This window comes from Rhineura floridana, chromosome 1 (assembly GCF_030035675.1).
Source record: "Rhineura floridana isolate rRhiFlo1 chromosome 1, rRhiFlo1.hap2, whole genome shotgun sequence".
Classification (NCBI taxonomy): Eukaryota; Metazoa; Chordata; class Lepidosauria; order Squamata; family Rhineuridae; genus Rhineura; species Rhineura floridana.
The window spans coordinates 95,937,165-96,183,789 of record NC_084480.1 but is presented as its reverse complement, the minus strand read 5'-3'; the positions used below and the strand labels follow the sequence as shown (position 1 = coordinate 96,183,789).

General features: G+C 42.2%; 4 protein-coding genes, 1 long non-coding RNA gene and 1 pseudogene across 16 annotated transcripts; 3 read left to right on the top strand and 3 right to left on the bottom strand.

Moving 5' to 3' along the window:
- Positions 1 to 3,167: 3,167 nt before the first annotated feature.
- On the bottom strand, positions 3,168 to 25,176 carry LOC133384877 (protein starmaker-like). Of its 2 annotated transcripts, none has more exons than XM_061626718.1 (5): positions 24,728 to 25,176; positions 20,965 to 21,075; positions 16,196 to 16,255; positions 9,229 to 11,029; positions 3,168 to 7,467 (listed from the first exon to the last, which is right to left on the bottom strand). In XM_061626718.1, the coding sequence occupies exons 2-5, from the start codon at positions 21,037 to 21,039 to the stop codon at positions 7,223 to 7,225; spliced, it is 2,181 nt and encodes a 726-aa protein (XP_061482702.1). In that variant the 5' UTR covers positions 21,040 to 21,075; positions 24,728 to 25,176; the 3' UTR covers positions 3,168 to 7,222. The 2 variants fall into 2 exon arrangements, with proteins under 2 accessions (XP_061482702.1, XP_061482712.1); XM_061626728.1 differs by having other exon boundaries at positions 24,778 to 25,176.
- Positions 24,803 to 38,055, top strand: LOC133384897 (uncharacterized). Of its 2 annotated transcripts, none has more exons than XM_061626779.1 (2): positions 24,803 to 25,275; positions 36,379 to 38,055. In XM_061626779.1, the coding sequence occupies exon 2, from the start codon at positions 37,177 to 37,179 to the stop codon at positions 37,825 to 37,827; it is 651 nt and encodes a 216-aa protein (XP_061482763.1). In that variant the 5' UTR covers positions 24,803 to 25,275; positions 36,379 to 37,176; the 3' UTR covers positions 37,828 to 38,055. The 2 variants fall into 2 exon arrangements, with proteins under 2 accessions (XP_061482763.1, XP_061482754.1); XM_061626770.1 differs by lacking the exon at positions 24,803 to 25,275 and adding an exon at positions 26,065 to 26,278.
- Positions 33,794 to 41,989, bottom strand: ISCA1 (iron-sulfur cluster assembly 1). Its single transcript, XM_061626793.1, has 4 exons — positions 41,779 to 41,989; positions 35,933 to 35,986; positions 34,797 to 34,902; positions 33,794 to 34,084 (listed from the first exon to the last, which is right to left on the bottom strand). The coding sequence occupies exons 1-4, from the start codon at positions 41,857 to 41,859 to the stop codon at positions 33,936 to 33,938; spliced, it is 390 nt and encodes a 129-aa protein (XP_061482777.1). The 5' UTR covers positions 41,860 to 41,989; the 3' UTR covers positions 33,794 to 33,935.
- A 1,945-nt stretch (positions 41,990 to 43,934) lies between these two features.
- Positions 43,935 to 120,543, bottom strand: TUT7 (terminal uridylyl transferase 7). 6 transcript variants are annotated; one of them, XM_061626570.1, is made up of 30 exons: positions 120,404 to 120,543; positions 92,807 to 93,313; positions 88,422 to 88,600; positions 87,288 to 87,404; positions 79,454 to 79,631; positions 78,989 to 79,077; positions 78,373 to 78,424; positions 75,619 to 75,688; positions 74,281 to 74,407; positions 70,599 to 70,718; positions 68,203 to 68,337; positions 66,590 to 66,770; positions 63,905 to 65,019; positions 62,764 to 62,914; positions 61,954 to 62,040; positions 61,613 to 61,713; positions 60,091 to 60,148; positions 56,969 to 57,072; positions 56,084 to 56,173; positions 55,884 to 55,997; positions 55,484 to 55,561; positions 54,266 to 54,443; positions 53,477 to 53,524; positions 53,291 to 53,382; positions 52,282 to 52,365; positions 51,494 to 51,609; positions 50,894 to 51,210; positions 50,279 to 50,352; positions 50,032 to 50,095; positions 43,935 to 45,227 (listed from the first exon to the last, which is right to left on the bottom strand). In XM_061626570.1, exons 2-30 carry the CDS (start codon positions 93,291 to 93,293, stop codon positions 45,160 to 45,162), a joined length of 4,674 nt encoding a protein of 1,557 aa, XP_061482554.1. In that variant the 5' UTR covers positions 93,294 to 93,313; positions 120,404 to 120,543; the 3' UTR covers positions 43,935 to 45,159. The 6 variants fall into 6 exon arrangements, with proteins under 6 accessions (XP_061482554.1, XP_061482546.1, XP_061482539.1 ...); XM_061626562.1 differs by lacking the exon at positions 120,404 to 120,543 and adding an exon at positions 96,640 to 96,726; XM_061626555.1 differs by lacking the exon at positions 120,404 to 120,543 and adding an exon at positions 96,368 to 96,568 and having other exon boundaries at positions 43,936 to 45,227.
- Positions 109,012 to 183,710, top strand: LOC133384841 (uncharacterized). 5 transcript variants are annotated; one of them, XR_009762715.1, is made up of 8 exons: positions 109,012 to 109,405; positions 112,786 to 112,947; positions 157,079 to 157,236; positions 157,941 to 158,128; positions 160,747 to 160,953; positions 163,432 to 163,493; positions 169,951 to 170,195; positions 183,472 to 183,710. It is a non-coding gene; the product is annotated as an uncharacterized LOC133384841 (long non-coding RNA). The 5 variants fall into 5 exon arrangements; XR_009762716.1 differs by lacking the exon at positions 183,472 to 183,710 and adding an exon at positions 171,111 to 172,236 and having other exon boundaries at positions 170,016 to 170,195; XR_009762713.1 differs by lacking the exon at positions 183,472 to 183,710 and adding an exon at positions 171,111 to 172,236.
- LOC133375951 (U1 spliceosomal RNA) lies at positions 169,635 to 169,788 on the top strand (annotated as a pseudogene).
- Positions 183,711 to 246,625: the final 62,915 nt, after the last annotated feature.

Here is a 246,625-nt window from a genome sequence, read left to right as displayed (position 1 = left end):
AGTCCTACCAGTAGCACATAGGTTCAGGGGGTGAGGAGGATGGAAGTCTCCTTCTCCAGACTTTTCACCATTCATCCCAAGGCTGTCTTCCTATCTGAGCAGACAGATGTGGGCTCAGTGATTGAGGACTCCCAGGGTGTTGGTTGTGGGGGACCTCAATCATGTTTACTTAACACTCCTTGCCTGGGATGGCTCCGGAATTGATGGATACCACAACAAACATGGGCCTTTCCCAACATTTCATCACCCCAACAGATTCTGCTTGTCACACTCTAGGTTGGTGTTTTCATCTGCAATGGATGATGATCTGAAGATGCAGTGGAGGCACTTTCTTTGTCATGGTTATGCCACTTCCTGATTAAGTATTTAAGCTAGCTGCAATCCTTTCCCTCTGTATGAATGACTGGAGTATATTTGTGTTTTTTCCCCTCTCAGACCTCCCCAGGTATTTAAACCTTATGTGGTACAGAAATAGCCTAAATAAATAAATAAATGATTGATGGCAATTAGTAAATCTAGTCCCGCTCAATAGTCACAGCTAGAGTGAAAAATACTCTTTTTGGGGGGGCTGCTATTAATGTGGGTACCAGTTTGATGCTCATGTTGTCATCCTGCAGCTTTTAAACAAGAAATGAATGAAGACTGGCAGTGCTCAATAGGCACAATTTAAATAACATCCCAGAAGAATATAAAGATCAAATAAGGAACAGATTTGAGGCTTTAAACTTAGTTGACAGAGAGCCAGAAGAACTATGGAGTGAAGTCAGAGACATTATCAGGGAAGAATGCAAAAAGACAATACCTCTAGTTAAAAAGAGAGAAAGACCTCAATGGATGACTGAAGACTCTTAAAATGGTTAAAGAGAAAAGCAAAGCAAAAGGAAACAGAAACACGGTCAGAACCCTAAATGTAACAATACAGCGACTAGTACGTAGGGACAAAGACAACTATTACAATAGTTATTGTATAGAAATAGAAGAGGACAACAAAAAGGGAAGAACAAGAGCCCTATTCCAAAAGATTAGAGAAATGAAAGGGAAATTTAAACCAAGAGTAGGGATGTTGAATAATCAACAGGGGAACACACTGACTGACCGAGGTGAAATAAAAGGAAGATGGAAGCAATACACTGAAGAACTCTATAAAAGACATGCCAGGATGACAGATTCATTCACAGAAGAACCGTATGATGAAGAACCAGAAATTTTAGAATGTGAGGTAAAAGCTGCTCTTAAAATACTTGGAAGAAACAAATCACCAGGAACAGATGGCATACCAATAGAGTTGGTACAAGCTACTGAGACTGAATCTGTCCAAATTTTGACAAAAATTTGTCAAGAAATATGGAAAACTAAACAATGGCCCACAGACTGGAAGCATTCAATATATATCCCAATTCCAAAGAAAGGGGATCCCAGGGAATGCAGTAATTATCGAACTTAATATCCCATGCAAGTAAAGTAATGCTCAAGATTCTACAACAAAGGCTCTTACCACATCTGGAGAGAGAAATGCCAGACGTCCAAGCTGGATTTAGAAAGGGAAGAGGCACCAGAGAACATACCACAAAAATACATTGGATAATGGAACAGATCATGGAATTTCCGAAGAAAATCACCCTGTGCATTATAGATTACAGCAAAGCCTTTGACTGTGTAGATCATGGAAAACTATGAAATGCTTTAAAAGAAATGGGGGTGCCACAGCATCTGATTGTCCTGATGCGCAACCTGTACTCTGCACAAGAGGCTACTGTAAGGACAGAATTTGGAGAAACCGATTGGTTCCCAGTCAGGAAAGGGTGTGAAACAGGGGTGTGTTTTATCACCCTATTTGTTTAATCCGTACGCAGAACATATCATACGGAAAGCGGGATTGGACCAAGATGAAGGTGTGAAAACTGGAGGGAGAAATATCAATAATTTAAGATATGCAGACGATACCATGCTACTAGCAGAAACCAGTAATGATTTGAAACGAATGCTGATGAAAGTTCAAGAGGAAAGCACAAAAGCAGGACGACAGCTGAACGTCAAAAAGACCAAAGTAATGACAACAGAAGATTTATATAACTTTAAAGTTGACAATGAGGACATTGAACTTGTCAAGGATTATCAACACCTCGGCACAGTCATTAACCAAAATGGAGACAATAGTCAAGAAATCAGAAGAAGGCTAGGACTGGGGAGGGCAGCTATGAGAGAACTAGAAAAGGTCCTCAAATGCAAAGATGTATCACTGAACACTAAAGTCAGAATCATTCAGACCATGGTATTCCCAATCTCTATGTATGGATGTGAAAGTTGGACAGTGAAAAAAGATGATAAGTGAAACATCAACTCATTTGAAATGTGGTGTTGGAGGCGAGCTTTGTGCATACCACAGACTGCGAAAAAGACAAATAATTGGGTGTTAGAACAAATTAAACCAGAACTATCACTAGAAGCTAAAATGATGAAACTGAGGTTATCATACTTTGGACACATCATGAGAAGACATGATTCACTAGAAAAGACAATAATGCCGGGAAAAACAGGAGTAGAAAAAGAGGAAGGCCAAACAAGAGATGGATTGATTCCATAAAGGAAGACACAGACCTGAACTTACAAGATCTGGACAGGATGGTTCATGACAGATGCTTTTGGAGGTCACTGATTCATAGGGTCACCATAAGTCGTAATCGACTTGAAGGCACATAACAACAACAAAAAATGATATTTGCACAAAATGGACAGGTTGAACTCATATAAATAAGACACCCCCCCAAGAATTCTCAAACTTACAAAACTACACCTTGAAGAGTAAGCCCTGCAACAAAATGTTGCAGGATGGAGTGCTCCTGTTTAAGGTTCCAGACTGCTATTTCCTAGATACTCCATTACATTCCTTCACTTCCAGTTTTCTCTCTCTCCCAACCCCCCATCCCCACTAAGTCAGAATTCTGTGAGCACTGGGTCTGCTCAGTCTTCACTGGGCTTTTTCCTTGCCCCACCTCCCCCCCCCCAAAAAATACTTTTTATACTTCTGCAACCTTTTCCCAAGTCTGCTGATATCTCCCTCTTGTGCACAGATGGAGGAGTTTGGGCTACATAAGGATTCACACGCAGAAAACAGGATAGGCAACATGTGTCTGAGATGCCAACTCTGTGTAACTCTTTCCCCCTTTTTAATGTTTTATTAATTGTGACAGTGATTACACACAAAAATAATGCAAGCCAGAATATAAAGGGGAACAATTTTGTGAGTACACTCCAGAATTAAATCTATGAAACATCATAAAACATTTAAATAGAGAACAGAACTAGCACTTATATGTCAGCTGTTCCCTGCAGAATTGCATTTTCCAGGTTTTAATATAACATGATACCCATGACTAAATTCTACATAATGAAGTTGCCAAATTTTAAACATTTTCTTTCAACTGATGCCTTCCTTGCTCATTAGTTTTTTTTAATGATTGCCTTTTTATCAATGCAAAAGTAGTATCCTTAATGCCTTAGAGGCGTTTTGGTAGTTTGTTTCCTTCCACTGTTTGAAATGAAAGATACGTTTGCTAATAGATGTAATTTTTCAGTGGAAGGTAGAAATTTGTATTGTCTTTTAGTACGGTAAAGCTAAAATAGGCTTTTACCACCAGTAAAAAAAACCATTGCAACATTATTTCCAAAATTATGTGGCCAGTATATTAATTACCCTGCTACAAGATGGAACTATATTTGTGAGCACGTTCTGCTAATACTTCTGAGTCTTGGTGGTATGGCACCAATGGTCCTGAAACGACTTTGTACACTCAAGTATGACTGTTGAGGTCAGGAGCATGACATCTTCTGTAAGCTCACTATTTATGTCCTGTGTGCTGCTGATGCTAAATAAGTAAGTGTGGTTGCTGTAGTTGTCGTCCATATCTCATTTTAAACCAAATTGTGATCATGGAGGTATAGTTCAGCCTGCTAATGAGGTCCAAAGGGTAGAGTGAGCTATGTCCACAGCCAAGAGCGGCTGTGGAAACGGGGGTGGGAGTCACCCAGAGTTCCTGCCTCTCTCTTTAACAGCTCTGCAGCAACAAAAGATGATGATGTTGCAGCCACCATTCTTCTCTCATTCTCCTCTTCCACCTAAATATCCTGCTTGCTTTTCTCTCAACATGAAAAATACAGGAGTTAAAGAGTGTTAAGGGCTTAAAATGAACAGGGCTAGACACAGCCTATTCAGATGGGCTTTTACGATCTGGTACGCATGGGTTCAACTCAGTGATAGCCTTTTGTGGTTGCACTGGTGCACCTAATGGGATTGTTCCATTATTGCCCCTCCCTTCTAGCCCTGCCATGCCCCCCCTTTCTCCCATCTGAGCAGTGCAAGGCTTTGTGCAGCTTCAGTATCAGATGCAGCAGCTGCATTGGTGTGACATTTTAGGTATTTTGGTATTTTAGGTATTTTGCTGCCAGTCCAAACTTATGTAGTCTCGTGTGTCTAAACCCACTGACTTTAAGGGTGTTAAAGACTCTTAACTGTGCAGTATCAAGTTGAGCACATGTGCAATCACAAACGGCAGCATTGCCCTTGAAAGATTTAAGACAGTGAAGTTGGGTCTGCAATAATGACATGGTTGCTGCCATCTCCTGGCCAATTTAAGGATCTATTGATAGTGAAATTTGACTCAGCCCCTGCAGCATGACGAATGGATTTATTTAACAATGCTGTTCTAGTCTTGGATTTTTAGGTTTAGGTGATGGTTTATTTATACCTTTTTACTGTCTTTGTCCTTTGCACCTATTCCTTTATATATTTGCCTTGCAGCACAAATTATTAGATTGGGTAGCAACACTATAAAAGATTCTCCATGGTTCTCCAAGCATAAATAAAATACTTAATAAATGACCCATTAAACCACTTTTGATCATGAACAAATAATTAAATCTCTTAATTATTAAAGTGCAATATTAATTAGTATGTTTCTGCTTTTTCAGACCATTAGTAGTAAGCATTACTTGCTGTCATTAATGTAGGATAGCCGAAGTCATGATGCCGCTCCTTTCCAGGCTATATACTGTGTCCAATTCTACCAAGTTCATGGCCTAAAACGTTTGAACAACAGAAGTCAAGTCCAAACCCCTGCTCAGTGGATAGGTTACTTGCATAGGAGACTTAACTATTGCTTGACAGAAGCTGCAATTCCATTAACAAGCAGAATTACTATTGATAGCAGACTACTCAACATATTTGTATGTAACGGTTTCAGAGCTTGGAAAAGTTACTTTTTTGAACTACAACTCCCATCAGCCCAATCCAGTGGCCATGCTGGCTGGGGCTGATGGGAGTTGTAGTTCAAAAAAAGTAACTTTTCCAAGCTCTGCGTTTACTATTACCATATGCAGAAGCAACCTGATGCACACATGTTGAATCCTTAGAACTAAGGTAGGGAGCATGAGATTGTTCGGTACAAGTAAATAATCACTTGCTACCACTTGGTGACAGAACTTTTCTTGGCATGACTTCCCATCCCAAACTGCTTCAAATTCTTGGCTAGGTGAAGGACAACATATTCATCTTGCATGTGGCTTATGGCTGATAGAAACAAGCTGGATTTTACTCTTGCTAATGCCACAAAACGGATCTTATCTTGCCAATGCTTTCCCTCTTACTTAATGCATTACTTTTTTACAGGAGAGCACTCAGAATTCAAGTATCACTATATTTAAATAAATGAAAAATAAGTTTAAAAAAGACAGCAGCAGATGCACTAATGAGCTTTCAGTGCTCCCAAAACTTTATGTAAGATCTATTACGATCCTCTGGGCAAGTGTTTAAAGCTATTTATGTGTTAGACTTTTACACCTCCAATGCAATTACTCAAGTTAGACCTGAAGCAGGACATCACTTGCCAAAAACCATCTCGGCAAATAAGCGATACATAAATTAATCAATCATTATCGTCATGATATATAAAACATATTAAATACATTAAAAACACAATTAATTAGAAACTGAGATATCAACAACTGGTATCTAACAAACAGTCTAAGATGATCCTTAGGAGAAATTCTGCTTATTCCTCTCCATTGTGAAAAGTCCATTCCTATTGTCTGCTTCCTTCCTCATATTCTAGTCTTCTGGCCTTTTTTGGTTCTTCTTCCATTTCTCCCTTTCCTTCCATTCTCCTGATCTATGGAATAAACATCCTGCTCATAAGGATTTCAGCCCTTTGGTTTTCCCCAGGTTCCTTTTTAAATTAGAAACACTCAGATAAGGGCTATCTAAGGGTCGGAACTGTACAGAAAGCCTAATTAGTTACTAGATGTCTAAAATCACAGTCAGTATTAAAGTTACAAAGCTGGACACAAAGATGGCACTAGGAAGGAGGATACTTCCTACAGCAACAACTAGCTCACCTCACCAATTCTCCACCCCCACCCCAGTTGCTAGACTGGTTTCCTGAATATACATATACATTTTAACCAAATCATAAACTTGAAATCACAATAGGGTTGCAGTCCTAAGCTTCAGATGAAATATGTTTTGGATGGAAACAATATATGTGACATATTCTGTTATTTCTCTTTCAGAAATCTAACAATTCACTTTGCCCTTTTGGTGCCCTCCTCAGTAAATATGATGTTAAATACATATGGAGCCAAAGACTCGATGGGAAAAAAGATGACAAATGAAGACAAATCATGGGAGAAGCAAGTGAATCTGCTTTGGGTCACCTGGACAGATCATGAGCCATTTGATTCTGTGGAAGGGAAACAATAAGAACTCTCCTTGGTTGTGCAACTGCACTGAAAATGGCTGCAGCCTTATACAAAACTATTTTAGAATGTAAAGAGATGAGATAAATGTTAAGAGGTTTCCTTACGCCAAGCAGTGATCATCAGGCAGCCAAGAGAGAACGTCAACAAACCAAACACAAATTCAGAATGGAAGGCTACAACAGCAAAAGCAGCAAAGGATTATGCTTAGTGTAGGCCAGAGATGTAAGGCCTGTGGCTCTTCAGATATTGTTGGACTACAATTCTTATCATCCCTGACCAATGGCCATGCTGGCTGGCTGGAGTTGAACAACATCTGGTTCCCCTTTTCTGGTCTAGGCAGATGTCAGAATGCACCCAAATGCAAATTGCTTACCAGCATTACATGATTTACCCAGCACTGAACGTTTTTTAATGCCATTTCAGATTGATTTGCTGCAGATCTTCAGGCACTGCTCTCCATTCATGAATGCTATTTGTTTTGTGAAAGCAGGATAACCATATTCTCTGAAAACTTGAGAGAGTCATCAATTATCCAGTCTTTAGGAATTAAGGGGAGGCAGTATTCTGTAACCTTGGGAGATGGGATTGCTTCAACTCCATTGCTGTAAGTTCCTTTTCTCCACACTCCAATTGTTTTTGGTTTTCGTTTCACCAGGCCTTTGTATAACTTCCATTGTAGATCCTTCAGGCTGTCAAAAGTTACATAGTCTGTTTCTTTAAAAAAAGAGAAAAGAACATCAGATGCAAACATTGTTCTTTTATTTTACTAAAAGGTGATGGTGGGAGGAGGAGAGGCATGGCAGAATTTTTTTAAAAAACTCTGAACCCTAAGAGTTAAAAAACAACTCAATGAGAACTGAACATGCTCAGTAGTCATGGGATACTGAATGTCTATTGGAAAACAAAAACAGATTTTTGGGGGGGAGAGTGGAATGACTTCAGCCCTTCACAGCTTGTTACCCTGGAGTACCCTGGACATGGCTGGTTAACTGAACCCTAGAATAGGACCACAACTGTTAGGGAGAGATAATACACTGCATCATTTTGTTGCAGCTCCCACTTGTCCTACTACTACTGCTGCTGCTGCTACTATTACCACCACCACCACCACCACTACTAATTATATGTTTATATGTTAATCTGCTGCCCGATTAATCAGTGGCATCTTTACAGCTGCTTAATTTATATGTAAATCTTTAGTCCAGTCAGCTAAACATTGCACTGTAGTTAAGAAGCATATCTTGCATTAATCAGATCAGCTATTAGCTACAAAGCATCAGTGAAGTATTTCATTCTTAAATGTCCTTGATATGCGCTTGAAGACATGTGCCTACAGATCAAGGAGGGTCTGTGGCTCTTCAAATGTTGCTGTACTACCGCTCTCATCATCCCTGATCATTGGCCATGCTAGCTGGGCTCATGGCAGTTGGAACCCAACAAATATCTGGAAAGCCACAGGTTCCCTACCCCTACCATACACAACATTTGAAAAACAAACTTGAACGATGATTAGGAACTACTGTGGGGAAGCAGGAGCACCTGTTCTGAGTGCAGCATGTACAGGGGTACAAATCTAGAATGAAAAGTAATTTATAATACCAATTGTTATTAAATTAATATTAAGCTATGCAATATATCCTTTTCAGTATGAAATAATTTCAGTACACTTTCAAGATAGTCAGTGAAGAGCCAGGTATCAGTTTGTTCAAAGGTTTAGTGAGGACTACAAGCTAGGCACAGTGGTCGCTGCAACTTGCGTCTGAAGCCCAATGCAGTAAAGCACATTTGCCATTAAATGCTGCCTTTGTGCAGGAGCAGTCTGAGTAGAGAGAACTTTGAATTTCATTAGTGGTATCCTTAAGAGACCATACTGATTTTGAACTTGCCCCTGGTTCTGTAGGAGAATTAGTGACCTGCTCATAATATGAAGACAATCTGTAATAGAGCAATCCAACTCCACCCCACCCCCTGAGCCAAAGGAAACCCCCAAAATGGAGTGTTCTGAGGGGAGGAGTGAGGCTGAGATAGCCCAGGATCTGGTGGATCTTGAGCAGTCTCACTGCGGTCATGCAATAGCACTGGGCCTGAATACAGTCTGATTGTCCTGCCCCTCTTCTGCTATTATGAATGACAGGACTGCAGATACGGTGATCACACAAACTGATCACCGGGCCAGAAAACACCCTCAACAACCCACCTTGTGGTGCTTTCTTCATGGTAGCAACCATATCCAAATAGTTTTGAAAGTCCATCCCATGACCATGAACCAATATTATAATAATATTTATGCTCTGAACTAAAGCTTTAACATCCACTTTGTGTTTGCTAAGAGCCCTAACTCTTTCATTTGTCAGCCATGAACTATTTAAGCTTCTATACTTTCACTTAATCTCACTAATTTGGCTGGGCTGTGAGTTGTACTGGATCGGAGGAGTGCCCCTCATTCCTATTTGCGTTTGAGTACAATTTTCTAACCTCGAACTGGTTGTAGTTTAGGAATGGGTAGTTTCACTGGTGCAGGCTGAGATGGTGGTTTCTTCTTTCCCTGATTCAGTGTAAAATACTGTATTCTGCACAATATCTCTCCTGAAAGACATTGTGTTTGGATAGTGGAAACCGGCAAAGAAATGAAGCTCTTGATTAAAACCAGATAAGGAAGCAAGTGTGCGGGTGGCAGTTCTCCAAGACCATGTTTCTGTTGCACTCTAAAAATAACACTTTCGCTTTTTGACACAGACTGATGTTTGGAAAGCACAGGTGTGGAGGCATCTTTGGAATACACAGGTATGCAGGTGTCTTTGCCTTCTCGTGAGTCCTTAGCCAAATCAGGATCCTGTGACCCCTCCTTAGCCGGATCAAGATCCCATGAGTCCTCCTTGGCTGAATCATGATCCCGTGAGCCCTCCTTGGCCAAATCACGATCCCGTGAGCCCTCCTTGGCCAAATCACGATCCCGTGAGCCCTCCTTGGCCAAATCACGATCCCGTGAGCCCTCCTTAGCAGAATCACGATCCTGTGAGCCCTCCTTAGCAGAATCACGGTCCTGTGAGCCCTCCTTAGCGAAATCACGGTCCTGTGAGCCCTCCTTAGCAGAATCACGGCCCTGTGAGCCCTCCTTAGCGGAATCACGGTCCTGTGAGCCCTCCTTAGCGGAATCACGATCCTGTGAGCTCTCCTTAGAGGAATCACGGTCCTGTGAGCCCTCCTTAGCGGAAACACGATCCTGAGAGCCCTCCTTAGCGGAATCACGATCCTGTGAGCTCTCCTTAGCGGAATCACGATCCTGTGAGCCGTCCTTAGCGGAATCACGATCCTGTGAGCTCTCCTTAGAGGAATCAAGATCCTGTGAGCTCTCCTTAGCGGAATCACGATCCTGTGAGCTCTCCTTAGAGGAATCAAGATCCTGTGAGCTCTCCTTAGCGGAATCACGATCCTGTGAGCTCTCCTTAGAGGAATCACGATCCTGTGAGCTCTCCTTAGAGGAATCATGATCCTGTGAGCTCTCCTTAGCAGAATCACGATCCTGTGAGCCCTCCTTAGCAGAATCACGATCCTGTGAGCCCTCCTTAGAGGAATCATGATCCTGTGGGCCTTCCTTAGCAGAATCAGGAGCCTGTGAGCCCTCCTTAGCTGAATCAGGAGCCTGTGAATCAGGATCCCATGAATCCTCTTTAGCTGAATTAGGATCCTGTGAGTCAGCCAAATTAGAATCCTGTGAATCAGGATCCCATGAATCAGTGGAATTAGGATCCTGTGAGTCTTCCTTAGAGGAATCAGGATCCTGTGAGTCTTTAGCCAAATCAAGATCCTGTGAGCCTTTAGCCAAATCAGGATCTTGTGAGTCTTTAGTCAAATCAGGATCCTGTGAATCTTTAGCCAAGTCAGGATATTGTGAACCTTTAGCCAAATCAGGATCTTGTGAACCTTTAGCCAAATTAGGATCTTGTGAGTCTTTAGCCAAGTCAGGATATTGTGAATCTTTAGCTGAATCAGGATTCCATGGATCTTTAGCTGAATCAGGTTCCTGTGAGCCTTTAGCAGAATCAAGATCTTCCTTTACAACAGTCTCTTTCTGAGGTGAGCTGAGGCCGAGGTGATCGGGTTTCTTGCCCTTCAGGAGTATGTCATCATCACATTCTCCAATCTTCCTAAAAGATTTTGTGATTGAGCGGATAGCATGGAAAAGGGTTGCATGAGACTCTCTAAAAGCCAGTCCATCAAAAAAATTTGCCTGCCCTTGTTTAATGCTTTCAGAGGTAAGTACCAATTCTGACACCTGCAGAAAAAAGATGCAATGCCCTTATATCAAGAAACACTTTTGTCATTTTAAAAAAATATTTCTAACACATCTTTTGATCTATGGATACCACAAGCCTGTTAACAACAGTGACTGGAAATAATAAAGCCAAAAATCAATGAACCTTAATAAGCACGTAGCACAGCAACACACAATGCAACAAACTTAGATACATCAGCAACTGTAATCTCTCAGTGAGCCACAGAATCCCTTTGAAAAAGAACTCCACCTTAGCTTGCAACCTAAAGGAAGGGATGGGAGTTCCACAATTCTGGTGCCACTCTTAAAAAGTCTCTGTCCAGTAAAGTCACCCACCATTCATCGGATAGTGGGGCCATGTAGAGCAAGGCTTCCATGGAAGTTCTCAATAAACAGGTATGTTTACGTGGAAGAGGCAGTCCTTAAGGGCAGGGGTAAGCCTCCAGATGTTGCTGAACAACAGTTTCCACCATCCTTGATCATTGGTCACACTGGGCTGGGGCTCATGGGAGTTGTAGTTCAGCACCATCTGAAGGGCTACAGATTATCTGTCCCTGCATTAAGGTATCCCAGACCATTAAGGGTTTAGCTCATTACTTCTTTCTGTGGGTTTAATGACAAGAAAGAAAGAGAACAAATGGAGGCTTGTAACAATATGGAGTGCTTTTGTTCAAGGTTCCAGCAACTCCATTTTAAATCCCCTCCTAATTTTCGTTTTTTTCTCCAACAGTATTCTATGCCCACTGAGCATGCTCAGTCCTCACTGGCCTGGTGGGTTTGTCTCTCCAGTTTTGGGTTTGGGGGTATGTGTATGTGTGTACACATTGGTGCACATTCCCAACTTCATTAAGATTTTGGGTTTCTCCAATGATTTCTATGGGCACCCCTCACTTCTGTCTCTGTTGACATTTAAAAATAGCTTCACCGTGCAAACTGTTCAATGACCGGTCCAAAGAAAGAGACGCTTTTATATCTATGTGGCTCTTACTTCACCTTCCTTTTCTAGCCACTCCCTTCCACCCAATTTACAGTTTTCCCTCCCATAATCAATAAACATTCTGTGGCCACTAAATCCTCATTGGGCTGTTTTGGGGGGTTCCCCAACCTCTTTATTTTTTCCCCTACAGATTTGTTGGTTAAAGCCTCAGGTTGCCTTGAGTCTGTTGATACTTCCCTCATGTATGTGTGATTTACATTTGTACTGTATAACCACCCAGAGACCTGGGGCCCCTCCAGACTGGTGTGTTTTGGGGGTATATTCTACAACTTGTCACTGACACAATCATAGTGGACTAATTGTGATACAGGCATCATCCTGCTTTATTAGTTGTTCTGCAATGTTTCCCCAGTGTTATTGCATTATTGTGGTCTGGAAGGACACACTTGCACTACAGCACAACAAAAGTGGGACAAACCTCCTCCCCCACTGCCCCATTTGTGATATAAAAAGTTACAGAATTTCAGCAGAAAGTTACAGGATATGCACTGATTGGAAATGAAGCAGCATAACCACCCCGAAACTTGCAGGCACCAACAGTATTGAAGCAGAATCACGTATACTCTCTCCCCCCAGTCCACACATACAAACACAGCACAAATCAATGAAAATCACATCTGGAAGGGTCCAAAAATCAAAAAGAGAGGGACCAATACACATCAGTGAAGGACTTCTGCCTTTTTAGCATTGTCTTTTAGCATATCACAGTCCTATGTCATACTTTTTTAAAAAAACTAGGCTTCCTATACCTTCCTGATGTGCATGACGGAGACCTGGCTGGATGAGGCCTCAGCTCCTGTACTTGAGGCCATGTGTCCAGCCAGTTTCCAGTATGCGCAGCAGCCGAGGACTGGTAGGCGGGGAGGGGGAGTGGCTTGTCATCTATCAGGGGTCCTTGCTCTTTGCCAGACCCCCCCTCCACGAGACCAAGTTTGATGATTGCATGTACTGGAGGTTGGGCCCTAAGGGCAGTTTAGGGATTCTACTTGTGTACCTCCCACCCCGCTGCACAGCTGACTCCCTGACCGAGGTGCTAGAGGTTGTCTCGGGCGTGCGGGTCCTTTCCCCCAACCTTTTGGTTTTGGGGGACTTTAACCTGCATGCCGAGGCAGCTCTCATAGGAGCCCCTCGGGATTTCATGGAAACCATGGCTTCCTGGGAACTGCACCTTAGTAATTCTGGGCCCACCCATGTAGCCGGTCATGCTCTCGACCTTGTATTTGCCTCGGGAGGGGGAGGAAGTGATCTGAAAATGGGGGCTGTTTCTTCGAACCCCATGTCATGGTCAGATCACTATCTGGTGAACATGGACCTCTCATTGCCGCACACCCTCCGCAGGGGACAGGGACCTATTAGAATGGTCCACCCCAGACGCCTGATGGAGCCAAAAGGATTCCTGAATGCGCTGGGAGATTTGGAGCCGTCAGAAGGTCGCCCGGTCGAAACCCTGGTGACAGAGTGGAATAGGGAGATCACCGGGGCAGTAGACCGGGTGGCTCTGAAACGTCCTCTCCCCCTGAATAGAACTCAGATCGCACCCTGGTATACACCACGTTTGCGGGGTCTGAGGCAGGAGGTGAGACGACTAGAACGCCAGTGGCGGAAATCTCGTTCCGAAAATGATCGGACACTGGTTAGAGCAGCAATAGCGGCCTACCAAGTGGCAACAAAGGCAGCAAAGAGGGATTTCTTTGCTGCCTCTATTGCATCCACAGAGTGTTGTCCCAGGAGGTTGTTCCAAGTGGTCCGAAGCCTGGTCGGTCCAGTTGCGCAGGAACCCATGGAACACTCTAAAGCCTCCTGTGACGCACTTGCAAAACACTTTGCCGATAAAATCGATCGCCTGAAGAGCACGATTCCGTACGCCGTGGATACAGGAAGCGGGCCAGAGACGGCCAGTTGCATTCCGGTCCGGTGGGATCGGTTTCAGCCTCTTCCCTCTGAGGAAGTGGACAAGGTGCTCTCTACTGTGAGACTGACCACCTGTTTGTTTGATCCTTGCCCCACGTGGCTCATTCTGGGCTGCAAAGAGAGACTGAGCGAAGGGATCAAGGCGGTGGTAAATGCTTCCTTGGAAGAGGGTGCACTGCCATCTGCCCTCAAGGAGGTGGTAATAAAGCCCATCTTGAAAAAGTCCTCCTTGGATCCCCAAGAATTGAACAACTTTTGCCCAGTCTCCAATTTACCGTTTTTGGGCAAGGTGATCGAACGAGTGGTGGCCAAACAGTTACAGACACACTTGGAGGAAGCAGATTATTTAGATCCTTTCCAATCGGGCTTCAGGACTGGACATGGAACTGAAACAGCCTTGGTCGCTCTGGTGGATGATTTGAGGAGGGCACTGGATAGGGGAGAATACTCATTCCTTGTCCTCCTGGATCTCTCAGCGGCTTTCGATACCGTTGACCACGGTATCCTCTTGGATCGCCTGGAGGGAATGGGAATAGGGGGCACTGTTTTACGGTGGTTCCGTTCCTATCTCTCAGACAGGCACCAACGGGTAGCATTGGGAGATGAGGTTCCAGACCCTTGGCCTCGTAATTGTGGTGTGCCACAGGGTTCTATCCTCTCTCCAATGCTGTTTAACATCTATGTAAAGCCGCTGGGGGCCATCATCAGGAGATTTGGGTTGCAGTGCCACCAATATGCGGATGACACTCAGCTCTATCTCTCATTTAAGTCCTCACCGGAGTTGGCTGTGGATACTATTTCCAAGTGCCTGGAGTCCGTAAGTGAATGGATGGGAGGTAACAGGCTGAAACTAAACCCCGACAAGACCGAGGTACTGCTTGTGGGAGACAAGAGAAGGCTAGGAGATATTGACCTGGTGTTGAATAGGGTAAGATTGCCCCTGAAGGACCAGGTTCGCAGCCTCGGGGTCATTCTTGACTCCCAGCTGTCTATGGAGGCTCAGGCTTCGGCACTGAGCCGGGCAGCTTGGTATCAATTACATCTGATACAGAGGCTGCGACCCTACCTTCCTGTCCATCTGCTCCCACGAGTAGTACATGCCCTGGTCTCCTCTCGCTTAGACTACTGTAATGCACTCTACATTGGGCTACCCTTGAAGACGGTCCGGAAATTACAGCTGGTACAGAATGCGGCGGCACGGTTGCTTAAGGACAGCCGCCGCCGTGATCATATCACCCCAGGGCTAGAAGATCTGCACTGGTTACCAGTTGTTTACAGAGCCCAATTCAAGGCGTTGGTGTTAACCTTTAAAGCCCTACACGGTTTCGGTCCAGTTTATCTAATGGAACGCCTCCAGCATCACCAAATAGGCCGCCTGACGAGATCAGCCTCACAAGACCTTCTCTCGGTCCCACCAGTTAGAACAGCTAGGCTGGTGCAGACCAGAGAGAGGGCATTCTCGATTGTGGCTCCCACCCTCTGGAACTCTCTGCCATATGATCTTCGGCATACCCCCTCCCTGGTAGGTTTCCGCCAAAGATTGAAAACTTGGCTGTTTCAGCGGGCATATAGGATTCCTGGGTAATTTTAGTTTTATAGCGTACAGATGTGGGTGGGTTTGATAATTAAAAGACTGATGTTATAATTGTATTTATATGTGTATTTAATTTTATGTACACCGCCTAGAGTGGCCGTTCATTCGGCCAGATAGGAGGCCTAACAATAAAATTTTATTATTATTTTATTATTATTATTATTATTCCTACAGATCAGTTACAAAATAAAGCATTTGCTTCAGGGGTTCCCATCATGCTGTCCTACCATTTTAGTTTTAAACTGGAAACGTGTAAACAAGGAAACGGCAGTGCTAAGATCGATGTATCTGTGGCAAGTAGGATTGCAACATAAAGTGTAAATCAGCCTTATATATTATACTGTTCCAGATAGAAAAAAACCATGCTCACATAGAGATCAACTATCCAGAAGAAACCTGTTCTGGAAATGTCACTTTACATTAGAAACCTTGTGATAACATTGTTATTTTATCAAGTGAAAAGCATCTAAGCCAAGAGTGAGGAAACAGCACCCCCCCCCATGTTGCTGGACTACAATTCCCATCATCCATGACCATTGGCCTTGCTGGCTGGTCAAACCAATTTCTTTCTCTTTCAGAAAACAAAAGCATAAAAAAGAGAAGATAGAAGATGTAGAAAATATTGCAGAATTGACTTGTCACTTTTTTATTGTGAATCACTCACCCTGCAGCTGCTCACAGCTGATTCATCATCTCTGGCTGGACTCATTCCAGCTGCCCGATGCTGAAAAACAAAACAACTGAGTTCTGGAGGGCAGAAATCTTGAAACAACAGCCTTTGGAAAAGTTGTAGGACAGGGCTCTCCACTTTCACCTTTTTAATTTAATAAATGCATAGAGGGTGGCTAGCTAACATAGTTTGATTAAACCCAAATATATATGATGTTGAGGTGAAGAATCAATCATGTCTGGGAGCTTACACATTTTCCCCCAGTGACCAAGAACATCAGTACCTTGGTTAAATGAGTTCTTCCAGTATTTGGGGGAAATAGCTACACTTAAGATCAACCAAGCAAAAATGGAGCTATTACAAATGAATATCTTTCTAGTAACTAAGGATGCAATCCAAACTCCAACTGGGCAGTGTCAGGGCTTAACAGAGGGGTGGGTCACTACCACATCTGCAGCCCTGCCACTCATGCTGGCTGGGGTGGAAGGGGGGGAGGCAAATTACTGCACCAGCCTTGAATTGGCACAGCGATCAGTCCTGCATCACTCCATGGGTGGAGCCAGGTGGAGACCACCTGGGCTGGGCTGAGGGACACCTCTGCCCAATCCAGCCCCCCCCCAAAAAGGGGTTTCAATTACAGTGTAAGGCAGTAACCTCAAGTTGTTACAAGATAAGATGGAAGATATGGGACAATAAGAAACTCCCAGAATTAGTGATTGTTTTACTTCTGTGTATTGTTAGGCTCTTGTATTAATTGGTGTTTGCTAGGATTTTTTTATTTATTATAAAATTTAAGCCCTGCCCTTCACCACAATCATGATCTTAGGGCAGCTACAACAATATAGAATGCTGTAAAATATAGCCAAATTGATCATTATGATTGGTATTTAAATAAAAAAAACTTACAAACTTCTTTTTCAAAGAATCAGTAATCATTCTCTCCCTTAGCCCTTAATGGTACAATCTTTAATTTAGTATTTCATAGAATCATAGAGTTGGAAGGGGCCTATAAGGCCATCGAGTCCAACCCCTTGCTCAATGCAGGAATCCAAGTTAAAGCATACCCAACAGGTGGCTGTCCAGCTGCCTCTTGAATGCCTCCAGTGTTGCAGAGCCCACCACCTCCCTAGGTAATTGGTTCCATTGCCGTACTATTCTAACAGTTATAAAGTTTGTCCTGATGTTCAGTTGAAATCTGGCTTCCTGCAACTTGAGACGATTATTCTGTGTCCTGCACTCTGGGATGATTGAGAAGAGATCCTGGCCCTCCTGTGTGGTAACCTTTCAAGTACTTGAACAGTGCTATCATATCTCCCCTCAGTCTTCTCTTCTCGAAGGTAACCATGCCCAGCTCTTTCAGTCTCTCCTCATTAGGCTTTGTTTCCAGTCCCCTGATTATCCTCGTTGCCCTCCTCTGAACCTGTTCCAGTTTGTTGGCATCCTTCTTAAAGTGTGGTGTCCAGAACTGGACGCAGTACTCAAGATGAGGCCTAACTACTGCCAAATAGAGGGGAACCAATACTTCACATGATTTGGAAACTATACTTCTGTTAATGCAGTCTAAAATAGCATTTGCCTTTTTTGCAGCCATATCTATTAGCTCATGTTCAGCTTGTGATCAACAATCCCAAGATCCTTCTCGCATGTAGTATTGCTGAGCCAAGTATCCCCCATCTTATAACTGTGCACTTGGTTTCTTTTTCCTAGGTGTAGAACTTTGCACTTACCCCTGTTAAATTTCATCTGTTTTCAGCCCAATGTTCTAGCCTATCAAGATCCCTTTGAATTTTGTTTCTGTCTTCCAAGGTATTAGCTATCCCTCCCAATTTTGCATCATCTGCAAATTTGATAAGCATTCCTTGTACTTCCTCATCCAAGTCATTAATGAAAATTTTGAAGAGCACTGGGTCCAGGTACTGAGCCCTGCAGTATTCTGCTCATTACCTCCCTCCACTTGAGAAGGAACCATTGATAAGCACTCTTTGAGTACAATTCTGTAGCCAACTGTAGATCCGCCTAATAGTTGTTCCATCCAGCCCACATTTAGCTAACTTGCTAATCAGAATATCATGGGGCACTTTGTCAAAAGCTTTGCTGAAGTTGAGATATATTATGTCCACAGCATTCCCACACTCTCCCAGGGAGGTTACCCGATCAAAAAACGAGATAAAATTTGTCTGGCAGGATTTATTCTTGATAAATCCATGTTGTCTTCTAGTAATCATTGCATTGTTTTCAAGGTGCTTACAGAATGATTGCTTTATTATCTGCTCCAGAATTTTCCCAAGGATCGATGTCAGGTTGACTGGTCTGTAGTTCCCAGGTTCCTCCTTTTTGAAGTTTGGGACCACATTACCCTCCTCAAATTGTCCGGCACTTCACCTATCCTCCATGATTTCGCAAAAATAATAGACGGTGGTTCCGAGAGTTCTTCAGCCAGTTCCTTTAATACTCTAGGATACAGTTCATCGGGCCGTGGAGATTTGAACTCGTTCAGAGTGATAAGGCATTTCTTGACCATTTCTCTATCAGTCTCAAGCTGCAATCCTGCCACTTCAACTTCAAGTTTGCCAGGAGGGTCACAGACCCCCTTTTGGGAGAAGACTGAGCCAAAGTAGGAATTGAGCACTTCTGTCTTTTCTTTGTCAACTGTTATCATTTTGCAATCTCCACTGAGTAGCTGTGCCACCATTTCTTTTCTCTGTCTTTTACTAGGGACATACCTGAAGAAAGCTTTTTTGTTGCTTTTAGCATCTCTTGCTAGCCTCAGCTCATTCTCAGCTTTAGCCTTCCTGACACCATCCCGGCAATTCCGTGATACCTGCCTGTACTCTTCCTTTGTGGCCTGGCCTTCCTTCCACTTCCTGTATGTGTCTTTTTTTGTTTTCAGGTCATCTCTAAGTTTTCTGTGAAACCACATTGGCTTCTACTGTCTTCCCTTTTTTTCCTTGATGGAACGGTTTGCCATTGTGCTTTTAGAATTTCCTTTTTTAAAAACTCCCACCCATCTTAGATTCATTTGTTTCATTAGGGTCACTTGCCATGAAAGCTTACTTGCCATTGTTCTGAGTTTATTAAAATCGGCTTTCCTGAAGTCCAGGGTATGGGTATGACTACTCTCAGCTTTTGCTTCCTTTAAAACTAAGAAGTCTAGTACAGCATGGTTACTTTCTCCCAGAGTTCCCAGAACTGCCACTTCATCCACTGTCATCTTTGTTGGAGAAAATTATCTCCAACACAAGTCAGGAATTTCTTGGAGGGGCCGTATTTGGCAGAATTTGTCTCTCAACAGATATCGGGTTAATTGAAGTTCCTATTACAACTATATTATGCCTTCTTGAAACATTGGCAATTTGCTTTGCAAAAGTTTAATCTTTGTCTTCTCCTTGATTGGGTGGTCAGTAGTAGAGTCTAGCCATCATGTTCCTTGTATTCCTTGCCCCGTTAATTTTAATCCAGGTACTCTCGGTGGAGCTACCAAGATCCTCCTCCTGTATTTCTGCGCAGGGATATATATTTTTAACATAGAGTGCGACTCCGCCTTCCTTTCTATTCCTTCTGTTCTTTTTGAACTTTCAGTCACTGTGTTCCAGTCATGGGAGTCATCCCACCAAGTTTCAGTTATATTTATCAAGTGGTATCTACTCTCCTATTTTAAGAGTTTAAGTTCGTCCCATTTGTTTCCCATACTCTGGGCGTTAGTATACAGACATCGAAGACCATGTGATTTACAGCCTGGCTTCCTTCCTACATTTTTATGAAGACTATTACTGGATCCCATTAGAGCTGTTCTCTCAGTTCCTCTTACTGTGTACAAGCCTTTCTTAGTCGTTACCACCAAGCTTACGTCTCCCTCCCCCTTAGGATTCAGTTTAAAGCTCTCCTGATGAATTTCTCCATGCTGTGGCCAAATACATTCTTCCCAGTCTTTGTGAGATGCAACCCATCACTTGCCAGCAGTCCATGTTCCAGGAAACATGGCTGTGGTCCCAGAATCCAAATCTCTCATGTAGGAACCACCTTCGCAGCCAGTCATTCACCTGGAGTATTTTTCTTTCTCTTTCTACTTCTCTTCTAAGTACTGGAAGGATGGACGAGAAAACTATCTGGGCCCCAAAGCTCTTGGGTTTCTTTCCTAGAGCTTCAAAGTCTGATGCAATTTCTCTGTAGCTCCGCTTGGCAGCATTTTTCGTTGCCACATGGATGAGAAGAAAGGGATATCTGTCAGTGAGCTTTATGAGCGATGGCAACCATTCCGTCACATCTCCAATCCATTCTCCAGGGAGGCAGCATACCTGGCAAGTCCATGGATCTTCTCAGCATACTTGGGTGTCAATCCCATGCAGTAGGAAGTCTTCCATGACTACTACTCTTTTCTTCTTCTTGTTGTGGGGCGTGGTTTCATTGTCCCTGCTTTGTCCTGTCCTCCTTCAGGGTAAATATGAGACTGGTACGTGGGATGTATTTAAATACTTTGGTTCTGATTTATTTCCAGAAAAGTGTTTTTTTAAGCTTTTAAAAGAAAAGACTGAAAAGCGAAAAGGATAGATAGATAGATAGATAGATAGATAGATAGATAGATAGATAGATAGATAGATAGATAGATAGATAGATAGATAGATAGATAGATAGATAGATAGATAGATAGATAGATAGATAGATAGATAGATAGATAGATAGATAGATAGATAGATAGATAGATAGATAGATAGGGTGGAAAAGACTGCAGAATTGCTATCACTTTTTCACTGTGAATCACTCACTCTGTAGCTGAAGGGAAATAACTTATTCTTCTCCTCATCCTCTGTTGCCTCGTCATCTTTGGCTTGACTCATCATGGCTGCTCTTTACCGACAAAGCAAAAAAACTCAGTTCTGGGAAAAAAGACAAAGAAGGATATGGGGCATTTCAAATATTAATCAGCCTAATTGTGGCATGCACTTTCAGGGGCAAGAGCCAACTTCATCAGAGGCACAAAAGGTACCAAGAAGGTTGTAGATACACATATACATACATATATACGTATGGGTAGTGGAGGAAAAAACCCAAGATGAAGCCTAAAGACAACGGAAATGTAAAGCAACATCCTGATAGCTATGGTGTATTTGGTGAGAGAGACAGAAAACAAGAAAAATGGGGGTCCAAAGGTTTATACACAATACATCATGGGTGGGGAAGCTGTGGCCTTACAGATATTGCTGGACTCCATCTCCCATCAGCTCTGACCATTCGCCATGCTGACTAGGGTTGATGGGAGGTGGAGTTCAGCAACATCCAAAGGGCCACAGGTTTCCCATCCCTGCAATACACAGTTGCATTTGTTGGAGCATCAAAGTATCGGTACTAAACAAGATGGATACAAAAGTGACAGCAAATAGCGAATGAAACAAGATAGGTGACAGCTCTAGAAACATGGATGTCCCATCAGGTCAGGCAATAGCTAGGGAGTGCAAAAGGTGGGTGTCTTTTGCTCTTCTGGTCAAAATATGTGACTCTTCCTTCAAACAGGGATTGAAAACCTGTGGCCCTCTAAATGTTACTGAACTACCACTCCCATATTCCCTGACCATTGCCCATGCTGCCTGATGGGAGTTAGAGTCCAACAACAACTGGAGGACCACAGGCTCCTTATCCCTGTTGCAGAAATACATATTTATTATTATATCCCACCTTTCCTGCAAGGAGCTCAAGGTGGTGTACATAGTTCTCCTTCCCATTTTATCTTTGCAACTACCCTGTGAGGTAGGTTAGGCTGAGAGACTCTGAGTGGAGATTTGAACCCTGGTCAACCAGGTCCTAGTCCAGTGCTGTAACCACTACATCATACCTGCCAGCTAATTGGTACTATACGTCAACTGTTCAAATGAACATTTCAGTGGGTCTGTGTGCTAGGTAGAGTGTGCTTAAAAGGGGGTGGGACTTTAAATGAGATTGAATCCCCACCCCAAATTTCTGAAATGGAACGCTTTAACTGCAAGACTATTTTTTCTGGGGTAGGGATACATAAACTGACATAGACAAACATTGTGTAAACAGCGTGATTGATTCTATGGATATTATAACTCCCGTTGGGAGTTACAATTTTTGGTACATGCCAACCTTATACCAAAAACTGTAGCTGACAAAGTGGGACAGGGTGCAGCAGACAGCAAATCTATGTGTACAGAATATGATGCGCCATAACCTTGTGTGGAAGCACATGACAGGGGGCTTTTTGTCTCTGTTGAGGACCAAAGGAACAGCAGCATAGGGGGTCCTACAACCCCAGAAAGCAGAAAAACTTCCATCTAAATTCCCACTACTGTAGAAAGTAAATGTCCAAGAATTAGCAATACCATCCAATACACGTTTACATAGAAGTCAGCAGTCCCACCTGTGTTCATTGGCGCTTACTCCCAAGGTAGACTGTACACAGGACTGAAGGCTCAGAGGGAGCAGCTATGAAGAGCAGAATGTTCCGATTTCACATTTCACAGAATGTTCTGTCCACAATTGCAATTATATACACACTTGCTTAGGAGTAAGTCCCACTATGTTCAATGGGACTTTATTATGGGTCAAGGGGTACCTTAGACCTGGGGGCCAGATGCGGCCCTCCATGCTTCTCTATTCAGGACTCTTGCCACACACACCACTCCCCAGCCACCACCCCTTTCCCCAGGCCATGCCCTCTTCAGCAGCCCTGCGTTGCACCTTCCTTGGGTGTTTTTGCCTGTCTAGAATGTGTCCTTGAACTCTGGACAATGTCTCTTGCTTGCCTGGAAGGAGAATAGAGAGGAGTGTGAGCGGGTGTGTGTGTGTGTGTGTAGAAACTAGCTTTGCTGTACAAAGGTAAAAGTTGCATTTGTTGCTCCAGCCACCTTTGCCTTTGGCCCTGACCACCACTGGCATGTGGCCCCCAGAAGGCTGTCCAGAGCGAATGCAGCCCTCAGGCTAGAAAAGGTTCCTCACCTCTGCTCTGCGTAGTGATGCAGAGGATTGCACTGCACCTCTTTTGCATCTAGAAGTGTAAGGGAAAACCTACCATCCATGTTCTACCCAACTGCTGGGTAAGAAATAAAACATGCTCCCACCTTCCAGTGTTCAATCTGATGAGCACAAAGCCACTGGGATAGCCAACAGGCCCTTATTTTTAAAAAGTCATTAATTTTATTCAGTAGCAGTTGGGGCGGGGTGTTGCACACCTGGCTTCTGGACATCAAGTATCCCTGCTGCTTACTGATAAGGAGGAGCGCAGCGAGGGGAGCTTGACAGCACAACAGCAGGAGCGTCAGATTGGCTTCACCACTGTGGCTGCACCAGGAAGCGCTCCCCTCACCTCCCCCTCTCAGTAAGCACAGCAGCACTTGGTGTCTGCCCACTACTGATTTTATTTATCAGGTTATCTGCACCTTACCACAAGGTCCCAGGACAGGTTACAATATAACAAAAACAACAATAATAAATCTTAAAATCAGTTAAAACAAATCTCCACAGAATATTAAACATGAAAAATCAGTTTCAACACAGTGCTAAGGATCAGATGGAACAATTTCCCTTCTCCTCTCCAAATCCTTGAGCTGAGTCATTCCAGATAATTTATCCTGATTTGTCTGCACAAGACAGGGAGGTAAGATGACATCAATTATTTATTGAGCATTCATTCTGATTTGTTTGTGGGGGGTTAGATGTCATTACAGCAAGCAATCATTACTGCACAGTTTCCAGGGCATTTCCCCGTCACGTTCCTTATCACAAACTAGTTGAATCTTTTGACCAGTTGAAGCCGGTATGTCGCACAAGAGCTTAAAGCCAAGTATAATTGCACAACCTTAAGTTGCTGGTATGTGACTGAATTTTACCTGAAAACTGCATCAGTCTAGAAGCACCCTAACATGACCAACCTCTTCTGGGAAGTGCTCCCAAAAGCATCTTTGCAACATTTGGACAAGGGAGCTTCCAGATGGCTGCTTATTTGCACGAAGTGTGGTTGCCATCCCACACTTTCTAGAAGTGCAATTATCCCCTCACTTTCCTAATTGCAAGAACCTTAGTAAGAAAAGTGAGGGGAAAGCTCAGTAGGAAGTGAAGGGAAATTGTACTGGAAAGGGAGGGATAATAATCAGAAATAGGCAATCTCCGCATGAACTTATAAGGAAAAATGCTCAGTAAGCAGGTAACGTCTTCTAGCCACCTCTGTGCAAGTTTTGTGCAAAGATTTCAGCACAAATCCTCAGTAAACATTGGCTGCTTGCTTCCAAATAACCTGTTTTTTGAGCCTTCATCCTGATTTGTTTCTGTGGAGATGAGAAGATGTTGGGATAAAGCAAGTTGTATCCCACACTTTCCAGTGCATTTTCCCTTATTGCAAAAAGTCTTATCTTTTGGGGAACCAGGTTTGTTGTGCAGGTCCCAAACAATATAACTGCGCACCAATTTGCCCCAACGTGACTAAACCCGACTCAAAAATAGTGATAGTCTGGACGCTCTCCAAGTTTCGCGACTACGGTGGTCCGTGGGAGGCTTCTTCAACATGCAGCCACCTACCCGCCACCGCCGCTCACAGTACAAATGCAGAAAATAACGTCCGGGAGCACCTGATCACAGACGAGGCGACGACAGGAGAGGAGATGCATTCGGGTTGCTAGGACAAAGGGAGGACAAAGAATGAAAACTCTTCGCTCTCTAGGACCACGGGGATTCCCGCCACTAGCGCCAAACAGCTCGAATGATTGGACTGGCCCAAAGGGCTAGAAAATGGGGCAGAATAGAACTCTGTAGTCGTTGCTGCAAGAAGCCAACGAGACGAGAGACTGATCAGGGGCGAAGAAACAAGCGTGTTGGATGCCTTTCCGGATTTAACACCTCAGAATAGAAGTAAATAAGAAGCAAACTTTCTAATGAAGAAGAGCGATGGCCGGAAAGGAACAGCGCGCCTGCGCCTTAGGGGACTAAGCAGGCAGCCGAGCTCCGGGCGCCGGGAGTTTTCCTCTCGACCAATCAGCGTTTTCAAAGTGATCTCATTATCACGCCACAACTTTATTTGTAGTGATGTGCCTGAAGGAACGACGCTCAATTTGGGAAAAGGAAATAAGGTAGGACTTATCCCTCGGTTTATTATTTCAAGCGCTCCGGAGGCTGCATACCACTGAACTAAATGGACTTTACGTGTATATTGTCTTGGATGAAGCTGCATATCTTCATGTTTTCAGCCGGCAAGTTGGGGATGTAAGGTTGCAGTCCCAGTAATCGGTTACCCGTGGGCTCATTGGCATGTATAGGATCACGCTGTAATATATTCTCTCATCAATCGAATTTAAAAGAGCTTGCTTGCAGTCCTGTGTATAATTACTTGAGAATTGCCTCAGTGAAGTCAATAGCAGAGTATCGGCTATAAGTTGGGCTGGACGGTACCTATTTTTTTTAATGGAAACACTGATGTATGGTCACCGTTTAGGCCCCCGCATGTTACCCAGTGGTTAAGGGTGAGAGTAACATCTGAGAACCTGAGTAAACAACTCAGGCTTGGGATACGCACCAAGATATGGAAGGACCTGGATAGGTCAATTACAGACACAAGAGTGCTTGGGATTTCACAGTTGCTGTATATCCACAAGAGACTGAACGTTCTCTCTTCTTAGCTACTTTCCTGCTTTCCCCATCCCTTTTCTGCTTTCCCCATGTCCTTTGTTCTTCCTGTCATCTCATGAGTCCACATTCCACCACAAGATGTCCGTAGAAGCCAATCAGCATGAAAAGGGAGGTTGTGTTAGCTACTGAGAAGAGTCTTCTCAGTGACTGACTCACCTCCCTTCAGTCCGATTGGCTCCAATAAGCACAAAAGGGCAAGGACTCTTCTCAGTGGCTAACATGCTCCCTTTTCATGCTGATTGGTTCATACATAGGGACCTGGCTGGGACCCGGCTCCCAAAAAAGTACCTGGTCTGCAACTCCCCATGACCGTGGATGACTGCACCCCTGGATGACGCCAAAGGCTGTAAACCTGAATCCTCCCCAGTTGTGTCCTGGTTATGATTTGCTCCCCGCTTTTCTCCAAATCGGTGACCACAACGCTTTCATTGTCATTCTCTGCCTGAGGTAGGTTTTAATTAACAGCTTGACCCCTACAACTCAGCACTTACAATGGAAGGCTAGTGGAAGGAGGTGTGGTGCTCAGCATTCATGGAGCGGCAGCAGAGTAGACTTAGCAGAGGGATCCCCGGGAAAGAAAGATGGTGGCCATGTTTGAGGTTTGTAAATAATAGAAAACGCAGGAACAGATCTCTCCAAAACACACTGCATTCTGGAGGGATGTGATCCAGAGGTGACAGATACACTTGGTAGACCGTAAGCTTTTTAGTATGTATTGAAGAGGCTCTTTTATGGCTTACTCTTTTCTGAAAGAACTGTACCCCATTCTTCTTTATTCAGTCACATCTATAACACCAATTGTTTTTTGCATTGTTTTGTTGCACGCTGTATTTGTAATTGCTTTTTGATTATATTTTAGAAAAATGAAGATATTTTAAAAATAGACTGTAGGAACTTTCATTGGCCTAATAAAGGTATTGCCCTACTATGAATTTGGGGGTTTTCTTATGGGCCAACATGCCCATTGTTTCTATAGTATAAAATGACACCCCAATTTGCAGCTCATGGGGAATTTGACATTCAGCAAAGTAATGCCACAGCTACTTGCCACATCAGCTTCTTGGTGAGAAATGGTTCCACCTGACCACCCCAAAGTTTTGGGGTTCATTTCATTTTGGGGTGCTTAGCTTGCACTGCACTAGTGGAGGTAGGTAATGAATTTAACATCTGTGTTTATTGGAAATCAGGCTTACCTGTTATGTCTCAACTTTGATGGAGCCAAGAGAATGACCACACCACCCAACCTTGCTTTGTTTTTAGAACAATGCTGCCAGGACACCATTGTCTAAGACATATTTTTCTGTTATAGACGCAGCCTTAGGCAATCTTCCATCTATATTTTTAATACCTTGGGATGCCTAGTTGTAGCACAATGATTGTGTGCCTCTTACACAATGTTAATGGCATAAGGCTTGGTTTTATGACATGTTCCTAAGAGGTTCTTGGCCAGCCCTAGCAGCTATCAGCACCACCCCCATGCTAGCACGGCAGAGTTGTGCCTGTGCTGCACAAATGCCTGCTTTGCTAGAGGGATCACTGGCTGTTGTCATTCTTTGTGGCCTTTAGCATGCGCTAGAGGGCAGTGTAAAACCATCCTGTCTCTGACTAAGCAAGAGAAGGAATACAGGGTTGCCAGAATACACAGTGGAATACTAGCTCTTCCCTGAATCTGAGGGAAACAAGCATACTTTTGACTGCAGCAGTTACTGCTACAACTTAAAACTAACCCAGAAGATCAGGGTGGCAGTCTCAGAAACTGCTGGTATTAATAATGTGCACTGTACAGGACTTTTGAGCAGGGGTGGCTAACCTGCCACTCTCCAGATATTGCTGAACTATAATTTTCATCAGCCACAGACAGCACGGCTGATGGCCAGGGATGGTGGGAGTTGTAGTTCAGCATCTCGAGGGATTTGCCACCCCTGCTTTAAAGTGTTCAAAAGCATTTCACATACATTGACACTTTAGTTCTTAAGCTCTCTCTAAGCATATGATGGGAAATGTGGTCCAAAACACCCAAAGGGCGGCTGGTTCCCAAATCATTTTCTAAGGTAGAAATGTTTTGTCCTCATATTATGGGTGACTAAGACTTGTTTCACACATGACACTTAAAAGTACATTTGAGCCTATTGGTGTGTATGTGCATGTAATATAAGACATAAATGCCATTTCAAATGTGTTGTATCATGTTCTTAAATCAGTGGCTGGGCATACTAGAAGGTATATATAAAACCACATTCCATTCTTCCCAGAGGTTTTTTTTTGGGGGGGGGGAGATGTTACGCATTAACAAACACATTCCAACGGCAAATCACATTTTGGTCACGCCCCGCTCACAGAAATGTAGACATTTAGGAATGGATCCCATCCACATTTTAACCTGTACATAAGTGAGTTTTTGGTCATTAACAAGTGTGGCTTCTTTTATCGGACATTTCCTTTACTCCACACTTGCTGGTAAAAGAGAAACCAGCATGGTACTGTCCCCATAAAAAGGCATATATGTACACTAGTACTAGTGCACGTGACAATAATTTAAATTGAGTTTATGAGATTCAATTAAATTAACCCTTTCCTCTCACTTTATTAGTGTACCTGGGTGGGCACAATGAAGGAAATGGCAGCTGGGCAGGTAAAGTGGGTTACAGACTGTCCAACTGTCACTAACCATGTCATCAGGATCAATTATTATTGTGAAAAAATGACTATACCACTTGTCACTCAGTGTATCAAAGCAGCGTACAACATTATTTAAACAATAACATAAGAGCTACATAAATCCAGAAGAAACGAATGAGCAAGCTCAAGGATCAATAGTCAGTGTTTACCATGGGGAAGTCAGCTATGTCCTGCTTATCGCAGTTGTTGAGATACAGCTGTTAAAGGCACAAGAACCCCAAAGCAAATCCTACACTAACACCTAGCCTGCCATCCTGTACCCACTAACCTAGGAGTAAGCCCCATTAAACACAAAGAGGCTTACTTCTGAAGTATATAATATTATTAACAATACAGCGAATTCCAAATGAGTGGCTGGACATGAGCTCCTGAACAGCAGGAGACATGCCTAAGCCTCTTTGCAAAGTTTGAACATTTTGCATATGCCATTGGGGAAGAGATTCTTTGACATCCAGCCACACTTACTGTGTAGTAGCATTTGCAGACAATTTTTAGGGTGCACTTGATCCTAGATAAACCTACTACAGGAAAGATGCATCCTGGTTCCTAGGTTAAAAGGTAGGGCAAACTACAGAGATTCCAAGGAATATTAGAAAATGACAGAAGCAGGAAAAGTGCATTAAAGGGGAGAGGAAAACAGAAGCTGTACAGGACTCAATAAAATCTTATTATCTAGTGTCCAGACAACTCACTCCTCAGTCACAGATCTGAATTCGCTCAAGGCAGGAACAGCCAAACTGGCTCATCTCACAGAAAGAATACCAGCCTATTTTGCTTCATAATAGGGCTAGAGACTTACTTTTAAAAAAATGAAAGCTCAAAATCTGGGACCTCTTCCTGGGCACACCAATCAAGGCTTTCACAGATGCTGTATTGGTGATCCCTACCTTACAATTCAGCAACAAAACCTTGAACTTGGCTTGGTAGGAGGCTGGCCACCACTCCAGCTCCTTCAGGATAGGAGCCTATCCACAGCTTTCTGCGCTAGATGCAGTTTCTGAACCAAGTCCAAGTGAAGCCCCACACAGAGTACATTATAGTAATTTATTCTCAAGGTTACTACAGCGTGGGTTTACTGAAGCCAAAATATCCCATCTGGGAACAGTTGGTAGTTGATATGCCAGTTCATGTCCTGATGGGAGTGCACACAAGTCTAGTTACGCAGCCATACATTTCAGCATTCAGGAAAAGAAAGTGGGGGAGGCAAGTGTCTTCTCCTGCTCTAACTGAAAGGGCATAGTGCAGTCACATTTTAAATTGTGAACAGTCATAATCTACGTTAACTGAGTAAGGGAAAGATTGCCAAGTGAGTATTAAAATAAAAACAGCATTTCTTTTTGAGAGGTATTACCTTGCCCGAGGCCACCTCATGAATTCATGGCAGAAATGAGGTATCAGCTGAGGACTTAACAGTTTGTAACTCAGCCACGATGCCACACCCTTTCTATAAATGGATCCGTATAACGATGCAGCCTACAATGTCTTTATTAAATACTAGAAATCCCTTAATCTGCATTATAATAAAATGTTTTCATCAATAATGAAAACAAAGCCGAAAGATGGGACTGCATGGTCTCTCCCAATTGATTCAGCACAGAAATGAGCAACTTTTAGTTCCTCCTCTCTTTGAATTCTTTCTTTTCCAGCTTATTACAAGAACTCTGTAACTAAGAATTGGGTCTGAGCTTGCTTTTTTCCTCCTCCTTCCCAATTCTTTTTCTTTGTGTGTCGTGCCTTTTAGATCATAAGTCCAAGGGCAGGGAATGTCTTATTAATATGTAACACTGACAGCCTTTTTGCTGTTGTTGAAGACTATGGTAAAAATCCTTTAAATAAAATAATTCTAAAAAAATCCCATTTAGGATTTGCTGTAGAAAACTCTATAAGATGTGTATTTCATGTTTACCAAAAGGTAATATTTATTACAACATGTCAACATTACAGTATTGCACACATTATAGATTATTAATCAAGTTACAATCTCTTAAACTGCTAACAATAATTGACTTTGAATTTATGTGCAAGGTATTTAAACACAATGGTTTGTACTTTCATAGTATTGAAGCGCACACTTTCATTTCACAAGGCCTGCAGGCCAAAACAGAATGCACAATATCCCTAAAAAAAATTAAGAGTACATCAACACCATTCTTACACATACTTGTCTATGTTCAACGTCCTTTCCTCATCCATCAAGAAGCAATACTAGGATTGTACTCCACATGGAAGTTTAGACTGCAAATTTTCACAGGGTGAAACCATATTACAGTCCTAAGCAAATATTCCAATAGTTTCAGACGTTCTCTCCATCGGTAGCCTGGTTTGCACATTACATTAACCTATGGTTTAAAACAATTTGTGGTTAAATGTAATGAGCAGCATGCTGGTGCACAATCCTCAGAAGCTCCTTTGGTGTATCCCACCATAGACAAAACAAGCCGGACTCTGGCTTGTCATGTCATCTGAACCCAGGGTCCTGTTTGTTTCCTTATAACAAACTATGAACAGTGAGTCAAGAACAAACCTTGGCCATCGCTCATCGTTTGTTTGGAGGAAACAAACAGGAGCCTGGGTTTGGATGACACAAGGCAGAGTCCGGCTTGTTTTGTCTGTGGTGTGGCAGGAGCAGGAGAGGAGTACCATGGGAACTTTTGAGCAATGTACACCAGCATGTTGCTCATTCACAATAAATCATAGTCCATCCAGCAGGCTCTTCTTATGTACTTAATTGTTTTAAACTATGGTTTAATGGGACATGCAAACTGGGCCACCACGTCTGTTCAAGGTAGCTGGAAATCAAAAGCACTAAGAGCTTGCTGGATCTCATCCAGCATCCTGTTCTCAATGTCCAGCCAAATGCCCACAGTAAGCCAAAAGCAATACCTGAGTGCAATAGCACTCTCCGCACTTGTGATTCTCAGCAACTGGCATTCAGAGGTATACTGCCTCCTGAAGGAAAGGTAGAATATGGACATTGTGGTTAGTAGCTAGTGATAGCCCTATCCTCCATGAATTTGTGTAATCCTCTTTTAAAGCCATCCAATCTGGTGGCCATCACTACCTTTCTGTGGGAGCAAATTCCATAGTTTTATGAGTTGCATGTAGTATTTTCTTTTGTCCGTTCTGACTCTTCCAGCATTCAGCTTCATCGGATGTCCACCATGTGTTCCAGCATGCCAAAGGAGTACAGAACCATCTTTCTATTTCCTGTCTCACAAAGATGATTCTGCAAGCTGCACTTTTAATCTACTGTACGGGAAAAGCCTGTTTAAGTCTTTCTCTGAAAATCTGCAAGACAGGGATTCCACAGCTTACTTTGGCAGTTCGCTTCATTGCCGTTTGCTTCATACAGTTAGATTCTCCCACCCCCAGCATTTAATACCAAAGCCTAAATGGGAAGGAATGTAGCAACTGATAAGGTTATTGTACTAGTAATCTTATACTGTAACACATGTATCATTCTGCCAGTACTACAGTTGTCTCTCACAGTAAGACTAGCATGAATGTCTGCTTACATGAGATAACTGGCAGTGAACGCTTTGGAAACACTTGGGTGAGAAAAAGGCTTTGTGTTTTCTTAAACAGATGAAAAGTAAAACCACCTCATTTTTATGGGCAACAGTATGTTAGCTGAAAGATCATATAAGCAGGTTTTAAAAAACTAAATCCATTCATAACATGAACACAGGAAATCTCATTAAAATAGTAGTGTTTTTTAAAAATCACTCTTACTTCCTACTTGAACAGTCATCAGAATCCAAAGTTGTTTTTATAAACAAGATGTTTTGTTCTTATTTAGTTTGAGCTTTAACAATGATATTTATGAATTCAGACTACCAGCTGTTAGGTAATAAAATTATATGACCCAGAAAAATTAGCTGCATGACCAGAACATTAAAAAAAACTTGACCTATGAAACATAGATAGAATTTTCATTCATAATAAGCCTCAGGACATTCTTATAACTAATTAAAAAAGCAATATTAAACACACACACAAATGGGCTTCTGCATTACCTCTTTCAAAATCATACTGGCTAGATTATTCCTTAAAATACTAGTGACGCTCCTAGTGGCAACCAAAAATTAACTCCTCTTACAAGAATATGGGGGAGGGGAATAAGAGAGGGCAGGATCTCTGTAAGCATATGCTGTCTGAAATGTAGTTTTAGGCTGCAGTCTTAACCCCTTACCTGGGAGTAAGCCCCACTGAATTCTATGGGTCTTATTTCTCAGTAGACACTGTTAGGATTGCACTGTTGCTTACCTCAACTCTAAAAGGTAAAGGTGTCTCCGCACTTATAGTGCGAGTCGTTTCCGACTCTTAGGGTGACGTCTTGCGACGTTTACTAGGCAGACCGTATATATGGGGTGGGATTGCCAGTTCCTTCCCCGGCCTTTCTTTACCCCCCTGCATATGCCGGGTACTCATTTTACTGACCACAGATGGATGGAAGGCTGAGTGGACCTCGACCCCTTTTACCAGAGATTCGACTTCCTCCTTCCGTTGGAATCGAACTCTGGCCGTGAGCAGAGCTTCAACTGAGTTACCACTCTGTGCCACGGAGGGCCTCAACTCTATAAACCTATAATTCAGATGTTTCTTTGAAGACACATACAAGGTAATGAAAAAGTATAATTCAGAAATTGCTGGTACATGCAAGGTTTCTTTCTGCCTTCAAGCATAAGATAATGATTAGGATTTGTAATGCCTACCATACTATACTGCCTTCTAATCCAAAATTTAAAAAGTAGCTACATGGACTTCACATGACTGTAAAGTGTTATGTTAAGAACTTATGGGATAGTGCAGAGGGGAGACCACTCAGAGGAACAACTAAGACTTCTCTGCAAATCGAATTAGAGATATCTTACTGTACCTCGAGGATCCTCCGTGGTGCAGAGTGGTAAGTGGCGGTAACGCAGCCGAAAGCTCTGCTCACGGCTGCAGTTTGATTCCAACAGAAGTTGAATCTCCAGTAAAAGGGGTTAAGGTCCACTCAGCCTTCCATCCATCCATGGTCGGTGAAATGAGTACCTGGCAAATGCTGGGGGTTAAAGAAAGGCCAAGGAAGGAACTGGCAAACCCACCCCATATATATGGTCTGCCTAGTAAACGTCGCAAGATGTCACCCTAAGAGTCGGAAGCGACTCGCACTATAAGTGCGGGGACACCTTTACCTTTCACTGTACCTCAGTGTTCTTAGCTTTTGCTAATGAATTCCCCTTCACACTCTCAAACTCTGAAAATATGTAAGGACTGGAATTTAACACACAGATTACATTTTCAAAATGCAGTACTTTTATTTTCCTGGAAAGGCAGCTGTATATTACAAAGCCTAAGGATGTGAAAATACACGCACACCAAGTGATTACTTCAGAAAGCAATTTTGTGGTGTTAATAGTGATGAAGTTAGTCCTTATATTTAAATATTAAAGCTTTCTCCACAACCACATGTTCCTTTGATGTTTGGGTTATTGAAGACAAATTCACTGGACAGTTTGTCTTCTACATAGTCCATTTCAGTTCCTAGAAGTGTGAGTTGTGCTTTCTTTTCAATAAACACTCTAACACCTTGGTAGAAAGAAGAAAAAAATGATGAGATTTGTAGGACTACAAACTGAACCTTTTTTCTCAGGTCAAAACATCTGTGAGATTAACAGCTAATCCTTGTTCTAGTATGCATGATGCATCAACATAAATTAAGTGTTTCACCCAGAGGCAAGCTACAAACACCTTGAGCCTGTTGTGCTGCAGTTTGAGAATGTTCCCCTCCACAAACGTGGCTCAAGTTCTAAATGACTTGGCTTTGTTTTGCAGAACTGTTGTACAGATGCCCTGCTCATTTTGCAAACTAGGTGCTTTCTTCATTCATAATTCAGCAAGATGCACTGTATAATCATAATGTGACATGAGGTCTATTAGTGATCCCATATCTGTAAAATGTCTTGATTGGCTTAATCCTGAATGACTTTTTTCAGTGTCCAAAATTATGGTCCAAAACACAGACATTCAGATATGCTACGCAGGTATGTGGGATTTGCACATAAGCAACCACATGCAATTATTTGGTTTTTAATAGCTTATTACAGAATTCAAGTATGAATGGCAACAGTACCATGTTTATTTGAAGGAAAGTCGATTTATCAATGAAGTGGGTTCAAGTCACCTTCTACCTTACATATTCTCACTGAGTATTATTAAAAAAAACAGAGATTAATCAATTAACAATATTTTAAAGAAGGGTAATTACCTCTGATACAAGACTCTTCCAAAATGCACTTACCATCCTGCACTACTTCTTCATCAGAGTCCCCTTTTGATTTTGAATATTCTAGTGTATAAGAAAGTCCATTACAACCTCTTGTACGGACGCCAACTTTAACTCCTACCTGAAATGCGAGTTTAAAAAACACTTAGGAAATATTTTTATATGAAGCTAAAAATTTCATAGCACCAGCAGAAATAGACATTGTTTTCAACCACTTTTACACTCATCAAAAAAGTTCTTCCTTTTAGTATAAATCAGCTAATATAATCACTACATTCACATGCAGCACTGCTACTCAGAGTGAATATTAAAATATTATTTTAAAAAGGTGCAAAATGTTAACACTACAGCCTGCAAATTTACAATCCAATAGCCAATTCTCATTAAATGTCCTGTCTTCAAATAAACACATAAGTCTACCAAACAAGAGAAAGTTAGTTAACTTTCACTGAAGTCAACTGCACATGTTGGGCATAATTTTGAGTCCCATAAATTTCATTATGTTGCATCTAATTATGTCCCTCTTCAGATGGAAACCTCTTTGATTCAACGGATGCTTCCATGAGTGGAAAAGGGATAGGTGATTTTTGCTAATTCCCCCTCTCTTGGCAGTCCCCTACCCCAAAATCTGCTCCAGACAGTTGGAGGACCCTTTGGAACAGCATAGGGCATGGTGCAGGGGGCTGTAGGAACATAGGATGCTACCTTATACTGAGTCACACCACAGTCCAGAACATTTTGCAAAAAATACCTACATTTATATTGGCTCTTAAAATAACCAGGAAATAACATGCATTAAAATTACTATGAATGAATTAATCACTAAGCATTCTTACATAATATCAAGAAGCTCAACACATTTTATTATATTATACATGTGAAAAAACAACTGTGAAGCCTCATCTCTGTCACTGACTTGCAAACCGTTCTCACCAATTACAGTTTTGCCTTCCTGCATTGTTGAACATGCACAGTTGCTAGGTCAGTATTTTTTCAAGTTTAAAACACAAATTTCATAACTGCGTGTCATTCACTCCATTTTACAATGTATTAATCACAGGGTAGCTGCTAGTGCTATATCAAACAGCAGCACATGTGCACTACTATTAAACTTACAAATAATGTCAAGAATACTCTCCACCTCTACTTACATGGTCAGGTTTGTCTTTAAGCAGTTGTTTTATCTTATGCACAGCAGATGGCGTCTGAAAGATTGTCACGAATAGGTTTGCATTAGATGAATACTCAATTACATCTAGTTATCTTAAATCAAAACCTATTTTATTTTCATCACTTTCAGAGTATAGTTTAGGTACAAGATGTCAGACCCCACAATCGACAGCTGATACTAATAGTGAACAGGAAGAACAACCTATTTAATTTCTTGAGATTTTAGGATCAGATTCTAGCTAGAGATCTGAAAACATCTTATTTCAGAATTGGGCTCAGCAAACAGAATATTTAAATATAGCAACTCTGGTTTTATCAAGGACAATCCCAAAATTTGGCTGCCACACATCTGATGCATATGTTCTCAATCATATTTCCATGGTACTCACTGCCTCCTTCCCTTTCCATTTACCTGGCTTGATGGCAGCTATGATAGCTCAAATCCCTGAATGCTACAAGACAACTTTCGACTTCCGGGAAGGGTGACTTAGCCTGTGCCTGCTTTTGAGACGGGCTCCTGCCTCAAAAGAAGCTTATTCAGATATATCAGTCAGTTTTTTCTTTTTTTTTTGACTGATTAAACTTCTCCCGGGTAGGGAGAAACGAAGAGATTAACCTCAAAGCCTATTTTTGTTGGGACGACCAGATCTCATTAATTTATGGGACGAGGTCCAGCCGACGAAGGTGGGACGGATTTTCAACAGCAAGCTCTATCTGTTAAAGCGAACGTTCATCTTATCTTCTAAGAGAGAACGCACTAACAGGCAAGCACCCTTCTTTCTATATTTTTCTTTTACTTGACTTAAATTGTTGCTGTTTAAAAGAGATTTGCCAGATTGATCGGTTTTTGACATCTCACTGGGGAGCCATAACTTCTCTCTGCTACGCATTAATTAATAGCTTATCTCTGTTTTTGTTGCAAAAAGCTGTCCTGGATTTGCATTCTAAAGATATACACAGAAGAGGGATTTCTATTCCAGATTTTTATTTTGAAAAATATTATACTGTTTTGAGACTACTCTCTTTTTGGTCTATTTTATTTTGACGAATCTGTTTCTTGACGATTGCCATTAATTGTTTCGATCCTGGGAACTGCATTTTGTTTACTTAACTATTGGAGAGATAAGGCTGTCTGCTCTGTTTATACTGTGATGTCACCAAGTTTGGAGTATTAACCCAATTGTTGCTGAAATAAGAAGTGGTTTTCCTATATTTTTCTTTTAAAATGGCAATTAAGAAAGTGGCTGAGAATCTGGAAATAACTATGTTTCAGAAAATAATGGATGAGATTGAGATAATGAAAATTGAACTGAGTAAAATGAAGCAGGAGATTAAAGATATAAGGGTCCCTGTGAGAGAGGTGACCCTGGAAGGGGTCCCTGTGAGAGAGGAGACCCCGGAGATTGGAACAGGGGTCCCTGTGAGAGAGGAGACCCTGGAGACTGGAATAGGGGTCCCTGTGAGAGAGGAGATCCCGGAGATTGGAATAAACGTGGAACAGGAACAAGATTTGGAGTCTATGGACTTTAGAAATAAAACCTATTGTTTGGATCTCAATGTTATCTTTGAAGAAATTAATGAAGATTCTAGAGATAAAGTTATCAATGGCATGGATAATCTTCTGGACTGGAATGATGTGATGGAGCCCAATATAGAGAAAATCTATGGAATTAACTGCAGCCATGTGACAATGGAAAAACTTTTAAGAGATGACCCAGTGTTTTTTGAAAAAAAGAACAGAGATATGATTTTACAGCAGTATTTCAGCAACCTATTCAGAATGGATGGCAAGAAAATATTTGGGATAGAGGCAATTCCCATCAGACTCTTACTATATGACTATGGCTTTGACAGCAAGATTATTATGGAATACTGATAATGGAAGATTGGATATTGAACTTACTGGACTTAACAAGACTACTGAAGATGGAAGATGGAAAATGGAACTAATAGAGATAATAGAACAATGGCTACTGAAATTACTGAACCTAACAGATTCTGATGTGATGGATTAATTGAAATGTTTATTTTGACTATGGTTATGACAATAAGATTATCATAATTAGTAATGAGATGGATTAATCGATATGCTTATCTGGAAAAAAAAAATTGATAGATATATTTCTTAAAGAATTGAAACCTCTCTTTGACTTTTTGTGGAAAGAATAAAGTAATGTTTATGAGATTTGATGATTAAGTAAGATAACTACTGGAGGAAAGTGATTTTATAATATGACTTAAGAGACAGGATTGTTATATATTATAGACTTATAACTGATTTGATCTTTGACAAATGGGAAGTCAATATTTTACTCTTTATTTTTTTATTTTTGTTTTTTTTTTCTTTTTTTCTTTTTGTTTAACTATTTTTGATTTTGTTTTTTTTGTCTTTGAATGTTTTATGATTTTGTCTTGTATGTTTTATGAAAATCTGAATAAAAAAATTATTGAAGGAAAGACAACTTTCCAGGCACCTGAGAAAAATATAGTTTTTCTAGGATACCCAAATCCTTAGTACGGGCATCAGGTATCCTGGGGACTACATGTCCCAGGGCTGCATGCACCTAAGATGCTGCTGCTGCAACATACAAAGAACATGGGAGGGATTATAATAAGAGCTCAAGAATAACTTTTCAGAGAGATGTAGCTTGCTTTGTAAAGGGGATAAGCATTAGGAGCCGCACAAATTTGTAATCCAAACCAAGTAACCATGAACTTAGGTGACATCACCAGTTCTAATAAATATATTCAGTACATAAATATGAGGGGTTTCAGGCATGCATTCTACTCCAATTATGGATCCAACCCCTAATTTTTAGAAATATTGTAGCCACTGTGGTGTAATGGTTAAGGTGTTGGACTACAAGCTGGGAGACGAGGGTTCGAATCCCCACATAATAATGAAGTTCACTGGGTGATCTTGGGCCAGTCACTGCCTCTCAGCCTCATGAAAACCCTATTCATAGGGTTGCCATAAGTCGGGATCGACTTGAAGGCAGTACATTTACATTTTTTTGTAGCATAGCAACCAATGCAAAAAATTACTGAGAAACACATACACTTCAGTAAAAAATAAAAAGGTAATCATCCACAATCAGTATACAGTGCCATGAAAAAGTATTTGTCCCCCGTCTGATTTTCTGCATTATTGCATATTTTTGGCACTGAATGCTGTCAGATCTTGAACCAAACCTAATATTAGAGGAAAGGGAACCTGAGTGAACAAACAGCACAAAATGTTGATACTTATTTCATTTATTTATTAAAGAAAATTAAGCAACACCCAATGCCCCCGTGTGAAAAATTGCCCCCTTAGACTCAAAACCTGGTTACGCCACCTTTAGCAGCATCTTGTAGTTCTTGATCAGTCTCTCACAGCACTGTGGTGAAATTTTGGCCCACTCCTCCATGCAGAACTGCTTTAACTCAGTGACATTTGTGGGTTTTTGTGCATGAACTGCTCCTTTCAGGTGCTGCCACATCATCTCAAAGGGGTTTAGGTCTGGACTTTGACTAGGCCATTCCAAAACTTTAAATTTCTTGTTTCTCAACCATTCTGATGTAGACTTGCTTGTGTGTTTCGGATTGTTTTGCTACATGACCCAGCTGCACTTCAGCTTCAGCTGACGGACAGATGGCCTTACCTTCACCTGTAGAATTCTTTGAGACAAAGCAGAATTCATGGTTCTTTCAATGATGGCAAGTTGTCCAAGTCCTGATGCAGCAAAGCATCCCCAAACTATGACTTTGCCACCATCATGCTTATTCGTTGGTATGAAGTTCTTCATGTTGAATGTAGCGTTTGGTTTTTGCCAGACATAACGGGGCCCATTTCGTCCAAAAAGTTCCATCTTTGACTCATCTGTCCATAGAACATTGTTCCAGAACTCTTGAGGATCATCCAGGTGCTTTTTGGCAAACTCTAGATGAGCATTCACGTTCTTCTTAGTGAGCAGTGGGTTCCACCTTGCTACTCTGCCATGAATCCCGTGTTTGCAGTGTCTTTCTGATGGTGGAGTCATGAACACTGACCTTAGCTGAGGCAAGAGAGGCCTACAGATCCCTGGATGTTGTTCTAGGGTCCTTTGTGACTTCCCAGATGGTTTTACGCCTTGCTCTTGGAGGGATTTTGGCAGGACAACCACTTCTGGGAAGATTCACTACTGTCTCAAACCTTCTCCGTTTCATCACTGTGGCTCTGACTGTGGTCGGTGGAGCCCCCGAGCCTTAGAAATTGCTTTTTAACCCTTTCTTGACTGATATTCATCAACAATTATTTTCCAGAGGTGTTCAGGACTTTCGTTTGATCATGGCACGATGTGGCTTTGGAACCTGTGTGCTGGCAACTTCAATCTGATGGCAAGGGCCAAAGTTAGTCAGATTTATATTGGGCAGGACTGGCCTAAATCAGGCCTGATTGTTTACGAAGATATTCAAACACCTGGCCCTAATAATCCCTTTCATTGAGTTGAGTTCATAGGGGGGGCAATTACTTTTTCACACAGGGACATTGGATGTTGCCTAACTTTCTTAATAAATAAATATCAAACTTTTGTGTTGTTTGTTCACTCAGGATCCCTTTTCCCTAATATTAGGTTTGGTTCAAGATGTGACAACATTCAGCACCAAAAATATGCAACAATGCAGAAAATCAGACAGGGGGCAAATACTTTTTCACAGCACTGTACGCTGGCTATAGTTAACAGCTTATCATGAATACACTGATCTTGACTACTTTGCTCCCTCTTGCTAGCATGTGAGAAGAACCACAATCCCTGGTACATCCAAACCAGGGAACAAAATAAACCACAATCAACAGTCAAGGCTGGTTCTTGCCCGAAGGACTGTGGTTTGTTTTGAACAACAATGAGAAGAGACCTCACACACATGCAAGCTTACATGTGTAGAGCCCACCTTCACATTCTCCCCAAACAATTCAATGAAATTTTGGGGAGAAGAAAGGCCAGACACATGCAGTCAAAGGATGGTGCTAACAGGCACTATCCTGCTCCCCCCATGCATTCCTCAAACATATTTCCCAGATCATAAGAGGGGTTATGCCGTGTGGGGGAAACACACATCTGACTAACAAAACTTGGGTTGGCCCAGGACAAATTTCTTTCTCATATTCCTTTCCCCAAACTCTAACCAGAAAGGGATTCCAGTGATCAGATACAGAGGATCACTAGGCTACATCTTTCATGGTTACATACAAGAGATTATAGGCAAGTGAAACTTTTCTGGTGACCTCTATGACCATTTACATCTATTCACCTTAGCTAAAACATAATGACTTGCCCAAATAAATCCCTTTATTGGCATGGAAATCAACAAGACGCAAACAGAACACATCTTGTATACATAAAAAGGCATACAAGGTAATTTGGAAAAGCCGTGCAAGACCTTTGTGAAGGAACAGGGCTATCCTCCCTCTTTTGGTGAGGGGCAAGATTCCAGGGCCTTTAAAGGGTAAGGGACAGTCAAAGATCACCAGGAAAACTATTCAGTAATCTAGAAAAGTAACGACATGGAACCATTTATTCAGTGGATTTCTACCTGCTAGCTAGACAGCTGTTAATAGTATAAGAAGGCCCTCCCCACAAAATGGTGGCAGCCAGAAAAGAGGCTGAGGAGGCCTCGCCAACAGCCACCCATAGTTCATACTGAGCTCCGCGCCCCCCTCCCAGGAATCCTTCCGAACATAGCCTGCAAGACCATGCCGCAGTTGCGCCTGCACAAGTCTTGTTTACCAGTCGGTAGTCAAGAAGCCCCGCCCCCCCACTGAGGTGCGCAAGAGGCAAGGTGCGCGTCTCCTCTAAATACTAACCAATGTAAGTGCAGCTCTAGTAGCTTGAATCTTCCTTTTGCTCACAGCCCGAACTGTGGCTCTGACCATCGAAGAGGCCATTTCTCCTCTTCTCCCCTCCCCACTTTCAACCTTGTCCTCCGATGTTGTCCATGGACACAGCGGACGGAGACGCAGAACTCGACGTCCGGCGCGCTCAAGCGTCACTGGAGGAGGCGGCAGGTTTAGGATGGTTCACATCTATTGGCTACCTAGCGGGCCAATGGGACTTCAGGCTTGCCCACAGCCGTTATTGAAGCAGTTAGGTCTCCCGCCCCTTTTCATCATGGCCAACCAATCAGCGGAGAAGAAATTAGAGATACGTAGGAAGAATTAGATTCCGACTTCGAGGAGTGCTGCTCGCAAGTTGTGGGGGTGATAACAGGCAGAGGGCGTTAAGTTCTCTGCGTGAGGGTGTAATTTTATAAGCAGAGCAAACTTCTCGTCAGGGTATGTGATATTTAAAACTAGGTGGCGTAACAAAAACAAAAATATCATTTGTTATTTAAAATGTTTTCCCCCCTTGATGGAGCTCAGTCGGATACTAGTTGCAGTCCTCTACACTGGGAGTCTTGAACTCGGTGGGACTTTTGAATGATACAGTAATGCACTGCAAGACTACAATCCTACGTACACTTTACTTGGGAGTAAATTCCATTGAATACAGTGCAAATAGCTTTTGAGTAAAAGTGTACTGAACTGTGGTTTAAGAGAAAAATGTAAAAAAAATTGTACTGCCTTTAAGTCGAACCCAACTTATGGCGACCCTATTAATAAGGTTTTCATGGTAAGCGGTATTCAGAGGGGGTTTACCATTGCCTTCCTCTCCCTCTGAGGCTGAGAGGTAGTGACTGGCCCAAGGTCACCCAGTGAGCTTCATGGCTGTATGGAGATTCAAACCCTGGGCTCCCAGGCCCTAGTCCAACACCTTAACCACTACACCACACTGGCTCTCAGGTTTAAGAGAATGTGATATAAATTGGCGTCTCATTCATCATTACGGCTGAAGCCATAGTAGCTGGGAGGTCTCTTAACCCATTCAAGCATCATGATTAGTAGCATGTTTCCTCCGTCCACTTCCTCTGGTATGCTCCATTGTGGATTTTGTTTTTAAAGAGTTTCTACAGTTCGAGATGGCAATTCTTACATTTGAGCCAGTGAACTAATTTATGCAATCTATCCAAAAGAAGGATTTGGAAACCATTACTTGATCCCAATTAGCAGTTTTCCTTGTAACTTGCATAAAAGCTGAAACTGATTAAAAACAAAGTGATAGGAGGTGGAGTAGCCTAGGGGAAATGAAAGTACACAAGCACAACACTCATACATATAACACTAAAATATGGCTTGGAGTTGTATGTGAACACAATTCTGTAAATGAGGTCCATATGAGATCTTTGATGTAGATGGAGAGGTCCTTAAATTCTGGTTTTTGCAGCTCAGCCTTTCCCAAGCTGGCATCCTCCAGATGTTTTGGGGGACAGGCTCATCATGCCTGAGTACTGGCCATACTGGCAGGGGCTGTTGAGGTCTGAAACATCTGAAGGGGACCAAGCTTACTGTAAGTTAACTTAATTATATATCTTTTTTTGCCCCACAGGTAGTCTTAAACCATAGATTGCACAAGAAAGCCAAGTTAACAGGCTAGTAAATTAAGAGTTTTTGTAAATGTCTTGTGGGGCATCTGTCAAAAGGGAGTGTGTAAACCCTTGTGAACAGAGACAAAATCTACCATGATTTAAAGATACTGGGGATATATGCAAACAGTACTATAATTTTAACACTTCTACCAATTTACCAGAAATTTCTATTTTCTATGTACAATATTTCTATTTTCTATACACAGTAAAGTGACTAAAACTATGGAAGTTATATAACAAGTACTCCAGAGGAAGAGATATAGATAATGAAGCCACCACCTATAGGAAGGATCCTGGCAACTTTTTATATGTGGATATTGTTCATTAGACTTATGTTTTGTGTAAACTGGCTTAGAATACCCTGAAAGGCAGAATATAAATAATTGCAAAACATAAGACTAAATCTTCCCTATATAATGCTGTATTTTTTCTGTAATGAGCTATTCATATAATACAAAAAAGAAATATAATTTTTTTTCCTTGGAGCACAGTCGAATTCGTATTTATGCCGGGCTGAGGGGAGTTGGATGTGGCATGCCCCCAGCTGAGCCTGGCCAGAGCCAGGACCCCAGGGGATTCTTGGGGCATGTCAAAGCATGTCTTAAAGCAGTTACGCCAAGAAAAAGGTCGGTCCAAGAAAATAATTATAATGGAAGTCTATGGAGAATGCTTACTCACGAGTATGGGTATTTGTGAGAGTCGGCTTTTTCTTTTGCGTTCATGCGTGCAGCTCGTAGCTGAGCTGATATTCCATCAGCCCAATGCCTCCTGAAGCTTCCTGCTGGCCTCCCCTGAGTTAGATTGCTCTGTTGGTCGATTTATTGCAAGGTCATAAATAGCAGTAGCTTAATTTTTTGCTGAATTTTTTTCCTGGAAAGGGTAGGTTGTACCATCTCCAGAAAACCTTGATATTAAGCCTTGATGACATTAAAAAAAAAGTCAATCCTTGACTAATTCAGGGATCATCTTCTTCACTTTTCAATAAAGCATAAGTGGATTCATTATTTTAAGCTGCCAAATATACCCCTTGTTTCCTTAGAGGAGGGGTTTTTTTTTGGGTTGAAGATAATGGGAAAATACAGCTGCAGCAAACATAACCATCCTCTCAGTCTCTCTGCACAGAAGCATATCAAAGCATAAAATAAAAAAGGGTAGAATTCACTCAAGGGCACTGCTTTTCCACAGAGATTTTACATAAACGTTTACTTAACATCCATGTGTTAGCTCCCCACAGATTAAAATATTTTCAAATACGGCAGTAGCAGTCCAGAAACATTTCAAAACACTTTTACACAAGGAATCAATAAATGATCATAATTAATAAATACCCTTTTTATCCTTCAAATACAATATTTTGAAGGAGACACTATATTTGGCTTGCACATAATTTAAGTGCACTCAAACATTCTGGTAGAATGTAGAAACTTTTAGAAGTGGTTTGAGTTAGGAACCTCCCTGATCTACACGTTTTACCTAGTAAATATAAAAACATCATGGTTTTCTATTAAAAGTCTATTAAGAGCCAAGATTCATGGTATGAACAAACATTAAAATCCATTGCTTTTTTATCTTTAGCAATTTAATTAAAATAAAATGTGTTTTCTTTAAACTTATGTTGAAGACTGTTTATGTTGCTGTTTTGTGAACCCAGATGCTATAAAGAAAATAAACATTTAAGGAAATGGACAGTCTGTATTGCAACTGAAAAGACTGCTTCAGTCTCTTATGAATCTTGATGGGGTCTCTTCTGTGAAGCTTTTCCCTGAGTCATATATTTACTGGAAAGGCTGCCTGTAAATGGGGAGAAAAGAGCACAATTGATTAAACACAAAGGAAGAAACCAACCGAACTTTTTAGGAGCATATGTTTTTAGTTTACAATGATGGAATCAATTCTGCAGAGCTAAGAAATGGTCACACTTGAACTAAAAGCCCTTAGCGCTCATAAAAACACATCTAACAGCTCATACAAATACATCTAAATCCATTCCAAGCTACCCAACATGACTTCATCTGCCACCACCTCTTACACATCCTCTCCTGCTCAAACAGCAGAATCATTTGTCTTATCTGTCTGTCATAACACAAGAGAGCAACACCACAACCAGTACAATCTACTCTGACCTTTCTGTACATTTGTGCTTCAATACACCCGGCAATCAGCTGATTCTCAGGCTTGCCAGGTGCTATGAACAGCAAAGCCCCTTGCATAGCACTTTGGCTTTGTGTGGGTAAAAATAGGTCACCTGACACCAGGCAACTAACAGGTGGGAAGCCCCAGCCATCTGTCAAATTTAACTCAGAAGGTGGGAGAGATAATGTTCTGACCTGCTGGCAAGATCCAGTTTCCCCACCGGTCTTAGATCTTTCAGCAGGACCTGGTTTCATGGTGGTTCTGTCCACCTTCAGGGTTATTTCCAGAAAGTGCTGCTATAGTGACCAACAGGGGGTCGGTCCCCTAGGTCTCTCTCTTATCCTCCACATCTTCAAAATTTACATGCTGGGATAGGTCATCTGAGGATCTGATGTGAAGTGTCATCTACACACGGATGACACCCAGCTCTCCTGCTCTTTGATAATGGAGTCAAGGGACAGAGAAGTGCTGAACCCGTGTCTGGAATCACTAATCGGCTGGATCAGAACTAACAAATTGAGGCTTAATCTAGACAAGATAGTTCACCTGTCGGGAGATGGTGTTCAACCTTTGGATGAGGTTGCACGCCCCATGAAGGATCACATTCATAGTTGGGAGGTGCCCTTAGATCTAGCTTGGTCACTAGAGCCTCAAACAGCCTCAATGGCATTGAGTGTCTTTCAACAGGTTAGGATTAGCTCTGTTCTCATGGAGAGGGGTAGTTTTGCCAGTTATCCATGTGGTGGTAACTTTTGGCTTTAGACTACTATAGTGGTAATGTGCTATATGTGAGGCTGACCCTGAACTTGAAACAGAAACTGCAGTTAGTACAGAATGCAGCTGCCAGAGTTACTAAGCAGGACCTGTCACTGGGAACATGTGTGTTGAAAGAACTTGCACTGGCTCTTTGTTCTCAGCACAATTCAAGGTGGCAACATTTTACACCTATCAAGAGCTACAAAATCTGGGACCCATGTGCCAGAAAAGAACACCTGCTCCCACATCAACTTGCATATTCACTGCAGTCATTTACTGATGCCTTCCTTCAAGTGTCCCCATTGTCTAAGGTAGGGGTGGGGAACTTCTGGCCCTCCAGATGTTGCTGGACTATAACTCCCATCATTCCTTAACATTGGTTATCCTGGCTGGGGTTGTTGCGAGTTCAACAATGTCGGAAGGGCCACAGGTTCCCCACTCCTAGTCTTAGGTGAGGTATGTAGCTAACAGGGAGAAGCAATTTTCAGTTGTGGCACCACTCTTCCTAGGAAGGCTCACCTGGTGCCAATGTGCTATCTTTTTGGTTCCGGTGGACACTTTTGTCATCTACCAGGATTTTAAAATCTGTTTTTATGCTTCCTCTAACTTCTGCTTTTTTCATATTGGTTACATTTTGAGCTTGCATTATGTTTTATCTAGGACTACAATGTTTAATTGACCTCCAAAATATCAGTGTACTAAAAATGCGAACCTGATCAGGCAGCAAATGGTTTTTTTTTATCATTAATTTTTATTCAAATTTTCAAAGAGAAAAAACAAAACAAAACAAAAACAATTAAACAATAAAATAAAATGTTGACTTCCGATTTGTCGCAGATCAGTTATAGGTCTACAATATATAACAATCCTGTCTCTAAAATTATATTATAAAATCACTTTCCTCCAGTAGTTATCTTAATTAATCATCAAATCTCATAAACATTACTTTATTCTTTCCACAAAAAGTCAAAGAGAGGTTTCAATTCCTTGAGAGATATATCTTTCAATTTTTCTCCAAATAAACATGTCGCTTAATCCATCTGATTCAAATCTGTTACGCCCAATAATTTCAATAGCCATTCTTCCATTATCTGTATTAATTCCATCTTCCATAATCCTGTTGTCCAGTAATTTCAGTAGCCATTCTTCCATTATCAGTATCCCATAATAATCTTGTTGTCATAGCCATAGTCCAAATAAACATATCGATTAATCCATCTCGTCAAATCTGTTAGGTCCAATAATTTCCATAACCATTCTTCCATTATCAATATTAATTCCATCTTCCATCTTCAATAGTCCTGTTAAATCCAGTGGTTTCAGTATCCATTCATCCATTATCAGTATCCCATGATGATCTTGCTGTCATAGCCATAGTCGTATAACAAGAGTCTGATGGGAATTTCCCCCATCACAAGTATGTCCTTGCCATCAATTCTGAATATGTTGCTGAAATATTGCTGCAAAGTCACATCTCTGCTCTTCTTTTTCATAAAATGCACTGGCTCATCTCTTAAAAGTTTTTCCATTGTCACATATTTGTAGTTAATTCCATAAATTTTTTCTATGTCAAGCCCCATCACATCATTCCAGTCAAGAATTCTGAATATGTTGCTGAAATATTGCTGCAAAGTCATATCTCTGTTCTTCTTTTTTACAAAATGCACTGGCTCATCTCTTAAGAGTTTCTCCACTGTCACATATCTGTAGCCAACTCCATAGATTTTTTCTATGTCAAGCTCCATCACATCATTCCAGTCCAGAAAATTATCCAAGACATTGATAACTTTACCACCAAAATCTTCATTAATTTCTTCAGAGACAACGTTGAATTCCAAACAGTAAACTTTATTTCTAACATCCATAAACTCCAAATCTTTTTCCAATTTCACATTTGTTCCAATCTCCAGGGCTTGTAGCTGCCCTTTAATTTTTCTTTTCTCATCTCTAATCTCATCAAACACCTCTCTCACAGAATCCCCTATTTCTTTAAGCTCCTGCGTCATTTTGTTAAGTTAAATTTTCATCTCCTGTCTACCCTGTCTCAGGGTTTGTTTCGTTATCTCAATCTCACCCATTATTTTCTGAAACATAATTTCTTCCATGGTCTCAATCACTTTCCTGGTTGTCATTCTTAAAACCACAGAAACAAAAATTATTTCAGCCACAATTGGGTTAATATTACAGGCTTGCTGACATCAATGTAGACAGTACAGCCTGCCTTATCTTTTATGTGTTCAGGAATACAAAACAAACTTAGTTCCCAACATCAAAACAATTAGTGGCGTCATGAACAAGCAGATTCGTCAAAATGAAATAGACTCAAAAAAAAAAAAAATTTTTTTCCCCCTCCTCGAAATAGAAATCCCTCTTCCGTTGGTATCTTTAGAATGCACCTCCAGGACAGCTTTTTGCAATAAAAACAAATATAAGCTTTTTCGATTTCTTTCCTCCTTAATTTCGTGAATGAAAGAGAAAAGCCATAACTCACCCAGAAGTTCTTCACAGCTGATACATTGACAAATCTCTTTTTTGCTGCAACAATTTAAACCAAGTGAAAAAAGAAAATAGAAAGGATGCTTATCTGCCTGTTAGAGTCCGTTTTTCTTTGAAGAAAAGATAAACGTGTCGCTGTAATCAGCTAGAGCTTGATGAAAGTCCGTCCGGCATTGCAGTTTGAACCTTCTCTCATAAATAAATGAAATCCAGTCCTCCCCACAAAAACAGGCTTTGTGGTTAATCTCTACGTTTCTCCCTGTCCGGGAGAAAATCTTTACCAGTCAAAAAGAACGTTTTGACTGATTTTAAAGCTAAAAAAGCTTCTTCTGAGACGAGAGCTCAACTCAGAGGCAGCACAGGCAAAGCAACCCTTCCCGGAAGTCCCAGCAAATGGTTTGTTTTTTAAAGTGGGTTGTAACAAATAGTTTTTGCCTTAGTAGAAAACATTTGTACAAAGTAGGGCACCTCATTTTGCCAATCTTTCCTACATACCACAGCCCTTCATGCTGTATTCCATTCTGTTGCTGAGGCTGCCCCAATCCCCAGAAGAGGCTTTTTAGAGGGAGGGAAGAAAGGTGGCTTAAGTGGATAACAGGGATTTAAAACAACGGAATGTCCCACCTTCTGAAAACAAAAGTGCTCTCCAGAAAGGCAAAGACACGATTAGATTCACCCCATTATTTTACTACTGATGGCAAGCATCATCTTGAAAAGCCTTCTCCCTTTTCTTCTACATAGGAATTCCTCTTCTATGATGATTTCTGCTCTGGCACATGTATGCATTATCTAAAAATAAAATCTACTATTTGCTACAGAATTATTGGGTTGAAGCCTAAGAACCACTTGTAGAAGGAAGTTGGCAAAAAGGGACTTTTCTACCACTTCTTCCTCCCTGCAGCCCTCAACCCCCAATCTGTCCCATAGCCTCTCCTGAGGGTTGAGGGACCAGTACTGAATAGGGTGGGTTGTATCACAGGGGCCGCTGGGGAAGGGAGAAACTGCCCCAAAGTCAGGTAGAGGCAACTGCTCTGCAATTAGCTACTCACAAAGGGCAAACAGCCTGCTTGACCCACAACTCATGTCACTTTGTAGCATGCACATAAAAGACATGGGAAGGAGAATTACTTCTCATCTGTTTTATAAATATATATGCTGGCACTTCTTAAGATAGTTAATCTTTGCACTGGAAGAAGTCTAGTTCACAAACCTGACTGGGGACTCAAGAATATTTTTCCTTTCTGTTTCTTTTTTTCTTCCTGTAGAAGCAATCCCTTAAATGAAGGCAAGAGTGATTTAAAATTAGTTATTGCGTAATGTAACAGCAGTAGCATAACATTTAAAATGTCTTACTGAACAGTCTATTTCAATATAATTACAAAGGATTAATTGTGTTATACATTCAACAAAAGATAAAAGCTGTATTTTTAAAAAAGTTACCCATGATAAATATTTACCTGATTTAATCGACCAGAGTGGTTAATAGCACTGGATAAGGGGGATCCACATGGGTTTTCCAACTTCAAAGCACCTAAGAAATTTAAAATTAAATTTTAACTATCAAAGCAAAATATGCTTTAGGAAGTTGAGATGATATTCATAGTCTGCCAACAATTAGGCAACTGCAGTCCTTGAGGGTTTTAAAAATAACTTTTTACTTGTAAACTGAAACAGTAAAAAGCATGTTGAAGGTTAACTTACAAAAGATTTTTCCCCTTCAGGGCATTTCTGATTCCCTCCGCACACATCCTCTCTCCCCCCACCCCCCGTACAAAGCTGCAACTTCTGCTGCTGCTGCAATTTGAATTGAAAGAATGGCACATAAGGAGATTTCACATCTCTTAGGCTGCTTCCAGCTCCCCCTCCCCCGTAAGGGGAAAACCAACTTTCAACAGGAAAATGGCACAAGGGGGAAAGGGTTTAAAAGCTACCAGGAGCCACTCCTATGAATGAAACAGAACATTTGAAAACATTTACTTTCTCTACTGAAAAATGTTTCAGAACCACAAAAATAAGACACATGTTTAGTAGCATGTACACTGTTAGTGGTGAACTATATCTAGGTTTCATACCTCCAGCTCCTTTGTGCTGTGGGCACTCTTTTTTAATATGTCCTTCCCTTCCGCAAATAAAACAACGCTTTTCTCTGTCTTCCTGTCGCTTCCACTTCTCTACTGGCTGCTTAGGAGTCTTCTCTTTTCCAGTTTCCATTGTTCCCCTACCCAATTTGTTTTTATTAGGTGTACATATCTGTAATATCCCATCCTTTAGCGATACATCTCTTTCTGTAATTTTAACTGGGGTCTCTTTCTCCTCTTTACTTCTTTTTTCTTTGTTTTCTGTGTATCTTTGGTTTTTAGGATCTTCATTATCATGCCGTCTTCTCAGTCTAAGAGAGAACAAATGAGACTCAATGTTTTCTTATGATGGATGGAGTATGAAAATAAGGTAGTGCAATAAAAATCCCCTTCATATTAGCTAAATGCCACACTCAAGCATTTATAGCACCCTAAATGTGACAAGAATTATTACAGAAATGTGACTCATGCAGTGTTCCCCAGGGCATACACAATACAAAGTTAGGAAACTGGGAACATGATGTCTGCACTGGAGCCAGTAAAAACATTTGTACCATCAGAGGCAAATCCTTCAACCAGGAAAAGAGTACTTACTTCCTCCTCATGGGGCAGTCTTTCATGAAATGTCCAATTTTACCACAAATTCTGCAACATCTATCATTTGGGGCCAACTCTCCTTCTGTCAGCACTTCTGGGTCAAAAAAATATTCCTAACAAAAATATTACAAAAAGTTAGCCTTTGACCCAAATGAGCAATTATTTCTGCCTAACATAGTGGTTAGAGTGTTGGACTAAGACCTGGGAGTCCAGGGTTCGAATCCCTACACAGCTATGAAGCTCACTGGGTAACCTTGGGCCAGTCACTGCCTCTCAGCCTCAGAAGAAGGCCATGGTAAACCACCTCTGAATACCACTTACCATGAAAACCCTATTCATAGCGTCACCATAAGTCGGGATCGACTTGAAGGCAGTACAATTCCAATACAAATGCAGAATAAGCAAACACTATTAGTTGATATTCCTCCGTTAAGACCTTCTTTTAACTTTATTTCAGTAAAGACTCTAGAGAAACATCTAAGAGAAAGTCAGAATTACAACTTTGGATCCAGTCCAGATTTAGACCTAGGCTTTCCCTTCTTCATACAAGTAAGCACAGTAATGCACATCTGCAAGTATTGTCATGAGAAGAACTTCAGATGTCTTTGTCCACAGAAATTAAAGGATTCATCTGCTAGGTCTTTCCTTATTGCAATTATTTTCATGCCCAAATGGCTGACAGTTGATCTGAGTCCTGCAGGGTAGGAGATGGGGTTGGTGTAGTTAGGACAAATACATGAGACCACTGGGCTGGAAGTATTAACAAGAGATGTAAGAATACACACATTTATGTAAACAGGTGACATCTTCTCCAAAGATGAATTCATTGGGGATGAAACTGCAGGATTATGCCAGACCTTCATTTTCTGCTACGTGGATAGAGCAGAAGCGTATAATGTGATTTCACATAATACCTTTCAATAATCTTGCAAAAACTATGTTGACTATGCTCACCTCAAGAAGTAACTTGTATCCAGGAGACTACAATATTACACGCAGGGGGTTATATCTGACAATGCTGTTCTGTTAGTGCAAGAATTTCTGCCTGTGTAAATCAAACTTTCTCTCATGCTCCTCTCATGCCCACCGCCCAAAATGTGTTCTGAGGGTTCCCCAAATGCTCCAGAAGAGATTTGGGGGATGAGTTCAGGGACACGTGTAGGGAGGAAGCCCTTGCATTAAGTCATGCAAAAGTGGTGTGCCCCCTCCCCTCCACCACTTGCTCTCCCCAGGGAGGCATGCCTGGAGCAATCTTTATTTTTAGGTGCCAAAGACTTTCCTCTTTACCCAGGCTTTTGGCCATTAATGTGTGGGGCCTTAGCTGTTGGTGGCCTCTTTTAGTGGGGCAGGACCTGTAGCCCTGTCCTGATCTGTTTTTAGAATTTTTTTTAATTGATTGCTTTGAGTTTGTTTTTAATTGATTTTAATGTATTGATGAGTTTTTAGGTTTTATTGATTGTGTTTGTTTTAGCTGGTTTTAATGTAAGTCACTTTGGGTCAGTTTTGTGAGAAAGGAAACTAATAAATATAAATAAAAATTAAATAAAATCCTTGTGCTAACGGGACGACACCATTGGATACAACCCAGAGAACTTTGCCATAGGATCCTTTAGTGAAGTCTACATCAACAAACAAAATATTTTTGACACTGCGCAATACTGAGTTATTTATTTTTTGCCTCAGCAAGTAAGAGAAAGTGTGAGTGCACAAATGTTCACATACTGATTGTGTGGTGAGAACATCTTAATAAAATACTTGTACAAATTCTTGTTGTCAGATTCCGAATACACTCACCATTTTTGAAGGATATTCTTTAGGAAATCCTCTTACAGGAGTGCCAAATACCCTCCTGCCATTTATAAAAGCCTTCATTATAAAGTTTGTCACTAAATAATCAAACAAAAACAATTAACAATTAAATGGAAACACACTCAGATGCAAATATATCTTTGTACAACATAATTTACAAGAAGCACTTACTTTTTCTTGATAATCCAGCTCCAAGATTATGATTCAGATCAAAAGGATCTGCAAGAAGAATGTTACAGATTTTAACAAAATCCATATAAAAATACCATGTGAACAAATACAGCCAATGAAAAAACGCCAACAGGAATGTTGGTTACATTTCTAACATTGAACCAAAATTTTAAAACTGATTTATTCCCCTTCCTCAAACACAAAGGAAAAACACTGATGAGTGATATAATTTTTTAAAGGTATATAGATAAAAAGTCTTCAACAAGAGAAAGGGACAGTCTTGTAAACTGCAAAATTGAGTCAAACATTTTATTGTACCAAAGTTCACTGCACGTAAGACTTATGTACAGAGGGGGAGAGAATTCCAGTATACCAACCATTAGTGAGAGAAAGAACCATCAGGAAAGGCTACCTGAGACCCTGTATTGACTAGTTAATTAAGCAGAAGTCCTGGAGCTTGTGCTGTCATCTCTTAACACCTCTGGTAAAGGCACTAAGTCTCCCTCCCATATTCAGTGAGACAAACTGGCAGTTGCACAAGACTGTACCTAGTCTACAGTCAGCTTCCAATGACTGTGCAATATCACAACTTATGATCCTATGTCTGCACAACAGCTCTTGTGTCTATTCTTAAAACTAATTTGCCAGAACAACTGCTTTTAAAATTAGGCAGTTCCTAATTATAACAGTTCCTGTTATAATGGCAGTTCCTTAGAGCAGAGTTTGGCCCTTGCAGTGCAAATATATTTGTTACATGATATATAAAGCTCTCATAATTTAGAGTAATACCTTCAATAACTATATATTTCGAAGTCCACTGCTTCTTGAATGTTGTAAGCAAATTTCTTCTTCGGATGCAGATAACATGCTCTTTAAAATCAAATTCTTCAGTATAAAAACGCAGAAGTCCGAGCCATAACTCACCAATGGATTCTTTATTTTTACCAAAATCTGGCCAAACTGCTGGCTGGAAGTGAACAAAAAATGGTTTTTCCCCCCCAGATGCAAATACCATGCAATTCATTTATCTGTCTTGAATCTTTGCCTAGATGTGTGAATATTTCTGCAATCACTTAGAAAGGGTCAACAACCAGTTGCCCTGGGACGGCCAGGCTGAAGAGAAGCACACTCTGGCCCTATCCAGACATTTTGGATTTGTGTATGTGTGTGTTATTACAGTATACTGTAAGCTGCCATGAGAATTATCCAGCTGAAAGCAGGGATACAACTCTCCTACTGAATGAATAAAATCGATGGTGCTTGAGAGGTGCCAGTAAATCTTGCACCTACTGAAATCTGTGGAGCTGGCTGTAAATATTTTGCAAATGATGAGCTACCAAATATATGAGGGTTACTTGACTGATAAGCATCTTTGCAAATAAGTGTGATAAGAATAAAACAGTTTTGATGGTTTAAATAAGGAAGGTTCTAACTGCTAAATAAATACACCACAATTCAGACTTGTAAAAGTTTTCTGAAATTATTATATTAGGGTCTTTTATTAACCACCCCAAAGCCCTTGTAGTGATATTATTGTGCACACACAAAATAATATTTAAGAAAATCAACAAGATTCTGCACTTCACCCTATATACTCTCTCACACAATGCTTTCTTTCCACCTAAGCATAAAGGAAGTATATAAATGGAATGAATGAAATGGAGAATTGGTTCTGATCTAAGTATCTACAGACATAAAGATTAATAAAATAATTTAAACATCTTTTTAAGAAGCCACTATATCTTTAGTCCCTTATGGGCGCAGAACTTTCAGTTTCCCATTCCATGCAATTGAGGTAAAAATGATCCCAACATTGTCACAATGTCCACTGCAGTTTATAAAAAAAAATACAATTCGGGTCATGAAACACAAAGTGATTGACCTCATTAGGGTTGAGGAATATTCACAGTAGGAGCTGTAGAATTGAAAACGAGATTAACCTATTTTTCCCCACTTCCCCATGGTCAGTTTGACCCCAATAAAAGGTTAGGTATTAGCCAGACTCACCAGTTCATCTGTTTTGTCAAAGAAAAAGACATTCCAGCCATCAACTAGAATTTCAGGTTTCCTTGGCTCTTGATAAATCTAAGCAAAGAAGTATTAAATTATCAGGGCTAGAGCTTAAGACTTGGTGCTTTTGAGATGTTTTTAAGTGAGCGTGCATGTATACCAAAAAGTTAAAGAGTGAAATCCAACATAGTACAAGGAGACACTCATGCAACAAGACTTCACCTTCCTCTCCTCCCCTCTGCAGTCCCCTGCAACATCCCATGATCTGCTTTGGAGGGTCCCCCAGCAGTCCAGAGCAGATTATGAAGGTTTGTGGGGGATGGTAAGGAGGAAGACAAGGCGCATCCCAATGCACAACCTCCTGCACGAATTGGATACAAGCCAGTATGTGCCATACCTCTTGAAGAACAGGAATGACAGGTGGGCTTCTCTGCTGAAGAAAGTACAGCACCATAAGAGTATACGCGTACGAAGATAGGCTACCTCTTGACGCGTCACCGATGTCACACATCTGAAAAGAGGGAAGGAGTAGCAATTCGTTGTAAAACATGACTGGTGTTGATTTTTCTCCCATAGATATCTAGAACACTGCCTTACCTTTGTAAAAACTTTCATTGTGTAACAGAGATGTTTTACTCTGGGATCAATAGCTGCATAGCAGGACAAGAGTCTTGTGTTATGCAGGGCCTGTAAAGAAATAAGAAAATTATACTGAGAGACAGACTAATGTAGGAGGAGAGCAACCTTCAAGCTCTTTGAAATACCTTCATCTGCAGCAACTTAGCATATTTCAGATCCATTCAATTGGAATTTTGAATGTGGAACCTGCATAAGCACCATTACCACGTTAATTTTTAAATACCAAGCAAAAAAAATGAAAATGGAAAAAAATGAAATGGACTGCCTTCAAGTCGATTCTGACTTACGGGCGACTCTATGAATAGGGTTTTCATGGTAAGTGGTATTCAGAGGGGGTTTACCATGTTACCATTGCCTCCCTCTGAGACTAAGAGGCAGTGACTGGCCCAAGGTCACCCAGTGAGCTTCAAGGCTGTGTGGGGATTTGAACCTTAGTCTCCCAGGTCGTAGTCCAACACCTTAACCACTACACCACACCACCTTATTTATAAAATAGCAAGCAAATAAAACACATAATTTCAAAAGAAATATGCTTGAAATCACATAGATCTTTGGACAGATTTTAATACCGAGCTATTTCTACAGACCATTATAAAACAAAACACTTAAGTGATCACCTTGACATATTTGTTTTTTTGATTTCCCAAACTCAGTTGATCAGTTGTCCACATGATGTTTCACAATCCCATTTTTGTTCAACATGAAGGCAAGAAGAACTTATCAAATGTAATTTGGAAAACAGTTTTTCTCCAGAACAGATACAGTAGTCCCATATCCTCATTTGATATATCCTCAGTAGCTATTTTAAAAAGTTATTTAATTTCAACTGGGAGGTTCTCTTACCAATGTATTATACAAACTGATGTCTACCTCAAGACCACTTCGGACATGAAAGAACTTGACAATTGGCACTTTAGCAGTTGTTATGGGCAAAATATTTCTTAGACCTATGGAAATACAAAAATACTGATTTATACCAGTTGAACTTAATGGCAATCATGACTGAAATCCAGCATTGTTAAGTTCACAATGATATTAGGCTACAATCCTATGCACAGTTAGTCAGGAATAGGTCTCATTGAACTCAACACACCTTATTTTAGTGCAGTGGTTTTCAACCTGGGTCCCTTGGAAGCTTATCAGGGGTTCCTCAATGCAAAGAATAGTAACAGCAGACAGACAACTTGCCCACCACTACTGATCTTTTTCTGCAATTCACATCACAGAGGAGGGTTCAGTGTATTCTAGGGCACGCTCAGTTCATGAAAAGTGTTGGCAAGGCCCAATATGCCTGGCTAGCACACACTATAAATGGATTTGTCAACTCAGAATGTGCCCCAGAATCTTCAACAATGCACAGGGTTTATGGCAATATGTAAAAACAATTCCCTAGAGGCGGAAAGTTGATAAACCATTGTTTTAGTGGACTAAATTCAATTGGAGAGCTGTAATAAATACGACAATTGAGCCTTACTTTACTAATTTCATCAGCTGTGACAAAGCTGGCAATAATAATGTTCTTGCAAATAATATCAACCAGAATACAGGAATACCCCGCATTAACGTACGCAATGGGTCCAGAGCGAGTACGTAAACCGAAAATGTACTTAAAGTGAAGCACTACCTTTTTTCACTTGCACTGCCACTGTGCCACCTCTCCTTCATGCGGAGCCTCAAAGCCCCGCGCTAAAGCTTCTGCTGCTGCGCTGCCTCTCAGCTAATCACGATCGCGCCTCCCAGCTGATTCGTGGTCGCGTCTCTTTCCACCCCCCACCGAAAGAACAGGCCACAACCAAAGGTTAAGTGTCCGTTCTTGCGAAGCACGTAAACAGGGGAATGGTGCTACTGTATGTCCGTACTTGCGAGTGTCCATAAAGTGAAGGTCCATATAGCAGGGTATTCCTGTATACACAGAGCCATCAAGCATATTTGTTTATAGCTTTAAAAAAAGCTATGTTGTGCTAGTAGTCAGGCTATAATTAGATCTTTTATTATTCTTCACCAAATCCTAAATTTCATACCTTCACCATTCTATGCTGATAAAAGCAATGCTAATTATACCATATTTTTGGATAGCTTTATTCCATCACCATCGTGTTTTTAAAGCTTTTTTAAAAAAAGATGTTTTTAAAGATGTTTTGTTTTAATATGTTTTTAAAGATGTTTTGTTTTAATATGTTTTTAAAGATGTTTTGTTTTAATATATTTTAATGTCTGTTTTTAAAATGTTTTATAGTGTTCTTCAGTGTTTTTGTTTGCTGCCCTGGGCTCCTACTGGGAGGAAGAGCGAGATATAAGTTTTATAATGATGATGATGATAATAATAATAATAATTTGCTACTGGGCCAGGTTCAAGATTCTAGTTTTGGCGTACAAAGCCCTATACAGCTTGGGACCAGGATACCTGAAAGACCATCTTATCCCTTATATACCCAGCCAATCACTGCGCTCTGCAGGTGGAATTCCCGACCCTTAAATATTAGACAGGCGCCATCTCTGTTATCTTTTCAGCCCCTATTGAAGACCTTCCTCTTTCAACAAGCCTTTTAAGTTGAGCCCTTATCCTAGTCTGCATCTGTGTTGGAATTGCTTTTTAATAGGTTTTTAAACCTTTTTTTAAAAAAAGTTAATCTTTTTTTAAAAAGATGTATTGAAAGCTTTTAAAAAAATGTTTTTAAAGATGTTTTGTTTTAATGTATTTTAAAGTCTTTTTTAATGTTTTAAAGTGTTTTTAGTGCTTTTGTTTGCCGCCCTGGGCTCCTGCTGGGAGGAAGAGCGGGATATAAATCAAATAATAAATAAAAAAAATCATTTTACGTTATTGCAAGAACAGGTTTGCATACTTTATAATTACCTGCATGATTTAATTTTTATTGGGAGCCAATGGTAAAGGGCACAAATGGCTGCAGAAATATGGACTAATAGACTAAGAGTGTATACCTATGGAAAACGACTACAGGCTGAGAGCAGAGTAAGCCATGAAGGACACAGAAGCTCTAATGCCCATTTGCAGGTAGAGGCATATATGCCTGTCATATGTTCTGCAACCAGGAGGGTTTGAAGCTTTTTAAAAAAAACTAATTGTTATGGTTTTGCATGAAAAACCAAATTAATACATGCTAAATTAGGGAAAGTCCAACTATAAATGTAAACTTAGGCTGCAATCCAATACACATTTCCGTGAGAGTAAGTCCCACTGAACCCAATGGACAGGGCCAGCTCCAGGCATGCTGGGGCCCTTGGGCATCAGCTTGCCCTGGCGTGTGCGCACGAGTGCGAATGCGAGTGGCTCGTGCGCGGGCCCCCCACCTACCTGTCTCCTGTCTTTTACCATTGCCCTTCATGAAGATGGCAGCCGCGGTTTCCCTAAGGGGATGAAGCCTCCGCCGCCATCTTTGTTGATGGCACGTGTGCATGCTACACACACGCATCTCTGCCATCAACTAAGATGGCAGCTGCAGCTTAAGTACCTTAGGGAAACCGCGGCCGCCATCTTCATTAAGGGCAATGGTAAAAGACAGGAGACAGGTAGGTGAGGCAAGGGAATGGCGGGCAAGAGGATGGTGCCGCGGATCACGGATCACGGAAGGGGAGCGGAGGGGCCCCCAGGGCTCCTGTAGCTCTGGGGCCCTCGGGCCAGTGCCCCACCTAGCCGCCCTTTAGAACCGGCCCTGCCAATGGAGCTTACTTCTGAGTAGACATGTATTGGATTGCAGCCTAAATACCAATATCAGCATTCCCTGATCACATTAATGATATGCAAAGAGAAGTTAATGCAAGTTACTTAAGATATACTAATGTTATGGTTTTTCAGACATATTAGAAACATTTTTGTACCTAAAGTTTATCAAAGGTCTGTTCCTACATTTAACACCTTTCATGATTTAACTCAAAATCTGCTGCTTGCAGAATCAGAAATGCATGAACAGCCTCTCATAATTCATGTTCCTTTCAGCAAAGGTTACCTGAATGTTTCTTGAGCACTCTTGCAAGTTCTTCAATGATCCTTATACAATCAAGTCCCTATAACAGAAAGAGGATACTGGTGTCTTGACAAAGTTTGTCTAAAAGAAAAGATCTGCCCACCTCTTCACCCCCACTCACCTTCCACTGTTCCAAGTAATTATTGCCAGTGTGGAAAAATGTGGCAGATCAGTTAGCCTGAACTAATTCGTTAGCACACCAACTTCTGTCTGTGAAATGGGACTTCTCTCTCCCCATATGTGCTCTACCCCCACCCCACCCCAAATCTGCTCTGGAGGGTTGGCAGAACCCCCAGAACAGATTTGGGAAGGGTGCAGAGGGAGAAGAGAGGGAGGCAAAGTCCCGTTGCGCAGATGGAAGTTCTAGCACTAATGGGATGACTTCGTTGAATACAACAAATTTATTGTTTTAAAATGTTCTTTCATTTATATCACACCATTCCTCCATCATGGAACCCAACTGCATAATTCATATGGCTTAGTGTACACAGATTTCAGTATTCTGTTTATGTCTGGAACATATTTTAACTATGTATGCCTAAATATTGGGCTCTGTATTGTTTGTGCTCAGAAAACTGCAAGTATATGCTTGCTATTGCACTCAGCATCTCACAGTCTTGATCAGCTTTTTGTCTGGAGATCAAGATAAAATGTAACAAGGGACCTCACAATGAAACCTTTCATAGTTCCAGTTACCTGTTAAGACTTGGGGGGATGGGGAGAGAAGCAAACAAGCACTCTCGTTTCCTTTTCTTGCAAGAAATATGAATACCAAGGTAGTGCCAATCTACTATTGGGGGAGTCTCAAGACTGACTGCTAGATGCAGGTGTCTTTTTTTCTTCCTATGCAGTAGATTGCTATACTCAATCACACCAGATTTACATACTGAGTCTGCCGTTTCCAAGTGCAAATTATGGTGACAATGTTTATTCTCTCTCCAACTTCACACATCTGAAGCTGTAGCTAATGAAAGTTATACAATTTTAACAATCCCAGAAATGAAGTCCTCATGATGAAGATGCCCCTACCCTTTCATCATTTTAGGGGTTGGGCAATTGATTTTTATATTGGTATTCATGAGACTATAGCAGTATAAGTGGTTAATGAATACCCACTTTGACATTAAAAACACAGATTTTCCAAAAGTTATCTGGATGCTAAATGAGTGAACCTGCTAATTTATCAGCTTTTCTCTTTTTCTTACAATGGATAAATTATGATAAACCAGACTTGACTGTGTGCATATGTAAAACATTAGCAGCTCAGGAAAGAAAACTCCAGAAACACACATAGTAGGATGTCACCCTATGCCCATCGACCAGTGGAACAGACCTCTGCTTGTGTAATGGAACTTCTCTTTCTTCTTTCCCTGCAAACCCCTCCATATGATCTGCATTGGAGGGTTGGGGGACAGGAGGAAGGGGGAAGGCCCATTATGTAATTAAATATCACCCATAAACATACTTATTGTATTGGCCAAGTTACCCATATTAAAAAGGCTACCTCAGCTGTTTCCAGACCATCAACTGTCATACAAATATCAAGATCACTTTGCTTGAAGCCAAATCCATTCTTTGAAGAACCAAACAAGTTTAATTTAGTGCCTGTAAAGGAGGATGTCTTTTAGAAAAAATATTTGCACACATTGGCATTTGTTAATTATAAATACTGGAAAATTAGACCATTAGAAAGTGCAGGGAAAATTAGCTGTAATAAATATAAAACATGCACTTAAATTTTCTGCTGCGTAACACATTCTGTAGTAACTGGATTTAGATTAGTAAACTAAGAACATCATAAAAATTACTTTAGCACTCTGTAATTAAATATAATCACAAAAACACCTGGAAATTCTTGTTGGATGAAGCTTTCAAGATTTTGCCGTATATATTCACGAGCTTGGTCTTCGATAATGTTTGGAGCAAAGTCCTCTATTGAAGACACAATATGTATTAATTTGGAAGCAGAATCATGACAACAAATAAAAGATAGACAGAAAGTTTCTACCAATATTGTGCCACACATTAATTATCTGATAGTCTTGATATATCTGGATAATGAGACATTAATGAGATGATGAATATAACATCTATATTGCAACTCCCAATACCAATAGTCTAAAGTAACAGAACCAGTGTCAACTTAAAAATCTAAATTTTTGGATGAAAGCCTTGACATTAGATGGTCTCATCTGATCTTGTGGTAAATAGCAATGTAAGACATATAATTAACTCAGTATACGTATTATGGTAATCACTAGTTAACAATATCCAAATCTCTCTATGCATTTTATATTTAAAAACCATTTGCTGGATTTTTCACAATACACATTTGTGTATGGTCCCAGCAGTGGACCTAGGTTTGGAAATTGCCAAACAGCTGCAAAGCAATGGGGAAGGGCATGATCTGCAGCAAAGAAATGGAAGGCAGGAGCAGTTCACTCCCATCTACCTTCATCTTGTAACCAACCCCACCATTACCGGCCACTTTCTCCTTTGATCTGCAAACACACTCCTGACTTCTAATTAGGTAGATGATTTCAGGGGAAAGTAGAGCCATTTTGGGAAATATTAAGAAAATTTAGTCAATACTGTTTTTTGTACAAGTAATAATTTCTAGAAACGTGCAATTAAAATGAAGTTCTCTCAACTTACTGTAACACTGAATGCACACTTGATCCAAAATATTTGAAAACTTGGGTGTTAGTGATGGCAAAGGATCTAGCTCAATTTTTTTGAAGTCTTCTGGACAGTCCTTCTTTAGGTGACCTTCTCGCTTACATAGGCTGCACACAACTGTAGGAGACTGTCAAAGAGAAAGCAAGACATGCTTAGCCTTTTTTAGTCTCTCTCAGATCAATACACTCTCAAGCTTCCTAAATTATAAAGTGGAAGAGAACCCTGATAGGAGACAGCAACCATCACCCACAAAGGGTGGGGAGAAAATGAATGTATCTGTATCAGGAATGATCAGCCAATGAACCACCTTATTCTCTCAATCCCAGTCTAAAAGGCCAGAAAAAATTGATCTCCTCATGAATGGGCAGGATTCATAACAAAACTGGCATCATTTAGCAATGGGGTTGTCACAAATACAGTGTACATACACTCTGATATGAGATTATTTTGTGACTAGGCTCCAATTAAAATTTGGCAAGACTGTCAGGTCCAGATTTAGCCTGCTAGCTGGCCATCTCTGGTTCATAGTATGCAAAATAGCAATACTGTGCTTCCAAATAAAAAGGGTGGTAAACACAGAGCAAGCAAAGGAGGCAAGCAAAGACAACAATTAGGGCCTGCTCCGGTTAGACTGTGCCCTGTCCCCAGCTCTAACAGGGCCAACTTTTATTTTAAAACTGTAAACTGCCTTGAGCACCTTGGCAGAAAGGCAGTGTTTAAATGCAATAATAAATAAGGGGAGTATTTCTGATTCCAATGGGAGCCATGCTTCTTTCTTGATAAGGTCAGTGACACACTGTGTACTTCACTATAAGCTTATCACGTACAGTTGTACTCCAGAGGTATAGACGTTTTACCATAGCTTCAACTGTCACTTTACACTGAAAGTGTTTAATATGAAGTCTGACCAGTCTGAGTGCTGTGAATTATAACAGGCCAGCTGATATTTTAAAAAATGGTTTAAATAATACTCTTTTAGTCCCCATTCATGGATCTGAAGCATCACTTGTGGGACCAAACTCACAGCCTCTAATGTAGATTACAATCCCACTTCCACAGATAAGCATGCACAGGAATGTACAGCACAAATAATACTTTAGAATCTAGATGTTATTACCTTGTCTTTTGTAAAAGCAGATTTATTAAATTCATAGAAGAATTCAGATTTGCTACATTGGTCTATGGATATGCTTTCTAACAACACTTCTTTTTCAGCAGTATCTTCTTTGTTTAAATCTACCCTCGGAAGTTCATCTGCATTCTTCCTGGGTTCGCTGTCTTCATATTTAACAGTTATAAACAACTCTTCCTCTCCGGATAGAAGCTCTTCATTGCCAGATCCAGTATATGTGTTATCCAGCTCATCTTCAGTATTGATACCATGTTGTCTCTGGTTTATGATACTGTGCACTTCCTCTTCCTCCTCTTCCACTTCCTCCTCCTCTGAGTTATCCATTTCAAATACTTGCTCCTGAGTTGGTGGTTCCAATTTGATCAGGGAATCATCTAGTTCATCAGTTCCTTCTGTGCTCTCTTTATCAATGTCAACCTTATTATCTAGCACACCACCACTTTTTAAACCAGACTCATCAAGAATAACTACTGTATTTTGAAAACTTTCCATGTCAGAAATGCTGTCAGTCTCAACATCATGCTCACTAGTGGGAACCACAAGATCTCCACTTTCACTGTCTTCATCCAAACCTTCATTGCTACTCAAATGCCCCTGCCATTTTCTAACATGTTCATGCCCTTCCTCTTCTTCCTCTTCATTTCCACTCTCAGTCTCTTCACAGCTTCGTTTAAATTCCTCATTGTCACCAGAAATAAATTCTTCAATTATGCAGTCTGAGTCCTCATGAGATACACCTAAATGCTCGATATCATCTGCCAACTGTTCTTCCACAAAGCTTTCAGCACCAAATACCTGAGAAGGATCAAACATATGTTCCTGAGGAAAATAAGAACTTGTCTTGGTAGTAGTTATACTGCTGTCCATTAGTGTTTTGTCTGCCTCATTATGCGTATTTTGTATGTCAGGGATGCCAGGTTTCAAAGCACTCTTCTCAGTCTCTACCGAGGACTCTACAGGTCTCTTTTGGTTGTTTTTTGTACTCTGCTTATGGGGCAAGGCAAAATACTTGTAAGTTGCCCGTAAGCAGTGAAGAATATACTCATACACCAGCTGACTATTAAGAGTTCTTGCCACATTCCTCTTCACAGAGTAAGGATCTGAGGGAAACAAGAGTCAAGCAAGGTAAACTTTATCCAGAAGTACACATTATTGAAGGTGTTCCAGTACATTTTAGTATTATAATTTTTTCCAAGGCCTGGGTAAATAAAAATATATTTACCTGGCACTGAAAATTATGAAGGTGGCACCAGACCAGCCTCTCTGGGAAGGCTATTCCACAGCCAAGGTGCCACCACTGAGAATACTCTCTCCCTAGCAGCTACCCACCTCATTTGGGGGATTTACTGATCACATTTGAGGCAAGAATAAGAACATGTCTAAAGCTACATAAACAGATGGCTCCAAAAACCCCTCAGGATTTACATCACTCACTGTACTTAACAGAAAGCAACAAAGGCCTTTAGCTGACAACAAACCATGCAGAACAGGAATGGCTAACCTCTGGTCTTCCAGATGCTGTTGGGACTACAGTTTTCACCAGCCCTGAGCATTGGCTATGCTGGGTGGGGCTGATGGCAGCTGGAGTCCTACAAAATCTGGAGAGCCCAGATTAGTTAACCCTGATGCAGCGGAAGCAGGACATTCTAAACGGCCTCAAAAGGAAGTTGCAAAGGATGCTTTTTTTTGCACCTGAAAGGCCCAGCTACATGTCCTCTTATTCAGCTTATGTGAGTAAAGGACTGAATGCACAGAAGGGCCTCAGTAACATGGAAATGCTTTAAAATGAGTTTGTTTGTTTTTTTATTTATACCTCACCCTTCCTCCCAGCAGGCGCCCAGTGCGGCAGAACACTGTTCAGAACACTGGTTATCAGAACACTGTTGGATTGTAGGTCACTTTTTATTTATATATCAATTATTTTAAGCAATTCTTCAATACACACAATTATAGGCCAAAATAAACTTTCTCATTCTAACACAATAAATTCTTTCATACACAATTATACTTCTTATCCCATATCAAGACATAGAAAGACAAACAACATATCCATTCACGTCACTGGCCTTCAGCTAAGAAAAGCAAAGCAAATTGAGGTGGGGGAAGAAAAAGGGGGAGATAACAGACCACAAGGTCTCTTATACTGCACAGGAGGCATACAGAGTGCATACGGAGGGGAGAGAGACTCTGTTGCCATCAGGGGAGGCTGCTTCCACCTGCCTTGCCCCACCCTCCAGCCTTCAAACGCAGCTTCTTTAGGAGGACTTTCTGATCTTTGGGTTGGGCTGTGTGGGTTGGGGGATAGCTTCTACTTTGTTGTTTAGTTTTATTGCTTGTTTTTTGATGTTTATATACTTTTATGTTTGATGTTTATATGCCTTTATTTTGTACGTCACTCAGAGTGGCTGGGTTTCCAGCCAGATGGGCAACTAATAAATCAAATCAAATAAAAAATAAAAAGATAAAAACGAGTCAGAGAAGCTTCCACTTTTTATTATTATTTACTGAATTTATATCCCACCCTTCCTCCTGAAGAAGCCCACTTCCCCTAGCTTTCAAGATGTAGTCAAAACTAAATCTCTAAATGCAAATTAATACACACTTCTCCGATAGTTAATATAAATTAACTACATAAATTAACCCTCCTGAAAATGAACTCATTTAAAATACCTTCCACAGCAATCCGCTTTTTAGGCCAGTCCTTAGATTCACGAGACACTTTTTCTTTGAGGCGTATGCTGATGACCAAGTCAGCCAAATTAAACTCCAGAGCATAGAAACGAAGCAGTTCAACCCAAAGCTGTCCAACTGAGATTGAACACTGATGATCCAAATCAAACACTAAAGGAACCTGCCAATTAAAGCAAAGGATGAATCACCATATTTGCTGAGAATCCACACCCAAAGCTGAAAAAATATGGCAATATCACAATTTTGCCTAGGTTTTAAAGGTTCAAGTTCAAGACAAGAAAAGACATAGGGAAAAAAGATGTTACTCCATTCAGCCATGTATTATTATATATAAGGGGCTAAAAAATTTCTAGTTGTACAGTGCAAACCTAAACGTAAAAGTAAGTAAGTAAAATTTAATTTTTGTGTCGCCTATCTGGCAGAAGCCACTCTAGGCGACGTACATATTAAAATTAATAAAATACAATATAAATACAGAATAAAATACAATGCAGTCAACCATAACCATTTTAAATAGCAGCAGTATAAAACAATGTAGGGCAATCAATAAACAATTTAAAACAATCATAGAAAAATTAGCCCAACCCGGAGATCCCGAAGGCCTGTCCAAAGAGCCAAGTTTTTAAGGCTCGGCGAAATGTATCTAGGGAAGGGGCATGGCAGAGATCGAACGGGAGGGAGTTCCAGAGAGTGGGGGCCGCCACTGAAAATGCCCTCTCTCTAGTCCCCACCAACCTAGCTGTTTTCGTTGGTGGGACTGAGGGAAGGCCCTGTGTGGCTGATCTAGTCGGGCGGCTTAATTGGTGGTACTGGAGGTGCTCCTTCAGGTAAACTGGGCCGAGACCGTATAGGGATTTAAAGGTTAACACCAACACCTTGAATTGGGCCCGGAAAACAACTGGAAGCCAATGTAGATGAAATAACATTGGCATGATATGATCACGGCGGCGGCTGTTTGTAAGCAAACGAGCCGCCGCATTCTGCACCAGTTGTAGTTTCCGGACTGTCTTCAAGGGTAGCCCCACGTAGAGTGCATTGCAGTAGTCTAATCGAGAGGTGACCAGGGCATGTACTACCAGTGGGAGCTGATGAATCGGGAGGTAGGGTTGCAGCCTCCGTATGAGGTGTAGTTGATACCAAGCTGCCCGGCTCACTGCCGAAATCTGAGCCTCCATGGACAGCTTGGAATCAAGAACAACCCCAAGGCTGCGGACCTACTATCTACTCAGATCAGCAAGAGCTACACAATTTTGATATGATTTGATTATACCTAATTATACCTAATTATTTCAAGCATCCAAAGGTTGACAATAGAATTTTTATTAAACATATTTGTACAGTTGAAGTACTTGATTTGAAACTGAAGATCAGAGCACAAGCTTGTTATTAGGAAGATTACATCAAACGCTTTTAGATATTTCTTCTAAAAGCACCAAACATTATTCTCAATGGACATGTATGTGCAAAATATAAGTGCTCAAGGAAATATTAAAAAATAGCACAATGGCTTCTTGTTTATTCTAGATCATTGTTGCTGTAAAGAAAAATGTCTGAAGCGTTTAAAACTTATATTCCGGCTTTAAAATTGATACCTTGCCTCTCTTAGGAGAAGTTTCCTTTGAAGAACTGGGATCATCAACAGCAGGGTTGTGCTCCCAGACCACAATGTCATTTTCAACTTCTTTCAGATTAAAGTTCACTAGTTTGTACAATGAAAATCCTCCAATCTAGCAACCAGGGAGAGAAAATGATTATACATCACAACAAGGAGAAACTTGAGGAAGGAAATACTGTCAGATAGCATTTACATTAGTATTACTAAAGGGTTTTTATAAAGAAATCTATTCCAACAGTGTCTAGCTAATGTTTCTGGAAGCTCAAAGTCATCATGTTGTAACAGAGCGTGCTAATCAATTTTTCTGAGTGCCTGCAAGTTCTAGTATTATGGGTAAAGAAGTAATCTCTCTACCCACTCTCTCATCACCTTTCCTAATTTTTAAAATTATATCCCTCCTTTTTCTATGGTGTGGCCAAATCTAAATACACCTTGTAGTTTACCCAAGTAAAAACTTACTTCATTAGCCTTTTCTCATAGATGACATGCTCCAACCACTGACAATGTTTAAATATTATATATTAACCATTTGAGAATTTGAAAGCTCCCCTAGAAGGTGCTAGCCCCTAAATGTCACTAGGCCAATCACTTAGGTGGTGAAGCAAGTCTAGACTTCCCACAATACTCCAAAAAGACCTGCCACATTACAGAGAGCAGGAGACCTCTCCTTTTATTTACTTGGTTGTGCAATTCAAAGCCAGCAAATGCAAGAATTGCTATCCTAAAATCCCTCACACCTCAACACATTCATAAAATATATTTGTGGAAAACAAAATTTGTGAAACAAGATTTTTTTTACAGAAAACAAGAAAGGAAGAGCAGCAGTGGGATCTCCTGGAGGATGGAAACTGACATTGTCTTGCTCTTCCCACTTTGCAATTACTTATTTAGTCCGTTTCAAAGTGAGTCAACATAAAACCTGGCTTCTAAAGCTGGCTTCTTTTGAAACTGATTTGTTAGCTACATACCAAGATCCTTGGTTTAGATGAGCCCACAAGCCAAGATTTAGGGAAACTCAAAGTTCTTCTCCAGTCATACCATAGGAGAAAACAAAAGCCCCCCCAAAAAGTGAGACTTGCTTGGGCTTATTTCCTCACATGCACATGAACACTAAACCATTGTTTAGTGTTACATGCAAACATGGACAATATTTTAGAGATGGTCTCACCCTAAATTAATAGCACAATGCTACTTGCTGTTATTTTATTACATTAATGACTAATATTGAATTTATCTTTTACAGTGACTATTTAAACATTAAATTGAAGTTTTCACACATGCACACTTCTACTGGTCATTTATTAACTCAAGTAGCATTAGTATCAATGCAGCTCTGTGGGACCTTCCTTTCATTATGAGACCTGTCCATTTTATTCTTGGCCTTCACCTAGCTATCTTCAATTAGGAAGTTTGTTGAAAACCTTTTTAAGGCCTATACAATATCTACCAGAACAATTATCTCTTGTTGGCATTCTCATTGCAGAAGGCACACTGATTCTTTTTCAGCAATCATTATTCTTCTGTATTTAAGAAAGCTAGTCAATTTTTTTTATTTATCCGAGACAGATATTAGGCTGACAATCTTGTAATTTCCTGAATATTTTACAGATTCACTCATTCAATATAAATAAGTTGTTAGAACTAGGCTGAATGTCAGATTTATCCCAGCCACTATATTTTCCATTTTCTATGGAGGTTCTTCCCCTTCCAATACAGACCTGCTTTAACATTTCTCAATAAACAGACTTGGATTCTCCACTCAAACTGAGTCCCAAGGAGTTGTAGAATTACAGTGTGGGAAAGATACTTTCCTCTTTATAGTATCAGAAGGAATGTATTCAGCTCTGATGATCTCTCTCTTACATAGGAAAATATAACACACTGGCTGCATTCAGATGATCCTCCAAACAATGGTTTGGAATCTTGAAAACAAGCTCAAGCACTTCTTCCTTTCCTTTTCTCATGCACATGGTTTAATATGTTTCTTAGTATAATCAAACTACAACTTGTCACTGAGCAAGACCTTCAAACCATCATTTCAAACCATAGTTTGATTCTAGTTTTCAAAGCTTACTTAAAACCACAACTGGCTGGTTCAGAATTAATGGCAAGCCATGACTGCATTAGATCAGGAAGTAATGTATTAAAGCTGTGCATGTGAGGAGAGGAAGAGGAAACATTTGAGCCTGTGGCTTGTTCCTGATGTAAGCCACAGTTTGGAGGACTGTCTAAATACTTCTTCTTTTGAGACAGATTATTTTTTTCTCTTCACCAAGAAAGAAACAAAAGTGCATTATCTGGAGTTTACACAAGAAAAAAAATGAATTCAAAACATTTTATAATTTAAGAAACTCTTATGCAATACACACTTACCCATGATCCTAAATATACAGGCAGAAAGGGTTCTTTCCTCTGTTGCAGGAAGAAAATGACCATTAAAGCAAATACGTAAGGTGGTAAGCCACCTTCTTCAGGACGATCTGTACAACATAGCTATAAAAAGATGAGAAACATTGTTTTAGCAAGCTTCATAATCATATTACATGTGGCCTGGTACAGATGTAATGCTGCTATAGTAAGGAGATCAAAAACATCATACAGGCTCATGTGAAGCAAGCACCAGATTACATATAAAATAGCCAATGTGGAATGTGCTGTCTCAGATCTGTACCATTCTTCAATCACTTGCTATGAATACTGTTTCAGAGTCATAGCAAGTCTGAGACCTCTCACAAATTCTTCAGGGGAAAAAAATGTTTCCTAGTCTAATATTTAGACCTGCTGAGAAAGGTGAGAGAAACCCAGCAGAACCTACACCTTGCTGTTGTGGCTTCCTGCAAAACTCTATCTGCAGGCTTCTTTGGGTGTCAGCTGCTACTCCCTGCAAGGCCTGGGTGCCAGCTGAAGACAGTTGGGACTAACAAGGGAGAAGACAACTGCCATGACAACCATGGGGCTGCCTCTAATATCATCTGGACCAGCGCATGTGGCAGGACACACACTTGATCTTGTGTTCTGTTCGGGACAGGAAGGTGATCTGAGGGTGGAGGGGTTCTTGGTGACTCCGTTGTCATGAACAGATCACCACCTGACAAGGTTTAGACTTTGTGCCCCCGGCAACCTTCGCAGGGGTGAAGGGCCGATTAAGATGGTCCGCCCCCGGAGACTCATGGATCCAGATCGTTTCCTGAATGCTCTGGGGGATATTCCCAGCATGGCTGGCGATACTGCCAAAGCCCTGGTCAATCTCTGGAATACGGAGATGACCCGGGCAGCCAACACTATTGCTCCAAAGCACTCTCTCCCACCAGGGAAGGCCCATAATACACTTTGGTTTACTCAAATCTTGGGCCTGATAAAACAGCAGGGATGACGGCTAGAACAACGATGGAGAAAAACTCTATCCGCTTCCGATCAAACACAGGCTAGACCTCATTTTCGAGCCCATCATGTGGCGGTGATGGCAGTGAAGAAAATGCACTTTTCTACCACCATTGCGTCTGCTCAGTGTCATCCAGCGATGCTTTTGGGCTCTAGCCCTACATTAGACCCTGAGCCCTCAGTCGCTGTGACATGTTTGCAAGGCACTTTGCAGATAAAATTGTTCGCATTTAGACTGACTTGCACTCCTTTAACTACAGCTGGGCCAGATGTCCCTGAGGCTTCCTCTGGTCATTTTTATATGGATACTTTTCAGCTTGGAAAGCCTGAGGATGTGGACAGGATTCTGGGAGAATCGAGGACCACTACTTGTTCCCTTGACCCTTGCCCATCCTGGTTAATCAAATCATCCACAGGGACTGACTGGTTGCCATATTTAAGGTTCCATGCCAACATTGTTGAAGGAGACTGTGATAAGACCTTTGTTAAAAAAAGCCTTCATTAGACCCTGCGGAATTTCTGCCCAGTCTCTAATCTCCCCTTTCGGGGCAAGGTGATTGAAAGGGTAGTGGCTGCTCAGTTCCAAGTTTTCCTGGATGAATTGGATTATCTAGACCCTTTTCAATCAGACTTCAGGCCTGGTCATGGGACAGAGACTGCCTTGGTTGCCCTGCTTGTTTACCTACGCCGTGCATCAGACAGGGGGAGTGCATCCCTGTTGGTGCTGCTGGACCTCTCGGCAGCCTTCGATACGACTGACATGGTATCCTTCTGGGCTGTTTAGCTGGGATGGGATTGGGAGGCACTGTTTTACAGTGGCTCCGGTCCTACCTGACGGACAGGACCCAGAAAGTGGTGCTGGGAGACTACCGCTCGACCCCCTGGCCATTGGCCTGTGGGGTACCGCAAGGTTCCATTTTGTGTCCCATGCTCTTTATCATTTATACGAAACCGCTGGGAGAGGTCATCAGGAGATTTGGAGTACAATGTCATCAATATGCTGATGACACTCAGCTCTGTCTCTCCCTACCACCTGATTGCAGGGAGGGAGTGCTCATCCTAAACCGGTGCCTGGAGGCTGTGAAGGGCTGGATGTGGGCTAACAAACTGAAACTTAATCCAGACAAGACAGAAGTACTGCTTGTCAAAGGAAAAACTGCACCAGGGATGGGGTTGCAACCTGCTCTGGATGGGGTTGCACTCCCCTTGAAGGAGCAGGTCTGCAGTTTGGGAGTCCTCCTGGATCCTGCCCTGCTGCTTGAACATTAGATGGCTGTGGTAGCCAGGAGTGCTTTTGGCCAACTCAAACTGGTCTACCAGCTGCATCTGTTCCTGGAGGCAGTTGACTTGGCCACAGTGACACATCCATTGGTGACATCGAGGCTTTATTACTGTAACACACTCTATGTGGGGCTGCCTTTGAAAACGGTTTGGAAATTACAGTTGGTTCAACATGCAGCAGCTAGAATGTTAACTGGAGCACATCACCCCTGTGCTTTATCGACTCCACTAGCTCCCAATTTGCTTCCAGGCCCAATTCAAAGTGCTGGTACTGACCTTAAAAGCCCTAAATGGCCTTGGACCAATGTACCTGAGGGACTGCTTACGCCCATATGTACCTGCCCAGGATTTAAGATCATCTGCCTCTGGTCTCCTCTGCGTGCCTGGAGTGAAAGATGTTAGACTGACAGGCACGCGGGAGAGATCTTTTTCAGCTGTGGCCCCCAAGCTTTGGAACACCCTACCCCAAGAAGACCGCTCTGCTCCCTTCCTGATGGTTTTCCAGAGACTTCTGAAAATGATCTTGTTCCGGAGAGCCTTTGGGAGGGACGGAAGGTAAAGCCTGACACTGATTTTATGGTTTTATGCCTTCTACATTAAATTTTACCCTTGTAGTCTTCTTTAGTACCACTCGCTATATATATGTATATATGTGTGTATATATACATATATATATTGTATTTTATGTATTTTAATTTATTTTAATGTTTTGTGATTTTATTGTTTACAATTTTATTATGTGTTTGATTTTATTTTTGTAAACCGCCCTGATTGCCCTATTATAGGGTAGAAGGACGGGATAGAAATATTTTAAATAAATAAATATTTAAGGACTACTAAACAGAATCCAGGTGCTGTAAAATCAAGCTGCAATCATCTAAAACTAATTATTTTTCCCTTGTTTAAGAGACACATTATTTTTAGATAGTGGCTGCATGCAACACTCAACCATGATTCATCAGCATGTGGACAAGCCTCAGCAACTGTCAGGCTTGTCCAACTTTACTTTCACTTTCAAAGAATCCCTCTTCATGTTACATGCAAACCAAGAATCCTGGTTTAAGAGAAAGAATAGTAATCTTGGCAGAAGTCCATCTGCCACATGGGAGGAGGAGAGGGAAGCACACAAATATGACATTTTGCTCAGGCTCACCAAGGCTACTCCACATAGCACTATGGTTTAATATTACGTCTGAACCAGCCCAGTGCCTTCACTTCTTTCCATCATGAGCAGAACACAGTATAAGCTAAAGGCAAATTTGCTTCCTTACATTATGTATACAGACTACATATTTTTTTAAAAAATAAAAAGGACAGAGTGCACATTGCCATGATTATGGTTATATGTACAGACAACATGCACATTTGTGGTATGCTACTAAGCCAGACTTACCTTGGCCCAGTGTCTGAAGGCAATAACCAGGGACACAACACGAGGTTCCAGTTTCCCTAGTCTAGCCAAGTGATTTGTTGTCAAATAAGCATTTTCATTCCCAGCACTTACTCTGCAAACAAGGCCACTAAAATGATAAAGACAGAAATGTAAAACTCTTCTTTTCACCCCATAGAAAAGGCAAACTAAGGGGGGAACTATACATGATGGAAAACAAGCGGATGCTGCTGAAAACAGTAGTTCCACGTTTTCCCCTGTCCCCTCCCCCGGAATGTGTGGTAGCAGCAAGCATGATGTGATATTATGACAGCAATGGTGTTGCATCACATTCTTACACTAGATGTTATCCAGGAGATGAGGAGATGATGTGGAGCTGGTGTTTTCAGTGACAGCCACTGAACGGGTGGTTCTGACTGTTGTGTAATAGCAACGGCCACCCTGACTTTTGTTGACTCACAGACGAGACCCCTGCTTGATGAGTGAGGTTTTTCTATTTTGAGTTGAATCAGACAGTTGGATTAACATGTATTAACAGGGCCCAGTATTGCATATATGACAATAACAGTTGCCATACTTGTAAATTGTTGGGTCCTAACTTCTAGCTGCTTTATTACTGTAAGTTTATTTGTATATAATGATTAATCCACTCTAATAGGGCTTGTAACAAGACAAGCTAGTGAGATGTCATCCCATTAAGGAAGTACCTAGAATTTGCTTAAATTGTTGATGTCAGCATTGAAGTTATAGAGGTACATACACATTATCACTGCATCCATTCATTTGATGTGATATGCATTATGTTTAATTGCAGTTATTACTAGCATTAGACTTTGAAAAGATAAATATGCTTTGGAATAGCATTTTAATGACTTAAAAATTACATTAGCTTGCTTTTCAACAGATGATTTGCCTCAGTTGGCAAACAAACCCTATGAAATGTAAACCACTTAATTATGCCATGCCTCTTATTAAAATATTGATAAACTGTAGTAGCTGTAAATAAGCAATGCCAAGTAAATGGTTAGAAAAGTATACTTTCCCCTGACAAGATTAAAAGTATATTACTTTTCCCTGACAAGATTAAAACTGTTCAGAAAAAGAGTTAAAGATTGAACATGCGTGAATGTAATAATTGTAATATATCAAACAATAAAAGCAAATTTTAAATACTTATTCAATACTTATATCACTAGTCTTTGACCTTTACATTAGAAATTAGTTGCTCATATTACTATGAGAATCAAGATATTTGGAATTATTTAAAGCTTATGCACATGTGGGTTAGAGTGATTTACATTGCTAACTGCTGTAAACATACACAGATTTGCTAACAGAGACCTTTGTTTTTCTTTGCACACCACCACAGGCACTCTAGCATGGAAATCTGCATCAACATCAACAAAAGATTCTAGGAGGAAAAAGAAAGCCACGTTAATCATGGTACTGAAGAAAAAGAATACATAAAATCTCTCACCGACACAGAAAACTAAAGGAAAATCCTGTACTCCCATATTGGTCTTTTAAGGGAAAAGTCACATATATTTAATTTTCATGTGATGATTGCAGTTTACCATTTAATGCTATTGAGTGTTGGTTCTCCTGATAAAGTAGGGCCCCGTTTTTCAGCGTTCTGCTAATACGGCAGCACCAGCGGGGCGATCAGCTGGAGCGCAGGAGCACAGAGAGCTCGTGTGCTATAGCTAATAGCTGTCAGCTGGAGCATGGGATCAGCTGGAGCATGGGATCAGCTGGAGCATGGGATCAGCTGGAGCATGGGATCAGCTGGAGCATGGGATCAGCTGGAGCATGGGATCAGCTGGAGCCGCCACGCAGGGAGCTCGCATGCTATAGCTGATCGCTGTCAGCTGGAGCGCAGGATCAGCTGAAGCGCGGGGAGCTCTAGCCGCCGCGCGGGGAGCTCTAGCCGCCGCGCGGGGAGCTCTAGCCGCCGCGCGGGGAGCTCTAGCCGCCGCGCGGGGAGCTCTAGCCGCCGCGCGGGGAGCTCGCACACTATAGCTGATCGCTGTGAGCTGGAACACGCAATTGGCTGGAGCACAGGGAGCTCTAGCCGCCACGTTCCAGCTGACAGCAATCAGCTGGAGTGCACAATCAGTTGGAGTGCAGGGAGCTCATGTGCGCCAGCTGATCACTGTCAGCTGGAGTGTGGCGGCTAGAGCTCCCCGCGCTCCAGCTGATCGCTGTCAGCTGGTGCGGTGGCTGGAATACAGTAGGGCCCCACTTTCCGGCGGTTTTCATTTTTCAGCAGGGGCCTGGAATGTAACCTGCAGTATGAGTGGGGGCCTACTGTAATACCTTTTCACTACATACAGGGTAGAGCTGTCAACAGACAAAACATTTGCCCACATGAATGAAAACTTCAGATGGTTATCTGAATCCATTCTCAGACTGTAAAAATTAAAGACCAGAAGAAGCTTTCAAGTGATACCAATAAATAAAAATAGCGAACAAGAAAATCATTCTGCTCAAGTCACACAAATCCACATGCCTGATCTTTCACAGCTCGACCAGTAGTTCAGGCTCTTAAAATGATCAGACACCATGGCCAGATTGAAATGAGAAAGGGCCTGCATTCCCAAGTTCTTTTTTTAAAGGTTTGGGTAAACAGGTAAACAGATTTTTTGGTAGCATCTGGACCATATTACATCATACGTTTAAAGATTAAGGAGCTGCCTCTTAATTTTCTGTTTATGCAAACAACTGTTCTTCTTTCAGCAGATAGCTTCCATTAATTCCCAAAATCTTAAAAAGGACAGCTAGCCAGTTGTTTTTATAAGCATGAAGAAAGCAGGCAAATGATTATCTTAGGCTGCAATCCAATACAGACTTACCTGGGAGTAAGTCCCATTGAAACCAATGGAGCTTACTTCTGAGTAGACATGTATTGAATTGAAACCTTAATCCAGAAGTGAAGTTAGGTCCACATGGTGCAGATTAGGTGGCTGAGTTTGCAAAACAAGATTTGAAAATAAAGGCTCAGGAGTAATTTCTGTTTACACTCAATAAAATGTGTGATTTAGTAGTGCACAGGTTGGACATGCTGAGAGAGAGATTAGTTTGCGTAATTCACACACTTGTTGGTAAATAAAAGTACAGGAACAATTGTTTCAGAAAATTATGCACCAACCTGCCCTAAAGTCAATGGACTGAATGACACATGCAAGACTGCATTACAAAACTTATTTTAATTCTTTATATTCTTTAGCCAATAGGCCATATTCATGATTCTCAAGAAAACCGTTATAGTGGGGTTTGTCCATCATCTTAATCCATGTTTATGGGTGAAGTGGCAATTTTAATCTGCATTTGTTATTTTAACGTATGGAACCAGCAGATAGTCAATATTCCAGATTAATCAAGATAGAGTACAAGTGTCTGAATTTTCATGCACTATATTGTGTCTTACTCTTGTTACAGAAGGTCACAACGTACCAAGCTAGCCACAGACACACCAGCATTTATCAAGATGTTGGTATGATCTTTCCACTCAAGACATCAGATCACTCTGGTTCCTCTTCACTCTTTCCTTAACCCAACTCTTTTAACCTTGCCCTCATATCCTGACATCCACCTGAATGAAGCCTTAACAAGCAGCTGTTGATGTGCTGGAGTTGTCTACGGCCAAACAGGTGCTTAATCTGGAGGTTAAGCCCTTCCCACTAGTAACTGATCTGTTCTAATGCCTAGGCTCCATCAGTCTTAATAGCCATTTTGCCAATACTTTCCCCCACAGCCATCATCTCTGGGGAGCTATGTGATCTACATGATTCTTCTATACTTTATCAAGCTATGGTTTGTTGGGCTTTGGATCAGCTGCTTTGAAAGAATTATGAACCAGTCACCCCACTGCCACCATTCCAATCCAGACTTCAGTCTAGTAGCACCTTCCAACACTATGCTAATCCTCTCTGCTCTCAGTTGCCATGTGAAGAAATGGTCAATTGCACCAATCATTAGAGATGCACTCTCCTGTCCACTGCCTACCTTCAACAGACATTTCTTTGGTGCCACTTGCACAGAACATTCTTGCCCTGTGTAAGTGGTTAAGTATAGCTATGAATGCATGGGCCTTACCACTGTTCTTCAGGCTTTCTTGTACAAGTAAAAGAACATCTGGTTGGGACAACTATAAAGAACAGCAAAAAAACACAACTATAGAATTATAACACTTCTTAATTTAATATTTTAAATATATTTCTAAATATAACTTTACATATATGTCTAATATATAAATATTAGTATAATACTTCATGATGTTTAGCATACATTAATTTCTTAATTTAAAGGTTTTGATAAACTAATTATCCAGTGGTACCTTAAAAAAAAAGAGGCTTTGATGCAAAATATATTATAATAAACTTATTATATATATTAATAGCCTGCTGGGATGAAGGTGGGATATAAATCAAATAATAAAAATTAAAATTAACAAGACATCTCATTAAAATTTTAGTTCACCTCAATAGGTACTTGAGGCTGTGTGTACTCATTTCTGCTTTACAAGCAGGGAATATTTTTTATTTTTTGCTTTTATAAATTGCTCAAGTTTATAACTTTCCCAAAACTGCTGCCATGGATGTTAATTCTTGTAGTACCACTATGGTTGCTATGAACCATCTAAACTTAATTTGGCAATAAAGCTGTTAGAACCCACTTTATAAAGTATTTCCTAAAGAAAATGATTACTTACATTAGCTGGAAACTGAATATCTAGATTTACATCTGAGTTTTTGAAACCAAATCTGCTGCAAGAAGAGCCATACAGTCTTAGAGAACAATCTACAGTGAAGGAACATGGAAGGTGTCAATTCAAACTGCAGAACAGGGAAAAATCCTTCCTTCTCCACAAAAGACAATCTTGCCCAGAGCTGGTCTAGGAACAATAGGAGAATCCACTCTTCAAATCCCTTATTGGTTAACCTATGTCCCACCAATGTTTGAAAGTCATGAGTAGTTATTCTGATTTAAGGATCTTTAAAAGCTGCTTATTTTTAGCTCTTTATGTTGGCTTCTCCTTTAGTAGTTTATTTTACAGCTTCAGAGTCATATTTTGCCTCAGGTGACTAAGATACTGTGAAAATACACACACTGGACCATAACTTGTTAAATGCTTTTAAAGCAAAATTGGTAGGCAACCTTCACAATAAGTTACTACCTGGCAATTTCTGATGCAACACATTTTCCATGGCAGTTTTAACTCCAAGTCTTTGTTCCATGTCTTCATCATTTAAACCAAACTCTTGCACTACTTTCTCAATGGCAATCCCAATTGCTTGGATCTGCAAAGGTGTTGGTGGAGGTAGGGCAGTCAGCAGTTGTTGTTCTTGCTTTTCCTTTAAAGATAACATGAAAGAAAATCTATTTTCTCAGAATCATTTTAATAATTATGAAAGTATACTCCAGCACAGCTTACTTACAAGCAGTAATACTCTCTTATCTTACTTTATATTACATAGGTAGGGGGGGGGGAATCCAGTGCTATTGTTCCTGCAAAGAGTGTTTCAAAATGTATGTCCTCTTACTAGCTACGACAGCACTGATAATATTTAATCAAAAAAAAGTTGTGTGCAAGAGAATGGACCATTGGTCTCACCTGAAGGGTGATTTTCATAGGAGGACGGCCATCAAGCGGGTTATAGCTCCACCTATCGTCCGAAGGCAAGAATGTTTTTGAAGTCAAGACTAGGGGCGTCAGGCCCCTCCCACTCTCCAGTTCATTCGCAGCGAGGCAAAAGAGATATCTAAAAATGCAAGAGAAAAGGCCAACGGGCCTAGCAGGAAAGACATCACACAATAACAATAATCATAATAATATGCCTCTAACATAGCGATATAACATTAATAGCAGTCTTGACTTCACTAGTAAATCTAAATATAATAGCGTAACAGGAATATATGAGAAAACCCCAAAAAATATCGAGGCATCCTCCAACTGGGAGGGTCGTGATGGCCGTCCTCCTATGAAAATCACCCTTCAGGTGAGACCAATGGTCCATTTTCCATAGGAGGACGGCCATCAAGCGGGATGTACCAAAGCAGCCCATAACAGGGAGGGACCACCCACATCTTAATCATCGTTAAGAACCTGTTGCAACACTCATCTGCCAAAAGAGGCATCGGCAGAGGCATAACGATCTATTTTGTAATGCCTTATAAACTAATGTGGGGTAGACCAAACAGCAGCTCTACAAATATCGGCAACAGGAGCGTTGGTAGCAAAAGCAGCCATAGCGGCCGCTGACCTGGTGGAATGAGCTGTTATACTAGCTAGAACTGGAAGCTTAAGGGACTCATAGGCTAAGGTAATACATGCCCGCAACCAGCGGGATAAGGTGGAATTAGCTACTTTATGCCCCATAGAACGTGGATAAAATGATACAAACAAAGACTCAGTCTGTCGTATATCCTGGGTCCTGTTCAGGTAAGTCTTGAGAGCCCTCCGAACATCCAGTGAATGCCAAGCCTTCTCTAGAGGATGAGTAGGATTCGGGCAAAATGAAGGAAGCACAATGTCCTGATTGCAATGGAAAACTGAATTGACCTTGGGACGGAAGGCAGGATCAGTTTTCAGCACAACAGAGTCCTTGTGAAAAACACAGAGATGGCGGGCAGAAGACAGTGCGCCCAGTTCCAAAACTCGTCTCGCGGAGGTGATCGCGATCAGGAACAGGACCTTGAATGACAACAGACGTAAAGGCACAGTCCGAAGGGGCTCGAACGGAGGGCGTTGTAAAGCCTGTAGGACCTTCGACAGACTCCATAAGGGAAAACGGTGGACTACAGCCAGTGAGCGTAACGCGGTTCCCCTCAGAAAACATTTGATGAACGGGTGCGAGGCAATAGGAGCACCAGTGGAGGACACTGAAAGGATGGACGACAGAGTGGACGCATGTCTACGTAAGGTGTTGGGTCTAAGTCCCATCAGGAGAACCCTATGAAGGAATTGTAGTATCTGTTGTATTGTGGCCTGACAAGGATCAAGGTGTTGGGACTGACACCACCTGGAGAATGCCACCCATGTATGTTGATATATACGAGTAGTGGATGGACGTCTAGAGGCCAAGATAATGTCAATAACAGCATCAGAGAGGCCAGCAGTCCTTAAATGTCCCCGTTCAAAAGCCACGCTGTTAGCTTGAGCCAATTGGGATCCTGATGCAAGATTGGGCCCTGGGATAAGAGGTCTGGCCTGATCGGGAGCGTCCAAGGGTCCGTCACTGACATAGCAAGGAGCTCCGAGAACAACGGTCGATGGGGACAATATGGAGCTATCAGAACCAGTTTGGCCCTCTCGCGTCGCGCCTTCCTCAAGGTTCTGGCTAACAGTGGTATTGGAGGGAAGGCGTACAACAGGCCATCCGGCCACGGTAGCAACAGGGCATCCACCGCTTCCGCTGTCGTGTCCAGGTATCGAGCGAAGTACCTGGGTAGCTGGCAATTGCGACTGGAGGCAAATAGATCGACTGAGAAGACGCCGAACCGACACTGGAGAAGGTGGAAAATGGTCGGATGAAGTTTCCATTCTCCCGGAAAGACCTGTTGTCTGCTGAGCCAGTCTGCTGTCACATTCCAAATTCCTCTGAGGTGTTCTGCTTTCAAGGATTGCAGATGTTGCTCTGCCCAGTCCAATATGAGGGAAGACAGGTTCTGCAGAGGACGGGACCTGGTCCCCCCTTGTCTGTTTAAATGAGATTTGGCACACGTGTTGTCCGTTCGAATGAGAACATGGTCCAAGTGGAACAGAGATTGAAAATGGAGCAGAGCTAAGTGGACAGCCTTCAATTCCAGCCAGTTGATGCTCTGAGTCTGCTCTGCCGTGGTCCAAACCCCCTGAACGAACTGGGAGTTGCAGTGGGCTCCCCAGCCGAGGAGACTGGCATCTGTGGTGATGACAGTCCTGCGGGGTTCTCTGAATGGAGTGCCCTGGGTGAGGTGTTGAACCCTCGTCCACCAGCGGAATGACAGACGCAGTGATGAGCTCAGGGGGATCGCTTGATGGTTTGAGTTGGCGATGTCCTGTTGAAACGGTAACAAAGCCCACTGGAGTGGGCGCGTGTGAGCTCGAGCCCATGGCACAATATGGATGGTGGACACCAACATTCCGAGGGCCCTGGCTAAAAGCATGACGTCTGCGGTTGTGTGGCGCATCAGAGACTGAGCAATGTCTGTGATGGCAGTTATGCGGTCTGGAGACAGGAACACCGTCGCCTGCAGGGTGTCCAACATCGCCCCTAGATGTTGTAGGCGTTGGGTTGGTTGAAGATGGCTTTTGTCAAAATTGACTAGCCAGCCATAGGCCTGCAAAACATGGAGCGTGAGCGTTAGATGGTGATGAGCCAGCTCCCTGGAACTCGCCCGTATTAAAAGATCGTCCAAATAGGGGTAGATATGGACCCCTTGAAGTCGGAGGTAAGCCACTAGTATAAGTAGCACCTTGGTAAATACTCTCAGGGTAGAAGAGAGGCCGAACGGCATAGCTCGATATTGAAAATGCTGAGAGCCGAAGGCAAATCGAAGGAATTTTCTATGGGCTACGCAGATAGGTACATGGAGATACGCTTCCTTTAGGTCGATAGAAGCCAGGAAGTCTCCTTCTTGAAGGCTTTCTATAATGGAGTGGAGGGATTCCATTTTGAACCTTCGATACTTTACGAAACGGTTAATGAACTTGAGGTCCAATACCGCCCTCCATGACAGATCTCATTTGGGCACAGCAAATAGGAAGGAGTACACCCTTCTCTGTGTTCTCTGTTGTAGGGACTGGCTCTATCGCCTCTATGTCCAAGAGGTGATGTATGGCGGTCTGCATGATGCAGTGCCTGGCTGATGCCCTAGGACAAGGAGAAGGATGAAATCTGTCTGGAGGGGTCATCCAAAACTCCAGTGCATAGCCATAACAAAAAAGATCTCTGATCCAATGGATCTGAGTCAGACGCAGCCAATGGTCTCCAAACAGAAGCAGTCTACCCCCAACCGGTATCGCGTCAGTACTGTTTGTGCTGGCGAGACCCTTCTCTATATGAGGAAGTTGGGGTACCTCTGCGCCCCTGGTACTGACCTCTGCCTGGGAAACGCCAGTTCCAGCCCCCCCGGAGGCACAGAAATTATAGGTTTGGAATTCGCGGCCTCGTCCCCTGGGCCACGTCCCTCGAAAGGGCTGGGTCGTGCGGTATGAGGGGAAACGCCTGAAAGGCCTGTGATCAACGTTCTTAACAGTAGCCAAAACAGGCTTTCGAGCATCCTTGGGGTCAACAAGCACTGCCTTTAGGGCTTCCTTGCCGAAGAGTAAAGATCTGGAATAAGGTGCCCTTGATAAATTAACCCTGGCTGTAGAGTCAGCTTGCCAGTGACGGAGCCAGAGGGTCCATCGAGTGACTACCTGAGCTGCCATAGCTCGTGCTCCCAGTTGATTTGCGTCCAAGGTGGCATCAGCTACAAACGCCGCTGTCTTGCGCAATTTTATCAGTGACCTCCTCAGAGATACAGGATCGGAATTAGTATCCTCTAAAAGGTCGTCCAACCACATCATCGCTGCCCTGGAAAAGATGGAAGCTGATGCGGAGGCTCGCATGGAGAAGGCGGTGGCCTCATGATTCTTGCGTAAGGCAAAGTCCAGCCTCCGCTCAGTGGCGTCGTTTAGATGGGAGTCTCCTTCCCTCAGCAAAAGGGATCTAGAGACGAGACTGGAGATCAGCTCGTCTATGCCAAGAACGGCCAGTCTGCTGGTAAAGTCCGGAGCCAGAGAATAAAGTCTGTCCACAAGGGCGTTGAAGCGGCGAGTTTATAATGGATGAGACCATTTGTCGTTGGCCAGTTTAGCAATGGGATCTGGCACCAGAAGGTAGTGCTCTGCTGGAGCGGGGGATTTCAGGACCCTGGCCCCTTTGTGTAGCTTGGAGACCAAGGGTGTTCAATACTCTGCGAGCCAAAGGCTGATAATCTGAGGCATCAAACAGGCGATAAGATGTATCCTCCTCATGTTCCGAATGATCACTCCATTCGTCTCCTTCGGCTTGTACAGCAAAGGGTGACTCTTCCCCACAAGAAACGTCATCAATAAATCTGCCTCTGGCGATGTCAAAAGGATTTGGGGAGCATGATGGATTTGCCTCATTACATACATAGTGGTCCATACTGTGCTGAGGTATGGTGGGGACTTGTGGCGGTGACTGTGTTTGAGTAAAAAATGACAGTATGCCTTGTAGTTGTGATAGGAACTCATGAGACAGCTGCAGCCCCGGTGAAGCGGATGGTTGCGCTTGTAGAGGCGGCCCAGTAGGCTGTGACGATGGATAAGCCCTGGGCGGTAATATGGGAGGGGGCTGGCTGGTAGTTGGCTGTTCTGGAAACCCAGCGAAGTCCTCCTCGGAGGAGGAAGCAGTGGGAAAGGGAAATAAATTTGTTAACTGTTCCTGGGCTGCTCCATCGGAAGCCAGAACAGAGACATAGCGTGGGCGCTTGGTTTTGCTGTGGCTGGAAAGATGTTTTGTTTTGGCAATTGCTTTGGTGTGCTTATGCTTGGCCGCCTTAGATGGTTTCGGCTTGGCTATCTGAGGCATCGCTGGCTGTTCCGCCATCTTATATTTGCTATGGGTTACAGTACACGGCCACGGATGGGGCAGAATGCACAGACCCGAACAGGCTCAGTACACGACCACGGATGGGGTAGAATGCACTGGCAGATGGCTAAGTACACAGCCACAGATGGGGCAGAATGTACAATGTTAATAGAGTTGGTACACGGCCACGGATGGGGCAGAATGTACAGTCCAAACAGCTTGTGCACAGTATCAACAGTCTTAGTACACGGCCATGAATGGGGCAGAATGTACAGTTCAAACAGCCTGGTGCACAGCCACAGCCTTGATGATACAGTCACAAAAGTACAGGTTCAAATAGTTGCAGTGATCAGGTAGTTGCAAGAAGCAGCAGCAGTAGTCGTGTGGTAGAGGAGCCCGTGTAGAACTATAGGGTCCTATCTGCAGCATACATACAAGGAGCCCTTGCCAGCTAAACCCCCCTTTGTTTAGTACTGAATAGACTGAACAGAAAGGGCGGGAAAAAAAGGGACAAATAAAATGGCGCCCGTAAAATGAGCAGGAAAAATTTTAATCAAAAATGGCGGAATATGAAGAAGGAGCAATGGCGGATACTGAGGAGCACCAGCGAACTGAAAAGGGGTTGCCAAGCACAGCCTCAATACGTGCTACAGCCACGGGGCTGATAAACGTAATCGCGGCTCTAAAAGCCAGGCAGGAGAGACTCTGTCAGGGAGGCAGGACGGCCAGTGAGATGCTGAAGCAGCTGAGGCAGCAGCAGAGGAACGAGCCGCAGCCGCCGGCTGCAGAGACCGTCGCGGCAAGATTTTTTAAAAGCCGCAGAACAAGTCCGGGAAATCAGAGCAGCCCAAGGATAAGAGCCGCTAAGAGGTAAGGTAGGAGAGCCGCAGCCGCAGGCTCCTGGAGGGGGAGTTTTAAAGGGACCGCCGCGAGGAAAAAAGCCGTGGTCGTACCGAGAAGGCAGGAACCCAAACGGCCAGGGACTAAAAACAAGAGGGAGCCGCCAGAGCAGGCTCCTGTGGGAGACGTGAATCCGTAAGGGCACGAAACAAGCGGCGGGGTAAAGCAGGGAGCTGCAGCCGCAAGCTCCCGCCTGAGAAAAGAGAGAACCACAGCCGCGGTCTCTCTAAGAGCCGTTAGGCTAAAACCTGGGAAAAAAACGGTCCGGGCAAGGGAGAACCTCCCCCAAGGAATTCCCCAGGAATAATGAACGAAACGATGTTAAATACAAGACAGAGGGAAGGAAAGAACATGGAATACACAGACAACAAAACCTCCACACCCTGTCAGACAAATACACAAAAAACACAAAAGACTTAGCTAGAAGCTACGCTATCAGCAATATCAAATTTGTTCGGTACGAAGGCAAGAATGAACTGGAGAGTGGGAGGGGCCTGACACCCCTAGTCTTGACTTCAAAAACATTCTTGCCTTCGGACGATAGGTGGAGCTATAACCCGCTTGATGGCCATCCTCCTATGGAAAAAGCAAATGTACAATTACTATTATGTACTAGTATTTGTATGGTGCTGTCAATATGCATGGCCGTTTGTAGAATGAAAAGATCCCTAACTAACCCAAAGAGTTTATAATGTAAAATTCAACACAGGGTAGAAAAAGGATAGCAAGGAGTAACAGACATCAATTTGACAGGCAAATGCCTACAAGAAAAAAAAGATCCTCACAACATGGTGAAAACCAACAAAAGAGAGGGGAAGAAGAGTCTCAAGTAAGGAGTTTCAAATCCCTACACTGGCTTCCTGTTCACACCCAGTTCCAGCACAAACTCACTGTCCTTACTTGAAAGGCTTCCACAACCTTGCCCCTGCAAATCTCTCTGCTTCATACTTAAATATATCCCTGCCTCCAACTTTTACTCCTCCAGTTCAACCGCCCTCAGCTGTCTGAAGGTCTCTTTCTCCCACAAATGACTCTGCCTTTGCTACACCATCTCAGGAAGACCTCTCTCTTCTGGTAAGCATTTGTCCTCCTGAGTTAACAGCTGTTCTAATTCACTCACTAGAGCAAGGGTGGCTAATCTTCTTCAGCCCCAGGGCCACGTTAACAGATAGCCCTTCCATTAGCTACATGCCACTCCCTCTTGCAGATGCATACACAGCACCCACACTCATCACACATACAGCTCACACACACACCTATTGTCTGCTCCCTGCTTCATCTCTATTGCACGCTCCATGCTAGAGCTCTAGATCTTAAGGAGCAGCACAGAGTATCCTGCTTCTCAGAATATCCTGAGAAGGTTGGAGCAGGGTGGCTGGGAGGTGATAACACTGGGGGCCCCATGTTTACTGCTGCTCCCGTTCATCAGCTCCTATATTGGCATGTGATGTTTTGAGCTCTCTTTATTAATCTGTACAACACAAAAAAACTTTAATGCTGCTATAGCTTTGAGTGGTCATCAACTCTCACCTTTATGTTTTTCTTGTGTCTTTTTTCTTTTATATGCTTATGAGCAAATGCCACCGACTCAATCAAAGTATCGCATAATCTGCAAGTATATTTGGCTGTTGGGTAACTTCGAGGGTGCTAAGGAGAACACAATGTATTAAAATTTATTGTTTCATAATGGTTCTATCAAGAATAGTCATCTCGACTCAAAGCCATGCCATTTCTCAAAAAATACGTGGGATTCTACATAGCATTTCAATCCTATAGGAAAGCTATGAAGGGACAGTTATGCACCATTGTTCAAGCTAGTCAGAATCCTATTTCCAGTTGACTCTAACGTCCTCGCCTTTGCTGCGTGGGCCTGAAACTCATATTGAAATATGCCTGCACCATATATTTAATCAGGCACTTATCCCAACTGTAAAAATTGCCATAGGTAGAAGAATGTGCCTTTCAGATCCCACTGTCGTTTGGTTCAAATTTGAAATGAGTTTCACATATTCATCCCTTGGACGTAAATCTGAGCTTTACATTTATCACATCTGAGTCAATATCGGTGACGTTGTGATGTCTGAATGTGGCCACTGAGGTTTTGCCTGGCGCAGCTGTACTAACATAGCTGCACTGGTGCTGTCTCACTATCCCGAGTTGCCACATCAGCACACCACCATCACATACAATGCTATTTGGCTTAACAGCTCCAGTGTACCTAGTCCTATTAGCTTTACCTATCACATAGCAGAATGTGAAATTGGGCCATAGGGATATTCTGGTTATATGTACTTAAGCCCAGTGACATTCATAAGAATAAAGGTAAATATAGAATTCCAGCTAAGTTTTTGCTTTTTAGATTTTCTACCTGTTGGCCACGTTGCTGCATGTTTAAAAACCTTCAGATATTACTATAGTTCATCTACTTTGTCCTGTGCATGATTTATTAAAGTGAAGCAATCAATTACAGATGCTTATGCAAATGATTGAACAAGTAGCACTATCCCCCTTGTAACAATTTTCAAATACCTAAAAATAATCTTCTGCAGCTAAACATATTTACCCTTTGCTTTCCCAAGCCCTTTGTCATCTTTGTTGCTATTCTCCTTCTCCAGTACAAATATTCAACCACAATGTAAGTATATATATTGCAAAAATAGCTACCTTCCTCAGCCTGTAAATGCAGTCTCGCTTCAGTCGTTCTTCAGCCTGCTGCAGCCCAAGCAATTCTTTTGGCGACAGTAAAGACTCATCTATAACTGGCCCATCCACATCATCATCTTGATCATTCTCTTCTTTTCTTATCCGTCTTGATCTTCTTGGCTTCCTATGTTTCTTCATTGCTTTTCAACAATTATTAGAACAAAATTGCCATAAGTACACTGTGCAAATAACTGTTGCAAGCTCAGTGCATTTCCACAACTAAGCAAGCCATTGCTGAGAAACCCTGAGCAATTAAAGTATTCAACTTCTGATGGAATCTGCAGTTGTGGTGTAAAACCTCTGGGTTCCAACCCTAAAAAAGGCGGCACAAACACTAAACAAGGCACCCAGAATATGAATAAATGTGCAGCACAATCTAATGCCCCCTCACTGTATTTAATAGGATTTAGGTTGCAATCCAATCCTATTCCCACTTACCTGGGAGTAAGTGCCACTGGATTGTTACCTCTGTGTAGCCACACATAGGACTGTGCCCTTACTGTGCATTGGGTTGCAGCCTTCAAGTATCAGTATCTATTAGTTTTCATCTTCAGACAAACACTGTTTGGGGAACCTTTTTAATGAGTTTAAAGGTGTGGAAATAGGTGATAAGAAGGCAGCTAAGTTAAGATAACTGACAGGCCAACAGAACCAACAAAATGGTCAAATCAGTAGTTATGGACCTTCTGTTTGTTTGAATCCTCCTACACTAACAGCATTGCTGTGGATCCCATCAGCTGTTTGAAATATTGTACAACTTTTTAAACCACATCATATTCCATGTATTCTTCAACAATGACAGGGTCAGTTATTCTCTGGTGTTTAATTCCACCTTCTTTTTCAATTTTTTTTTTTTTTAAAAAACATTTAACTTTCTAAGCTATCAGGGTTCTGATTTACCCCTATTGAAACAAATGGAAAAGTGAAACTACCAAATGCCTAAGCTAGCTGGGGTCCATTCTATCCCCAAGCAACTTCTCAAAACAGGGTAGGGAAAAAAACTTAGCATCGTGTCTGTATCAAAATTTTCATTCTTATGTGGTTATAACACTTCTGAGAGTCTTGAAGTAGATTTTTCAGTTTGTTTTTTAAAAAGTACATTCCTATGCAAACACACTTGCACACACACCATTAAAAAGGACTGCAAGGGTTGGATCGTAGGAGTAAATTTTAACACATGGTGTTGAGCCCCAACTCCCCCAGGAGGAGCAGGGAGAGGAGTCGGTTGAGCTCCAGCCTCCCCAAATAGATCAGGGAGAGGAGCCAGAGGTGGATGAGGTTTTCGAGGGCATTGAGGGAGGGGGTGAAGTCAACAGTCTGCCAGTTCCCACAGTCCTCCCGTCAATGCAGTTTGCTCCACCTACAAGCACCCCAACAGAGCCGCTGGGGAATGACCTCATGCACGTGCCAATTCCACCCCCCAGGACTCCCTGCCTGGCACTTCAAACACTTCCCCGCCAGTGAGTTCACTGCCCCCTGAAGTGGAGCCGGCACCTAGCGAGCCTGCACTGTCAGATGAACAAGAAGAGGTTTGCCCCTCCTTGCCCCATGCGAGACGCCATGAGAAGCAGGTCGGTCAGAAGGTGGAACTTCGAAGGAGTCAGAGATTATGGGCGAAGACCTTTCCTATTTAAGGTGGCACCCCCGATTGGGGCGCTGAGTCAACTTACTCCACACGCTGCAGAGCATGCTTAGGTAGTCTAATTAGGGTCAGTAGTGAGTCAGCATAGAGAGGTCTATGAAGTGCACGGCTTTCGATGTAACTGTTACTATAATAAAACAAGAATTAATTCCAGTCTCGTCTCCGTCTCGTCTCTCGTACTCTGGGCAGGACACATGGAGTTAATTCTGCTCCAAGTTGGGTTTTGTTTTGACACAGTGCAAACTCACAACACTGATTTCTTATTTGTAATATTCTTTTTTTTGGGGGGGGAATACCCCTATTAGGCTATCTGGTACATTGGACTCTCCCATTATTTACTATGAGCCCTAGGTATGTTCTGGATTCTGTTTTCCTTTCTCTTTCATTAACGTCCTGTGAAATTCAATTATTTGTATTAGTCCATGTTTTTGAAACGCAATATTACATTCTGGTTTGTTAAACTGGAATAATTTCTTTTTATGATGTTTTGAAGTGTTTTTAGCGTTTCTGTTTGCCGCCCTGGGCTCCTGCTGGGAAGAAGGGTGGGATATAAACAAACAAACAAATTATTTGAAATCAATCTTAACCTTTATTTCCAGCTAAGACTTTAAAGAGGTCCGCTGGACCCCAGCTTTAAATAGCTGCTGTCAGAAAAATGGTGGAGTAAAGTTAATTTGATATTAAATAGCCTCAGGTGCTATTTAAATCATTTCTATACTGCTTTATATTTAAAAAAACCTCAAAAGCAATTTATTCTTCCTTCTACAATTCCCAAAACATCTGCTGCTCATTTGAATTGCATTAAGAAACTGAGATCATCTTAAAGCTCTCTGCCTAATCAACCACCTGTATGTTTCACTAAATGCGCAGGGCAGAACTCCGTAACAAGTAGGCTTTCTGTCTTCAAAAATGGGAGGTAGTCAAAGCTTCTTTATCCCAGAATCCTAGGTGTGTAACCTGATATCTGTAGCATCTACCAAAGACTTATTCAACCTTAAATCTCCATCTTTGAACAGAGTCTACAAGCTGACTTTATGGCTACAACATCCAGCCTAATCTTTGTGTTTTGTTTGGTGGCTTATGTTTCATTTTTCCTTGACTCTCCACCTCTCAGCTTGGTATAACATCTTCCCTATTAAAGAGTTCTGGAGAACTCAAATGCTTGCTATTACTGTGATATTCTGGTTGGTCGTAGCTGGTGTTATCCAACTGTGAATTTAGGAATCTTTAAGCTTGTATCTCTGAACGCCTGTGTCACCAAACAGAAAGCAGCATTATCTTAAGCATGTCATTATCATGCTACATAAAATTATGAGACAGCCATGAAGGATAGGGGAAAAGTAACCAAGTAGTCCCCTGTGGCTTTTCAGACATTGGACTACAACTCCCATCATCCATCCATGCCTTATTATGATTCTTACTACAACTAAATGCATTTCTTTATTGCATACTAACTGTCTCAAAGCAACTTACAATTACAAAAGGATACATAGTACAAAACGTAAAATACATCAGAAAGATAAAAAGAACATTATTCACTACAAATGTTCATCCTGCAATAATGTAAACAGGATAAATCCTACCCCACCCTATAAAAAGATGAACACCAATGCAGGCTAGGGTATCATCATGCCCCATAACCCCAATTAAGAGCGAAATGCCTGGGAGAATAGGAACATCTTTGGCACATAAACATTGATAATGACAATGACAAGTGCATCTGTCTAGGGAGAGCATTCCACAATAGGGGAGTCACCACTGAAGAAACCTGTTTTTGTGTTGCCACCCTCTGCCCTTCCCTCAGAGGTGGCACACAAAGAAGAGCTTCAGATGACAAATGCAGGGTCTGGTCTGTTTAGGTTCATGAGGGGAGAGGCAGTCCCTAAGGTATTGGGGTCCTGACCCAGATAAGGAATCCCATGAAACCAAGATTTTGCTTAAAAAGTATTTATATTCCCTGAGAGCACCACCCTCTAAGGGAACTGACAGCAGCCATATGCACCTGGCACCAGTGCACATTTGATTTGGCTAGAATGGGTGGATGGGATGGAAAAATCTCAGATGTTTGCTTTACTCAAGCCACGTAGGGCACAATTCACCCAGAATGTCTCCTGTGCAAGCCCCTCTGAAATGATTGCTCATTAATAAGACTGTTACCACTTGCACATCTCCATTTCAACTGGGACTGTGCAATAGAGGTTCCCATTAGATTATGTTTCTAAGGACTGATATTGCAATATGGGCTTTCATACAATGCTGAATAAGTTTAAGGGCCTATTGTTGTGCTGCTTAAGTTTTACATGCCATTCTTAAAATACTGGGAGTGGTTCTCATGAATGTGAAATATTCACACACAACTCTGCCTTGGCTAGAGGGTTTAATTCATGTATTGGGAGGGGGACACAGCAACGTTTTTACCCACTTACCTCACACAGGATACAGGTGTGATTGCTGCAAGGAAAACCCCACAACACCTAAAGTAGGAGACAGGAGTGAGGTGTACTGAATCTTCTCTTTGATAGTTTTAGGAAGAGTGTATATTTTGCCATAGCTTAACAATAATATTGCTTGAAATGTCGCAGCATGGTAGGCTTAATATTTCCCAGGGTTAAAAGACACCTGAATACAATTCTTAAGGTTGTAGTCACAAAAAAGACATGAAAGTTTAACATGGAAGAAAACGATCTAAAGATGTTTATATTACCAGAATGTCCTCTCCTATCGGACACATCGTCACTTGTTAGGTCTCTCTGGAGCTGCCTTCTTCCATTTCTGTTTCCTAGGCTCTCACACTCATAAGAAGAATCCTTCCTTGTCCTGATAAGCACAGGAATCCGGGCTGTAGATCTGTATTCTCTCCAACTGTCTAGATTAGCATGATGGTTGTCAGACACCCACTTCTTAATTTGGTCTTTTGAGGCTTCATTTATCCTTGTCCCTTGATTGTGAACAATGTTTTTAGAAGAATTTGGACTATTCAAAACACCATGTGCTCCCTTTCTGGGACTTGTTCCATAGTGACCCAGTGCTCCCTTTCTTTTCTCGATTCCTATGTTCATGTGCCCATTTCCATAATCATCCATTGCTTGGTAATCGTGATGTAAAGCACACTTCTGGAAATCCTCCTCATTTAAAATTCCCCGCTCTTTATTACGTCTGGCAAAGCAAGGTTTTGTGGCATCTCCCATCATAATAGCTGTTCACTCTTTCCCTGTGGGATGGGGGAATAAATACATATTCAAAACGGGCCAGGTTGAATGCCATGAAGAGGGCAGTGCTAAGTCTGAACATAGAAGGTTTAGGCTCAAATTCCCACTAAGTACACCACTGGCAAGCTACTATCTCTCAGCCAAGCCTAGCCTTTATTAGTAAACATAATAACATAAGGAGAGCCCTGCTGGATCAGGCAAAAGGTCCATCTAGTCCAGCATCCTGTTCTTTCAGTAGCCAACCAAATGCCCATGCGAAGCCTACAAGCAGAACTTGAGAGCAACAGCACTCTACACACCTGAAATTCCCAGCAACTGGTATTCAGAGACATACTGCCTCCAACAGTGAAGGTAGAACATACATGTTACCTCTTCTAGGTATATTAATACCATAAACCTTATCAGATTTTAAAATATAACATGAGGTTTGTGACAGAAGAGTGATACCAAAACAGAATAACGTTTATGCTGAGTATTCTGACCATCCAAGGTAGTCATACTAATAGTATATACATATTTATATAAACTGAAATGGGATAGCTAGTCCAGGAAGGCTTATTAAGAGCTCCCACGAAGGGTGTGTATGTCTGTACACAACTGACATTCCACACCCTCCATCATTCCAATAATGACCTAGAAAACATATGCAACACCCAACAAGGAACACTAAGCTCCAAAGACTACTGCAGCAAATAAGAAGCTGATGAGGCACATACTGGTAGCACCTTGTACTTAAAATTACAGGCCCTGCCTCCTGTTCTTGTGTTAACAGAGACAGAAGTCGGAGAAAATGAGGGACATCAGTCTTGCATCACAAGATGCCTACATGGTCTGCAGTACATCTGTAACAGCCAAAATTCTCCACCATTCCATCTGACAAGATTGCAGAACCTATATATCATCACACCAGATCGCACCTTTGGAGCATGAATTCAAAATGTACTGTACACAATGGCAAAAGAAAAGAGAATTAAGTGGAACTAAAAGTAGACAGCAACCAGACATAAACATGAAATCTACAAGTGCACCAAAACTGTGAGAAATTTATTTAAAGTCAGCCTATTCTATCACTTAAAGAGACTGAGGGCACTTCAACTTTGTGCATCCTCAAGGAAAGAATTGCTTGTTAAATAATTTAGTGTGCACGCAACTTACAATATGTGTGTATAAAAGTTAAGGTAACATTAGGGTTATTTTCTTTGTAAAAAGCAGGATTTCTGTCTCATATGAAACTGATATACCAAGGTAGCTGCTTTGAACACAATAGTGAATCCTTCTGGGAAGGACCAATACAAAAACTCAGTACTTGTGGCCAATTTCCTTCTTGCCAGAGCTTGTTGCTAGATTTTGCAAGTGAGCAGGCTGGTGGATGGATTGCTCCATCCCACCACCAATAACCCAGTTGGTTTCTGTGCTACCTGCAGAGAAAACAAGTGGATTCCTCCACATTCAACATGGAAACACAAAGGTCTAGTAGCCGGGGGGGGGGGAATGGATCACTCTGTCCCTTCTCCATCAGTGTACTTTACAAAAGGCTTTCTCTAAAATCTAGCCTGCTAAGGACCTACTTGTCTGCGTTTCCATGATGGATGAAGAGGTAGGGGCTTCCCCTCCTCCATGGCTAGCACGGTAATGCAAGCTACTAGCCTCTTTAGCAGATCAGTATTAAAAAAAAGCTGCAAGCTAGGAACTTTTTGTGAACTTCATTAGAAGACTGTCATTAGCTATTTCCATAGATATGAGCTGAGCCTAATTTTGGTATTGTTCAAATTGTTCTTGTGTATATTAACAGATTCGCCATGAAGAGGGCCATATGTAATGAAGTAAGGAGGACATCCCCTGTTCTAAAACAATCCTGCCCATGGTGGACAGCAATACACTAGGATACAATGAAGCATAGTATTATATTAATCTTCATATTTAGAAACAAGAAAGGTCTGCAGCAGGGAAACAGTTTTCTTATTTCTGCTTCATCCTCATCATCCTCACTTTGAACATACTGGTGTTCACAGTTTCCAAGTAGGGAAAATAGCACATACAATCCCTGAAGGGGTCCAATAAACAACAAAATCCAGTATTCACAAGTCCATTATTCATGAGACCCCCCCCCATCAAATACCTATGCCCTATTAAGTATATAAATGCAGATCCTGCAAGAACAGAAGTTAATACGCATCAACTAAGAGCATTGCTGAAGGTCTTTCCTGCTTTTTAACTCTCATATGAATGCTACTGCAGGACAGAATGCAGATAAAGCCAATTATTTAATCAAATGTTCATGGAGACCTACATTATTTTATACACAGAGGCTGCGTACACACCACACATTTAAACCACACAATTTCCGCCGAAGGATCATGAAAAGTGCAGCTTACCCCTTACAGAGCTACAGTTCCCAGCACCCAGCACCATCTTTGGGGGAAGTCACGTGCTTTGAACAAATGAAGTGTATACAGCCCTCTGAGTGCATCTGCACATGTGCGTGTGTGAATGTGAACGACATGTTTTGTTTCCCATTAAAACCTGATGTAAATCTCATCTGAAAAGCTTGCCCTCGGAGTAACAAACTGCACCACCCAGAGCGCTTTAGCCAATAACCAGTCTAGAATTTTATTATCAATAATGACTCTCCCTTTAAGTGAGTAATAATGGTGAATAAAATGTGGAGTTCACAGTCGATGTTTCAGACAGATTTTAATCTAAAGTAAACATCACTCATGAAAACGCCTTAGACACCGTGTCTGTGGGGAGCGGGCTCCCCTTGCCTATTCAGAGGGGATTATTGCTATATCACCAAGCGGAGTAAGAAGGCAGCGTGAAGGGAGGGGAGGGGAGGGGGGAATAGCCTTTCAGGCCTGGAAAAGAACCTCCTTCCCTTTCTCTGATACTGGAGCCACAGGCACATCTTCGCAGCGTCCGTCACCCCCCCTCCCGAAACTACCGGCGGCGAGTACGCGCTGCCCGCTCCCCACATGAGACAGATAGGAGGGGAGGCAGTCAGTCAGTGTCTCCCTCTATCCCGCTCATTGGGGGAGGGGGGATGAGGATGAACTTACTCGGTAACCGGTTGAACCGCCCTTCGGGCCCCAGGCTCGTTGCTTTTGCGTCCTCGTCCTTGCCCCACTGCCACGACCTCCGCCAGCCCCTCCGCACCCCGTTACTAATCTCGCTCCATTGTACCGAGACGGAAGCAACAGCAGCAGCAGCCCCCGTCACACCAACCACCCGAGCTCACTGCCCCCTCCTCCCTTCCTCCTCCTTCCTCCGCCCCTTCCACAGCCCAGCGCCAGTCGCAGCGCCTTTGCTCCATCCGGCACATTGTGTTTACCTCACGAATTACGGGCGCCATGACGCGAGAGGCAAGAACCGCCCCTCTGGCCATCAGGGACTCCGATAGCAAGAGAACCTCGCGATCCTAAAAGTAGACACGATCAAACCAGAAATAATTAAAAATTAAATGTTAAAAAAAACCTTAAACAAATTTAAAACAAACAGCCTTTTTGTCTTTAATCGTAGCCTTATCAAACTGTATTCTCGTTTTCTCTTTGCAAAATAAATTTTATTTTGTTTTTACTACATTTTTACCTTACACTTACCACACTGAGTTCAAAACACCATGCACGGTCTCTCCTCCCTCTCTCCCATTTAATCTTGTCAACAACCCTGTGCGGTAAATTAGGCTGAGAGACAGTGAGTGGCTCAAAGCCAGCCCGTGATTTCACTGAATCTCCCATAATCGCAACAGTTTTATGCAGTAGTGAACCCAGGGAGTAAACCTTAACCTTCGAACAAGTGAGATAAGAATATAGCGTGCCTCTAAAGCTATACAAATGTGCCTTTTACTCATTACTACGTATATTCACATCTTTACACTTTTGTTTTATGCTTCCAGATGTTATAGTTAGGTTCAAAGCAGGTTTGAGGTGCATAGTTCTAAATTCTGGAAATTATAAGTGAATCACTTGCTGTCGTTATTTTATACATATAGTTGTTTTCTCAGTGTGTGTTCCAAGTAGGGCGGCATTTCAACCATGTGGGGGGGGGGAAAGGTTACAAAACGTTTTAAAGGCTTACTCCTGGATATATACAGGATTGAGGCTACAATTCTAAACCCATTTACCTGAGACAAACTTCCTTTGAACTCAATGGGACTTGCTTCTGAATAGATATGTACAGGATTGTGCTGTAAGGCAGGTGTGGGGAACCTTTGGCCCTCCAGATGTTGATGAATTCTAACTGCCATCACGCCTATTGGCCATGCTGGCTGGGATTGATGGAAGTTGAAATCCAGCAACGTCTAGGGGGGTCACAAGTTTCCCATCATGCTACAGTGTTGGTTAGTCCATTAGGGTAAATGGGACATTGCACCACCAACCTTATTCTTGATTCCTCCAAGCCCATCTGCCTTTTAGACACAACCAGTCCAGAGAGTAGCTCTGGCTATGAGCTTCCTCCCCCTTGTCTCATTGCTGCTTTTGTAAACTCAGCAACAGAATGGGAACAAAACTAGAATTACTTGGCTTGCCTGTCATTGACTCTGGTTCAACCTACAGTTGGGCTCTTTGCTTTCCGCCCCACCAGTCCTAAATGGGTACCAGCTGCCACTGCTATGCCTTCTTACCTGAGAGTAAGCCTCAGTGAACACAACCTGTCCAAGTAAACATGCTAGGATTGTGCTATAAATTGCTGTAAAAAGCAGTGCATTGTGTTAAAGTTGCTTTTTAAATCTCATAATAGCTGGATGTATAATCACATGTGGTCAGAAACTAGGGTGGCCAGTTGCAAAAATGGACAGGGCTCCAACCCCTTTAACACTTATGTGGAAGAGGGAATTTCAGCAAGTGGCGTTTGTCTTGCAAAAATCCTACCAGTTAAGCCCCATGCAGATACTTTCTTTCACTCACTGACGCTACCTGCGATGGCAGAAGTGCTGGCTCCACTATAGTCACTTTGTTTATTTATTTAGAGAATTTTCAAGCCACCCTTCAAGTGATCCCTGAGTGGGTTACAGTGGTATTTAAAATATTCCCTGCCCTATCAGCTACATATTTAGTGTAATATTTGTAAAGCAGCACAAACACAAGCATTTCCTTTACAGATGTTCCGTCAAATGCATGGACATTGAGGAGGGGGTGCTTGAGGCTGACATGTATGGTCCTGTTCTCTCCTCCACACTTAATGCCAACTTGTGCAGGAAAAGTCTACACACGGCTTTAATTATTGTTGAATTTGTACATACTGACCATGATCTGCTGCAGATGTGGAGGGGAGAAGAATTTGTGGCACTCGTCTTGGTGATGTTGCAGGTATAATTCAGTAGATGCTGTGTGTCGCTAGTGCACCACATTATTATACTAATTTAGCTATGGATGGGGTGAAATTGCATTTTCCCAGTGCTCAATATTGTAATTTATGCGCAGGGGAAAATGTAGTTCCCTAGGAAGGAATGCATTAGCTTTGGTAATGTTGTTTGGTTATGTTCAGCTAATGGCAACAACTCCAAACATGGCGTGCAAAAGCAATTTTGTCTAGAAAGGCTGAAAGGTTGATGAAACTCCAGTTCAACTAGTTTTTTTTTTTAATATGGGATTGACTGATGGCCTTCTTATTTTTTTAAAAAAGATTTGCAGTCTTCCCATCTAGATGCTAAGGAGGAAGTAGCACAATAATCCTTTCAAAATATAGGCCTTTGTGACATAGTACCACACCCAGGCAGAAACTAGGCTAGGTCAGCATATTAAGAGTGACTCTTAACCTCATCCTATGGACTGATTAAAATGACTCATCGCATCACTTAGATGTGTCAATGTCTCCTTTGAAATAATGGCCAAAATTGCTTCCAAAACATCGTCACTACTCAAGGTGTGTTTATAGTTTGCTTTTCCTTTATATCTACTGTCAAGGCATGCGGGAGAATGATAGGAATGGTGACGAGCATACTGCTATCCAAGGGTGCAAAGTGGAGTACAGTGCCAGCCATGTTTTTGTACTTGAGCTTAAAACAGCTCTTGATTCATCCTTATTTGGCAAATCTGGGTTGATCAGCATGATTAAAGACTCTTCTGCACAATGATATTAACATAAAAGAGTGGGAGAGGTGTTTTAAGCCTCATGAATAAAATCGCTACAATCAATAGCCAAAGATAGAGTTAAAAGCCATTTAAGCCTCACATATGAAAACAATACAAACTGGACTACTCAACTTAGCTGGGATACAAGCGTAAATTTGAGTAAGAGGTGGGATTTTGCCTCCACATGCAAATGCATGGAAAGAAGAAATCTAAATACAAGTGTGGCTACAACGTTTAATTGACAAAAAGATATCTACAGTTAGTTTTTTTAATGTATATCAATGTTTCATATAACTTACTTATAAAAACCATGGGTGGGTGGCTGACCAGCTTAGAAGAACCATTCTCTTTTCTCTCATGCACACAGCAAGGAACGCCTCTTCTAAACCAATGCCTGCTGTGTTATGTATATGCCTCAACTAAAAACGAAGTATACTTTTTCCCTTCAGAAGTATTTTTTTATTCATGTGCAAATATATGCAATTTAATCATTTAATTATTATTTAATGTTTATTTAATTGATTAACTAATAGGCAAAAAAACTTACTGTTTAAGAATGTACCTATAGCCCACAAATATTTCTATCAAACTTTAAAAAGCAGTCTAATTGGGCAGCTATAGTGAATGCGCCAGGGGAGCAGGAGACCTGACCTCCTCTCTGAGATATTGTACTGCCCTACAAATTTGTCAAAATGCAAACACCATTTGGGTTGGTCTTTCACAGTCCAATCCACTTCCTGTGTAGCTTGGTATTTAAAGGTTGACAGAAATATCTGTGGGCTATAGGTACGTTCTTAAACTGCAAGATTTTTTGCCTATTAGTGAATTTCTCTGTTTTTTAATCTGGGAGGTAAGAAATGGGATCCTGTGCAAGTTTGCTGAGAACAGATTGATTATTTGCATGCTTATTGAGTTCAGTGGAATTTTCTCCACTGCAAATATGCTTAGGATAGGTGAAACTGACCACAGAGGAGGAGGAGGAGGAGGGAGCAAGGGGAGGGAGGAAGGGAGGAGGATGGGAGGAGTGTTGTGGAAATTCCTTTTATTGTTCCACAACTAAATGATTCGGACTCAGGAATAAGTGCACACGAGACCTTCAGTCAGAAAGCTAGCATTTATTACTTACATAAGGAGACAGCGATCACACAAGCATGTCTGCCTGAACAAAGACTGAGACTCCCTTATATACCCTCGCAACATCCAAGCACACGTGATCCCACATAGCAAATGAAAAAATTTCTATCTGCGATGTGCACCAGAAGAGCTGTGCAGTAACCCCCTGTTAGCTATTAAAGTGGCAGGAGTTTTAAAAATTTACACCATCACTCCAATCTCTCCACCCTCCTTTGTACTTGCAATTACCCTCGCCCACCACAGCTGTGGAATTTTCCACATCAGGAGCAGGCAGGAGGCGGAGGGGAGGGGAAGGACAGGTTTGATCATTTGCATATTTATTGAGTTCAGTGGGATTTACTCCTGTGCAATCATACTTAGGATAGGTAAAACCAGGGCCGGCTCCAGGAATGCCGGGGCCCTTGGGCATCAGCCTGCCCCAGGCCCCTCCGCTCCCCTTCCGCGATCCGTGGCATGAGCTGCACCGCAGATCGCAAGACAAGAGCTTCCGAGCCACCCGCTGCCGCCCACCACCACCATCCCCCCTGCCACCCCCACCCCCACTTCACCTACCTTTCTCTGCTGTTGTTTGCGGCTTCGCGCACTGCGCACGCAGGGTTGCCATCAATCAAGATGGCAGCCGAGGTTTCCGTAAGGGACTGAAGCCTCTGCCGCCATCTTGGTTGATGGCACTCAGCACGCGCATTGCTGCCATCAACCAAGATGGCGGCAGAGGCTTCAGTCCCTTATGGAAACCTCGGCCTGTGCGCACAGTGTGCGCAGCCACAAAGAACAGCAGAGAAATGTAGGTGAAGTGGGGGGGATGGTGGCAGGTGGTGGCGATGGCAGCGGGTGATTTGGAAGCTCTTGTCTTGCTATCCGTGGCACAGCTCGTGCCACGGATCGTGGAAGGGGAGCGGAGGGCCCCTCAGGGGCCCCCCAGGGGCTCCTGTAGCTGTGGGGCCCTTGGGCCAGTGCCCAACCTGGCCACCCTTTGGAACCGGTCCTGAATCCCATTATAGGTCTTAAGAGCACCTTAGCTTCTGTCTGGAAAAGAGGTGCCAATCATATGGCAAATTAATGTTAGGATGTACATAGGTGGCCAAATGCAAAAGAGGACAGAGCTCCTGCACCTTTAAATTAAAATAGTTGTGTGCCAGCATGAATTTCAGCACGTGGAGCCCGGCCCAGCCTCCAAGAGGTCTTCTATATCTTTAAAAGTTGTGCAGGGGGAAGGGAGAATTCTACCTTGTGGTTTTTCTCATTACAATGTTGCAAGAACACCTGCACTTGGCTGACTTTCTCTTCTCCTAAAGATACAGAATCAGTCTCAGGCCATGAACCTGGCAACCCTGCTTGTCATGGAAGAGACACAAGTATAAGGTGCACCAGACCAATCATCTTTTGTATTTGGCCACCCAAGATATATTGGAAGAATGTAGAATGGTGTTAATAGGAGAGGAAGCTGGATATTTTGGCTCTCCTGAAACACAATCATGTTTTGAGATACAAAGAGCTGAGGGAACTGCCTTTATTTATGTATGTATGTATGTATGTATTTATTTATTTATAGAATTTATTAGTTGCCCATCTGGCTGGCTGTCCAGCCACTCTGGGCGATGTACAACATAGGCATATAATACCTAGACATTGAAAATCTAAAAACAATGAAGATAAAATCTAGCCCACCCCAAAAGCCTGCCTGAAGAGCCAGGTCTTCAAGGGCTGGCGGAAACTCATCATAGAAGGGGCATGGCGGAGATCATTTGGGAGGAAGTTCCACAGGGTGGGGGCCACAATTGAAAAAGCCCTCTCTCTAGACCTCACCAGTTTGGCTGTTTTTACTGAGGGGATGGAGAGAAGGTCTTTTGAGGCTGATCTTGTTGGGCGGGATAGCTGATGATGCTGGAGGCGCTCCTTTAGATAGACTGGGCCAAAACCGTATAGGGTTTTAAAGGTCAAAACCAACACCTTGAACTGGGCCCAGAAAACAACCAGTAACCAGTGCAACTCCTTCAGCACTGGAGTGATATGATCTCGCCGGCGGCTGCCTTTAATCTGGCGCGCCGCCGCGTTCTGTACCAGTTGCAGCTTCCGGACCATTTTCAAGGGTAGCCCCACGTAGAGCGCATTACAGTAGTCTAGGCGAGAGGAGACCAGGGCATGTACCACCGATGGGAGCAGATGATTGGGAAGGTAGGGGTGTAGCCTCTGTATCAGATGGAGTTGATACAGCGCTGCCCGGCTCCCAGCTGAAACTTGAGCTTCCATGGACAGTTGGGAGTCAAGAATGACCCCGAGGCTACAGACCTGGTCTTTTAGGGGCAATTGTACCCCATTGAGCTGTTGGGCTGGTGACCAGTAGGCATTACTGTCTCTAGTAGTTTTCCATGAAGCCTACAACTGTGAAGACGTAACTGTGGTTAAGGGGGAGTTATGTCTATGTCCTGTCTGGGAACGGACGGCCAGGGCCGTTGCTATGGTAGCCATCTGATAACAGCTGGGAAAGTTGTAACAGAGTCTATGTGAGTTGTTGTTCTTCTGAATTATGCCTCTGAGCTGAGAGGCTGTGTTTTGTGTTCATCTATGGAGAGAGATGTACCAGAAGGGGGGTGACTGAAGAATCTCTACATGTATTTACTCTTAAGCCTATGGCCCTAATGTCTTAATAAAGACTCTTAACATGCTCTGAGGATGTTTCTTGCTCAACTTAACTCCAACGTAATGTATGCTGTTTCACACAACAACGCACACAAGCCAACAGTGGTAGCAGAGGATGGTTACGCTCCACAGCGCATTACACCGGAGTAAGTTGCTGGTCTGAATGGCAGACGGAGTTCCAGAGAGGGCAGCTTGATTGATTGAACCAGACGGAGGTGAGCAGCATGGCTGTAAACCTGTCTGGGGGAGGCTTGCCGATGAAACGACTTAATGAGAAGAATTTTGCCAGCTGGAAGCCGAGGATGAGGGCTTTGCTGATAACAGAGGATTTATGGGACGTGATTGAAGAAAAAACCCCGGCAGTATTGACCGCGGCCTGGAAGCGTCGAGACCAGAGGGCGCAGGCGTTTATAATCTTGGCTCTATCGGATTCTCTACTGATGTGTGTGAGAGATGAGCCGTCGGCTAAAAAGATGTGGGACGCGTTGCAGGAATTGTCCCAGGAATGGCAGCGGAGGCAGGAGGCGCTGAGAGCCCAGCCGGTGGGAGCTGTCAGAAGCAAGGAGGAGAAATGTGCCGAACCGGAGCAGACTGCTGAAAGCAGACAGGAAAACAAGCGGGAGCAGCAGCGGCTGAAGTCTTGTTTTGCCTGTGGGGCCCATGGGCATCTCCGTAAAGATTGTGCAATCAAGCGAAACTCCAGGGACGGAGGCTTGAAGCAGGGACGTGTGAACTTTGTTTGTAAACAGAAGTCCAAAGACTTGGAACAAATTAACTTTATTGTCGACAGCGGAGCAAGCCATATATTAATTAACGACAGGAGTCTGTTTTACACGTCTACAGATGAGCAGGACTTTGTTTTACTTGCTGATGGATCACGGAAATCCGTAAAAGCTCGTGGTCTGATTAAATTTGACAAACTTGGACTAATGTCAAACTGTTTGTCCGTTCCGGACTTGGCTCATAATATTTTATCAGTGGGCAAACTGGTGAGTTGTCAATTTTCAGTCTGGTTTGATAAAGGAAAATGTTGGGTGCAAAGAGGAGAAAATGTTGTCTGTCAGGGTTTCATGACACAAGGGCAGTTTAAAATGACCGTGGGTGTGAAGTGTGCTGATGCCTTGAGTTTAATGGGGCGGAAAGGGAATGACCGCCAGAGCTGTAAGAAGACAGCTGTTAAAGGCACACAGCCACAGTATTCATGTAATGCAGTCAGGCTGATGCCTGAAAGAGTGCATCGCAGCCGAGTTTACAAGCCACAGGGTAAGAGACGTGGCAAACGTGCACCTAGAGCACAAGAGAATGCATATTTCAAAGTTTGGTGTCCAGAAACACAGCAGTTAATTCTGAGCAGAAGCATTAAAGTCTCAGAGGAGCCTTGGGCTCAGGGGGAGATGGTCCTTCTTACAGGAACAAATGACACACAAACACGAACACAATTTAGGCCAGATGTTGACATTAAAGTGGAAGGTACACAAATTCCTCTCAGAGATGTTTTGAATGAGCTCATTTCTGGAAAACGCAGATCGAAGAAACGAAAAGCTGAGGAAATGGAAGCTCCTGTGCAGGTTGTGCCAAGCACAAGCACAAATGGGGGGGCAGAGAGAGCCGAGGCTCTGGTTCCTTTAAGACGCTCCACGAGAGCGAATTTAGGCAAACCGCCTGACAGATTTACTGTGGGATTAATAACAAGTCCAGGCATGAATAAAGTTGTAGAAATGGATCCTGAAACACTTTATTTGACATGTGTTGAACCAAAGTTTGATTGAGTTTCTGAAATGTACTGCTATGTACTGAGATGTAAGTTTGTACTGAACTGAAAATGCAATGTACTGAAATGTATTGCAAGAGGTATTGTAGAAATGTATGACTGTATGACTATGTATTGTGGAGATGTAGTTCATGTGTATTTTGCAGTCTTAATGGAAAAAAGGGAAGCTGTTGGGCTGGTGACCAGTAGGCATTACTGTCTCTAGTAGTTTTCCATGAAGCCTGCAAGTGTGAAGACGTAACTGTGGTTAAGGGGGAGTTATGTCTATGTCCTGTCTGGGAACGGACGGCCAGGGCCGTTGCTATGGTAGCCATCTGATAACAGCTGGGAAAGTTGTAACAGAGTCTATGTGAGTTGTTGTTCTTCTGAATTATGCCTCTGAGCTGAGAGGCTGTGTTTTGTGTTCATCTATGGAGAGAGATGTACCAGAAGGGGGGTGACTGAAGAATCTCTACATGTATTTACTCTTAAGCCTATGGCCCTAATGTCTTAATAAAGACTCTTAACATGCTCTGAGGATGTTTCTTGCTCAACTTAACTCCAACGTAATGTATGCTGTTTCACACAACAACGCACACAAGCCAACATGAGCACCAGGTCCAAATCCCCTAACCTTCCCTTGTCTCCCACGAACAGTACCTCGGTTTTGTCAGGGTTCAGCTTCAGCTTTTTCCTTCCCATCCAGCCACTCACCTCCCCATGCAGCTATACCCTTCCCATGCACCTATACCCTGTAGCAGGGAACATTCTCTTCTGGGTAATAATCTGAGGGCTACATGCCAGTTATGGGCAGGGCCAGAGGCAAAATTGGGTAGAGCAACAAACGTGAATTTTAGCATTGACCAGTGAGCTAGTTTCTACATGCACTCATACAACCCTCTATATTCTCCATCCAGGCAGGCAAGAGGCATTATCAGACTTCATGGACACATTTTAGCACAGGGGTCACCAGCTTTTTGGACCAGCAGGCACATCTTGAATTTTGAGAAAGTGGTGTGGGCATCAATCACAAAAATAGCTGCCATAGGGCATGGTGTAACACAATATGGCTGCCATGGGGGACATGGCATAACACATTAGAAAGAGTACAGTCATCATTTCTCATGTTTGCCATGGGAAATCACCTGTGTCCTGCTGGTCCTGATCGTGGAGATCACACAATATTGATTCCCTATCACACACAGCAATACTGTTGATGTTTAATAAAAACAGGGAGCATTCCCCAGTACCAGGAAAGATATACAAGGTGGCCACTCCACACTCGCACTCTCTCACACACAGCACATGCACACAGTTGTCACATACATACAGACTACAGACACACTTTCATCTCTCTCACATACACTCATACACTTCACATATATACAGCCACACTTACATATCTCTATCTGTGTCTGCCCAAGTGTATCTCTCCCTCTCATAGACCACACATATATTTCTCCCTCCCCCTATACAGCTCTCTCTCTCACACACACAGACACAGAGAATGCTTGAGCAGCCTCTCCCCATTCAGAAAAGCCCCTTAATGAGGGGGGGGGAAGTGCCTGCCATTAAAAAAATTGTTTTGAACAAAATACATGAGGGCCGCCAATAGGTGATCCTTGTTCTAGCCAGGTAAAACCATTTGGGGTGAAAAGGGGTGTGGCCTTGAGAAGGTTCTGAGGGCCAGATAGAGAGGCCTGAATGGATCTGAGGTTCCCCACCACTTCCATAGCAAGATAGTGGTCAGCCATGGATCAAAATACTGGAAAACTGTAAAGTATAGATTAGGAACAGAGGAAATTCTGCATAGCTGGGACTATTTGGTTATGGTGTTCAGAGTTTAATTGGAATGATAATTGTTATTGTATTAGTGGGCATCGTTGTGAAAGAATATTTTCAAGAGTTTTTAACCCTTGTTTTTAACCCTGAGACAGCCAGTGTGGTGTAGTGGTTAAGGTGTTGGACTAGGGCCTGGGAGACCAGGGTTCGAATCCCCATATAGCCATGAAGCTCACTGGGTGATCTTGGGCCAGTCACTGCCTCTCAGCCTCATGAAAACCCTATTCATAGGGTCGCCATAAGTCAGAATCGACTTGAAGGCAGTACAATTTTTAACCCTTTTTAAAAAGATGTTTTTAAAGCTTTTTTTAAAAAAATGTTTTTAATGTTGTTTTGTTTTAATGTATTTTAAGGTCTGTTTTTATGATGTTTTAAAGTGTTTTTAGTGTTTCTGTTTGCCGCCCTGGGTTCCTGCTGGGAGGAAGGGCAGGATATAAATCAAATAATAAATAAATTAATAAGAGTTGTTGGTCTCTTCCTTTGCCTACCAGCTCTTTTGCTTTTCCAATATATCATGGGACTGACTTACAATAGGTTAAATTTAACTGATCTGAACTCATGTCTGGGTAACAATCTGATTTAAAATAGCAAAAGTTTTAAAATTAAAAATTTTCACTAGATGGCAGCAGATTCAAAATTATATGTTGAAATAACTGCTGCTGCAATCCAATTGCATATTTCAGACAGATGTCTTGACTCCTATTGCCTTGTGAAATGGCACCTTCAACTTTAAACACATCAAAATTGCTATTCAGCCCAGACAGTTCCATAAATCTTTATAAATCTTTATAAACGTCTTTATAAAAGGAATCTTTATAATAGTCTTTTTGTGAATAGTAACATATGTCCATCATATTTGCTGAAAACAGCTGTATGATCTAGGGATGGGATCTGTTGGCCGGTGTTGGTTCGAAACCATTCTATTGACCTAACAGGCTGGTATCGATTTGAGTTTGTTCTTTGTCCGCAAGCCACTGCTTTTACTAAACCATTTTTTTCCCTTGGAAAAAATATTGATTTACTATTGATATTTTGAAAAGAAATATCAATATTTTCAAAGAAGAAAATGTCAATAAAATTAAGCAACTATCAATAAAGCCAATAAAATATCAATAAAATATTGATCAATATAAATAAAATATCAGTAAAAATACTGATATTAATATCAATAGATCAGACATTTTAAAAAATGTTTCCCAAAGTAGCCGCTGAAAACCACTACACAAAAATCCAATCCATAGCAATAGTGAATTAATGGAAAATTTGGTACAAAATCAGAATTGGGCAGAATTCTAGCACATTCCTAATGTGAACATACTTGAAAGCTGCTCTTAGCCACATGTTCCCAGCATGTATACATACTGGGTGTCATTCTAAAACTATCATATATTATAATCCAGATGTGAGTATCATAATAATTCCTATGAAGTAGTTCTATGTAGCCCTTTCTTCATAAATGAAGCCTCCCTTCTCTCGTTATAAATGTTTTTGAGTGAAAAATATACTGTGGCTTTAAGTCAGGCCTGGGGGCCAAATGTGGCCCTCCAAGTCTCTCTCTCTGACCAATGGTCTCTCCTTAGTCCACACCCCTTCCCAGATCTGCTTCAGACCCTCTGAGTGTATTTGCTTGACTGGATTTGTGTTCTTGAACTCCTATTTTACCTCTTGCTTGACTGGTTGGAGGACAGAGAGGAGTGTGCCAAATGTGTGTAGAAACTAGTTTACTGTACAAACGTGACATCTGCCCACTTTGCCTCTGGCCTCACCCACCACTGGCATGTGCCCCCCCTTGCAAAGGTTGCTCAGAACAGAATTCAGGCTGGAAAAAAATTCTTTTTCAAACTTTAAGGAGCAGGCTGATTTAATAGTCCTGTTACTCCAGCAACAGGTATACAAGGGCTTACACTCGTGATCCTATGAACTCCATCATGATGTAAGCACACATTTTAAACTATACCATACTTCCTTTCTCAAAAAACAGAGGTAGAGGGGCTCTGATCTAGATGAGAATCATGGTGTGGGTGGCGAGTGGGGGATAACCCTTTCCTTACCACACCATTTCCCTTCCACTTTTTGCAATGCAATAGCACTTTTTGCAATAGCACCTTTAAGGACAAATATCAGAGTTTGTGTGTGTTTGTTTTTGAAATAGCACTGAGAGGAAAAGGTGGACTTGGACCCCACTTCTCCTTGCGCTGTTGTCCCAGTTCAGGCTGGGAGTCGTGCAACTGCTTTTTGTGAAGAGCATAGCCTGCCTGCCTGCCTGCCTGCCTGCCTGCCTGCCTGCCTGTCTGTCTTTCTTTCTTTCTTTCTTTCTTTCTTTCTTTCTTTCTTTCTTTCTTTCTTTCTTTCTTTCATATGAAATTCCATCGTTTAACCTGCTTTATGTTAATGTTCTTAATCTTAATCCATCTGATATAATCTCAAGGACAGGACTGAGCTGTTAGGATGCTACAATGCCACTGAAACAATTGGGGTTCCTTGTGATTTAAGTGGTTTTTTAGTGTTCAGGGTTACAGTTTTATGAAAGCAGGACAGTGATAAATGCCTCAGAGTTGGTGGGGTTGGATACATGTTGCAGAAAGGGGCAATGATTCCTGACTGTGGCAGAGATCTCAGTTTTGACAATGGCAATGATTTCTAACAGGATTTTCAAGGTATGTCCTCACCCTATAAAGTACCTCTCCTTTCCTTAGAGCATTTATGGAAAGTTGCAGTTGTAATGGAAAATCTTAAGTAATAACTCCTTCCACCCATCTAATTAAAGCACATATGCGTAAACTACATGAAATAGTTTATTACATTTTTATTTTGCTAGAGAGCTTTACAGACCGCATTTTGCTGATCACCATGTTATCTAATTTCTCCAAAAATATGGCAAACTAAACACAAGGCACTGAAAATACATTAGAGTGAGTCTGAGACATTTTTTTCACAAAGAGTATACAACTGGGGAGGGAGTAGGAAAAGAGCTAATTATACATTATGTCTAACTTGCATACACAGGCAATGCTAATTAGTGCTGTTATGATGAATTGTGTCAATTTACCCAGGCCAGGAATCCGTTACAAAATCACTCTTTTGCTGCAGAATTGTCATTATGGATAAGAATAAGATTAATTACTAGAAAACTGCATAGTCATACCAGTTGGTAGTAGAAATTTGGGGTCCTGATCCTGCTAAAAGTAGGAATACTAACCAAGTCCTATAGAAACCAAACAAAAGAAGTAAGACATGACTAAAAACACCCATTACTTTCAATGGGAAATGAAGACCAAGACTGTAACTTGTAGCCCTCCAGATATTGGACTACAATTCCCATCAGCCCCAGCCAGCATGGCTGATGGTCAGGGGTGATGGAAATATTATTTTAATTAGGGTTGCCAGGTGTCCAGTTTTTGCCCAGAGACTCTGGATTTTTGGTGTCCTCTCTGGGTCTCCAGGTGTGCCAGCTTAATCTCTGAATGCTCAGCTTTCATTTTTTAAAAAAATAAGTTTCTAGGTGGTCTGGTTCATGAGATATACACCAAAACATCACACACACACACACACACACACACACACACACACACACACACACACACACACACACACACAAGAGAGACACACACACACACACACACACACACACACCTCTTCCATAAAATTATCTCTTAGTTGGCTGCTTTAACCCCTCCCTTTCAGGTTTGTAGCCAATCAGTCAAGTCAGGGTTGTGATTGACAAGGGATTTCTGGGTCTCCAGGCTGTACCTAGACTCCACTGTAAAGGTAGAAAACTGTTGTTTTTTTCCTGTTTATCTGAAAATCTCATAAATTGAGTAAGTATATAGCTTTTTCACTTTTGTGTGCAGGAGTCAAACAAGTTAAATTTTCCTGGGCTGTTGAAGGCGGCACTGTTTTGAAACCTTCTCAATATGAAGCTTTAATCCAATCCTTTCTGGGAGTAAAGCTGCAATGCTAATCCCACATTCCTAAAGTAAACCCCATTGAATTCAATAGGGCTTACTTTTGAGCAGAGCGTGGAAAAGTTACTTTTTTGAACTACAACTCCCATCAGCCCCAGCCAGTATGGCCACTGAATTGGGCTGATGGGAGTTGTAGTTCAAAAAAGTAACTTTTCCAAGCTCTGCTTTTGAGTAGACATGATTAAGATTGTGCTGTAGATTAATGGGACTTTTGAGTGAACATAGCAAAGGACTGTGTTTGTGTTGTAAATCTTTCTTTCCCTCTCCAATCCTATTTTTAAAGCAATTAGGCAGTGCTTACATAGATATCACTGCTTTTATTATATAGGAAACTAATACTGATTTTATTTTTTAAAAAGTTCTGCAGTGACCAACTCATTTTGACAATAATTATATGGGGTGTATGTATTTTTACATCTCCAGTGTGTGTATGGAGTCTTCCCAACAACCCTGTGAGGTAGGATTGCCAACTGGAAACCAAGGCAGCTCACAACAAGAAATAAATCCTTTAAAATCCAATAACCGTAAGAAGTATAAACAGTTGCAAAACAGCTTAAAGTGGCATGATTCTGAATTTTGGGTTGGATGAGTGATTCTTATCACTTGAGGCTGCAGTTCTATGCACGCTTCCCTGTTTGAGTAAGCCCCATTGAATACAGTGGGACTTGCTTCTGAGTAAACAATCATAGGATTGCACTACAAATATCTTTACAGGTTTAAACTGTAATAAACATCTTTGACAGTCATGCTTATATAAATATTACTTCATACCAGGTTCCGATAAGTATTTGATTTTACCCTATGGTTGTACATTATTATTTCCTCTACATTTTAAGTGTGCCCTTCTTCCTTGCGGTTGTCATGGTTCCCCTCTGTTGTTTTCATCCTGAGGGGCAGATTAGGCTGAGAGATGGTGAGTAGCACATGGTCACCCAGTAAACTTTATAGCTCATTTCCATTTTTAAAAATTAATTTAAATGATTTACATGCAGGCAAAATTTATTAAGTAGATCCACACAATGCATTTAAAGCACATCCAACTCGCATTTAAAGCGCATGACTTCCCCTAAAGAATCCTGGGAAATGTAGTTTCCCCCTCACAGTTATAATTCCCACCACCCTTAACAAACTACAGTTTCCATGATTCTGTGGTGGGATTCATGTGCTTCAAATGTGTATTTTATGTGCTATAAATGAATGATGTGGATCTGCCCTAGGTGTGCTGTGCATGCATTAATGAATTGAAAAGAACAATTTTAAAATATATTCTTTTAAATAGGAGAAGGGCTGTAGCTTAGTAGCAGGGCATATGCTTTGCATGCAAAGGTCCAAAATTCAATTTAGGGAAAAGAGTATTGCCTGGAATCCTGAAGAACCAATGCTAGTCCATGTCATCAGTACTGAGCTAGATTAGCTAGATGGTGTCAAATGGCCTGAGTCAGTATAAGGTAGATTCCTTTGTTCTTAAAAGTGGAAAGAGACCAAAAGGCCACAGTGACTCCAAAATTTATTTATGTATTTTATTTATAACATTTATATACTGCTTTATTGTAAAAAATCTCAAAGCAGTTTACAGAAGGAATTAAAACAATAAAACATTATTGGCAAAAACAGTTAAAGACAGGTATTTAAAAACATTCAAAATAATAAAACCAACAATGAGTTAAAGATAGATAAAAAAAACACAGTAGCTTCTACCTGCGTGGGTAGGCTTGCCTAAACAATAATGTTTTTAGCAGGTGCCGAAAACAGTACAATGAAGGTATCTGCCTAATGTCAATAGGCAGGGAGTTCCAAAGTGCAGGTGCTGCCACACTAAAGGACTGATTTCTTACAAGAGCAGAACAAATATTATGTGGCACCCGTATAATGGAAAGCACACCTTGAACTTGGCCTGGTAGCAAATCGGCAACCAGTGCAGATTTCAGAGCAGAGGTATTATGTGCTGATAGGGTCTCACTGTTGTCAGCAATTGTGCCACAGCATTCGACACTAACTGCAGACCCTGGGTCAGGTTGTGCCGCATTATTATTATTTATTACATTTATACCCTGCCTTTCTTTTCATGATAGAAACCCAAGGCGGCTTACATATGGTTCTCAGGCAGTTTCCCATCCAGGCACTGACCAGACCTGACCCTGCTTAGCTTCAGCAGTGAGCTGGCCTTATGTGCCTTCAGACTATAGCCTGGAGATTTCTGTGACCTTGGCTGACTGGCTGCCAGGATTTTTTAAGTAAGTAAAATATTTATTTCGGTCAAAGACCAGCAGATTACTTGAAAGCATTTCAGTGATACTTCCTACTAGAAGGTGTGTCTGGGATCTCTAGTGACTAACCTGATGCACATATACCTTTCATAGTGGTTTGGGGAAAAGGAATTTTGGCAGCTGCAGCTTGCCATATACATTCAGCTGTACTTGCTGAACTTGCCTTTCGTTCATTGTTAAAGTTGGTTGTTTTATTAGTTACTGTACTGTTTTTATTCTGGTTGTTAGTCACCTGGAGTTGGCCATGGCCAGAGTTACTGAAAAGTGCCTGAGGAAGTGATCTGTGCTTTTTCTTCCTGCTGCAGCTAAATGACTACCTGGGGTGGGAAGGGAGACTTGGTTCATGGATTGTAGGTGCTGCCACATTGCGATTGCACAGAGTAGCAGAGTAGAAGTTGCGCTTGCACAGAGTAGCAGAGTAGAAGTTGATGAGCTTTTCCCCTGACAGCATGTTTTTTCTTACGTGGCGGGGCAAACTCCCACCCCCCAAAAGTCACAGAGGGACCCCCAAGCATGCCCTGGCAACCAGCATGGAGGGGTGCAGCGGATGGCTACTCTTTGTTGGTTGCTCTTTGTTTTTTTCTCAAATCCCCTTTTTCTACTTGATGAGCTTTTTCCCTGTCAGCATGTTTCATCTTCCACAGCGCTGCAACCCCCTCCTCCCCAAGTGGCAGAGGGACCCCCAAGCATGCCTGGGCAACCAGCATGGAGGGGTGCAGCGAAAGGCTACTCTTTCTTGTTTGCTGTTTGTTTCCCCCCCCGCCAAACCCCTTTTTCCATTTGATGAGCTTTTTCCCTGACAGTATGGGGAATGTTTGCATAAATGGTTTGTTGTTAAGCAGTGCTGGAAAGGGACCCGCGAAGTCAAAGTAGGACACCCGAGCAGCCACGGAATGAGGGTGGAGGGAGAAGCCTGCAACGCAGAGACGGGGTTCTTGCCTAGATGAAACTTAGAGCAGAAAATAGGAGAATAGCACCCCCTAGTGTCTGTAGACTCTACCTGCAGTAGACAGGGAAACACCGCCCCTTTCATGCCTCCGCAATTAACATTTAAATATGGGGGCGCGGCAAGAAAAAAACTGAAAGCAATTAACGCGAGTGCATGTGAACACTAAAAAGGAAAGGAGCAAGTTTATCCATAGCGAGGACAGATGTATATGAACCGTCCAAATCAATCCCGCTGCAATTTATAATGTGGATCGAGGGCCACATGTAAACAGGCCCTTTATAGGCCTTTGCAGGCTAGTATCACCCTCTGTGCAGAATCATATCCAGCCACACAACTCCTATACAATGCAAAACAAGAGAGCTACAGGTTCCCCATTCCTGGTATATACGATAGAGTAGATCTGCATAACTTGGCACCTGCCCAGCCAAGCCAAATATGGCCTACTAGGGACTCAGTAAAACTCCTGTGTTTGCTCCGTGTCAGTCTGTGAAAACATAGGTTGTCAAGCACTTGGCTTGCCACATAGTACATGGCTGGAGAGGACTTTTAGGTTTAGTGGGTTACAAGCTGTGCAGACCTATGCTAGGCCATCTATAATTTTGGTCCAAATGCAAGCCTCTTTATTAGATCAATTTTTGCCTGACACTATGACAATACCAACACATTTGCTTAGAACCACATAGTATCTCCACTTGGAAAACAAACTTAGGTTACAAGGGGTAAAGTGTTAAATTACTGACAATGAAGCTGAAATGCTAAGTTCTTCACCATTCTTCATTCTTTCTATAATGAAAGAAATTCCAGAGGTGTAATTAAATAAAGAATTTGACATTAAAAGATAAGATGCAGTGACATTGAGTTGATCTGAGGAAAGCAACAAGAAATTGCCTTGGGTTATCTTTACTTAGTTTGGCCTCAAGCATGAAATACGAAGAGGCTCTTATCTGTAACCTAGGATTCCTTACTGCTTCCATTGCATCCTTTATTTGTTTAGGCAAGTGGCATGAGAATATTGTCAGAACTTCCATGTCAAGAAGCACTTGAAAATATCAAATGCAGAATTCTAGACTGCAGTGCTTATGATGAAGTCATTCCTTAATTTTAGACACTGTTCCAGTGAAGCCTGAGAGGGCTTCCAGCCAACCCGTTTATTGAGCATTCACTCTGATTTGTTTGCAGGGAAGTTAGATGTCACTGCATCGAAGCAAGTGTTATCCCACACTTTCCAGTACATTTTCCAGTCACTTTCCTTATCGCAAAAAGTCCAGTCTTTTGGCAAAAGGCTTTGTTGCACAAGAGGCCCAAATCAACTTTAATTGTGCAACCTGTATTTGCCAGTATGTGATTGAATCCCACCTGAATCAGTGCAGGCTAGTCCATCTAAGCAGGGATGGGGAACCTGTGGTCCTCTAGATGCTGTTGGACTTTAATCACCAGTTAACATGGCCAATGGTAAGAGGTGAGGGGAGTTGTAGTCCAAGTTGGCCACAGCCCTCCCCACTCCCCAGTCCCCGAACAAAGGCTTTATGTAAAATTAGTAAAACAACAGGACATTCAGGGAAGAAGAGCAGAGGTATTTGAACTGCCGCAAGCTGAACCTGACCTGACTGGAGAAAAGAGAAGGTAAGAACACAGTGGGATTCAAGTGGATCAGGAAAAGTTGGGGAAATTGCATGTATATTGTAATCAGACATTATGCTGTCCAGCCAGCATTGAGCCTTGGGTTAGGTTGTTTTCTAAGGTTTCCAGTGCAAAGTAACTTAAACAAAGGTGTTCTAAGAAGAAGATGGAGGAGTGGATTAGACATGTGGACTATGGATTTCTACAAGTTGAAAAGGAGACATAAGGATTGCTGAACTGGGCCTTAAGAGTATGAATGGAGGCAGGAACTGAGTAAATCAAGTCATTTCTTTTTTGGCTGCATATACACTTCTAGCCCACATTCTCTCTGGTGTGTCATTTGACATGAGGAAATTTGAGTTTGGTTCCAAGGAGTACTAAGCACATGAAATTGGAATCCTATGAAACTTTAATCCCTCCTTTTGATGTTTTTCCAGCTGTTGAAAGTGCGCAACTGTTCTGCCCAAATGTAGCATCTTTTTTGTTAAAGTGACACAGCTCAGAAAATCAGAAAATGAAGAGCAAAGCTGTTTACACCATGCATCAAAGTTATGGGTCTTGGCATATAAATCAACTAGAAGTTCTGGGGAACTAGAGCTCAGATACTGAAAGTTCTGTTTTAGTGTCAAAGCCCTTTGCCATTTTTTTCAAATGGGTTTGCAGCAACCACCAATCTGAATTGTAGAATGATAGAACAATTAAGTGGTAAGGTCCCTGTTTATTCATAGGTTCCCCAGGGCATCTGTGTGCATTGATTTCAGTGGTAGTGGCCAACTATTATTGTTTATCATTATTAAGTATATTTAGCATTTTTTAGATGGTGTGTCCATTTTAGCTTTGCAGGAAGACATGATAAAACTTAATTACCCCACAGCATACATTTTCATTTCTCCCCCCATCCCATCCCATCCCATCCCATCCCATCCCATCCCTATCAAAATGGTTTTGAAGGTTTCTGTGGCCCTTTAAGCAGTACCTGGGGAAAAGTTGGAATTAGCTCCCAGCAATATTGTTGGGGAATTGTGTCCATCCCCATGCATGTCTACTCATAAGTAAGTTCCATGGAGTTCAATGGGACTTGCTACCAGGTAAGTGTGTAGAGGATTGTTATATCAGGGACTTGCACAATTGGGTGTTGGTGTAGAGTGTCTGTTTCATACCTAAAGTGCTTCCATGCAGCAGTTTATTGTGGATTCAGTGCTGTTCATGCATGCAAGATTTGCAGAGTGTCACATGATGCTGCCCTCATCATACTTCTTTTCCATATTACTTTTCCATTTAATTTGGATTTACTGTTTCCATGGAAAATCCAATAAGAAAAAAATCCCCCTGGAAACGGTAAATCCAGATCGGAAATGGGGACAAAAATATGACATGGCATTTTGATGAGGGCAACACCATGTGGCTGCTGTGAAAGTATGCATGCATGAGCAGCACCAAATCTATAACAAATATGCATGCATGAGCCATGCTGAGCCTGCAATAAACTGCCATCTGGAAACGCCTGTAAGGTCATGGCTACGCTAGAGAGGAGGGCCCACCTCCCCTCCCCCCAAAAAGCATACTGCTGGTGGAAGCATGAGTACTTTGAATAAATGCAACTCAAGCATTCAAATCTGACTCTGAATTGCATGTTCATTACAGATTGTTTTCACAACAGGCAGACCTTGTAGAGCCTAATACATTTGAGTCTGCAATCTACTCTGACTAAATGCAAACTTTAGCCCTCTTCAGGCATTCAGCAAAAAGTATGTGTTAATTTGAATATAATTTGATTTGTGTTGATACACACACACACATACATACAAATGAATACTTCATTTATTTATTGAATTATTTGTAATCCACACTTTAATAAAATATATCCTATAAATCATATAAATTATTTTGCATTCAGTTAACTATTATTATTAATATTATACTCCATGTGGGTGCTGCAAAAACGTGCATGCATGAGCGGATTGCCAAATGTCCTTCCCCTCCAAGTGGGTCACCATGTGCCCTCTTCTCCCCCCCAAGTGGGTTGCCATGTGCTCTCTTCTTGTCCCCCTCCCCCCAGGCAGGTAGCCATGAACTCTCTTTTCCTCTCTCCTCCAAGCAGGTCACCAGGCATCCTCTTCTCCTCCCACTCCAAGTGAGTCACCATGTGCCCTCTCCTCTCCCCCTCCAAACAGGTCACCATGTGCCCTCTTCTCCCCCCAGCGGGTTGCCATGCTGGTTGCCATATGCCCTCTCCTCTGCCCCCCAGTGTGTCACTATGTGCCCTCCTTTTCAGACCTTCTGTGATGAGGAGGGAGGCAGCAGGCTCTGACAAGCGATACAGGAACAACGTGCAGTGGCTGGGGCTGGGGCAGTGCCTCAGCAACCCTCCTGCTCTCCCACCACTTCCTCCTTGCCTTCCACTGCTGAGGCTGTCAGTGAGGGGGGGCAGCAACAACAGAGCAGGATGGTTGATGAGGAGCTCCCCTAAGCTGTCATGACTTTTCCTCCATGGTTCACCCAGGCCGCCTTGCTCTCTCACCTTGCTTGCTCGCTTGCCTCACACCTGCCTCACTCACTTGCCTGTCTACCATCCTTGCTTTCCTCGTGCCCTCGCCCTTACTCACCTGCCCTGCTTTCCCCCCTCTCCATGGAATGTTGCCAACATGCTGTGTGACAGTGTGAGGGCTTTCAAAAATATTATGTGTGGAGTTATTTCCCATCCTTCCTCACCAAAGGAGCCCCAGGCAGTAAACAACAAGCAATAAAACTATAAAAACATTTTAAAAACAATTCCAATAGAGCTGCAAACTATGTATTACTGATCGTACAGATCTATGTATTACTGGTCATTGTAGGCATGATTAATCCTTTGAGGCATGTGTTTAATTAGAAGTGACCCAAGAGTGGGTGCTTACAGTTATCTTCATATAGCCTTTAGTAAAAATGGTTTGCAGGGTTTTAGAACACTAGCGATTTGTCTGCTCAACCCCCCCCCCCCCAACCAGCTGCTTCCCTGTTCACAGTGGAAAATACTGAGGTCACTTCCAGACCACCTGTTTATTGTGCGTTTACCCTGATTTGTTTGCAGAGAGGTTATACAACATAAACTGTTTTTTGAGCATTAATTCTGATGTGTTTGTGGAGGGGTTATATGACTTAGCATTAAGTAAGTGTTATTCCACACTTGCGAATGCTTTTTCCTGTCACATTCCTTATTGCAAAAGATTTGTGGGGGGAAGCGGGTTTGTTGCACAAGAGAGCACCAACCAACTTGAATTGTGCAATCTGAATTTGCCGGTGTGTTGTTGAATACCCTGACAGTCTACCTTTAAACCCCTGCTTTTAAAATCACTAGACTTAAATTTATACCACTAGAGGGAGCAGGCAAGACACAAAATGTACTTTTCTGTTATGCTCTATGTACTGTAATGATGGGGCATGGGAGTTTCTTTAAAAATTAACTTGTATGGGTGTGAATTCCATGTATCCCAAGTGGTTATTTGTAAAGTCAGAGATGGAAAAGCCAAAGAAAGCTCCCGGATTTTAAAGGTGATACTGAAAAATCACCAGGAAAAAGTACGTCCTTGTTAATATAGCCAGAGTGCTGAAGTAGTGTCAGTTCTGCCCTTGAATGAGGGTAACTTTGTCTTCAGATCCCAGTTCACCCATGAAGCTCATTGTGTCATCTTGGCTAGTCCTTATCTCTCTTCCTGCCGCAAGAGCAGAACTCTCCTTCCCTCAGAGTAAGGAGCAAGCCCAACTTGGAACCTCTTAGCTCCTGAGCTGCTCTGTCATGCCTATCTGTTCAAGATGACTGCCTTGGCTGGTGATAGTGCTTGTTTCCTGCCATTTTGTCCTTTGACCTGAGTTGGGTGGTGTTGTACCAGTTAAGTCTGGGCCTGGTTGATATCCTTTGGGTCATTGGTTCCAAATAGACTGTGCGCTTGAATTCTAACAGGGCTTAATTTACCTGTCAGGGTTGTGAGAATAAAATGGGACAGTCCCCATGTTGACGGTCAAAGAGCTGGCTGCAGGGTTTTGTGGGCAGAGTGTTTGTGAGCCATTCCTCCCTCTCTTGTGGCACTCTCCACCGCCTACTAATTGTGGCTCCTTTACTCTCCCTGCCTTCACACTGATGCTCCTTTCCCACCCTCCCCACAGTTAGGACTCTTTTTTACCCCCTTCTTCTTAGCCCCATCAGCATGATGATACAAAAAAAAGGCTGCAGAAATTGTGTTCTGTGGCATCCTCCAGGTACCTTTTGCATCAGGAAATGGGCTGCTCCAGAGCCTGTTTACCATTGTAGGAGTCTTGGAGCAAGTGCCCATTTTCTCAATGAGAGAAGTGCCAGGAGACTCCCTCTGGCGCTTGGGACATAAAAAGGTTGCTGCTCCACTTCCTCTAGGTACCTCTCGCTCTGGGAAATGGTGAATTACCCTCAAGGCCTCTTCAATGATCTTGCAAGAGCTTCTAGGTTGATCTTCCATTTCTGGATGGGAGACGCACTTGGAGACAGTGAAGTGCAACTCTCCTATACTTCCAAGGAGCTGGTGGGGCTAACAGGTGTGTGAATTCCTCCAGTATTTCTCCCATCAGTAAATGGAAGGCCATCCCAGATTACAAGGACCTCCAGAACTACCTTCCATTTCTTGGTGGAACAAGAGGTGGCAGATTGACTCTCTTTAACTTTGTCTATTCCACAGCTGCTAGGACTTTCTCCAGATCAGTGTCTCAGGTTGATTTATGGAGGATTAGGCTACCAATGGCTACTAGCCATGACGGCTATGTTCTACTTTCACTGCTGGAGGTAGCATGCCTTTGAATATCTGTTGATAGGAATCACAAGTGAACACTGCTGCCTTCACATCTTACCTTTGGGCTTCCCAGAGAAATCTGGTTGTTCACTTTGGGAACAGGATACTGGATGAGATGGGCCTTTGGCCTGATCCAGCACAGCGTTTCTTATGTTCTTTGTGAGCCTCAACAGGTGCCCAGTCATGCTAACACTTGATGCCAGCTTTACACAGCCATGAGCTCTGTGGATGGGATACAGTACACATGTGATAAATACATTTGAAGCTGATGCTCTGCACAACCTAGATGCTCTAGGGAGCAATTAATCAATATTTCAATCATAAATGTAGGGGAGGGGAAGAGCTCTTACAGCCATATATTGCAATATATGTTCAGCATTAGATTACCCCTTTTGTTACTGTTTCTAATGTGGTAGCCCAACAGGCAACTACACCTGGGTTAGGCAACTGCATCTGGGTTGAGACATTTTAATAAGGCAAAGGAAAATCTATAAAAAACTGAATTTGTCCCCAAAGTCTTTCTTAAGTGTAATTGCCATTTAGTGGCCAGCTGTAATAGTGAATCCTGTACTTCTATCCCTCCTGCTGACTGCTTTCCATATAAAATGCTCATTTCAAGGACCTAGGACTAGGTTGTGGCTGATGTTTTGGTGCACAGTTTGAATAACAGCATCATGATGTGTTCAGAAAATGCATTAAGTTGGCTTGCAGATATGGCTGCTTGTGAACCAGTGACAGACATGAAAAACATTGCAGTGCTACTTGTCTGCCCTTGGGCAGATCTCATGCCACAGAAAAGGCAGGAAATGTGGTTGGCTTTGGCGTGTGTTAACAAGTCTGAATCCATTCTCTGATTTCTGTGTCTGTCAGTGACGTGTCAGGCCTGGCTAATGTGAAGGAACACCCATGATTTTATATACAGTTTGTTTCCAAAACAGGAAAGACAGAAACCATCCAAGGCAAGAATGAGTTTACCAAAAAAATCTCTGAAGAGGAGTCAGGAAAGTTTGTAATTTCCTGAGTAATTTGGGCTGTAATCCTATGCATGCTTACTTGAGAGCAAGTCATGCATGAGACACCTGATGAAATTCCATCTTCTACCCAACTGTTAAAGATACAGGTGCTTTGTCCCCCTTTGCATCTGGCCACCCTACAAATTCCCATCCTTGTATTCCAGCAGGGAACCTTGCAAGACTGTCTGCTCCTGAGATACCTCAGGATGACTTACTCTGATAATGAAGTGAGAAATGGACTTCTGAGAGCTTGGCTACACATTACACTCACCATGCAATGTCTGTTTAAAATTCTGAGAGTTCGCTACAGTCTTTAGTCCTATTTAGGCATCATTGCTACCATGTAGAGTAGGGTGGGCTGACCTGTGGCTGTGTTCTAGATGTTGTTGGACTCCAGCTTCCATCAGCCCCAGCCAGCACGGACAGTGATGGGATGATGGGAATTGTCAGTGCTTTTTTTGACAGTATTCAGCAGTACAGAGTACCAACACCTCTGTTTTTTGCTTCCCATGGCAGCCATTTTGTGCTGGTACCTATGAGAGTTTTATAAATATATGATTACCAGTACCTCATTATTTTCCAAAAAAAGAATACTGGGAGTTTAAGTCCAACAACATCTTGAGGGCCACAGGTTCTCCATCGCTGATGTAGAGCAACATGGGAGCAGGATTATGCCAAGTAGGCCCTTCCCTGAAATTGCATATGTTGAGTAGTCTCTCCTCTTGGCACCCACGTGCGTGTGTGGGGGACTTGCATGTACAGCAGTGCAAAGGCTTCGATGTGACCTGGAACCCCAATTGTGCAGTCTTCCAAGTTGGATGGAAACCTTTGCATGAACAGCTGTGCACAAAAAGGCCCCCACTCCCTGCAGTACACTGAGGGGGGCACTCAGTGTGCACATTGTTGGGTTGGGGCTGCTTAGCACAGCACTGCTTCCTGCTCCTGACCTGCTCTAACTGGGAGCAATAACAACTGAGTAGGGCTTTTACAGATGAGAAAAATATTTACAATGCCTGACTAGGCCTTTCCCAGATCAGGAAAGTTTGACACGTGATGGGCTTGCCTTCATTAATACTGAGAAGGAAGGTATTGCCATTGGCCTTTTCCATGGTTGTCTCACTCAGTTACGTGTAGCAGCTGGGAGGGGGAAGAGCAAGGCAGAGTAGCTGATTGAGAAAACTAGAGTTGAGAGAAAATGAGGGGGAGCCTTTTAACCACCTGTCCATCTGTATGTCCTGCTTCCCAGTTAGACTTCATCAAGGCAGACTCTTAACAAAATTACATTGGTTCCTGTAGTCTCCCACCTGGATTGTTTCTGTTGAAAGCCTTATATTGAAGCACTCAGGCAAATGGGGCTTTTTCCCATTCCCCTGGGATATATGCAGGGTGCCTGGCTTAAATGAGTGACAGATGCTGATGGGAAAAAAGGTTCCCTTTTCCTTTTTTTCTTTCTTTCTCTGGCAACAGCTGAACAAGTACTGACAACACACCTTCCATTACCAATATTTTGAAACCCCAGAGAGAACACCTCACTTGCTGCAGCCCTCTAATGTAACGAAGAATTCACACAGCTGCAGTAACAACCATGTAGTTATTTAATTAGTTTTTGACAACTTCAAACTGCACATAGAAAGGAATGCCTGAACCGTATTTGGAAAGCAGCCCATAAAGATTTTTTTCTTTTACGCAGATGTCTTTAGCAATAGTCAATGTGAAACTTTTTAAATTTTATGGTGTAGAGAGACTTTTGTTAAAAAATTGCTTTCCTATCTCTTTTGATTGTTGAAAACTCACAATAAAATAATGTGTAATCAGTATAGAGTACTTCACATCTTTATGTTGTCACATTTCACCAAATCCATTTATTAGCACATATGAAATGATGTATTAGGCCCCTCCAGGTATCTTTTTTTATTGTGCGTTCTTGATTACTTTTGCTCATGATGCTGTCAGGATAGTCATATGTGCTCCTGCTTTCAATACTATTTGCACCTGCAAAGGTTTTGGGGCAGTCACACTGCCTCATTTCTAATCTGTGCATATCCTGTAACTTCCTGCCCAAATCCCATAACTTTTCATACCACAAATGTTCTGGGTGTTTTTTGTTTTCGTCCCACTATTGTTGCACTGTAGCTCCTCCAGACCACAATAATGTGGTAGCATTGGGGAAGCATCACAGAACAATTAACAAAGCAGAATAAATCCACCACTAACACATTATTATTGTGTTAAAAACATGATGCAGAATACACTCACAATAAAACACCAGTCTGGCACAGTATAGGTGCAGCACTGGGAGTGTCATGTTGGCTCTGCCACTGTACCACACCATTGCTGAGCTCTCTGCTGCTTTGCCCCTTCCCCCTCCTTGGTAATGATTAGCAATGTGCAGTGTTGGGAATCTGGGAGAGCAAGGCAGCCCCACCTGCACAGCCCCGCAGGCCACTCCTGGCCCTTAGTATAGTGTTATATTAATAAAGGAAAGAATAGCCATAAAAAGCTGTTCAGTAAATTCCCGAAAGGCATAGAGCAAGTTCCATTTGAAAAAAACACCTACATATTGTATCTGTTTAGGGTTGTATCATTTACAAAAGCTAACATCCAGGTCACAGGTCATTTCAAAGTCTTTCCCATTATTAACAGTGCAATCCAATTAGGGATGGGTGAGTGTGTCAGTTCTGGTTTCTCTCATTTTCCCATCTTCCCAGTCTTAAGTCCAGTTCTCCAAATTTTTACATCAGTTTGCTATTCTTAAAAAAGTCTTGTGAAAATTGATCAGCATTTTAGTGCAAATTTCCCCTAATATACAGATTTTTGCAAAGCAATTTCCCCTAATATAATGCATTTTTGTATGTCAGTTTTACTAACACATGCATACTTTACACTACTATATGGATTTTTATTGCATTGCAAAAATCGGAGAAGCGTGAATTCCAAAAGATGGCTGTGTTTCAGCTCATGTATTGTTTTGGAAAGTGCAAATTGGGTAAGTTTGTCTGTAAACGTAGACTGAATCCAATTTCTTCCCCACCCCTAAATCCAGTGCACGGTTACTCAGACGTATGTTTCACTGGGTTTAAATGGGACATACTCAGCTCATGTCCTGAGGACTGCAGCATTAAGATAGAGTCCACTTAAAATCTCATAAAATCAATTCTACCCCAATAGTTCACTTGTTCGAGTTTTACTGTTTTCATCTGAATAAGCAATGATGCCTCTGTTGCACTTCCACTCCCCACACATAATAAACGTTTATTATCCTCAATGCAGTATGACTAGGAAATGTTCCCAGCAAAAGACTAAGCCATGTGGAACATGCATATCTTTGTATTTTATAAGAAATGCAAAACTCATAACAGGTTTGTTGAAAGGTTAAATAGAGTTTGAAAAATGTTTTGAGTTATATTAGGACTAATTTCAAGCAAACCAGGACTGGTTCATGGCTTCAAATGGAACCCACATACAATTTGTGGTTTGGCAGGGTCTGAGATGAAGTCTAGTGGTTCCCTATGAGCTTCATAGTTGGGGTTTATCGCAATCAGCTGTCTTGTTAACCTGCCCCTAAATCCATATATTTTAACTCTGTGTAATAATTGTGGTAAGGAAAATGGTTTGGAAGGGCACTCCCAGGTAGAAACCCCCCATTCTGATTATATTATTAGTTTAGACACCACTAAAGCCGAAGTAATATCCTCTCACTGGCCAAAATTCTCAAGATTTGTAATGGCAATTACTGTGAGTACCTCATGAAGTCCACACCTAGTGTCATGCCCTGTCCTATTTCTCATTCCACTTCTGCATTTCTTAGCAGTACAATTGAAATGGAAATGGACTGCCTCAAGTCGATTCTGACTTATGGCGACCCTATGAATAGGCTTTTCAGAGGTGGTTTACCATTGCTTTCCTCTGAGGCTGAGAGGCAGTGACGGGCCCAACGTCACCCAGTGAGCTTAATGGCTGTGTGGGGATTCGAACCCTGGTCTCACACGTCGTAGTCCAACACTCTAACCACTACACCACACTGGCTCAGTGAGTCATAAAAATAACTACTAACCTTACTGTGACTTTCCTTAAAACTAGAAATGGCTGGCAATTCAATCAGTCACCATCAATCAACCATTCAGAGCTAGTGTGTTGTAGCTGCCAGACCATTGCAACTGGCCCAAGGAAGATGGGTTCAAATTTTTGTTCAGCCTTAAGGGTCATGAGCTGGCCTTGGGCAAATCACCACCTGTCCATCTAACTTTTTGCCTCATAAGTTTCTTAAAGAAAATGTAATAACCCCAAGGAAGCCATTCCAAGCTCCTTAGATTCTGTGTTCCTCCCCGTCCTAAAAAAGGGGACCCTCTCTTATACAAATAGATATTATATGGCCTTTGAGAAACAGTTGGGGTAGCTATTCAGTCTCTGTGCTCCCTGCTAAGGAAAAGTGCTGTGGGACAATCGATTGATTCGATTGATTCTTTATTACTGTCTGGCCATAGGCCTCAAACAGGTAGTACATTTTATAATTACAGAGGTCATTTTAAAAAGTCAGGTAAAAACATAAATATAATTACAGTCGAACAAGCAATACATTTTCTAATCAGATTAATAATTTTTAAAATTACAGATAGAATCATAATTATTATTGCTGTCATTGTATTTGCTAACTTAGGAGTCCTAATTCCGCTGATCGTTTCCTCCGCAGTTTCAATGCTGCTAAGGCAAATAAGGCCACCCTGTATGTAATGCCAGGGTCCCTATCTGAGAGGAGGAAAAAGATACGTGATGGTGGGTCTACTGGAGCATGGGTCAGTACCTCATCCAAAAAGTTTGATCGAAGATGATTGTATAGGGAGCATTTTAACAAGTAGTGTGGGAGATCTTCCACCTCAGGAGCATCACAGATGCACAGTCTTTGGGTCCTTGGGGTCCCAATGTATCTTCCAGTCAAATATGCCGTGGGCATTGACTGGAATCTAAGAGCTGTAAAATCGTGACGCAGATTTACTGCTGTGAGAAAATCTAGATATTACGCTTTATTTTGATCGATTTTGAAAAGACTGTACCATCTTGTAAACTTAGAGTTTGTTATTGTTAACCTATCTGTCCACGCAGTATGTCAAAGAATGATCTCCGTAAAGCTAATTTTATTAGACGGATCCTGTAAGGCTTTACAATCTATATGGTAGATTTGGCAAATTTTTGTTAATTGGGCGGACCAGAATTTGTCCGACCATATGTTTGAAACATTGATTTTTAAGATTTGCCTTGAGGGGGATTGTTTATCTGCCTTCCAATAATTTACCAGAGCTGAATGGATCTTTGCCCTAACTGGAGAGGTCCCTGTTTCAGCCCGAATTAGCGCCGCTGGAGTAGCTGAAGGGAGGAGCAGAATTTTTTTAAGAATTTATTTTGAACTGTCTCTAATTGTTCTAATAATGGGTTTTCCCATCCCCAAATAGGTGCTCCATATTGCATCATGGATACTACTTTGCTCTGAAATATTTTAAGAGCCGGGGAGACTAAATTACCTCCTGCTGAACGATAGAAATTCAGGATAGTTCCACTGGCTCTTTTTTTTTTTTAATAATTTTTATTCAAATTTTCATAAAACATAGAAAACAAAATCATAAAACATTCAAAGACAAAAAACAAAACAAAACAAAAATGATTAAACAATAAAATAAAATAAAATAAAATGTTGACTTCCCATTTGTCACATATCAAATCAGTTATAGGTCTACAATATATAACAATCCTGTCTCTTAAATCATATTATAAAATCACTTTCCTCCAGTAGTTATCTTAATTAATCATCAAATCTCATAAACATTACTTTATTCTTTCCACAAAAAGTCAAAGAGAGGTTTCAATTCTTTAAGAAATATATCTATCAATTTTTCTCCAAATAAACATGTCAATTAATCCATCTCGTTAATAATTATAATAATCTTATTGTCATAACCATAGTCCAAATAAACATTTCGATTAATCCATCTCATCAGAATCTGTTAGGTCCAATAATTTCAATAGCCATTATTCCATTATCCCTATTAGTTCCATCTTCCATCTTCAATAGTCCTGTTAAGTCCAGTAATTTCAGTGTCCAATCTTCCATTATCAGTATTCCATAATAATCTTGCTGTTGTAGCCATAGTCATATAATAAGTCTGATGGGAATTTCCTCTATCCCAAATATTTTCTTGCCATCCATTCTGAATAAGTTGCTGAAATACTGTTGTAAAGTCATATCTGTGTTCTTCTTTTTTACAAAATGCACTGGCTCATCTCTTAAGAGTTTTTCCATTGTCACATGGCTGCAGTTAATTCCATAGATTTTCTCTATATCAAGCTCCATCACATCATTCCAGTCCAGAAGATTATCCAAGCCATTGATAACTTTATCTCTAATATCTTCATTAATTTCTTCAGAGATAACGTTAAATTCCAAACAGTAGATTTTATTTCTAAAATCCATAAACTCCAGATCTTTTTCCAATTCCACATTTGTTCCAATCTCCAGGGCTTGTATCTTCCCTTTATTTTTTCTTTTCTCATCTCTGATCTCATTCTCCTCTCTCACAGGGTCCCCTATTTCTTTAAGCTCCTGCGACATTTTGCTCAGTTCAATTTTCAGCTCCTTACTACCCTGTCGCAGGGTTTGTTTCGTTATCTCAATCTCATCCATTATTTTCTGAAACATAATTACTTCCAGATTCTCAGCCACTTTCTTGATTGCCATTTTTAAAACCACGAAAACAAAGCAAAACAAAAATAAAGAAGAACCACTTCTTATTTCAGCAACAATTGGGTTAATATTCCAGGCTTGATGACATCACAGTATAAACAGAGCAACCTGCCTTATCTCTCTTGTGCAAGAATGCAAAACAAATTTAGTTCCCAGCATCAAAACAGTTAGTGGCGTCGTGAAGAAGCAGATTCGTCAAAATAAAATAGACCAAAAAAAGAATAGTCCCAGACAATATAATATTCCTCGGAATAGAAATCAGGAATAGAAATCCCTCTTCTGTTTATTATCTTTAGAATGCACTTCCAGGACAGCTTTTTGCGACAGAAACAGAGATAAGCTGTTAATTTCGTGAATAACAGGGAAGAGCTATATCTCACCCAGAAGTTGTCCAAAGCCGATCAATCTGACAAATCTCCTTTTGCTGCAACAATTTAAACCAAGTAAAAAAAATAATAGAAAGAAGGGTGCTTGCCTGTTAGTCCGTTCTCTCTTTGAAGAAAAGATAAACGTATCGCTTAAGCAGATAGAGCTTGTTAGAAAGTCCATCCGGCATTGTTGGCTGGACCTTATCTCATAAATTAATGAAATCCAGTCCTCCCAACAAAAACAGGCTTTGAGGTTGATCTCTACGTTTCTCCCTGCCCGGGAGAAATTTCATCAGTCAAAAAAAAAAATGTTCTGACTGATTTATATCTGAATAGGCTTCTTTTGAGGCGGGAGCCCGTCCCAAAAGCAGGCACAAGCGAAGTCACCCTTCCCGGAAGTCGATAGTTCCACTGGCTCTAAGTGCGGCCGATTTAGTGTACTCTATGTGCTTTCTCCAAGAAAGGGAGTCAGTGAAATATACGCCGAGATATTTAAAAGTCCGGCATTGCTCGATTTGATGACCATTAATTGTCCATTTGTGTATTGGTGACCTATTACCAAATATCATGATTTTTGTTTTGGAGCAATTGATCTGAAGCTTTTCGGTGTCGCAGTAAGATGATAACTTTGTTAAGGCCCTTCTAAGTCCATTGCGGGTTATTGATAATAAAACCATATCATCCGCATATAATAGGAGGGACACTTTCCTTGTGCCCAGGGATGGGGGGAAAAGGTCCGTTCCTGAAACTGCCGATACTATGTCGTTAAGATAGAAATTAAATAGAAATGGGGCCAAGGGACATCCCTGTTTAACTCCTTTGGTTATTGGAAAGGGATCTGTCTGCGAGCCTGTTGGGCCCACTCTAACTCTAGCACTGGTATTCGAGTATAAAGATTTTATCAGACATAAAAGGCGACTGTCTATGTTAGAGGTTTTAAGTTTCTCCCATAATCTTGGTCTGTCAATTGAATCGAACGCAGCCGCTAGATCTACAAAATCAACATATAAACGTTTTGTCGGACCTTGTATTGATTTTTTTGCTAGGAAGGAAAGAGTGGCACAATGGTCTATGGTGTTAAAACCTTTCCTAAATCCTGCTTGTTCTGGGCAGATTATCTGATTGTCCTCCTCCCATTCCTCTAGCTTCATCATCAGAAATTTTGCGTAGAGTTTAGCTCCGGTGTCTATCAGGCTTATGGGACGATAATTATTCGGATCTGCACGTTCGCCCTTTTTGTAGATTGGAATGATTATACTTAGGTTCCAGCCTTCAGGCAGGGTACCTGTATTATTTATTTGGGTGAAAAGTTTGGCTAACACTGGGACCCACCAGTCAGGGAAGTTTTTAAAGATTTCTGGAGGTATCATGTCCTCACCGGGAGCCTTCCCTTGCTTAAGGGAGGAAATTAGGACCTTAATTAAGGATGGTGAGACTGTGGGCCAATGGGCCATTGATGTCTCCTGCCATAGATGGAGAGGGGAGTGACAGGTGGGTTGTTGAGTATTGTGACCGGCATAATGATTGAACCATTGTGTTGCTGTTATCTGACATGGCTCTCGGGGGCGGTTTATCCCTCTGGCTGTCAGGTCCCAAAATTTACTCTCGTTTCTATCTTTGACCGCTTGCGCAAGGGAGTGCCATCCAGCTCTGGCAAATGAGTGTTTTTTCTGTTTTAATAGCTGCTTGTAGCGTGTTCTAAGTGACACTAGAGCTACCCGAGTGTAGTTTATTGGGTCTCGTGATATCTCCCTTGAATATTTCATTAGCTGATTCCTGGCCTTTATGCAATCTCTGTCAAACCATGACTTGGCCCAATATCTAAGTGGCTCCTGTAAATGTATCTTTGTTAGTTTAGGTCTGAGAGCTTGTGTTATATTTTGATATTGGGCCAGGACATCGCTGGAACCGTTTATAAGCTTTTGTTTGTACGCTTGGAGTTGAGGACCGGTCAGGAGGTAATCGATGGAGGTATGTACCTCTTGGGACCAACGCTTTCTCCGTTCTATCGGTAAGCACCCGTCCCTCACAAGCCTTATAGGAGGGAGACTAGTTAGAGGCGTCTTTAAAGACAGCGTTAGGGGAAAGTGATCACTTTCAGGCCTATTATCAACTCTGAACCCTGAAACCTCTAAATGGAGTGACATTGAGATAAATATGTAATCGATTACACTGGCACCTCTATTGGTCATATAAGTATATGTTCCGTTAGAGGAGTCCAGTTTAGAGCCATGAAGACAGTAAAGGGTTGACATTTTCAGGAACTCGGCTAGCCAGCGGCCTTGTTTATTAGAGTGTATGTCCTGTGATGACCTGGTGTCTGTGGCAGGAGGTGGATAGGGATCAAAATTCGAAGAGACTTCCTCCCGTGGTCTGATTTGGCCTAGTCTGGCGTTAAAATCCCCACATAGAATAATATGGGATTGTGGGTATTGTTTCCTTATGTCATTCATTATGTCTGAAAGATCTTCCCACGATGATTCCATTTGGGCTATTGTGGGTGGAAAATAGATATTTACACATATGAGTGTACCAATTTTGTTGTCCGTCAACCTTACTGCTAGGGCATATTGTGTGTCTCCGCAGGATAATATCTCGGACTCCAGCAGTAGATCTACCGAGATTAATGTGGTAAGACCCCCACTTGCTCTCCCTTTATTTTTGCTTTTAGTTGCCGGTAAATTAAAAACTCGGTAACCTCAGAGAGATGGTGCTTCTTCAGAAGGTAACCATGTTTCTTGAAGACATATCTTGAATTTTTGTAAGTATACTGACCATTCAGAGTCATGGAGTTTGTTATTCCATCCCATGATATTCCATGAGAGTATCAAAACGGGTCAATTACAGACTGTTCTATAGGTATTTACGTTAGTTTTTGTATAGCTGTCAGAACAAAGATTTGATCCCTCTGTCAGACTCCTTGACAGCAGGTGGGACAACGACTTTGTCTTCTCTTTCTGTACTAGATTAGAGGCCAATAAAGATGTATCTTTTGCCATTCTCTCTGGTTGGACTGAGTCCCACTCTTTTCCAGCTTCACTGGTATTGGATAACTGAGAGGGAAAATTTGGCATAGGCAGCTGGATATGTACATTCACCAGACGGAATTTCATGAGGTCCAATCTGGCAAGTATTGCAATTCTTTCATTGAACGGAAGTGCGGTGAAAGCTTCCAAGAGTGATAATTCGTCCTCATCCAAGGGTTCTTGGGACCAATACAAGGTTTGGTTCAACTCTTGTGCCGGCAAAGTCTCTGCGATATCAGAGTCGGATGTAGTCACTTTTGAAGCCAAAATAGGTTGGTCTACTTGGTCCAGAAAAATTGAATTCTCTGATATTTTTGATCTTTTGTTATATATCGGAGATAGTGAAGGATTGAAAGTCTTTTTGGTGAGCAAGGGCCGGGGAACTGTCTTGTTTTCGAAGAAACGGTGGGCGTAAACTCCTTGTCGAGCCAGTAAGGGTCTGTCTTGCCAAAAAATTTTTGCCTTCCACACTGTTGCAAACGAAATCACTGCCCTGGCATTTATTCCATTATAATATAAATACTCAACCCGTGTTATGTCTTTCATAGAGAGATCAAATAGGGCACAATGATGTAAAAATGTTAGAAGGTGTAGTTTCCTTTCTGTTTGGAACTGTAAACCAATTGGCTTTGGATAGTTGTCGAGGACTATTTTATGCTGGATCCACCTCAAGTCCCATACTTCATGTTGATTTACTTGGTCATCGTTTGAGTAATGGTCTGGAATCTGTGGGCTTGATCTTAATAGGTTCAACTCCTGAATGTCCGTATTCCCATTTGTTGGGCTATCTTTCCTTCCCTTGCCTGCTTTGCCTTTCATTTGTGCTGTGTTCTGATCCAAAGTCTTAAATAGCTTATGAAAATTTATTTTGTTCCCTTTCACAGTTTTTATATTTTTTATGTTCTGTGTTTTTTTCCTTTTTGGTGGAATTTTTGTTTTTGTTTTTGTTTTCTTCTTTTTCCCTTTCGATAATTTAGTGGTAGATGGTACCATGTCCTTATGTGGAATTTGTTGTGTCCTTTCGGAAGGGTAAACATTCTTTAAAATATTTGAAGGGTTTTGTTGGTGGGGAACCAGAAATTTTAGATGGAATTCCACCAAGTCCGTTAATAAGCTATTGCACTCGGTAAGGAATGCTCTTATCTGTCCTAATTCTGCATTTATCTTAGACAGGCTTGTTGATGATAAATGTTGACAGTCATGTTTTGATGCATTGGATTCTGAGAGGATCTGATTGCCATACTCTTCGGCTAAGGATGGTTCATTGGCAGCCATTTCTATAGAAGTATCCTCCTCTGGGGTTTTATTAGCCTGAGAAAGTAACTTGGCCGGCTCCCAGTCCTTTTGTTCTGCTGCCCTCAGCTCGAGTGCCAGGTTGGGTGTTGTAGGAGTAACATCCTCCCAGTCAATTAATTTTTTTGTATCTATTGACCAGTCGTTTGGGCATAGGGGAGTCCATCCCTCTGAGTTTTCCTTATGATTAGTTGGAAGTGACTGGAAAAACTGGGTTATTTTTGGTTGATTCCCATCCTCTTTCTTGTCCTTGTTGGTTAAAGGTATAGACAGGATCGGCAGGTCTTCTTTTCCTTGACCATTTTGAGATGTATGTGCTGCTTTAAAAGGAGAGCTTGCTTCTAGCACTTTTCGTGCCCTCCTCGTCAGTACCATTTTATGTTTGTTTATTGGCAAGTAACTCTTCAAAGATACAAACTGTGTCCTCTGCTCTAAGGAAGGTTTGTCCTTGGCAATACTACGTTTGTTTCAAATGTTTTCAAACTCCGTTTCGTCTCCAGCCGTGGGCTTGCTCTATTTCCTACATGCTATTATCTCTGTCTTCTGTCTGTTAACCTCCCTTTACAGATAACATTCCTAAGCTGCTGAGAACCACATCAGAAGAGGAGGAAGTTTAGGTTTAAGCTTTGGTGTTATAATTGTTAATGTTATTACTTGAATTCGGATTTGTTGATTTTTGTTTGGTAATCGAGGGAGGACAGATAAGAAAAGGTGACTCACCCTTTGCCGGAACCGGAACTTTAGACATGCCAAAGTTCAATCAAATTGCTTCAGCTGTCTGAGATGTGAATATCCAAAATGACTCCACATGCAGTGTAGGATTCAGTAATCTAGTCTCACAGGGCAGGCCTATCATTAGGCAGAGTGTGGTTGTCACCTCAGGCAGCTGATTTAAGTATTTTGAAAGAGCAGAAACTTGATAGTTAATTAGTGTATTATTGTTGTATTTTTACTGTCAGGGACAAGGAGAGATGCTTGTGGTATTTTCTGCCGCAGGTGCCAAAAAACATGACTGGTCTTGGGTACTATGTAGTGCTGTGCTGATAATTTCTTTTGAGTTTTTTTTTAAACCATTCAGCATGAATTAATGAGAATGCAAATTGTGTTTGAAAATTATCAAAAGGGAGAGAAAATCCAGGTGAAATTCTCATGGGGGGAGTACAAGGTTTTTGTCAGCATCACTTTACTTTTAAGGTAGCCAAGGGGTGATTTTACAAATCTCCACCCCAGTAATCTGCACTCTGCAGCCTTCTTGGGGGGCTGTCATTCAATTAAACGACAAGGGAAGACATTATGACGTAACTCCTCCCATGGGGCCTTTTCAATTCAGGAAGCGTGGACAACTAGGGAGGCAGCAGAGTACTGAAGAAAAGTTTGCTAGAAAGAAAAGCATGTGTACCACCTTTGGTCACCTCACATCGAGAAGGCAAGCTCAAAACCCTGCACTGACTACTGAAATTCTAAAGAAATTCTCAAGGGCCCTGAGCATGAGGCAGAAAAATGCAAGCCTCTTTCATAAAGGAATAAAACTTTGGATAAATTGGAGGGCAGATTTTGGCACAGTGCTAACACTTTGACTTCTGCAGGCCATAGTTCGCTGCTTTGCCTCAAACACCAAAATGTCTTGAGCTGGCCCGAAGTAAGGATGGGGCACTTGTGGCCTTTCAAATGATGCTAGACAATGACTCCCATCATCCCTCACCATTGGCCATGCTGATTGAGGCTGATGGGAGTCCAGCATCATCTGGGGGCCATTGGTTCCCAGCCCTGCCCTATAGTGAGGCTACATAATGGAGAATGCATGGACCTTAACTATGGAGCTGACACTGTCTGTAAACTATTGGCCCTTAAGAGCCACTCAACTGGTCCTTGGCAGCCACTCCACGTTTTTCTGGATAAACTGCCTACGGCCGGTCCAGTAGCTTTCAACAAACATTCATATTACAATTTCAAAAAAATGGATTTAGGGCTCATTATTTATTATGGGTGACAGCTGATGATAACATCTTGTCTGAAAGTGCCTGTGGGCATTGTTGAATTATGAGTTCCATCCATCTTTCAGTTTGGCACAGGCACACGGCACCACCCTTTATCCTCTGCTATTGTGAATAGAGATGTGAAGGCCTGGAAAAAATGGGGTGTGATGTGGTGGTGGTGGAGAATGTTTTCCCCTGTTCCCCTCCCCCTGGGCTTTCACATCTCTAATTGTGAGTAGCAGCATGTGTAGGCATGATAGAGATAAAGCAGAGGAGAAAATGGAGGTAAGGGGGAAAGTATGGACCATAATTGAGCCTTTTTGTGCCTTAGTTTTTGTAACTTAGTTTTTTCCAAGGTTTCTGTTCCTGTCTCAAAGCTCCCTTTCCCAACTGCATCTGGAAGACTGGTAGCCTCCCTTGATGGCTGCAAAACCTCAGGCACCCAGATTCAGTCCTTTCTCCTAGTTCAAGGGGGTGATGATTGCCTCCTGCCTAAATGAGTAGCCCAGAAACCTTCACTTGGCACTGGAAATTCAACATCTTAAAGCACTGATGGAAAACCTTTAGCCCTCCAGATGTTGCTGGACTAAAGCTCCCATAATCCCTAACCCATGGTCATGCTAAATGGGGCTGATAGGAGTTGGAATACAGCAACATCTGGAGGCCCACAGGTTCCCCATCTCTGGGCCAAAGCATGTTGCACAGTGACTCATATTTCTCTGTCTCACCTCACTGTTTACAATATTCCTGTTCTAACTCTCTTTTCGTTTGGTTCAGAAAGGGTTACCAGATCTGGACACCCCGTATAGATATTTTGCCAGAGGTCAATATGCTTCTATAAAGAAACCAAAGTATGATTTACAGTTTAGCCCCATTTTTCCCCTTGTTGTAATGGAATTGCAGTCTAGGCTGAATTCCTGGATCCTGGTAATGTATGTATGTACCCATGTCCCCCTCCATGTTTGGGCTGTGATGAAAATATTTTCTGGAAGGGAATCACAGATCATCTGGATGCTTGTCTCCACCTGTCCACAGAATTATCAAGAGAATGTTAGGTCAAAATAAATTTGACAGATGGTGTTATTCTCCAAGTGATCTTTAGGCTAACATCACAAAGAAACCCCAGTGCTCATGCAGCCAGCCAGCCACTGCAAAGGCAGAAATTACCAATGGGGGGGGGAGATATCCTATCACAGGTAATCAGCAGGACAACAAAAGTAAAACCATCCCCTCACCACCACTGCTGTTTTTATGAACAATAATGTCCAAGTCATTGGTGGCTCCACAAGATGCCTCAAAAATACATGCTTGCCTGATGCCAAAATCAGAAAGCACGTGTAAAACTTACTTTGTGCCATGGCATCATTGCACAGACTGATAAGGTAAGGTTTCCTCACTGTCAAAGCATAGTTTTGGCTGCTGTTGATCAAATAATGAGTGTATGCATGTGCATTCACACATGCAATATAGGCTACATATGTGAACAGCGGTGGCTGGTCTCATTGGGACTGGTAGGGTGGAAGGCAGGCAGCCCAACAGTAGGCAGAGCCCACTGATTTTAATTTTGTCCCCATCCTCCTCCATGCTGAGTTCTAAAGGGCAACACTGAAGACTGACTAAAGAGGAGGAAGTTGACAGGCAGTTCCACCCCCTGGACTGGTTGTAAGTAGAAGGCAGGTAGGTAGGGGCTGGCTAAGGGCAGACTGAGGAGATTGGTGGAGCTGGGCCCCATTTGCCATAATGCCCCAGCCTTCACAGTATGCAAAGGTTGAAAGGGGCATGTAACGGGGATCCTTTTGAAGGGATGGGATGGGATGGAAATTACACTGAGATGTGCATCCCCCCCCTCCCGGCTACTGCCAACTGAGACTGAACACTTTCTAGCAATGCCTTTGGTAAACTTGTCAGCCTCTATCAGCTTTGTCCAATTTTAAAAGAAAGCACATTTTTCAAAATGAAACATTGTATCAATAGTACCACCTAGGAAACCAGAGAAATTTTATACGAGATGAGCTTGTTTCAGGAATGTGAAGGACAGGCTGTAATGCTGGGGTCCCCACATTGTCCCATCACACACATTATCCCACCAAGACTGCCTGCCTCTCCCTTTTTTAAAAACATGAGGTTCTTTGGCTTTTGGAGGGTTGTTTGGTGATGGTGAGGTTGCCAGATTTTATGGTCTGTGTTTTATTTGTTTTGAGTGTGTAGAGGTGTTTTGCCTATTTATTTATTTATTTATTACATTTCTATCTTGCCTTTCCTCCAAGGAGCTCAAGGTGGTATACATATTTTCCCCCTCTCCATTTTATCCTCACAAAAAAACTTGTGAGGTAGGTTAGGCTGCAAGACAGTGACTGGCCCAAGGTCATCCAGTGAGCTTCATGGCCGATTGGGGATTTGAACCCTGGTCTCCCAGGTACTAGTCCAATGCTCTAACCATTGTGCCACACTGGCTTAAAAAAACCCTGTTAAAGCAGATTCCTGGTTGTGCTGAGGAGTCAACTCATGTCCAAGTGAGCACAAGTAAAAGCCTCTTGCAGACTTCTCTGCTCAACACAGGGCAGGTTAGAGATTGATCACACAGGGCAATGCACATCAGGATATTGGGGTGCAGCTTGTGTGCAGTTCCATTTGTGTGCTCTGGCAAACATCTCAACATGCCCACAGATAGATACATAGATTGGAGGCATATTCAGGCATTCACTTGGATTTGTGATGTGTAAAAACAGAGACGGGGGGCAAGAACATGCATGCAATCTCTCCCACCCCCCATGTCACCATGGACATTGTCTGACACACTCAGTCCTTAACCTTCCTTGTATTGAGTGGGGAAGGTCTGCAGGACGCTTTTACTTGCATGTCCTTGAACGTAAGTTGGATCCTCTGTGTGATGGGAGACCCTGAAAAAGCAGGATCCCTGGCTTCACAGAGGTGATCAAGCAAATGCAAGTAGAAGTCCTCTACAGACCTTCCCCACACAACACAACGAAGGCTGGGCACTCAGGAGCTGGGAAATGACATGAGCAAGGAAACTGGGGGTGGGGCTTGCATGCTGCCCTTGCCCCCCCATCCATACTTTCAGTGTCCATGTGTTAGGCAAATCCCTGAACATACCTTATCTGGTTGTAGAATTGTTAAGCCACAGTGGTTGCATCTCCCCCCCCTCAAAGAAAATCATTGAAAATTATCCTAAAATTTAGTAGAACACTTAATTGAAAACCAGCATTTTTGCACACTCTATGCTGATAGATTTGTGAGGAAAAGTGGAACTACTTTAGAAAGCATAGCTAACTAAGAGAGGGGGAGTCTTGAAAGATATGTATAGAGGAATTACTGCCAATGATTCATTTGTGGCCTGAGTCTCCATGGTTATATTTGCCAGGAATTAGTCAAGATTAGAGGCTAAGGGAAGGTATTGCACGGATATGATTTAAACCAGAACATTTTCTTCTCTGTTTGCCAAAAATTCTCTCTGCAGGGTTGGCCTATTGGATACTTATGTTTATGATTATCCAAATGAGAGAGAGGTAGAAGTAGGCAATGAAAGTGCAACGCTCCGTAATGGCAATTCAAAGAGGCCAAAGCAATATATGGTAAAATGTGCATACCAGAGACATTTGAAAAGAGGCACTGTGTATATGGAAATGGTAGAAGCCTCTGAACTAAGATGAACAAACTGGACTGCTTGGTTTTAGAGGAGAGCACAGATATAGTGGGGATAGCAGTAATGTGGTAGAGTGAAGAGAACCAATAGCACATGGTTATCTGTGAATACAAACTTTATAGGAAGGACAGGGAAGGGCTTACTCGAGGTCTGTACATCAAAGAGGGCACAGAATACAGCAATCTAGAAATTACAAAAGGGGTAAACATCTTCACAGACTTCCTACAGGTGGCAAGAATCATTTAGTACTGAGGTTGTACTAATGCCCCCATGGCCAAAATCGCTGTGGTGATCTTGAGAGGGAGAACTAAATCAAGGAGGCATCCAAAGGAGAGAATGATGCAGTAATGAGTTACTTGTGATATCCACATAGGTTGAGTAAATGCATTTTATGGTCATGACAAGCTGGTAAAATGTCTAGATACCCTAAATGGCTGTGCCTAGAACAGTTGATCCTTGAACGAAACACAGGAAAGGAGATCCTGGATTTAATCTTAAGTGGTACCCAGGACTTGGTGCAAAATGTAAGTGTTGTTGAACCAATTGGGAACAGTGACCCAGTTAGTGCTATCTAATTTGATTTAAGGTGACAATTGCCAAGAAAGGCCAAAAGCATCGCATTTGCTTTCTAAACGATTGGAGACTTCTTAAAAACGTATATGAGGGGACTGGTAAAAAAGAAGCTGAAAGGGAAAATGAAGTGTGTCAAAGCAGAGTTGAAAGGGAAAGTCAAGGGCAGAGTCAATGAAGAATTCCTAAATGGTGCTTCATTTATTCCCAAGAATAGTACTGCTCTCAGCAATAAAAACAAAAAGGCATGTTTTATTGTAAATGCATACCAACATATCTTTTTAGCATTACAGCCAAGACCTGAACTTGATCTAAATCAAACTACATGGTCTAATTTTTAATTGGTTAGTAAATATGAGTATAGAGAGCTTTAAAACATTGGCTGATTTTATACCTCTTGCTTTTTTAGGCCACTCCGTTTAGATGTTAAATTTATTATTTTAACAGGGAAACAATGAGAAAAAATCCAGTAAAAGCACTTTAACTGAAGAAAATCTAAACCTTGTATAATATATATATATATGCATATTTGTTTTATAAATTTGGCAACATGGGGTTAAAGATTTGAGGCTACAATCCTATACCTACTTACCTGGGAGTAAGCCCCACTTAAATCACCGGGGCTTCACTTTTAAGTAAACATTTATAATGATAGCACTAAAATTTACCAACCTTATTTATTAGTAAGGGAAGCATATTTATCTGCAGCTTCATAATTGTTACATGTGGCCACTTTTAGCTGGGATTTGCAGCTTGTCTTGCAACTGCAAAGCACAGCTGCTTCTCCTTTCCTCTCCTCCCCCCTGTCCCCAGCTGAGGCTTTGGGAAATGTCCAGGCAGAGGCTTCAGTTGAACTCTGCTTAGCTGCAGAGAAAGGGCATCCTGGCAAATGCTTAATTTGATTAATGGACCAACCCTGCATTTTCTTATCCTGTGCTCCATCTTTTCCCATCTGGGTGGTGGTACACTAGTACCACAGTGATTACCACTGATTTGGATTGTGTGCAAATATGTGACATTTGATTCAGTGGGTTTATCTCTAAACATGTAATACAGAGCATGTCTATGCTACAGATTTAAACCAGCTGCAATCTAGCTGAGCGGTCGCCGCCCCAACCAAAATATGATGAGCGACACAGTCTATTGGAGGTTTTAGAGATCATGAAAAACTCCCAACATGATCACAAAATGTCAGGAACCCTTAGCAATGCGTGCTGCTCTCCCATGTGGTGAACCAGCAGAGGTGCATTGGGGGGGGTCATAGGGCAGAAACAAGACTGACCCTATGGGAGTCACCAATCTTTTTGGGGCCATTAGCATATTTTCAATCTGGAGAATCTGTTGTGAGCACCACCATCCAGCACACATCACATTCACAACCTATTCAATTGGCTGCAATGGAATGCTTCTTTCAAGCCTAATTTCAATGGGGGAGGGAATCTTGTGGGCACCAGTAAAGTCCTTTGTGGGTGCATGTGCACCCAGGAATGCCATGTTAATGACTCCTGCATTAGACAGAATCAGAAGCAAAATGTTTTGGGTTGACCCCACATAGAAAAGTATGTTCAGAGTCAGACTGGCCCAGCCTACTCAGGCTGGCCATTGGGCACTCCTAGATTGGAAGGGCTGTAAAGGGCTTTCTGTTTAGGTCGGTTCTTATGGTTTTCCTGGTGTGTTTTTGCATAGATACTACAACTCCCAGCATTCTTTTGAGGAAGCCCTGACAAGTTAAGCAGTTTTAAACCTGTATGTGTGTAGAAGTTGTAGTGATAAACTCTGAGTGGTTGAGGTCCCAAGCTTCTCCATGGCCTTCTTTAACAGCAGCTCCCAGTTTAGGTTGCTTAGATAGTTGGAGAAACCTTTTAACTGTTTGTTTATGGAGGCTCATGTAGCATGGCTTTAAAAACAGTGTTTATGGTGGTTTAAAAAGTGGTTTATCAGTGTATCGGCTCCCTCAGGTGACTCATACTAGGAGTGGTTGGCCGGGGGGGGACTACAGAGATAGTGTAGAGGTAGACTGAGATGTGGATCTTGCATACACAGAACTTAGGTCTGTAGTTATATCAAACATAGGTATAGGTATATCAAAGAGCACACGTTGAGGGCTATCATGATTACTATGCTGCATATAATAGGGAATTTTTAGATACAAAAGTAAGCAAAATATATCCTTTTAGAAAACTAAATATTTTAAATAGTGTAGCAGGACAGCTAAAAATCATCTCCTTGGTGCTGTCTTCCCTGCCTGTTACGTACTTGTAGCCATGGTAACTTGGTATGCATGGAACAGCTTGGCTCAATAAGATAAGATAAGGGGAACAGAACACTAGTACTGAAAGTCTCTGTCCTTCCCACGTCATGAGAAGGATTAGTACTGGAATGCATTAGCTCATAGTAGAACTGTGCTGGTATTAGAATTGCTGAAACAATTACCTGATTGGCTAGAAAATAATGTAGGCAGTGTAACCTCTATGTAATGCTTATGTGTAACTCCATGATTGGGAAATGCTAATGTCTTTGTCCTGTAATGTATAAAAACTCCAGGCAAACAGTGCCACATTGCAGAGCTCCACCAAAGACCAAGGGAGACTGACCGTACACTTGTCATCCGTAAAGGCCTATCTTTGCTGCAAGCTTGTGTCTTCAATTTCCTCAAGGACTCCTGGTCCAGTGACTCAAAATTCTCTGTCACATGCACACCATACTTTTTAACTACATTCAAAGCACATCCCCTCCCAACGAATTATGGGAACTGTAGTCTACCCCTCACAGAACTGCAGTTCCCAGCACCCATAACAAATTACAGTTCCCAGGATTCTTTGGGGGAAGTCATTTGCTTTGTATATGCTATAAAGATATAGTGCGTATGCAGCCCTAGTAATTGCTCTGTCATCCCCCACCCCAACAAAAATGTTTTTCTGTTTTATAGGAATTCACAGAAGGGTGGCTGCCTGTAATGTGGTGCCCTCCAGCTGGTGTCGGACTAGAACTCCCATCATCCCTGAGCATTGCCCATGCTGGTTGGAGCTGATGGGAGTTTACATAGGAACATAGGAAGCTGCCTTATAATGGGTCAGACCTGTGGTGCATTTAGCTCAGTATTGTCTACAGTGAGTGGCAGTGGCTCTTCAGGTTCTCTCCCAGCTCTACCTGGAGATGCCAAGGGTCAAATGTAGGACCTTCTGCATGCAAAGCAAATGCTCTACCACTGAGCCACAGCCCTTCCCCTATTTTATTTTATTTTCATTTACATCTTGCCTTTCTTCCATCATGGAGCCCAAGGCAGTGTACTAACCAGACCCAGACCTGCTTAGCTTCAGCAAGGTAGTGGCCTCGTGTGCTTTCAGACTATACCCTAAGTTGTAGCCCATCAACATCTGGAGGGCACTACATTGGTTATCCCTGCTGAAATGGCTATTGGCAATGAAAGCAAAATGGAGCCTTGACATTCAGAAGCAGTATAACCAAGATATATTAAACATTGGCAACCAACAATGGGAAGGGCGCTTGCCTTCATCTTCAGGTTGTAGGCTTCTTGGTATCTACTGATGGGAAGGGGATGCTGAACTAGATTGTCTGATCCAGCGGGGCTGCTCTTACTTGCATTGTATGGTCATAATCATATCTAGAAAGTCATATCTATCCCAGGTTACAATTATATGACAAGTATTGACTTAAATATTGACTCTGGCCCCGTCAGTTAACAGTGATGATGGAAACAGGTGGAGTTGACAGTTTTATTTAATGTCAGCCAACTTTCTGCAACTCCAAAGTTAGCTTGTCTTGCAGTGGCTGGAAAAGTGCAGAAACCTGAGGGAATACTTTTCAAGCTCTCAGTTATTAGGGAACAGCAGCAACAACAAAAGTCACTTTGCATAATCCACCCCTGGACTGAATCCAGATGTTCTTAATTAGCTACATTTTACCTCTGTTGAGTTTTTCACTGAAAATGCCAGTTTAATCCTACTCCTGTTAAAGCTGTCAAAAACAGAGCATTGCTTACCATACCGGCAGGCAGATTTAGACATTAGCAGTTCTCACATAGAATGACAATGGCAACACAAGCCAGTCATTTTTAATCTTTTGTGTCTTGTATGCTATGATGGTTCAGTTGTTATATACAAATATTTGACTGATAATCTCTGAAGGTTGAGAGGAAAATATTGCCTGTATGGAAGCTTTGAACTGTATCCTTAAAATCACTGTTAACATCATCACTTATAGGATGTCCTATATTCAAAGAATTTAAGAAATAAACTCAAACTGAGTGCAAACTGGAGGTTAGCATGTTGGATTGTTGAACTGGAATACATTGGTTCAACCTATTGATAATTTATCTGCTCATGAGTGCCTTTAGGCCAAGCAAGAGGAATCTGTGGCTTTCAGATGTTGCTGGATTACAGCTTCTATCACCCCTTACTATTGACAATGCTGACTGGGGTTGATGGAGTCCAACAACATCTTGAGGACCACAGGTATCTGATCCCTTCTTCTCAAATCCCTCTCAGCCTACACTCCCTATCTCTAAAATGGAGATAACAAAGTCCTAAATGACAGTTGGTCACAGAACCAACCTGAGGGATCATGACCCTGGACTTAATCTTAAGTGATGTCCAGGTCCTGGTGTGAGATGTAATTATTGTCGAAACGATTGGGAGCAGTGACCATAGTGCTATTAAATTAAACATACATGTAAATGGACAATTGCCAAGAAAATCTAACAGTCACATTTGACTTCAAAAAAGAGAGTTTGAGGGCCTGAGGCAAATAGTAGTGACAAGATATGAAGTTCTAGGCTTAACATACAAAATAAACACTGACAAATCGACAAGTCTGGATGGCTTCCACCCGAGAGTTCTCAAAGAACTCAAATGTTAGGTTGCTGACCTTCTAACAAATATATGTAACTTGTCCCTCAGATCCGGCTCCATACCTGAGAAATGGAAAGTGGCCAATGTAACACCAATTTTTAAAAAGGGATCCAGAGGGGATCTTGGAAATTACAGGCTGGTTAGCTTAATGTCTGTCCCAGGAAAACTGGTAGAAAGTATTGCTAAGGATAAAATAACCAAGCATATCGAACAGTGAGTCTTGCTGAAATGGAACCAGAATGACTTCTGCAAGGGTGAGTCCTGCCTCACTAACCTATTAGAGTTCTTGAGAGTGTCAACAAACATATAGATAGAGGTGATCCAGTAGACATAGCGTACTTGGACTTTCAAAAAGCTTTTGACAAGGTACCTCACCAAAGACTGCTGAGTAAGCTTAGCAGTTAAGGAATAAGAGGAGAGGTCTTCTTGTGGGTCAGGAACTGACTAGGAAACATAAAGTTGAGGGAAGGAATAAATGGACAGTTCTCCCAACGAAGGGATGTAGAAAGTAGAGTCCCCCAAGAAACGGTATTGGGACCTGTGCTTTTAAACTTGTTCATAAATGACCTAGAGCTAGAGGTGAGCAGTAAGGTAGCCACATTTGCTGATGGTACTAAATTGTTCAGGGATGTTAAAATAAAAAGGGATTGCAAAGAGCTCCAGAACGACTTCTCCAAACTGAGTGAATGGGCGGTAAAATGGCCAATGCAATTCAATGTAAACAAGTGTAAAGTTATGCATATTGGAGCAAAAAATATTAATTTCACATATGGGGTCTGAACTGGTGATGACCGACCAAGAATGAGACCTTGGGGTCATAGTGGATATCTTGATGAAGAGGTTGACCCAGTGTGTGGCAGCTGTGAAAAAGGCAAATTTCATGCTAGGGATCATTAGGATATGTATTGAAAATAAAACTGCCAATATCATAATGCCATTATATAAATCTATGGTGTAGCAGCATTTGAAGTGTTGTGTACAGTTCTGGTTGCTTCATTTGAAAAAGGATATGTAGAGCTGGAAAAAGTTCAGAAAAGGACAACCAAAATTATTAAGGGGATGGAGCAACTCCACTATGAGGAAAGGTTGCGGCATTTATTCTTTTTAGGTTAGAGAAAAGTCAAGTAAGAGGTGATATTGATAGAAGCATATAAAATTATGCATGGCATGGAGAACATAGACAGAGAAAAGTTTTTCTCCCTTTCTCATAATACTAGAACTCACGGACATCCAATGAAGCTGAATGTTGGAAGAATTAGGACAGACAAAAGAAAGTATTTCTACACACAGTGCATAGTTAATCTATAGAATTCGTTCCCACAGGAGACAGTGATGGCCACCAACTTGGATAGCTTTAAAAGGGGATTAGACAAATTAATGGAGGATAAGGCTATCAGTGGCTACTAGCCATGATGTCTTTGCTCTGCCTCCATAGTCAGAGGCAGTAGGCTTTTGAAAACCAGATGCTGGAAACTGCAGGAGGAGAGAGTACTTTTGCACTCAACTACTGCTTGCAGCCTTCCCATGGGCATCTGAATGGCCACTGTGAGAACAGAATGCTGGACTAGATGGGCCACTGGCCTGATCCAGCACACTCTTCTTATATTCTTATGTTCCTCACAAGGCTGATGTATTCAGGAAGGAGAGAGGACATACTAAAGATGAAAGAACTGACTCTTGTTCTTTTCTGCTGCCTTCTTTTGATGTGCTCTGCCATAGTCTGGAAGGACATAATAAGTGAGATTATAGTATATTTAGGTTGGAAAATATTACCAATAATGTAATGGAAAATGGAAAACGTAATTGTTATTGGTTGTTAAAGCTCTCAAATTTGTCTCTAGTACCCACTGGCATGTAGAGATTGGCCTTTGGAAATCTAGACTTCCATCAGCACGTGAAATGCTCTTCACAGAAAGACAGTTATGTGCCAGTCTAAAATGGGTAGGAAAGCAATTTTTTAAAGAAAGCCATCACAAAATGAAAAAAAAAATCAAGCTGCAGGTATGGTTTTTAAAGGACACAAATAAAATAAAAATACTATATAAGATAGCATAGTTAGAGATTTTGTAGAAAAAGACACTGCTAAAGTGGTCAAACCAGTTTCTTAAGCTAATAGCTGTAAGGTAGGCAAGTCTGTTAAGTATCCCTTTGGCATGTCTAAAGTGTACAGGCGACTGGTTGCCACAGAAATCCCAGCTGGAGCTGCTTCCAGCAGAGCGACTACAGGGGGCAGGCCTTTCCTCCTCCCCTGGCTGGAGATGATGTCATCAGTGAGTGTAAAAGAACAATAGACTTGGGTCCAGTCTTGTCTTGTACTGGGCTGAGAAGAGAGACAGAAGCTTGACTTGCTATCTGCACTGAATCCAAAGCTATGGCTTTGCCCCCTCCTTAGAAACCTAATTGGAAGGCAAGATCTGCTGCCGTATTATTATTATTATTATTGTTGTTGTTGTTGTTGTTATTTATACCCCGCCTTTTGGCCAAAGGCCCTCAACACAGCTTACAAAGAAAAATGAACACAAGTATCATTGTGTTAATACTGTGAGCCCTTTTATTTATTTTATTTTTATTTATTTATATATTTATGAACTGCACTTTCATAAAAAAAATGTAGTAAGGCAGTGTACAACAGAAAAACATGATACTACAATAATAACAGTAAAAACATCAATAATTTGTCAATGAATTTTTTAATGATTAAAAAAATCACATTCCAAAGTCCTGAACAATACAGTTTTTAAAAGATGTCTGAAAGAAAGAAAGGATGATTCCTACCTAACTTCTGTTGGCAAGGATTTCCACAGGCCAGGGCCTGCCATACTAAAGGCTCAGTCTCTGGTAAAGGCTGACCAAACCTTAAGGGCATGGGGGACCACCAAAAGTGCCCTATCAGAAGATCTTAGTGATTGAGATGGAACATAAGGAGTCAGGCAGTCCATAAAGTCCTTTTGGCCCAAGTTGTTAAAGGTTTTATGAATCTTATGCTCAGACTATATATATGTGTGTAAATAAATTTATCTCAAAGACATTACTGTCCCCAGTGACCTTTATTCTAAGGAAATCAAATGTGAGGTATGCACAGGGACCCCTGAGATCTCTTGCTTCTTGGAGACTGGGGTGAAAATAACTGTATTTGGCTTACTGATGATGTGCAGACAAAAATAGTTTGTGAGCATCATAAAGCAACCCATTGCCATGGAAAAATGTTATAAGTCTCTGTAAATGCATGCTGAATATTAAGTTGGAGGGTCCATCAATTTCCATGAGTAGTTAAGCCAATGTTTAAACCTATTTAATGGAAATCAATGAGACATCACAGTACAGGGCTAGCCCAAGACGTTGTGCTGCCTGAGACAAGGGGGGGGGCCTCTCCCTTCCACGTGCAGAAGCTGACAGAAAAAAGGTTTGGCTCTTACTTTAACATTGCCAGCAAGACAGCATCTTCCACCACACCTGAGAACAGCAGGAGAGCTTGGGAGGTGCAAGTCAGAACAAGTAACACACAACTCTGTCACCTCCAACACCTCGTTGCCGTTGCCTACCCACCAAGATCTGCCGCCTCACTTTGCCTAATGGTAGGGCTGGCCCTGTGAAAATGCTTAATTTTTGCCAAGTGTTACCCTAACAGAGCAATTCTGTTCCTGAAAACTGCTAGTTGAGGGACCCTAGAAGTTGGCAGGAAGCCTCAATATTTTGACAGAGCACAAGATGTGCTGCCACCACCATAAAGAATATGCTAGATGAACGCTTCCAATGCACACTGGTGGAGCATTCTTCTGATGGAGCTGTTCCACCAACTAAATAGGATAGTGTTGTGGGTGAGCCAGGGGCAGCACAAGTGGGGAGCATGCTTTCTCGTATCCTATATTTCTCCAGGCCACATCCTCATTAACAGTACAGCTTTTTAGCAGTTCCAGACCTGTCACAAAGAGCTTCCTTGTCCCTAGTCCAGTGCTTGCTCTTCCTCTGTGACCAATGAGACCTTGAGAGCACTCTGTCATGACAGACAACCTCTACCTCAGGACTGTGTTGAGCAGTGTGGCATGCACTGTCACAACCTTGGCTACTTTCTCAGGTGTCCTCGCTACATAAGAACAGCCTGCTGGAGCGTTCTCAGAGAGGCCAGCCAGATGCCTGTGGGAAGCTTGCAAGCAGGACCTGAGTGCAACAGCACTCTCCCCTCCTGCAGTTTCCAGCAAGTGGTATTCAGAAGCATATTGCCTCTACCATTGGAGGTCCATGCCTCCCATTGTGGTAGGAACCCTGGAAGTGCATATTAAGTTCCCTGAATGCATACTCCACAAGCATGCATGTTGTCCAGTGCGTCCAACTGTAGTGCTTGATGTGCCCCATCACCAAACATGGGGCAGGCAGGGGGTGGTGGTAGTGGTTTGGGATTGACATAGGGATTGACTTGACTCCCTTCATATCCGTGAAATGTGGGCATTGTCACCAGCTCAGCCCCTGATTTGGGGGAGGGGGAGATAGTGGCCAGTGCTTCCAAGGACACTTATTTATTTATTTATTTATTGTATTTATATACCACCCCATAGCTGAAGCTCCCTGGGCGGTTTACAATAATTAAAAACATTAAAAACAAATATACAAAATTAAAAACACATCTTTTAAAAACAATTTAAAACACATGCTAAAATGCCTGGGAGAAGAGAAAAGTCTTGACCTGGCGCCAAAAAGATAACAGTGTGGGCGCCAGGCACATCTCGTCAGGGAAATCATTCCATAATTTGGGGGACACTACTGAGAAGGCCCTCTCCCTTGTTGCCAGCCTCCCAGCTTCCCTCTGAGTAGGCACCCAGAGGAGGGCCTTGGATGTTGAGCATAGTGTTCGTATTGGGAGAGGCGTTCCATCATTGTGGTCCCATCATTGTGGTCCCAGGCTGTATAAGGCTTTATAGATTAAAACCAGCACCTTGAATCGAGCTCAGAAACATACAGGAGCCAATGGAAGCGGGCCAGAATAGGTTTTATATGTTCGGACCATCTGGTCCCTGTTACCAATCTGGCCGCTGCATTTTGCACAAGCTGCAGTTTCCGAACCGTCTTCAAAGGCAGCCCCACGTAGAGCGCATTGCAGTAATCTAACTTGGAGGTTACCAGAGCATGGACAACTGAAGCCAGGTTATCCCTGTCCAGATAGGGGTGTATCTGGGCCACCAACCGAAGTTGGTAGAAGGAACTCCGTGCCACCGAGGCTACCTGAGCCTGAAGTGACAGAGATGGTTCTAGGAGAACCCCCAAGTTACGAACCTGCTCCTTCAGGGGGAATGCAACCCCATCCAGGACAGGTTGAACATCCACCACCCGGTCAGAAGAACCACCCACTAGCAGCATCTCAATCTTGTCTGGATTGAGCCTCAGTTTATTAGCCCTCATCCAGTCCATTGTCACAGCCAGGCACTGGTTCAGCACATTGACAGCCTCACCTGAAGAAGATGAAAAGGAGAAATAGAGCTGTGTGTCATCAGCATACTGATGGCAACGCACTCCAAAGCTCCGGATGACCGCACCCAACGGTTTCATGTAGATGTTGAACAGCATGGGGGACAGAACTGACCCCTGCGGAACCTCATACTGGAGAGTCCAGGGTGCCTAGCAATGTTCCCCAAGCATCACCTTCTGGAGCTGACCTGCCAAGTAGGAGTGGAACCACTGCCATGCAGTCCCCCCCACTTCCAAACTCAGCCAGTCTTCCCAGAAGGATACCATGGTCGAAGGTATTGAAAGCTGCTGAGAGATGAAGGAGAATCAATAGAGTCACACTCCCCATGTCTCTCTCCCGACAAAGGTCATCCTACAGGGCGACCAAGGCTGTTTCCGTGCCAAAACCAGGCCTGAACCCCCACTGAAATGGATCCAGATAATCGGTCTCATCCAAAAGTGTCCCACTTGGGGCATATATGTCATTCTTACACATTTTTTATTTTTTGGGGGGGGGGGAGTTGTGTACTTTCCCCTCTCTTTCCAGACTGACCATATATAGGATGTGATACTATTCTATCAGTATGTGATAGCATCTCTTCCCCCTGCCCCCCACCCCTCTGGGCAAAATATAGAGTTGCTTTGCCCTTGTATTTGAGAGAGAGAACTAGGTAAAAATATCTGCTTATCTGAGTGAGAGCTCTTGAATTTTACAGAGATCATTTGCAGGAGAAAAATAAAAAAGGCCCAAATTGGACGAAATGGATCCAATCAAACTTCAGATTCCTATGTAGGCATGTAGTCTCTTTAAAAAATGATGCAATAAAACAGAACTGGTTAGGCTAGCTCTCCAAGTTCAGACTTTTCAAAGATACTTTTTACCTTTTGAAGACAAAAATTGGATCCTTATGGCCTATTAAAGCCATTTGCGAGAACCAAATGTCAGCATGAATGATCAGCAGAAATTCTCCCTTTAAGGCCCTTAAGAAAGTTGCATTCCAATCTTTGAGCTCTTGGGAGGAAAGTTGGCTAAATTGCTTCCTGTTGTTCAGATTTTTTTTAAAAAAAATACCATGACAAGAGGCAAGTCAATAGACTTGTGGAACTAGTCAAATGCAATGTTTTTTTAAAGTCACATAACAAAAATATTTGTATGCTGAACTTGCTTCAAAACATTTATCAGAATAAAATGAAACAAGGAAAAAGAGTGACCCTTTAAAGTACTTTTGGGGGGTTTAAGCATAAATAATGTTTTACAGCATGCCCACTTTGACAGCATGAACACCACTATTGCCTTGACAAGCTGGTGCCCTAATTCGATAAAGGAGTTAATCATGTGTGTAAATCCATCAGTGATAATAAATCACCCTAGCATTTCCTTAAATACAAGCATATGCTTAAATTCTAAGGGATCCAAAGGGATTAAGATAAAATTTAAAATGTTTCAGGTTTGCCATGGAGGAACCTACTTCTTGTGCAGTACCCACTATGTCATTCTTCTTCCCACAATGGCAATGCAGTGCAACTTTTAATCAGCTCTACACTTAATTCTTTCTGGACTCCTGGAATCCAAAGGACTTGATTATAGCATTGGCTATGGACCAGGTTGCAGTAGGGGACCCATAGTGCTCCATCCCATTCCTGCTGATGCTGAAACACAGATGAAACAAGTCAGTGTCTGAATCTCAACTTATGGTTTGTTTTTCTCCAAAGAAACCATAAGTGGTTACCAAGATTTGTTCTTTGCCTACTACTGTTGATTTGTTTGGGGGAAACAAACCACAAGCTTGGGTCCAGATGACATGACAAGCCAGGTTCTGGCTTGTATTGTCTGCTGTGTGGCAGCAGTGGGAGTGGAGGAGGAACACTATGAGAACTTTTGAACAGCATGCATCAGCATGCTACTCATTCACATTAAACCATAATTTGTTTAAATCAGTGTTCTTCAACTCTGGGACCCTAGATTTGTTGGTCTACAACTCCTATAATCCCTGATCATTGGCTCAGCAGGCTGAAGATTATGGAAGTTGTAGTCTCAACGATATCTGGGAACCAAAAATTTAACCCAAACTATGGTTTAATGTGACATGCAAACTAGGCCATAGGGTAGCACTGTCTTTAGGCTTACCTAACCTCTGTCTCATGTGCATAAGACATTTTCTAGATGTGAACTAACTTTCCCTAAAATCAGGACAGCTTCCAGCTGTTAGAACAATATACATAAGAATAAAACTATACATTAGAGTCATAATAAAACATCACAACTGACAAGAGAGTAAAAATATGCCTAACCAAAAACGATGAGAAGGCAAGCAAGGACAAAAAGCGGCAAGCTTCTCTGTGCAGGGAGTTTCACAGACCTGGAGCCAACAGATCAAAAGTGTGATCTTTATTATTATTTTAAATTTACTCATTTTTCTCGGGATGAGGAGACCTTCTTGCTCAAGACACTTGGAGTAACTACCATATGGAAAGATTTGTGTACCCTTTGCTTGTTCTCACTTGTTGCTGTTTTGCCAGTGAATTGGTGCAGCCAGGGAACCCTCTTCCTGGTATGATTTAGGCAACAAGCCTTTGTTGGTTTCAGTTACTGAATTAGTAAAGTGCCCATTGTACTACTAGCCTAATCATTGGACAATGACCTGTAAATGAAAAAGCTGGAATCTGATCCTGTGCGAATCAAATCTTCTCTGAAGTATTGCAGTACATATAGTTTTTAAGGTGGAGCCCCCTCAATGAAAGAATTAACATTTTCTAGCTAATTGAGGCAACTTGTTGAGCTTTTTCGCCATATACCCTTTTTTCCTCACAATTAACAAGTGAACATCACAATTTGCATTCATAACCAGATGCTCTACGGTAGCTGCATGTCACCAACAGAAGAGTCATGTACACATTTTATTTATTTATTCATTATTTAATTTGTATCCCGCCCTTCCTCCCAGCAGGAGCCCAGGGCGGCAAACAAAGCCCTAAAAAAACTTCAAAACATCATAAAAACAGATATTAAAATACATTACAACAAAACAGCGTTAAAAATATTTTTAAAAAACAACTTTAAAAAAGGGTTAAAAACATTATTAAAAAACATATTGAGCAATTCTAACAAAGACGCAGACTGGAATAGGTCTCATCCTAAAAGGTTTGTTGAAAGAGGAAAGTCTTCAAAAGGTGCTGAAAAGATAACAGAGATGGCGCCTGACTAATATTCAAAGGGAGGGAATTCCACAGGGTAGGTGCTGCCACACGAAAGGCCCGTTTCCTATATTGTGCAGAACGAACCTCCTGATAAGATGGTATCTGCAGGAGGCCCTCACCTGTGTCCTAAGTGGTGCTTGCTGCAAATCATTTATATTGGGGTTCTGGCATCTGAATGCAGAATACATTATGAAACATGTCAATCATGAGGGACATACCTTTGTGTATACTACAGATTTTCCCTTGGAAATACACACAACTGGTGGCTGAAAAAAGATTAGACCTTTGCTTGCAGGTATTTTAAAAGAAAAATGCCATGATTTTCACAGATTTTTCATAGTTGATATCATAGGTAATGAATCAATAATATTGTGCTTGGCTATTGGAACTGGAGTCCAAAATGTCTTGTAAGAAGTGGCCCTCAATAGTTTCCATTGTATAAATCTGCTGTCTTTTCAGCCAACTTCATTCATCTAATGAGGAAGAAGGCAGCTCCTTTGAAACCAGTCTCTAGGGGCCATCATATAGCGCTATCACTGCTGTTTGTACCAATGTTTTGTGGAGCAAAATCATCATGGACCAACCACACCAGAGGCTGCATGCAGCTGTTTTTGGATTGTGCTTTTTTCCTTCTATACCAATGACAGGATGTGTTCAGATTATGAAATCCTCTGTGTTACACACATTTTGTTCCCTCATTTCACCAACCAGTCAATGTTGGAGTTATGAGCATGTGCACAAATTACTGATAGCCCTTTTGCCGGGTGGAGTTGGTATAAAATATCTGGTATTCTAGAATTCTGACCCTATGGAAGGTTAGAAGAACAGATAGCAGGATCCATCTGAGTTAACTGTGTCAGTCTGAGCTATCTATAATTTTAGAGCCAGCAGTGACTGGCCTCCTGTCAAACAAAGACAGGGAAAAGGCACAGATACCCCACATGTGTGCCCCACACATAAAAACAGGAAATTGTGCAAAACACTTTCAACATAATTAAAATACTGTGGAACCATTCCAGGTCTTTCACAAATGTCAGGATTTATGCTATTAAAGAAAATATGATTTGATGACTGCAATATTCTGGAATGGCGATGTAATGACATGTAGAAGCATACAGGGGGGAAACAGCTGTTATAGGGCTACGAAAGCAATCCAATACACACTTGCCATACTTTGAATTAAATGAGGCTTACTTCTGAGTAGGCATAGGATTACACAGTCGCTGCAATCTTGTGCACGCTTACCTGAGAGTAAATCCCATTGAACTCAATGGGCCTTACTTCTGAGTAGACATGCATAGGCTTGTGCTTTAAAGGTAGCAGTTACTTTTCTGTGAAACTAATAAAAATCTTTTTTTTTAGTAATCTCCAAATGATCTCCAATAACTGGACAGTAGGCAAAAAACCTGGGATAATTTGATGGATTTAAAAAATATATATCTTGGCATAGTTCCTCATCTTGCTTCCTTGCGTGACATGTTCTGTACTTGTGCCAGTCAGGAGTGCAAATAAACTGACTGCTGCAAGGAAGTTTGAAAAAAAGCCTGTCAAAATTGTTTGGTTCAATTTGTTCTCAAGACTCAAGCATAAGTTATGCTTACTTGTTGCTACCTGTGAATGCTTCATAGCTGATGGCAGGAGGCATTGGCTGTGCTGTGCCAGGTGGGCGGCTATACAGCAGTGTCAAGTTAGCAGCTTCATTTGCTAATGAAGCTGAATGTTGGAAGATTCAGGACAGACAAAAGAAAGTACTTCACACAGCACATAGTTAAACTATGGAATTCGCTCCCACTGGAGGCAGTGATGGCCAACAACTTGGATAGCTTTAAAAGAGGATTAGACAGATTCATGAAGGATAAGGCTATCACTGGCTACTCGCCATGATGACTATGCTTTGCCTCCATGGTCAGATGTAGGATTCTTCTGAATGCCAGTTGTTGGAAATGCGGGAGGGGAGAGTGCTTTTGTGCTCCGCTCCTGCTTGTAGGCTTCTCACGGGCAACTGGTTGGCCACTGTGAGAACAGGATGCTGGACTAGATGGGTCGCTGGCCTGATCCAGCAGGCTTTTCTCATGTTCTTAATTCCCAATAACATAACAGAGTGAGGAAAGCCAGGAATGTAACTGGGCCAGAATTATTCCAAAGTACCAACCAAGCAGGGTCCCCCCTCCCCCCAAAAAGCAATTGTGTCCTTGAATTCAGGATTAGGGATGTGCTGCTGTATTATCTAAATGGTGGTCAAATTTTGTCACAGCAAAGCTTGCTAAGGTGGGGTGTGCGGGGGAAGAATGGCATAGGATCTGCTATGCATACGGAAGGTTTCAGGTTCAGTCCCCAGCATGGTCAACCAAAAGAGGGTGGAGCCTAACACCTCAACTATTTTTTCAGGCTTAGGGAGAGGACTTTGGTTTTTGTATCAACTCCAATCAACACATACAATCAGAAACTCGTTTCTACAAAGGCAGCTGCTTCTGGAACCAATCTCACTAGGGACCCCCAGGATGCTAGATAAAGTTACCATTAACAGTGGAGAGGACAAGAAGTGGTTGAAAGTAATAATTACAGTGGTAATGGCATAATCATACCATTTCCTTTGAATGGTATGACGGAGAGTATGATCTTGACCCAAGCTGGGCAAAAAGTGGGTTGCCCTAAACCCTTACCATGTTCCTAGCAGCCACACAGCCAAACTTGAGCAGGATTTAACCCCACTCATCAATTGATAAGTGGAGGGGTTAAAGTATGCTACTTTGGCTGTGCACACCAGTTTCCTGTGGGAAACTGGCAGGCACAGCCAATGCAGAATTGAACCCGCCCCTGCCCATTAGCTGGCATCACCCATCCATTGGTGTGATATCAGCTGATTGACAAATGGGCATGATTCTGGGGAAAAATGGCCTTGTGGGCCAAATTTGAATTCCTGGTGGGCAAGATTTAAGCTGAGACCTTATCCGAGTCTGCTTTTGTGTTGGAACTGCTTTTTAATATGTTTTTAAACCTTTTTTTTAAAAAAAAAACAATATGTTTTTAACCTTTTTAAAAGATGTCTTGAAAGCTTTTAAAAATATTTTCAGCGTTTTGTTTTAATGTATTTTAAAGTCTGTTTTTATGATGTTTTAAAGTGTTTTTAGTGCTTTTGTTTGCTGCCCAGGGCTCCTGCTGGGAGGAAGGGTGGGATATAAATCAAATCAATTAATTAATTAAATAAGATTGGCCTGTGGGCCAGAAGTTTCCCACCCCTATCCTATAGCCTTACCAACAAGAACTTCCCAGCACAAAGATCCCTAGGAATTGTGGTTTGTTAGTGCTTAAGAATTCACACTGCTTGCATATAAAATATATAATGTATTTGTTTGTACCAGTTTACACTTGATACATCCATGTTATAAATCAGTGGTATTATTATTACCATTGTATTATATGTATTATATATCATATTTTCAGTGATGGCTGGTGCCCATTTAGGACTAGTGGGGCAGAAAGCAAGGAGCCCAACAGCAGGTTGAGCTGGAGTGAATGTCAAGCAGAGCTAACTAATTCCAGTTTTGTCCCTGTTTTCTTGCTGAGTTTTACAAGGGCAACACTGAGGCTAAGGAGGAAGAAGCAGACAGCCAGAGCCACCCTCCGGGCTGGTTATAAGGAAGAAAGCAGGTGTTCTTGGAGGAATCAAGAATGAGGTTCATGGAACAGTGCCCCCATTTGCCCCAATGGACCAGCCTCCATGGCTGATATTGAAATATTGGGGGATTGGGGGTAGAAGAAAGGGAATTATTCTTATTTATAGTTTCAAACATTCTTAGGGCACCCAATGGCATCAGGTTTTGACCAATGCACTGGAAAATCCTGTATGTGTATGTAGGTGGGCACCAGCCTGACTTTACAGATCAAAGAGAAGAAGAAAAAACCCAGCAGAACATCTGGGTGCTCAACTGAACTGAACTGCCAAACTATCCAGCAAACATCCATCTCTTTTATGCTGAAAGGAGCTCAATGAAAGAAAAACATCATTACAGAATGGTACAGACTGTTTGCTCTGTTTATAGCTGCCACACATAATCTTTGTAAACTACATTCTGAAGGTATTATTAGCAATGCTAAGGCAATGAGAATGTCTACATTTCTTATTCCCTTCTCCAGGGACTGAGAATCTGTGGCCCTACAGAAGTTGTTGGACTCCAACTCCCATCAGCCTTGGTCAGTATGGCCAATAGTCAGGAATGATGGGAGCTGCAGCCCAGCACCATCAGGAAGGCCACAGGATCTCAGTCCCTGCTCTAATCATCACATGCTAAGGATAAGCAAGAGATGTCAGGTGGGGCCATCATTCCCTGCCAATGAGCTTCTTGGGGCATTGCTGAATACACAAGGCTGGGATGGATGGAAATTGATGTGGCCCAGGAAAGCAATTAAAATATTCTCAGTATTCTTTTGTTCTGCATGCATTTGGGCATATGTGCATGGTGGTTTCTTGTGCTTCAGATTAAGTGCCTTGCTGTATAAATTGAATGCAGGAACAGCATCCAGAAAATGAACACTACAAAATGTTGCGTGTTGTTGTGCATCTTGCTTATGGTGTTTCCAGGTATCCACAAATATTGGATGGCTATTATCTGTCACAAGAAGAGGACTCAGGGGAAGGGTCAAGTTCTCCATTTGTACCATGTTGAGAGAAAAAATGGAAAATGGACTGCCTTCAAGTCGATCCCGACTTATGGCTACCCTATGAATAGGGTTTTCATGGTAAGCTGTATTCAGAGGGGGGTTTACCATTGCCTCCATCTGAGGCTAGTACTCTCCAGCAGGCTAGGGCCTGCTCAGCTTGCCAGAGCTGCACAAGCCAGCTCCTTCCTTGTCCACAACTGCCAGCTGGGGGGCAACTGGGCTCCTTGGGACTATGCAGCTTGCCCAAACACACACACACAAAATGGCAAGAATCTTACCGAGTTAGAGATTTTTCACCCATATCTGTCACTGAAGTGAGAGGTCCTTCCAGCTCTAAGTTCTCTGCAATGCATAGAGAAATGTGGGTGGATGGGTCAGTTCTCTTGCTTCATATTTATCCCAAGAAGAGATTCCTAATCACTGACACATACGATGACCACATTTGTCAGATCCTGTCTGACTCTTTGGGAATTGTATAGAGTGTATCTATGGATCTGAAACTTATAATTACCTGCTGCAAATATGCTTCCTAAAGCAATAGTTGGAAATTGCTTTTAATATGACTCCACTCTACCTCTGACCTCTCAGTTCTCAGCCTGAGGAACGTAATTGTCATTATTAAATTGGTTTATCACTATGAAGTAGTTGAATCAGTAGATGTAATAGGCATCTTAGGTTCCTAGGTTATTATAGCAGTCTGTGACCTTACATCTCATATGTTTGCCATGCTGCAGGGATTGTGCCTGGGCTATTAAATAACTATATTTATTTTGTTTCTATAGCTACATCTTTCAAGCTGAGGATTATGATGAAATCCTATACATGTCTACTCAGGAGTAAGTCCCATTGAGCTACCCCCCCACAAATATGCTTCCTGGGTGTCCCCAAGGCAGTAGTTGGAAAGTGATTTTCATATGGGCCCCTCTACCTCTGAGCTCTCAGTTCTCAGCCTAAGAAAGGTGATGATCAAGTAAGTGGATATTGATTATGATGATATTTCCATTTATAGACCTCTCACTACCTGAAAGATCTCAGAGCAGTTTACAAAGAATACAAAAGGCACAATAAAAACCATATCAAATTAATTTACAAAGCAAAATACATGAACAATATATATGTACATAAACACAATATAAAAGTCAGAGTATGACAAGCAGTATAATATAAATAACCAACAAAGCACAATACAACCATTCACCACCTATTCCATTCAGCCACTACCATCATTCACTACCTCAAACATATCAACCAACCACTCATATATTATGCAGATTATGCAGACACAAGGCTACATAAAGAATACAATGTTCAGATAACCAAGAGATTCACGTAACCATTTAGGATCCTGGAAAATCTATAGCCTGATCCTATGCAGAGGCTTAAGCATGCCCAGGTCTGCACAAAATTGCCCACAGAGATCTCTTTTTTTGTGAGTGTTCTTAGGGATAATAATGTTTCTTGAGGAGCTGAAGTGGATTCTTCTTTCAGAAATTAGTTAGAAGCATTATGGAAGCAGTATTGTAGCATTCCTCAGCCCTGGTGTCCTCCAGATGCCCTGGACTACAACTCCCACCAGCCCCAGCCAGGATGGCGGCTGGGGCTGATGGGAGCTACAGTACTAAACATCTGAAAGGCACCAGGTTGGGGAAGGCCACACTATTACATCACCATCTGTACAAAGTGTTTTCCCTGAATTGCAGGGCGATTACTTTCTTGTTTAAGGCATTTATGGGGTGCTACCGTTACAAAACTGGCAATACTGAGGCTGGGTGTTTGGGAGCTTCACAGCTGAAGTTATAATGTGTGATTTCCTACCTCCAGTCTGTCTGTCCTCATTAGCTTTTGTGCTGCTGCTGGTGCAGCAGCAGGAACTGGCACACCAGGATTCCCCACAACCAGCATTGGCCCTGTTGGCAGGATCTCTGCTGGGACCAAGCCAGGCGAGACAGGCCCAAGTAGGGGTCAAAGGCTCTTGAAGTATTGGTGGCTAAGCTTGGTACAACTGAAAACTTTGGCTTTTGTGTTTGGTATTGATAAATGGAATGAGTGTCGATAAAACATGGAGATTCCTCCCCCCTCTTTTTTGGAATGTCTGAGGCATATGATTCACTGGTTGTAATGGGGCACCAGGCATCATGGTATGGGATTACAGTCTGTCCTCATTTTCTGTTCTTCCTGGTGAAGAGTTCTGTGTAACTCTAAAAACTGCACATTCTTCCATGAACAGATCAGCACCAATAAAAAATATCACTTAATGCCTCTTGCAACCTAATAACCTACACAGGCTGTTATTAAGTCTATTATTTTTGAGATGCCCAAATGTTGGACATTCAGTGACAAGCTCTGCACTCCCAAATTACAATCCTCACTTTATTTATTTATTTAATATCTCACCCTTCCTCCCAGAAAGAGCCCAGGGCAGCAAACAAAAACACCCAAAGCACTTTAAAACATCTTAAAAATGAAAGATTTTAAAACATATTAAAATAAAACATCTTAAAAACATTTTAAAAACAACTTTGAAAACATCTTTAAACACAATTCCAGCACAGACACAGCCTGGGGATTATGCAACAGCAAGAGGGTGTTTCACACTCCATGTACTGTAGATATGGTGAGGAGCCACTGCTGATTCTGGCTTCCTGGCAGTGCATGCATCTCATCATACATGTGCTTATGGAAAACATGCCTTTGTCACATGTCCAAGCTATGATGTAAGTGCCCATATAAAGTGTCTTAGAAACTTAATAGGGATGATGAAAGCTGTAGGCTACAATATCTGGATGGCATGTTGGGTCCCCTGCTCCTGTGGGGACATCAAGTCAGGAGGAAATGCTCATTAAAGCAGAAAGAGGAAGGAGACAACAGCAGAGACCTGGAAAACTTTAAATATAACTTTTATATTCACTGCTGCTGGAGATGCCACCATGCCTCATGGTAAAAGTCCACCACCTCTCCTTTAAGGACCAATAAGAGTGGCCATTAAATTTCATCTAAACTGAAATTTGAGGTGAATTTAGAGATTTCTGTACAAGCCAAAGCATCTAGAAAATTTTGTGGACAGCAAAAGCAATCAAACAAATCCTTTTGATAACTAGCAGCATTTCACAGGGGTCCTGAACTTTCTAGATAAAAAACAAATCTCCAGAAGCATAGAGGTCACATGGAACAAAATTAATGCTTGAAATGTTCTCCATAGTGCTCTGCAAAACCAGTCCTCCAATTTATCACAAGTTTTCTTTGACAGCCAGAGAGGCTTCCATTTTTCTGCCTTTCTTAGGGCCCTTTAGAAATTTAATGGGCATAGGATTGAGCCTACTTTGTTACTGCATAGTGATTATGGGTGCTGTGTATGTTTTTTCCCCCATTAAACATTTCTCCAGGACTCTGCAGCCTCCTTAGCTGCTTGGGCTTCCTAATCTGAAAAAGCCCCATAGAGAAGGTGTGACCTCCTGACATCTTCCCTTGAACTTTAATTGAAGCTGGGAGAGCTGACTAGTGAGTGGCTAAGATCAGTGCAGCTGCGGGTTTTGTTTTTTAAGGGAAGTCCTTCCTATTTCCCCTTTTAAAAATTGATCTCTTTAACAGAAAAAAACTTACTTAACAAACAACAGTGAACAGCTGTTAAGGGTGCAGTGGGCAGCCTTCCCCACCTTCTTGTGCTCATAGCAAATCCCAGTTGAGCTTTTAGGAAATGTGGGCACCCAAGAAGGCTGAAAAGTTCCAATCACCACCAAAGAGATGATTTGCAGAATGAAAGGACCCTCACACAACATGCCTCAAGTCACCTTGAAGGTAAGGTAAGCACAACGAAAACCGTGCACCCCACCCATGATAGTTTCACACAAAAAATTCTCTCCTTGCTGGAGGAGAGCTTTGCGCATACCATGGACTGCAAAAAAGAGAAATACTTGGGTGTTAGGACAAATTAAAGCAGAACTGTCACTAGAAGCTAAAATGATGAAACTGAGGTTATCATACTTTGGACACATCATGAGAAGACATGATTTACTAGAAAAGACAATAATGCTGGGAAAAACAGAAGGGAGTAGAAAAAGAGGAAGGCCAAACAAGAGATGGATTGATTCCATCAAGGAAGCCACAGACCTGAACTTACAAGATCTGAGCAGAGTGGTTCATGACAGATGCTGTTGGAGGTCACTGATTCATAGGGTTGCCATAAGTCGTAATCGACTTGGAAGCACATAACAACAACAATCTTGTCCCATAAACTGATGTAGAATGGTAAAAAAACACAAACTGAAAAAATTTTCAGCACAGCACTAGTTCCCTCACCCAAAAAACCCTAAGATGGCAGAGAAAAGGTTTCTAGCTTTGTATCCCCACCCCACCCTGATGTGCTATTTTTCTTCCTGTAGGAAGTTCCTTCTCCGTATGAGGGAAGACTTCAAACATGCAGTCTCCCCCAATTTCAGTCTGAAATGGTACAGACCCATAAATTCTGTTCATGTGATTTCTCTGCATGTGTAAATCAGCTTTAGAAAGTACACAACTTGGATGTAGCTTTGAGGCTTTGGGGAGGAAAGTTTAAAGGGTGTTTGAAAATAAAATAATAGGGTCCCCTCCCTGCTAGTTTCTTTACATAAGCCTCAGTGACATAACTGTTAACAGTTTTTTAAAAATGGCATCACAATAAGCCAACAGATATCAAGATTTCAAAAGCATATATACAGTTTTAATAGACAACTTCTGTATTAGTGTTATCTATTACTATAGCTTTGGGTTTAGCTAGTATGTTCATGTGCAGAACAGCCGTCCTCCCAATAACCCCACCCACTTCAACTACTTTAAAACTGGAATCTTTAGAAATGGGTTTCCATCTATATTGGGACTGGCACCTAGGTCTCTCTGGTCCTGTTTTTGCATGATTCTATACTTTGATTATATGGGTTAAACTCCCAGCAGTGACAGGGTATGCAGGAATTTACCTTGCTACTAGGGTTGCCAGGTCAGAAACATCCCAAACCCTGAGATTACAGGGACAGGCCCTAGTGATGTCATTAAGCATGATAACATTAAGTATCAACCACAGATGCTTGGAGCATACCATTTAAACCAAAAATAATTATCTGGTTGGAAACTAAAATAGAAATCTTAGCTAAAAAAAGGTGCTCTCAGGTCCTTCTCACCTGTTTAGGGGGGCTGAGTATAGTATGCTAATAAGAACTGGAGACAGTATTGAGGTCAGTGATGGCTGGTCTCCAATGGGACTGGTAAGGTGTAAGGCAGGAGGCCAACAGTAGGTGGAGCAAAAGCCAAGAACAGTCAGAACCAGCTAATTCTACTATTCACTAATAGGCAAAAAAACTTGCTCTAAGAGCATACCTATAGCCAACAGATATTTCTATCTAAAAAGCAAGGAAATTGGGCAGCTATAGTGAATGCACCAGGAGAGCAGGAGACTTGACCTCCTCTCTGAGATATTGTACTGCCCTACAAATTTATAAAAATGCAAACACAATTTGGCTTGGTCTTTCACAGTCCAATCAACTTCCTCTGTACCTTGGAAGAATTTGGTAACGTGCCTTGGTGAAAGGGCATCCAGTTGTCCAGCCTGTGGAAAAATACTGAGTTTATTAGGAGCTGACATTAAGACCTGATATTTTAGAATTATTCTTGATAGAATGAGGTACTCACGGATGGTCATGAGAAATGAGGAAGTATTAGGTCTTGAAATTTGCCAAGGCTAGTACGATTTTTGCTTATACGTAGAGTTTCCTAGATATGATCTAAGAATAGTGAGTTTGGCCAGGATGTTGGGTGATTGTTTTAGATGGAAATCTAGCACACCAGGATATAAACACTGGAAAGTAAAGTTAGTTTCATATCCTCTCCAGTATCAGGGGTACATAATCTGAAATGAGTTCATGAGGGAGTTTCTAAGTTGAAGAACACTCACCTCTTTACCATGGCCTTTGACACCTGAGACATATTTTTAGGACCCACCCTATTTTTTGTGATGTATTTTTGGGCTGTTTTTAACTGTTTTTAGTGCTATATTTTAAAATTGTTGTAAACCGCCTTGAGACCTTTGGGTGAAGTGTGGGTAATAAATGTTGTTGTTGATGATGATAACAACAGCAACAATAAATGAGGTCATTGGGAACTATACAGTTTGTTAAGGGTGCTGGGAATTGTAGCTCTCTGAAGGGTAAACAGCAGTTCCCAGGAATCTTTGTGGCAAGCAGTGTGCTTTAAATGTATGGTGTGTAAGTGTTAACAATAATGCCTCAATATTTTGAATATTGATAGGCTAAGGCTCGCTCCCAGATCACAAGGTTCCAATAAACCTGGAAACAACGAAACAAGAATAGGTAAAATATGCCAAAGTTTATTTGTACACTTGCAAGTGGAGAAGCAACCAAACTGATTCTGCCCTGCTGGACGCAGCCAGCCTTTTTGTAGCAAGTAGATTATTACGTATAGAAAGTATAGCATAAGCCCCTACCCATTTCCCCGAAATCAGCCCATTTACAGGAAATCATATACGTGTGGTTTCGTTTTCTCCTCATGGAGGACCCTTTCTAGTTTCCATTTCCCTTATATGGTGTTGTTTTTCTTCTTTAGGTTAGGGCGTTGTTGGGGGTATAGGCGTCATCCTTTTACATAGGAATACAATGCCTAAGAAAGTTAAACATTATACTTTACTAGATAAGCTCTATCACACATCCTTTCTGATGTTGCAGGGTTCCCTATAAGGACAAACCTTTTAGGTGTTTTCCAAAATGATGTGGGCATCTATATCTTTTCTAATAAACAAATTTACTAAATTAAAACTATTTTCCACAATTCCCCCCTCAGAAGCCTTTGAAAGTTTACTTTCATATGGCTTCTTCTTCTTGTTGTATTTGTTGGTACATTATTTTCCCATAGGCTTGTATGGCCTTTTTCTCTGCGAGTATGGATCTTTGCTTGACAGGAGTTTATCCTGTCTTCTCCAAAGGCTTAGGAATGCACAACACCTCCTAGTTTGAAAGGAGCTATTCTGTTTGCTCGTGATGGCCTAGATTATCATAAACATTTCCTTTGTTTGAAAGGAGCGCCTATTCTTACTGGGTGACAAATTCCAAATTTCCGTGAGTCAGGAAGTCTATACCTTCAGGCATTGCAAGATATGTACTCAGAGGTCACAGAGGGGCTGTTTCCCAGGAATCTTTGATGTTGCAGGCCTTTTCAAACTCTGGTCCACTGAGATGAATCACAGATTAAAAATTCCCAACATTTGATACCTCATAACAGTCCCCCCCCCTTGTCAATTAGCGTGTTCAATCACGCATAATTAACGCTTCCGGAACTTGATGCATTCCTCCAACTTCCTCAGATTTCAAGCCTGGGATATCATCCATTTGATCAAAACTCGCTTTCCAATTATTGCCATACACTGTCCAATTAATATGACCCCAATTGGATGCATCATAATAGTCAAAAGCCCCAGAAGAATCTTGGCTCCATCCAAACAATGCATCCTACCATGTGTACTCCTATATCTTTTATTTTGGCTGCAATTCCAGTAATAGCTTGATTTTCATGCTTTACCTGTAAAGTAGCTTGTTCCCCCATCTTTTTAGCTGTTCCCAATTGTGTCTGAAATGTAGTGTGTGAAAACAACCCCTGTAAATCTTTAAGGCCATATCCTAGAGATACTGGAATGATTCTATTATGAAACTCTGGGCAAAATTGGATCTTTTGAAGTGTCCAAAGAGGGACTTGAAAAGAAAAGTCACTTCCAAATTAAAACATTGCAAATACATCCATTAAAGAAGAATTGATGAAGATGCACAAATACTATTGCTCATTATTACACACATTCTCATACATCCATTGGCTTGACACACATTAACTGGACAACCGGTTGTCTCACACACACACATTCTTTCTCCACACAGACCAGAGCAAACCATTCCTTGGTATTTTAGAGAAAGCAGTAGAGGTAAACAGTAAATTACCCTTCATCATAGCATTCACAATTAATAGGAAAGGTTGAATAGTCAGAACATTAAACATTATAAGACCCAACACAAACTTATACAAATCTGCTTTCTTCAATGTTTACATTATACATTGATTATGACAAGAGCAGTCCTTTCGAGCTTGGAATGAAGTTGCCTTTTAACACAAAGTTCATCCTCAGAAAGTTGAATGCTTCTGTTAGGTGAACACTGACTTAAGTCTGTAGATTGTTTAGTAGTTGAGAATGTTGGAAATGCAGCAACAACAAAAAATCAACCCCCATGTGACATTGAAGCACTGCAAGCTTCATCGTGCCTCATATTTAAAGCTGTTAAACACATCAAGCAGAAAGTTGAATCAGGAGCACAGGATATCATGGTACCAAGTAGACAGGAACATAACAAAAATGCAGGTTGTTCTGTTGATCCAAGAACACAGTAGTTTGGTTTTGCTGTGATCTGTTCTTTGGTTTGGGTGGCAATTTAGGAATTGGAAAACTTTCTACTTCGTTGCTGGCCATATGTAGAGTTCTGCATCTTACAAATGCCTCCAAAAAGCCCCCAATTTAGAACTGCCTTCAGGCATCTGAATCCACTCTGACTTCCCAACAGTTGAGCAGTTTAATGCTGAGACACCAGAATTCCAGCATCCTCATTTGCTTCGTTTTCATTTAAAAAGAAAAGTACCCCTGCACTGCTTTTGCACTTTTACACCACCATTGAACTTAAACCTTGGATCAATCTGTTTGGGCATTGTTTCCCCCAGAACCTGATCAGACTTCCAACCCATCTTGAGGAAGCAAAGCAGGGTGTCTTACATTATGGACCCCCCCCCTTCATAATAAGATGGCCCATGAACCTACCACAAAAAGAAACCCGCCCAATTGCAACATACTTGCAATTTGGTTGGATTGCTTTCAGGTGGGGGGCATATGTGCTCTTAAATCAAACCACAGAGACCTTTGAAGCTTTCCCCTTTGTTTTCCAGGGCTAAAGTTCACTATGCTATCTTAAGAGTGCTGATTTGTTGTTCCTGAATCTTCCTGAGACAACAAACTTCAAAAGGGGAGGGTTGTCTTAGCCTTTTCCTTTTTTTATGTGCACTCTATGAATGCATGTTTCCTGAGTCTTTACCACTGGTCCAATGCTTATAACCATTGGGCTCTCCTGTCTGAACAAAGACTTGTTTTAGTGCTGTGCTTGGATTTATACCTCTTGCTATGAATGCAAAACAAAGAAATATTAGTGGCACAAATAGATTAAGTTCTGTTCCAAATCAGAAGGGAGTTCCAATGGTGCTCATCCTGTATGTAGAGCAGTTGCTCTAAGTGCCTGTCAAGGAATAAATGCACGAATATGTGTTAGAATTATAAACATTTTAAAAGGAAAAAGTTCATTAGTAATAGTGTGATTTATATGCACAAGGTATGACAATGAGGAAAGCATTTCCCTGTTGAAATTCCTGGTCCGTCTTCATTCAAAGAGCATCTGGGGATGAGTTTCTGTTTTGGAAGCAAAGTAACATCAATTCCCAATGTGAATTCTAATATGAGGTAGACAATTGCTGTGGCTGGAAGCTCTGCATTTTGGTCCCCTTTTTGATAATGACTTTACCTAGTCACAAGAGGGCATCACATTAGGTTTAAACAGCAAGGTGGCCTCAGTTTTGCCTATCTAGAAAATGGGCAAATCATACATTTCACAGACAAATTTAAAACAATTACCTGGGATCGAGCACCTTAAGAAGAGGTTTTATTTTCCTTATGAAAGAAAGAACCTTCAAGAAGTTTTGTTGTTGACTTCCAAATATTTTTCCCTCTCTTACCCAAGTTCAAAAGTTTAAACAGGTATAGGTTCTAATCCACAATCTGGCAACAATGATGAAAAAAAGGAACCACATACAACATTTTGTTATTTCCTGTCATTTTCCCTTTCTTATTACCATCAATCAATATTTCTCAAACTATCCTTCCTCTACCATCAAAATAACTTATTTCCTAGAATCCTTCATTTTACTTACAACCTTTCTAATTCATGGGTATCTTTTCCCTATCAAAGTGTAGGGGGGGGGAGGAAAACATTTCTACCCACAAGGCACTACATACAAATTTAGTTGGCACTTACAATTGCCTCCCTTTATATACAGGTACACTTCTGGGCTTTCCCCAGCTCCCCGACTTTCCAACAAATATATTTTCTGTATATTTAACCCAGGAGAAAATATTTTTAACACTGTTCTTCTCCACTCATCTGATGTGGGTCCATAAATTAAACCCATAGCCCCCTCAATGCTTGCTATATCATTGTCAGCTGTACAATATCTAGCAACTTGGGATAAATCATAAGGATCAGCAGTGGGGTGCATGGATTCCATTTGAGTAATCCAGTTTAAAGCAGTATCTTTATTTAAAGGACCCATGCACTCTGCTACTGCTTTTGCCTGTGAAGGAGTCCAGCTCACAACATCCTGTACCTCTTTTGTAGTGATCTGCCCCTTCGTGTTAGTTTCCCTTACTTCCCTCAGTGATATAGGAGCAAGAGGTTCCATTTTCCATTCAGGGTTTTCCAGAGCAAGCCTCTGCAGCTCCCTGATTACAGAATCTGGCTTATTGCCTCCTGTGGTGAGGGGATGAGGCTCAGGGAAGGAACAAGAGGAAGGAGGGGCAGGAGGGGCTGTAGGAACAATGGGCAAGGGGGATTCTACTTGACAAGGTGATTCAGAGGCACCCCTAAGAGGAGTAGAAGCCAATGTTGGGTCTAGCTGCAAATCAGGCTCTCCCAATACCCCCCTGTAAATAGACAGAACCCCTTTTTGTGCTTCTGATTCTGCTTCTAGTACCCTTATTCTTTTCTCACACTCTACATGACTAACTATTTTGCTTTGTGTTTGTACCCTTTTAACAAGATGTTCTGCTGCCAAGGTGGCACGGTTCATATCTCTGGTTAATTCATCTATTTGCCCCACCACCTTTTTGAAAAGCTGACTGCTTGGTCTCGCTCCCTTTCTCTTCCTTGACCCTGTGCCCAGTCCCGCCTGTTTTCACACATTTCGATGCACCCTTCCCCATTTCCTTTGGTAGCCGTTTACCTGGGGAGATGTCTGAGACGAACGTAAAACAGGTGACGTACGACACACGCTTCCCTGGTTTCCCAGCCCAGTCCCTCGCGGGATGTGGGAAACACAGTACGAGAGGTCCACTCTCGCTTCGGGACAAGTCCCGTCTCGGTGTCTCACCACTCTCTCACTCACATACCAATCTTCAGCCCTCTGGGCGACTTACCCCCTTATGCCACCAGATCACTCTCTTTCTTGTTTCGGTTTCGAGGGAGATATCGTGGCGATACCTCAACGCTCCAAGTCGCTCTCACGGCCTCGGGATGGACTCAAACAGCCCAGAGCGCTCTCACCCGACCATCCGTGGACCACGCCCGGAGCGCGGAGGGTCGCGAAAGATATCTCCTGGCTTGGCTCGCCAAATTGTTAACAATAATGCCTCAATATTTTGAATATTGATAGGCTAAGGCTCGCTCCCAGATCACAAAGTTCCAATAAACCTGGAAACGACGAAACAAGAATAGGTAAAATATGCCAAAGTTTATTTGTACACTTGCAAGTGGAGAAGCAACCAAACTGATTCTGCCCTGCTGGATGCAGCCAGCCTTTTTGTAGCAAGTAGATTATTACGTATAGAAAGTATAGCATAAGCCCCTACCCATTTTCCCGAAATCAGCCCATTTACAGGAAATCATATACGTGTGGTTTCGTTTTCTCCTCATGGAGGACCCTTTCCAGTTTCCATTTCCCTTATATGGTGTTGTTTTTCTTCTTTAGGTTAGGGCGTTGGTGGGGGTATAGGCGCCATCCTTTTACATAGGAATACAATGCCTAAGAAAGTTAAACATTATACTTTACTAGATAAGCTCTATCACACATCCTTTCTGATGTTGCAGGGTTCCCTATAAGGACAAACCTTTTAGGTATTTTCCAAAATGATGTGGGCATCTATATCTTTTCTAATAAACAAATTTACTAAATTAAAACTATTTTCCACATAAGCAGTTGGATATGTGTGAGCTTGCTAACCCCTTCAGCCCTGAAACCATTGTGGGGATTTTATTGCAATGTGCCAAAGCCCACATGAGAGAGAGAGAGAATAATTTTGCTTGCTCTCCTCTTTGGCTCTTGAAGAAACAATTCTGTTGAGACACTGCAAGGAAAAAAGGTTAACTCCCTCACCCCCACCCCACACAGTTGCCTTTAAATGTTAAAAAAGAGAATTATAGTAGTCATGTCTAGTTGGCCTGGTCACTATTTTTTAAAAATGTCTGTTCAAATAGTGAATTAATTAGGTTTCCTAGTGGCAAAGATGTATCAACAGTTTTCATTAAAACAAGGTATTTTTTTAAAAAGGAAAGAAAGTCATTTTGTCATTTGAACATGCTATATAATTAAAGGATTAACACCTTCCTTTAAATGGATTTTAAGAAAGACAAGACAATTTTTTTCTTGTTACCTGGCAGGGGTATGATCATGAAGGTGGTTTTCTCAGGGTGAGGCTCATCCATTGCACTGCAGGTGTGCTGACCCCTGTGATTTCCCCAAATGCTCAAAACTCGATTGCATAATTTGTGGTAATTATGGTAAAATTATTTGCCATGACTTTCAAGATCCCAAGTGAATATGTGAAGTGTATTTGTTCACTGAAATTGTGCTGAAGAGTGTGGCCAGATGCACCCTAGTGCAGAATAATATACACTTGAAATGGTTTTGCATGACATTTTGCAAAATGTTCTGTTTTCTCTCTATCTCCTTTATGTCAAGGAGAAAGAAGCTATGTTGTGGAACCAGAGGCTCCCACAGCTGACTCTCATGTTTCATCTTTGAAGATTTAGGAGTGAGTCATTCATCTGACTGCCCATTAGAAATTAGAATGCCTGAAGCAGTAACATGCAAATTCTTCATATGGCCAGCATTCATATATTCCAAAATGGATTCAAAGGACATGAATCTACCTGCTGCAAGTGAGATCTCTTGTGTTACTGCATTGCCAGTTACCGTCTCTCCAGGTATGCAAAAAAGTCTGCATATCAAATAACATACTATTTAAAAATGCGATGTGTGAATGAGCTAAATTCAGAAACTTTAATCAAACAGGCAAATATATACCTCCGCCCAACACTTGTCAGCTCTGTCCCTGCCCCCACTACTAGGAGTCTTCAGAACCCTAGGTGATCTCTTTTTATCTGACAGCCCTCTGGTGGGGACCTTACTCAAAGAGTTTGGTAGCCCCCTTTCATCACAGGACTCCACTCTGTTTGTCTTGTTTTACACATGTGCCCTCTCCTTTCTGTCTTTGCTCCCTGCTTCCTCTTTCCCAGACTCTTGTTCTGTACCTTGCCTCCCCTGTCTTCTTTTGTATCATTCTCCTGTCTCCCCTTGTACTGCTCCCACATGCCAACTCTTTAACAGCTGCAGGGTTCTCTCTGCTTCCTCCTGATGCAAGACATTCTGGTGCAGCTCCTCTTCTGGTCCCAATGGCTCCACATTTCATTGGAGCAGCCAGATAGTTCTGTGGAGACCAGCCCCACCAACTGGGATTCGCTTACGCCAATGTTTGGCTGCCTTATTAGATTAGGGTGGTCCTGAGTATACATTCATGCAATCTTCAGGACTGTTTTCAAAGATGTAAATATAACACACGGGTCATTCTGTAATCCTCAATTGGGCATGCAGATGTAAGAGTGGTAATCTCTCATGCTTTATCTACAGATCTAAGCAGTTTGCATCAGAGCAAACTCTTACTAAGATAAAACAGGATCATAAATAACCCCAAACAATAAAATAAATAAAACAGGCATAAATAACCCAAGTAAATCCTGGACAGATGTTGTGAAAAATAGTGTTATATTTTTGAAACGGATCAAACCAATTTCTGAATCTTGATATCCCCCATATGGTATCTTTCGTTGAACCAACTGAAGTGTCATGGCCCTGTCAGAGGACTCATCAGACGAGGGTGACTCGGGAGTAACAGCAGCAGACCCAGAAGCAGCAGACCCAGAAGGAGAAATGGAGGAAACTCCTGAGAACCCAGCTCCTTCTCCCCCTCAGCTGCAGAGCACCCCAGACACAGCTGAAGCCCTTCAGCCAGACGCAAACAGTGAACAGGATACTCCCCCCTCACCTGCAGAACGTAGACAGCAGAAGGTCAGGCAGAAGAGGGGCAGGCCTGTCCACTTAAGGCCAAAACGCTGAGGGCTCACACCTGCTGAGAAACCTGCTCCTTAAAAGTCAAACCTTGGCTTCAGCTTGTTGCTGACTACAATGTCAGGCGTGACCACTGTGTGTCTTCCTATCCCCTGAACCTTGACTTGGACTGATCTCTCGGCAAACTAGACCCAGACCTTCACTGACGTCTCTTCTGGATTTCTGGCTTGGCACGTAAGCTTCGAACGGCCTCTGCCTTTATCTTGCTTCCTCCTTGCTAGCCTGGCAGATTTATAGCCAAGCTGCCAGCTGAGGACTTACGGCCTGGCAATTACCAAGAAATCTCCAGCCCTGCCTGCACCCCCACCGACACTGCTGTCTCAGTGAAGAGCTGACATGAAGCTTAAAAATGCTGCAAGAAGCTTTTCATTCAAACAGAGCTCTTCCTACTGAATTACAAGCAACTGGCATGTTCACTTGTTTCATTTACATTGCTTTGCTGACTCTAGTAACACTGGTTCTGCCAACAAATAAAGCTACTCTTTTGCCTTGGGGACTTTAGAACTGTTTACGTTAGGAAACTTTATGGTTTCCTGGCACTGTGGAGTAATCATTTTGGTTAAGTCTCTGGGATAGACATAATTATCATCAGGTCTGCCTTAGCAGGTGGGAAACCAAGAAGAGGTGGCTTTGGGCCATGGGCTATGGTTATTTTCATAGCAGGAAATGCTGGCAACTAGGGATGGAAGGATCTGTCAGTTTCAGTTATCTTAGTGTCTCACTTTTCCAGTCTTGAATTCAGTTTTCCACATTTCTGTAGCAATTTGCATTTTTTTTTTTAAAAAAATCAGAATGAAAATTCTTCAGCATTTTAGTGTGAATATCTCATAATGAACACATTTTTATATACAGTTTTGACTAATGTACAAATTTCTGCAAGCATTTTATCTTAATCGAATGCATTTTGTATGTAATTTCCAGTAATATACTAATTTTTATGAACACTTTTTCTACTATATGCATTTTTGTAAACATTGTTTGAAGAACTGCATCTCACAACTCAGATATGTGTAGATTTCAAAGGATGGTTGCGTTTCAGTTCTCATTGTTTTGGAAATTGACGGTTTGATAGATTGGGCTTTAAATGTGAACTGAATCAAATTTCCCCTCTATCCCTACTGGCAACATGCTCATCTAAGGTGTGATGGTTTTGCACTGTTAAGCATGACAGGCTGAAATTCAGCTGTGAAAGCCTTTCCCCAGCAATATAGAAGATGTTTGGGGGAGCATAGGCGTGGCTAAGACATTATTAGGGGATAAACTATAATTGGGATGAGGAATTTGTGGCCCTCCATATGTTGTTGGACTACAACTCCCATCATCTCTGACCATTGGCCATGGGACTGGGCTGATAGAAGTTGGTCCAACAACATTTGGAGAGCCACAGGTTCCCCACCCTTCTGTTCAGGACCTCAGTACACTGTGATGGACTGCTGGGGTAATGAATGGGATAGAGAAAACTGGCTGGGGAGGTATGGGGCTCTTGGCATCATCCCTGTTTCCAGGAATGTAGCAGTCCAGGGTCTCGGGGGGACTTAGGCCCTTTACTTTTTGGGGAACAGGGTTCCAGCCGGGTCCCTATGTCTCCAACATCCTCGAGCCCATCAGCATGAAAGGGGAACGTGTTATCCTTTGAGAAGAATAATCTAACATGCTTTCTTGTCTTTTCCTGCTGATTGAGCCAATCAGAGTGAGGATTCTGAGCAAAATAGTGAACACACAGGAAAACATATACACACAGACACACACAATGGGCTCCTTTGGGAAGAAAGGCAGGATATACAATAAAGAAATAATAAAGCTGCTGTTACAAAATCCACTTGGGAAATATGCTAATACATCACCTAATTTGGGTGCCAGACTGAAAGATGGGAAAATTCCAAATCTTAAGAGAACAAAACTATACTTTATTCAGAGCATACATTTATTTATTTATTTATTTATTATATTTCTATACCGCCCAATAGCCGAAGCTCTCTGGGCGGTTTACAGCATAAAAACATCCAGTATACAATTAAAAACATATATCAAACACATGGAAACAATATAACAAAATAACCAAACATAGTTAAACACATGGACACGACAGACACAATCCTAAAATGTTAAGTATAAAGCCCTAAACACTTGGGAACAGGACGTCTGAATTACCCCCTGCACACCTGCTCATTCATTGTGGTCATCTATGGGGACCCTTCTTGAGCTGACACATGCGCTGTAAGTTTGTTCCATGGTGGCTGAGACTAGGTCCCTCAGCGCAGCAGCACCTGCTTTGTGGAATGAGCTGCCCATTTACATTAGACATTTTTTACATGTTGTTGGATGAGCTTACCCAGGGGCAATATTTTGTTGTTTTAAAACTGTTTTACTGGTTTTTATTTGTTTGCTTGTTGTATACTGCTGGGTATTATTATGATGTTTAGTGGTTATAAATATTCCTAACAAAATATTAAAATACTAAACAGCAATAATGTTAAGAAGTTAATAAATGGCACATCAATAAAACAATCCAGAGATGCTGAACATATCAAAGGGCTCCTGCTGGGAGGAAGGGTGGGAAATAAATCAAATAATAAATAATCAAAGGAACATAGAATAATTGAAAAGTAAAGTCTTCAAACGTTGAAGAACTGAGGAGGAACATGATAACGTTCATCAAATACATAAAAGAGGGCAAAAGCTAGTATTCTGCTGTCCTAGAGGACACAAGATTTACTTGGTTTTTATTACAGGAGGGTAAATTTTAGTTGAACAATTAGAGAAACATCTTGATGGTAAGAGCATTTTGACAATGGAACTAATTACCTAGGGGGCTGGTGGGTTCTCCTTCATTAAAGTTTGTCAAGTAGATGCTGGATAGCCACTTATTGAGAATGCTCTATCTCTGCACTTCCTGTATTGAACAAAGGGTTAGATTAGATGTTGTAGAGCAGCCAACATGGTGCCCTCCAGATGATGTGGACTACAACTTCCATCATCCTTCATCATTGACAATACTAACTAAGGATGATGGGAATTGTAGTCCAAAATATCTGGATAACCACATTGGCTACCCCAGGTGTGGATGATTCCTCAATTTTAATTAATTTCAACAACTTATGAGACCACTGACAGAAAGAAGTCCAACAGGGGTCTAGATCTTTTTACTCATGTTTCCAACGTTAAACTCTGGATTCCCTCTGAGTGTTTTGTGTATTACAATGAAAACTTAGAGGGTTGTTAAGCAAGTGTTTCTGAGTTCAGGACTAAAGGTTTTGTAAGATTTTGTTTTGAAATGAGCTCATGAGAAGCAGGAGAATGGCATGGAGGGTATTTTCAATTTAATATGGTGGGATGGAAAAAAAAATCCATGCTGGCTGTAGTCTACAGCCACTCTTGTGGCTGTATAATTAACCATATTTCATATTTATTTATTGCATTTGTATACCACCCCATAGCCGAAGCTCTCTGGGCGGTTTACAACAATGAAAAACATTAAAAACAAATATACAAATTTAAAAACATATTTTTTAAAAAACAATTTAAAAACACATGCTAAAATGCCTGGGAGAAGAGGAAAGTCTTGACCTGGCACCGAAAAGATAACAGTGTGGGCGCCAGGCACATCTCATCAGGAAAATCATTCCATAATTTGGGGGACACCACTGAGAAGGCCCTCTCCCTTGTTGCCAGCCTCCCACCTTCCCTCCGAGTAGGCACCTGGAGGAGGGCCTTGGATGTTGAGTGGAGTGTACGGGTGGGTTCATGTTGGGAGAGGCGTTCCATCAGGTACTGTGGTCCGAAGCCGTATAAGGCTTTATAGATTAAAACCAGCACCTTGAATCGAGCTCGGAATCATACAGGCAGCCAATGCAAGTGGGCCAGAATCGGTTTTATATGTTTAAACCATCTGTTACCAATCTGGCTGCTGCATTTTGCACAAGCTGCAGTTTCTGAACCGTCTTCAAAGGCAGCCCCACACAGAGCGCATTGTAGTAATGTAACTTGGAGGTTACCAGAGCATGGACAACTGAAGCCAGGTTATCCCTGTCCAGGTAGGGGCGTAGCTGGGCCACCAACCGAAGTTGGTAGAAGGCACTCCGTGCCACCGAGGCTACCTGAGCCTGAAGTGACAGAGATGGTTCTAGGAGAACCCCCAAGCTACGAACCTGCTCCTTCAGGGGGAGTGCAACCCCATCCAGGACAGGTTGGACACCCACCATCCGGTCAGAAGAACCACCCACTAGCAGCATCTCAGTCTTGTCTGGATTGAGCCTCAGTTTATTAGCCCTCATCCAGTCCATTGTCACAGCCAGGCACCGGTTCAGCACATTGACAGCCTCACCTGAAGAAGATGAAAAGGAGAAATAGAGCTGTGTGTCATCAGCATACTGATGGCAACGCACTCCAAAGCTCTGAATGACCGCACCCAACGGTTTCATGTAGATGTTGAACAGCATGGGGGACAGAACTGACCCCTGCAGAACCTCATACTGGAGAGTCCAGGCTGCCAAGCAATGTTCCCCAAGCACCACCTTCTGGACCCGCCCTGCCAAGTAGGAGCGGAACCACTGCCATGCAGTCGCTTCCATTCCAAACTCAGCCAGTCTTCCTAGAAGGATACCATGGTCGATGGTACTGAAAGCCACTGAGAGATCAAGGAGAATCAACAGAGTCACACTCCCCTTGTCTCTCTCCCAACAGAGGTGACCAAGGCTGTTTCTGTGCCAAAACCAGGCCTGAAACCCGACTGAAATAGATCCAGATAATCGGTCTCATCCAAGAGTGTCTGGAGCTGGCCTGCAACCACTCGTTCAAGGACTTTGCCCAGGAATGCAACATTTGTTACTGGCCTAAAGTTATTAAGATTTTCTGGGTCCAGGGAGGGTGCCTTCAGGAGTGGTCTCACTACCGCCTCTTTCACAGACCATCCACTCTCGTAGGGAGGCATTAATCACTTTCCTGGCCCAACCAGCTGTTCCATCCCTGCTAGCTTTTATTAGCCAAGAAGGGCAAGCATCCAGCACAGAAGTGGTTGTATGAACCTGTCCAAGCACCTTGTCAACATCTTCAAGCTGTACCAACTGAAACTCATCCAAGAAATCGAGACAAGGCTGTGCTCTGGATACCCCGCTTGATTCACCTGCTATAACAATGGAGTCTAAGTCCTGGCGGATGTTAAAGATTTTATCCTGGAAGTGCCTAGCAAATTCATTACAGCAAGCCTCAGATGGTTCTACCATGTACTTGGGGCCAGCGTATAATAGTCCCCGGACAATTCTGAAGAGCTCCGCTGGGCAGCAGATTGATGATTTGATAGTGGCAGCAAGATACTGGTTTTTTGCTGCCCTCACTGCCCCTAACTACAGCTTACCATAGGCACTTAGCAGTGTGTAATTGCATCCACCAGGAGTTTGTCTCTATCTGCACTCAAGCCGTCTCCTATGTTGTTTCATCACTCTCAGCTCTGGGGTATACCCTGGAGCCGTACAAGCTCTACACAGGACAGGGCGCTCAGGAGCAATCCTGTCAACTGCCTGGGTCATTTCTGTATTCCATAGTTCAACCAGGGTTTTGACAGGAGCGCCAGCCCTATCAGCCAGAAAACTCCCCAGAGCCCTTTGGAAGCTATCCAGATCTATTAGTCTCTGAGGGCAGACCAACTTAATAGGTCCCCCACCTTTGCAGAGGGGAAAGGCCACTGTAAGTCTAAACTTCAGCAAGCAAGTGATCTGTCCATGACAGAGTGACTGATGTAAGGATCCCCACATTCAGATTACCATCTCCATGTCCAGTTGCAAAAACCAAATCTAGAGTATGCCCTGCTACATGTGTTGAGCCAATGGCATATTGGGACAGTCCCATAGTTGTCATGAAATCCTGAGCTGCCCCAGGTAAGGTGGCCTTGGCATGGATGTTGACATCCCCCAGAACCATAGTCTGGGGGATCTCAACAGTACATCCGAGACCACCTCTGTCAGCTCAGCTAGGGAGTCTGTTGGGCAGCGGGGTGGCGGTACACCAACAAAATCCCCAGTCTGTCCTGCTGACCCAACACAAGGTGCAAACCCTCCAGACCAGTAGTCACATGGACAGGGTGCTGGCAGATGGAGCTCCTATCGACCACAGCAACCCCGACCCTCAGGTCTACCCTGATGCTGAACCAGGTACCCTGGCGGACATAGCTGGGAGAGACTGACTCCTCCCTACTCAGCCACCCAGGTCTCGGTTATACATGCCAGATTGGCTGCCTCATCCACAATTAAATCATGAATGAGAGAGATCTTATGTACTGATCTGGCATTTAGGAGCAGCATCCGGAGGTCTGAGAGCTGGCTGATAGGGCAACCAACAAACCTGCGGGTGTGGGGAGGACCGGAACAAGGCACAGTCATTAACTGCCTGGGCCACGTTCCCCTTACCTGGCAAGTCCTCTACCTGTCACTACACTAATTGGGGGCTCCTCAAGTCTCCCCACTTGGCTCTGAGTCCTCTCTGCAAATAGGAAAGGGGGTATAAAACCCAAATGACCATTAACGTTCTGAAGTTGTTTATTCTATTTTGTCTTCTTTAAAAATGCCCAACGCGTTTCGGCTCTATTATATATTAGCCTTCGTCAGGGGCTACAATACAAACATATATACATTTACATCATTTACAGGCAATTTCTGAATAGATAATGAAATACACATCTCAGCTGAGTACCACTCTACATATAAAAGTACGTCATTTAGTTTTAACAAATACACAGAAAGAAGATAAAGAGAATGCTATAAACAGTTTAGAGAAACAAATAGACAAAGAAGAATGTAAGTAAATTTTTTTTTTATAAATGTGTGTTTTCCTATTGTATTAAGAATTTCAAATGTAATACAAATGAAGTATTAATGATGTAAATGTATATATGTTTGTATTGTAGCCCCTGACGAAGGCTGATATATAATAGAGCCGAAACGCGTTGGGCATTTTTAAAGAAGACAAAATAGAATAAACAACTTCAGAACGTTAATGGTCATTTGGGTTTTATACCCCCTTTCCTTTTTGCATTGATATTTGACCACCACCACTCCTCCTTTTTATCTGAGTCCTCTCTCCCAGGCACATGACTCAAGACCCACAAAAAGCCAGGCAATCTGCAAAGCAGGAGCCACCTCAGCCAGCCAGCTTATGTATCCCCTCCAGGGAAGGGGCAGGTGGATGATATCAGCAACAGCTGGCTGAGTCCCTGTGGGCCTGGTCCTGCAAGGCGTGACACCTGCAGAGCAGAAGTCCAACAGGGAGAGGGCGGTGGTGGTAGCCGAGCAGCAGGACCAGGGTCTACAGCAGGAATGGGGAGCTCTCAGCTTCCTTAACAAACTACACCTCCCAGAACTCTTTGGGAAAAGCTATGATGGTTTAAAGTGGACTAATACCAATTGAAATTTACAGTGCAGATGGGGCCACATGGAAGCAGTGTTTGCATCGGGAAGCCAAAACACTGACACAGTTAGTTCAAAATAAAGCCCTAGAGCATTGGTTCCCAACCTGAGAGTCTGGACCTCCAAGGAGGTTACAAAGTCATCCCAGGGGGGGGTCACAAAGAGCCAAGAGAAGAATTATTTAATAATTAATTGCTAGTCTGTGCACCACCAACTTGCAGGCCTGCACTGCATGTGCACACAACCACTTCCCCTTCCTTCCTTTCAGTCGGCACAGTCAGTTCCTGCTACACAAAAAGCAACAAAGGACTCGAGTGAGTGCACCAAGAGAAGGGGCCAGCTGGGCTTATTTAAACTCCAGCACCTGCCCCCCTTGTCAGTGACAGAGTACATTGATCAGACAGAGGGACCCAGGGAGGGGGCTGCCAGCTCCAGTTCTGGAGCGTTCTCCCACAATATATACCTGGACACTCATTAAAAATTCACTGTATAGTTAACTTATGGTACAATGTATACATGTCTGCTCAGCAGTAAGTCTTTTCATATTTAATGGGGCTTACTCCCAGGTAAATCAAATTGCAGTGATCAAACCAGACTAAGATTCTGTTGAAGCTTTGAAGCTGTACTACTTGCAGGGGGGGATGACATGGGGCTTTATAGTACAAAGGTACATCATTCTGGTTAAAGGAAGTTTTAAAAAAAGTCTATAATACAAGGACTTAGGCTGCAGTCCTAACTAAGTCTACTCAGAAGTAAGTCCTCTAGAATTCAATGGAGCAAACAGCCGTATGAGGTAGGTTAGGCTGAGAATTAGTGGCTGACCAAGGCAGTAAGGGAGCAAAAAAATGATGGGTAAAGTAAGTTCTAAAAATATGAAATTGCACATCCTCAGTGTATTTTTGTTGCTGTTTATCAAGGCTTTGACTGTAACCTACCCTGGGACCTTCCGTTGAAGGACAGATAATAAATATCATGATAATCGTATTTGTTTTTGTGATGAATAAAAAGTGACATCATTTAATGCTTCAATTTGAATTTTTATAATTAACAGATACTAAATTATAACAATCAGCATGGGGGGGGCGTGAAAATATTTGAGGCTACAAAGGGGGTCCCGTACTCATGAAGGCTGGGAACCACTGCCCTAGAGGGAACTTTCTGGGCAATTGCTCCTCCCCTATATGCTGATAGGGAGGGTCTCCCAGCCATGGCAAATCTAACCTATAAACTGGCTCTAAGCTGTGGAGTGCTTGTAAGTTAACTAGGACAATTGTGGCATTCCTTTCACCCATTGATGTCAGTGAACCAGGAATTGTTGTTATGTGCCTTCAAGTCGATTATGACTTATGGGGACCCTATGAATTAGTGACCTCCAAGAGCATCTGTCCTGAACCACCCTGTTCAGATCTTATGAATCAGGAATAGTGTAACTTAAAATAATTATAGGATCTACGTTTTGTGGCAGAGCTAACCACTCCTTGATGGAATGGTTCCATCATTCCACACTAACCAACTGCATTATATTAAAACCAGTCAGAGCAGAAGTAGTTTTTTTTTTTTAAAGGCAGTTATTGTGAAAACAATAGCATCGCAGTTTTGGCACCCCGCTTATCCCTTGTTTGCTTAAATTGTTCTACGAAAGAAAAACAGCCTGACAGAGATAGCATAACGAGAACAAACTTTCCTTTGTTTCAGGACATTCTTCTACTGAGGAAGTGGAACCCACATTTTCTTCCATATTACCCTCCTCGCAATGCAGGCACAATACTTTTTCTTAAGAAGCAGTGGACTCTCTGCTGTATTAACAACATTTCTATCTGATATGCTTTGAGGGGACTCTAGCTCAGATAATGCGTGCACAGTGACATCAAGAAACAAGATACTTTCACTCTAGTTATAAAACATACGATCTAATGGAAACAGTCAGGCTCGTGCTATTCAGCCTGCATTGAGGAGCTGAAGCTAAATCAGAACCAGATGAACCTGGTCAAAACTCAACAGAATTACAGTCATAATCTTTACTCGCAACTTCTTGCATGTGTTAACTAAATACAGCATTCATATCACCAGAGAAAGCTGAGTATACAGGCCTATCCTTAGTCATTACACTGAAGACCATCAAAGGCTCTAGGTCCCAGACTGTGCAATGCATAGACTGGGCAGTGCAGAATAGTATGGTACCTTTTGAGCCATCCTTCAAAATTTGCACTTATTTGAATTTTGCAGTGCAGTTCGTCAACCAGTGTTTACAAAAATGCATATGTTGGGGGAAAGTTTGCATAAAAATGAATATGTGAATGAAAATAACATACAAAATACAATATATAAAGAGAAATTGCTTGCAAAATATGTACATTAGTCAAAACTGCCTACAAAATGTGTTTATTAGGAGAAATTCACATTAAAATGCTGAAGGTTTTTTTTTTTTTTTTTAAATGCAATTTGCCACAGAAATGTGGAGGTGAGACAGGTGCTCTGAGGTCAGAGCACCTGTCAGGTGCAGTGGCAGTTCACACTTGGAGCTGGAGAAAAAAGCAGGATTTTTTCTGCTGACCTTGTGATAGATTTCAAGATGAATAGATTGTGGGTGCTTCCATGCGTAGATGATTTAGTGGCACCCAAACACTGCTATTCTGTGTTAAGCTGAAGTGAAATGGCAAACTACCAGACTTGTGGTAAATTAACATTTCTCCAACCCAATTACCCAGCAACTGCCCAATAGTGGGTTAATGCCAGGCCTGTTCTCTGTATGTGTGCATGCATGCATGCATGCATATATATATATATATAGAGAGAGAGAGAGGCTTGTGCAGCTGTCATTCATTTCAGTGGAGTTTAGATGGAGGAAGTTGATGTAGATACTGGGTTTTAACACTTTCTTATAAATGTGGAATAAATATTGGGCCAAGAAGTGGGGCACAAATTTAAAAATAATGCAAACCATTAAAACATATGGTATACCTTTTTTGCATATTAAACAGTCTCTCATTCAGGTGCCTACAAAAGGCTGCAGAATATTTATGCATAAGAACTGAAACCACAACAGCCTTGTATTTGAACATGGGAACAAATCTTTTGCTACATTAAAATCTGAAAATAAAACATCCCAACAATTTATGAGTAGAAAAATAGATAACAAGATCCAAGAAAATCAGGGTGGAGAGAATGCAGAGACTAGAGAAAGAAACTTAAAAACAAATTCCAGATGTTTATACTATAGAACATTTCAGCATTATTTTTAACAATCTGATTATTATAATGAATATTAAAAAGAAAACAATGAATGTTTATGGCTACCACGAACACTGCATTGGACTGAAGTTAAAGGGAATGCAACAATATTGTTTGTTGTATTGTTATATTTGATTCATTTTTTAAATCCAGTGTTGGAAAAAGCCACGGAAGCTCGCAGAATTTAGGATTGGTCTGCAAAGATATCAAAAAATCGGGAAATCTGTTGCCAAGTTCAATTTTAGCAAAATTCTTGCCCATCCCTAGTCCTCCCCACCCCACCACAATTTGTTATTCAGTTTTTTTAGCTTTTCCATTTGTGTTGCAAACAGTTAAACAGTTGCAAACTGTTGTAAGCAGTTACTAATGTTATATATTTATAAATGTGGCATACTAATGAAACTTACCTTTTTACTTGTCTAATGTCAGATGCATATATGACCGGCTGTAGCCCCGCTTCATGCATGAATCATGTGATTGAATCAACTGACATGATTATTGAGGACCCAGGCATTAGTATGGACTTCTGCACTGAAAAATACTATGCATTGGCTTCCGTGCATCTGAGATGCGTGATCACACAGCTGCTTGTGAATCAGCTTCCATGTGACCGGGACTCCTGATCACACAGTTGCTCACACATAGGCTTTACAGTGCAGAGATCCAGCTAATGCATGGGATGTCTGGAGGTAGGGCCAGCGGTAGCATGATATTGGGAGTCGTGCCAGCCGCATGACTCATTGGTGTAATTCTCCTTGCACAGGGGCTTGTTTAATGGTTCCTGGTTGCCAACTTCTTTTAACTTGCCCTGTTTCTGTAACACAGGCATGGGAATTCTATGACCCTCCAGACGTTGCTGGACTACAATTCCCATCTTCCCTTACCATTGGCCATGCTATCTGGGGCTGATGGGAGCTGGAGTCAAATAACATCCTGAAGGCCACAGTTTCCCCACACCTTCTTGAACAGCTCCCTACCATGCTGAAATGTAGCTGGTGAAATTTGTCCTGGAGAGAGTTAATGTAATGGGGAAAAACTTTGCCTGCTCTGTTTTGACATTGGAGTAAGGCCAGTAAAAAAAAAAAGGGGGGGGAGTTAATAATCCTAGGACTCAAGATTGCAGCATCACCACCAAGGTGTATTGTCCCTCCAAAACTCACATTCCAAGGCTGAAGGACTGCACAACATACAGCTAATCACATTTGGCGGCCTTTACTGGGTCAGGGCCTATGTGATTTATGCAGTGAATTTGTGAACTGAATCCACTGTGAACCTGAAGTCTAGTTCCAGGAAATATGTGGCCATGTGCTTATGTTTATCTATGAATTTGTGTCCGTAATTATAATATTTAAATGAAAGTACATACAGTGTAATTAAACATCAGGCAAAATCAGCTCCTATAAAAACAATGTTTTCAATTAACTGTGAATTTATTATTTCACATAAGAGCCTTGTGACTCAAATGGTCAACACCCTGAAGACTCAAAATGCTTCCAAACCCAGCATTTGAAGCCTTGAATATTTCTGGCATTCTCTGGATATCCTTCCATATGTGTCAACTCATGAAATGCTTTCGGACGGCGGGGAACTCTTACATGTCTCTTGAGGTACAGTTCGTTCTTAAGAAGAATTGTTTTTCACTTTGATGGAAATTAAGAAGCTTTGTTTATTTGTTGATCTCTTTGATTTATGGATGCCTTTCTCAGGCAGTCGAATAAAGACACTTCAAAATAAATTATCATCCAAAATATACTTTTTATAGGTCTCATTTTTGGATAGTTGCCTGGAAATGCTTTCTGCCATTTGAGCTTAATATTGTGGGGAAAAAACAAACAAACAGGATAAAAAACCCCAGAGCAGCTCAGTTCCCTGAATATTTTCTGCACAGCAGTTTGAGAGGTTTCAAGATAGTTTTAAAACACTGAGATGAAGTTAGTTGCCATTACTAATATGTTACTTATACCATTACTAATAGTCCCACTGATTTCAATAGGAACTCAGTTCAACAAACTTAGAGGCCAATGTAATCCTGGCTGCTGCCTGGCTGGGCTTAGCAGCGCAGCAGAGCCAGCACCTCATCTGTAGCCCTGCCAGGCACAGAGGCTGGAGTTGAAAGTGGGGGTGGCGGACAGATTGCTGTGCCAGCCAGGAGCTGGCACATCAATCAGGCCCATCTCAGGCCAGATGGCATCACCTGATGGCAGTGGAGTGGGATTGGGATCCAATTCCCTTTTGCACCCTTTGGAATGCCCTGTTTTGGGGTTTTCTACTTGCTGCCACTGGAAGGGATCTCATCATCTGTGGCACTTCTGCCCACTCCTCCATCCAGTGGAAGAGCAGCAGGATTGGGCAGAGGGATAACTCCACCCAAGCTAACTCCCCCCTCACACACACTCTAGAGCAATGGTGGCCTGGATTGCTTTGCCTGTCTGGATTCAACCCACTGTAGAGTACAATTTTTTTCTCTCATTCAAAAACCCTGACTATATCTCTCTTACTGGAAAATTACAAAGAACTTAGTGAACATATTTTCCTATGTTTGTTTGACTTTTGAGCCAAAAATGAAATAATCTTGGATGTGCAGTTTTATTGACTATCTAAGCAAGCTGGAAAGTGTGACAAGAAGCCTATACCCTCCTATTATCCAGGACTTGGATGCCTCTCCCTGAAAGTCCTTACGTCTTTTTTCCTCCACTGTAATTCTTTCTTGGGACTCTGCTTTTTGGTTGGTTTTTTGTATGCAATAACTGTCTGAGAGATGGTGATGTTTTTACACACATCCACAGGCACAACATATTGACTCACACCCCTCCACAATGCATTCACTTCTTAGTATGTTTAACAGTTGTGCAGAAGAGAACATCTGGTGCATCATTTCTCAACACTATATGTCACATATATCGTAACCATATAATACAGGGGTTTCCCAACTTTTTTTCCCCATGGACCACTTGAAAATTGCTGAGGGTCTTGGTGGATCATTTAATAGTTTTTCTGCCTGTCGTAGTAATTGTAACATGCTGTGCTTGATGCTGTATGATTTTTAATCGCATTTTTACAGACATGAAGCACATGGACTAATTAGGGTTGCCAGGCCAGAAGCATTCCAAACCCAGAAATTTCAGGGGCAAGCTCTAGTGATATCACGGGGATGGGCCCTAGTGATGTCATTAAACGTGATATATTAAGCATCAACCACAGTTGCTTGGAGCATATCACTCAAACAAAAAAATTCTCTGACTGGAAATTAAGGCAGAAATCTTAGCTAAATGAGGGTGTTCCCAGTTCCAGCTAAGTGACGAGATCATTCCTTCTCACCTACTTAGGGAGCCTGGATAGGTGGATCTGCACTGGTTACCAATTGTGTACTGGGCCCAATTTAAGGTGTTGGTATTAACCTTTAAAACCCTATACGGTTTTGGCCCAGTTTACCTGAAGGAATGCCTCCAGTATCACCAAGCATGCCGCCAAACAAGATCAGCCTCACAAGGCCTTCTCTCGGTCCCACCGGTGAAAACAGCTAGGCTGGTGCGGACCAGAGAGAGGGCATTTTCGATCGTGGCCCCCACCCTCTGGAACTCGCTCCCTTTTGACCTCCGTCATGCCTCCTCCCTGACGGTCTTTCGCCGAACCCTAAAGACCTGGTTATTCAGGCAGGCCTATGGGATTCTTGGGGTGGGCTAGGTTTTATATTATATTAATTGCAGATGGATTGATGTTTATGTTTATATTGTATTTTTGCTGTAAGTCACCCAGAGCGTCCGTGAAGTCGGACAGATGGGCGACTAACAAATAAAATTTATTATTATTATTATTATTTAATCTAACTTACTTGCTTCTGGCAAGAAAAGTTTAAGTGCCCTCAGGCCAGGCCAGTCACCAGAAGACCATTGTAGGAAGAAGAGAGCCTAATGCTGTGGAGATGTTGTTGCGTGTGCATGTGTGTGTGAGTGGCACACAGCTTGTGCTTCGTGCGTAAGAGAAAATAAAGAAGCGATTCCAGTCCTTTTGTTTAAGATGAGACTTTTACTTGCAAAGCTCAATAGGTTGAACAGATAGATACAAACGCCTTTCTCTCTCAGCTTTACGACCTCCAATAACATTTACAACTCTCACTCTCACTCTTACTCCCACACCACTACTTCAGCATCAAGGTTTATTTCTGGCTTCTCTGCCAGCGGCTGAGACCTTGGCATGCTCAGCCGATTTAACTCCTTTTTAGTCTTTCTGGAAACCAGACTCATTCTATGCACAACAACTCCCACCTTTCCAGCAAAGACTCTTTACAAATATGGTTACAGACATTTTTCACTTATATTTTACAGGTAGTTATACAGTTTATTTTTACACAGTTTTCACTTTATTATTTGATACATTCCAAGTATAACGTTTCATCATCAAACATTTTTCCTGCACTCAGTACACGTTCATTCACCTCTTTTGCTTTTATGTGGCTAATCTGAAAACGATCAGGAGGTTTCCCTATGTTTGATCTCTCTGACCTTCTGGGTATCACCTGTGCTACGCTTTCTTCATGGTTCTGTTTCCTCCTGTTTTATGTCTTGGTCTACTGTTTCGTTCCTTTTAGTTGTGTTTTCTAAATCCACTAGCACTGTTGCTCCCTATTCTGGTTCTGAGCTTGTACACTCCTGCTAAGAACAACTTGCTTCTGGTGTGGCAACCATACCCGGTAATAGGCATTCTGAAACCCCAGCATATACCCCATTTGTGCCCTAGGCGCTAGTTTGCCATGCCTTCTTCCCTTTGGTATATGTACCCAGCATTTAGCTCCAAATTGTATTATATGCTGTAGCCTAGGCTTCTGTTTGTACAGCTTCTCATATGGAGACCTGTTCAACGCTCTGTGGAGGAGTCTGTTTTGTATATATGTTGCATACAGAACACACTCACTCCAAAACATTGGTGATAAATTAGAGTCCTGTATCATTGCCCTGGTCACATCTTGAAGTGTCCTGTTTTTTCTTTCCGCCAAACCATTTTGAAACGGTGAAAATTGTGCTATTTTAGCATGTTCTATCCCCATGTCTAGTAAGTATTTCTCCAGAGTGTGACTTGTGAACTCCCCACCCTGGTCTGAGCGTATTTGCTTCACATTGGTGTCATGTTGCACCTCAACCTTTTTCAAGAATTGCTTAAGCTTTCCTTCGGCTTCACTTTTGGTTTTTAACAGGTATACCATACAATATCTGGTATAGTCATCCACAATTACGAAAACATATTTAGCACACCCATGCGACTTCTGGAACGGCCCTGCTAAATCTATGTGTATTGTTTGATATGGTCGGCTAGTGCTGCTTGTGGCTTTTTTGTTTACAAACCTTGCATTCCACATGCCTCTGGCATTCCTTATATGTCACATCTTCGCTATGCTTGGGTGTTTTTCCAATTGTCTCGAAATTAACATGCCCCAACTTTCTATGCCAGATGTGCACACAATCCTTATGTGGTTTTTCGTTCGTTATCTTGGCTGCTCTTCCCAGAGGACCTAGTCCTACAGAAAACAAGGAATTCTTGAGGCTTCCAGTTACACATGTTTTGCCTCCTTGCTTTATCTCACATTTCCCTTTTTCGAATTTCACCACATATCCCATACTGTTTACTTTAGCTACTGAAAGGATATTATTATCTAGATCAGGAACACATAACACGTCTGTCATGATTGTATTTAACACATGTACATACACAGTACCCCGTCCCACAACTTGCCTTAATGTGCCATCTGCCAGCAACACAGATTCCTTAGTGGGACGCATAGTTTTATATAAGTTTATGTTCTTTATCATACTGTGGGTTGCCCCCGAATCTATAATCCAGTCATTATCTTCATCATCTTTCTTCTTATCACTTGTCACTTTTATTACTTGTACATACGACTGTCTCTGTCCATACCTTTTGTTCTTGCAGTCCCTTTGCAAATGTTGTCTTGATCCACATCTATAACACGCTTTAAGTCCATATAGCCTTGTTTCTTTGTCATTTCTTTCAGTCCTTCTTTCATGTTTTCCATTTGTCTCTGCACGTCTCTCCCATTCCTGGATCAATTTGCCTTCAACATATTGAACTGTCAATCCAGCGTCAGACATCGCTTCAAGGGAGCTAATTAATGGATCCCAGGTGGAGTCCAGAGATGACAACATGATATAAACCTGTTGTAAAGGAGAATGTATGACCTCTCTCTCCCGTAGCTCAACAAACAATCTTTTCATTTCAAGTAAATGAGTAGACATAGATACACCTTCTGTCAGTCTCATTTGATGCAATTTGCGTGCCAAATAAATTTTGCTACTTGCTGTCTTCCGAATATGCACGTCTCTCAAAGTTTCCCACATCTCTTTCGCTGTTTGTTTATATTGGATGTGCAGTAGCTGTGAGTCGTCCACGGCCAGAATCAAAAACGATCTCGCTTTTTCCTCCATACGTATCCAAGGAGCCGGCGGTGGAACAGCCGGTGGGTCATGCTCTATAACCTGCCATACGTCTTCTTTTGTCAAGAATGCTTCCACCCGCAATCTCCAGCAGGAATAATTTTGTTCAGTGAGGCGTTCCAAAGGCATTCCAGCAGATAATGTTACAGCCATTTCTGCAAACACGTCTCCTTTCCTTGCCAGTCTCGTCTGTTGTGTTTCTTTCATCTGTCAGCTTTCCACAGCTGCCCGTTCCCGACGATTTACAAGTTTTACCTTGTTTACTTCTATGATGCACTCTGCACGCGCTCTATGGTGCTCTCTCCTGGGCCCATAACCCTTGTTGCGTGTGCGTGTGTGTGTGAGTGGCTGTGTGTGAGTGGCACACAGCTTGTGCTTCGTGCGTAAGAGAAAATAAAGAAGCGATTCCAGTCCTTTTGTTTAAGATGAGACTTTTACTTGCCAAGCTCAATAGGTTGAACAGATAGATGCAAACGCCTTTCTCTCTCAGCTTTATGACCTCCAATAACATTTCACTCTCACTCTCACTCTTACTCTTACTCCCACACCACTACTTCAGCATCAAGACCTTGGCATGCTCAGCCGATTTAACCCCTTTTTAGTCTTTCTGGAAACCAGACTCATTCTATGCACAACAGATGTTAGATGGGAGCACTCAGAAATAAAGATGGATGCCCCTGAACGCTGTAATTCTAAACACAATTACTAAGGCACTGAGCCCCCTAAAACTCAACAGGACTTACTGCTGAGTAGATATGGTTAGGATTGTGCTGTTGGTAAGAGTTGAATAGGGATCCTCTGCAAAGATATCCATATCAAAGCAAGGTTGGCAACCCCCTGCCTGAAATGCCCTACCTGCCTTTTAACATGGTTGCTCCAAACTTCTTTACAGACTTGACTCACTGCAGGGAGAGGTTTGAGAAATGAGTAAGAGTTAAGAAGATTCTGCACCCTTTTCTGCCTACCCTGTGGGCTGCTATCAGCTCACTTTGACAGCCAACCCAATTCCAGTGAGTAATAATTGACAGAGAGAAAACAAACATGGGTTGATCTACCTTCACAGGCAGTAGCTTGGGAACAACAGCAATTGAAGCCACACTTCCTAGTATGTGAATTCTTTTTTACCACTATTGGGCAAGAAACAAACTGTCATGCAACCAACAAGATGCATCAGCAGTGGGTTTAAGGGGGTTGAGCTGAGCGCATGGAACCACTGTTGTTGCTTCTATGGATGTAAGGGTGTGAGGTTAAAGGTAAATGAAATGCAAAAAGAAAAGACAGTGATAATTTCCTAAATGCAATACCATACTAACCACAACAAGATTCCTATGAGTAAGTCAGAAATTTAAGCATCCCACAATCAGTCAGGTTTCCTAACCAAACCTAAAAAAATCCTGGCAGCCAGTCAGCAAACGTCACAGAAATCCCCATGCAGCACAACCTGACCCAGGGGTGGCAGTTAGTGCAGAATGGTGCGGCACAATTGCTGACATGAGTGAGACCCTATCAGCACATGATACCTCAGCTCTGAAATCTGTACTGGTTGCTGATTTGCTATCAGGCCAAGTTCAAGGTGTGCTTTCCATGTTACCGGTGTTCTGCTCTTGTAAGAAATCAATCCTTTAGTGTGGCAGCATTTACACTTTGGAACTCCCTGCCTGTTGACATTAGGCAGATGCCGTCATTGTACTCTTTTCAGCACCTGCTAAAAACATTTTTGTTTAGGCAAGCCTACCCAGGCATGTAGAAGCTATTATGTTTTTTATCTGTTTTTAACTTGGTGGTGGTTTTATTATTTTGAATGTTTTTAAATACCTGTCTTTAATTCCTTTTGCCAATAATTTCATTGTTTTAATTCCTTCTGTAAACTGCTTTGAGATATATATTTTTTACAATAAAGGGGTATATCAGTGTTGCAAATAAAATACATAAATAAGTTTTGGAGTCACTGTGGCCCTTGGGTCTCTTTCCTCTTTTAGGATGAAGAAATATAGAAATATCTATATAAGCATGACTGACAAAGATGTTTATTATTTACACAACCTATAAAGATATTTATAGTGCAATCCTATTATTGTTTACTCAGAAGCAAGTCCCAATGTATTCAATGGGACTTACTCAAACAGGGAAGTATGCACAGGACTGCAACCTCAAGTGATAAGGAACTTCACTCATCCAACCCAAAATTCAGAATCATGCCACTTTAAGTTGTTTTGCAACTGTTTCATACTTGTTTTATGGTTATTGGATTTTAAATGGATTTAGCTCTTGCTGTGAGCTGCCTTGGTTTCCAACCCTATCTCACAGGGTTGTTGGGAAGATTCCATATGCACACATACTGGAGATGTAAAACTACATACACCCCATATAATAGTTTGTCATAACTAGTTAGTCATTGCTGAACATTTTTAAAAATAAAATCATAGAATCATAGAATAGTAGAGTTGGAAAGGGCCTATAAGGCCATCAAGTCCAACCCCCTGCACAATGCAGGAATCCAAATCAAAGCATTCCCGACAGATGGCTGTCCAGCTGCCTCTTGAATGCCTCCAGTGTCAGAGAGCCCACTACCTCTCTAGGTAATTGGTTCCATTGCCATAAGGCTCTAACAGTTAAGAAGTTTTTCCTGATGTCCAGTTGAAACCTGGCTTTCTGCAACTTGATCAATATTAGTTTCTTGCAAAATAAAAGCAATGACATGTAGGTAATCCCTGCCTAATTGCTTTAAAATATAGGATTGGAGGGTGAGAGAATGGTTTACAGTATGAACACATTCCTTTCCTATGTTTGCTCAAAAGTCCCATTGATTTACAGCACAATCCTAACCATGTCTACTCAAAAGTAAGCCCTATTGAATTCAATGCAGTTTACTCCAGGTATGTGGGATTAGCATTGCAACTTGACTTCCAGAAAAGTGAGTATAGTATTAAAGCTTCATATTGGGAAGTTTTTCAAAACAGGCTATGAATTAGACAAATAAACTGCCCTCTTCAACAGCCCAGGAAAATTTAAACAAGTTGCATGACAGTTCTTTTACATTTCTGTTCAAAAATTATTTGAAAGATACAATTTATAATACGGTATTTTTGCAAGTAATTAAAAAACTCTGCATGCACATTTTTATTATAACTGAAATTGTTTACAGAAAAAAATTGCCTACCAAGATCCTGCTGTGATTTTTTTGTTTTATATCTCCTGCCCTGCATACAGAGAGAAAACTATTAAAAACGTCAGTTTTCTGGCCTTTCAATGGGTTCTAGCTATTGCCTGAAGGTCAACAAGTCCCTTACAATCACAACCCTGACTTCACTTATTGGCTACAAACCTGAAAGAGTGGGATTAGAGCAGCCAGCTATGAGCTCATTTAACAGAAGTTGCGGGGGGTGACATTTTGGTATATATCTCTTGAATCAGACCATCTAGAAACTTACTTTTTAAAAAAAAATGAGACTCAAGATTGGGGTGACTCACCCGAAGACTCAGAAAGGACACCAAAAACACAGAGTCTCTGGGCAAAAACTGGAGATTTAGCAACCCTAGGACCAATGGAAGACCACGGACAATATTTTGGGAACCCCTGCTATACACATCGGAATGCATGTATACTATAGCTGATGTGAAAAAACAGCATTCCACCATGTTAAATTGAAAATACCCCCATGCCCTTCTTGTGGTTGGCATAAGCACAGATGACAGCAGAAAACTACATACCTTATACTGTTCAACTTAGAAATGTTTGCTTAACAAGCCTGCCAATTTTCATAGTGATATTTTTAAAAATCGGGGAGAATCCAGAGGTTAAAGTAAAAAAATTGGTCAGAAAAAAACAGAAGTAGTTTGAACTTTTCCCCCAAGCTGTTTTGTCATGTCCCCCCCCCTCATTTTTTAAACACCAGACAAAAGCTACAGCACTTGTAGTGGTCTCATTTGATAGTCCCTTCATGTGAGTAGGGCCTTTTGGTGTTTTCATGTCAAAATCCCAAACCATTGATTTTATGGTGAATAAAATTTTATGGTTGATTTCATGGTGCATGGGAACTGCAATCAAAATGGCCACTAGGAGTAAAAAGACTATAAACAAGATGGTCGCAGTAAATAATGTACAGAAACATTCAGATAACACTAGACAAAAAGTTGATTTTAAATTAAGAAAATAAATACTGGAGTTTATGACTAAGTCTGCATGTGGACTGGATACATTTTTTGTGCATTGTAAATTTCTGTCCTTTACCAAGAATGGATTGCATAGATTTTCTTACCACTTTTGCAGTTAAATGTAGTTTTAATACCTCAAAGATGACTGTGTTAATTTGCAGGCTTAAGGTAAACTGTTCGCCGCCCAGAGAGCTGTTGCTAGTCGGGCGGGATAGAAGCTGAATGAATAAATAAATAAATAAATAAATAAATAAATAAATAAATAAACTGCCTGCAGATCTGTACAGTATAACTGCTTAATTCCTTCAGCTTCAGCCTGGGGTCCTCTCCTCTCTCTTCTGTACTGCCCCAAATTTAAGGGGGTGGGGGTGGGAAATCTGCGACCCAGCCTCCCCCCCCATTTGTAGGAAGTTTCTAGGTAGCCTGAAATACAAGCAATTTACCCCTACAATCTACCATCAGTTAAGATCCATGCTACATAGCAAACCAGGAAAAGAATAGTTAGCAAGTTGTTGGTTAGCTCAAATAGTAAGAGTATAGTGGTAATAATACAAAGGTTGTAGGTTTGATCCCTATGTAGGGCAAAGATTCCTTCTGAATGTTTTCAAATTGCTTCAGAACAATTTATGCATTAATTTACTTTTTGACAACACCCTATGAAGCTGATCAGCAGTAGATTCAGGACAAATAAAAAAGTTCAACTCACTCCCACAAGATGTGGCAAGAAATCATGTGGCTTAGACGTGTCTGTCAATGGCTACTAGCTATGACAACTAAATAGAACTTCCTGCTTCAGTTACAATATATTGTGTGTGCGTGTCACAACAGCAATGAAAGACTGCCATTTCATGCACTGCTCATTATGGGCTTCCCGGATACATCAGACTGATCACCGTGGGGAGCAGGATACTGACCCGAATAGACCTTTGGCCTGATCTGGCAGTTGTTATGCCTTTAAAGCCTTAAAAACATCCTAAATTAGAATTAGCATAGAAGAAGAAAAACCTTTGTAGACAGGGATGTTGCTAAGTATTTAAAAAGAGGACACAAACCTGACAAATTTTCAGATTTAGATTCAGTTTCAGAGTGGGGGTGGAGTCTGCCTCTGAACGTCAGGGTTTATTCTGAGTTAGGGAATAACAGGGTTTTCTGGGTCCTGTATGCTGTATCAGGATTGTGTACTCTGGAAATTAAAATAGCAGGGTAAAGGCTGCATGCATAGGATACATTTAAAGCATGGGGCTTCCCCCAAAGAATCTTGGGAACAAACCTACAATTCCCAGCATCCTTAATAAACCACTGTTCCCAGGATTCTTTGGAGATGTGCTTTAATGTATGGTGTGTAAGCATCCCATCTCACCTGGCTTGTGCTTTGCAACATGTCTACCCCACTATTTTGTTTACCCCACTTATTTTGTTTAAAGGGGGGGTAGAAAGTAGCAAATCTGGGACCCAGATGGGGTAGCAAGCTTCCACATACACTCCGACAGAGCTGCAAGCTTCCTGGTTTGCAGTGATACCAAGGCCTCAGTCTGTTTTCCTTATCCTGCCCAGGTTGGTGCACAGGGCTGGACTCTTGCTTTCCTGTTCACTCTGGTTGTGATATGAGCCAAAGTTACCCCGTATTTCTTGGACCATGTGATTGACAACTTAGGCTCCAAGCGAGCAAGAGATGTACACAGTTAAATCTGCTTACCTAATGGCTTCAGCAGTAGCAGAGCACCACATCCTGTTCTTTCAGCTTATTCGATGTAGCATCCTGTTATTAACCACAAACTTTGTTCCAGTAGCCTGCTTTGTCCTAGACAATGTCTGTGGTTATGCAGAGTATATTTGCCGTGCTTGTTTGAAGCATATAGCCTGTGTGGTTAGCAAAGTGCTAAGTTCTTATCTATGCAAAGAATACGTGTCTATGATGCAGGAACTGGTATGCAATGGATGTAACCAGAAATGTATAAAAATAACTTATACCCGGTGTTCGGGACCTCCAGTCAGTTTTGGTTTTAATTGAGGTCTTAGCTCTGAGCTAATACACTACCGCTCCTCCAATAAATTGTTGCTATTTTTTATTACTTTACATCTTGCCGAATGGCTGTTATTTGCAGTACCTAGAAACGATCCCTAAGGAATATTTTCTTTTACAACTTGGTGTTCTCCTCCTCCCCACCTGTCCCTACCCCACCCTAGATGGGGCTGCAAGCTTCCCCTCCCCCCAAAAAGGAGTGGAAAACTTCCTGCTTTGCAGGCCTGGCAGTAGTGACAACGAGGAATCGTGGAGCTACCCTGGAGTGTCACTCTGTTGCTTTTCCAGCCCACACCTGGTACTGCCCACTCTCTGCCACCCATTTCATCACACTATATTTTTCAGTGCCACCTGTCTGTGGTGCTGCAAACTATAGCGTGACACAAACATATAGCCTAGAGAGAAGCTAACAACAAAGAATTGGGATGTGTTTGTGACTCATAGGATCATAGGAAACTGCCTTATCCCAAGTCAGACCATTATATGTTTTGTGATTTTATTATTATTATTATCATGTATGTATTTTATCCTATTCTGTTTACCGCCCTGAGAGCTACTTGCTATGGGCGGTATATAAATGCAACAAAATAAAAATAAAAAAAAATTGGTCCCTGCAACTCAGTACTGTCTACACTGACTGGCAGTAGCACTCCAGTGCTTCAGGAACAGGACATTCTCAGCCCTATTTGGAGATACCCAGGATTGAACCTGGGACTTTATGCATGCAAAGCAAGTACTCTACCACTGAGCTACAGCCATTCCCAAGGGCCCTTCCCTCATACCTACCACAGATTCATTACAGATATTACCAGCACTCACTGTATGCTCAGAGGCACATGTTACCAAATTCTTCCAAGCTACACAGGAAGTGAACTGGACTGCGAAGGACCAATCCAGTGTGTTCAGTTTTACAAATTTGTAGGCCAGTACAATATATCAGAGGAGGTGTGATCTATCACTCCCCTGGTATGTTCACTGTAGCTGGCCAATTTCCTTGCATTTTAGAGTTTGGTAGAAATATATGCAGCTATAGATACATTCTTAAACTGGAGTTTCTTTATTATTATAGAATAGACGACAAGCTGAGACTGCTAAAAAACTTAGGATCTTTGGATTCAAGCTGATTCTTTTCAGTAGAATCAGCTCAAACATTCAGCTACCAGTCATCAAGTAAATAGATGATGTATATGCATATGTGAACTAGCTTATAGTTAGTTTAGTTTAAACTCCTGGTGGTTTAAAGAACAGCAGAAATAAGAGACACGAAGAGACATGGAGGAAATTGTGAGACACTGAGGAAAATGACAGTTTTAAACAATGGCAGAGGTTTGAATACAGTGTGAAGGGAGTTGGGGAAAGGCTCTGTTGTGTTAGCTTCTGTACTGTGCCCATCTCTACAATTTCTCCTTATTTTTTTAAAACAACAACCCCACAGTGTTCCTCCCTTGCCAATCTAATCAGCCCCCTCTTAAACAAATTCACATGTCATTGGTTGCCAGGATTGGGAACTCACCCTTTGTTCCATTATGTACAAAGGAGAGGTGCAAAGAGCTTCTCTCTGTGAGCAAGTCAGGTGGTGGCTGATACAGGTGCTTTTTTCCCAGAGGTTGGAAAAGTTACTTTTTTTGAACTACAACTCCCATCAGCCCCAGCCAGCATGGCCACTGGATTGGGCTGATGGGAGTTGTAGTTCAAAAAAAGCAACTTTTCCAACCTCTGCTTTTTTCCCATTGTTGAGGGTGGCTGGTGGGGGGTGGCATACCCCTACCTTTTAGGTTCCTGTTTCTTTTTTTATTATTTTTGGATGTGACAGCCACTTTGTGTTATGCAACCCAATGGCAGCCATTTTGTGTTATATCATACTCCCCATGGTAGCCATTTTGTGACTGGCACCCACGGCACTTTCTCAAAGTGCCCACTTGCCTCCAAAAGCTGGCAATCTCTGGGGCAGATGGTGAAGGTGTGTAGATCTTGGGCAGAGCTCCCTGTCATGCCCATGCTCTCTCTGCCCACACGTGTGTACATTGTACACATGTTCATCATGTGACTAGTGCTACTGAATCTGGGATGAGGCCAAGGCATGTTATTACCATAGGCATACTGAGGAAATCAGAGCTTGGAAAAGTTACTTTTTTGAACTACAACTCCCATCAGCCCCAGCCAGCATGGCCACTGGATTAGGCTGATGGGAGTTGTAGTTCAAAAAAGTAACTTTTCCAAGCTCTGCAGGAAATATAAAGATACATATTTAAAACCTAAAAATATAGCAATTCCATTTGTCAGATATATATTGACCAGAAATCATGCAATCTGGCCTCACAAAACAATCACACAATATTTATTGCAAAAGCCAACTAATTTGGTCCTGTGTCAATTTTTCACTTGCCATTAGTACGCTGTTCATTTTTGGTGGAGCTCTGCCAATCTGCCCTGTTCTTCTACTTTGCTCTTGTGCAGTCCCTGAAAGTGAGCTTTTCATGGGCTGTCTGTGATTAGACAGTAGGGTCTCTGTAAGTGTGGTCTCATGTCAGCAGCTGTACGGGATTTTTTTTTTCTGTAGAGGGAACTTGTCATTAAAGAACTGAGAAGATGAGTGGGTGGTACCTTGGGCTGTTTTTCTTTTACTTGAGATGCTATGACGGAGTTTGCGTTTGCTGATGGTGCCCGCAATTCACTTGTGCTGATGAAGGCTGCCTGACAGCTGCATAAATCACGCTGTTAGATGCCCCGAATAGATCGCTGCATAAGAATTTGTACCAGACCACCCAAGTACAGAGCTCAGGGGCGGCCCACGGTCACACTAGGCTTGCACAGAAGTACAGTAATGCAATTCTCTTTAACCCTTTCTCCTTTCGCTTGAACTTCACATCGTTTCCCTTGTCAGGGAGTGGAGCCATACCTCTTTCTTCATTCTGCATTGGATTTCCATGCCTGACAGGCAAAGAAATGGTTCTTCCCTGGTCTCCTAACCTGAACCTCCTGTTTTAATTGCTGTTTTAACTGTATTCATTGTCGTGCTGTTTTAATGGAGTTGTTTTATTGTACATTTGAACTGTGGACATTTATTTGAAGGTTTTGATGGAGTTGTGTTTTTTAATTATGTGTGCTTATATATTTTTGTAATTTTTTTATATTTGTAAACCACTTAGAAGTAGGGATTGAAGGATCTATCAGTTTCAGTTCTCAGTTTGTCATTTTTCCAATATTAAATTCAGTTCTCCACATTTCTGCAGCAATTTGTGATTTTTTAAAAAGATAATCCTCATGAAAATTCTTCAGCATTTTAGTGTGTTCTCCTAACCTGCACACATTTTTCTATGTGTTTTGACATATTTCTGCAAGCAATCTCTCCTAATATAATGCATGCTTGTTATTTTCACTAATATATTCATTTTTATGTGCACTTTCACCTAATATATGCAATTTTGTAAACATTGTTTGGTTGGACAACTGCTTTGCAAAATTTGGATACTTGTGAATTTTGAAGGATGGATGTGTTTTGGTTTTCATATTGTTTCAGAAAGTGTGAATTTCATAGATTTGGTTTTAAATGCAAACTGAATTGAATTTCTCCCCTATCACTACTTAGAAGCCACCTTAGCAATTAAGTGGTATATTAATTAATTAATAATAGCTTCTAATGCTTTTCTTTCTGACATTAGTGCTCATGGCTTCTCATATATTCATCTTCTAACAGGGTTATTAGCTTTTCATTTTTTTACAATGCCAGGCAAAATGTGGAGAGTGGCAAATGGGAAGATCTGCTGTTCTCAGCAGTACAACTAAGATACGTCTACTTGAGTTTTTAAAAAAGCTTTCAGAGGGAAGAATAATCCTTAAAATGTTGCAGTGCACTACCAGTCTAATGACAAGGAATCTCTCTTTTCCTGCTTTCTGCAACTGAGATAGGAATGAGCAAGTGACTCCAGTTCTATTTGTTCACAGGGGAGGCTAACCTATTTGGCCCAAGGGCTGCATTCACCCTTCACCAACCCTCCAGGGGCTGCATGCCAGTGTTGGGTGTGACCACCCAACACTCTGACATGCACACAGACACACATGCAGATCAGCTGGAAGCATGGTATTGCCCCTCTCTGCTCATTGTATGATAAATCTGCTGACCAGGGAGGGGTAAAGTACATCCCCACCAGCATGCTGGGGTATAAATTGCTCTGACCACCCCAGTGCTGTGTCTACTTTTTAAAAAAATCTTTTTGTGGCCATCACCAAATTCAGTGAGGTCTTGGGTGGGGGGTGGAGAAAAATTGATTGAAGGGCTGCATCAGGCCCCCAAACAGGAGGTTAGCTATCCCTAGTCCACAGTTCACTGGCTTACTTTGCCTTGTGTTCTTTTTTTTTTGTATGTTGGTTTAACTAGGGAAATTTTTCTAAAATTAATTCCAGACTTGAAGCATGTCATAATGTTCAGTTCATTTCCATCTTTCTCTGCCCCATTCTGCAGATGTGCACATGTGCAACCATGAAACACTATAAGATAGCAATTTTTAATGTGCTCATACCTTTCTTTCTGATTATTTCGTATGATGTGATTGTTTGCATGTTTCTTTCTGTGTGGTGTTGTACTGATGCATACCTGTTCTTCACATTTGTAAAAATCCACACAGAAGTCTCTTGAGAGAATTGCATTTACAGTTGCATCAAGTGTGATTGTGTCCATTGTTTATCAATGCACAAGCAATCTCCACGTCCTCCTTCAGGAATCCTTTCACCAGCATGGCCAATAGTCAAGGAGGTTGAGAGTTGTAGTCCAAAACATCTGGAGGGCATCAGGTTTGGGAAAACTGTACTAATGGATGGCTGATGACATTATCAATGGATCAGGAGAGTATATGAGGAGAGAAGGGAGGGCACGGTAGTGAGGCAAGATGAGAAATTTGGTTTTCGACATCTTAAGCCTGAGGCAATGAGGACGCATCAAACAGCAAGTTGGAGATGTGGGATTGGAGGGAGAGGCAGAGTTTATCAAATTATGAATAGTGTAGAGAAAGTAGACAGAAATATTTTTTATAAAACTAGAACTTGGGGACACCCTTGAAACTTGTTGACAGTAGAAAAAATTTAAATTATGGAATTCACTGTCAAAATATAGGTTGATGGTTACTGGCTTAGACAGCTTTTAAAAGGGATTAGATAAAATAATGGAGGAGAATAAGCCTATCAACAGGTATTAACAATGATAACTAAATGGAATGTCATAAAAACATGCAAAGAGCCCTACTGGATCAGGCCAGTGGCCCATCTGGTCCAGCTTCCTGTTCTCACAGTGGCCAACCAGATATCCATGGACAGCCTGCAAAGCTACCTATCAGAATCTCCAGGTTCAGAGTTGGTGTGCCTCTTAATCTCAGTTATGGGTGTTTTGCCAGAAGCAAGAAAGTTCAGGGATTGATTTCAAAGGCAATGATCAGACCCAGGGGAAAAATAGAAAATTTACAATGCTTTAATTGAGAGCAGTTGGTGTTTTCCCAGCAGGCAAGGCAATAAACAGATAAAAGCAGCTCTTGAGCACAGTTATCTTACAGTCTCCTTTCTGTTGTTGGAAGCCCCGGTTAACAACAACAGAGAGATCCCAGCTGGCCAATACATGCACAGCACCTCACCAGACTGAGTCTGTGTTGAGGCTTCCTGAGCAGGAGTTAGGGAGCCTCATTTATACCCAAAAGAGCACCTGGACCTGGATGCAGGTTTGCACCTGTGACTTTAACTAGCTATACCTGTGGCGATTTTTTAAAATTTGGATCTCATTCTTCTGCCTTTGTTTATCAGTTCTGTTCGTCAGTGTCTTTGAGCTTTGTAGCAGCATGATTCATTGCACCTGCCTTGAAGGCCAAGTTCCCAGGCTTTAGCAGTGAGAGAAAACATCTTCACTAACGAGCAATTGGCATCCACTATCTATTTTTGCCAATTAAAGGCCTCTGCCTCATCTGTGTTATATAAACAAAGCTTCCCAGGCTTATGTACTATTGTATTCTGCATAGGCAGGGTTAGAGAAAGCATGCCAAAAGGCCCACCTTGCTTGGATGCAGGGATGTGAGACAGGCGAATGACAGGGGAATTGAGCATGCCATCTTATACCTCCTCATACATTGAGATGTCTTGCAGTCATTTCCCCATACAACGGGGCAGAGGCAAATAACAGGGGAGAGCTGTTGCCTTCATGCCTTGCTTTTTGGGCTCCCTGAAAGCTTTTGACTAGCATCTGTTGGAGACAGGATAAATAGAACAGGGGGTGGGGAACCTACCTCCCCTCAGAGGGCTGCATTCTCTAGGAAGTAATGCATTGGGGGTACATGTGGTGGGTGTGGCCAGAGCCAAAACTGGGTGTGGTCACCCTCACTCTCATAGTTTCACATATACACCAGCCCATCCAACTATGTATCCATTATCTGTTCATTCTCTTATGCACACACACACACACACACACACACACACACAGAGAGAGAGAGAGAGAGAGAGAGAGAGAGATGCAGACAGAGAGCAATTTGACCGTCATGTATTTCTTCATCTGTGAAACACACAATTAGCATTTCTTTTCTTCTCCCCTGCCTTTCCATGCTTTACAGCTGATATGTTAAAGCAAACGAAAAACTTTTGCCAACATTGATAAAATAAATACTGTGAGCATGTGCAGGTTCACCATTTACACTCATTTGAAATAACAGCATCAAGCCTACCAGAATAACCTGGAGTTTGGTTCTGCTGTCATGATGCCAAACACATTTAGTTCAGAACAAGCACCATTTTACTGTAGAAAAGGATCATGTCCTCTAAAGTAAACATAACAAAATGAGCACCTGTAACAATGTACATGCCCAGGCAGAGCTTGGAAAAGTTACTTTTGAACTACAACTCCCATCAGCCCAATCCAGTGGCCATGCTGGCTGGGGGTGATGGGATTTGTAGTTTTAAAAAGTCACTTTTCCAAGCTCTGTGCCCAGGTGGCTTTCTCTTGATTACAAAATGTTATCAAGATTAAGAAGAAAGTAAGGATGGTGCAAGGACCATCATCAGCCCCATTGGGTCCTGGCATGTCCATGCCAGCCCAGGTGCTGACATGGAACCAGTTTACTGCCACCGCCATCATCTGGTTGTTTGGGGCCCTGTAGTTCCTGGACTCTAGTACCAAGGTCCAGCCCTAGCTGCACTGAAACCCTGATTGGGACGGGAGTGTGGGGGGGGGGTAGTGGGACTTAACATTTGCTCCCACTGTGGTCTTGATCTGGATCACACACACCCATCTTTAACTTGTATTGCCAAAAAGTGATCCATTTGGATTTGGATCCCAGTCCCTTTCCCTCCCTGGCTCCACAGCCAGCATGGAAATTAAAAAAGAACTGGGGGGAGGGTGCTAAGGAGAAAAGGCCCCAAAGACTGGGTAGAAAGCTAAGAGGGCGCCTCTAATATACCCTCATCTGTCAGGACTCTTTTAATATTAAACACCCTTTGAACTGGTATACTTTAAAAATTCCCATTTGGCAAGATCTGTGCAAACCAGTTATTACAATAACACCACTTTGCATCATTTTGTTGCAATATTTGTTATAGTGCATAAATTGCAAAGAATTATTTAAAAAAAGAGGGAGCAGGGATGGAGAGGGGGAGCAATTAGCTTTGCAAAAGCTTTATTGGTAAGAAACCAGGTGTTACTTAATCACTTTAAGACCCTAATTGTAAAGCAGCAAATGCGGCTGAATAGAATGCATCCATTTAACAGCCTGTTTAATTCATACTTTTGAAATAAGTTTGTTTACAGTAAGGTGTAAAGAGCAGAGACAATGAACAGTGAGATGATCTGGATAAGGATGGTTGCTTTCTTTCAATTCCCTTTGGTTTATATTTCTTTGTCACTGAAGCTCCACTAATCTGTTGCCTGATGGTGCCAATTCCTCTGGAGAGAGTGTAAATCATCAAAACTTCCACTGTCTTAGGGATAAGTTATCTAAAGAAAGACCACCAGTTGCACAAACTTTCTCTGTTGATCCTCCTGGACTTTTTGAACTTTGAAGGGCTTAAGAAAGGAAAAAAGCAAAGAGGAGCTCTCTCTTCCATTCTTTCCCCTAGTTTTTAAGTACTACAAATTAGTTACAATGAATTTGGGGGAAACTGTCGTTTTTAATGCTTCTGTGAGTGTGTCAGATTACATAGTCAAGAATAGTTTCAGTTGAATACATAGACCTGCATCCATGATAGAAGCTCATGCTATTCCAACTTATGCCAGAATGGCTGATTGCCAAATAGGATTAATGTGTGACATTTTATCCATAGCCAGGATGTTTTATCTGATGTAACTGTTAACAGGGTTCTTCCAGATGCTTGCTGAGTCCTGCTCACTAATCTGTTCCATACATGGATAACTAACACTAACACTATCGCTCTACAGCATAGATCCCTGTATGGAGAAATGGGTGGCATATGGATTGTTCTGCATGTTCAAGCACTTACCCTCCACACTGTTAATCAACATTGATAGTTTTGAGATCTTGGTCACTTCTGTGGTGGATGGCTCTGCCCTGTTTCCCATTCTCATTGAGTGAAAGTAGTCAGTCGGTAGAGGGAAATCCAAGAGAAGTAACATGCTAGGATGGGACTGGAGAGACATCTCTCCCCTGTGCCTTCCATAGTATGAAAAGCTGTTGAACACCTTCCTGAAATGATAGACTAAGGAACGGACTTTTCTGAAACTTCCAGGGATGCTACTTCTTTCAGTGCAGCTCCCATTCATTGTTGTAAGCAAAAACCAACCTTCATATTGCTGATATTGATGGTCTATAAAGCCAGGAATGGGTAACCTGTGGCTCTTCAGATGTTATTGCACTACAACTCCTATCATCCTTGATTACTGGCCATGATAGCTGGAGTTGGAGTCCAACAACATCTGGACCAAGGCTGGTACCAGGCTGTATAAGGCAGGCCAAAGGTTCCCCATCCCTGCCTTATACAGCCTGGTACCAGGATACCTGAAAGATGTATCTATTTATATTTTACATTCTGTTGAATGGCATTGTATTTTATATTGTATTTTGTTGTGTATTGTAAGCTACTTTGAGTATTTCTGTAATAGAAAAGCAAGGTATAAATATTAAATCTAATCTAATCTATCCCCATATGTGTGGCACAAAGGGCAGACAGAGGACCTGGAATTAGTTCCACCTGTACCCCAAACAGGTGATCAGTACTGCCAGATCTGCCAGCACTGACCATATGTTAATCAGTGCATTTAGATTGCAGAAGTCCAAAATGCATACTACTCCCCACATGTCGCACCTTATTGCATACATGGATCACATTTGCTACATCTGTGTAACTCTTTGTATTCATTCACAGGAGAAGTTGAAAAACTGAATCAATGACTATAACATGCTGTACCAGAAGAGGTTCTGTGTATCAAAAATGAGGGAGTCAAGAGATAAAACCAAAAATGAACTTAAATATTAACACTCTTGAGGAGATGTGCTAAAATGTTTTGAGAGCTCATCTTTGAAGTGTCGAGTTCACACAGCTCTCACTCTTTGGATGCCTTTTTCAACTTTCTTTTGGACATTCTGTTTGTTGTTCTTCCCTCTAGTGTTGCATTTAAAAGTAACATCCAAATAAAACAAGAATTTGGTTACTTGGAGTTCAATCCAAAACCTACACACAAAAGGAAACTGGATTGTCTTCAGAAGTGGTAACAGACAGAGCCAAATCTGACATCAAAGTAACACTCTGATTCATAAAAAAAATGAAAACACCTTATCTGAAGAGGAATACATATTTGATTTTAAGATATCTCATACACTTAAAAGAATGTTTCCAACAGCTGATGGTTTTAACAGATTGGGATTCATTTGTTACAATGGATCAAACTGACATACTGTGTAGATGAATAGATTTGCACTTTTCTGCTTCACCACGAAAAAGAGGCATGTTGTTACTATTAACTTTTTTCTTTAAAAGGGGAATATTTGACTCATCTTGAACTTGATACTTCTGTGTTTGCAGTTTTCATATCCTGACTGTGCTCTGAATTTCAGGAAGTAGGAATGACCAAGTGATTGATTGCAAAACAAAAGTGTAATTCAGGTCCCTTATCCAAAATGGTTTGCAAAGGTGATATAAGCCAGTTTAGGATTAGAAACAGGAACATAGGAATGGAGCATATGAGTTGGAGAAAACGTATGTGTAACAGGAGAATATTTATTTACCTCTATGGTGCCCTGTGATGCCATTAGTAAACCAGTAGGAGAACATTTCACTGCTGCCTGATATATGCAGCATATTTGCTTATAAGGTATGGACTGTATTAAATCACCTCATCCCAGATTTTTGAAATTACTTGGAGTGCAAAGATAAGAGCACTGTCTGTCATTTTGCATTCAGCAAGGGTGACATACGATTAAAATAAATCAGTTCAAATAAGCTTGCACCTTCTCCAATAAAGATCTGCCTAACTTCATTCAAGTGGACCATGTTCCCTGCGTCCTCTTTTTGAGAAGACCCACTTGATCGTCTCCAATTTTAGTATAATATAATAACTGGAGAATCCTTCTCCACCTAGTGCTTCCAGATGATTTGTGTTATGGAAATTTGTATATGCAGAGATCATCAACAGTCTGAGATGCATGTGTGCCAGTGTGTGTGTATTTACCTAAGAAACAGGCTTTTACCCTGCATTTATATCACTGAGACTTAAGACTTAGTAAAATAAGAAAAGCTACTTTATTTATAGAAATACATAGTAGATAGGAAAGGCATACCTAGTTCTAACTAACTAACTAAGTTGGAGGTGCAATGCTCAGACTTGGGTTTTGCCCTCATGGCTCAGGAGAGAGAGAAAAGACAAAGATGTCTCCTCTTTCCTCGGACAGTCAAAAAAGAAGACAAAGGAAGGAGGGGCAGATAAGCTTCCCTGAGCATATCAGTATACAACGGAAGGAAGTTAGGTAGAGAACAGCACAGGTAAAGGTAGGCAAGCCTAGCCAGCTGGAGGACCCTAACTTGATCTTCCTTCTGGAATACAAACAAAAGAACCCAAACAGAAGTTGCTCTTGCCCCACTTCCAACAATTTGGACTACATCCTTGGCCATGCCATCTGGGACTGATGGGAATTGTAGTCCAGAACAGATGGAAGGCACAAGATTTAGGAAGGCTGGATAGAGGTTCAGAACTAGTTTACCTTTTTCTGAAACCAGTCAAATTTTAATTTTTTTAAAGGAAAGAACAGCAGCAGCATTGTTTTACTCCTGTCAAAGTCTCATTGCATCATATTGCCACTATCATGATTCCATCCCCTCACCATATATCAGGGATGGGGGGACCTGTGGCACTCCAGATGTTGTTGGACTCCAATTCCCATCATCCCCAGCTAGCATAGCCAATGTTCAGGTATGATGGGAGTTGTTATCCAACAACATCTGGAGGGTCACAGGTTTCCCATTCCTGCCTTATATCATGATATACTTTGTACCATCATAATTTCAGTTTATTGTTATTTATTATTGTTATTTATTAAATTTGTTAGTCACTTTTACACACTTATGTGCACTCAAAGCAACTTACAGTTAATAAAAAAAAATTTTTTATTAGTACAATATTCAAAAAATGTAAAAAGTTAAAAACAAAATAGTACATAAGGCGGTGGAGCGATCCTTCTTAGGAAGGCTACACAACAGAAGCCTTTCAAAGTTAAGAACAAATGCCTGGTAGAAATGTTTTTGCCTGGAGCCTAAAGATGGATAATGATGGTGCCAGGCGTACCACCCTGGGGAGAGCGTTTCAGAAGTAAGGGGCCACCACTGAGAAGACCCATTCTTGTGTTGCCACTTTCTGTACCTCCTTTGGACTGGGCACACAAGGAAGGGCCTCCGATGCCGAGCTCACCTCTCTGCATTTGTGATGGCAAGCAGGCATATGGAGAAATTTTACAAGAGCCTTTCAGCAGTGGAGGTAGGCTGCTTCTTTGCTACTGAAAGGGGAATTGAGGGAAGGAGGATAGGTATCCATGGATGCACACAAAATTGCATGGCAGATGCTGGGACCCTAGAGGGGTCAGAGGACAGAGCAGTGTATGCCACTCAGCCTTTCCTGTGCCCCTTGAGCTAGCCTGCTGCCCTCAGGTATGATGGAAATTGTTGCCCCATTAAAAGTGTTAAAGTGCAATTCAGGTTCCAATCTGGTCTGTACATGAAATGGAAGTGTCATCTTGTCCTTTGCCAAAGGCAGCAAAATGTCTTGGGCCAACCCTAAGGCTGAAAAAGCCATGGAGGAATTGGCCTTTGAGGACACACAGAAGGGGGTTATATCCCCAGCTTGGGAACCTTTTGGTGGCAATGGGGTAGTAGCCCCCATTCACATCTGAATCTTTTCACCTTGAGCTCAAGGGAGCTTGTTGGCAAAAGGAACTAAGAGGGTGAAAGAAAACATGTATTTATTGATTTATTTACGTTCTTATTTTTATACTCCACCTTTCTTCCATCATGGAACCCAAACTGGCATACATTTATTAATTTTTATTTTTTACATGTGGTTCTCAGGAGCTCTCCTATCCAGGCACTGGCCAGACCCAGATCTGCTTGGCTTCAGCAAGGTGGACCCTTAAATACTTTTAGACCAAGATTGGAGACCTCAGGCCCAGGGGCTGAATGTGGCCTTCCAGGCCTCTCTATATGGCCTTTGAGGTGTTTGCTCAGGCCATGTCCCTTACTGCCTAGAGTGCTTTTGCCTGGCTGGAAAATGTCGTTGAACTGTGACAATCCCTCTTGCTTGCCTGGATGGACAGGTGCATGCATAGACACCTCTGGCTTTTCCGTGGCTGGAATATAGCCTACTGTATAAAGGTAAGACTTGCATCCATTGATCTGCTCAACTTTGCTTCTGGTCCCACCTACCACAGGCATGTGGCCTCTGTGTCCTGTTCTCACCAGGCTCCTAAAGAGGCAAGAGGCTTCCCAGAAGAAACGCAAGTGAGGGCAGCACAGGGGCAGTACCCAGGTCAGTCCAAAGTGAGAGTCCAGAGTCTACCACAACAACAAGGGGTCAGTCACAAAGCAGGGTCAGAGCAGTCCAAGGTCAGGAGCCGAGCAGTCCATAAGTAATGCAGGTCAGGGGCAAGGCAAGAGGCAGGTCCAAAGTACTCTGAGATCAGGTCTGGCATCAACAGTTAATCCACAGACAGGTCAGGTACAGAGCAGGTACATAGATGTTGTTCCAGCAGCCCAGTATAGCATTGGTTTTTTATTTGGGGGATTTTGTGCTGGAGCTACTGAACCACACCCCAAACCTCAGCTTACTCCCATTGCAGCCAGACCTTTACTCCTAAGGAGACCTCTACTCCCAAGGAGTCAGGGCCTGTAGTCGGACACTCCACTGGATAGGCCACGTCTCCATCTTGCATTTGATGCGACACCTCTCCCTTTGACTCAGGGCCGTTTTGCCTTGATGTCAGAGTCCAAACTTGGCCTGGGTGCTAACGGCCCATCCTGGACCTTATCATAGGACCCTGGCTCTTCACCCTCAGATGGAGCCTGGGCTAGGGCTGGGTCCAAGACTGGAGCCTCCTGATCTTCCTCTGATGAGGACTCCTCTGATGAGAATTGCCCTGGCTGGGACCTGACACTCTGGAAGTTTCCCCATGAAAAAATATTCCTTTTTAGGATACAGGATACAGGATTCCTGTTAGGATACAGCTTTAGGCTATAACCTGAGACAATATCCTGGGACCCTTGGGAAATCCATCAGATAATATAATTAGGGTGCCACCCCACGTTCCCCATGTTAATGCTAGTGGGTTGCCACCCTCTGCTACTGGGAATAGTCTCCACCAGCATAAGGGAAGCACATATGCAGGATCCTAATCAGAGCCAGTTTCAGAGGTTTTTGAGGAGGAGTGTGGGGCTAAACAATGAAGAACAGAAGATGAAGGCAATACTCAAAACAGCACCAGCAGTAATAAGAGAGAAAGCAATGACCAAAAGCTGCAGCCAAATAAGCACTTGGATTTCTCCTTCACATCCTGAAGAATTGGCATCACCTGTTTTTCCAGAAAGAATAGACCATGTTCTGAACCACAGACATCAGGAGGCCTAATTCCTGAAGGATAGCGATAGCAAATGTATCCACAACAGTTTCAAAGTATATGCTAAATTTCAAAATTTTGCACAGTAGTGCCTTCCATTAAAAAGGGGTTTATACTGAAGCCCCAGAAAGAGGAAAACAACAATCTCAGTATCAGCCTGGTGCAGTATTCTTTATCTCTTAAATAACCATCCATTTTAAAGACAACTGAGATGACCCCAGAGACAGCTTTAGATGTTTTAACACCTATAGTGAAAAACATCAATATAACCTTTCATGCAGCAGAAGCAGGAAAATAACATTTTCAGAACCTGCTGCCTTGTGGTTTCATAAAACTTCAGTGGCTTTGTAGTACTGGTCATTCAACTGCCATGATTGCATCTAAAGGCTTAGTCCACATCTCTTGTCTGACTCTCACTGCTGGATTTAACTCTTCTAGAGTCCTATTGATAGCCTCTACAGTGCTGTATAGTGTAATATACAAAGATCCAAGAATAAGATAAAAACTCTATTCCATACAAAAAGTAGAACAGGAACATGGAACCTGTGGCCCGGATGTTGTTGGACTACAACATCTGTCATCCATGACCAATAGGAGATGGAATCCCACAACATCTGGAAGGCCACAGGTTCTCCATCCTTAGTATAAAGTAAATCCTTATGGAATGGCTTCAATCCTTTAAAAATATGAATGTTTTTACTCGAACTGAGCATCTCCTTCATAAATGATTTATTCCAGAAGTCTTCATTCTATTCTGGAACATTAGTTCTGTGGTAATGACTCACCCAAATCAGTGCTCAAAGTGTGAGTTCTGAGTCAGTCACACTATTTCCTGTGGTACTTAACTTTGGTTAGGAGGCCTTTCATCCAAATATTGTCTTGAGCAATCAGATGGTGGCTGAGAGCCATAGTACAATCAGAGGGAAATTTACCATGTGGCTACCATTAAACCTAATAGGAGTAACTCACATAATTACCCATATGCATTATATAGTGGGGAATGTGTCACTCGCTCCTAAGTCTCCAGGGACTTACTGTTCAAAATATATAGCTGTTTCTTATCATCCATGGTTCATGAGGATGGAAATGGGAACACATCTCATTAGCCCACAGATCCAATCTCTGAATATTGCCAGAATGTGTCATCAGATGAAACATGCTTATTTAGGTTTACAGAGTTTAACCCAGTGATAGCCAAACTTTGGGAGAAGTGTAGAATAATTTAACCCCTACTTTAGACTTGATTTGTTCCCCACAATGTCCCCCAAAACTTCTCCTAGAGTTTGGTACTGTTCTAGGGTGTACTATGCATAGTACATATGTAGCTGCCTGCCCAGCACTGGGAAATTTTTGCTTCTAGTCTGTGAGTCCAAGGAGAGGCAGCAGCTCATTAGTAAAGAAAACAGACAGAAAGTTTAGGCCAGATGCTATGACAATAGCCAGGCCCATAACCCTCCTTGTCCTGTCTAGAAGTGTCACAAATGCCTGTGCCACTTGTGTTATCTGTGTGCCAGGTTGTCCATCCATAATTTAACCAGAGCAATAACTTGTACTCTTCTTGTGTCAGATGCATAGTCACAAAATCATTTTTGTCCAATTTAAAGTAGCTGCTATAATCCCTCACTTTAGGAATTGCCATCTATAACAAATTACCATTTTCTATCAAACATCAGCAGATATACAAGATTATAATGGACGGTATAAAAAGCAGACAGGAAATCAAGGAAAAGCTCGGGTTCACAGAGTAGGAAAACATCTGTGTGAACTTTTTCATGAAATTCTGCAGTTTCAGAATGACCACGGGATAAGTAATCTGCAGGGCTTTGTGTCTCCAAATAGGAAGACTCTGAATAGTTAAGGACACTCTGGATATGTTATCTGTGGCAGAAAATATCAACTAAGGTGCAACACTTTGCATGTGGATCACTATTTTCCTTGATGTACTCCCTACATAACCAAACAGTGGTGTCGTTAGGTAATTTAGACTCTGGATTTAATGGTCTTATGCTCACATTATTTTGATGTTAATGTGCATTATTTTATTTATTTCAAAACAGAGTAAGACAGCCCTACTCTGCTTGGGAGTCTTCCTGCTCATTCTACTGAGTAGATCCCTGGACTCTTGTACAAAAGTCTGACCCTGAGTGCACTACTGCAGCTATGGACTGCACCCGAAGGGGACCTGAATTATCCTTCAAACCTCTTCATGTGGATAACCTTTTTTAATTTATAAGGCTAGCAAAAAGCATCCTGCTAATTATGCTTTACCAAATCTCAGAGGAGCCTGAGCTTGACATCACACTTCCTAAGTGGAATGAGCATGACATTACACTTCTGTTGGCTCAGCTTAGAGTAGTAAACTGTGAAACTTAAAACAGGTAGGCTACCTTGCTCACAATTCCTTGCTCTGAGAAAGGACCCCTCCTCAGATCAAGGCATAGGCAGTGTGACATAGAGAGCGCTATAGGAGTGCTACTGCCAGTATGCTGCACTGGCAAAGTAGCAGCAGCACTCAAAGCACCCTTGGCAGCTGCTTGGACCACTCTACAACAGGCAGGGGAGCAGATGGGTGGCTGGTGATGGCACCTGCAGCAGTAGCAAGAGCAACCAAGTGTCAGTGTGGCATCATGTCACCCACCACAGAATCAGTGATGGCTGAGGGAGCAATTGAGTTCATACGACTTACTAGTCATCCCACTAGGGGAGGGGCAGCAGCTTCAGCTCCGCCGTCGATACCACCCTAGCCAGAGGACATGACTCACTTACAGCTTTTCCTGCTCCATGGAGTCATGCAGGGTATGCAAATACTCAATTGGCTATTGGATTTTAAAGACTATCTACAGCTCTTCCAAGAGAGTAGAACTACTGGAAGGGAAGGGCCTGTCATCTTTCTTAAGCCTTCAAATGTTGCTGGTCCTGTATTAAGACAATGCCTTCTATACCTCAGCAGGGTCTACTGGGAGCTGTCCAGGGTCCTGATTTGCTGTCCATGACCAATACCTGGTGCGGAGGTCAGAGATGGAGTCAAAACAAGGAGCTGAGCTAGGAAGAGCTAGAAACTAATGAGTTCAGAATGGACTGGGTTTGATATTAACCCAGCAAAGATCCTGAAAAGATGGAGAGACTTATGTATTCACTACCAGATTCTCCTCTGCTGGGTTGCTTGCAGCTGGATCTTCTTCCTGCTCCTCAATAGACCCCTTGGAACTCCAATGACTCTGGGCTTCCTGTTGGTTGTGCTGCTACCTTCGCTTCTGAAGCTTGTGGGGGCAAAGGGGAAGAATTGGGAATCAGAGAAAGACTTAGGATGAGGTTAAGACAGTTCTTTGGGGGCAGGTGAAGCATCCCTGAAATGGGGCTCTTCAGACTACCTTTGGTTGACTGCAGATTCTTCCAGGTCTTCAGATGGAGCAGTTTCTTCATTGGGCCCAAGATTCTTCCTCCAAAGCAGTCTCTCCGGGGTCTGGGCTAGATGGTGTATCCTGACAATTGCTTTGCTTTGCCTTGCCTTGCTTTGGACTGGACCCGACTTGGATTGGAAGAAGCTCTGGTAACCACTACGACTCTATCTGTAGGTCCCAAGCCCCTTAAAAAATAGTATCGTTAGCAGCTCTGTGAGTGGAGTCACCACTGGAAAGGCTGCGGGGAGGGACACTGATCCACTCCTCCTCCTCATCTGCTGCCTAAAGCAACTGGCTCACTTTATGTAATGAAAAGGCTGGTCCTGGAGCCCTACACCAATGTGAGCTCCCAACTACAATATAAAGCAGTCCAAACCAGACACTGGCTTGTTTGTTTTTTATAATTATTTATATCCCACCTTTCAGGATACAAATCCTTCCAAGGTGGCTTACAAGTAAGACTAAATTCTGAGGGAGGCTTGGAGGGTTGCAACAAGGGAGAGGGCCTGTTCAGTTGTGGCTTTCTACTTGTGGCATGCTCTCCCATCCTTAATACTCTTTCAGAGTCAGGTCAAAACTTATCTCTTCTCCTAGGTATTTGATAGATTATGATGACTTTGCTATCTATTGGTGGTATGTGTTTGTTGCTGTTTTATTGAATTTGTTTTAGGGGTTATTGTATGGCTCTTGTTGTAACACATTGTTCTTTTCTCTGATCTGATGCCATGTGTTGTGCTTTTAAAAATTTGCAAGTCACCTGGAGACTCCTTATGTGTCAAGTGATTAATACATTAAAAAGATGATGATGATGATGGTGTTTTAAACAATTACAACAAGCCATATCGACATATTAAAAGTTGTCAGTATCCTGGCCATAGGGCAGTTGATGGTAGAATGGCCCTATGGAGAGGGTAGTCTAGTTGGAGCATGCCCTGATGTCTTCTTTGTCTGCCTTTTTCTCTCTACTGGGTTCCTTTCCACAGGGCAGTTGGGACATGACTAGATAGAGTAGGCACTGGATCGTCACCTTGTAGTGGTGAGTGGGCTTATGTGTTCCAATGAACCCTGTGAGTGATGCCGTCGGGAGTCATGTACTCCCAGCAGGGTCACCCATGGTGGTAAGATCAAGGGAGAGGAACCAGACAAAGAATGATCCAAGAAAGTCCTCAATGGCAGAACAGGCGGAGGATAACAATGTGTATGTTACAACGGCTGTGAAGGCGGATGAAGGCTGCAGTAGTTAAAAGACTTCAGATCATCGTAGTATCCATGCCATTGGATCAAAGCCTTTTTCTGTCAAGATTGTGTGTTGATCGCCGTGCACCGATCTCCCCACATAAAACAGATTTACGCACAGGCATCTTCCAAGCATACCTTATCTTGGAAGACAATCTTACTTGGCCACAAGTGATCGCCAATGAATAAATGAATGGTGTGGTCTTCCTCTCTTTCCTAGTTTACCACCTCATCTGCAGTTTGCAAGAAGCAGACCTCAGTTTTGACTTGATAGTAAGATTGCCACCTCCAGGCACCCTAAAGCAGGGATGGGGAAACTTTTTCAACCCGAGGGCCACATTCCCTCCCAGGTAACCTTCTCAGGGCCACATGCCAGAGGTAGGCAGGGCCAGAGGCAAAAGTGAGCATAGCAACAGTTATGACAGTAAAATTCAGAGGTTTCTACATACATCACCTCACGTACATCCCTTCATCCTCTTTCCAAGCAAGCAAGAAGCATTACCACAGGTCAAGGGCACATCCCAGCCCAACAAAAGAATTTGAGGAGGGTGCACAGCATGGCCCAGGAAGAGCCTGGGGATGGGGGGGAGAAGCATGGCCTGGGAAGAGTCCTAAGGGCAGAAAGACAGGCCCTGGAGGAGTACATTTGTTCCCTGTGCCTGAGATTCCTTACCCTGCCCTAAAGGAAAACAATAGGGTTTTTTTAAAAAGATGGGAACAAGATGGTAAACCCAAGACAGCGCACTCCTTACTTATCATATAATTACTTCTTTGAAAATAGGCAGAATTTTGATAAAGCACCACCAAGAAGTGCACTGGACTGCTTATGGGAAGTGAGAAATCTTATACACAGTGAGATGTCTTGTGGTTGCCACAGTTTGAAAGCTCAAAAATTGAGTTTTTGATATTCTAGAAAAGTATAGCAAGCAATGGACTTAGTTTAAATAAACTATCCCTCTTGCTCTTCTTTGACATAAATGATGAGTGGCAGAATGAGACTTAACTTCCCATCCACTTGTTCTTAATACTTTGTTTAGGAAGCCCATGCTGTTGGGATAGAGCTTTACGTAGTTTCATCAAAGAAAAAATCCTCTTCAGGGTGATCTCACCTGTTTTATACAGAGTGTGTGAGAATGACAGCTGTCTAGTGACAGATTGTGGGAAGTGAAGAAATTTATAATTTTCAACAGATTCTTCTCTATTGTAGTGCCAGAAAATTCAGCCTCTGTTTCAGCTGAAGGTTATAAACATTTCTCTCACAGTGGGCTGAGTTTTTTGGTATGCAATGGTCTGCTCTTTTACTAGATAGAAAAAAGCACTTGGTTGTCTTTTATATCCTTCCATAAGTAGTGGAGGGTCCAGGGCCAGCCCCACTATTAGGCAGATTGAGGTGGCCCCCTCAGGTGGCTGATTTGGGGTGTCACAAAAGGGCATCAGATTATTAGCTATTTATTGTTGCTGTGTTTTTATTCCTGAGTTGTGGGAGAGGTACTTGTGGTGTCAACATAACTTGACTGGCCTTGGGTGCTATGCACCATGACTTGGAAGTGCCATTGGTCATTCCACCTCAGGCAGCAAAATGTCTTGGGCTGGCCCTGGGAACGTCAAACCTCCTGTGCTACCTGCCTCTTTTCTCCTTTGCTTCTGTCCAATTTTAAACCAAACTCCATAGCATTTGAAACTCATACAACTGAGGCAAAGTTTTTTCATGACACAGAGGTCCTTTCACAATTTTTGCCTCTGATTGGATCAGAGAAGGAAAAAAGTGCTAGCAATAAGATTTGCCAGAAGCACACTTTCACTCCCCTGGACTAGTAACATGGCGTCAATGCAGCGAGGCTGACCTCAAAAAAGGGGGCAGGTCTATTGCACTGGCAATGTGTTATACATGGGGCTGCCTTTGAAGATGGTTTGGAAACTGCAGGTAGTGCAGAGTTCAGTGGCCAAGTTGCTGACCAAGACAAGACAATCTGAATGTGTAACACCAATCCTGGCACAACTGCATTGGCTACCAATTTGTTTCTGGGCCCAATTCAAAGTGCTGGTTTTGACCTACAAAGCTTTATGCAGCTGAGGAACTCAGTACCTTAAGGGCCACCTCTCCTGACATGAACCAACATGAACTCTGCATTTATCATGTGAGGCCCTTCTCTGTATGCCCTCTCAGAGGGAGGTGCAGAGGATGGTGACACAAGAATATGCTTTCTCAGTGGTGGTTCCCCATTTATGGAATGCTGTCCACAGGGAGACATTCCTGACACCATCACTATCTGTTTTGAGGCACTAGCCAAAAACATTCTTATTCACCCAGGCTTCTGGACTGTAATTTTCTGCTTATCTTTTAGTAGGGTGGGGTTGAGTTGGATCAGCTCTTTTATACAGGCATACCCCGCTTAAAGTCGCTTCACTTAACATCGCCTCGCTACAACATACATGCTCCATACACCACCATACCCCGCTTAATGTACACGCGAATTACGGACACTTAATGGCATGATGCCACTGCCATCTAGTGGCGATTGCAGTGCAGTACATGCATAGATAATTGCTTCACTTTAAGTACATTTTCACTTTACATACACGCTCTGGTCCCATTGCGTACGTTAAAGCGGGGTATGCCTGTATATCTTACTGTATATTATAGCCAGCATGGATTTTTCACATTCCACAATGTTAAATTGAAAATACCCCCATGCCATTTTGATGCTTCCCATACGCTCATTTCAAAACAAAACTTTACAAAACTTATAGTCCTGAACTCAGAAACGCTTGCTTAACAACCCTCTAAGTTTTCATGGTGATACACACAACAGTCAGAGAGAATAGAGAGTTCAAAGTGTAAAAAGACAGAGAAAAAACCCAAACCCCTTTTGGACTTTTTTTCTGTCAGAGTTCTCATAATCTGTTGAAATTAATTAAAAATTAGCCATGTTCACAGACTACCTGTAATCCTATTACTGACCTTGCCCCATACACTGACCTTCATCTTCTGCTGTTTAAAAGTTTAAAAAATGCCTGGCATAGGTACATTCTTAAATCTCAAGGGTTTTTTTTGCCTATTAGTTATTTTTATATATATAACTGGTATGTTTTATCCTTGTTTTTACATTTGCTTTTAATGTTTGCTTTTGTAAATCACTTTAAGTTCACTTTTCTGAAAAGAATGCGCAATAAATATAACAACCATCTTCTAACTGGCCCCTGGCAACTTTCAGGAACAGTTTTGGCTCACTATCTACCTTCTTCCTTAGATGAAAGTGGGAGTCCTCTCCTAGCTCCCTTTATATTCTTTAAACGTTTTCTCTGTCCCTTAAATGTTGCTCACTGATGGCCCCATCTCCCTTAGGTGAGTCTTGCAAACCCCCCTTTCTCAAGAGGAAAACCCAGAGAACTGGAGAAATCCTCATTTACTTTTTCTGGGAGTATCTTGGGGCAGGCTGTCTTGCCATAATCTTCAACGTTTTCTGAGAAATACCATAGCATTCTAAGGTTTGCACTTTATTTATTTCCCCTATGCATCACTTCCCTTGATCATCCCAAAGTGATCATTAATAAAAACATCAGCAATAAAAACATATAAATACCATTTTGAATCCAATGCAGATAAAGACTGGGATAAAAATCTCCACTTAAAAGGCTTGTTGGAAGAGCTTCAACAGGCACTGAAAAGATAATAGAGATGGTGCCTGTCTGATATGTGATAGGAAGGAGTTCCAAAGGGGAGGTGCCCCCACACGAAAGCCTGGATTCCTACATTGTATGCAACAGACTCCTGGTGAGATGGTATCTGCAGGAGGCCCTCTTCTGAAGAACACAGTGACTGATTGGGTATATAAAGGGTGAATCAAACATTTCAGTATCCTGGTAAGGCTTTATAGTACACTTATACCAGCAACTTGAACTTAGTCTGGCAGCTAATTGGCAGCCAGTGCAATTCTTCTAGCGGTAATGTGTGAATGGCCTAATTGCACTCTCCTGTGCTTTTAGTTTTACAAGTGAACCAATAAAAAGAGCAGTTATTGCTGGCCTTCTGATTTGTTATTCTGGCAGATACATCAGCCACCACCATGTCTTCTAGATACCATTGGCTCAGCCACTTGGCGCCTCTGATTTTGCATCCTGCGGTGTCACAGTGAGGAGTAGGTTGTGCATCTGCAGGATGCTATGGAGGAAGGGATCCTCTATTCTCTGAGGTCTAAATCAAACGTGCGTATGTGTAGGATTCTTTGTGGCACCTGCTTAAAATATTTTTGTTTTGGCAAGCCTATCCAGACGCATAGATGTTCATGTGTTTTAATCTCTTTTTGATCTATTGCTGTTTTAATTGTTTTAAAAATGTTTTTATTTACATGGTTTCCTGTTTTTATTGATAATATCAATGTTTTTTTGTAACCTGCTCAGAGGTTTTCTACAATCAAGTGGTGTCTGTGTGTTTGTGGCTTTTGAAGGACACTTTGCTGGTACAGATCAACTGAGCGCTTTCAGAGTGTTTCATCAGAAAGGGTGTTATGCCCACAAGAATCTTAGTTCCAGCATAAGGAATCCTTTATTGTACTGGAACTATGAACAGGCACTAAGAATGTTAAGGGCCAATTCTAGCCTTTCTTCCATTCCATTTCCCCCCCTCCCCAAAGACATTTTTGCTACAATTTTATTCCACAAACCACAAACGAAGATTAAGCACCCTTGGACAGCTTCTGGGGCCCCAGCATCACAGCAGGGGCCATAGTTGGCATCTGCACTGTACACACCCCAGTACTCCAAACAGTGCCTGGCTTCTCAGTCTAGCCACCATTGCAATTCCTCACAATGCCCCAACATAGTGTCACCCAGAGCATTGTGGGAAATTGAAATGGTGGCTAGATCCAGCTCACTAGCACTGCCTGGAGCACTGCTGCTGCTGCCTGTCTCTGGGAAGTCCACCAAGGTAACTTCACCAAGATCCACTAATGAGGAGGGGGACTGTCATGGGAAGCTATCTTATACTGAGTGAAAACATTGGTTCATCTAGTTGAATACTGTGTGCAGTGACTGCCAGCAACTCTCCAGGATATCAGACATGGGTCTCTCCCAGACCTGTCTCTACCTGGAGATAACAGGGATTGAACACGGGAGCTTCTGCATGCAAAGCAGATGCTCTAGCATTGTTGCATCTTTGTTTTGATGCTGAAACTCACACACCTGTATATAAGCCACAATTCACTCAGCACAGGAGCCTTGTAAGAGAGGGCCATTCCACAATCTGTTATTATTATTATTATTAGCCAGATTTTGGCTGAACATCAAGAAAAACGTCCTGTTAGAGCAGTACGACAATGGAATCAATGACCTAGGGAGGTGGTGGGCTCTCCAACACTGGAGGCATTCAAGTCACAGCTGGCCAGCCACCTATCAGGTATGCTTTAACTTGGGTTTCTGAATTGAGCAGGGGGTTGGATGTGATGGCCTTATAGGCCCCTTCCAACTCTACTATTCTATAGGTTTATGATTCTACTAGGAGAGAGACAAAGAGAAAGAGAGAGTGTGTGTGCACCAGGCTGCTATAGTGAATTAGAACAGAGTGTTGGATTATGACCAGGAAGACCTAAATTCAGATAGACCAGTCATCGTTTCTCTTATCTACCTCACCAAGTTATTGCGAAAATCAAATATGGGGTTAAGACAATGAACATCCTGAGCGACTTCAAGGAGGGGTGTGAAAATGCTGTAGAAAATTGTGTGTCTGGCTTTATAAGGAATAGCTTCTATATATATATATATATTTAAAAAAACATCTAATGGAATTATAGGTCTCATTTCATATCTTTCCATGTTGGCATATAAGATATGATGAAAAACATTTTAAAATAAACCCTCAAAATCCACCACTGAAATTAATGAAACAAAAAGAGCAGTATAGTTATTACATTCAAGGCAGCAATCCCATCCTAAAATTTAAAACTCTAAATCACAGCAGTTAAAAACCAAACATATGGCAACAAAAGCATCTTTTAATTAAAATCAGACTGAGTGGAGGAGGACGCTGATTGAATATAGCCCAACAGGAGAGCTGATAGGCTGGTTAGGCTCTGGGCGCGGCTCTGGGCGGCTGGCGTGGAGTGGCGGCGGCGAGAGAGCGCCACACGGAGCGGATGAGTGTGGGGTTCTGCCGGAGACATCCTGGCCTGGCGGTGGTGAGAGCATCGCTGGAGGAGACATCCTGGCCTGGCGGTGGTGAGAGCACCGCTGGAGGAGGCATCCTGGCCTGGCAGTGGTGAGAGCATCGCTGGAGGAGACCAGGCTGTCATTACGGCCCGGCTGGCGGCGACGGCAGCGGCAGGAGAACGTTGTGAAGGACAGCACCTCCTGCAGACGAGGCTTGCTATGGAGGAGGGTTTTTAATGTTGGTTGTTATTGTTATTGTTGTTGTTTGATTGCATTTTAAATTGTTGTTGTTTATTTGTCTGTTGTTTGTCTGTTGTTTTGTCTGTTGTTGCTTGAATGAGATTGAGTGGATGTATGTGTGTATCTTGTGTTTTTCGTGTTGTTAAGTTTGTTGTGTTAGCGTTAAGATGTGCCTGGGAGAACATACTTCAGACCTGGTACGGGGATTTTCGGGGGCCCCAATTAACGTAGTGACGGGTAATGGAAGGTATGGTGTTGGGAGGAGAACGTGCCAGGTAAGGGGAACTCGTCCCAGACAAGTTGTGTCTGTGCCTTGTTCCGGTTCTCCTCATATCCACAGGACTGTTGGTTGTACTGTCAGCCAGCTCTCGGATCTCCAGGTGCTGCTTTTAAATGCCAGGTCGATTGCTAATAAAAAACCCCCTTCTCCATGATTTGATTGTGGAGAGGGGCGCCGATCTTGCGTGTATTACCGAGACCTGGGTGGGTGAGCAGGGAGGAGTTGCTCTTTCCCAGCTGTGCCCACCTGGGTATTCGGTGCAGCACTGTGGTAGATCTGAGGGCCGGGGAGGTGGGGTTGCTGTGGTCTATAGGAGTTCTTTCTCTCTCACCAAGCACCCTGTCCAGATGGCGACTGGTCTGGAATGTCTTCATCTTGTGCTGGGCCAAGGAGACAGACTGGGAATACTGTTGGTGTACCGCCCACCTTGCTGCCCAACGGCTTCCCTAGCTGAGCTGACAGAGATAGTCTCGGAGGTATTGTTGAGGTCCCCTAGACTTGTGGTACTGGGGGATTTCAACATTCATGCTGAGACTGTCTTGTTTGGGGCGGCTCAGGACTTCATGGCCTCCATGACAACCATGGGGCTGTCTCAAATTGTTACTGGCCCGACGCATGTATCAGGACATACTCTTGATTTGATCTTCGCCACTGGTCACGGAGATGGTGATCTGAGGGTGGGGTATTTTTCATCTACTCCATTGTCATGGACAGATCACCGCTTGTTGAGTTTTAGACTCACAACAGCCCTTTCCCTCCGCAGAGGTGGGGGACCTATTAAGTTGGTCCGCTCCCGGAGGCTTATGGATCCTGTAGTTTTCCAGAGGGCTCTGGGGGTTTTTCCGGCTGATAGTACTGGCGCGATCCAGACAAGACCGAGACACTGTTGGTGCACTCTTTCTCTGCCCAGATGGTGGATGTTCGACCTGTTCTAGATGGGGTTACACTCCCCTTGAAGGAACAGGTTCGTAGTTTGGGTGTCCTTTTTGACCCTTCCTTGTCACTGGAGGCTCAAGTGGCCTCGGTGGCACGGAATGCGTTTTACCATCTTCGCTTAGTCGCCCAACTACGCCCCTATCTGGACAGCGACGATTTCGCCTCAGTTGTTCATGCTCTGGTAACCTCTAGACTGGATTACTGTAATGCGCTCTACGTAGGGCTGCCCTTGAAGACAGTTCGGAAACTACAGCTAGTGCAAAATGTGGCAGCCAGGCTGTTGACAAGGACCAATCGGTCCGCGCATATAACACCTGTCCTGGCCCGTTTGCACTGGCTCCCTATTTGTTTCCGAGCCAGATTCAAGGTGCTGGTTTTGACCTATAAAGCCTTACACGGTGTGGGACCGCAGTACCTTGTGGAACGCCTCTCCTGCTTATGAACCTACCCGTCCACTTCGTTCAGTATCTAAGGCCCTCCTCCGGGTACCAACTCATCAAGATGCCCGGAGGATTACTACTAGATCTAGGGCCTTTTCTGTGGTGGCCCCCGAATTGTGGAACAGCTTACCAGAGGAAATACGCCTGGCGCCTACGGTATTTTCTTTTAGGCGCCAGGTTAAGACCTGGCTATACTCCCAGGCATTTTAATGTTTTAATGTTTAATGTTAATTGTTCATCTTAATGTTTTAAATTTTCCTGTTATTTGAATCGGATTTTATTGTGACATGGTATTTTAACTCTGTTTTGTACACCACCCAGAGAGCTACTAGCTATGGGCGGTTTAAAAATGAAATGAAATAAAAAATAAGAAATAAATAAAAAATGTCTGCCTGAAAGACAATAGGGAAGAACAGGAGTGGCTTGCCTGGTGGGGCACAGCCACAACTGCAGCTTACTCTCAGCATTGCTGCCACTTACCAGGAGGAGAGGACAGGAGGTGGTGGCAAGATTGTGGCTGAGTGAGCACATGGATGGAGCCAATCTAACACTCCTGCCAGTGCATCCACCAACCCAAACCCCACTGCCACCTCATTACGCCTCCTCCTGGTAAGCAGCAATGAGCAGGGAAAGGAGTTAATTATATCTTTGCAGAGGAAGTTCTACAGCTTAGAGGCCAGCACCAAAAAGGCCCTGCCTGTTGTACATCATTCTAACTATCTCTCTTGAGAGGAGTATGAGCAGGGCCAACGTAGCTGATCTCATTGAACAGGAAAGGTCATAGTTCAGTGGTAGAACACATGCTTTGCATGCAGAAGTCTTAGGTTCAGTTCCTAGTGTCTCCCGGATAGACTAGCAAAGCATCCTACCTGAAACCCTGGAGAGCTGCTACCAGTTAATACAGAGCTAGATGGACCAATGATCTGACTTGAGTATAAGGCAGCATCCTATGTTTCTTATGCTTGAACAGGTTCATATGGGTGTAGGCAATCCTTTAAGTAATGTTAAAGATCTTTCAGGTCAGTACCAGCACTTTGAAACTGGCTTATAAATGAATAGGCAGCCAGTGCGGCTGCTGCAAATTGGTACACTATGGTAAATGCTTAATAACTGCTATTTTTGTTTCAGCTGACACTTTGAGGTATGTGTACAGTTCTAGGGACTTTATGCCACAACTGCATAAATAAAATAAACTTGTGTGTATTTGCTTTCTAGCTTCAACGTATCATGTAATGAAAAAACAGGGCCCAATAACTGCAAGGTGTAACAGAAGCAACATTGCTGGCATATCCCTGTAAAAGACCCAGTGGTCAAAAGTATGGAATGTGCCTGCATGTAACAAATGCCTCAAATAATTACTATGATAGGTATTTCTGATATATTCTTATTTACATTGGATAAGACAGAAATGAGAACTGTTTTAAAATGTAAGGGGAATCTAAGCAACCTTTAAAGGGCAGCAGGTCACTTAGATGTCTGTTGAACTTTATTTATTTATTAGATTTATATCCCGCCCTTCCTCCCAGTAGGAGTTTATGTATGACACAGAATAGCATTTCCAGTATTTAAAAATGGATGGGATAGAAGCTGCCTCACAAGACCTTCTCTCGGTCCCACCAGTTAAGACAGCTAGGCTGGTGCGGACCAGAGAGAGGGCATTCTTAGTTGTGGCCCCTGCCCTCTGGAATTCTCTGCCATACGACCTTCGCCATGCCCCCTCCCTGGTAGGTTTCCGCCAAGGATTGAAAACTTGGTTGTTTCAGCGGGCATACAGGTCTCCTAGATAGTTTTAGTTTACAGTGTATAGAGGTAGGTTGGTGGATTATAATTGTATTATATGTTAAAACTGTATTATATGTTGTATTTTTAATTATGTACGCCGCCTAGAGTGGCCGTTCATTCCGCCAGATAGGCGGCCTAAAAATAAAATTTTATTATTATTATTATTATAAAAGACATTCATGAGTGTATTGATGGGCTGACAGATGCCTAAATGTCACTTCATCACAGAGTAGGATTTTCAATCTCTCACCCATTCCACATCACTATGTTTTCTTTCCTATAGCATTTTTATTATCCTACTTTATGTGTGATTCTCTTAATTTCATCTCACAAACTTTCTTCCATTTGCCCTTTTCAATTGCCCATTGCCTATCTTTTGAATTTTGCCTCATCTCTCTCTCTCTCTCTCTCTCTCTCTCTCTCTCTCTCTCTCTTACACTCACTCACTCACTCACTCACTCACTCACTCACTCACTCACTCACTCACTCACACACACACACACACACACCTTCCCCAAACTGGTGTTTTCTAGATGTTTTGGACTACAACTCCCATCATTCCTGACTAATGGCTAGACTGTCTGGGGTTGATGGGAGTAGCAGTCTAAAATACCTGGAGGGCACCATGTTGGGGAAGGCTGAATATTTTCAGGGCAACATGTTTGCATATTGGAATGCATTTAGAGTCCACTGATTTTTATGTCAGCAATCCTTACATAAATGTCCCTTTCCATTTAGCAAGAGAACCCAAGGATATATGGCTATTAATGTTGTTCCCCACCAACACTTGCCTTCTACATTCTGAAAGTTTTCATTTTGCTAATGCCTCTGATAATGGAGAAATGTCATTGTGACAGGAAATCACTTAGATATGTGTGTGAATTTGTAGAGCTTCAAGGTCCTATAGAAGGTACAAGATATTATATAAAAATGTTTCCTCTCTTTGTAAGAAGCAAAGCATGCAGTGTAATCCTATACAATGGGATTTAGTAGGAACTCCCATAAAAGAAAATGGAACCACCGGTTGGGCCAAGGAGGTGGTCAATGCCTCCTTGAGGGAGGGAGTGGTCCCTGGTAACCTCAAGGAGGCAGTAGTGAGACCTCTTTTAAAGAAACCCTCCTTGGACCCAGATAATTTAAACAACTATAGACCGGTGGCGAATGTCCCTTTTTTGGGCAAGGTTTTGGAGCGGGTGGTTGCCAGCCAACTCCAGGCGCTCTTGGATGAAACCGATTATCTAGATCCGTTTCAATCCGGTTTCAGGCCCGGTTTTGGCACCGAAACAGCCTTGGTCGCCCTGTATGATGACCTGTGTCGGGAGAGGGACAGGGGGAGTGTGACTCTGTTGATTCTCCTTGATCTCTCAGCGGCGTTTGATACCATCGACCATGGTATCCTTCTGAGGAGACTCACGGAGTTGGGTGTCGGGGGCACTGCTTGGCAGTGGTTCCGCTCCTACTTCGCGGATCGTCACCAGAAGGTAGTGCTTGGGGAACATCACTCGACACCATGGACTCTCCATTGCGGAGTCCCTCAGGGGTCGGTTTTGTCCCCCATGCTTTTCAACATCTACATGCAGCCGCTGGGTGCAGTCATCAGGAGTTTTGGAGTGCGTTGCCATCAGTATGCTGATGACACGCAGCTCTATTTCTCCTTTTCATCTTCTTCAGGTGAGTCTGTTGATGTGCTGAACCGTTGCCTGACCGCGATAATGGACTGGATGAGAGCTAATAAAATGAGACTCAATCCAGACAAGACCGAGACATTGTTGGTGAATGCCTTCCCTGCTCAGATGGTGGATGTTAACCCTGTTCTGGATGGGGTTACACTCCCCCTGAAGGAACAGGTACGTAGTTTGGGGGTTCTTCTCGACTCTTCCCTGTCTCTCAAGGCCCAAGTGGCCTCGGTGGCACGGAATGCGTTTTACCATCTTCGTCTGGTAGCCCAACTATGCCCCTATCTGGACAGGAACGACCTCGCCTCCGTTGTTCACGCTCTGGTAACTTCAAGATTGGATTACTGTAATGCGCTCTACGTAGGGCTGCCCTTGAAGACAATTTGGAAGCTTCAGCTGGTGCAGAACGCAGCTGCCAGACTACTGACGAGGACCAGTCGGTCTTCGCATATAACACCTGTCTTGGCGCGTCTGCACTGGCTTCCTATTTGCTTCCGGGCGAGATTCAAGGTGCTGGTTCTTACCTATAAAGCCTTACACGGCGTGGGACCTCAATACCTTGTGGAACGCCTCTCTCGATATGAACCTACCCGTTCACTTCGTTCAGAATCTAAGGCCCTCCTCCGGGTACCAACCCATCGGGAAGCCCAGAGGGTGGTTACTAGATCTAGGGCCTTTTCTATGGTGGCCCCTGAGTTGTGGAACAGCCTCCCCGAAGAGGTACGCCTGGCGCCTACACTTCTATCTTTTCGGCGCCAGGTAAAGACCTTTTTATGCTCCCAGGCATTTTAAATCTTCTTAACCATTTTAATCTTTTAATCCGTATTTTTTAATTTTTGTCGTATTGTGTTTTTGTAGTGTTTTTGTTGTTGTTTGTTTGTATATGTTTTTATGATTTTTATTATGATATATTGTATTTTATCTTGTTTGTTCACCGCCCTGAGAGCTATTCTGCTAAGGGCGGTATATAAATTGAAATAATAAATAAATAAAATGAAAGAAATATCCATCCTCACCTTGTTTTTCTTCATCCATCCCACCCTGTTCTCTGAATCCTTCTATGCTAATTTATCACAAACAAACTTGAAAGCCTCATTATCACTTTGTTCATTTGCCAGTGCAAGGAGAGTCCCTCAATTACTCTGATGGGCTGGCAGATGACGTAATTGCTCCTGCAGAGAAAAATGCCGCAGAGCTGTGGTCTCCTTCCACTACACCATTGCCAGCTGTACATACACCATGTGAGCCTGCTGATCACATAGACTGGCTCTGCAACAGCTGCTCACTACCAGAGTGCTCTGATGTGACATACTGAATAAAATGGAATGTGAGTACAATGTATTGTGGAAACTCATACCCACTATTCTGACCAAGGTATAGAATATTATGGCACTACTCCCATTACTCCACCAATCACTGCAAACAAATGGCACACTATGAAAGGAACAGTGTGATGTTTCTGGATACTACAGCTGGAAATACAGCTTAGAAATCTGCATGGCTACCATCACCCAGAGATACTCCATCTCTGCCCTCTGCTGGATAAATGATCTCTTTCAGCTCATATCATGAAATACAAACTGTGTCGAATCACAAATCTGCACCCCAAATAGCTTAAATGAATTGCTGTCTAATATACGGCTTTGGCTTGTGAACCTGCATTCTGTGTGAAAGCCACTTTCTTCCCCCTTCACTGCTTCTCTCTTCCCAAGTATCTGTCCATGTTTGGTTATTAAGTGGGGTGAAGTTCAGTCCTGGATAGTCAGAGAAGTAAGCTCAATTTCAAGTGAAACAAACTCACAGAGAAATCCCTATCACCCACTGAATACCAACGCTCCTCTTGAGAAAGACCCAGTCAAAACACTTGAGGAAATGCAGCAGGCCAGGGAGACACACACTTCAGCTCATCGCTGATTAATGCATACTCCTGAAGAATGGCGTCTCTCATTGTGGGAGTACGTTGTTCCCTGCACAGTTGTAAGCTCTCAAAGCTGTCTGGCATTAACCCTTCCATGAGAGGAGGAAAGACAAAGGAAGAGAACATTCGGGGAAACTTTGTATTATACTTTGAAATGAAGTAGAAACATTTTAATTTCTATTACAGAGGGGGTTGAGTCATCAGTTTAGTTTCCAGGAGACTTTAAAAAAATAAAAAATAAAAGAGAGAGTAAAGAAATCAGGGAGGAGGAAGATGAATGCTTCCCCCCTCCCGCTTGTACTGCTGCTTTCTGCTCCATATGAAGAGTTCAAGGAAGATACACCAAAGCTCAGACTAATATAACATCCCAAATGCAGTTGGCTTTGCCGACTTTTAAAAGTTAAATATACCTACAGTCCCCCTCCCCTCATACACATCTCAGATTTCTGATATGAGAATGAAAGATGCATAATCATAAGATTGTAGTATAATCTGGGAGAGGAAATAAACACTTTAAGTTCATTTTTATTTATTATGACTTATGACAGGGATGGCTAACTCTTTGGCCCAAGGACCACATTCATCCTTGGTCAACTCTCTGCGGGGGCCACATGCCAATGATAGGAGTGGCCACCCACACTCTTGTGTCCACACACTCTTGTATACACACAGCACACACAGAGACACACAGAGACCCCTGCTCCTCAGATGGTCCATGCAGATCAGTGGAGGAAGAGGATTATCACCCCACTCTTGGCTCATCAAATGATGCCTCTGATGACCAGGAAAGGGGCAATGTGCATATCCATTAGGGCACTGGACTCCACTGGCTCCAGTCTACTTTAATTTAATTTTCTTTTTGCCTTCCCCCAAATCAGTGGGGTGTTGGGAAGGGGAGTATATTTTTTGGGGGAGGAGCTGGAACCCAACCTGGGGGTTAGCCACCCCTAGTTTATAGCTTTCTCCAGAACTGGGCCTCGCAGAACTGCTTGAGGCTGACGGTGTGCTCCCCACGGCTCAGGTGGCCTCCAGCCAGCACACCAGGGTGGTGTGGTGCCGGGAAAGGAGCGGCTCAGCTGGGGGAGCCTCACACAAGTGGGCTGCCACCTCCTGCTGCAGCAGGCGGTGGCGATGACGCCAGTGAGGAAAGCACCATGGGGCCAGAGGAGGAAGGCGAGACCAACAATGCCTCTATGGCATCCTGTGGAGGAGCCTCGCTGGTGGCAGCGGTGGCACTGCTGCTACTTCGGGCGGCTCCTTCTCTGCTGTCCTGGGTGTTTATCATCCTCGGGGCTTGGCAGGACGGACGGATGGACAGGGTGGGGGAAGTCCACTTGGTATCTTTTTGTGGACTGTTGTTGCTCTCCTTTTTTCCTACACTTGGAAGGGTTCTCTCTTGACAGATTTGAGAAGAAAACTAACCCACAGGTCTACTAGCATGTTTTAAATGTAATTATGGTCATCATTTGAGGCCTAGAGGATACTGTACCGCAAGGGTGGGGAACATTTTTCAGGACAAGGGCTGTATTCTCTGTCAAGAAAGCCTGGTTTGTAATGTTGTTGATTAAAATGGTTCTGTGGCAAGGAATTGAGGAGGGAACATCTTGTCTGAATTAAGGCCTCTAGGAGGCCATAAGACTGTTAGTCCTCACAGCTGAACTTAGTTAATTCAGCAGTGAGCAAGAACACCTGCTTATCAGCCTGAGACTGGTACCTCAAGACCACAGGCCTGGGAAGGTTGGAGAAGCATGTGACCATTAGGCACGAAAGCTCCAGAAGATTTCATCATCAGAAAGCCCCCTGATTGGCTAATTAATTTCTGGCTGTTGCTGGGCTTTTCCCCATAAAAATAGAACTATGATTCTGGGTCTTTGTTTTTTGGTTCCAATTTGGCTGTCCAGGCTATACATCTCTGAGGAGATGTGGAACCATGACGTTACTCTGCTGGTTTACCTATATTGTGTAAGTATAGATTCAGCTAGACAGCTATTGTTATTTTTTGCCTGTGACTTGAACTCTTTGCTTTTTGTATTTTATCTAATCCTTGGGGGTGTTTGGTTTAAGGAATTATTTTGCTGCTCTATTTTTGCACTTATATTTTATTTTAATAAAACTACCTCTCTTTTTTTTACCAGTTTGTGTTCATTTCAGGGGAAAATTGGCTGTGAATCCAATACTGTATAGCTCCCCTTGCTGGACCGTCACCTTGTAGCAGTGAGTGGGCTTGCATGTTCCAATGAACCCTATGAGCGATGCTGTTGGGAGTCATGTACTCCCAGCAGGGTCACCCATGGAGGTAAGGTCAAGGGAGAGGAATCAGACAAAGAACAATCCAAGAAAGTCCTCAATGGCAGAACAGGCGGAGGATAACAATATGTACGTTACAACGACTGTGAAGGTGGATGAGGGCTGCAGCAGATAAGACTTCCAATCGTAGTGGTATCCATGCCATTGGATCAAAGTCTTTTTCTGTCAAGATTGTGTGTTGATCGTCGTGCACCGATCTCCCCACATAAAACAAATTCACACACAGGCGTCTTCCAAGCAAACCAAACCAAAAGTCCCATGGTGAAGACCTTATCTTGGAAAACAATCTTACTTGACCACGAGTGATCGCCAATGAATGACTGTATAGCTGGGGGTTTGCCTTAAGGCTCCAGGACAAGCAGTGTATCTTTGACTCTTGTCTTTTGAAATCCTTGGCAGGTCTATTTCTGGCACTTTGGGTTTCCCCTTGGCCCAGAGTGGCTGACCAGGTTTAAGGGGTGGTGGTAGTCTACCTACCTTGCAAGGTTGGTGTTGGTTTAACTCTTCCCTAGTAAGGGAGGCATGGGTTGTGCCTGGCTGGGATCAACTGCCCTGGGCTTGGGAGTTGACCTTGTGGGAACTTGTGAGTTCTTGACATTCTCTTGTGGGGAAATGTCCAGGGCAGCCTGTAGCCAGCCTTCGTCGTTAGATAGCGCAGCCACATTTCTAGGTAGCGCATGGGGGGAGGCGCATAGTATTAGTCAATCCCCACACACAATGCTGGAGAGAGTGTGAGGGCTGGGCTAGGGGAAGGGAAAGACAGTGGCCTTCCCCCTCTCTCCTCCTCCATCCAGAGAGTGTGTTAACCTACATGAATCTTACATAATCCACATTTAATTTGGATGTCTTTAAAAGAGGGCTAGACAAATTCATGGAGGAAAAGGTTATCAGTGACTGTTAGCCATTGTGGCTATACTTGGCCTCCATAGGAGGCGGCAGTATGTTTCCAAATACCAGTTGCGGGGTGGGGAGTGCTCTTGCACTCAGGTCCTGCTTGCAGACTTCCCACAAGCAACTGTTTGGCCACTGTTAGATGGGCCACTGGCCTGATCCAGAAGGCTCTTCTTATGTTCTTCATCGGTTGAACTGTCTCTCCCTTTTTTGAGAGATCCGCAGGAATAACAGACTCAGAAGCTTTACTTTGCCTATCCCTACAGCCCTCTTTCACCTGTGGTCTGTCCCTATGTTCTGATTCTTCATGAACTGAACTAATTTGGTAATGATAATGAGCTTGGCTTTGATGCTTCCTTAGGTATCTCTGTTTTAGAAAAACAAATTTGTCCATACTACAAGTTTAGGGAAGCAAAGAGAGAAAATGTCTCTCCTTCTAGTCTTGTTCCTGACCTTTAGATTGTCCTTCCTGTTGGACAATCAAGGGAAAGCTTTTTAACTGGCTGCTATATAAAGGACTAACTAAGCAATTGGAAACTAATTGTGGAAAGCAATTGGATTTTTTTTTTAACTGGTTACTGGGTTGATTTTTCTGTCCGCAAACCCTGAAAAGGCCTGATATTAAGCTGCACATATTGGGAAAATCAGAAATTAGGCCTGAGTTACAGCCTAGGTAGCTAGCCAGCCAGCCAGCTAGCTAGCTAACTGTAGTGCACACAGTGATATTTCTACTCCTCTAGGACTGTTTTCATCCTTTGCCATCAAGTACTCAAGAAAAAGAAGAAAAAATAACTACTATGATTGTGATTATAGTGAATACTTTAGAAGAGTAAAGGGTAACTTAGGATATATTTTTCCCCAGATCACTTTAAGTTATCTCTTTATCTTACCATTTAGCAATAAGCACTCAATTCTGCTCTACTAATCACAACTGCAGAATAAACAAACTCTTACTTCTTACTGCAGGCAAATATGCTTGCTTCTTTATTGCTGGCTGGGTAGAGAACACAACTGAAACTGAAAAGCAGAGCAAAGGAAAGTCCAAGCTGTGGACTCTAGCCTGTAACACAAAGTTCTAATATTTAACTCTTTAAGACTTGTTTTTTTCCCAGGATCACTTATGTAATTATAGGATGACTGTTATCATGAAAAATGCACCCTCAGGTAGGGAAAATCTTGAGTAGACTTTGAGGGCTCTTACAGATAAGGCTTTTGTTGTGCACTTGCCCTTCCTTATTTTTCAGAGGGTCCTATTTTTAAATTGCTGCTGCTCTTAAAACAAGCTGTCATTCTTTAAATGGAGGTTGTTGTTCAAAGTTTCACTTCAATCAATACATTGTCTTGCTGTGTGCTCTGAATAGATTGACCATTAGGGGCAATAGATATAGTTAGTCAGTTGAAAGGGCTCCTGCTTGAATTCTCTTCTTGTTACTTGATTCTTGTTAGGCATGCCTCTGATTGGTTAGATTGATATTCTCAGGACTATCATCACTTCTAGTTCATCCTTCTTCCCACAATTCTCTCTCTCCCTACCCTTTAAATTCTGCTAGTGTAGAAGATTAGGCCATCCTATCCACATGTACTTTCTAAATTAAACAAGTTTATTGTGTTTAAGATAAACACCACTCTCTTTCATATTCTTTTTATATATCTTCAATGAACTCTGCTGCATAAAGCAACTCTCTTCAGTTGTCATTGTCTGTCATGTCACAAATGAAAAAGAAGGCAATTTTCATCCAAATTCCGGTGTGTGTGTGTGAAGCACAGATCTAGGGGAGTGGTGCCCCCATTTGCTTCTCCTTGGCTACAGGCCTGTTTCAGGGGCCACATGCTAGAGGTGGATGGGGCCAGAGGCAAAAGTGGGTGGAGCAATGTATGTGACTTTCACCTTTCCACAGTCGGTACATTCTATCTAAACATAAGTCAAAGGTTTGTCTCCATCCTCCATCCAGACAAGCAAGAGGCATTATCATAGTCTAAGGACGTATTCCAGCCAGGCAAAGGACTCAAGGAAGGCACAGAGCAGGACCGGTGAGGGGTGTGGCTTGGGGAGGGTATGGCCTGGAGAGTCTTGAGGGCCAGACAGAGTGGTTTGGAGGGCCACATGTGGCCACCAGGCCTAAGATACTCCACCGCTACCCTCTCCCCTCAGTTTTAGTTTTTTTGTATCAGTGGATGACTCATGACTCAAGAATAATACCAGTTCAGATAAAACTGAGGTATGAGGCTGGACAGTGGAGGTATTCCTTCTCTTCTTCCTCTGGTTTTGAATGAATGTTGAGCTGATATATTAAAAAGATTACAATAAATCCTAGCTTTACTTTATCCTGAAATAATTTAATGTCGGATGAAAACTTGTGATGTTAGATGATAGTTTTATGTAATTAAAAAAACTTTTTTGGGGAGCTGATAAGATGTTAGTTTGATTTTAAGTTGTCCCAGGAGAGTTGGTGGGAAAGCAAGGAATGTCTCTGAACAGCTTGGAACATATCTAAAAGCAAAGCCAACACCACTTGTATGTCACATACTTTCTTGTGGACTTCAATTGTAATAATAGTAAATGTTTACAAATACAGAACAGACTTTGGTTTTTGTCTAAGTGAACATTAATTCATTCAAATAGCCTGGTGGACACTGAAAAATTCTAGATAATTGACAATCCTTCTAACTGGAAATCTTGGTTGGTAAACAGATCAGTGCCATGTCAACCTGAAAACAGAAGGACAGCTAAGAAGTAGAATTGGAAAAATCCATTTATTTCTGATACATGTCAATTTTGCATGTCTTCATTCATAAGTCTGTTATGTCCTATGGCACATCAATGATTCACTTTTTTAATGCATGAAAAACCATAATATTTAAACTTTTTAAACAAAATATGCAATTTTGTACACATTTTAACGTAATCTACTCCTTTTTGTAAGCATTTTTTGTACATTTTTTGAGCCAAGAAGTATATCACAAAGTTTAAAGAAGTGCAAAAAGCAAAGGATAGCTGTATTCTGATCCATGTATTAGTCCTCTGAGTGTAATTCAGGTTGTTTTGCTCAAAAAATATGGACTGAATGAAATCTTTGAGCATCACTATGAAGGTCAAGTGACAATCTGTCTCTTTACTTCCCAAAGCATCTCCTTCAATGTCCTCCCTTACCTGTACAAACACATCTATTCCCCTCCCAAAAAATTTCCATCCCCACAGGAGAAATACAACAGGTGTCTTTAGACTACCCTCTGATCCCCACTCAGGTCTTGAAATGTGGTGATGCATTGTAGGTCAGTCAGACCACTGGTTAACCCATCATACTAGGGTTCTCGCTGTTGGGGTCCAGATCATGAATTAAGATGTGGTCTTTTATTAAACATGTATACCACATATTTTGGGGTTCCCTTAAACTCAAAGCCTTTTGGCCAGCCATGATGGTGTGACATTCAGTGAACCAAAAGCTATAGTGTTGATTTCCAGTTAAATCTTTTTTGGGTCTTGGGGCTTTGTGAACAAAAGTAGCATGCATCAGAGTTTGGGAACCTGAAAGTGAAAGAAAGGTAATAATTGCATTTAACCAATCAACAAAAGCAAAGCTCACCTCTGGGCTTGTAAATTTGTAGTGAAGCAATAATTACATGGGACTTCTATGGTGGCATTGTGTTTGCTTTGAGAAAGGGAAAGTCTGCCCACTCTTTTACAGGCACCCCTAATACCCCCTCCCCTGGAAACATAATTGGATCCTCGCAGGTTTCCCTAAATCAAAGTAGGGATGCAGTCAACATTTATTTACCCAGTGCTTGTTAAATGAAAAATTGAATGGATTGGGAAACTCCCACTTTGGGGACGGGATTAGACACTCATGGACCAGCGGTATTTACTCCACAGCCTGCTATTGCCATAGACTAGTCTTCTCCCATGCTTATTCAAGGGTTTTTGTTTCTAAATCTGCTTAGAAAGAAAGAGTAAATGGCTAGAAGTGAGATTAGAGGAGAATATTGTTCTAAGGACAATGGGTCTCTATTGCTTGACTGGCATGAGATCCAGGCTTTCAAAACCGCCAAGACCTGGAGGTGTGTAAGTTCTTAATTGCCTACCTCTGATAAACTGGCAGCCAAAGGGGGGAAAACACAGCCTCTTTCAAGATTGAATTGGCCTGGATCAAGTCCACTTGCTAATCAGAGTTTAATTAGAGCACTGCTAACCTGAACATATTCAAAATGTGCAAAATTACTGTGGGCTCTGTTTGTGTGGTTAGCATACTCTCTTGCCCTGCAATTTCTGTGCCTATGTGCATCCACAGAGCAAGGCACCCAAGCTTAGAAAAATTCATTATGCTTGGACTATGAATTTTTATAAATCAGAAACCTTTCCATGACATCTTGACTGTGCATATGCAGCCTCTGCTAAAAGAACATCAGGTGCCTGCAGAAATCCATGAAACAGCAGTATTTTATCCATTTGCATTACAGCAGGCCACAAATTATTGTCAGTTTCATATATTGATAAATGAATATATCAAAAATAAAATAAAAATGGCAAGTGTCCTTCCCCCACTGTTTCTTCTTTTTCATTGTATTATTGATTGTATTTCAATAATTCTGCACGGTCAGAACCTGATTGTGCCGGGGTCTGTATTACATGAGGAGCCTCTGAGGCTTCCCGCTTCAGAGCTTTGCCCTCAAACTTGTGGAGGGCCATAAATAGGACAAAGATGATGTCCCAGAGGGAATGGAGCTTGGCCGCGCACACCTGTTTTCTGTCACATGATTTTTTGCACATGAGTAATGTGAGCAGGCCAAGACTGTTGGACCAGTTTAAGCCCTTATTGGAAATCTGCACAAATTATCTGTTCAGTCCACTGTCTTTGAAACTGGCATAGTTTTGAATGCAGACATGCTGTGGAGAAATGCTGTATAAGTGTTTGTTTATGTGTATGCATAGAAGGAAAAAATGTTATATGACCTGTGTGACTGACATGAAGCCTTGTGGTGTTACATTGTTACAAGCCTGCTTAGCAGGGGGTGCTTGGTGACAGTTTCTGAGAGGAGAGAGACAGGATCCCTTTATTAGATGGAGCCTGGATCAAGTAAATTCTGTTTGGCTGGAGGTTCCAGGCTGTAGGGAGTTAACTGTCAGTTAGGGAGAGCAGTTGGATAGGTGGAGTTGAGGAGAGAAGGAGTTGGTTAATGAGGATAGTGTGAGGAATGAGGCTAGAGAATAGCTGAGGGAAGAACTGAGGCTATATATAAATATCTAAGGCAGCCTTTCCCAACCGGTGTGCCTCCAGATGTTGTTGGACCACAACTCCCATCAGCCTCAGCCATTGGCAATGCTGGCTGAGGGTGATGGGAGTTGTGGTCCAACAACATCTGGAGGCACACTGGGTGGGAAAGGCTGATCTAAGGTGTTGTTAATCATTGTCTGGCGAAGATCTGAAGGGAGCCAGTGACTGAGTTGGTCAAAGAGACTGCCCTGAGAAAAGGTCTTACTGGAGGGAAGTGACACAAGTGAAGTTTTTACACTTGTTAATCTGTCCAAGCAGCCAAGAGCACAACCAGAGGAGCTTTGGAGTACAAAGTAGATTGTCCCGCGTAGCTGGACTGGGTTGTGAGAGTATTTGGCTGGGGTGGAGGTGTATGGAAATTGGCCTGAGGGGAGAGCCACTGAGAGGCTGGTGTCAGCAATGGTGTCTCTAGAGTCTTTAGTTTAGAACCTGTCAGCAGGCACCTTTAAAGTTTCAAAATATACATTGTTAGTCCCTTTTGTAAATGGTATCCCTTTAATAAACCTACAAACATAGTTAAGATTTATCCTGCCTCTCAGTGTTGGTGTTCATCTCATGCCTAATGTTCTTAGGAGGGTGTTAAAATTATTATGTGTGAAATGGTGGCAGTGAAGACTTAAGGAAGCCGATGTGTACATGAAATGAGGCTGAGGAAGCTGGGGGATCCCTGACACATGCTGATAACTGGATTGTGCATGTGATCATGTGAGGAGGGGGAAATGAATCATTAGATGATGCCTCTTCTTGCAAGAATGATATTTCTACAGCAGTCCATTCATTGTGAAAATGACTGGGTTCACTCATGACTGCTTTCTTTGGACACCTGATGCATTGCAACACGAACTGGAGCATGGAAAGGTATCTGCCTTAACAATCTAAGCAATTGTTACTGAAAAAATGTCACATCAGTTCTGTTTAAATGTCCTATTGGTGGGTAAAGGAAGCAATTGACAGCTGTTTCTGCTAGTATACCAAATATGCAGTCATTCACACTGCTTTGGAAGTAATATAAATAAAAAGCTTTGGCATTAAAAAAACAAAACACCGGGAATTAAAGTTAAATGGAGCCGAGGTTTCATCCCAAATGCAAGAAGATGTTTCATATTGACTTTAAAAGCCCTTAAGAAGAAAAAGTCTCTGATCTTGTAAAGTGTTTTTGTCAGGATCAGGCAGCCCAGAAGCTTTAAGTTGCAGTAATACGGTATGATTTAGAATACAGACTGTTTAAATAGAACCAGGATGACATCTAACAATTGCTCTATAGAACGGGAAAAAACTACTGAAATATTTATATGAGAAAAATCTTCATGCAAGTAATTGCTTAGGTTCAACCAACCTGATGTGCTTTGAATCTTTACTTCTCACTTCAGTTAACATGATCTTCCTTGTGGAGAAAAGCAGTGAATGCAATCCTGGACATAAAGAGCGTGCAAATGGAACGTAATTAAAGTACTTTCACCTGAACAATCTCTATTGAAGTAGGTTGTTCGCCTTTTGCTGGAGGCAGACAACAGCTTTTTAAAGAGAATTGAAAGTTGTTTGAGAGAGGCTTCACTTCCAATGGTGTGCACATATTCCTTCAGTCACCCCGATCAAACAGCTGGTTTTTGAAACAATAAAAAAGCCTGCTAAACCTGCTTACTGGAAGCAGCAGTGAGATGAGCAGCACTCAGGACTCATCCAGACGACTGCAAAATGTGTGACACGCCCGCTATGTGTGTTCATTATTTTTCGGTCGTCCAAATGACATCTCGCGTTTTCGTGGGTTAAATCCGCTCCTTGCAATACCAGCAAAAATGCAATTTGCTGTTTAAAATTCGGAATCATCTGCTGTGCCTTCAGGAGGTAGGATGCAATACCGCGGACTTTACAGCTGATGGGTGGGTCTTGGGCGTTTCCCCTTGCCCCTTCTCCTCATTCCAGCCAATCACGTATCTGCACTTTTGCACATGTGCAAGAATAAGCCCGGAAAAATTGAACCAATCATCGCAATGGTGGGGTGTTGGAGGAGGTCTGCAACTACTGCGCAGATGCATTTTATTTTTTGCCAGTCTGCAAACTGGGCGGCCACTCTGGGTGAGATCTGCAATGCACAGCAAGCGAGAAAGGGGCTGCTGGTCGGTTTCACGCCTGCCTCGGAAAGCTTTGTCAATTTCATTCTACTCGCTGGGGTTTTTGTTTCAAATCATTTCGCTGCGGGAAGGAAAGGGAGAAGGAGGTGTGTGTGACATGTTTCTTGCTTTTTTGGAGAAATAAGTGCAATTGCAAGCATGTGTATCTCCTTAAATATCCATAAAGGCAGAAAAGCATACATTCCATAAAGGCAGAAAAGCATACATAAGCATAATATCGCAAATACTAACAAGAAAGCAAGCAGGTTTCAAATGGGTAGACCTTGTGGCCTGGTCTACCCATCGAAATGCATAGACTTTCTGGATGCCAGGTCTACCCATTAAAATGCCAGATCTACTCATTGAAACGCATTGGCTGTTGTGACGCCAGGTCTACCCATTGAGACGCATGGGCTTTTCTGCCCCCAGTTCTACCCGTTGAAAGTAATGGGCATTCCCTGCCCTGCATATCAGTGGTTTGCTACAGCGTCCCCGCCACCTGGAACCATAGAGACTGGAGAACCATAGAGCAAGAAATGTGTCACCCCCCTCCTTCTCTCTTTCCTTCCAGCAGTGAAATGATTTGAAACAAAAACCCCAGCGAGTAGAATGAAATTGACAAAGCTTTCCAGAGGCAGTCATGAAACCGACCAGCAGCCCCTTTCTTGTTTGTATTTGCGATATTACGCTTAAACGAATGTATGCTTTTCTGCCTTTATGGATATTTAAGGAGATACACATGCTGGCAATTGCACTTATTTCTCCAAAAAAGCAAGAAACGTGTCACCTCCCCTCCTTCTCCCTTTCCTTCCCACGGGCGAAATGATTTGAAACAAAAACCCCAGCCAGTAGAATGAAATTGACAAAGCTTTCCGGAGGCAGGCTGAAACCGACCACCCCCCTCCTTCTCCCTTTCCTTCCGCAGCAAGAACTCCTTTACAGCCATATTGTGCTTCATTGCAAAGGGGGAGAGGAGCATACGTCATTTTTTTGCTGACCAATTGGTTGATAGGGGGAGGTTTTAGAGGCGGAGCTTGGAAAAAGTGAAAAGAATGTAGCGGTCTTACCGCTGCTTGTGCGGGTGCAAAAAAGTGTTTTTTTTAATTGGGAAAGAGCGAACTAAAAGGCAAAGTAAGGACTATCAGATGACAAACCGAATATGGAAACCGTGGATTATCCTGCTCCGTTTGGATAAGCCCTCAGTCTTGCACACAGCCTTCAGCTCTCTGGAAATCATGTGTCTCGCATCCAAATGATGTCAATGAAACCTCCGTGTCAGATCATGCAATGGGGAGACTTAGGAATTTGGAACCAACAGCCAGAATCCTGGAGCAGCTACTTGGGTTCCAAAGCCCTGCCAGGCCACACTGGCAATGATCTTGTGTCCCTTCCATTAGACAATGGGCCATTTAAAATATTCTGTAAAATGGGAAATTAAAATGGCATATGCATGCACATACACGTTACTTTGACAACAGCCCCCTCAAATCTCCAGCCAGCCGTATTTAGGCTCTCTTCTTCCCAGTCATACTGATGGTCATTTTTTTGCATGAGATGGTGTGAATAACATATGAAGATGGAACAGACTCCTCTGTCCCACCAATGGGTAGGAATTATAGGGAAGCAAATTTCAGCTAAACACTAGGAGAACTTCTTAATGGTAAGAGCTGCTTTACTCACAGTGGAACAGATTGCCTCAAGAGGTGATGGGCTCTCCTTCCCTGGAGGCATTTAACCAGTCAAGGATGCTTTAGTTGCGTCCTGCATCTTAGACCCTACACTGAACAGAGAGTTGGACTTGATAGCCTCCAAGGTCCTTTCCGACTCTTTCCAATAGCATTTAACCAGTCAAGGATCCTTTATTTGCATCCTGCATCTTAGACCCTACACTGAACAGAGAGTTGGACCTTGATAGCCTCCAAGGTCCTTTCCAATTCCATGCTTTTTGCCCTGACTCATTCACTGCTGGGAAGCATGGCTGGCAGCAACTTTCACAAACATGTACATAAGAGTATGGGTGTGTATGCATTTGTCACTTCATGACAAATTACATGTGGGATTCAGTCCACTTTCTATGCAGAACTCCAGGTAGGAAATCTCATCTAGGGTCTTACAGCCCACAGAAGAGTTGAAATTATATATTTTGTTGGCCATTTTTGGACCACTGATTGTTTAAATGTTTCACAAGCTCTTGAACTTTGGCATGATAGCCAGGGCAAAACTGATTATTAATGCCTGTTGTTATTATGTGCCTTCAAGTCTATTATGACTTATGGCGACGCTATGAATCAGCGACCTCCAACAGCATCTGTCATGAACCACCCTGTTCAGATCTTGTAAGTTCAGGTCTGTGGCTTCCTTTATGGAATCAATTCATCTCTTGTTTGGCCTTCCTCTTTTTCTACTTCCTTCTGTTTTTCCCAGCATTATTGTCTTTTCTAGTGAATCATGTCTTCTCATTAAGTGTCCAAAGTATAACCTCAGTTTCATCATTTTAGCTTCTAGTGATAGTTCTGGTTTAATTTCTTCTAACAGCCAATTATTTGTATTTTTCACGGTCCATGGTATCCACAAAGCTCTCCTCCAACACATTTCAAATGAGTTGATTTTTCTCTTACCTGCTTTTTTCACTGTCCAACTTTCACATCCATACATAGAGATCTGTATGTGATTGTTTCTTAAATGTTTTTAATTATTTCTTAATCATTTTTAAATGTTTTAGATGATTTTAATGACAAGCTTGTTCAGGAGTCTTTGGTGACATATCCTGTCAAAAGCTTTTTGAAAGTCCAAATACACTACATCAGCTGGATCACCTCTATCTATATGCTAGTTGACACTCTCAAATAACTCCAACAGGTTAATGAGACATTTACGTTAATCACACTGTCAGCTCTTAGACATTAGGGTGCTACTGATCTAGTTTTGTTTCACAAGCCACACTCAAAGCAGACACAGTGGAGATGCACAAGATGCAGCTTAGGGTTGCTCACTTTTGTCCTTATTCTGCTTTGTTTAGTCCTAAGGAGGCCTACTTTAGTAATAACCAAGGGCCACCAGGGGTGGTCCTCCAGATATTATTGGACTCCAGCCACCATGGCCAATGGACATAGCTGATGGGAGTAGGAGTGGTTCAACATCTAGAGGGCCACAGGTTACCCATCCCTGAGATAAGCGGTGCTTCCGAAGCAGAACTGGCATTTATCACATTTTTCTAAAAATACAACAAGGTGACATGCATAAAATTACAGTAAGATCAATAAAAGCAACAACAGATACTGGTTGGGAAAATAGAAATTCACATCCTAAAGGCCTGCCTGAATAACACAGTTTTAAGGAGATATCTACAGGAAGGCAGGAATGATTTCATGCTGAGCTTCTACTGGCAGGGAGTTCCACAGGGCTTGGTCCCTATTAATGGCCAACCAAATCTCAAGGGTGTGGGGAACCACCAGAAGTGCCCATCAGAAGATCTCAATGATCGAGTAAGGGGCCCTCCGGATGTTACTGAAGTACAACTCTCATCAGCCCAAGCAAGCATGGTCAATGGCCAGGGATGATGGGAGTTGTAATTCAGCAACATCTAAAAGGCCAAAGTTTCGCTACATTTGGCTTACAGAACATACCACTCAACAAACTTCTTATCCAGCTTCTTGCTGGATGTCCAATGGCACCTAGCGACTCTATCTGCACATCACCCTTCATAATCAATGTTAGAAAGCTTGGATGTACATTGATAGGACTATTCTGTTGATGTTGCTAAAGAGAAGCAGACGTTAACTATTTTTCTAGCCACCAGAGAGAGAAAGGGAACAGAGAGAAAGAGAGAGAGAACATTGAATTATGCACTGGGTAAAGAATTGGGTCAAGTTTCAGGATGGTTTCTTGACCCTCTAATTACTATTATTAATACTCTTAACAAGAGTCTTTAGAAAATCTTTATGCTACAAAGGGCTGGAGTGAGCTAATGAGCATGAGAGGGAGGAGAAGGTCCTTGCTGGTATTATAAATACTTCATCTTGTTAATTGGGGAGCTAAGACAAGATTCTTCTTTTTAGGAGGGGGGGATGGAGAGAGAGAGACTCTGAGAGACTGACGGAGTGACTAAGAACAATGTTGTTTTTTTAAAGTCTGACTTGTCATTTTTAAATATACCCACTGCTGCTTTGACATAGCACTGGATGTATTTTAAAGTAACAGTAAGTAATTCTATCCTCCCTACAGGCCCTTGCAGGAATTGTTTTGTTTTTTAAAATGAGCTGGCCAGGTTTTTCCAAGGGCTCACAGCTTTAATGAAGAATAATAATCTTTGGCTGAACCTGGTAACAAGCATCTCCCTTTTTCCTTCCCAAATAAAACCTGAGAGCCAGGACAGCTTGCATCCGCAGCTCTGTTACCATCATGTAACCTTCTAGTATTGTAACAACAAATAGGCTCCCTAGAGGAATGCTGTCTCCACATCAATTGTACTTTGATGACTAGCGGTGGTTTGAGGCCTTTTAAAGGCAGGAGGAAACAGGATGGAAAGTGGCTCTCCGAGCAGAAATACATAAGAATCACACATTACCCATGAGTGCATGTAGCGAGAGCTGGGGGGGGGGAAGCTGCTTGGGAAGAAGTCAGTTTGGAGTGGAGAAATGGTGGTATGTATATACTTTACCCTCCTAGCCATCTATTCCTTTTCTGTGGAAAATCATCTGCAAACTGCTTTGTGGGGTTTCAGGTACGTGTTTAATCTTGCAAAACACAGGGAAGGGAGTAGGTAGGCAAATGGCTAGGTGTTGGAAAGTGGCAATTGTCACCAGAAAAACACCCTCTCCCATCACATCACTTCTCTGACCCAAATTGCTCCTGAAGTTGTATTTCCTTACAAGAAGCTGTCACTGGAGTTTTGTTACAAATAGTCATATGCAATGTGTAGTTCCACTCTCAGACATGAGCAAATGATGGCTGATATTCAAGGAGCTACAGTAGGCTCGCCTGGGGCTGACCTTGGGGGGGGTGGGCTGGATGGTCCTCTGGGTGCTTAGCTGAGGGGGTGCCTTGCTGAGCTGAAGGAGGCACCTAGCTGAACTGAAGGGGGGTGCCTAGCTGACCTCAGTAGCTGTGTTTTTTTAATGTACTGTCTGCAGAAATCTAGGATGGCAAAAAGCAAGTGTCTGTAACCTTTTTTTCCAAGGTTCTACAGACTGCTTGGGTACTAACTACAAAAATTATATTCCTTAATTAGCTTTAAAGTATGTCTCTTTTAAAATTTTCGCTTTGATGTCATTTGTGCTAGGTAAAAATCAATGGAACACAGCTTTATTTTAAGATAACATTACCAAGCATTTAGCGCTTCATATACTATGAACACTATAAGCACTATAAAAATAAAATTAAGCTGTAAGAGGTTAGCTTACCTCTTTATTTGTAACTTTCCTTTATTATGTTTAGAGATAAGAATAACAGATATTCTAAAATAAAGAATGCTTACCAAAATATAGGAATTGTTACTATCCATCTACCTATTAAAACCTATGAAAGCTGAGGAGGGACTGTCGGAGCTCAGAGAGGAGAGTTTGCAGCAGGACCCTTTTTGTGTATGTGTTGAACATAATAAAGAATATAGGCCTACAACTCCATGAGAATCATCTTTAAGACCCAACCACACCACATGACAGCGACTTCATCGGGATGATAGAACTGGGGCAGGAGTGCACTGAAAGCAGAGCAGCAAATAAGAGGCAGGTTGCCCTGGGCCCTTTTTATATGCATTGCTAGGGGAAAGCCTGAGAGTAGCAGGGTCTGTTACACTGCTATGTTTTGCATTCCTGCACAAGCCATACAAGTTGGTAACACTGCAAAGCTGCAAGGCTGCCCAGATGCTGGGGCAACTGGAGCAATTTGCCCCAGGACACCACAAAGCAAGGGACCCCTGCCCTGACCCTGCAACATTGCTCACCAGGATTCTTTGTATGTTGTTTAAAGTTTTCATAAAAAGAAGAAATGGTAAATTAGAGTGTAAGATGACACTGAATCTCAACATGAAATTGTGACATAATGGGACCTCTGCCTGGCCATGATGAAGTAAATATTTTCATAGTTGTGCATGAAACAGAATAGAAGCTAATTGGAGGCTTAAGCAGGCTGTAAAATGTGTCCTTGGGAAGCTGGAAGAGAGGGGCCTGCTTATTAGCTGGGTCTGCAGCCCAACTGTAAAGGAGTCTAAACCAGTCACGGTAAGGTAAAATCTTTCTTTATGTCTGGGCAGCACTAGAAATAAGATGGGTCAGGCAGGCTTGTTATTGGCCCAGGCCAAATAGCCTGGTTACAGAGTTTGTTGTAAGAAGAGAAGGAACAGGGAGGGCTTTAAGGAGGAATTCTGTGGTAGATCAGGCAGCCTGTTCTAGTCACAGAAAGAAATCCAGGCCAACCAGTGAAATAGTTCAAGGAGTGAGTGAGTGAGTGAGTGAGTGAGTGAGTGAGCAAATAGCACCTAAGATTTCCAGGCAAGGTGCCACTGAAGAGTAATGTTCTGTGGCAATTACCACAGGAAAAGGTGAAGGAATGGTGAGAGGTCAGACCTTAAGGGAGGAATCCTTCCTAAGTGAGTAGTGGAGAAGGACAGAACCAGAAGACCTTTGCGACTGAGGTCCAAGAAGCAGAAGAAGCTCTGCCAGAAGGGGCTTGGAATTTGAAGGAGGTACTCAGGAGAAGCACAGCCCAATCTCTATTCCCTTATGCCCATGTAATGAAAAATGAAGCACATCTATTATTGTCCTTGATCCCAGGGCAAGGAAGAGTTGTAGGTAAAAATTCTCACGTATAGTACATGCATGCAATAATTCTCACATGTGGCCCACAGCTTTGTCCACACATGCATGGGTCCTTGTAGGAGGCAACAGCAGGGCCACCCACATCACAACTGCACAGGGCCCCATAAACCCTCTGGGTGGCCCTGCAAAGCTGACCAGCGGGGGCCACTGAAGGTACTCCTTGACCAGGGCACTGTTTATCCTAGGGCTGGCCCTGGGTGCACTCGCGAGCTTAGTCATGCCCAATTATGATGATATAGAATGGATATTTTATAGCTTCTAGAGATAAAGTTGCACAAGGGCAACTTCCTTATAGTTAAACAATGAAATTCACTCCCACAAGATTTAGTGATAGCCACCAATTTGGATGGCTTTAAAAGAGGATTAGACAAATTCATGGAGGATAAGGCTACCAATGGCAATGCACCTCTGAATACCAGTTGTTGGGAATCATAAGTGGGAAGAGTGCTATTATACTGAGGTCCTGCTTGCAGGTTTCCCATGGGCATCCAGTTTATTTATTCATTCAAAATATTTCTATTCTACCCTTCTACCCCACAACGGGGCACTCAGGGCAGCTTACAACGCAATCATACATGGTAAATAAAAACACAATAAAGCATTGAAATAGATAAAAATATATAAAATACAGTTAATAATTAAAGGGGAGCAAGAACACAATGCTGGACTAGATAGGCCTTTGGCTAGATCCAGCAGGGCTCTTCTAATATTCTTAGGTTCTTGAGGGCCCTGCCCAAAGTCTTACAGGGGCTCACTGATAGAGCACATGATTTGCATACAGGAGTTCCTAGGTTCAGTCCCTGGCATATTCAGTTAAAAGTATCAGGACATCTTTAAAATAATATTGGACAAATTAATGGAGGATAGGGCTATTAATAGTTACTAAACCTCTACCTCCACTCTTGGAGGCAGTATGCTTCTGAATATGAGTTGCTGGGAACGGCAGGAGGGAAGAGTGCTCTTGTACTCAGGTCCTTCTTGTGGGCTTCTCATAGGCATCTGATTGGCCATTGTGAGAACAGGATGCTAGATTAGATGGGCCACTGTCTTGATCTAGCAGGCACTTCTTATGTTCTTAGGGAGCAGGTGACAAGAAAGGGCTCTGCCTGAGATCATGGAGAGCCAGTGGAAGTCAAAATATACAATACTGGGCTGGATAGTTGGACCTGGTATAAGGCAGCTATTTATGTTCCAATCTAAAAATGCACAATTAAATGAGTAAGGAAGGGAAATGGGAAAACCTGGAATTTGGATTTCTGGCCTTTTCTCTTTTTATTTATTTACTTATTGAATTTATTAGTCGCCCATCTGGCTGGCTGTCCAGCCACTCTGGGTGACGTATAACATAGGCATACAATACGTAGGCATTAAAAATCTAAAAACAATGAAGATAAAATCTAACCCACCCCAAAAGCCTGCCTGAAGAGCCAGGTCTTCAAGGCCCGGCAGAAACTCATCATAGAAGGGGCATGGCGGAGATCATTTGGGAGGGAGTTCCACAGGGTTGGGGCCACAATTGAAAAAGCCCTCTCTCTAGTCCTCAGCAGTTTGGCTGTTTTGACTGATGGGATGGAGACAAGGTCTTTTGAGGCTGATCTTGTTGGGCGGCATAGCTGATGATGCTGGAGGCGCTCCTTTAGATAGACTGGGCCGAGACCGTATAGGGATTTAAAGGTCAAAACCAATATCTTGAATTGGGCCTGGTAAGCAACTGGTAACCAGTGCAACTCTTTTAGCACTGGAGTGATATGATCTCGCTGGCAGCTGCCTTTAATCAGGCAAGCCGCCGCATTCTGTACCAGTTGCAGCTTCCGGACCGTTTTCAAGGGTAGCCCCATGTAGAGTGCATTACAGTAGTCTAGGTGAGAGGAGACCAGGGCATGTACCACCGATGGGAGCAGATGATTGGGAAGGTAGGGGCGTAGCCTCCATATCAGATGGAGTTGATACAGCGCTGCCCGGCTCACAGCCGAAACCTGAGCTTCCATGGACAGTTGGGAGTCAAGAATGACCCCGAGGCTACGGACCTGGTCTTTCAGGGGCAATTGTACCCCATTGAGCACCAGGTATAAATCCCCTAACCTTCCCTTGTCTCCCACGAACAGTACCTCGGTTTTGTCAGGGTTCAACTTCAACAGAGATCTTCATGCCATGTCAAAAGCTGTTTTTTAAACTTCCATTAGTCTGAAAGGGAATTTGTTATGTAGTATGCTAAACTACTCTACAAGAAAATCTAGTCTATATTACCCTTGGGCTAAAACTAGTTTTATGGCTCTTTGGATTCAAGAGTGGTATTCTGTCCTAGTCAGAGTAAACCCAATAAAGGCATGGCTAACTTAAATTTATTAATTTCAATGGGCTTCCTTTGAATAGGACTTAATTGAATACAACCATAAAATTATAGGTGTTAAACCTTGGTCCAAGAGCTAACCAATGGTTGGCTTTGGCTATG

Excerpts from the sequence above, each read along its gene's own strand:
- ISCA1 (XM_061626793.1), bottom strand. The coding sequence starts at position 41,859 with ATGGCCTCTTCGATGGTCAGAGCCACAGTTCGGGCTGTGAGCAAAAGG. Across the intron at positions 35,987-41,778 it reads CTAGAGCTGCACTTACATTG|ACGCCATCTGCTGTGCATAA; the intron begins GTTAGTATTTAG and ends ACAATCTTTCAG. Across the intron at positions 34,903-35,932 it reads TTAAAGACAAACCTGACCAT|GTAGGAGTTAAAGTTGGCGT; the intron begins GTAAGTAGAGGT and ends CTCGCATTTCAG.
- LOC133384877 (XM_061626718.1), bottom strand. The coding sequence starts at position 21,039 with ATGATGAGTCAAGCCAAAGATGACGAGGCAACAGAGGATGAGGAGAAG. Across the intron at positions 16,256-20,964 it reads TATTTCCCTTCAGCTACAGA|CATCGGGCAGCTGGAATGAG; the intron begins GTGAGTGATTCA and ends TTTGTTTTTCAG. Across the intron at positions 7,468-9,228 it reads TAAACTACAACCAGTTCGAG|AAACAGACTATGTAACTTTT; the intron begins GTTAGAAAATTG and ends CTTTTTTTAAAG.
- LOC133384897 (XM_061626779.1), top strand. The coding sequence starts at position 37,177 with ATGGCAATTAAGAAAGTGGCTGAGAATCTGGAAATAACTATGTTTCAG.
- TUT7 (XM_061626570.1), bottom strand. The coding sequence starts at position 93,293 with ATGATGGGAGATGCCACAAAACCTTGCTTTGCCAGACGTAATAAAGAG. Across the intron at positions 78,425-78,988 it reads ATATTCAGTTTCCAGCTAAT|TTGTCCCAACCAGATGTTCT; the intron begins GTAAGTAATCAT and ends TGTTCTTTATAG. Across the intron at positions 70,719-74,280 it reads CCTTCAGACACTGGGCCAAG|CTATGTTGTACAGATCGTCC; the intron begins GTAAGTCTGGCT and ends ATCTTTTTATAG.